The 236,766-nt window shown below is 44.8% G+C and overlaps 2 protein-coding genes and 2 pseudogenes across 7 annotated transcripts; 1 reads left to right on the top strand and 3 right to left on the bottom strand.

Moving 5' to 3' along the window:
• Positions 1–14,966: 14,966 nt before the first annotated feature.
• LOC148540753 (uncharacterized) lies at positions 14,967–15,926 on the bottom strand (annotated as a pseudogene).
• A 19,085-nt stretch (positions 15,927–35,011) lies between these two features.
• Positions 35,012–35,131, bottom strand: LOC148540754 (5S ribosomal RNA; annotated as a pseudogene).
• An 18,579-nt stretch (positions 35,132–53,710) lies between these two features.
• Positions 53,711–195,943, bottom strand: AGL (amylo-alpha-1,6-glucosidase and 4-alpha-glucanotransferase). 6 transcript variants are annotated; one of them, XM_088481992.1, is made up of 34 exons: positions 195,892–195,943; positions 142,179–142,328; positions 133,763–133,973; positions 128,110–128,276; positions 123,556–123,759; positions 122,533–122,714; positions 118,313–118,424; positions 117,615–117,738; positions 117,403–117,505; positions 115,311–115,408; positions 111,796–111,935; positions 106,514–106,701; positions 104,771–104,894; positions 103,792–103,955; positions 102,894–102,995; positions 102,608–102,763; positions 102,295–102,445; positions 100,696–100,820; positions 100,498–100,610; positions 99,549–99,683; positions 97,913–98,043; positions 96,355–96,491; positions 96,009–96,142; positions 84,831–85,006; positions 76,808–76,910; positions 75,163–75,388; positions 73,241–73,352; positions 73,022–73,157; positions 71,052–71,164; positions 69,879–70,090; positions 69,224–69,321; positions 54,937–55,024; positions 54,726–54,859; positions 53,711–54,101 (listed from the first exon to the last, which is right to left on the bottom strand). In XM_088481992.1, the coding sequence occupies exons 2-34, from the start codon at positions 142,258–142,260 to the stop codon at positions 53,984–53,986; spliced, it is 4,599 nt and encodes a 1,532-aa protein (XP_088338118.1). In that variant the 5' UTR covers positions 142,261–142,328; positions 195,892–195,943; the 3' UTR covers positions 53,711–53,983. The 6 variants fall into 6 exon arrangements, with proteins under 6 accessions (XP_088338118.1, XP_088338124.1, XP_088338123.1 ...); XM_088481998.1 differs by lacking the exon at positions 104,771–104,894 and adding an exon at positions 105,444–105,567; XM_088481997.1 differs by lacking the exon at positions 195,892–195,943 and adding an exon at positions 165,136–165,156.
• LOC148540756 (uncharacterized) lies at positions 165,333–176,613 on the top strand. Its single transcript, XM_088481625.1, has 3 exons — positions 165,333–165,448; positions 166,855–167,235; positions 176,431–176,613. Exons 1-3 carry the CDS (start codon positions 165,385–165,387, stop codon positions 176,547–176,549), a joined length of 564 nt encoding a protein of 187 aa, XP_088337751.1. The 5' UTR covers positions 165,333–165,384; the 3' UTR covers positions 176,550–176,613.
• Positions 195,944–236,766: the final 40,823 nt, after the last annotated feature.

Below are 236,766 nucleotides of genomic sequence, written 5' to 3' on the forward strand. Positions count from 1 at the left end.
AAGGAAAAATGCGGTAAAAACCCAGTTTTCGGGGTTTTTACAGCATTTGCATATGTACTAAGCTCCGGCCGCCCTTTTATCGGTGCAGAGGGTAACGCCAGAAAAACCTGGCATTACCCTATAGCAGCCTATAGGCTTCTTACCGCACCCCACACCCGACGCTTCGCCACTACCTCGCCGCCCCGCAGGCGCCCAGCACTGGACCTCACACACCTGCTCTCCATGGTTGCCGTCCTGTACTCCTGCTGGGTCCTCCGCCTCCTCCTCCTAATCTTCTTCCGGGTGCAGGGAGGAGGAGGAGGAGGAGCCCGGGGCTTCCTGCACAGGTTCGCAAGCAGGAAGCTCCCGGGGTTTGGAGGAAGCGGGGTCCCACGGAGACCCCCTCACCCGTCGTCGGCTGCTTTGCAAAGGGCAGCTCTTATCACAAGAGCTGTCCTTTGCGATGCTAATCGCATATGGTACATATGCGATTAGTAAGCTTGCTGTGACTGGCGGAATTGTCACCGCAACCTTAGTACATCCCGGTTATAATATTAAGATAAACAATGTAAAATGTCTGAATGTAAAGCAATGTTAAAAAGCAATGGCAATGCAGGTACTGTGGAAATTACAATGGTATAAAGAAAATAATGACAATGGCACAGAAATTATATAAACATCGATGTCTGTAAAATCTATTGTGCAGCAAGCAAAGTGGTTACACCATGCTATGTCCCAGCAAGGAGTTGTTGGCCTAATTCAGAGATGGACGGATTTACACAACTTCACACAAGTGGCTGTGCAAATCTGTCCATCTCACATGCAAATGCAGAAGGAGATGTTAGACACCTCCTTGCTGCATTTGCAATCCCAGCACTGTGATAGTCATTGCAGGCTGGGATCACCATCACGACCATCGCGACCGTCGGTTACTCTTTTGGTCAGGCGAAGCCTCCCGCAGCCTGGCCAGTGCCTGGTCATGCAAGAGGCCAGGAATATGCGTCCACCAATGCAGTCCCTGGCCTTAACCCTCCCGGAAAACAGGGCAACACGCCTCCATTTCCGGGAACTGTGCCCAGGCACACCCCCACTCAACCCCCAAATGCTGCAGCATGTCAATAATGCTGCAGTTTGGGGGGTCTGTGAGCGAGATTGCAGGACCCAGGGACATGAGGTCAGGGTAGGCAGGAGAGGCAGAGCCTCCCCTGTCAGACTGCAGAGTTTTGACTATAAAAATAATTAGAATAATACAAAGAAGATATATCTAAGGTTTATAGGCAATCCTCACCAAAATTGCAGCACTCCTTGGAAAGACAAGAGATGAGGCAGTAAGAGCTCAGCCTCACCTCTAATAGTTCAGACACTGCCTGGAGCTGGGGGGCTGGGCCTCGAAGCAGACAATAAAACACAGAGAAAAAGAGCTAATGGAGGTATGCCTCACTGTGGGGGGTGCATGCCTTGAGCTCTGATGGACACAGCTGAGATCAGGTGACCAGTCCAGGAAGTACTCAGGCATCAGAGCTCAGCAGCAGCATTAAGTAGGGAAGGAAAGAGGAATATGCAGACGAAAACACACAAGGGAGAAAAAGGTCCATTGCTAGGGGGAGATCTATCTGTGCATGTGGGAAATATTTTGTGCTAAGGGAGATCTTCTGTGCAGGTGTGGATAAACAGATAGACAGTAAAAAGATAGACAATGTCTAGATAGAGACCAGATGTTAGACAATAGGTTGACAGGGACAAAAGGTCGACAACCTAAAGGTCAACATGTAAGAAGGTTGACAGGTACAAATGGTCAACAGGGTCAAAAGGACAACATGGAAATGGTCAACACAAAAAGCATTTATTTTTTAGCCCTAGTCTTCACCCTAACCCTCCCCTTGGTGCCTAACCCTAACCCTCCCTCCTGGTGCTTAACCCTAATTGTCGGGGTATGTGCCTGACTCTAACCATCCCTTCTAGTGCCTAACCCTCCTTCCTGGTGCCTAACCTTAACCGTCGGGGTAAGTGCCTAACCCTATCCATAACATTAAACCTAACCCTAAAAAAAATAATAATAATGTGTCGACCATTTTTGTGTTGACCATTTGCATGTCAACCTGTTGACACCGTCAACCATTTGTACCCGTCGACCGTCTTAAATGCCGACTTTTAGTATGTTGACATTTTGTCCCTGTCGACCTACTTACTGTCTAACATCGGGAGTTCTATTTATGAAGTGATGTTGCCCATAGCAACCAATCAGATTCTACTTCTCATTTATCTAGCACCTTCTAGAAGATAATACCTGGAATCTGATTGGTTGCTATGGGCAACATTACTTCTTAATAGAAATCCCATCTTAGTAAATTTACCCCCTGGTGTCTATCTAGACATTGTCAACCTTTTTACTGTCTATCTATAGTTCGGCATCCTTCTGTGCTAGTGAGAGTCAGGCTTGGACTGGGCTGCCGGGGAATCAGGTAATGCCCCGATGTTCCCTACTGTGTGGTGGCCACACCCGTTTCCACAAGCGGACGGGGCTTAGCGGGCCGTGACGCGTGGGGGGGTTGAGTGCGGGGTCTTGTGGATTCGCTCTGTGTGCAGTGCAAGGCGAGATAAGGGAAGTCAGGAGAAAACTTCTGCCGACTTTTGGTGCTTAGCAAACACTGTGACACACAGGTACAATCCTCCTTCACTCTCTCATCAGTGCTGCTCTCCTGTCACAGCCCTGCTATGCCTAATTAACAGGGCAGTGTCGGCACCACCTGGCTGATAGTAGATGCAGTCTCTCATTTCTTCCACACAGGAAGTTCTGTTTCACCCTCTCACTTCTCTAATTAATGGGGATGCAGTCAGGAAGCAGACAGTCAAAATGCTGACCGCCGGCTTCCCGACTGTCTAATCCCGGCAGGGGTCTAATGACAGGCGTCGAAATCCCAACACCTGTCATTTTACCTACGCCGGGAGCGATCAAAGGTAAGCCGGGTGGCTTGCGTGGACAGCCACGGGGGAGGGTTAGGTTAGGGGAAGGGAGGGTTAGGTACCCCGGGGAGAGGTTAGGGTTAGGCACCCCCCCTGGGAGACTTAGGTTTAGACTGCGGAGAAGGGGGGGTTAGATTTAGGCACTTACAGGGGGGTCAGGGTTAGGCACTTGGGGGGGAGGTTATGGTTAGGCACCCCTAAGGGAGGGTTAGGGTCAGGGGGGGGGTTAGGTTAGTGAATATAGAAAATACTTACCTGTCAGGATCTTCACTGCTGGTCTTCCAGCGTCGGCATTCATACCGATCCCGATTAATGTGGGTGCAGTCAGAGAAGCAGCAGAAGTGACGCAGGGGCCTATTCATGATGTTAATTATCGGGGTCGACCATAAGGAGGTGTGCTATTTTTGTTTGAACCAGAGGTATGTCATCTTTAGGAACTTGCAGTTTTATTCTTTAACTTGGAAAAAACGGATTTCCAGAAGTTGTTTTGTTTTTATGCTGGTTTTCTTTCCTTGGCTGCTGTATGGAATTTCTTATCATTCTTTTATTTTTTATTGTATTGTGGAACTCATTTTGTGAGGATTTTTTATCTCTTTAGAAATTGGATTGTGTATGAATAAATTATTTGAAAGACTGCATCTGGAATATTGAACTTCTTCCCCTTTGGATACACACAATAAGTGGGCCAACATTATGAGAATCTATACAAAGAAACATTGATGTGCAAGTACAACATCTAAGATACTGTGAGAGGGGTACGCTATTCTAAAGAAACCCTTACAATATTTTTACCATCAACTTTAGAGTGAGTTAATGGTACACTGTACCTCTTATCTTCTGACACATATTGGGTGACGGTTGTTCTGGTTAAAGATACCTTTATGGGAGTCCACATGGTGTTTCCTTTGTGAATAGGGTATGCTCCATTCTCTACCCACTTACCTAGAGTGTGAATTTCCTTCTCACTAAATTTACAACTGTACTACAGATTAGTGACACAACATATATTTCCTTTGTTTTCATGCAAATACTTATTGGAAGAAAACAACTGTGAAGTAAAAAGAAGGAAAGAAGTGCGATGACAAATTCCTAACACAAGGGACGTTTTATGATCTGATTCAATAAGTATATTATATACCTGTACTAAGCGCCTATTTGTGTACCTCTTTTTTCGCTTTTATTTCCTTTGTGTTCATATGTATGGTTAAGGTGATTTCCATTTAAGAACTAGGAGGTCCTCCAGATACCTTTTGCGCATCCAGTTTGAAACCCTACACATTTAAATCATATTTAATTAACATTCTAACTCGTCGCTGCTCCGGCACGGTGACAACTGATGCGATATCAGCTGCCCCTGCGAGCGGCTTCACTGCTCCTTTTCGGGAGTTCGGTAGTGCGCATGCACGACCTACAGGTCATGCATGTGCACAATAGCTCCGTCGTCCAGCGGAAGGAGCCGAACAGGGGTGGAGGGATCCTAAAGGATCTCTCAATTCAACACGGACGCCCTTCCCATAGGGAAGTGGCGGGTTGCCATGCCGGAGCAGGAGCATTCGTCATTCTGATGTAAAAGTGGGTAAAAACCTGGGATCCAGTGATCATCAAGCAGTATGGGTCAGAATAATGACGGATACTGACTCACCCCATACAAAAACAAAGGTGTTAGATTTTAGGAAGGCTGATTTTGCAGGAATGGGAAGATATTTAAGCGAATCTTTGGCAGAGTTGAGGAACTGGAAAGGAGTGCAGGAGAGGTGGGAACATTTAAAAAGTGCAATATTAAAGGCAACAGACCTTTGTATCTAAAGGGTTATGAAAACCACAAGGAAAATGAATCCAGCGTAGTTTGGGAAAGAGGTAGCAAGTATTGTGAAAGCAAAAAGGATGGCCTTTCGGAAATACAAGCAGACGCAAAATATTGAAGACAAAGAGGAGTATCTTGTAAAACAGAAGGAGGCTAATAAAGTAATCAGATGTGCAAAGGCAAAAGCTGAGGAGAAAATGGCACAGTCAGTGGGTAAAGGGGGCAAAACTTTTTTTAAGTATATAAGCGAAAGGAGAAAACAAAAGGTGGAATAAAAAGACTAAAGACAGAAAGAGGGAGTCTTGTTGAGGGAGACAATGTAATAGCTGATCATCTTAATAATTATTTTTGTTCAGTATTTACTACTGAAAGAGAGGGCAGTTAAGTTGCAGGTGAAATCGGGTACAGTGCATCCGTAAAGTATTCACAGCGCTTAACTTTTTCCACATTTTGTTATGTTACAGCCTCATTCCAAAATGGAATAAATTAATATTTCTCCTCAAAATTCTACACACAATACCCCATAATGACAACCTGTAAAAAGTTTTTTTAGATTTTTGCAAATTTAATTAAAAAAAACAAAAAACTAAGAAATCACATGTACATAAGTATTCACAGCCTTTGCCATGAAGCTCAAAATTGAGCACAGGTGCATCCTGTTTCTACTGATCATCCTTGAGATGTTCCTACAGCTTAATTTGAGTCTACCTGTGGTAAATTCAGTTGTTTGGACATGATTTTGAAAGGCATACACCTGTCTATATAAGGATCCACACTTGACAGTGCATGTCAGAGCACAAACCAAGCATGAAGTCCAAGGAATTGTCTGTAGACCTCCGAGACAGGATTGTCTCGAGGTACAAATCTGGGGAAGGGTACAGAAAAATATCTACTGCTTTGAAGGTCCCAATGAGCACAGTGGCCTCCATCATCCATAAATGGAAGAAGTTCGGAACCACAAGGACTCTTCCTAGAGTTGGTCGGCCATCTAAAATGAGCGATCGTGGAAGAAGGGCCCTAGTCAGGGAGGTGACCAAGAACCTGATGGTCACTCCAGTGGCGTAAGTTCATCCCAGTCGCCCAGAGGCAAGTTCTAATTTGGCACCGCCCCCCCCCCCAAAAAGAAAAAAAGGGCAAATAAATGTGATGTATATCAAACTATACACACGCATGAACACGCACAAGCACACGAACACACTAAAATAGAATGTTTCTATTGGGCCTATTTGCTAAAGTAAATTTGCAGGATATGCACAGGGAGAATACCTTTGTTGCTGCTGCCTGTTGGTATATTTCCACCCAGAAACCGCCTCTACGCCATTTTTTATTTGAAAACAAAACAGTCGAGTGATCTGTCTACAACAAGTAATTTTGTGTTACCTACACATTTCCTTTTACCTGTACCCCATTCTGTCTGTCCGTGCCTCTATATATGTGTAGGCTCGCCAGATCATCCCTTTTAATTCAGGACACACATGAATTACACAGGTTCTGTGGCTGGCTGACTTCAAGTCCGCATATCACCTGGTTTTCATCAGCCACAGACAGGGGCGTTTCTAGAAAGGAGGGGGCCCGTGTGCAGTCTCCGACATGGGCCCCCCTCCCCTCTGTACGGCGGCCGGCAGCACACTGAGCTGTGCGCGGCCAGCGCCAAAATTATAGACTCTAGGCACTAGAGTGTGCCCAGAGTCTATAGAGTATGCGCAGGTCACCGGGAAAATGGCTGCGGCGGCCATTTTACCTGTACTGCGCATGCGCAAATGATGGGAAAATGGCCGCGGCGGCCATTTTCCAGTCATCTTTACAGTGCCGGACCCCCGCGCCGACGTAGGACCCCGGGGGTGTAAGTAATACTATGGATGCAGGGTGTGCGGTGCGGGGCCCCCTTGGACCCAGGGGCCCATGTTCCCCGCACACCCTGCACCCATTATAGATCCACCCCAGGCCACAGAACCTGTGTGATCCACATGTATTCTGAGATAAAGTGATGATATGGCAAGCCTACAAACTTGTGCCCCATTCTGACTCTCAGGTCCTCCCTCCCACCTTTCTGTGCCTCAATCTGCACCCCTTCTGTCTGTCTGGGCCCTTTTGCATCTCTATGCCCCCTTGTGCCTCTATCTGTGCCCCCTTCTACTAGTTTTCCTTTTCTAAACTTTCCTTTCTCCCCCCCCCCTCTGTTTTCTCTCCTGGCCACCAAGATACATTCCTCCCCTGCACATGTTGAATGCAATTTCCCCTCACTTTGTTGTTATTCTTCTTACCTGTTACCTTGGCTGGGACATCTATAGCCAGGGTCTCCTATCCCCTCCATGCCGCTCAGGGTGAGTCACAGCACTGGTACCTGTCCGCGGACAACACTGCCCCTGCTTATGTGCTGGCTGCTCTCCCAGTCCCGACTGCTGGCTGCTCTCCTGACTGCGGCACGCTCCCCACAGTGTGTGACAGCCGTCCTCAACATGTACGTCCAGACGCCCTGTCAGCGTCTCCCAGCTCCCACTCAGCAGGCAGGCTCAGGGTCACAGTCACGTTATGTGACGTCTGCGACCCAAGCAGTGGGTCCAGGTCGCGGTGCAGAGGGTCCAGGTCGTGGTGGAGGGGCGCCGCTGATGCTGCTGATCGGCAATCAAATCGGCGGCTCCTTTATTATAGGAAGTCACAGAATGGTGCACAATGGAGGAGGTGCCCCCTTCAGGCCTGGAGCCCGGCAGCAACTGCCTCCATTGTCTCCGGCAGTTCTGCCACTGGGTCACTCTGTCTGAGCTACAGCATTCCTCTGTGGAGAGAGGAGAACCTTCCAGAAGGACAACCATCTCTGCAGCAATCCACCAATCAGGCCTGTATGGTAGAGTGGCCAGATGGAAGCCACTCCTTAGTAAAAAGCACATGGCAGCCTGCCTGGAGTTTTCCAAAATGCACCTGAAGGAGACTCAGACCATGAGAAACAAAATTCTCTGGTCTGATGAGACAAAGATTGAACTCTTTGGCATCAATGTCAGGCATTATGTTTGGAGGAAACCGGCACTGCTCATCACCAGGCCAATACCATCCCTACAGTGAAGCATGGTGGTGGCAACATCATGCAGTGGGGATGTTTTTCAGCGGTAGGAACTGGGAGACTAGTCAGCATAGAGGGATAGATGAATGCAGCAATCTACAGAGACATCCTGGATGAAAACCTGCTCCAGAGCACTCTTAACCTCAGACTGGGGCGACGGTTCATCTTTCAGCAGGACAACGACCCTAAGCACACAACCAAGATATCAAAGGAGTGGCTTCAGGACAACTCTGTGAATGTCCTTGAGTGGCCCAGCCAGAGCCCAGACATGAATCCGATTGAATATCTCTGGAGAGATCTGAAAATGGCTGTGCACTGACGCTTGAGAGGTGTTACAAAGAGGAATGGGCGAAACTGCCTAAAGATAGGTGTGCCAAGCTTGTGGCATCATATTCAAAAAGACTTGAGGCTGTAATTGCTGCCAAAAGGTGCATCAAAGGCTGTGAATACTTATGTACATGTGATTTCTTAGTTTTTTTAACTCAATTTGCAAAAATCTAAAAAAAAACTTTTTACACGTTGTCATTATGGGGTATTGTGTGTAGAATTTTGAGGACAAAAATTAATTTATTCCATTTTGGAATAAGGCTTTAACATAACAAAATGTGGAAAAAGTGAAGCGCTGTGAATACTTTCCAGATGCACTGTAAATGAGGTAGGAGCAAGCACATTTACAAAGGAGAAGATCCTAACAGAACTCTCAAAAGTGAAAGTGGATAAATCAATGGGGCCAGATGGGATACATCCAAGGATACTAAGGGGTCTATTTACTGAGCAGTGTTAGGAGACAGAGTGAAAAGTGATAAGGTGCCAGCCAATCAGCTCCCAACTATCATTTTTCAAACACAGCCTGTTAGATGGCAGTTAGGAGCTGATTTGCTGGCACCTTATCACTTTTCACTCTGTCTCCTAACACTGCTTAGTAAATAGACCCCTAAAAGATCTTAAAGGGGTGCTGGTAACACCATTAACAGAATTATTCAACCATTCACTAGCTACTGGAGTAATTCCAGAGGACTGGAAAAGAGCAAACGTTGTCCCACTGCATAAGAGTGGAAGCAAGGAAGAGGCAAGCAACTACTAATACTACAGCCAGGGACAGTCACCTACTCTGCTGGTGTTTGAACCCTACCTGTATACGATATTTGGCAGGGCCCAGCATTCACCATATCCAGCTCCTGAGTGGATAATCGGGTGACCATAAACCAAACAGAAGCTGGCTGTCATTGTAAGCCAGTGTGCTGGATGATTCTCTACTTGACAGCAGAGGTCCAGGCCGACTGGAAAAGCTGCTGAATGCAGTTCATGGTTTTGACTGACAGGGGAGGTGAGTGATGTGACGTGGCTGGGGTGGAGAGGGTTTGCAACTTACCCGTCACTTAACAAAAAAAAGTTGATTTCATTACATTTCTCCAGCTGGAACTGGCACATTGCCGCCATTGAATTGCCGGTCAGGACTGGCATGTGGAAGGACACATAGCAACTGATTCTGAGTTGCATGCATGCAGATCCATCTATATGCAGGACCACAAAGGGCCTGAGTTTAAGTTGCATGCATACAGTTCCATCCAGGTTGGATTATAGGTGGTATGGACGTGGTGGTCGCCCAGGGGCCCCCACACATCGGGGGTTCCACACTGTAGCAGACATTGCACTGACCCAGCCCACCCTGCACCTGCCACTGAGTGCAGGCAGCTGGGTGGGGGCAGCTAAGGGTTAACGGATCAGTTGACCCCCCCCTGGCAGCAGCGAGGAGAGCAGGTAACTCCTCAATGTCCGTCACTTACTTACGCCAGGGAGCAGCAGCAGAGCGCCGGCTCCCAGCATTGATCATATGCGGCCCGGGGTCCTCCAGTTGTCACCAGGGCACGGAGGTGTTCCCTAATATTCAGTAGATCGATGTTCGCTGGCATCGATTCCCCCGTCGTTGCTGCATGTGTGGGACTGAGGTGGCGGCTTCTATCCTCTATGGAGCTTTTCCCATTCAGCACCTTGTTCTCTCCAATGCTAGGCCGCCTTAGCCGATTCCTATATATGGACAATGAGAAGGTGTCCCCCTGTTGTAGTTGGAAACCAGTCCCAGGCTGAAGTCTCCATGTGGGCAGAGCCACAAAATATAGAGTTATGGTAGACTTACCTAGATAACTCCTTTTCTTTGAGGTCCATAGGGTCCACAGCGATACCATGGGGATATTATGGTTGGAAGACCAGGCACCAAATAGTTAAAGCTTTGGCTCCCAGAATGTCCCGGGTCCTCCTCCATATATACCCCGCCTCTAGCCATAGGACTGTATAACTGCATCCCCTTTCATTAGCCTGTTAAATAGTGGTCAGTGTGTCCATGGCACAGGACCATACGTGGCTGTAGGCAGGCCCGGTGACAGGGGGGTACAAGGGCTGCCTGCAGCTCTCCATCTCCACTGTCTGCACAAGCGGATGTCTACAGGGGTAAGTGAAAGTGACATCCATTACAGGCAGTGTTTATTTTGTTAAGAATGATACATTAGTTCACCTTTTCCCAATTACACATATAGGTAGCTCCAGTTTTACTTACACACACATACTCCAGTTTGGCCTGTCACTCAGGATGAAATAAACAACAGCGGGGTGCCTTCCTCCACAAATTTATATTCCAAAGTTTCCAATAAAAAATAACCAGGCGGCACTCCCAATGATAGGTGATAAGTCAAAAGTTCTGTAATTCAATAATGTGACATCTTACATCGACGTTTCAAAGCCCATCGGCTTTTTCGTCAGGATTAGTCACAAACATGGTGCACCTACACAGTCCCGGGGACAGAGACCGCCCCCCTCCCTCTTAAGCCATCTGAACCACTGCCCGCGGAGGTTTAATAAAGGTGACAAAAAAAAAAGGGAAAAAAGAAATGGCCACTGGTGTGCTACGGCCCAGGCCCTCTGGCATGGGCCAGGCCCAGGTAATCTGTACGCGCTCCACCCCCCCCTCTCGGCACCCCTGCACAGAGGCGACACTCAGAGAACTTTGTAAGATGCAAAGAAAATTATGAAAATTGTAAGATACAAAGAAAATTATGAAAATTTAATGCAGAAGCAAAAACAAAGTTCTCTGAGTGTCGCCTCTGTGTGACATAAATATAGATATATCTATATATTATATTTATCTAACATATCTATACATTTAGTTCAAGGTGGCACTCTTGGGACTTTATATGCCCTGAGAGTGCCGCCTTGAACTAACTGCATATATAGATATATTAGATACATGTAACATCCCGTTTCAGTCCGGTGGGAATGTAGATGCATTTAGATACATGTATTGGGAGGGATGTGTGGGTTGTGTGGAGGAGGGCCCCAGAAATATTTGTGTAATGGGCCGCAAGATTTCTGTTGCCGGCCCTGGCTGTAGATATAAGTGAGGTTAGCTAGCTAATACTAATATGGAATACATGTATCCAGATTGAATCAGTCAGCCCAACAGAGGAGCTGATTCAGCCCTGCACGCAGTCACCAAATGGTCATGACTGACCAATGTTTTCAAGACTGTGCTGCGATGTTATGAGTGACATGCTGCAGGCATTTGGGGGGAGTAAACGGGGAGCATTCCAGAAAATGGGGGAGTGTCAGCCCCTTTTCTGGTCATGCAGAAACTAGTGGATGCATCCTCAGACGCAGTATCACTGGCCCCGTCAACATTGTTTTACCAAATATCCTGAGTAACCTGAATGTTGCGATGCTGCGACCGATGATCACAATGTTGACCCAATGCTGCATCTGCGGAAGCAGGCAGAGGATCAGAGAAGCTGTCATGGTGCATCATTTTACACACGACACCTCCTGCGACATTTTCATATTGTCACCAGGGGGAACAGGTATTAATTACCTGGGCCCAGGCTAGATGGAGAGGCACAGCAGGGGCATCCTGCTGCCCCCCTTCCTTATGTAGCAAGGGCCAGTGTACTAGTACAGTCACTGGCCCTGCTACGAAGCACCCTCACCTTCCACACCTGGAGGGTGGGGGTGCCTTGGGTCAGAGGGGGCCCCGGGCATCAGGATAGGAAGGGATCCGGAGGGGTCATGCTCCTGCACCCAACCACCAAAGCGGTGGCAGCAGGCATGGAGGTAGCGGTGGACTACCACTGCTGCTCCACGTGCATGATGGCGGTGAATCTGAATCGTCAAGGAATTGGACCCCCGCCAATCAGCCCATGTCAATTCAAACTTGGCATCGGTAGCGAGCCAATCAGGGCTTGCAGACTGGCAGCCAGCAGGCGATGGCCACGGCAAGCCAATCGCGGCTCCCCGCATCATCCCTCCGCCACCTGGTGCTAGCTTATATTATTCGGCATGAGGGAGCGTAAGTTAGTTCATCAGCCAGGAAGGAGCAGTGAAGAGCTCCTGAAGAACAAAGAGCAGAGAAGACGCCGGAAGTCCCGGAGGGTGGTGACCATTACAAAAGAGCTTACACAGGCCGCTGCCCATCATGTGAACAGCAGTGGGTCGACGCCACCCAAAGTGGGGTTGGTGAAGACATCGGAAGCCCTGGGATGGCAGTGGGCCATGTAAAAAAGCCAACACTAGCCACTGCTGCCCAGGTGAAGGCTTCAGGAAGCCCGGAGGTGGGGGGGGGGAGGTGTTCCATCTTCGGTGAAGACCACGCAGTGGCTGTGACTAAGCCAGGCTTGGTTCAGCGAAGACCCCTTAGACCACAGGTTCTCAAACTCGTCCTCAGGACCCCAAACAGTGCACATTTTCCAGGTTTCCTCACAGAATCACAATCTGAATAATTAGTTTCACCTGTGGATCTTTTAAAATGTGTCAGTGAGTAATGAATTCACCTGTGCACCTGCTGGGTGACCTGGAAAACTTGACCTGTGTGGAGTCTTGAGGACCGAGTTTGAGAACCTCTGCCTTAGACCACCAGAGTTCGGGCACAAGGCCCGATGGGCATGTTCAGGCACTAGGCCTGTGGCACCAGAAGAGGCACTAGGCCCAGGTATGGGTTCTATAAGTCGGCGCTAGGCCATGGGCATCTGTGTAAGTTGGCACTAGGCCATGGGCATTGTATATCAGCGCTAGGTCGCGGATATGGTAAATCGGCGCTAGGCCGCAGGTACTGAGGGCAGAAGGCCCTAAAGGCATTGCGGAAATTGGTCAAGCGGTCAGACCCCATTAAAAGTAGACTGTGCTGGACCATGACATTCCCCCGCAGTCAAGCCCCCATTAAAGGTAGGATGTTGGTAAGTCGCTGTATCTCCCACAGTCAGGCCCCCATTAAAAGTAGGCTGTGTTAAGGCATTGATTATTGCATTGGGTTCTGGGTTTGGCTCTTGTTCTTGTGTTCATTTGCAGATGCTGAGATCAAGATGACTCGTCCAGCAAGGGGACAAGAATATATTTGGTGAGCGTAAACTGTGTTTTGTGTGCTGTTTGTGTCATGTGTCATCCCTGTCCCCCCTTCCATTTGGGCCTTTTCATTCAGGGTGCACCCATGTGCTTGGCACATAGGTGTAGTCAATCTGAAGTTTAAGGTGCCAATGATGACCATCCACTGATCCCAGTGGAGGTCACTCTGCCTCAGCACGTGATTCTCTTCCAGGGCCAGGAGTGGGAATCACAACCGTTACTGTCCGCATCCAACCTGCGTTCCAGGACCGTCGACAGGAGCATCATTGGTGGTCTGACGGTGAGAGCCTAGAAGTCGGGAGTTGAGTGCACAACCACACAGCAGCCCTGTGTGTCACCCCCCCCCCATCTCACACTTACCTGTCAGCCTGTGTCTCCCCAGCCCAGCACACAACGATGGGTACAGGAAGGCTACTGCCACTGACCAGCAGCAGTCTCTCTCTGATGTGGGGTGGGGAGCGATTACACTGATCGCATGCACCTGGATTTGCCCCTGTCTGAGGGGCACATGAGCCCCATGTGGAGCGCACTTCCCCCACTGTGAGGTGCTGCAAATACCTAATTTTATAAAAAAAAATGTTGGTAAGGAGGCATGTCCACGCCTCCTTACATTAGGTCATGCTCCCCCTCCCCAATTACCCAGACCTGGCACATCTCTCTACGGCCCTGATAGTCGCACAGCCACTGAGTACAAAGATGCAGCAGTAGCATTAGCATCCACCTGTTACTCAGGCCCAGTATCACAGTTAGACGTTAGATCTGTAGCTGCACAACAAAATAGAAGTCAGACACTAGATAAGTGTAACAGTTATAGAAATACTAGTTACTACCTTTACACACAATATATATATATATATATATATATATAAGCAGCAGACTATTCCAAAAACAGTCTCTTACAATTAGGAGCAATGGTTTGGATGGCGCTCAGGGCTGGTGCTACCATTAGGCAATTTTAGGCGGCTGCCTAGGGGCACCAGCCACAGGAGGGCATCACTGAGTCCACCCAAAAAAATGAAGGTGATTTCTTTCAGTCCCGGCTGGGAATAATGATGACCAAGACTGACGCAGGAACTCCCCCAGCCCCCAGAACTGCACTCTCACTTGTTAGTGAGGTAGAGACAGCAGCAGTAATGGTGGCTCCTTCCCTCTCCTCCATTCAAATGTAACCCCCCTTTACTCTCTAAAAGGGATACCCTTGTAGTACCTAGGTGTAGTATGAAATGGTGACTGTAGCTAAACTGTTTTACCTGGTGAATTGGATTCTCATACAGATTTGCTCATTTATTCGTCCCAATGATTCACTTTCTTCTGGAACTTCGGGATATGGTTGTGTGCATCCACATTGTCTCTCTGAAGAGTATGGTGGGTAGTGACTCATCAAATAAGGCTGTGGTTGATGTACACTTTCTGCCATGTTTTCTGCTTCCGCGCACTCATCTCCTCTTACACTGTATTGACAGTTTTGCTGGTAGTCACGTGGAGGTCTTCTGCGATATGGATAGTGCCAGTAATGCTTGTGATTTGCTGCATATCTGCTGGCTTTAACTGGAGCACCATCAGGACCAGTGATGTTTATTGCCTATACACCTTTTTGTCCATTAATTACATCAAATTCTACAAATTCTCCATCTTCTAGGCTGCGATGATATTTTTTTGGGTTGCTCTTTTGAATTGCTGTATAATGAACAAAAATATCATTCTTGGTGTCATGATGTTTTATGAATCCATAGCCACGTCGCACATGGAACCATACGACTTTGTCTGAAACTCTTCTCGCTATGGCTGATGTAACATCAGTCGACATATGGGTCGTCCTTGTGAATCAAAGTGATCGTTTGCTCTCCTCCTCTCTGTTCTCCACTTTGGTTCAGTAGAGTCAAGCATCCCAGGTAACAATAAGTTGCGAATCTCTCTTTGCATCTCTGCCATCCCTACTGTCAAATCTTCTATTTGCCTTCTAAGAGCCTGTAGAGGATCTGTGGTCGATGCCTGCACACCCTGCAACACGTTGTCTTTCCCCTTCAGCGTTTGCTCGGGGGTTGAGTTATTTGCTCCACTTAGGCATGGACGTTCGTGAAACCCTGGCAAATTCAGAAAAGTCCATTTCCCGATTTCCACCAGTGCCTATCACTTTGATTGCTGCCTCCTTGAAGTCTAGGAAGGAGTGGTTCGGGATTTGCATCCTCAGCATCCGCAACTGGATTTGGGTTCCCTCTCCATTGGCCCCTTCAACAAGCTGGGTTACTAGAGCTTTATTTGTATTTCTGACTTCTTCTGCATCTAAGGTTTGTATCGCATGTAAAGCTTCTTGCAGGTTTAGAGCGTAATCGCGAAGAGTTTCTCCCAGTCGCTGTTTGCAAGCGTAGAATTAAATTTTTAGTGCAGATAATGTCCGAGTCTCAAATATGGTTGCTAATCTTTTCAGCACTTGACCCACGTTCTGCCTCTCATCCAATGGCCATGACGTAACTTCTCGAAGGGCAATCCTTTCAGTTGGCCTATTAAGATTTCAACTTCTTGTTGGTCACTCAAGGGATACAGCCGAAACATTGAGTTCATCTTGTTTTTTAATTCACTGAAGGTATTTCCTTCTGTGCCATGAATATCTCCACTGTAAGTTGGGAGCCATGGGGCTCCGAAGTAGTATGGTAGTGTAATAGGGTTAATTTGTGCCATTGCCGGGTTTGCTGGTCCTGCTCCGCTGCTTAATGGCTCTGCAGGTTGTTCTGTTGACATCTTTTCCTTAGATTCCCAATCTCCTTACTTTAGATTCTGAATCCTGTTTATAGTGACGCCAAAATGTAGTACCCAGGTGTAGTATGAAATGGTGACTGTAGCTAAACTGTTTTACCTGGTGAACTGGATTCTCATACAGATTCTTTCCACTTTTCAGAGAGGTAAGGAAGATCAGTCCAGACAAAGGGTCATTCAACAGTCTGCTCTGCGGAGAGCCGATTTATTAGAAATAACTGCAGTTTTGTGAATTTGAGAACTGGCTTTCAAACCCAAGCTGCTTACTAAAATAATCGGTTAACAATAATCTGGCTCATATCACAACACTCAGCAATATAATATGAAAGTACAGTAATACATTCAATTCAAATATGGTAGGGCAATTAACTTCAGATATGTATTCACTTCTCTGTTTATACTGTAATTCAATAATTAATTACTTTGCATACTCTATAGGAAACAGCTACGATCATGAACAATGTACTTCACAGTGTCATATAAAATCAAGTGCAGAATAACATTTCTCTATAAAAACTACGATCTCAAAAGATTGGCAATAAACTACCGTGTTTCTCATTAGTACGCCCAGGAATAGTGTCCCTAATCTTCACTGATCAGCACGTTGGAGCTCATTATAAGAAAACCTGGGTATTAAATGATACTTGAAATGGTTACAGTCTTTGCAGAAAATCCACTTCCTATAAGATCAGTCTCTATGAATGTGCAGTCCTTCTCCTGGCATGTATTACAATGCAAAGGATACTTGTACAGGTGACAGCACGTGACTTTCAGCATGTAGCATGTGACCTGCACAGCCTCTCCTCTCCTTGGTGCTGTGGTAAGATCAGTAAAACTGAGCACTTTCAAGCTCTCTTGTCTTCACATAGAAGGGTGTTATCCCCGATAAGTTGCTGATCTCCACTCTCTGTGCCCTCAATCAAGACTCAGTGCAGCACACACACTCCTGGTAGTTGTTTCTCTCCAACAGCTCACACTACACGGCACCTGTCACGCTCCACATGGCTGCTTCTGCTCTGCCTTCTCTAGTTTCACTTTCTACCCTGGGCTCAGCAGTGCTGCTGCTGCTCACAGGTGGCTGCTCCTGGGTCCTAGAGTCAATCCTGAGCAACCCTCACTGTGCACAAGAAAGGACTGCCAGGCTAAGCAGTTTCTCTGGGGGTGCCACACCCGGGTACCTCAACGTCTGTTAACTGTTATGACCTTATATCCCGTCAGTGCCTCCACCCAAGTGTTTGTGATATGTGTGGGCCTACTTGGGAAACCCTCATTAGCAAATGTAATGTATTGAAATAATATGTGTTAACGAGTTTCTTTGCTCTTTTTCTTATACCAGTGACTTACACTCTCCCCGATTTTCTTTCCAGGGCCCGTATCGGATACAGCAATACTGCAATGATGACAGGTAAGTAATGATGCACAGATGGTATACTTTTCCCCTTCTTTCTTTTTTATATACTTAATGGTAGTAATATACACACACTTATATAATAATATACAAAGGCAGAATCATCACATATAATAATATACAAAGGCAGAATCGTACAGTGTTCACATTAACATTTTCTCGCAGCTGAATTACTATAACACAATGCAATCTACTGTTCCATACCCAAATACTTTCAATAGAAGATGTACTCCTTTACTGTGAGTATCTTATCTAATATCACAGTATGATAATGTTCAAACAGTTTCCCTGGGTTAAGAGTCTTTGCCAATGAACTGTCGGTGATATGTGAATACTCCACTAACGTGTGTTGCTTGGAAATCAAAGTCCTCTTTTTTTTTTTTTCCCGACTAAATGGGTTATAATCTTGGACAGTATACTGCACAAGAAAGTCTTCTTCGTTCCCTGGGTAAGTACAGCTGAAAGCTTTAAAACTGGCCACACTTACTGGGTTTGCAACCTTGATGAATGCTTAGAGTTCCTGCACCTGATGTACTATTAATCCCGGAATATGTGAAGATCACCCGCAGTTGATAGACTAATGGTGGGTACACACACTACACGATATGCTCCCTGAGCGATATCGTGTAGTGTTGACCCCGGCAGGCTGTGCTCAATGTCATTCATGACATTGAGCACAGCCGCTGAACGATATCATTAACGATATCGTTCAGCGCCGGGCTCTCTCCCCCATTCTCTGACATGCAGCAACCTGACGAGATCGTCAGGTTGGCCTGCATGTCAGCCCGATGAACGATGATGACGAACGACCCGCGGGAACGTGCGTCGTCGTCATCGTTCATCTTTTTGGGGTTAAAAATGGACGATAAAGTGGACGACTGAACGATAACGATATCGTTATCGTTCATTCGTCCACTTTATCGCCCAGTGTGTACGCACCTTAACAGATTGACATTCTCCTTTACTGTAGAGGAATACCTGCAGCACTTTTAAATTAAGAGTTTGTCAGTAACCACTTAAATGAAGGCAGTCCTCCCGTATACTAGCTGATCTGAAATTTCTCACTCAGTATATGAGCCTTGTCTCTACTCACTAATTAAACCCAAAAGGGAAATCTGAAAGGCACACAGGATTAATATTCAAATATGGGGGCACTTTCTGGCTTGGTTCCCAAGATGGGCGTTATTTCAAATGTCTATTACCTGAGGATTCAGGACACCTCAATGCTGGTGATTTTATTGCTTTGCTATAATATGCACTACGGTAGACTGGTCCTTCTTCTTTGTCACTCTCAGTAGTGCGGAGTTAAAAGTGCTTATCCTAGCTAGTATGTCCTAGCCCTGTTAGTATGGAGTTAATAGTTCCCCTTGCAATTTGCAAATATGCCTCTCTGTTAGAGCATAATACTAGGAGGTGAGTGTGACAGTGCCAGTTATGATATCAGGGACGAAAGGGAGGGATACCTGCGCACTGAGAATGGGTTGAGTGGTTGTGAGCTGCGGTATAGAGAATAACAGCTGACCCTGCTATGGCACGGATAAATAATAAGAATTATATACTGAGCTCAGCTCTAATTTATACTAGGTGTTGAAAAATAATCCAACATGTCACTGGCATAAATATTGAATAGATGGACTGTATAGGTGAATAAAGGAAAAAACTCTTTACTGGTATATAACAACTAAATATCACAAAGGATAAATGCAAATATGTCAGAAATTGATAATCACAACATGTATTGACATACAACAGGATATAAGCTGAGTATAAAAATCAAGGAGAGATCAGTATCAAACTACTGCTGATTGATTCAGTGGTTCAATGTCCAGTAGTGGCGTGACTGGTAGGTCCCAGTCAAATGTAGGGGATGCTGTTAGTCAATGGAGAATGTAGAATAAGATAATTGCAGAGTGAAGTAATTGAGGTCACCAGCAGCGTCCCCGCTGGTACCTGATAATCCCAGATGTAGTGCTAATGGTTGGTTGCCCGGGGTGAGCTTCTTGAGGAAGGCAGTACGGACCTGATCGGCAGGTGAGGGGTTAATTGTGATTATCAATTTCTGACATTTTTGCATTTATCCTTTGTGATATTTAGTTGTTATATACCAGTAAAGAGTTTTTTTCCTTTATTCACCTATACAGTCCATCTATTCAATATTTATGCCAGTGACATGTTGGATTATTTTTCAACACCTAGTATGAATTAGAGCTGAGCACAGTATATAATTCTTATTATGATATCATGGACACAGCGCTTCTATTGGCTCACAACCTCTTGTAGACTGGGACTCCACTGATTGCAGTTCAATGACACTGCTACTCAGCCCACCTCCTTCCCAGCTGGTCTACTCAGCCTCCTGGGTGTGTCACAGCAGCCAGTCCTCCTCAGCTGACCGAAAATTCTGTCCGTTCACCAAGCACCGTCACTCTCCCCCGGACAGCCTCTCAGACTCTTGCCGGGAACTCGCACAGCTGATCCACTTCAACACAGGTACCCTTCTCACCGAGGTTTTCCTGCATTAATTAGCCCTCACTAGCTGCCCTGACTCTGCCCCACAGCTGCCGCTCCTGCTCAGGTTTACCTCAGCGCAGCGCTGCGGACATCGATCAGAGGGCTCACAAAGGGGAACTCCAATCTGCCCGCTCACGCTAGCACTTCCCTTTTTACAGCCTCCTCACCACCGCAAGCCACGCTCGCTTTTCCCGCTCAGCTGTGCGAGCCTCCACTCCGGACCACTGTGCCTAGCCCCACCATGACTGCCTATGTGTCTGTGTGGTGTCATTGGCATTTATACAGGAGAATTGCCTCCACTCGTGTTCACAATCCCCCTATACATTTCCTTTATACAGAGAGTGATCAATATAACCATCTCTCATCTGCAATACAATTAGACTGCCCCTCACAACTGTGTGATACAATCACAAACATATATTACATCTCTATATACAAATTATTATAACCTAAACTTTACTACACAGATATATACTGTATATATGTCCATTTCCTGTGTTACACATCTCTTTTCCTCCAGGTGCCAGTCTGTCTCTCAGGGTGAGTGTGTGTGTGGGTTTTCTGAGTGCTGGCAGGGTGTGTGTGTGTGTGTTTAATCATCATGTTTTTTCTAATCTGTGTAAATGAATGTGGAGGTGTCTGATGGGCCGCCATCAGGGGGGGACTGCCGTCCCGGGCCCAGACCCACAGACAGAGCGCAGGGGCCCGCCCGCTCCTACCATCCGTTGCCTGCTCCTACCGCCCTGCGCCGTTCAATAAAGTGAGAGGGGGGGCCCTCCCGGGGGGGCCCTCCCACTCCTACCGGCGCCTGCTACCACCCCCTTGAATTAAAAGTGACAAAGGGCCCTGATCCTACAGACGCAATGCCCGCTACTACCCTGCACCGCATAATAAAAGTGAGTAACAAGGGGACCGGCCACTCTGCCTCCTACCGCCGCACCGTCTCCGAACTCCGCAGGTGTGCAGTAAAGTTTTTGTTATTTTTTGTGAGCTGGCGCACCTGACGTCATGACGTCAAGGCGCTGAAAGAGAGGGGAACCGCGGCACATTGAGGACGGAGCACCCAGGCCTAGAACCGACTAAGGAGGTAAGGAAATACCATGTGGATGCGGGGGCTGACTGGAGAGTGGAGACGAGAGGCTAAGCAGGACAGGAGAGACAGAAGGTGACTGGCTGGGGTTAGGGAAACACTGCAGGGCTAGAGAGATTTTATTTTTAATTTGTTTGTGTAGGAATAACGCAGGGGTGGGGCCCGTCTATTTAGTCAGTCCCGGGCCCCTTAATTTCTGATGGCAGCCCTGTCTATGGGCAACACCCCTTAGGGGTCTATCTACTAAGCTGTGTTAGGAGATAAACTGAAAAGGTACCAGCTAATCAGCTCCCAACTGCCATTTTTCAAACACAGCCTGTGACAAGACAGTTAGGAGCTGATTGGCTGGTACTTTATTACTGTTCAGTTTATCTCCTAACACATCTTGGTAAATAGACCCCTAAGTCTCAGTAGTTAGATTCTTTTCAATAGTTCAGTTTATATCTCATATGTTAAAAGCTGGATTGACATATCTATAAAACATTATTTTTTATTAATGTCATTCTGCGCGGTTTATTTATTTATCAGGACAAACCTTTATCTGGCTTTTAGGAGGTCTATTGCTAGTTAATTCCTCCTTCATCTATTTGCACATATTATTGCCACGTCTTTCTGTTCACTGGGTACACCCACTTGGCAGGAGGTTACTCCCTTCAGTGGGCCCCTACTATTGCAATCCCCTGGTGGGCCCTTCATGCCCCACTCCGACAGTGGTGGGAGATATGTGTGAGGGGGATCTGTGCTATGGGAAATCTGTAGAGGGATCTGTAGAGGGATCTGGGGCAGTTCATATATGTGTCTCAATCTGGCTCTGATGCTATCCCATCCATTTACCTCACCGCACGTCCCTGGCAGGACCTGTTTTGCACATGCGCAGTACGGGTCCTGCCGCAGGCACAGACCCTTCAATATCGAAGATATGAGTTCATCCTCAGATGAACGTAGATCTCTGAATAAGGCCCTAAGTTAGAAATGTCCAGGATATGGAGAGAGCAGGTGCTTGTAGGAGAGAGGCCAAAGACACAGCAATTCATTCAAAGTAGTCCCATAGCAGCATAGATATCAGGTTGAATGATTCCCTTCTGTTTAACTCCTGTTTAACTCCAGTGTAACTCTGAATTATATTTTAACTCTAATTACAATTGGAATGGGAAATCGTCCACATCGTCTAATATGTACGCACTATTGCCTGCTCCTGTGCGTCACTTCTGACATATTCTGATCTGCTGTACATACATGGCAGATGAGAAGATATCTTTAGCGATTTTGTGGAAATTGTATAGTTTGTACATCCAACCAGACGACCAGGTGATATGTTAACGTTACATCAAAACGATCGGATGACCAAACGTTGCAAGATATATTGTTCAGTCATTTAAAGGATTGCATAGTGTGTATGCACTATAACATTTGTTCCGGGGATGAAGGAATCGTGATGATTGCACCTAGCCTTAAACAAACTTTAGAATTAGAATATATTTAGAATACAGGTTGAGTCTCCCATATCCAAATATTCAGAAATACGGAAAATTTATTGCCCTTTTCCCCCATCCGGTATTTAATTATTTTGCTTAGTATTTTTTGTCATCAGCTCCCCTAAATGTATTATTCTTGCTGTTTTCTACACCCCCCATGTTGAATTCCATATTACTTTCTATTCTCTGTTTCTTTTATCTTCTTTTCATCTTCTGTTTTTCTACAAACTTCCCTGTGTTAGCTGCTCCTCTTTTCTCTCAGCGATGTAACATCGCCATGCTAAATTCTTTTTAGAAAAAATGCTCTGAATAGAAATTCTTGGATTTTCTAAGATGTGGTTCCACAAAAAAAAAAGTTGCCTCTTACTAGCGAGTTTGCTAAAACTGCATGTACTGTGGTTTGAGCTTGTACAGCCAGAACCAAAAAAGGAGCCATTTTATACAAATATTAAGCGCTTGATTCACTAGTGATCACAACTGCAATTACATACGCTATCAGCCAATTGGGTATGCATCGCAGTGCACGTGCATGAACCAGCCACTGCGATCGGGACTGCGATCACAGTGACTAAGCAGAGCCATCACAGAGTGATTGACTGGAACAACATATGTGGGTGGTGTTGGGGGGTAGGGGTGTTGGTGAAACGCAGGCGTGCCAGTGCATTTGAACACCGCTGCAGGGACGTGCAGAAATTATGTGCGATGCCATACACAGCTCGAGCTGCAACAGCGTGAGATCAGCTTAGTCATTTCTGAGTAAGCTCAGAGCTTGTGCAAGCGTGCGTGAGGCTGCGATGTTACTCGATGTTACCGATGCTTTCGCAGACTTGCTAAGTATTACGGATGTTAGTAAGAGACCTTATGTTGTGCTAAGACTGCATTGTGATCACAGAGATAAGCATACCTTTGCAGTGACACTGCGTGCGTAATGAATCAGGCCCTGAGATCACAATTATAATTATTTTTTTATCATTGGGGACAAATAAGAAAATCAATCTATTAAGAATATATAATATTTAATAAATATTAAGGGTCTACTATTATTTTCAAATTGAATAACGGAGACAATAATATTTATTACATTTATGTTAATTTGGCCTCCCTCCATTCTTCCACCGGCTGGCACCAGTATTATGCCAACATAACAAAAAAGATAACAGCACAAAAGTGTGTATTAGATCATGTACGAAAATATCATAAATAAAAATGTGGATAGAGAACTGTGGGCTTTATTCAGCAAGGACTGCAATTGTAAAGCTGCACAGAGGCATATACTGTAGTGTGTAGTGCACACAGGCAACTTTGCAATTGTGATCCTTGCAATAATGCAAATGCGGCAGGAGGTATATGACACCCCCTGCTGAATTTGCGATCCCAGCACTGTGACTGAGGTCGCAGGCTGGGATCACCATCGTGACCATCGGTGGTCGATGGTCGTGATGGTGGACGGCACCTGGCGGTCAGGCAGCTGGGTAAGCCTCAGCTTACCCAGGCTGGCCGGCTTGCGAGTCCAGCAATCTGCGTACGTCCATGCAGTCCCTGGGCTGGGCACTCCCGGAAAACAGGAACGCCGCCCGACTCCGCTTCCGCACTGCCCCTTGGCAGGCAGAGGCTTTTAATCAGACAGAGGCCTTCAAGGGCTTGTGTGCGTCTTAGCAGGACCCATTCTACACACTCACAGACTCGGGAATCTGCGTTCAGCAATGCACGCCTTGTGTGAATACTGAAAGTTTAGAATTTAATGCTATACATTTTTTAAATATTAATACATTTAAAATAAGTCTTTGCATGCATTTAAAATGGTAAAGGGATGGTATACCACATATGTGTGGAATGAATTAGTCCACCAGAAAGTTGCTGTAAATATTTGGTGCTCTTTCACGGGTAATAAAAAATGTCACTTTACAGTCATAGATGACACACAGATATAATTACCAGTACCAATAAGTCCATTGAAGGAATGAGATATAGGCCCTCATTCAGAGCCGCTCGTTAGCGGCAGTACGCTCGTTCCGAGCGATGTTTGCACATCTGCGCATGCGTACGGTTTTTAGTATGCATGCGCGAACCAGTCAGTGCGGACAAAAATCGTTTGTACGCTATATAGCGAGTGCCTGCTATTTTGAGTGACAGAATGAGGCGTATGTGGGTGGTAACAGGGGAAGGTGCTTGAAAATGGGGAGTGGAGATCTGAACGCAGGCGTGCTTAAAGGTCAAAACGGGCGTATTATGGGTGTGCATAATTAATACAGCAGCGTCATTGACCACGTCACTGGGTTATTTTATAGCCAGAACTGCTCGCAAATTTGTGGTAGCAAACACCAACCACAAGAATAGCGAGCAGTTTATACGCTGGTCGATGTACTCGATTAATCTAATAAATAGCGGACATGACGTATGGTGCGAACGGCCAGGGGGCGTTTTTAACAAATAAACGAGCGTATGTTTTGCTCGCTCGTTCAGACTTAGAGGCGTGAACAGACTGCAATTTGCGAACGGATCATTTGAATAGCCACCCCTTGTTTTTGAACGAACGACCGCAAATAGCGAACGGCTCTGAATCAGGGCCATAATCACAGCGAGGTATGGAATAACCTGCATCCTGTGCAGTCCATTGCTGGTGCAAATATCCCAGGTCTTGTAGGAATCAGCCGTAGCGGACTTGGGGTTCTCTGGTCTGCAGAGTTGTAAGGAATTGTTTCCAGTGATAGGAGTAATATATTCAGTATAAGTAGACTAACGCATTTGGGTGTAGTATAAGAGATATACAGTTAGTAGTTAGACAATGTCTAGATAGACACCAGATGTTAGACAGTCAATAGTTAGACAGGGAAAAAAGTTAGACACAAACAAAAGTCAGACACACTAAAGTTAGACATGTAAAAAGTTCGACAGGTACAAAAGATCGACAGGGTCAAAAGTTCGACATGAAAAAGATCGACACAAAAATGGTCGTCAATTTTTTTTTTTTTTAGCCCTAATCTTCACCCTAACCCTCCCCTTGGTGCCTAACCCTAACCCTCCCTCCTGGTGGCTAACCCTAACCGTCTGGGTAAGTGCCTAACCCTAACCCTAAACCTATCCCTAATCTTAAAGAAAAAAAAAAAAGTGTCAACCATTTTTGTGTCGATCTTTTTCATGTTGAACTTTTGACCCTGTCGATCTTTTGTACCTGTCAAACTTTTTACATGTCTAACTTTAGTGTGTCTGACTTTTGTCTGTGTCGAACTTTTATCCTTGTCTAACTATTAACTGTCTAAAATCTGGTGTCTATCTAGACATTGTCTAACTAATTACTGTCTGTCTATAGTCCGGAATCCACGCATTACCTGTTTCCAGATAACTTCCCCAGACGCAATATGAAAATAATCCACATGAACACCTAATATCAGTATTATGCCATAATCACAGCGATTCAATCGGCGATGCATACAAATCTGTTGGCTGCAACTTATGTGTTAGTCGCATTGGGGGTGCATTAGCAACCTTATACCCCTTTTCCACCTAAATTCCGGGTCTGACCCAGAGTTGCAACAGAGGACCTTATTCAGAGGCGGCCGTACGGTCGATGTTTGGCCAGTGCACATGCGCACGAGGGAGCCGGCTCCCTCGTGCACATGCGTGAGACCCGCTACGACCGACAGCGCTGGTCGTAGCGGGTCTCTTTCGAAAGGGTGCAAGCTGTCGATGTTGATTGACAGCTCACCCCGTTTGGAAGCCGGGCCAGGGGGGGTGACATCCCAAACGGAGGTGTTCCCATGGGAACGCCTACCATTTGGGGGAGGCCCCACTGACATCATGTCAGTGGAGAGCTTCCGGCTCTGAAAGAGCCAGAAGCTCTCCGGGGCTTGCGACAAGTGAGACCCTACACTAGGGTCTCGTCGTAAGCCCCGATGGTCGCGATGGTCTCTGACCATCGCGACCATCACCCGAGCGGTCGTTAGAGCTGTGGGTGTAAACCCACAGCCTAACGACCGAAACAGAGGCGGGCGGTCAGGATGCAAGCGGCCGCCCAGTTTCTGAGCGACCGCTTGCATCCTCCGACCGCCTCTGAATGAGGTCCAGAGTTCTTATCCGGATCAGACCCGGAATTTTTCCGGCGCCGACTCGAGATATTCCCGAGTCAGCGAGTTGGTTCTGCATAGACCCGGCTTTTCCGGAGTGAAAGTGGATGCTTGGAGATAACGTTATCTCCAAGCGCCACTGAAGCCGGACCAATCGGCCGGCTAGCAGTGCACTCCAGGTCATCGTGACCCGGAGTGCGCTGTTCTCACAGCAGGGTTTCACGGGTTACTCCCGTGTTAAACCCTGCTATTTACCTGTGTTGGATTGCCGGGTCACTCGACCCCCGGGTTAACCCTTCAAAAACCCGGGTTTTAGCTCCGGTGTAAAAGGGGTATTAGTGTCAGAGCAGGCAATTGCTCCTGCTGAACCAGCTGGTTTGGCATTCATGGCGCAACTTCAAGCGCATTGCAGCGCTTCTTCATTGCAATTTTCCAATGTTGTGCAATCTGTGGTTTGGGAATGATTGTTCCTTTTGTTTTGTCCTCTGCAGGTTGCTTTGGAATGGCCTTACTTACAGCTACAGTCGAGGTGGTTGACAAGGATGACTGTCTCCTTAGTCCCTCCAGTGAGTTGGAGCAGTTGATGGCCAGTGACAGTCCTGTCAATAATTTGTCGATTTCCCTTTCTAGCACTGATTTGACTGAATCGGCATACCCAGCAGTGAAAAAACACAATCGCAAGCATCGTAGATGTGGGCGTAGCGGGCGGAGATCACAGTCTGCCAGCATGAGCAGTTCAGGATCTGCAATTGTGCCTAAAGGTAGTGTTATACATTACAACAATACTGCTATCTTGTGGGCTCTCTGTCCCCATTTACGTGACCGCATAAGCAAGGACAAATATATTGATGTACAGTATATGCCTCTACTATCAAATTAAAGGCAAACCTGGAAGCTGTTAAACGAAAAGGGCAAAGGAAGCTATTGGTCTTATAAAAAATGGCTGGCGGAAATGTACATGTTTTCTGCTGTGAGTTGAACCAATCTCCCCAAAAATATCAGGTGCTTATAGACCACATAATTAATATAGTAAAATACAGAACAAGGGAGCGCATATAGAATAAAACAAATTTTGTTTAATATAACATGAAACGTGTCAAGTTTCCAGCATAGGGTTGACACTTAGATAGTGAGATGTTCCAATTATTATTATATTGTGACAAAAGTGCCAAATATATCGCGTGCTCACTCTCCAAGACCTTAATCTCACCACCAATGTTGATGCCCAGCAATGTTTATCACAAAAAAACTGCGGTGGGAGAATGGCCTCTGTGTATTACACTCCCCGGCTGAATACAATGTAGCAGCGATCCTGGAAGAAACACATCCACGGCCTAATGTAATGTGGAGGGAGACTCAGCTTATGCTGTGAGCAGACATGCACAGTTCAGCGTCCAAGGTATCTCACCAATCACAAGTTAAATGTCCAGCAGCCGGTATTAATGTCCAAAACAGATCTTAATGCATTTCTCCGTTATGTATATCCAACAGTTTCATCAGAAGGTGTGGTACATCTTGACCAAGTCAGATATTTAAACTGGCATTATCAAATGATATTAGCCTATCAATTATTAGTAATCAGTAATGGCAGATGATTTAAATGCTCAATAGCTATATTCAGCTGTTAATATGAAAAATAAATCAATCAATGAAAAATTCACATAAAACATTAACAAAGATTAATAGATCTAAATGGCAAATGGCATCGTTAAAGAAACTTCTATTATACCCCTTTTCCACCTAAATTCCGGGTCTGACCCGGGGTTGGAACAAAGTTCCTATCCGGATCAGACCCGGAATTTTGCCGGCGCTGACTCGGGATATTCCCGAGTCAGCGCCGCTCACACCGCAGTCGGGTCTGCATAGACCCGGCTATTGCTGAGTGAAAGTGGACGCTTGGAGATGACGTCATCTCCAAGCGCCACTGAAGCCGGACCAATCGGCCGGCTAGCAGCGCACTCCAGGTCATCGTGACCCGGAGTGCGCTGTTCCCATAGCAGGGTTTCACGGGCTACGCCCGTGTTAAACCCTGCTAGTTACCTGGGTTGGATTGCCGGGTCACTCGACCCGGCGATCCAACCCTCTGCCCTTTTACACCAGGGAGCTGCCCGGGTTAACCCTTCAAAAACCCGGGTTTTAGCTCCGGTGTAAAAGGGGTATAAATCACAAAGCATATATATTTATATATATATATATATATATATATATATATAAATAAATAAATTACTAGAAAGTTAATTCATTAGAAAGTCATAATATGTTCATTTTGTATCCAAGGTATTCTTAATATTGAAGGTTAAATGTGCATACACACGTAACGATTTTGTAACCAACGATTATCTGTCAGATTATCTAGGTGCGTACAAACGTAACGATTTTTTGAACGATTTGACTATAAAGACGTCGTTATCGTTCAATCGTTCAAAAAATCGTTATAACTTTGAACGAAAATTGTTGAAGCGCGCTCCCGTTTGTAGTTCATTTCGGACTCTCCAACATAACGATTTTCATTACGGGAAGGAACATTTTTCGTTCATCGTTGTAAAAATCGTTCATTACACTTCAAAAAATCGTTCACTTTTCAAGGGAAAATCTGACAGATTATCTGACAGATATTCGGTGGTTACAAAATCGTTATGTGTGTATGCACCTTCTGTCAGATTATCTGTACCCAACCCTTATAAAATTGATGAGTATTTAATTGATGACTAACATCATAAAAAGCAATAATATATTGCATATAAATCGATAATAATATAAAACGCAATGATGTTTATGGATCATTCAATGTGCATAGTCGATTCCTGGCTTGTGTCGAATAAATGTAAATATACTGTATATATCTCCACTAACTAATCCGGTATACTGGCTGCAGAGGTGTGTTAAAGCAATGTATGTGTCACTCAGTAGTAGGAATCCAGTATTCTAATGAGACTAATTACACTGTACAACAAATTAATACTTTTTATTTGTTTCCTTCCTAAATAGTCATACATTACTAATTTGAGGTAAAGAAAAACTAAAATGATTTCAGAATGTTTTTACTAGCTCTATTTTTGGAGCTACACTACTTGCACTGTACTGTATGTACATTAGTAATATAGTTATATAGTGAAAAGCTATTTTTAAATAATCTGATATTTTCTTGATAGAAAATAAATAACAGTTGTATTAATACAAACAATCACAAATAAGAACACAAAACGTAACAAACATACAGCATACGAAACAAACATACAGCATACGAAAGTACTATCTAATATAGTGGCCTATTCATGAGGGTGCTTTCTCTTTGCTTGTCGCTTGTACTCCTCTTCTGGGGCATCTCTGGTCACTGTCCAACAGTAGTGATTCACCTACCCTGATATCTTTGCTCCATTGCTGAAATGTCTTGGTGGAATCCCTCACTATGCTTGTCACTCAGTACACCACAGTTATCTTGTGTGGGTAATCCTGTGAATCGCATATATTTGAATAGGGGAGGGGACAAATAATGGATTAATTTAATTGGGTCATTAGGCCCCGCCCCCTCTGTGCGGAACGCAGATTGCTGGGAAGATTCTCTAGATTCTGCCCACTTCACTAGGAATACCCCTGCATCGTCATAAATGGGCTATATCTCGGAACTCAGAGCTAACTGAGAGTTTTAAATGTCATATTCATTCTTTGCATGCTGAAATCAATTAGAAGTAACTATTTTCACATCAGAAACATTTTCATTGTTGTGCAATGTTACCAGTCAATTCCTGCATTGCTTAGATGCCCGTATACTGAAGTTCTTGCATCCATTAAATAAGTAATCCTGTTTGCCACTTTTCTGGAATCCAGGTTAATTTGCATGTGCGCTGGAAAATCCAAATACTGGTCACCCTGTCCCATGTTGGCGCTGAATGGACAGGATATAATTGCCAGCACAATCCTGGAGATGCAGGAGAAAAGAAATGGCAAGCAAATCCTAATCTCTGACTGGTTTTGCTTCTATACAGAAGCTTTATCAAAGAGTGCCTACTTCGAAACCCGTCCCTCGGAACATCCCAATTCTGCTAAAGTACCTGCACATGATTTATGGGATGTTTTGTCCTTTCAAGGTGTTAATATGGGTCTTGAGGCTTGAAAAATGACTCTACCACATGCACAGTCTACTTTAGAAAAGTTTAATTTCATAGGGTAATTTCTGTCGGCAGAGTTTTTTAAAAGGAGTTGAAAAGATCAATGTCGAGCATTCTATGAACCCAACTGTCACAGCGTGCTGGATCCCAGTGCTCTCTTACCAGGCCCGGCGGTGCTGGTAAGCATTCGGGCAGCGGGCGGGGAGTCCCCGGCGCCTGTTGATGAAGTCCCTGGCTCCTGCTGTGCTGCTCGCTGCAGCTCCTCCTCGTGGCCGCGGTTCCCATAGGGCTGCGAGCACCTCTCAGGAACTTTCTTAAAGGCACAGGGGCACCAATAGTGACGTCACTGTGGGTGGCAAATATGAAGTAGCCCTATAGCTCTAATAAGGAGCCCTGTAGCCCTAATAAGGAGAATCCTGGCCACTTCTTCTTTGTCAGAGTATAGGCTCCCAAACCTTACTCCAACATTTCTGATTGTGATTCTACAGCACCTTGGCTTTGTTTGTGATCTGACTTTGTCTGCTCCCTGGTACTATGCTTCGTATTCTGGTTTGACCTTTGGCTATCCTCCGTGACCTGCATACTGTACGTCTGCTCCCTGGTACCGTCTTGTCTGTTTGGGTTTGGCCCGGCTTGTACGCTGTATGTCTTCATCTTACTCCGCTCCATCCAGAGCACACCAGCACCTGTATTAGGGAACCTAGTTTGAGGGCAGCGACCTGCGTGTCAGACGCAGCTAAGTCCAAACCTCCTTGCTGATGTCCCTGGTGAATACCGCCAGCACGTTAGACTCCGTGCCTCAGTAATAGGTTTCGCCAATCCCAAAATACGGGTTAGCATCCACTACCCATCTGTGATTTGGTTTTCAAAGTCTGCTGCTTCAGTGTTTATGATGGCAATTTGCATATACTCTAGAATGTCATGAAGAGTGATCAGATGAACTGCAATTAATTGCAAAGTCCCTCTTTGCCATGACAATGAACTTAGGAGCTCCTTCAGACCCACTCGCTAGATGTGTACACTCGCACCCAGCGTATGCAAATTCGGCTAAGTGACAGCATGGCAGGCGATCGCACGGCAAGGCACAAGTACATCCACTATGTCTTGGCGTGCGATTACTTTGTGTATGCAGACGCCCACCAGCCTGTCTTAAGATGCCTACTTGTGCACGTCATCTCCAGGAAGTGTATGCAACCTTCGGTACATCGGGTGCCATCGGATGCAATCGCAGTGCTTGAGGTTGACTATACGCTGCCGCAAGCACTGCGATCACTTCAGTGTGAAATACAACCAGGTGACGTACTATGACACTGCCTGTTAATTATGCACACCTCTGAAATGGAGTTGAGACGCTCAGGCACGCCTGCGTTCGCATGTCCACTCCCCTGTTTCTAGCAGCCACCCCCTGTCACCACCCACAAATGGTCTCTCCTGTCACTCAGTCTGCTGGGCAGTCTATGCACAATGAGCGAACGTTTCCTGATCTCTCGCACTGGTTTTTGCACGCGCATTGCAATGCATACGCATGCACAGAATGAGTAAATCGGGCAGCTACGAGCAAACGCATCCTAGCCAGCGGGTCTGAATCAGGTCCTTAGTCCCAAAAACAACATTTCCACTGCATTTCAGCCCTGCCACAAAGGACCAACTGACATCATGTCAGTGATTCTCTTAACACAGGTGAGAGTGTTGACAAGCACAAGGCTGGAGATCACTCTGTCATACTGAGTGAGTTAGAATAACAGACTGGATGATTTAACAGTAGGGTGGAGCTTGAAATAATTTTTCTTCCTCTGTTAACCATGGTTACCGTGCAGTCATCATTGCTTTGCACAAAAAGGGCTTCACAGGCAAAGATATTGCTGCTAGTAAGATTGCACCTAAATCAACCATTTATCGTATCATCAAGAACTTCAAGGAGAGAGGATCAATAACTGTGAAGAAGGCTTCAGGGTGCCCAAGAACGTCCAGCAAGCGACAGGACCATCTCCTAAAGTTGATTCAGCTGTAGGATTGGGGCACCACCAGTGCAGAGCTTGCTCAGGATATGGCAGCAGGCAGGTGTGATGCATCTGCACGCACAGTGAGGTGAAGACTTTTGGAGGATGGTCTGGTGTAAAGAAAGGCAGCAAATAAGCCACTTCTCTCCAGGTAAATCATCAGGAACAGACTGGTATTCTGCAAAAGGTAGAGGAATTGGACTGCTGAGGTCTGGGGTAAAGTTATTTTCTCTGATGAATCCCCTTTCAGATTGTTTGGGGCATATAGAAAAAACACTTGTCCGGAGAAGGAAAGGTGAGCGCTACCATCAGTCCTGTGCCGTGCCAGTAGTAAAGCATCCTGAGACCATTCATGTGTGGGGTTACTTCTCAGCCAAGGGAGTGGGCACACTCACAATTTTGCCTAAGAACACAGCCATGGTACCAAAACATCCTCCAATAGCAACTTCTCACAACCATCCAAGAACAGCTTGGTGATGAACAATGCCTTTTCCATCATGATGGAGCACCTTGTCATAAGGCAAAAGTGATAGCTAAGTGGCTCGGGGAACAACACATTGAAATTTTGGGTCCATGGCCAGGAAACTCCTCAGACCTTAATCCCATTGAGAACTTGTGATCAATCCTCAAGAGGTGGGTGGACAAACAAAAACCCACAAATTCTGACAAACTCCAAACATTGATTAGGCAAGAATGGGCGGCCATCAGTCAGTATGACGCCCAGAAGTTGATTGACAGCATGCCAGGGCGAATTGCAGTGGTCTTGAAAAAGAAGGGTCAACACTGCAAATATTGACTCTTTGCATAAACTTAATGTAGTTGTCAATAAAAGCCTTTGACACTTATGAAATGCTTGTAATTTTACTTCAGTATACCATAGTAACATCTGACAGAAAGGTCTAAAAACACTGAAGCAGCAAACTTTGTGAAAACCAATACTTGTGTCATCCTCAAAACTTTTGGCCATGGCTGTAGAGTTAAACCATAAAAGGTTCAACTGTTGGAATATTGTAAATCTTAATGGCCCACTTCTATGTTCAGTAGATCTTTTATGTTGAAGATTAGACATAATAATTGTTGATGAATCTCTATTGTGTCAGCATTCTATAGCATGATCTCTGCATTGAGTACATTTATTCTTCTCACAGCTCACTCCTGCTGAAATCCAATATTTGTACACTATTTTGTTGTTTTTAGCATACCAAGTTCTCAGGTCTCATGTATTGCTAATGAACTTCCTACAACTTACTTATTCCGATACTGAAATGAATACCTTAACAATGCCTGTGTACTGTGGTTTCACAGCTCACACCTATAACCAACACAAAAGGTTTTTGTGACACCACCTCAGGCAACAATAAGACCTCATAGGTAAGCAAATGCCAGTTCCTTATAGAGCAAGGAATACAGTATGAGTATGCGTCCTACCTATATTTATCCCATACATTTCTTACAAGGTACAAACATTTACATACAAAACATAACATTTTTATACAGTGTACAATATTCCTTCTCCTGCAGAAGAAGGAAGCACATTAGCAAATATATATATATATATATATATATATATATATATATATATATATATACAAAAACAAACAGCGGCACTCACGGGACTTCCAAAAGAAAAAAGAATCCTGGACACAACAGTGTAGTTCAACGTTTCAGTCTTGATAGACTCTTATCAAGAGCAACATCAAAACACAAGTGAACATACCTTTATAGGACGGCGTGTACAGTGTGGTGCATGGCCGCCCTTCCTGTCCAGCTCCGGGTGGGTGACGTCATCCGCATGCGGCCGAGGCGTCACTCAGCATGTCATGACGCTCGGCGTGTGATGTGGTCAGTATGACTCACCCATTCCAGTGATAGACATCAGGTAGTGGGCGGTGAAGCATGTGCGGTAACCATGGTAACCTGAACTATATTACAGGTAATCACATAGGGTTAGAGCATAAGGAAAAACCATTGTGCAATATGCTATGTTACTGTATATCTATACAAAACATTGTGCAGTATAACTTGAGTATATGCAAAACAGAGTCCAAAGAGCGGACTCAAATGATAAAATATAAGTGACACGTAAAGGACATATCACAAATATACAAGACACATAGTTTTGTAAAAAATGGTTAGGTAATCAATAACTATTGAAATCTGACAGTGCAGGAATGTCTATATAATGCATGGCAATCAGTAATAAAACATTGTTATCTAGGAAACGAGATGAAGTAAAAAATATATATACTGAATTGGGTATCATAAGCCAATAAATGAGGTACTCAAAAGACATCAAAGATATTACTGAAATGAGCCAATATATGAACTACAGCCAAAGATATGATCCAAAACAAATCATCCAGCGCCAGATGCACACGCACGGGGTGAAGTTAAATGTCCTTTTGTTTGGTTATTTATACAACACCTGGTATTCCTAGGTGGTCCCCCATCCAAGTACTAACTAGGCCAAACACTGATTAGCTTCCAAGATCAGACGAGATCGGGCTTATCCAGTGCATGTATGGTTGTAACTGACTACTTGAATGTAGGATGCCAATACTTCCCCTCAGCCTAGTGAGCATAACCCAATATAACCCGAACATTGCTGAATAGCAGATCAAAATCAATATCTAGGGGTCATATACAGACTAGAAAAAATCTTTGGTGAGCAAAAAACAAACTCACAGACAAAAACATGTGTAACACGTACACAAACTACTAAAGAACTTCGAGTTAGATACCCAACAGTATCCATGCACCAATAGAATAGATACTGTACACTGTAATGAAATATACAGAAAAATTACTGTAATGAAAAACGGTAAGATAAAGTAATAGCACCAAGGTTCAAAGAAAACATGCAAACGATAGGGTTTCGTTAAGACCAAACGGATTACCCCCACAGATCAGACATTGATTGTACTAAATCACAGGTTCTCAAATTCGGTCCTCATGTTTTCCAGGTCTCCTCACAGAATTACGAGTGATATAATTCGCTCCACCTGTGGATCTTTTAAAATATGTCAGTGCGTAACGAATACAACTGTGCACCTGCTGGGTGACCTGGAAAACATGGACTGTTTGGGGTCCTGAGGACCGAGTTTGAGAACCACTGAACTAAATAGTAAGGGTAATTGGTAATGCAGAGAAAAATAAAAATTATCCTTGTAATACTCAGTAGGCCCTGGACCTGTAGGTATAATTGAGGAGTGCAGCTTAAGGCCCCCATACATCAGAGAGTGATTGCAGCAATCGTGCAATTTGTAATCGATTGTGTATAAAAATCTTTCCCTTTTTCAATCGATTGTGGCAATTCTGCAATCTGCAATCGATTTGAAAAAAGGAAGGATTTTTATACACAATTGCTGCAATCAATTGCTGATATATGGGGGCCTTTACCTGCAGAACATCTGAGGTTAAAGCAGCAGTGGTTAAAGGGAATATTACCATTTTTTTACATGATGTCCAGTGTTACATTTATTATGCATATGATTATGTATGGCTGAACATTATCTCAGAGTAGCTCTGTCTAATGTGGGGGTGGGGGAGAGGAGTTCCACCATCTCTCTAGGACTACTTTAAGCCGTGCTCCAGTCCCAACCCTCAAAGTTCTCTACAGTCTCAAGATGTTCCTGTGTCTCTCCAGCCTCATGTCCCCCCCATTTTGCATTTCATTTATCTCCCTCTATCTCTGATCTATGTTCCCCCAACCCCTTTTTGGATGGGGAAGTTTGCAGGTTGGGTCACAGAAGGTATTGCGCTTGGAAGTGCATGTTGGAGGTTGTGCTGGGGGGAGTGGGGGCAACTCTTTCATATATGTCCCACTCTCTGTCTCTTTCCTATGTTCCCCACTTTCTGCCCTCTCTCTTTCTCTCAACTATGTCCTACTCCTCTTGTTAGCAGAGGGGGATTTAGGGAACTAAAGTGAGTTTTGCTGCAGAAAAGACAGTTTTGAAGAGGTGCACCAGTGGCGTATTTATAATGGGTGCAGGGTGTGCACTTCCTGGCTCTGGTGCTCTGTGCTCGGGGAGGAGGGGCCATCCAGAGCTCAGTGCTGTTATTGTGTCTCTCCTGCTTGATTGTTTCCCTGTGCCAGCTGCGCAGGATTTGTGCCCCTATCAGCCTCTTCCATCTGGATGTTCATGGAACGCAGTTAGGTCTGCATAAATCCAGCCCCCACCCGTGTGTGCCGTCCTTTCCTCCCTCCGAGCATGAGTCCCTAGGGCTGCCACTTCTGTTGCTGATTCCTCATCTGCTGGTTGATGGGGGGGCTCTGAGCACCAGGCACATCACTGCCTCTGGGATCTACCTGCCCTGCATTTCCAGCCTGACTTCTGTATCCAAAACTTACATGGGAAACTTTGCTGGGAGCATCAGATGGTCTCACCTGTGGTGTATCTTGTCCCTGCAATGTACTCTACTTTGTAGTGTGTGTATACCAGGGGGGCAACCTAACTCCCTGCATGGGATCTGACCTCCACTGTCACTTTATCTTCTATCAGTCTTGCCTAAGTGCTGTCCTCTCCGCGTATGACAGCAAAACGCAGAAGTGACTGGGGCTCTGTGGTGTTGTACTTTCTATCATATCTTTGATCTGTTATGTGATCCTTATAGTAGGAATAAAGTGGACACTAAAATAACAGGTACAGAATGCACTACATCTCCAGTTCCATTGGCTTTTTGGAAAATATTAAATGTGTTCCTAAATATGATCACTGAGATGTAAATGACGTATCACTACCTGTCTATGGTAAATTGTATCACTACTTGCCTATGGTAAAACATAGGTTGATGAAGCCCATGGTAAAATCCAAGTTGTATTATAAAAATATATATACTAGCAGTGCCTACCCGTCGTTGGTGAGTCACTAATATTATATTATTCGTTTTATTCAATGACAAGGAGACAGCATCCGGGGCGCTCCCGTTTGCTCCCGGGTGTCCGCTCCTCTGTGCACAGTCTGATGTTCCCAGCAAAGCTTTCTGAGTAAGTCTTGGATATAGAAGTTGCCCTGGAAATGCTGGGTATACCCGGATCAGCTCACCCTCCAACCAGCAACAGTGGACTTATGCCCGGAGGGACAGACGACGCGCACGGGTGGAGATTGGGTAGATGCAGCCCCAGCAGCGGTCCGTAAACATCGAGATGGTGGAGGCTAATGGAGGGGGGGGGGGAGGTTGCACAGATCCTGTGTGGCTGATGATGCCGGGAAGACACACAACAACAGCGCTGAGCTCCGGACTGCCCCTCCTCTGCCTCCCCGAGTAAAGAGGACCGGAGCCATGCAGCACAGACCTGCCACACATGCTTCTCTCAGAAGTAGATCACTGCCCATAGGATGCTCCAGGCAGCTCTACTGGCTGCTTGCCTGGAGCATTCAAGTAATGCCCCGGGTAGCTCTGTAGTAGCACTACTGACTGCCACATGCAGGTGCCGTCCGGTCCTAGGGGTAAATTTACTAAAGGTTGATTTGCAGGTCGATTTGAGCAGTGATTTACCTCTTCTCAGATCGACTCAAATTGAATGCAGTGAAAACCGATTTTTCACTGCATTTACTATTCGATTTGTTTTGCGAATTTGCAAAACAAATTCGATTTGAGTCGGTTTTGAACAGTGATTTGCTGTTCGATTTAGCATGGTCATGTCCAAATCGAATGGCAAATAACCCTTCAAAACAAACTGCAAATCCCCGACACGTTAGAACTGCTTCATGCTTTCACTTTCAGCATGAGCAGTTCGTTCTCACACAGATACATGCAGACATCAGTGAGATACCTGCATGTATCTGCCTTGAAAAAGTGTTTAAAGAGTAACATTTTAAAAAAAAAAACGTGAGGTACCCCCCCAAAACAGAACCAGCCCCGGACTGCTGAAACCCAGGTCTGGTTGACTAAGTACAGGGAAAAAATGACGTAGGGTCTCCCTGTACTCAGTACAACCAGCACTGGGCTATGGGAAGTAGGGCTGGTTCTGGATTTACAGGGAAAAATTTGCGTAAGGTCTCCCTGTAAATCACAGAACCAGCCCTGGACCCTTTCTAACAGGGGACTGATGCCACATCCATGGGAGCCCTATCACCGGGCCCCCCAGCCGCAGCATCAGCCCTGACCGCTAGTCAGCCCAGGCCAGGGATCCTTGGTGAGGTGGAGACCCCTTAAAAAAAAAGGGGTCTCCCTCACCAGGGCACCCCTAGCCTAGGCTGATAGCCCGGGACTATCCCCGCAACCCCTGGGTGGTGGGTGGCGGGTTGATTGTGTGAGTGATGTGTAAAAATAGAATAAAACATTGGGCCTTATTCAGAGCCGGACGCTATTTGTGCTCGCTCGTTCAGAAAAAAGGGGTGGCTATTCAAATGAACCGTTCGCTCTTTGCGGTCTGTTCACGCCTCTAGGTCTGAACGAGCGAACAAAACTTGCGTTCGTTTTTTGGAAAACTACGCCCCCTGGCCTCTCGCATCCTACGTCATGTCCACTATTTATTAGATTAATCGAGTACATCGACCAGCGTATGAACTGCTCTCTATTCTTGTGGTTGGTTTTTCCTACCGCAATCTTGCGAGCAGTTCTGACTATAAAATAACCCAGTGACGTGGTCAATGACGCTGCTGTATTAATTATGCACACCCATAAAACGCCCATTTTGACCTTTAAGCACGCCTGCGTTCTGATCGCCACTCCCCGTTTTCAAGCACCTTCCCCTGTTACCACCCACATATGCCTCCTCCTGTCACTCAAAATAGCAGGCATTCGCTATTTAGCGAACAAACGATTTTCGGCCGCACTGACTGGTTCGCACAGGCGTATTACAATCCGTACGCATGCGCAGTTGTGCAAACATCGCTCAGAACGAACGAGCGGCCGCTTACGAGCGGCTCTGAATCAGGCCCTTTGTCTTTCCAGTAGAACTGCAGGTCCCAGCAAGCCTCCCCCGCATGCTGGTACTTTGAGTACAAGTACCAGCATGCAGGGCATTAAGGGCCCACTGGGACCTGTAGTTCACCAGTAAAGAAATGTTGAAAGAAACACACACCTTACACAATGTAAGTTTAATACATACATACACACTCACACATACTCACCTATATTACCTCCAGTGGTCCCCTTCTCCAGTAGGCATCCATGGGTTAAAATAAGAAAACGAGAAACCCGACCTTCGCATTAAGGAATAATCATTCTAACCAGAATTCCTTCCCGAATGAAGCGCACAGATGCAGCTTCCTCCTTTGAAGTTCCGTGTCTGTGCGTTCTTAGCTGAGAGAGGTCAGGCCCCACCTCTCAGCCAATGAACGGCTCCTCCATTGAACTCAATGGTGGGAGCCGCAGGATAAACTTTAGTTACCCTCATACGGTTTTATCAATCCCACTCAGGTGGTAACGAATTATAGCTGTAAGAACTGTTCGTATGTCCTGCACATAAGGTATCCCTTACCTTATGAAGGATTCTGTATTTGCTTCTAAAAGTTACTAGAGACTGCTACGTTCTTACAGATGTGCAGGACATACGAACATTTCTTACAGCTATAATTGGTTACCACCTGAGTGGGACTGATAAAACCGTATGAACAGTTGCTTTCTTCATTGGTCTTCTGATACACAATTTCCTGTGCCTCCTTGTATTAGTGAAATGGGGTTATTCTAGGATGCTGAGGAATTAGATCCTCTATATCCATTGTGTGTATGTACTATTGCCATAATTATGTTTTTAAAAGCCTGACTGAAAGACACATGTATATAAACAATCTATAACGACCTGTCAGACCAGTTCAGTCAGAGTCCAATTATTCCAGCTGGCATAAGTGGGTATTCAGCAGAATAATAGCATCCATGGGAAACTAGCCGTAGTATGATCTCCTAGTTTCCACAAGCATAATGGCAATCCAACTACCATGATCTAACAGAGCATAATCTCTTAAACCGGGTACACACTATACAATGTGTTTACCCAGTTATGGCACAATGTTATGGAACGATATATCTTGCCGGCTGTACACACTGCACGATCTGGTGTACGACTGTGGCGATATATTGTTCCATGCTGCATTAAGCAACATGGCGTCGTTCATTGCTTCATCCCATCTGCTGCACAGCACAGCAGATGGGACATTGCCCGCCACCCACGCACGATTAGCCGTACACACTATACAATCCTCATGATATATCGTTCCGATCCACAGCGGCAAGATAGATCATAAGACGAATCACAGTGTGTACCCAGCTTTAGTCAGTCCCAAAACTAACACACCATAGTTCTCTAGATCTCTGAAAGCCATTTTACATACATCATGTTGTCACAGGCCCCAGGTGTAGTCCCAGGACATCATTTGTTGATAGCAGATGGTACCTGTCATAACCCAAGATGACGCCCTGCTGGGTTCAGACATCTTTGGCTGAGGACAAAAGGAGCTTAAATACATTAGTCTCTGATGATCCCCAGCAGAGAGAGAGTTTAACTCTTTACACATTTTTATGCATTAAGCTTTTAGGCACACATCATTTCCTCTCCCAGAAATGACCACTGTGACTACCCTCAGATCTATTTAAATAGTGTACATAAATCATCCCTCTGGCATCATACATACATTAAATATTATATGGTACAGTTTAAAGATTTGGACCGGAGTAAGGTCTGCCGTGGCGCCTGGGAATCAAATTTGTGGGGGCCCCTATTAATTTTTACACACACACACACACACATATATACTGTATATATATATATATATATATATATATATCAGGCAATAAAGGTGGCACTCTGGGCGTCTTGGCAAATAATGGAAACAAAATTCCCTGTATGAATTAACGTTTCAACGCCTTTTATTGTGAGCGTTTTCTTTAGGATACAAACAAAAAGTGAGCAAAACACATTTAAATACAGCCCCATCTCCAAGTGCACACCCCTCGTTACTCCCACCTACAACAGGTGCATGTATTAGTATTCCGATAGCCACACAATTTTATCATAGCAAGCATTAATCAGTAAAGGCGGGTATCCACTAGATCAGGGGTGGCTAACCAGTTGGAGGCAAAGAGCCAAAAAATATATGTAGTCAATTCGAAAGAGCCATAGGCACGCGGGCAAAAAAGGGGCGTGGCTTATCTGTCACAATACCACGCCCCATGTTTGTGCGCACGCCTTGGTATGACATTTGCAGGAGCATGAAATTGTGTCATACCCTCGTTTTTAGCCACGCTGGAGGCGAGCCCAGGACATTGAAAATAAACATTTTACATGATCTTCCCAACAAACATTTTTCACTGTTGAAGTGAAAGAAAAAGCCAGAGCAATATAGAAAACATTGAAATAGCCACGTTCACATAAAATACATATTGAAATCCAAAACCACATAAAATATATTGAGAATGCCAGTGCCCATTATGCTGTGCCCCCTGTAGTTGTTCCACATATGCAGTGCCCTCCTGTAGTTGTGCCCATTAAGCAATGCCCCCAGTAGTTGTGGCCCTTATGCAATGTCCCCTGTAGCTGTGCTCATTATGCAATGCCCCCTGTAGTTGTGACCCTTATGCAATGCCCCCTGTAGCTGCGCCCATTAAGCAATGCCCCCCAGTAGTTGTGCCCCTTTTGCACTGTCCCCTGTAGCTGTGCCCATTAAGCAATGCCCCCTGTAGCTGTTCCTCTCCTGCAATGCTCCCTGTAGTCGTGCCCCCAACACTAGCTTCCTCCCCCCATGAAGAAACTTACCTTTGTGCTGGCACTGCTCCACAACGTCAGGGCTCCAGAGTCCCGCCGCGCCGTTGCTGCTGCTTCCGCCGCCTGCTGGATCTAACTGGATCCAGCAGACGAGTGGGCTCCTAACATCACTTGTAACGTCATCGCTTCAGAGGCCAGCATTACTGGGAATGCTGGCTTCTTTAGCCTCTGATGGCTTTAGAGACCAGCGTTCTCAGTAACAATGGGGGGTCTGCCAAACTGTAAGCCGGGATCCGCATTAGAAGCTCAGAAGAGCTTCATGCCTCTCGAGAGCCGCGGGTTGGCCACCCCTGCACTAGATGATAAATTGGACAATTCGGACAATAACAATATCATTAATCGTGCGCAATATCGTCCAGTGGGTATGCCGTCAACGACCAGCGATGCACGTTTCCGCTGGTTGTTGACGACATCTCTCATCGCCCGTACTTGCAGGGCAACCTGACCATATCGTCAGGTTCTGCAAGTACAGGGAATAGGGAGGATGCCGTCACTGAACAATATCGTTAATGATAGCGTTCAGTGTGGATGCTCAATGTCGTTAACGACATTGAGCCCGGCACTGCAGGGCGAACACTAGACGATATCGCTCATTGAGCATAACGTCTAGTGGATACATGCCTTAAGAATGATAATCGATACAAAATGTTTTCACAAGTCTTACAAACAGTAATAAAATCACTTAGATTTCTAAAGGACTATTTAAGAACTAATATAGAGAAACTTAAATAGAGAAAAAAAACAGCATGTGAGAGCAGTATCTACATTATTATCAAACCATACCCAATAGCCTTTCCATATTAATATTATTTGGGATCCCAGTACAAACTCCACAGAGAGATTTTCTTTGTCAAAATTACAGGTATCTATAGATTTTTTAAATTACTCATAGTACCACAGTATATCTACTACATATCTACTCAGTATACATCTACATCAAATCACCATCTAACTAATAATAATAATTATATGCATCAGTATCAGTCTCTCTATAGATTGTATTCACCATAGTAATAATTTATAAAGAAAGTAGTACACCAGTAACACTGATCTCTGCATAGCAATCTATAGGTAGCAGGACAGGCCTAGTGGCTGGTGTAACCCCTTTGGGGCCAGCGCTTGGAGGCAAAATATCCATTGTGTTTCTCGCTGTAATAACAACTGAGCCTGGTTGCCACCCCTGATCTATTATTCTAAAGCATAAAGATGTTAATTTATGTTTCGCTTCAACCCAATGTAGTGCCACTGGCTGGTCACTACGGCCCTTTGTTAAAGGGCCATAGTAACAGAACTTCTCCATGTGTCCTCTGACATGTATATTCTCAGAGATAGCTGCCAGGGCTGAGTGCAGCATAGAGAACATAGTGAGTTACGGGGGCACTGTGATGTTACATATGTAGATAAGGAGTCATGTAGAGTCCTCGTTGTGTTAGTATAGGTGTTACACACTGTGTGTGAGGCGCTGGACTGTCAGTGTACACAGAGTCAGACAGAGGGTGAGCAGCAGCAGCTGCCACAGGAGCGAGGACTCCTCAGAGTCATTCAGCAGCAGCATACAGGTTACTACACAACATACATGATCTCTCGTGCTTTGTGTCACTGTGGTGCTTGTGGCATCTGGGTCCAGGATTCCGCAATGCCTCATATGGAGAAACAGTCTCACGTTATGTGACATTTCGTAAGAGTGTACTGCAGTGAAGTGCTTATAGAACAGTAGAGCGGCAGATGACCAGAGCGGAGACAGCAAAATGCTGCACTCTGGTAACTGGTTACCAATTGTGGGAGCCTCGGGGAAGCTGCCCCTGCCGCCCTATTGGTAATCTGGCTCTGTTAAAGACATAACATCACATAATAACAGGTTACACCAGAGGTTCCCAAACTCGGCCTATACAATCCATGTAGCACTTCGGTCAATTTGATTTAACCATCTGGACTCAAGCATGGATATCCTTAAAACCTGGACTGTAATTGCGGAGTTTGGGAACCTCTGGATTACACATTGTGGGTTAGATGTACTAAACCTAAGTGAGAGATAAAGTGGAGAAAGATAAAGAACCAATCAATCAGCTACTGTCAGTTTGCAGGTGGTGTTTTATTTTACTCAGCACATATATAAATAAGCCACCATCCCCATCCACCACAGCAGTGTTTCCCAGCTGCAGTCCCATGGACCCCTAACAGTGCATGTTTTACAGATCTCCCAGTTTGTACACAGGTGCATTAATTACTGGCTGACACTTAAGAGATCCACAAGTGAAGTTAATAATTTCACTTGTGATATTGAGGAGATCTGTAAAACATGGCTGTTAAGTTAAGTATAGTTTAAACCAGAGGTTCTCAAACTCGGTCCTCCCACACAGTTCATGTTTTCCAGGGCACCCAGCAGGTGTACAGGTGTATTCATCACTTGCTGACACATTTTGAAAGATCCATAGGTGGAGTTAATTATTTCAGTTGTGCTTCTGGGAGGAGAAAACATGCAGTGTTTGGGGTCCTGAGGACCAAGTTTGAGAACCTGTGCTTTAAACTTCCAACCTGCCATATAATCTCTCAGTTGATCCATTTCCTCCTACATCCCTAGGCATATTTCTGTCCACACTCCCTACAGCCTTCTCTGGGGGTGATGTATTACAGTAGCACTTAACATGCCGCTATAATGCTTCCTGCTTTGCCTCTTTCTGTAGTACATTAGCACTCAATGACATGTATCATCTCATCGGCTGGAGCGGGGGAGTGAAAACTCCCCCCACTGGCGATCCCCGCTAGAGCTTACAGCACATCAGCCTAGTGCTGATACGCTGTGTCTCACTCCCGGCAGGCTATAGTGAGCATGTGCGGGATCTCGCAAGCATCGCAAGATCCACGCGTGAAGTCGCACACAGATGTACAAGTGTTGCCTATCAAATTAATCAGCACAGTCTGCTGTTCTGAAAGCATACACACTTTCAAATGAGCATTTAAGACTCACCTCTTCATTACACACCTACTATTTATATATGGTAATCCCTTTACTGGCAGGGCCCTCTTCCTTCGTTTTCTCCTCCTAACACTGTCTCTACCACCAGTGCACCTTTCTTCCCTTGTCTCCCTCTAACAACTCTGATCCTTTCTGTTCGGTTATTGGATACATGTCATTGAGTGCTAATTTACTACTTCTCCCTCCAATCCGCTCCCTCCCCACCACGCAAATTATCACTTGTTTTTACTAGCCAGTCGCTCTATTCTATCCTTCCTTGCATCAATACTCCACCCTCCCTTTGGTTGTATCACTATGTTGCTATCCTATGTCATTCTATGTATTATTGTGGTGTTTAAACATTGTTTGGAGCTAAGGACACTTGTGGCACTAATAAATAAAAAATAAAAAAAATGCAATCATCTGCAAATGGCAATAATGGAAAGTGATAAGTCACAGTGGCTTTAATGATGATCCTTTGAATAGTGTTTTAAACAGGAGGCAGTTTCACATAAATGTATCCTAAAGGAACTTGTGTCATATTAGTATATTGTAGTGTGATCACTGGATTCACTTGTGCTGTGTGCTATATACAGTATTGTGATAACCTGAGACTATTTTTATACAGCAGAAGTGCTTTGTATTCCAGTAGCAGTTGGCTAATACTTGCTCCAGAACATGGTGTAATGTGCAATCCTTGTGATGATGTAACTTTTAATTGATATTATGACACAATTAGCTTACAGGCATAGAGAGCTACGCCCATCTGTCACAATCCAACACATTCCATTGTTGCATGAAAATCCCTGCGCCTAGAGAGCCCTGCCACACCTAAAGAGATGCACTCCAGTATTAGCGGAGTCTCAGATTCCTGAGTACATACTAGAAGATTAAGGTGGTAGCTGTTGCCAGGAAACATCCAAGAATTAGTGCTTTTATTATTACTCACAGAAATAGTAATAGCAATAACTTATACACATGGGCAGTTTGTACGTTCTCAGGGCCTGATTCAGAGCCGCTCGCTGCTGGCGAGCGCTCGCTCTGAATCAGGGCATGTTTTCTATTTCTCCAGCCCACTCGCAAAGGTTTGGGTGACCACCCACAGCTTGTGCGAGCGGCCTGGAGTCTGTCGCGATTATCGCGACCATCTGGCTTGCGACGAAACCCTGTGGTAGGGTCTCGGCTCCCACAAGCCCGAGTGGACTTCCTGCTCTAATAGAGCAGGAAGTCCACTACTGACATCACTAGTGATGTCAATAGGGTCGCCCACAAATGCCAGGCCTTCCTAAGGGAACACCTGCATTTGTGCACCCCCCCCCTCTCCACCTACAAAATGGGGTGAGCTGTCACTCACCATCGACAGCCGCCCCGTCTTGTAGCGAGACCCGTAGCAGCGGAGCTGCCGTCGCTGGACGGGTCTCGCGCATGTGAGGGACCACCTCCGGCGTCCTCCAGTGAGGGGACGCTCCTGTGCAGAAAGGAGACTCCGCCGCCCGAAGGAAGCATCCTGAGAGGCGAAGGTATCAAATGCATAATATCTTCCAAAGGAATGGACAGAAGACCACGTGGCCGCCTTGCAACGCAAGCTGAATAGCCGAGGTGCCACGTCGAGCTGTCCACGAAGGACCCACAGACTGAGTAGAATGAACAGCATCAGAGTGTCGATGGAGAGACCAGCAGAAGCGTGCCCCCTTCTTGCTCGAAATTTCGCAGCACTCAAGGAAGAATGGAGGAAATAGGTACGCAAACTGAAAGGTCCATCAGACCGACAGAGCCTCCGCATCCCTTGTTCTTGACCCGTACACTGACAGCTTGTTGTTATGTCGGGAGGCCATGAGGTCTATTTCTGAAAGGCCCCACCTGTCCACTAGGAGTTGAAATTCTTCCTGGTGCAGAGACCACTCCCCTGGATGCACGTCTTAATGGCTGAGGAAGTCTGCTTCCTAGTTGAGCACTCCTGGAATGAACACTGCCAAGATGGCTGGGAGATTGCCTTCCGCCCAAGTCAGAATGTGGGACACCTTCTGTCAGTGCCGCCTGACTTCGAGTTCCTCCTTGGCGGTTTATGTAAGCCACTGTGGTAGCATTGTCTGACTGGACTTGCATGGGTTTTCCATGAAGAACGAGTCTAGCTTGCTGAAGAGCTCAGAATACTGCTCGAAGCTCCAAAACGTTGATTGGAAGAGCAGATTCTGCTGTCGTCCACCTTCCTTGAAACAAGTGTAGACCTGTCACAGCCCCCCAACCTCGGAGACTGGCATCCGTTGTCAGGAGGACCCAGCCCGAGATCCAAAAGAGGAGTCCCCTGTTGAGGTGAGACGTCTGCAGCCACCAGGCCAGAGATAGACGTACCTCCGGAGAAAGCACGACTGTCTGACTTTATCCGATGGGGTAACCCATTCCATCTGGAGAGGATCAACTTCTGCAGAGGTCTGAAGTGAAACTGGGCATATTCTACCATGTCGAATGTCGACACCAGGGATCCCAGCAACCTCATTGCAGAGTGCTGAGTACCTTTTCCTGCAATGCAGAGATCTTTTCCACTGTCACAAACATCCTCTGTTGTAGAGAGTCCAACAAGGCTCCGAGATGGAGCATCTCTGTGAGGGGACCAGGGAGGACTTTTTCCAGTTTATCAGCCAGCCATGATTCTGCAACACAGATATGGTCAGTTGCAGATGGTGCTGAAGTACCTCCAGAAACCCTGCTAACAGCAGAAGGTCGTCCAGATAGGGTAACAGGCTGACCTCCTGCATCCACAGGTGGGCTGCCACAACTGATATGGCCTTGGTAAACACCCGAGGTGCTGTGGACAGGTCAACGGGCAGTGCCTGAAACTGGAAATGTTGATTGATCACTGCGAACCTGAGGAAACGCTGGTGAGCTGGAACAATTGAGATATGCAGATAGGCATCCTGAATGTTCAATGACACCATAAAATCCCCAGGCTCCATAGCCAATATGATCAAACGCAGGGTCTCTATCCCAAACCGAGAAACCCTCAAAGACTTGTTGAGGGACTGGAGGTTGAAAATAGCCCAGTAGGACCGATGGGGCTTCTGTACCAGAAAGAGGTTGGAGTAATACCACGTTCCCCTCAGAGGGGACGGAACAGGCACAATAACCCCAACTTGGAGTATAGAGTGCACTACTTTCTGGAAGTCCAGAGCCTTGTCTTAATCTGACTGAAGGCCTGTGGTGAAAAACCGGTTTGCCTGCGAGAGACCACTTCTCTTACCCATGTGTCTATGGCAGTCTCATACCAGCACTGGGCGAACTGAAGAAGTCGGCCTCCCACCCTGGGGTCTCCCAGGAGGAGGCCCGTCCCGTCAGGCTGAGGGCTTATCATCAGATTTGGAAGCCGGGCGTCTTGTACTCCAAGCCTGTTTCTTTGGCTTGGTAGTCTTCCTGGCCCCTGACGGTCTTGGAAATTACTGTACTTTCGATAGGGCCGAAAGGACTAAGGGCCTGATTCAGAGTCGCTCGCAAAAAGCGAGCGCTCGCTCTGAATCAGGGCGGCCACTTTTTAAAAAAAAAAAACCTGGCCTCCTGGCCGCTCACTAAGCTGTGGGTGACCACTCACAGCTTTTGCGAGCGGCCAGGTGATGGTCGCGACCATCGGGCTTGCGACAAGACCCTTGTGATAGGGTCTCGTTTGCCGCAAGCCCCAGTGAGCTTCCGGCTCTAATAGAGCCGGAAGCTTACTACTGACATCACTGGTGATGTCAGTAGGGCCGCCCACAAATGGCAGGTGTTCCTTCAGGAATGCCTCAGTTTGTCCAGTCACCCACCAACCCCGCCTACAAAATGGGGCGAGCTGTCAATCAATATCGACAGCCGCCCCGTTTGTAGCGAGCCCCGGAGCGAGTGAATTTCTCACTCGCTACGGGGCTTGCGCACGTGCATTGTGTACACAATGCACAACCATCGTCCCACTTGCGAGCGCATAGCGCTCGCATGCGGGTCTGAATCAGACCCAAGTCCCAGACCCTGAAGGAACTGCGGCCAATGGTAGACATGCGGACTTAGCTGCTTCCTAAGTGCTCACAATTTTTTCCCAGATCAGGGCCAAAGAGGACCTCACCATTAAAGGGTAAGCAGTCCAACCCTTTCTTGGAGTCTGCATCAGCTCTCCAGGAGTGGCTCACTGCCACTGCTGCCGAGGAAATTCTAGAAGTGAGGAGACCTATATCTAAGGCTGCCTCATTTACATATATGGCCGAGTGTCTGATATTGCCTACTAACTCCGACTGTTCAGCTGAAGAGTCCATGGCCAGAGACACTTCCTGGGCATCTGCCCAGCACTCCATGGCTTTGGCTACCCAGCTCCTGGCCATAGCCAGTCTGGAAGCCCCTCAAGCAAGGGAATAAATGGATTTTAAACAAAGTTCCACTTATTTGGAGAAGTATTATCCGCAAAAGGGTATATAAAAGCCAAACTTTGAGGCTGGAATCGCTTACCCGGAGTTCTCCACACCTCCTCTAAATGATCCTCAACTGACCACATAGGTGAAATACAGTGGCATCACCCTTAACATCCTTAAAGAAGGCATATTTGGATTTAGCCACCAGGGGATCCTCATTATCAATAACCAAGGCCACTGCCCATATTAGGCCAGATATATATGGCCTAAGGAGGTCGAGAATATATATTTATATATATATATATATATATATATATTCTCGACCTCCTTAGCTTGAAGGGGCTCCTGGCCTTATAAGTCATGAATCTCACCGTCATCATACGACATGTCATCATCATACTGAACCATCTGTGTCAGTTGCAATCATCATACTGAACCGTCTGTGTCAATTGCAATGGCCGCTTATAAGGCTGCAATGGTGACTCCCCCTGTAAAACGTCCGTCAGGTGCTATACCGTGTTGGACTATGTAGTTACCCACGCAGGCTCCTGAGAGACCTGGGGAGGGGGGCAGTAGCGGGAGACACTGGGGTACTAACAACTGCCTGGGGAACCCCTGTATGGACGAGGAGACCACCGACTTCTTCGAGGACCCCAACTGGGGAGGCGCAGGGTAAGGCCGTTATATGACCCACAATGGTCGTAAGTGCCTTAGCAAAACTAGCCCAGGGTGGTTCCTGTACAGGCTCCGGGGCTACAACGGTGCGTGGGGTATCAGTACACGACTTACATAGGCCCTCAGTGTCCCCCTCTCCCTTGGAATCTGTTTAATATTAAATCTGCACGCCATTTTGCGACTGGCCACCCAGCGCCATTTTAGCGAATCTCACACATTATAAGTACATACGGCGATGATATTATTTAGCGTTGTGCGATTCCCACGCAATAGAAAGATGTTAAAAGTCCTCATTATATAAATACAGACAGTTACTAAAACATATAATATGATCAACCCTGCAAAACACGTACCACGGTGTACTCCACAAACACGTAGTCGCACAACGCTAACTAGCGTCTTTTCTCAATACCCCAATACTTACACACTGCACACTTACATAAAAAGGTTCCCTAGCATTAAGGTTAAAATTTAAGGTTTTATTCATTATCAGTAATGTTGTGAAATACATGTTATTTGATATCTAAGGTTTAGTGCATGATAAGCAGACCGTGTTTGGTGTCATTCTAAACCACTGTGTCTTTGCAGATTTTCGGTTTCATCGGTGAGGAGATCGCAACATGTGTCTTCAAATTATGGATCATAGAGAGTTAGGCATTAAAATGTACTCTGTTATGCAGCCAGGTTAGATTTGTTATGCAGCGGGAAAATGGACACAAAGAGCTGTTGGAGGCTGGATTGTGACCATATGAACTGACCTATGAACTATACTGTAACAGAAGAACCAGGAAGAAGAACCAATGGAATCATGCCAACTTGTTCTATTGTATTGCCTATCTCTGTAAGGGTATATATGCAGGCTCTCTGAAACTAGAGCCCAGTCATCTTGCTTTGCTGTTGACGGAGGTTTCATCTTTGATGCCGGGATCTGGATCCAGAGAGCGTGCGTATGTAACGACTGTACCTTGTGACTGTATAATTTGTTTGCGCTAATTGTATTTAGATCACAGCGTGTAGCTATCTGTTTTTATGGTGAATATTAACTTTTTGTGCTTTGGAACCACAATCAAAGTCTGAAAGCAATTATTTCTTGTGCGACTCATAACGCTAAATAGCGACAATTTTAGAGTGTATAGATAGGTAGGAATCGATACCTCACACAGAAAAACAAGTTCACTGTGAGGCAATAAGCACCCTGCAACACCACACTGCAATGGCTTGTAGCAGAAAGAACAGGGATAGTAAAATGGTTGACAGGAGAAATAGAAACAGTCAGACAGCGCTAGCATATAGTCACAAACAATGCAGAGATCATTCCCTACACTATAAGCACTTTCCTTAACTTCGCAGACCAGAGCCTGGTAGGATACAGTGCTGCATATGCTGACCTTAACGGAGGAGAGGTTTCCGAGGGACTCCGACCATGATGCCACCTGTATCACCACCCAGCAGCGTTCGCGCACTTCCTTATAGAAAATGGCCGCCGAAGATTAGAGGGGGCGGGCCCAAGTGAGGAGCGCTGACACAGCCCGCCAGACCGCTGTGGAAAGGCACGGTGTAGCGGGGAGGCGCCGCCTGTGAGATAGGGAAGGCACGCTCCCCTGGCATGCTATTAACCCCTGGGACGCTGGAGCATTTCCACACTGCTGCAGCCCGCTGTCCCTGGTGGTCTAGTGGAAAGTGCAGGATCAGTACCTGGCTCCATGCGCAGCCTGTTCCCAGGGAGCCCCCTGCCTGAGGGCAAATAAAGACTGTGAATCGGTGGGGACCCCACCGCTTACCTGAACCCCCTTGAATACGGTCACAGTCAGGGATATTCCGGGGTCACCACTAGCTGGGACCCCAGACACCCACCAGGATGCCCGGATCATTACTGGCATCACTGGTCTGGCGGGGTGGAGGAGCGACAGCATGGACATCTGTAATGACTGTCTGTGCTGTCCGACTCATTATTGTGCAGCAAAGCTGCCTTGAAATAACTTCAGGGGCTCCTCTGAAATGGTGATCCGACTCAGAGCCAGGCACCTACGAAACTGAGATGCCTTGGCTCGGGGGCGGGGTATAGGAGAAGGACTCCAGTGCATCCTGGGAGGCTGAAAAATGAATGCTGAGGTGCTCAATGTCTGCTGCCATGCGCCTATATCCCAAGGTATCCTGTGGATACCCTATGGACCCTGAAGTAGAAATTAAAGTGTGGGTTGAGCTCAGCCCAAAGTGACTGGCTCCCTCAGACACTATTATTAAACTGGGGCTTCTGGGGGATAGAGGGGGAGGAGTCACTCACACATAAATTTAAAGTGCCAGCTCCTCTCATCCATCTGTCTATACTCCAGTGTATTGATCTCCAGTGTCCCATGGTGGATGAAGGAGAAATGCTCAGATCTAACAGGTTCCTGAAGCATTTCAGCATTTATTTATTAAGAGAGGTTGTTTGTAGCTTGGATATACCAAACAATGGGTCTAATACAGAGATGCACACATACTGTACATCTCTGATGGTGTGAGATCTGAGCATGCGCAGATGCCGCACTGCATGTGTGCAGATCTCGTTCTGCAAGATTGCTTGCAGTGCCCTGAACGCAGCAGCCTGATTGACAGGCTGCAGCTGTGTTGGGAGACAGAGCGGAGGTGGGTGGCAAGCAGCGTTGCAGAAAATGAGGGCGCGTCTGCCCTGCTTACTGGGTGCGCTGAAGCCAGTCACTGCGTCCTTGGACATAATTTCACCGGCTTCGGCACTGTGAATTCATCCTGAGGGCTACTCAGATGACCAATGTTCAGGTAGATGATCTGATGCTGTGTCTTCGGATGCAGCGGCTGATCAGAGAAGCTATTTACACAGGACAACTCCTGCGGCATTAGCATATTATCACACTCCGCTGCATACAAAGTCGCAACGGCTGTGTGCTTAGCGCACATCTTTGAATCAGGCCCAATGTGTATAGTAGCTTTAGTGGTTCTTAATGAAAACAACTAATGGATGTAGTACAAAGAAAAAAAAAGACAAAAAGTAATATCATATGCTTTATTGCACAGATATATGGGAGACAACAACTTCATCAAAACAATCACTGTTTTATCTGCTCTGACCACATGTAGTTGCTATGATGATATGGTATAGACATTGATATACTATGGTTTCTTTGTAACAGACTTCATTAAATATTATTTGTTATTTCAATCTTTAGCAGTTTGCTTAATTTATAACTGACACCACTCCACTGTGACTGCATAACTACTCATGCATCTCTCCAGCTACATGCTAAGAACATGTGATACCCGGCTAACAGCAGCAATGCTCAGCAATTACTGTCCATCCATAACTTGAGTATCAGCTATGTAGTATTTACATTTTTAAGAACATAAAATATGTAAAACCATAATGTAAAACAGAGAACTGTAGGATCCAGATAATGGTACAAACATAATTATTTTATGACTTATATGTGCTACGTGCAAAGTAAACAGTGCTTTTCAAAAGGATAGTATTGGTTTCAGTGATTAAGTATTAACAATTAGCATCATTGTGACAAGGTTTATCACATTACAATGTAGTCATCTGCTCTCGGTTTCTTCAGCAAGGCGTACTATTACCCATTCCAATCCTCTGCTTTTTTATAAGCAGGAAATGTCCGGGAGCATCACAAATGCAACAACAATATACGGTTTGGTGATGGGTGTGATCTACAGATCATGTAGGACCTCCAGTACTACAGAGAGAGACCAGGCCTGCGTCTCACAGCTGAAGGGACAGTACTGACCATTCTCATTCGTTAGTTCAGGAAGACCTTTCCAGGAGGACCTGAGGAAGATAAGTCATCATGAAATGACCTGTGAAATTAGCTGTTCTTTACAGTACCCAGGAAATTAATTTATTAAAATAAATATCCCAGTGATACTTTTGTAGAATGAGAACATTATAACTTGAGTAGTTGATCTATGAGTAAACCATTGACATAAAAGTTGACTTGCTGTTCCTTCACTTTATACCAGTGACAGCATATAGTAGATGTGTGGTTATCTACATTAAATGTCCCTTTCTTCTTTGTGACATTGCTGTCCAGGGTCTTAAACTCTGAATAAAAACAGTAATTTTACTTAACCATGGCCATCCTATTGAGTAACTTGTAGAGGCAGATGGTGTGCATATGAAGGTAACTAAACTGGAGGCTTTCCTACTGAGAAAACTAGTGGTATCATGATGGGGAGCTCTGCCCTTCAGCTATGCAAAAATAAGGCTTTCAGGTCCACCCCTTCTGCACAAAACCTACAGTAGTTAATAATCTGCTTTAATGTGGACAAAGATGTCCAGAAACCAAAACACATTCTCGTTGCTGCAGAAAATGTACAGGTAGTAATTTTAACTGGCTGTTATTACTAGAAAATACATTTTGGGGGTTTAACATGTAGAAGTTATCCTTCTCACCTTTCCAGATGTGTGTAGTGGCGGGACAATACATTCTTCACTAAAACCACAGTTTTCTGGTATGCTTCCTTGTCAATCAGTTTTGCAAAATATAACTTGGCACGCAGGAAGTACCCGATGGGCCAGAGCCATTCCTGGAAAAGAAGAGACTTTGCCAAATCCTCCCCGACAGAGGTATAACTTACAAAAATAAATGAACAAGCAGTCCTACCGGTCCTTGGTGGTAATTGAATCCTTTTGCAAGGTTATAATTATCGTTATCAAGAGCGTTGTCATAAGTTCCACAGTATACCATGTCACTAAAAAACAAATAATGAATTAGTCTTCCACAGAGAACAGTGTATTGTGTTACAATTACCAGTACTCTTATTCAAACATGTATGTTTCTGTAACTGCGAATTCTTATTTCCATACTAAATGCATAGATAATGCTTTATATAAATTGTTATAATAGAGTACCGATAAATGAAACAAAAAGGGTCACTTACAAAACCGAATGTGGAAAGATCTAAATTATCAAATCGATTGTTCCAAAAGTACCTGGACACAGGCCTGTCCGGGGGGGTAAGGGGTAGGGCAGGGCATAATTGTAGAGGAGGCACAGTCACGCCCCCAAGATGGCGTAATGGTGCTGTGTGTAAGGGCCCTGGTATTCACAATGTAGCCACATGTTTTTTCAAACCGCCTAGTAGCGTGGTCCAATATACTTTCCTGCAGCCAAGTCTCATAGTTACTTTTGGACTTAATCTATATTAAATCGAGCAGTATTTTAGAAGAATATAGAACAGTTTAAATGAATGAAGGGCGTTGGTTTTAACGTGGTAGTACTGTAGGTTTGGCTTTGAAGTTATCTTTTCAATTTTTAGCATGCAATTAACAAAGGTTGAGCAGAGCATTTATGATGGGGCAACTCCAAGATCTAGAATGAGGGTATGATGCTCTTTGTCATAAGTGAGGTGGCCAATAACTTAATTATTAATTATTTTAGGTGCATTTACACAAATAGAAAGGTTTTGTGTAAAACCTTTTGCAGGTCATAAATTACCTATAATGTCTTCAAAACAACAATAAAATAAGGGATTAATAACATATCACAGTAGGGTCGTGGCAAGCATGTGAGCGACTCTTTTGCATTAAAAGTTTTACCATTTTGTTTTTGCTAAATTTATAATACTTATTTATTTCCACCAACATCTAAAACATTTCATGGTGAAAGCTGAAGCTACTACGCTTCCTATCTATAGTGAAGCACATACAACATGTCCCCTAAAAACAGAGCTGCAATTCTCTCTCCTCCTACTGCTTGCCTGACTCAAATAGACACAAGAGTTGTCGATGCCCCTCCTCTAGGACCTTACCTTTCATGCATACCAGATGTTCATTGGTGAGGGCATTGTAAACACCACGTCTCATTTTAAAGAGGCCTGCCTCAGCAAGATAGAGGTTTACAGTGCTGGACCAATGGAGCATACACGTGGATCCGCTGGGCCAGGGTACAGTAAATCCGCACCAAATTACAATTTTCTGTCAGTACACTCCAAAAATAAGATGTTTAGTTCTTTATTGAGGCATCATTAATATACCTACAAGTATGTGGGCTAAAAACTTGTATATTCTCCCGAAGTGTTCATAGATGCAGAATAGGTTATATTATTTTTTTGCCAGTGTTTTGCCTTCATGTACTGTGTATTTGTCAGTTATGCTCGTTTTCAATAAATGCTTGTAGTTTTCTAATAAATTCAGATATTACCCATGAAGAAATTTTTGAGCTATTAAAAGTCTAAAACTATTTTTCAGCGACGTAGTGACACCCCAATATTAGTAGAAAATTGGGACATTGCTTGCACTTTTTCTGGCAAAAACATATAGCAACACCTCAGAAAGGGCAATGTTTGATGCAGCAACAACTCATACTACGGAATCTATATTTGAACCTCTATACACTCCTTCCTATACCTTCTAATATCCTGCCTATACCTTCTAAGAATGACGCTAATTTGCGTACGCAGTCATACAGTAAATAAAGACTTCAGACCTAGAACGTGTGGTTCCAAAGCACAAAGTATTCAAGTAAAAGTACAGTCAGTTACACGCTATTGATCCATACACAATTCGGCGCAAAGGAATTATACAGACCCAAGTACAGTATACATACACAGCGCTCTCTGGTCCAGATGTTAGGCATCAGCAAGAAACTCCTAGTCAGTCAGCATTCAGCACGAAGACTAGACCCAGTGTTGGAGCACACATATTTATACCCCCCAGGAATAGACAAAACAATAGAGAAGTTTGTTGCTGATGTCATTGGTTCCCAAGGGGGATGCATCTGTTACAGAGCGTTTAACAGGCTGATTCAAATAGACCCAACCCAGCCTCCAACAACTGAGGGTCTCTGGTTTCCCGCCCCATGCAACATCCTAACAGTTGTTCATATAATATACATTTTGTTGCTTGAAGTCTCTGCGGTCCATAAGTTGAGAATGCATGATGCGATCTCCACACCGATAATACCGGAATTCTGTTGAAAGAGTACGCATCAGTACAAAACCAAACACGGCTTACTTAGCATGTATAAAACCTTAGTTACCAAATAATCTTTATTTCACAGCATTTATACTAAATGAACAAACTTAAATCTTATACCTTAAAGCTTATGGAACCTTGTATGTGAATATGTAATGTGTGAGTATGCGGGGTTTGATATAAAGACGCTAGTTAACTTGGAGCAGATGCGTGCGCATAAAGCTAATGAACAACGTTTTCATATAGGATCTTACGCATTCGCTAATATGCGATTAGTTACCAGTGCAATTGTGCGTATTAATGTGTGTATGAGAAATGGTGCACTTAAATCTCACTTAAACTAAGTGAACACCTAGCAGTGTGGAATGCTGAGCCTTATAGTTCCACACGCCCCGCTCTCTCAGCAGCCCCCACCCTTCCCAGGCTCAAAAGTAAAGTGCTTTGTTCTCCCAGGCTCTTGTGTAAATGCAAATTAGCACAGCTACAAGACCCAAACCTAAGCTAACACTCTTGGCTTTGAAGGTGGTTTATTTCAGGAAGCCTGCTAATGTAAGGTGTGTATTCGAGCAGGGCCACCTGGAGTGAGAGCAGACGTTATATCCAGGAAGCTTGTCTACACAGGCTAGTTGTCACGTGGCCATTTGCTCTGTTTAGCTAATGCAATATATCCTTTAGGGGAATTATAATAATATACACTTTATCCAGAGCACCCAAACTACGTAAAGTCATGAAATGGGCTTTTGGTGAATCACCGTAACTAATTGCGATGGTCACAGATGCAATCGCATGATGCTAATAGTAATATCGCCACATGTACTAAAGAGTGAGTTTATCTAAAATGGCGCTTAGGTGGCCATTCGCAAAATGGCGTCTTGCGGCCAGTCGCAAGATGGTGTCGCTGCGATTCAATTTTAAACTGATCTTGTCTCAGCCAATAATCCAGCTTCGACAGTCCACCCTTTGATAGCGAACAACATGCTATCACAATCTGCTATTAGAATTTAATTTAGGCTTACATTTACATATTATTTAGTGTTATTATGGGATGGCACAAGGTGGTTCTTAATCCATCAATAATGTGTCTCTGAGTGGGGACATAAAACTACTATTATACGCAAACCGCGGATTTTGGAAGATCATGTGAAAGGTGTGGGGATGCACCAGTCTTATAAAAGCAGTCTTGAAGGGGAATTTAGACTTTACATTATCTGAGGTGTTTTAAAAATAACATTTCAATAATACATTCTATGCATGTCTAAATATATGTATACCAAGCATTTCAACATGTGTGAGGGTCATAACTTCTGGGGCTACTCTTCCCAGGTAACACAATAACAGTATTAAGATTGGTCAGACACTCCCCTGATTGGCATTGCGGTCCTCCTGATTCCACTCCATCAGCACTGCCATCAGCTCCCATTTCCTCAATCGGTCCTCCATCACAGACACTGAGTATCCCCATACAGATCATCACGACAGAAACTCTCGAAAAACAGAACTAGGATGACCACAGCAGACCACTCCATTGCTGGAAGCACTGATCTACACATTTCTTTAGCTCAGATATCTCACCGTCACCTTTTCAATCCTCCCGGCACAAGCTCGCAATCGACAGGTCCACGCCATCGGCCCTGTCTCCACTGGCCGGTTAACCTCCCTACAGTGAGCGGAATGGACCCACGTATCTTCCCCGGCCACCCTTTCAGGATGCGGTATCGTCAACAACGTCAGATACGGACCTTTCCACCGATCAGTCGAACAACCTGAACTAAAAAAATTTGGATAACAAATTCCCCAGGTTCGACATCATGACAGTTTGCATCAGACATATTGGAAAATAACATTTTGAATTTCAGTTGTTTTTACTCATCTTCGTGAGACACTGCACAGTAACCTCATTATCATATTCTCACTTGAGGCTGCCTGTTAAACAGTATCTCAAAGGGGGGACAGATAAAAGAAATGACAGTCTGGACGCTATTTGCGCTCGCTCGTCCAGAAAAAGGGGCTGGCTATTTAAATTGACCGTTCGCTCTTTGCGGTCTGTTGACGCCTCTATGTCTGAACGAGCGAACAAAACATGCGGACGTTTTTTTGTAAAAAACGCCCCCTGGCCGCTTGCATCATACGTCATCTCCGCTATTTATTAATCGAGTACATCGAAAGGCGTCTGAACTGCTCGCAGTGCTTGTGGTTGGATTTTCCTACCGCAATCATGCGAACAGTTCAGGCTAAGAGACAACCAAGTGACATAGTCGATGACGCTGCTTTGTTAATTATGCACACACTTAAAACGCCCATTTTGACCTTTTGGCATGCCTGCGTTCGGATCTCCACTCCCCGTTTTCAAGCACCTTCCCCTGTTACCACCCACAAACACCTCATCCTGTCACTTAAATTAGCAGGCATTCGCTATTTTGCGAGCACACGATTTTCGGCCGCACTGACTGGTTCGCGCATGCGTACTAAAACCCATACACATGCGCAGATGTGCGAACATCGCTCGGAGCGAACGAGCGGTCGCTTACGAGCGGCTCTGAATCAGGCCCTTGGTTTTATTACCCATCACCTTACACATGTTCTGAGAAACGTCACCTGTAAAATGAGTCCCCCTAACACTTTTAATAATTCTAGGGATATAGTATCTGCATACAGGTTCCTACAATTAAATCTTGTTATTAATAGCTACTGCTCTAAATAATGCCTGGGCCACTGGGTTAGATAGTATTCCGAGTATTCGACCTTAGCCTGGCATGGCTGCCGTTTATCCTTAGCAACCTTGTGTCCTGTGAGTGGGAGACAAAGCACAACAGTTTAATATCATTTAAACATGACCTAAATACAACAATAAATCGTCCACATCTTACACTAGAACAGATCCATCAGCAGGTTGAAAATATTGTAAACAGTCATATAAGGCCTGGGAGAAGATACTGGGGTTGCCTATGAACCCATGGGAAACTCGTGTTCATGTGTGGTGTTCTTCACTTTGCAGTACTTACTTATGTGTCCCACTTGGTGACAGTTAAAACATCTTTTTGAACGGGGTGGATGAAAGGATTTTTGTGGGAGTTGAGCAAGAGGAAAAGATGGTGGGTATGGGTAAGAATATGGGTATGGTGGGAGGTATGAAGTTTGTGGGTAGCATGAGACCTGTGGTTGTGTATGATATGTGGGGTAAGGATGTGTTTGCTGTGGTGTGGGATTGGTGAGGACGTGTAACTGTTCAGGTGCAGGTGTGTCGGTTGGCTGTGATGTTATTGTCATTCCTTCCAGAGCTTGGATACTGACAGCCATTAGTTTTTCGCTCTGGGTCTCTCTCTTCTTTGTGATATTTTTATCATGTTCTATGGCAGATTCTATGAGTGTATCTATTGTGACTCCCCTCCAGCCAGGTTGTGAGGTCTGAACCCGAGTCTTTAAATCGTCTTTCAGACAGTCCATGAGTACCGTGACCATCATTCCCCTGTGGTGAGTGCTATCTTTAATATCTTCTAACCCAGTGTACTTGGTGATAGCCTGCAGAGCCCAGTCGCAATAATCTTCTGCAGATTCACTCTCCTTTTGCTTTATGGTGAAAATTTTGTTCCAGTTAACTACTACTGGAAAATATATACCCAATTGAGTTATGATGCGGGAAATATTATCTTATATTTACTTGGTGCGTTAAGGGAATGTCACCATCCAATACACAATCCGTGATAAATTTTGTCACGTCAGTATTGCGTGGTAGACAGGCCCTTAACACCACACGCCAATCTTTATTAGTTGGCTCATGAGAATTACCCAAATTCCTCAAAAATCTTTGACATTTGGCTAGTTCCTTTTTGGGATCGGGGAAATCATTTATGATGGAATTTAGTTGTGCTCTTGTCCAAGGACAATGCATTACCACTTCCCTCGTGGGCACTATACCGTTCGCATCTGCATTTCCATTCGGAACGGTTATTGTCCGAATGGGATGCAGAACGGCAGCGCTGCTACCTTTGACCTTGTTACCTGGCTGGGGGTTTAATCTGTTGCTGCTACGTATGGTATTAACAACTTCCTCTACGGGTGCAGAGGGTGTTAGCACTTCCCTTGCTGTAACCGATGAAGATGGCGGCACCACTTGTGATTGTGGTGGTGCAGCATCTATCATTTGCACAGCATGGGAAATGGCAGACATTACAATAGGCTCATCATCCACATCATAAACATTTTCCTTATGGTTGCTTAAGAGAGGGTACAAATTGCTTGTTACATTTTTATGTGTATTTTTGGTAACTCTACTTGCACCTCCATCCACATAAGGTGGGGCAGGTGAGCGTGAACTGCTGGTAATACTCTCCACAACGCTACCTTGCCGCACGTGCGCGCCATTTTGCGGCTCGCCCGTATTGCAATTCAGCGTCACGGATGTATTCTCTGGCAATGTGCTCACAACGCTAGTTTGCGTCGCTTGCATATTTTTAAGCCACGCATCCCCTTCATGCTGCCACAACTTTAAACATTCATAATATTTTACTTTTTTCTCGCGGGAGCGCATCAGACTGATGTGATCCCGGACATTATTTAGTACATTTTTATCAAAACTACCAATTCTGGAAAAAGGTCTAACTCTCTTCATCATATTAAACCATAAATCACAATACCTGGTTGCATTGGCACCGTACTTAATATGCATAATATGCCACGCCGACCCAAGTGGCGCTTTCAACAGCAGCAAATCATTTAACATCTCTACCGATTGCTTGACCCTCATCCTGGGAGAACCCTAAGTTTTTCAATAAAGATTTAAATTGGTGAAAGACAATCTAGATACTCTCACTTAAGAAATTTCCAGATGCCCCTGCTCACCTACGGAAGAAATTTCTACATGCCCCTGCTCACCTACGGAAGAAATTTCTAGATACCCCCGCTCACCTATTATCTCTTAGCTCACAATCACAAGTTTCCTAGTGCGGCTCAACTACAATGCTCAAACAACCCAACCTAATTATTGAACACTGCAGTCACACTGAGAGCCGGTCCCTAACAAAAATAACAAACCATACACCTGCTCTGTGTACTAAACGGTAAGCTGCTTACCGAGCGGCTAGCATCTAGCCCTTAAAGATTATGCGGTACCTCTAACTGTAGGGAACAAGTTACCCCTACCAACAAATACTCAAAACAAATACTCACTGTTACACACTTTTTCCTGCGCAGTAAAATACACGTTAACCCAGATATTGATAACAATTGAAAAATGTAAACCTCAACGGCTTTATTTAAACACGTGGCAGCACAACCGGAAGTACGTATATGCTATTGTGCGACCAGTCGCATATACAATAATGCGACTACCACACAACCGTATGACAACTTTTTAGCTGCGTACGCAAAAATGCGTCTTTACTGTGCGCAAAGCTGCGACTCAGCCGCGTACTCAATACTGCGGCGCCCCTTTAAACGTTAGGTTCTATCAACAAAGGAAAACAAACTTTTTCCTCTCTTTTCCCTAGATTCTAGTCAGCTTCCTTGGCTCACACGGAAATGGATAGCGATCTCTTACCACAAAGCGGTTGCAGGTAAACCCTGCATGCGGCCACTCCACCCTTTGCTGAGACATAGATAACCGTATGTGCCGTGTGAGTAGGTAAGTGACTTCACTATGAGCCTCCAACTAAGGAATCTATATTTGAACCTCTATACACTCCTTCCTATACCTTCTAATATCCTGCCTATACCTTCTAATATTCTGCCTATACCTTCTAAGGATGACGCTAATTTGCGTACGTAGTCATACAGTAAATAAAGACTTAAGACCTGGAATCTGTGGTTCCAAAGCACAAAGTATTATTCAAGTAAAAGTACAGTCAGTTACACGCTATTGATCCATACACAATTCGCCGCAAAGGAATTATACAGACCCAAGTACAATATACATACGCAGCGCTCTCTGGTCCAGATGTTAGGCATCAGCAAGAAACCCCTCGTCAGTCAGCATTCAGCACGAAGACTAAGACCCAGTGTTGGAGCACACATATTTATACCCCCCAGGAATAGACAAAACAATAGAGAAGTTTGTTGCTGATGGGGGGATGCATCTGTTACAGAGCGTTTAACAGGCTGATTCAAATAGACCCAACCCAGCCTCCAACAACTGAGGGTCTCTGGTTTCCCACCCCATGCAACATCCTAACAGTTGTTCATATAATATACATTTTGTTGCTTGAAGTCTCTGCGGTCCATAAGTTGAGAATGCATGATGCGATCTCCACACCGATAATACCGGAATTCTGTTGAAAGAGTACGCATCAGTACAAAACCAAACACGGCTTACTTAGCATGTATAAAACCTTAGTTACCAAATAATCTTTATTTCACAGCATTTATACTAAATGAACAAACTTAAATCTTATACCTTAAAGCTTATGGAACCTTGTATGTGAATATGTAATGTGTGAGTATGCAGGGTTTGATATAAAGACGCTAGTTAACTTGGAGCAGATGCGTGCGCATAAAGCTAATGAACAGCGTTTTCATATAGGATCTTACGCATTCGCTAATATGCGATTAGTTACCAGCGCAATTGTGCGTATTAATGTGTGTATGAGAAATGGTGCACTTAAATCTCACTTAAACTAAGTGAACACCTAGCAGTGTGGAATGCTGAGCCTTATAGTTCCACACGCCCCGCTCTCTCAGCAGCCCCCACCCTTCCCAGGCTCAAAAGTAAAGTGCTTTGTTCTCCCAGGCTCTTGTGTAAATGCAAATTAGCACAGCTACAAGACCCAAACCTAAGCTAACACTCTTGGCTTTGAAGGTGTTTTATTTCAGGAAGCCTGCTAATGTAAGGTGTGTATTCGAGCAGGGCCACCTGGAGTGAGAGCAGACGTTATATCCAGGAAGCTTGTCTACACAGGCTAGTTGTCACGTGGCCATTTGCTCTGTTTAGCTAATGCAATATATCCTTTAGGGGAATTATAATAATATACACTTTATCCAGAGCACCCAAACTACGTAAAGTCATGAAATGGGCTTTTGGTGAATCGCCGTAACTTATTGCGATGGTCACAGATGCAATCGCATGATGCTAATAGTAATATCGCCACATGTACTAAAGAGTGAGTTTATCTTAGGTGGCCATTCGCAAAATGGCGTCTTGCGGCCAGTCGCAAGATGGTGTCGCTGCGATTCAATTTTAAACTGATCTTGTCTCAGCCAATAATCCAGCTTCGACAATACTAATACTGTTGAATCCAGATCTGGAAAGAGAACAAAACTTGGTGCAAATGATGTTAACTTAAAGATTTATGTAAATAGAATTAACTCTGTTATCGCCTTCTAGATTCATATGGGCCAAGTAGGCTATATCCTGTGCCAACAGGCTCTAGATAATACCAGGTGGACCACTGACTTGATCCACACTCAAACAAAAATGTAATGGATAGCGTACATCTCCGATGGTGTAGGGTCTGCGTATGATTGACATGCTGCGGCGTTTGGGGGGTGGAGTGGGGTATGTATGGGTATGTGTGGAACTTCTGAACCCACTGTTATATCAACTTATTCTAATTGATTCTTGTGCACTGTGGATTTCCTGCTGATGCATGAGACTGTTAAATTTTTTAGAAACATCTGTTATTGGATACATTTTTTACTTATTTATCAGTCCTTGAACGGTCAGCCTTTGCAGCAGTTTTATACATTATATATATATATTTTCTGCTCAATATATTTATTTTTAGTTATATTATTAAATGATAATGTATTGTTACTGGACTCCTGGTGCTAATTTGCATGTTTGGTCAATCACACTCAGGGCCCGATTCAGACATGAACGCAGTGGCGATTACGTATGCAGATCAAGCGATTGTCATCGTGCATGTGTATAAGCCGCATTGCACGTGCGCAGCAATAGCATTACGATTACAGATGCACATACCAATCCATCATAAAGTGAGTGACAGGTGGACTGCATTTGTGGGTGGTAACAGGGGGGTGGTCAGAAAAACGCAGACATGTCTGTACGTTAGACCGCTGTTATATGGGCGTGCATAAATTAGCCACTGCATACGTAGGATCAGAGCCCTCTGTGTGCAAGGAGAGCTGCCGAGCCTGCAGCTGGTCAGACCTACTGCAAGGGTAAGATGGCCTCTCAATGTGTGCCGATGTTACCGATATTTACGCAGGTATGCATTGTCGCACACATAGAGTCTATTTAATAACAAATCTTAATACCAGAGACATATTTTGTTTAGTATTGAAGTGATACTAAAGAATATGCCGTTGGTATTTAACATTACTTAACTCACCAGCGAGGTCCAACAACGTCCCCCTCCTCTGTGGCATCCTTCGCTCAGCTGTAGGCAGCCTAACTCTGCCAGCGACGGGCTTCTGTGTCATGCACAGGTGCGATGGTCAGTCTGCACATGTGCATGACAGTTAAACCCAGTGGGGACCTGGCAGTGTCTGGAAGGCTTCGCTGGGTCCCCATTGCCGGCAATGAGGATGGTATCACTGTTGCAATACAGTGACAAACAGCGTTAATCTTGACTTATCGCTGTTTGTTAAATATTGAAAAGGAGGCTATAACCCCTTTAGCTAGTGCTAAAGGGGTTATGACTTTTTGTTAAATGGGGGAGAATTTGATACAGAAAGCAGCTGAGTGAGGCCCAGTGTGGTTGACATACACCATTTTGATTGATACTAAAATATATATTAAAAAAAGAAGGGGGAATTGACTTTGGGCGACAATTCCGCTTGTTACGTGCAAAGTGGTTTTCTTAAAGAAAACAATATAAATCCAACACCAGGATTTGTGGGATATACATAAAACTTATGTGCAAAGTGCTATTAAGATAAAGTGTATGGTACAATAGAAGAGCTCTTTAAAACCATAGATCTGTGACATTAAGATATGTAAATACAACTGTAAAATGTAAAAAATACATTTTAATTCAGGGATTTAAAAACAAATAAGAAAACAAGGAACATGTATACAATAGAGCTGCTAAGCAAGGGAACATTTCCTCAATAAATAGCCAGTTCAATTAAAATACACAAATCAGTAAAAAAGGGGGAAAAAAGGTTTAAATAATATTAATTCAGGAAAATAAAATTAGCTTATCTGAGTGAAGGTATAAGTTTTTTGGACAAGGAGAGAGTTTCCCAACACGTTTCGTCTGCTGACTTCTTCATGAGGATGAAGGTTGTGGTGTAATGTCCACCTCTTTATACACCTTCATATCTCTTTAGGGACCAATTACTTCCGGGTTCAAAGTTCAACTATGCGCCCGGTAAGCTTCAACTGTGTTGTATATTAAATATAGAATGAATTGGGAAGAATATACCCAATGGGCTAAAACTTCCATGATTGAAGATGTTCATAAATCAGTGTTTATATTAGTTTCAGTGCTGGGAGTGCTTCCGCTCAGAGTCCGGAGCGATATGTCACTTCCGCCCTCTGCTCAGCTCCCAATGTTGCGTTTATACTTCTATCAGGTAGCCAGGAGTCCAGAGCACTTCCGCCCTCTTCTATTCGGCTCCGGATGTTGCCGCATTACGTCACTTCCGCCCTCTTCGTTCAGCACCGGATGTTACTGCATCACCTCTGTTCACGCGCTCCACTGTGGACACTTCTGGACTTCCGCCCTCACTTCACGTCTGGATTCGGTCTCTTGTAAAACCAATTACTTCCGCCCTTAGGATCCTGTATGTAGCAGACTTCCGCCCTTCATACTCTGCTCGTAATATATCCTCATGAAGAAGTCAGCAGACGAAACGCATTGGAAAACTCTCTCCTTGTCCGAAAAACTTATACCTTGACTCAGATAAGCGAATTTTATTTTCCTGAATTATTATTATTTTAACCTTTTTTTTCCCCATTTTTTACTGATTTGTGTATTTTAATTGAACTGGCTATTTATTGAGGAAATGTTCCCTTGCTTAGCAGCTCTATTGTATACATGTTCCTTTTTTTCTAATTTGCTTTTAAATCCCTGAATTAAAATGTATATTTTACATTTTACAGTTGTATTTACATATCTTAATGTCACAGATCTATGCTTTTAAATAGCTCTTCTATTGTACCATGCACTTTATCTTAATAGCAGTTTACACATAAGTTTTATGTATATCCCACAAATCCTGGTGTTGGATTTATATTGTTTTCTTTAGGAAAACCACTTTGCACGTAACAAGCAGAATTGTTGCCCAAAGTCAATCCCCCCTTCTTTTTCAGTTACATAGTAGTATTTCACCAATACTACATCTATTGACACGGAGCTGACGCCCACTTAAGGCATTGGGCTTATCCTCAACACTTACTAAAGTTTGGTGTTATTCACCTTTCACTTTCATTTATTGTGAAAATATACTGGCGCCGAATCCACATATATCCCACTAATATATATTAGTTCGCGAGCACCGAGACTATTTTTGCTTCTTTTTAAAATATCAAGTGGTTTCCCTGTCTCCGATAACCTGGGATCAAACTTGACGAATTAGCTCCTTAGTCCAAATGTTACCGTTTTTCAGTTCATTCACTCCCCCATCATATGTACCATGGCTCACAGGTGGCATTACATATATACATGACACTTGTATATCTGTGTGCGTCTGAGTCTGTATACGAAGCACAATGGAACTTGGTGTGACAGAAAGTGGCACACCGTATACAGATTCAGACTCATGCATACAAGTGTCGCATATGAAATGAATCAATGCCGTCTCATGAAGTGGTTTGTCACATACTATTTCAACTAAGAAGCTTTCGTTTGAAAAAGACGCTCAGCGCAAGCCGAGTCGCACAAGACCTGGCACACCTAGAAGGACCGCTTGGCATGCCTGCAGCAAAAGTGCATGAGGACACATCCATAACTTGCGTACAATCTTTTCCTTCCTTTTTTGGACATTCAACACCAATTGAAAATCCCCAATAAAGTTTTCTCATAAATATTTACAAACTAGGCAAATGACTAAGGGCATTATCTCCACGTTATAAACTGTGTATCATTTAATAACCCTGGTACCATTGCCCAAAGAGAATCACATATTGTATGGGATTTGAGACAGATGAAAGATAATGACTTTTGGGAGGAAACAAGAGGTAATATGGCAGATTCTTCTATTTGCATGTGAATTAAGGAGAGCACCTGTAAACTGCACTACCACTGGTACTATGTTACTACAGCCTCAATAGAATGAATTCAGGTGTTCCTGACAGATGTTGGAAAAGCTGTTTCACCCCTGATTCATACCCGCACATATGGCAGGACTACCTGAGACTCTCTATGTTCTGGCAAGACATCAAAGATTTTATAAAAAAGGTACTACAAAATTATAATTTCCTGTCACTAAGATTTCCATTCTCCTCCCACCACAACAAATGAATTCAACATATTATTCCAGCTGCCACCTTTTCACGTATTTTGTATTCTGTTGAGCTGCTAATAAAGTTTTAAAAGAAAAATGGATTTATCAGGAAACCAGCTTAAACTAGTTTTGTGTTTGTAGCTATAAGCAAAAATTGCACTTGTACATGTCCTTCTGTAATCCATACTAACTAAACTAAATCCATTGATTGCTCTTCCTAACTTCCTTCTGTGCTTTTCTGTCCTGTCTTTATATGATCAGGAAGAGTCATTTTACTGCCATATACCACAAAACCACTGCCTGGATACATTTCTAATGCAGATAGCACAGCAGAGGGGTGCTGTATCTCAGAACAGCTAAGTTTATCATTTCCACCTAATTATACATAGGTAACAATGAGGAAACTGGAAAACATAAGTAATGAAGGGCGTGCACAGGTCAATAAACCTACCTGAAGTCGCTTTAGGAAAAATATATTGCTTTTAATGCGTCATTAGGTAAATAAATAATTAAAAGTTTTGCTGAAACTCAGAGTAACACAATATACAAGGATCAAAGTATAATCTCATGAGCTGGTTAGGAATTGTTAATAAATACACTTGCTGAAGTAACAAGGCCAGAAATCCACTTACTCTGGATCTAATGTTTTCATTCCCAAAGGTCCCATTAGCTTCTGCTCTGCAACGTCAAGAGCTTTCCAGGCTTTGAGAGGAGTGAAGAGCTCTGGGGCCTGAAATAATTTTGTGTATTACGGCACAAGTGGTTACCATACTGACATTGCAAGTCTCTGCATCATGATTATACGTATGACATTAAAGTGGTACTGCCATGTGAAAAAAGCCTTCTCCATCTGCAGTTGGTTATCCTCCATTCCTCTTACAACCCCAAAGGACTATCAGGGCAAATGAAGGAAGGGGAGGGGGGGTGTAGCAGGACGACCAATAGCAGTGAATCGTCCTCCTGCTCACACCACCATGGCTGCCATTTTATCTAAGTTGATTTGCTTGGGATAGGCGGGGTGTGTCTGCACTACCACCTTCTGCTAAGATGAACGTTCAGCTACATACTGTAAATATATTATTACATTATAAAGGCAGCAGAAATACTAGTTACAGTGCTGCTACTTTTCCTATCTCTGTAACTCAGACAGTTTATATCTTCATTGTGCAAGAGCAGCACAACTCCGATAATGGCAATGAATATATGTTTGTATGCACATAGTGAACGAGTGCATTACATAGAAAGGCTTGTGTTTATTTGCTGTGCAGAGCACCACTACACACTCACCACCACCATGGCAACAGCAAAGTTTGGCCGCAGCTGGTAATCACACCAGGGACTGGATGCCCCATAGCTATCCTTGTAAATGCCGCGCTTGTGAACCAGGTCTGGTCGTTGTTCATTGGGATCAGAGGGATCTTCTGAGACATAGAAATATCTCTCAAAGTGATCCTGTATGCACTGGTTCCACTCTGAGTAGGTGAGCAGAACCTCTTTTCCTGGGCAAGACACAAAAACAATGATAAATGCAAAAATGAGAGGTGGATGAAACAATCACAACACCAGCGACATTAATAACACCTAGCACAACTAGAGTCCTATTACAGACTTAAACAGCAGACTATTCACAAATGTATGTTGTGTCCGCTCCACAGCCTATTATAGAAATCATACAATGCCATAGAGCCTATAAAGAGCTTCTTATTGGTGAAGGATGAAGAATTTAATTACTATCCCTCTCCTGCAAGTCTAAGTACATAACACTTTGCAGCTAAAGTTTCAGGTAGTAATAAAAATAAAATCACTATACATCTTTGCTGCAGTCGCATCACAAAGCCACTCTCGGCACGCCAGGTTTCGTGAGACAGTTAGCGTCGGGTGTCCTTTTTGCATATATTTTGTGTCTAAGTCGCAATGTGATGAACCAGCAGACTGTGCTGATTAATTTGATAATGCAACACCTGTATATCTGTGTGCGACTAAGTCTCTGAATCTGTATATGAAGTGCTACAATGTAGCCGCCGCAGCTTTTTTTATTCCAAGTTCCTTTACAGACAGATATACAAGTATCGCATATCAAATGGATCAACACAGTCCTCTGGTGCGTAGATTGTGACTTGATGCATTTTTGCCAAAAAAAGACGCCTGACGGTAGCAGAGTTGCACAGTATCTGGCGGCTCACTCACGCCAAGCAAGTCACGCTGTGTGGCGTATTGAGGCTAGATGACATCTGTACAAGTGTAAAATAAGTACTTTTGTTATATGTGAACACTATGTAATAAAGATAAACACAGGCCCAGTCTGAAGCAACAAAACTCACTATATAAATATGTTCTGTTTATGTACATTATGGGACTGCTGAGAACATTTTTGAGAAGTAAACACAACATAAACCTGAAAAGCTAACAATACATTCCTCTATGCATGGATGTATGTGATAAATTCCTGCTGCTTCTCACCGTTCCTCTGCACTGTAACTCCTTTGTATGGATAAATATTTTTCTCACTTAACTCCTTTAGCCAACGCACTGCAGATTTACTGAGGCCGACGATCTCCACGGCAGAGCCATCCCTAAATCGGAAATTAAAAGACAGTAATTCATCGCCATCTACTGTATGAATGCAGCCAGTGCAATCAGAAAAGGCCTGCCAGTAAGAAATTGCAGGTGTTACTGTATTATAAAGGTAAAACATTGCCTAACAACTGCCCAAATCAGGATGGCAGCAGGCATAGCCATAAATATTTTTGAAAATCTTGCACCGCAGGGTTTTCCACGCAGGCGTGAGTTTTTTGCTATTCAAATGGGCACGAGAATTTTACCAATTACTGGTCGGGAGCATGTGCAAAGGGGTTGGGTACGGGATGCTGGCGCCGGCATCCTCACAGGGTTAGAATACAGACACTTGTCAGTATTCTAACCCTCCCCATCTCCCTACCCTAACCCTCCCTCCCAGGTGCCTGACCCTAACCTCCCACTCCCACCACCCGAAACCTAACCATCCCCCCTTAGTCCCTATCCCTATCCCTCCCCCTAATGCCTAACCCTAATCCCTCCCCCTAACCCCACTACTTACCTTCGAGATTCCGGTGGTCTGGATGCCGGCGTCTGGATTCTGACAGGTGTCGGGATTCCGTCTCCGGCATTCTGAGCACCGGAATCCCTGCGGTCGGGATTATGACCACATCCGTGCAAAATTGGGACAAAATCCCTATTTCAAGCTAAAAATGCGAGGACTTGGTTCAGAACCCCTCGGACACCCTCCTAATGACTAATTAGGCAATTGGAAGATTTCAATTAGCTTAATTGGTTCATTAATTGCATGTCATTTTTGGGGTGAAAAAAGTGGCCTCAAATTACCCCAAAATGTACTTTTTTTTTTTTATGCACCCCCAAATTTAACTAAAATATTTATTTAAATGGAAAAAAAATTCAAGTTGATCTCAATTGACTCCAGAATCAACTTTTTCGGTAATTTTTTTTTTCTAATTTTTAGTTTTATTCATAGTTAATTAAGCGAAAAAAGATTGCTTTTTATAATTTTAAAAAAAAATTTTTTTTTTTTTTAAAATGCACAAATCAGCCATTTTAACATTTTAAAAGCTTAAACAATTTTTCTCTGGGATCATAATATACATTATTTAAAAATGCACAAATCAGCCATTTTAAAAGCTTAAACAATTTTTCTTTGGAATCATAATATACATTATTTATATTAAGTCATTTTTTTATTATTTTCTTTTAGGGAACAGGCTGTTCTCCCCATGTTTTTTAATTTTTTCACACAGGTTTTTCTATTGAATACTGCGGAAATAAGAAGCGTGCATACCCGCGGCAATTAAGAAATGGTCGCAATGTTGAACGTGAAAGTCCGGACTAATCTTGGATGTGAAAATCTCATGGCCAATTGATTATGCCCCATGGTTTTCCAATTTGGATGTTTTCTGCCAAAATGACTTGACAATGTGCTTTATATGGCCACCACAGTGATTATTTTGAAAATGCAAAATCCAGTCTGCTTATGTGTTTGTGTTGAGTGGGGGAGAGAGAGTGGGTCAGTGCTTGTGTTATGGTGAATGAATGTGGGAATTGTGGTGTGTGGGTGTATCAATTTGAACCTTAGAACTGTATATATCAATCTGTTTGTCTGCATCCTTACATAGGGTATATTTGTATGTAGTATTGTGGCTGCAGTGAATTTCTTAGTAGGATATTCAGGAAAGCTGTGGGTAACAAAGCATTAGGTTACTCGGACTGCAGAATCATATAACTAAGGATGCCTGTGGGTGTCACAGTGCATATTAGCACAATGCAAACACTATCAAAGTGCAAACCATAACAGGAATCACTTCATTAGAGAGGGAATGAATGCTTTGTACACAGATTACAACCCTCATTACATATTCTACATAGGTCAGGATTTCTGGTACCTTGGAGTTGCTGGAATTCCTCTATTTCGAGCTCTTTCACTTTCCCCCATTTTGTCCATCCAGGTCCCACAGTTCAGCCGGTTCCCTCCAAAAACAAAACCAGTCACTGGATCCACCCCAGCATTGATATTAAAGCCTGTAAAGCAACACCAGAGTAAGGTAAGAGGACAAACAGGTTGGAGGTATATTACATGGTAATATACAGTATAAAGGACTCACCTTCATCTCTCATGTTCCGGTCTATTTGGGGCCCAGCGTTCCTCTCCCGGAAGTTGATTCCTTGTGCATGGTGCTGCAGAGCCTCCTGGATAACAACATAGAGGGGCTGGTCCTGTACAAATAGAGGGGATATTGCTTTGTAATCACTAGTGCTGAGTAAAGGATAAAACAGACGTGGTGAGACACTGCCACATTTTAAAGTATGTAGGGTGACATTACAGTATGTATATTAAGATTCATGTCCTTTGTGGCATAACTAGTGTATTTACTCACTGCCACCTCTCTAATAGTTCCTCTTTTGTTAAATACAGTACAGGCCATAATGAATAACTGCCAGAAGAAAATACAAATCACACACCTGACTCCACCATATGCCCTGCGACTCTGCTGCTTAATATGTAAATCAATTCAGTTAGTATGCTAGAGCCTGGCCAGGGAGAAGAATTGGCAGGGGAGTGACGCCCTTACAATATCCTCACATGTGGCATACAGAAGTGTTTAACTGACCCTTCTATTTTCCCCTAAGACCTCACAACATCCCGGTTTGCTCATGACTGAACACCACTATAATGTTTCCTGCAATTCCTTTTTTTGGGTCTCTTTTATGGTTCTCATATAAACCTTAGAGATCCTGGGGGAGTTCAACTAGTGCCAATGTCCGCAAAACTGCCAATTTCAATGCTGGCATCCTGCCGCCATCAACATGCACTTTTTCCTTTGCTTGCCATTGATGTAAGTCTTGGTGATATACGCAGCCGCACATCATGACTGCATGTCGATGACAAGTGAGTTGCCCATTTGGGATCACTTACAACCTGCAAAAGTGCCGCCCAAATGCTTGTTTGTACATGCCAGTATGTCTAGTTCTAAGGCAAAGCACATCTGCCAATCAGAGGAGTTGGGCAGATTTGGCATATTCCTTGCTAAATGAATAATAGTTGTATGAGAGTGCTTACATACACTGTAGTATAGAATACAGATGTAGGGGGCGATATATCAAACGTTCTAAAGAGTGAAGAAGTGGACAAGCAGAGAAGTTGCCGTAGCAACTAATCCACTTCTAGCTATCCTGTATCAAGTACATTCTATAACATGATAGGTACAAGCTGATTGGTTGCTATGGGCAACTTCTCCACTCTTTAGAAAGTTTGATACATCTCCTCCTTAATATTGTGGGATTGATTTATTTACATAAGATAGTGGAGTGGAAGGAGTGTGTTTACAGGGGCATCCCCTGCTTTGTGGGAAACTACACAGCCTTTTCCACCCTGCATAACTATTTTAGTTCTCCATCACACAGACGTACAAACTAATAACAGGATGCATTTTGCACCTCTCAGTTGCACTAGGTGCTATACTAGGTGTATAAAACGTTACATTCACATATAAGTGCCACATGCAATATACATTCCCAGTGTTCCCTTACTCGCACAAGATTATATACATTAGGCCAAACAGATCAATATTGTAGGAGAAAAACTGTATCGTTAAACTAATGAAAAGGGCTGTATTAAAGTAATAGCAGTTTGGTCTCTTATGTGACATTTTCCACCCTGCATAGGTTTCCATAGTATCTACCAACCCACAAAACTAGGCAGTGCTTGATGCGCCTTTGGGCCATGCACCTTGAACTGGACTTGAGTATATAAAGCAGAATGATCAGTCAGTAAATGCTTTGGCTCCTATATGGTCTCTAAAAAAAGAACAGAAAATGTTTTTCCATCTTGGATTTAATCAATTTTCTTAACATTAAACATATAAACCATAACATTGCCCACTGAGCAATGTCATCACATGAATTAATATACAGTCAATAATCACCCCTACCAGTGGTAAGAATGGATAACTGGTGATTATATTCTTAGTTTGTCTCCAGGTCAATCAGTTATCAGAACATTTTGAGAGAAAAAAGAAAAACGTACCACTTCTCCAGCTGCTGTCGGGGAAGAATCATCTTTGGGGTACATCCTGGAGACTGGACACTTCAGGATTGATATGCCGTTCGGAACAATGTTACAGTAGTCTTGTATACACTGCAGCCACCACCACACAGCATCACGGCAGTTATACCTGGCATACGTGCCCTGGCCAAGAAGGTTGGGGATTAGCCCATGTCTCAGAGTGCCGGCAAATGCAAGAATGATGTTTCTGAAGACACAATGGTTACAATTATCCACCAGAACATCAATACAAAACTGCAACAAAAAACACATCTACTCAGATAATTAAATTAAAGTGAATACTGACTGACACTATTCATCAAATAATGTCTGCATGGATCTTGGGGGGTAGATAAACTTTTTTCCTCATTCATCCAATTAGGGAACATTGCATCATGGGTATATAGAGGGCCTGATTCTAAGTAGGACGCAGTGGTGCAATGTTTTTCATCTGCGCATGGGGCTGCACCGGGCATGTGTCCAGAGGTGCAGTACAGTTTCAGATGCACAGTTGCAGTGTATAGGAAATGTAAGGGTGTTCCTGGGAGGTGTATGGGATGTAAGAGGGAGGTGGCTAATCAGAAGCATGGAGATGTTGCATCTTATATGGGTATCACAGACTTGTTGCCAATAGTGGATGCGTAGAGATACTGAATCGGTCAAATAGGAGGCTGTATTCAGATGGATTATCTGCACCTGCCATAGGAACGGTACAAGTTTGGCTGGTGTGACTAGAGACGCACTAAGCAGGAATGCCGCATCTAACGATGCTCAAAGTGGGAGTCTCAGTCCTTGCAGATTCGGACGCATGGTTGTACACCAGGGAAGGGCTTTGCAGCTGCATTATCATAAAATCGCAGATGTGACTTCAGCAAAAGATGCACAGATGACCGCGCCTGCGTCCGACTCTGAGACAGGACCAGAGTCTCCATTAGGACTTTGGTATTTTAAAAATCTGTAAATGCTTTCCTCCTCTATACCCTCACAACTGTCCCACACTCTATTCTCCTGTCTCACCTCTGTCCTTTCCCAATTAGATTGTAAGCTCTTTTATGAGCAGGATCCTCAATGACCTTTCTTTTAAGTAATTTAATTTGTCTACCTAATATGTCTCTAATGTGTGCTTTGCTTTCCCTACTGTCTGGCACCTTAGAAATAAAAAAAATATAATTGTAATAATATCCACTTGATATCGCAGTGTGTGAGGTCCAAAAAATGGTGTAATGCATGATAATGATCCAATCTAACAAAAATGAATGGATTATCAGGACTGTGTGAAAATGCTGTTGGAAGATAGCTGCTATCAGACCACTGCACTTAGAGGCCTCAGCATAAGCCAATAGCTTGAATGACCGTATTATCTAATTGTCCGCCTACCTCTGTGGCCATACTGGCCATTAATATTGTCCATCCTATGTGTGGCAAACCTCACTGAGGATAGTGCTGCATAAGATGGGTAGTATCATGGCATGAGGGCGGGAATGGAGGCAGCAGCTAGTCACAGACAGAGTATGTGTGGAAACAGCAGGGTCCCCTCCGCTGTTACATCCACTGTTTGGTCATGTTGCATTTCTTTACAGATAAGTTGAAATGTCAGCTAGGGTATAGTTCAAAATGATTTATCTACCTAGCCTCAATTTTGCGTCCAGTGATGAGCAGCAAACCCCTCAGGGATATGAACGTGTCTCTCCCCCAGCAGCGGAAAATCCCAGAAGAGAAATGGGGAAGACCTAGGGAAAAAATGAAGAACATAGCACAAAGCTCTAGGGGTTTTATTTGTTTGCACAACATAAATGAATAAGAAAATATGTAAATAAAAAGCTTATGGTAAAAAAAAAACTGATATCTAGTGGAAACTACAAATCCAGGAAGCCACAGGGGCTACATTACTAGCACGAGCAGAATTGACAAGAGTACGGTAATATAGAATATAGAGAATAAAAAAATTGGTCTAATATGAACAGCTGGTCAGCATTTTCCCTATAGATCCACTACAACAAACACAATTCTTAATCAAACGGCATCTTGGAACATTCACATACAGTATATACAGTCAGGGCCGGTTCTAGACATTGTGGAGCTCAGGGCGAAAGTTTACAGTTTTGCCCCCCCCCCTCCCCCCAAAAAAATAACTTTTCTTAGATGGCGTTCCTCTGCGTGTGCTGAAAGCGCACGCGCTTTCAGAAAGGGGGCGTGTCCTTGCGGAACACCCCAAATTCATCACACTGTGGCGAATAATTGCTATGTGCAGTAATGCGCCTTACATAATAATGCCCTTTATAACACATTATGCCACACACAGTAATGGCCTGTATAAAACATTATGCCACACGTAGTAATTGCCTTTATAACACATTATGCCATATGCAGTAATGCCCTGTATAAGACATTATGCCATATGCTGTAATGCCCTGTATAACACAATATGCCATATGCAGTAAGAACCTGTATAACACATTATGCCACACGCAGTAATGCCCTGTATAATACATTATGCCACACACAGTAATGCCCGGTATAATACATTGTGCCACACACAGTAATTCCCTTTATAATACAGTATCCCCAATTCAAATTATGCCACACATTAGTCCCTTATTCATGTTATGAAACACAATGGTGCCCCTTTTCCACAATGCCCAAATTAGTGCCCCTTATACACAAGGCCCACAGTAGTAGTGCCCCTAATACAATGCCCACAGTAGTAGTGCCCCTAATACAATGCCCACAATAGTGGTGTCCCTTATAGAATGCGCACAGCAGTGGTGCCCCTTACACAATGGCCCCGGTAGTGGTGCCCCCCATGCAGTGCCCTCATTAATAGTGCCCACAGTGGTATTGCCCCCAGTGGTAATGTCCACAGTGTTAATGCCCCCATTGGTAAAGTCCCCTAAAGTAGTGCCCCCATTGGCAATGCCCCCAATAGTAGTGCCCACAGTAGTAATGCCTCCTATAGTAGTGCCCACATTAGTAGTGCCACCTATAGTAGTGCCAACAGTAGGAATGCTCCCTATAGTAGCACCCAAAGTAATAATGACCCCTATAGTAGTGCCCACAGTTGTAATGCCCCCATTAGTAGTGCCCCTTATAGCAGTGCCTCCAGTAGTAATGCCCATTATAGTAATGCCCCATTAGTAGTGCCCCCAGTATTAATGCCTCCATTAGTAGTACCTCCAGTAGTAATGCCCCCATTAGTAGTGCCCCCAGTAGTAATTCCCCCTATAGAAGTGCCTCCAGTAGTAATGCCCCCAGTAGTAATGCGCCCTATAGCCATGCCCCCAGTAGTAATGCCCCCTATAGCCATGCCCCCATTAGTAATCACCCCTATAGCCATGCCCCCAGTAGTAATGCCATCCTATAGCCATGCCCCCAGTAGTAATGTCCCTTATAGTAATACCCCCTATAGCATTGCCCCCAGTAGTAATGCCCCCTATAGCCATGCCCCCAGTAGTAATGCCCCCCTATAGACATGCCCCCATGCCTCCCTTCTGAAAAAAAAATACAATTTAAATACAAACACAATACTTACCTTAGGTCCCGCTCCTGCGTCCGCTGCTGTCTGACCGTGGCTCCACCACGGATCTATGGGAGAGACGTCATGATGTCCCTTCCATAGTGCTCTCTGCGGGAGCCGAAGCTCAGGAGTGAGTCCCGGCTTTCGGCTGCCGCTGCAGGGAGGGAGCCGGGTGCCCGCTGATAACAAATATCAGCACGCCCAGCAAATGAAGCCTCCCTGCGGCGGCTAGCACGGGGGGGACCGGCGCTGTTTTTTGTTTTTGTTTTTTATTATGGGATTTTTTTTTTTCCTTCTGGGGACTCAGTGGCACCCTATAGGGGCCGGCGCTCTGGGCGATAGGCCTGTTAGCCCGCCCCTAGAACCGCCACTGTATACAGTATAGGTAAAAGCTACTGTCCTCTGCATTAAATTAGTGTACGCAGGGAATGGTTCAAAGTATCTTCAGAATTAATCTCAGTTCCTGACATTTGTTTTAAATAAATTCTGTGATATGTAATACAGGTTGAGTCTCCCATATCCAAAATGCTTGGGATCAGGGCTATTTTGGATATCGGAATATTCTGTATTTTGGAATATTTGCATAATATAATGAAATATCTTGGGAAAGGGACAGAAATCTAAACATAGAATGCTTTTATGTTCTATATGCACCTTATACACACAGCCTGCAGGTCATTTTATACAATATTTACAATAATTCTGTGGCTCAAAAAAAGTTTATGTACATGCATGAAATTAATTTATGTTTCATATACACCTTATACACACAGCCTGAAGGTAATTCTATACAATATTTTTAATAATTTGTGCTTTGAACAAGATTTATGTACATTGAACCATCAAAAAGCAAAGGTTTCACTATCTCAGTCATGCTAATAAAATTCAGTATTTCGGAATATTTGGATATGGTAGAATCAACCTGTAATAGGTTTTAAAAATAAAAGTGCAATAGGCAAAATATTGTACCATCAGGCACAATAAACTTAGGGCCTGATTCAGAGCCGCTCGCTATTTGCGGTCGTTCGTTCTAAAACAAGGGGTGGCTATTCAAATGAACCGTTCGCTGTTTGCGGTCTGTTCACGCCTCTATGTCTGAACGAGCGAACAAAACTTGCGTTCGTTTTTTGGAAAAATACGCCCCCTGGCCGCTCGCATCCTACGTCATGTCCGCTATTTATTAGATTAATCGAGTACATCGACAAGGGTATGAACTGCTCGCTATTCTTGGGGTTGGTGTTTGCTACCACAATTTTGCGAGCAGTTCTGACTATAAAATAACCCAGTGACGTGGTCAATGACGCTGCTGTTTTAAATATGCACACCCATAAAACGCCCGTTTTGACCTTTAAGCACGCCTGCGTTCTGATTTCCACTCCCCATTTTCAAGCACCTTCCCCTGTTACCACCCACATACGCCTCTTTCTGTCACTCAAAATAGCAGGCATTCGCTATTTTGCGAGCACATGAATTTCGGTCGCACTGACTGGTTAGCGCATGCGTATAACGATCCGTACGCATGCGCAGTTGGGCTAACATCGCTCGGAACGAACGAGCGGCCGCTTACGAGCGGCTCTGAATCAGGCCCTTAGATCTGTGAATTTTGAGCCATGAGAGGTTCATCACGACACATACAATGAGCACAGATCATTTTTTCTACATTGCTGAAGCATTTGATGCATTGTGGAAGGTTATGCCAAGTTTTTTTTAGCCCTCAATTTATTCTATAATATAGTAGCTTCATATCACTATTATTCAGATTAGGGACAGTGGTTCATATTTTCATGCTAAATACAGAACGTTTTATATCCAGCTTTGTTATAATACTCAATTTAAGAGACATGTTTAGACTCAAAGGAATACTGAGACATTGAATGACATGGGTTGGGTATGAGACAGTCGGCTTTCCGACAGTCAGAATCCCGACACCCATAAGGATAGAAGGTAAGACTAACCCTTACCCCTAACCCTCCCCAATGCCTAACCCTAACCTCCCCCCCTAGTGCCTAAACCTAACCTCCCCCTCCCCGCACCCTAAACCTAACACTCCCTCTCCCGAAGCCTAAACCAAAGCTCCCCCCTAGTGCCTAAACCTAACCTCCCCCTCCCAGCACCCTAAACCTAACACTCCCTCCCCGAAGCCTAAACCAAAGCTCCCAACTAGTGCCTAACCCTCCCACCAGTATTTCGCCCGTCGGCATCCCACACGCCGGGATGCTGACTACATCCCGAATGACATACACGACACTGTACCTGCCTTTTATTATTATTACCCTATATTGATAGGGCGCCAAATGGGGTCCGTAGCATTGTACAAAGTACAAGCATAAGAAGACAAAAACAATATATACAAAGCAACATATATGCAAATATAGTAACTATAACTATAATAAAAGTCCTGGCATGACCTGTACCCTTGTTGATGGGCGAAGCAGGCAGATCCAGAGTCACAGAGAATACCAAGAGGGAGGAGACGATGATGAAAGTAAGGAAAGTAGGGGAGACGTTCAAAATGAAACAGGAGAGCTACAGTGTTAAAATAGAGAGAGATGTCAGTGCCTACTGCCATCATGTGGAAAGAGATATGATAAAGAGGTCTCTTCCACTGCAAAAACTCATATAGACCAACAGAGGAGGTCCGGTTACATTTGGTAAAATATGAGCCACATGGGGAAGAAAATCACAATCTACCTATGAGACCAAACATTTATTTTAAATCTAGATATAAATTATATAGCATTATATTTGATGCATGTGTGTCTGCCTTTCCATCATGTTTGCTTAGCACTTACTGTTTTATTTCCCTATAGTTTCCTGTATAAATATCTCATTAAGCAGTACTTGAATGCCTCTGTAACATTCTGTGACATGTTCAGTGATGCCCAGATGCTCCTTTAAGGTTTCCGAACACGTACTTTATGAAGCTGGCCAGATGATATACAGATGTGTCCTCATACATCACGAGTGAGCCACCAGGTCCCGTGCAACTCTGCTAGTGTTGGGTGTCTTTTTTTTGCCGATAATGCATCTAAGTCGCAATGCGATGCAACTAGGACGCACCAGCAGACTGTGCTGATTAATTTGATTTGTGAATACTCAGTCTGTAAACGAAACTTGGAGTGCAAAAAAAAAAGGCCGCTTAATCGTAGCACTGCGCATACAGGTGTCACATATAAAATTAAGCAACATAGGCCCTCATTCAGAGCCACTCGCTATTTGCGGTCGTTCGTTCTAAAACAAGGGGTGGCTATTCAAATGAACCGTTCGCTGTTTGCGGTCTGTTCACGTCTCTATGTCTGAACGAGCGAACAAAACTTGCGTTCGTTTTTTTTAAAAATACGCCCCCTGGCCGCTCGCATCCTACGTCATGTCCGCTATTTATTAGATTAATCGAGTACATCGACCAGGGTATGAACTGCTCGCTTTTATTGGGGCTGGTGTTTGCTACCACAATTTTGCGAGCAGTTCTGGCTCTAAAATAACCCAGTGACGTGGTCAATGACGCTGCTGTTTTAAATAGGCACACCCATAAAACGCCCGTTTTGACCTTTAAGCACGCCTGCGATCGGATCTCCACTCCCCGTTTTCAAGCACCTTCCCCTGTTACCACCCACATACGCCTCTTTCTGTCACTCAAATTATCAGGCATTCGCTATTTTGCGAGCACATGAATTTCGGCCGCACTGAGTTGTTCGCGCATGCGTATAACGATCCGTACGTATGCGCAGTTGGGCAAACATCGCTCGGAGCGAACGAGCAGTGACTTGCGTCCGGCTCTGAATCAGGGCCATAGTCTTCTGGTGAGTTGTATTGCAACTTAGATGCATTTCCTGCAAAAAAGACGCAAGAAAGATGCTTGGCGCTAGTACAGTCTCACAGGACCAGGCATGCAGATAGAGGCTGTTTGGCGCGACTGCAGCAAAGATGAGTGAGGACACATCTGTAGGTATCAGACGTTCAGCATGCATCTGTGGACAGAGACGCAATTCCCGGTATTGTGATCTCCAGTGCAACCATGCACAGGACGTTGACAGCGTGAATTTGGAGTCACGCCCACTATTACAGTATATTTGAAACTCACCTGGCAATCGGTGCTAGGTGATTACCCTCTGTGCCTTGGAACTGACCGACTCTTTACGTCTGTCTGGTGTACTGCTATTTGAACCTCTGTTTACTGACCCAGCTATGTTTACCAGAACTTTCTACCTGTGCTACTCTGTGGATTCTTGAGTACCGACCTGACTTTGATCACCTGGACTTCCTACCTGTGCTACTCTGCTTTTTTTTAACTGCACATAAAATCCTTAAGTGGAAAAAGGTGACAAGTTTTATTCAAATTTCATACAATTCACTATATTGGTTTTGTAAATGTGGTCAGCCCTAGTTATAGAGCATTCTAGTTGCTGTAATAACAGCTCCGTGTCACGACCAGGGTTTCTCGGCATGGTGGTCGGCGGGTGTTACCTGTGTGGATGTTATGGTGGGGGGCGTCTGGTGGTGGTGCTTGTGCCTGGCGGGGAGCATTGGCTGTGCGCGGTCATGTGTGGGCATATTGTCACTCTGTGCTGGGTGTGCCTGGCGGTGTTTCCGTTCCGCTCCGGCATGGGCGCCGCCATCTTGCTTTCTGCCATGTGACCTAGTTCCCCAATCCTGGCGTGTCACATGCTCACTCTCTGACCACTCACGGCTGGGTGCTGGGTACAAAAGGGAGTTCAGAGCTCCCTTGCATTGCCAGTGCAACGTGTTTCTCAGAGCTAGCTGAGAGAGAGTTTCTGAGCTTGTCCGCCTGCCTGTTGGATCTCTGTCTAAGCCTGCTTCACCTAACCTGCTCCTTACCTTCTCCCACTGCCTCCTCCTTTTGCCTTCCCCATTGCCTGAGTATCTGTGTCAGCTGTTACCCTGCACCTTGCCTCCACTTGCACCTTCCTCTGGACATTATTTCTTCAGCCACAATTCATTTCAGCCTCACAAGACCTGGAATACTGGACTGCCTTCTGTTATCACTACCCCGACTTTTTTCCCATTGCCTCACTACAGTTCCCAAGTGCACTTTAGTGCTATACCCAGACTTTCTGTTTTACCTCATTCATGCCTGTTAAGCCACTCATTAAAAACTCCACGTTTATTTTTAAATCTGTTTCAGTGTCTGCTCCTATTACCACCCTGCGCCCACAACAAAACCAGAACCTCATACTCCGGACCTCTTACTGCACAGCTTCCTGCTGTCGGCGTCTAGTTGTTAACTTTGTTGTTCATGTTGTCAGGCTCAAATACACAGAGAGATCATATTCAGACAAAGGCATGTCTATGTATAATGCATGTATGCTATGATTCTGTTCCCTAGGACACCACTTGAACACTGACTGCAATCAGCCTTCCTAATGAGCCACTTGTCAACATCATACATACTAATTGTTTACTGCTCTCTCTGGACCTTATTCAGAGGCGGCCGTACAGTCTACGACCGCACGGCCGCCTCGATGTTTGGCCAGTGCGCATGCGCACAAGGGAACCGGCTCCTTCGTGCGCATGCGTGAGACCCGCTACGACCGACAGCACCGGTCGTAGCGGGTCTCTTTCCAAAGGGGGCGAGTTGTCGATGTTGATTGACAGCTCGCCCCGTTTGGAAGGCGGGCCGGGGGGGTGGCAGCCCAAACGGAGGCGTTCCCATGGGAACGCCTACCGTTTGTGGGAGGCCCCACTGACATCACAAGTGATGTCAGTGGAGAGCTTCCGGCTCTGACAGAGCCAGAAGCTCTCCAGGGCTTACGACAAGTGAGACCCTACCCTAGGGTCTCGTCGTAAGCCCCGATGGTCGCGATGGTCTCTGACCATCGAGACCATCACCCGAGCGGTCGTTAAAGCTGTGGGTGTAAACCCACAGCCTAATGACCGAAACAGAGGCGGCCGGTCAGGATGCAAGCGGCCGCCCAGTTTCTGAGCGACCGCTTGCATCCTCCGACCGCCTCTGAATGAGGCCCTCTATCTCATGTATGTGCTGTTATGGCTGGTCACTGACAATTGCAGCTCAAAAACACTATGGTACGATAGTTCATTTTTCATGTCACCAAAGCGAGCACTGATAATGTTCTACGTTTTTACATTCTATCTGTACATCCAGTGAATTAATACTTACCAGCTGCTAGTGAAGGACAGCACTGCTCCTTCTCCTGAGTTATGTTGTTGCTACGGTAGGGCACATCTGGCAGAGAGGGTGACAAAACTGGCAGGGCAGGAAATCTTCCGACTCCACACATCTGGACTGATCCCAGAGCCAAGTGCTTCACCAAGGTAGATCCATTCTGTACAAAGCTATGGAAGAGAGACTGATCAATAAGCTACAGTACATGTAATTGCATGATGAAGTGATGGACATTATTTAGTTACTAATGTAGCCACAGACAAAAAACCTACCAGCTAAAATCAGATACACATAGAACCAGATGCTTCAAATTATGTACCCATGAGTGAAATGTAATGACTGTCTCTGTTCTCATTCTACATATTAAATAGACAATTGCATATATATGTACAGTATGTACGTATGCAGTATTTTATGAAATTGAAAGATACAGACAATGAAAAAGTGCAGAATATAAGGGACCAGTACAACAAGAGGAAAATAGACTTACACATTATACTACACAATAACAGCTATTGCATAAATACAAAGACAACAAACTACTTATTATGTATTACATTATTACCAATGAGACCAGGAGTAAAACATGCGTTTATTATCTGTATATAATAGTTCAGAAACCAGCATATTAGATAAGACTCATATACAAATGTAACGTTTTATGACCTCATGCAGCCATTTCTATACACATGCACCAGTGTTCATGGGGAAGCACAAAGGTGGTTGTGTCTGGGGTGCAGAGATTATATAAATGAGATAATACATATGAAGAGGGAACATTTGCTGGGGAGGTCCCTGCTTTGTCAGAGGGCTCCCTCCTTCTCATCCCTGCAAAAATAGAATTTTTGGTCAATTTACCATTGAATCCTTTTCTCTTAAGCAGGCTGGGGAACACTGGACCATGGTATTGTAGCTTGGGGCTGGAGCTGGCACTTAATAAAACTGTACCTTTAAATCGTATGCTCCTCCCCCCTGCAATCCCACAATTCCAGTACTTCTTTAAAAGAGTCCGGCGAGGAGTAGCAGGAACACAGTGAAACTTTTCAGAACAACCAAACAAGCCAGTAGGGAAAAGACCGGTTAAGAACCAAACACCTCGCACGACTGAGCGTGAGGGCTCGCAGTGTTCCCCAACCTGCTTAAGAGAAAAGAATTCAATGGAAAGTTGACCAAAAATCATATTTTCTCTTTCAGCAAGGTTGGGGAACACTGCTGGACCATGTGACACACCAAAGCTGCCCCCAGGGGAGGGAACGCTCAGGCTACCAAAGCCCCCCCAGCGGAGGGAACCCTCAGGCTGCCTGACTGGACAACTGTACGCACAAAGTGGGTGCCGACAGAGGCAAAAAACCTGAAACATAAAAATGAGCAAACGCGGGGACAGGGGACCAGATAGCTGCACGATGTACCTGTGCTGCTGAAGTTCTGCAACGCGCTGCACCTAGCGGAAGGCACTGACACCTGGTCTGGTGGCAGTTACCCTGCACCAGAATAGACTAGAGTAATGTCCGAGCGGATCCAATGTGCGAGGGTTTGCTGAGTAGTCTGCCAACCACAATCCTACGCATCTTAAAGAACCCGCAGAAAACAGTGCAGCGTACCAAATAAGACGTGTCCAAGGAAATTATTATTATTATCATTTATTTATATGGCACCACAAGTGTTCCTTACAAAGTACATAAACAAATAATTAACCCGTGACTTACAATACAATACAAAGCAGGACATGGACATGTCTAATAAACACTACTATATTAGCGACCTTTACGCTCACATAAGCAGCCAAGTGTAAGTTACCCTAGTGGGGTGTAAGAGATAAATTAAAATTACAGTAGGGAGAAGCACAAGAGAGTAGAGGGCCCTGCTCGAAAGAGCTTACATTCTTTAAGAGAGGGGCAGACAAACAGGAGTGACACAGATGGGGTAGGCGGGAAGGAAGAAGATGTAGCAGCAAGTTAGGATGAGAGATGGAAGGCTTTGATGAAGTAGTGGGTCTTAAGAGCTCGTTTGAAAGATTGTAGAGAGGTGCAGAGTTTGATGGGGAGAGGGTGGGAGTCCCAAAGGAAGTAATCAATTGACATGAAAGGCGGCGTGTATTAAGTGAACGAAGAGGGCGGACAGAAGAGTGAAGGGAGATGAGATCAGAGTTGTAAATGGGAGAGGAATGGGAGAGGGCTTTTTAAGTGAGTGTGAGTACCTTGAATTGAGTGCTGAAAGGGAAGGGGAGCCAGTGGAGAGCTTGTAAGAGAGGGGAGGCAGATGTAGAGCGTTTGGAGAGGAAGATGAGCCAAGCAGCAGCATTGAGCACAGACTGGAGAGGAGAGAGATGGGATTTGGGGAGGCCAGATGGGAAGAGGTTACAGTAGTCCAATCTGGAGATGACCAGTGAATGTATCAGGGTTTTGGTGGCATCCTGGGTTAGAAAGGGTCTGATCTTGGAAATATTCTTGAGATGGAAACGACAGGACTATGAGAGGTTCTGTATATGTGGTTTGAAGGAGAGGGAAGAGTCCAGGATGACTCCAAGACAACGCACTTTGGGACTAGATTAGATAGTTATGCCATCTATTGATAAAGAAATAGTGGAACATGATGTTATGTGGGAGGACGATCAGCTCAGTCTTAGACATATTAAGTTTGAGAAATCGCTGGGACATCCAGGAGGGAGATAGCAGAGAGACAGTTAGAGATACGAGTCAGTAGAGAGGGGGATAGATCAGGTGAGGAAAGGTAGATCTGAGTATCATCAGCATAGAGATGATAATGGAGGTCAAAAGAGCGGATGAGTTTACCTAGAGAGGACGTATAGAGAGAGAATAGGAGAGGTCCAAGAACAGAACCTTGGGGAAAATCTACTGTAAGAGGCCGTGGGGGGAGGAGTCATCGTGAAAGGAAACAGAGAAGGAACGGTCAGAAAGGTAGGAGGACAGCCAGGAGAGAGCAGTGTCACGTAGACCAAGGGAGTGAAGGCTATGCAGCAGTAGAGGGTGGTCCACAGTGTCAAAAGCAGCAGAGAGGTCAAGGAGAATGAGCAGGGAGTAGTGGCCATTGGATTTGGCAGCAAGGAGGTCGTTGCTGACTTTCGTGAGGGCAGTTTCAGTGGAGTGGAGCGAATGGAAGCCAGACTGAAAAGGGTCAAGGAGGGAGTGGGAGGAAAGAAATGTGGTGAGGTGGTTGTAAACAATACGCTCAAGGAGTTTGGAGGCAAAAGGGAGGAGAGAGATTGGTCCGTAGTCAGAGAGAATGGTAGGATCAAGGTTAGATTTTTTAAGAATGGGGGAGACAAGGGCATGCTTGAATGCAGAAGGAACAGTGCCAGAAGAAAGGGAGAGATTAAGGAGGTGGGCAAGATGGGAGAAAATCTGCCGGAGAACGTGATCTTCTCCACTGTCGCTCGGCGGTTCGTGAACATTTTTGCAGGTATCTGGTGCATTTGGAATGCCAGGGTTGAGGTGTGGATTTGCGAGGGTGAGCAGTGATTGCCGGAAGAGCAGAAGTAAGGGAGGCATCGAATAGGGAAGCAGCTTGTTCAACGCAGGAGAAGGAGAGAATAGGGGAGAGAAGTGAGTCAAGTAGGGAAGAAAAGAAAGCAGTGTCGATAGCTTCAAAGTTACGCTTCGTGATGGTGGCTTTCGGAGGTAGAGAAGGGGAAGGAGAGAGGCATAGGTTAAAAGAGAGAAGGTGATGGTCAGAGAGGAGGAATGTGGTATTGGGAGTAGTGAATACCAGATCAAGGAAATGATCACTCGCATGGGAGGGTGAGGAGGTCCATTAGGAGAGGCCAAATGAGGAAGTGAGGGTGAGTAGTTTGGAGGCAGCGGATTCTGGCCCTGATTCAGAGCCGGACGCTCTGACAGAGCGCTTGCTCTGAATCAGGGCCGTCCCTGCTCCTTTTTGGAGCGTCCTCCTGGCCGCTCGCATAGCTGTGGGTGACCACAGCTATAGCGAGCGGCCAAAATGATGGTCGCGATGGTCAAGACCATCGGGCTTATGACGAGACCCTGCGGTAGGGTCTCGCTGCCGCAAGCCCAGGAATGCTTTTGGCTCCATCAGAGCCAAAAGCACTCCCACTGACATCACTAGTGATGTCAGTGGGGCTGGACCCAGACGGTAGGCGTTCCCAAGACCATCGCGACCATCAGGCTTGCGACGAGACCCTTGTGGTAGGGTCTCGTTCATCGCAAGCCCCAGAGAGCTTTCGGCTCTAACAGAGCCGGAAGCTCTCCACTGACATCACTTGTGATGTCAGTGGGGCCACCCCCAAACGGCAGGCATTCTCATGGGAACACCTACGTTTGGGCAACCACCCCCCCCCGGCCCACCCACCAAACGGGGCGAGCTGTCACTCAACATCGACAGCTCGCCCCCTTTGGTGCAAGACCCGGAGCGATGGAGTGCCCGTCGCTAGCCGCGTCTCCCGCATGCGCACGACGGAGCCGGCTCCGTCGTGCGCATGCACTGTGGGCCACCATCGACCCGGTTGTGAGCGGTCAGCGCTGCGACCAGGTCGGAATGAGGCCCAGAGGCAGCACAAATAGTAGCAAGTGATACACAAAGTTTTTGTAGCACCCAAACAGTGTTGAAAGTCCAGTTATGCAGTCAGCAGAATCTTATAGCAGTGAGAATGTGGATTCACCTTTGTTGATGTTATTTACTCCAAATTTAGATTAGGTTGTTAGAAGTGTAGATAGGTTGTTTCCCTTCTGTTTCACTCTGCAATCTAAAAAATCTGCAGAGCTCAGCCCAACTAGCAGAGCCAGATCATCCCCATCCCGGGAATCCACCAAAGGAGGAAGAACCTGAAAGACAATACCTGAAACCAGTGTCGGCTGGAATCGTAAAACCTTTACGGGAAACCGCACGGTCTTCATGGAAAACGAGCAAGAGCGGCTTCAAAACCCTAAACACGGAACTATGCTGAGGGCAGGCAATAGCCATAAGGAAGACCAGCTTCCAAGCAACTAACTGAAGATCCATTGAACCCAATGAAACCCATGGAGCCCGCGCAAGAACCGAGAAGACTAGATTAAGAATCCACGGCTCCACCTGCGGATGAACTGTGGCGAATATGCAGCACACCGTGTAAAAATAGTTTGGACCCTTGGAAGAAGTGCCAAACGCAGCTGGAAAGAAAATGACATGGCCAAAACCTGTAACGTCACAAGACAAAGGCCCTCATTCAGAGCCGTACGCTCTGAGCAGAGCGCACGCTCTGAATGAGGGCCGGGCTCCATTTTCATGGAGCGTCCTCCTGGACGCTCGTATAGCTGTGGGTCACCACCCACAGGCTATACGAGCGTGCATTTTGATGGCCGCGATGGTCGTGACCATCGCGACCATCGAAATTGCGAGCCGGAGCCTGCGGTTGAGGTTTTCAACCGCAAGCTCCGGAGTGATTTTGGCTCTATCAGAGCCAAAATCACTCCCACTGACATCACTAGTGATGTCAGTGGGCCGGCTTCTGACGGGAGGCGTTCCCGTGGGAACGCCCCCGTCAGGGAGGCACGCCCCCGGCACGCCCACCAAAGGGGGCGTGCTGTCAATCAACATTGACAGCACGCCCCCTTTGATCGGACACAACGAGCGAAGGAAAGTCCTTCGCTCGTCGTGTCTGGCGCATGCGCACGACGGAGCTCCCTCCGTCGTGCGCATGCTCAGTGCAGACCATCGACCCACTTGCGAGCGGACAGCCGCTCGCGAGTGGGTCTGAATCAGGCCCAAAGTCGGAAGCCGGCCTCCAAACCCTTCAGAAGGAAAACCAAGCCATGTGAGAGGTGAAACCTTGTAACGGTTACACCACAAGAGGTAGCGATTCCAAACCCGTGGGTGAGCGCGAGATGGAAACGGAATCTGGGCTTGCAGCCAAGTACGGACCATGAGAGAAAGACCTGCAGCTGTATCGCTCCTAGGCATGGAAGGCCAGACGCGAAAACCAACCGAGGAAGTGCCCCGGTAGAAAAGAGCAGAGTTGCAGCGGTCTAGACGAATGGAAAGATGCTACCCCTGGCCTACCGACCACGGGAGAATGTCCGTGTACCATGACAAGCACAGCCAGCCAGGAGCCACCAGGATTACCTTTACTCGGGAAGCCGTAATGCCCCTGGAGACATGAAGGAACAGTGTAGAAATGTGGTTCTGCTGAGGAAGTCCACTGTCCAATTTCCCACTACCGGCCTGACCACCACAGAGAGATGGAACCAAGGTTTCTGCCTCGGACAGAGTACGGCATTGCTGCCACGCACTGTTGCCTTCCGGAAGACGTACCTATGTCATCACCGGGTTGTTGTCCGACCGCCTGCGACAAGCTGGCGAGGACAGGGTCCTTTAATCTCAAGCTCATCGAACTGCTGAGCCGTTGTGGACTGTGACCCAAGGCCCCAGAGCCAAAAAGCAACATCACGGCACTTCAGCCCAGGAGACTCGCGGACGTGGCCACAATGAGCCCATCCGGACAGACCAAGGAATTTACCTGGAGGAAAAGAACGAAAAACCCCCACCAATGGAGAGTGACGTGTGTGGCCTTACAGAATGGGAACTGAGATGAGAGGGATGCCGAGCAACCCTGTCAAGTGTGGAGAATCACACACTGGTGTACTGAATGGTCTCTAAGTGGAGACCAACTTGACCAATGACCAAATATTCCACAAGGGCCATGGACAAGGCACCGACCAAACCGTTGAGACCAAGGTCGGTACGGTCCCCGCACTGCCTGCCGCAAGGAAAACACCCCTGGAGAGAGGTGTTGAAGGCCACCCCCAGGACTGAAGGTGCATATATACGGAATCAAGAAAGACCTTGCAAAAGTCGGCACACAGCCCTGATCCGAAAGTACTTGAAACAAGCGACCTAAGAAGGTCCGTAACGCTGAAGCAGAGGTATCCTACACAAGCAGAATCTCCGAAGAGAACAAATTGTGATACCTGCTGTGTGCACTAGGCGCGGCAGCACCTATAGTATTGTGGTGCAAACACACGGAGCCAGAGCTTCAGCGAATGGGAGGGCCTGCAATAGACAAGGAACCGAGTCAATTACCCACTGAGAAAGTAGGAAGACCTGCCTCAAACAGAATCCGAAGACGCACGTTCCAGACATCTAGGGAGGAGGTGTTGGCCTCCATGCTGTGGATCCCGGATCGGAGAGAGTTCATGCGAACTGAACAACCCACCCCCTGGTGCGCAAGGCACGAAGAGACCAGAGCGGCTGGAATAAGCAGGGCAGCCTGTGAACAAGGAAGCAGATAGAACACCAGTTTCCGTACCTACGGTGGAACTGTAGTAAACATGCCGGCTGAGAGGAGTGGGATGAGAGCCCGGCCCAATTGTGAAAAAACATTAAGCAACGCCATGGTGGCGGACCTCCGAGACCCCAGATGGAACCATAGCGAAAGATGCCACACACCCAGCTGGCTGAAGACGTCACCAAAAAAGGTAGCTGACCCGGAGCAACCGCCCTACCACATGCAAGCGAACTGGGTAGAGAGAGACAGACACTCCGTTAGGCCTTAGGTTCCTCTGGAGCCGTGTCCCCAGAACAGAGGATGTTACTTAAAATTCTGCTACCGGAAAATGAACCCCTATTGGGGAAGAAGTGGATTGTGTCAGACTGACCTTCCAAGGACACACCACCTGGAAGGAAAACACTTGTTAAGCTTCGACCGAGCTGCCTGTGTGGTGCGTGCTCCAGCAATGGAGCCGCCCTCATCAGACCCGGCAAGATGGCGGCGCCATCCAGACAGCACTGCCACTCAACACCCTCTAAAAGGGTGCGAGCACGCCCCGGATCCAGGCGGTCTCTCCTAGGGACCAGAGTGCTTTGTGGGGGGTCCCGCCGGCGCACCCCCCCCCGCCGCAGCTGCATACTAGCTCCCGCAGCCGCCCACACTCAATCTGTGTGCTGCTACAAGCAGCGCGCAGCTCCTGAACTAGAAACAAAAATAAAAAGTTTACAAATAAATACAAAATAATAATTACCTACAAGGGCTGCATGGCAGCCCATCCAAAACATGCCCTACTCCTCAGGCACTTAACGAAGACTGGAATTGTGGGATTGCATGGGGGAGGAGCATAGGATTTAAAGATAGTTTTATTAAGTGCCAGCTCCAGGCCCAACCTACATTCCCATGGTCCAGTGTTCCCCAGCCTTGCTGCAAAAGAAAGTGCCTGATTTTTGGGCCTAATCCTATGCCTGCAATGGGATGCACCTACAATCATAATAAGTTTAAGAGCTAACTAATAAGTATTTCAGGGAAAAAAACAGAAAATACATTTTCTAAGAAGAGCATTAAGTAAAGGGCCTAATCTCCCCAGTAGTATATTTGTAATGTTATTATTCTTATTCTGCATGTATGTACAACTGATGTATCATGTCATATATACTTCTGGATTTAATGCTCAATATCTAATATGAACCAATATATATTTCATGATATCAGATGTGCTGGTTCATATATATATATATTTTTTTTTTACTGTAAAAATGCTGTCATACTTGCTATTTAACGCCAAGTAGCCCACATGACTATGTGCATCATACAAGGAGTCCTACAGCTATTTGGAATGCTAACAAGACTAGGAACATCTCTATAGTAGCTCCTGGAAAAATGACTTTTCATATGCGGATATGAAATCTTTTCCCAGAGCTCACCTATCTTCGTGGCATGTTATTTTTTTAATGTCATTCAGTAACAGTCACACCTCCTGTGATGTAGTACGAAAAGAGGAGCCCCAAGTGATGGCCTTACAGGGTATGGTAACGTGAAATCCATCTCACTAACAAATACTGATGGTACATACTGTACGTCAGGGCACAAATAGGTTGCTGGGACTGGAGGTAGCCATTTTATTGGTGGCAATGGTGACATTATCGAGCCTGTTCCACAGAGACCCATGCAGTGCAAGGGGTTAAGGAAGTCTCATTAGCTCAAGAACACTGAGTGGTGGTGGAAAATATAAAGTTAATCCGATGCCACAGCATTCTCTGCAAACACTTCACACTAGGGTGTACGGGCATCAGTGACTGCCGCACAGCCATCTTTCAGTCAGGGGTTAATAACATCGTGATTTTGTTTCACCAGGTATCTTTCACAGTTCCCCTTTTTCAGAACCCCCTTAGGTATCCCCACATCCCCACAGTGCCACAAGGTAATGACAGTAAGAAAGCAGGAAGATACTATGGCCCTGATTCAGAGCCGGACGCTCTGACCAGAGCGCTCGCTCTGAATCAGGGCCCACCTCCATTAATATGGAGCGTCCTCCTGGACGCTCGTATAGCTGTGGGTCACCACCCACAGCATATACGAGCGTGCAAAATGATGGTCGCGATGGTCTTGACCATCGCGACCATCGGAACTGCGAGTAAAAGCCTGCGGTTGGGTTTCTCAACCGCAAGGCCAGGAGTGATTTTGGCTCTATCAGAGCCAAAATCACTCCCACTGACATCACTAGTGATGTCAGTGGGGCCGGCTTCAGACGGTAGGCGTGCCCCCGGCACGCCCACCAAAGGGGGCGTGCTGTCAGTCACCTTCGACAGCACGCCCCCTTTGATGAGACACTCCGAGCGAAGTAAAGTCCTTCGCTCATCGGGTCTCACGCATGCGCACGACGGAGCTCCCTCCGTCGTGCGCATGCGCAGTGGGGACCATCGACCCACTTGCGAGCGGACTGCCGCTCGCGAGTGGGTCTGAATGACCCCCTATATTTCATTGCTGTTCTCCACAACGAAGATCATTACACCACCCATAGATGGTGTTAGATACTGGAGCGGAGAAACGAGCTGAGCTTTCCGTTCATCCCTGAATTGCAGCCGACTACTTTACCTATACTACAGTATGGGGAAGTGCTGTCTGCTGTGATTAGGGGGGTCGCAGATGAATTTGGACTTTTCTCTGTGGTAACCCTCTATCTGAACCGATCGATACAGGTAAAAGCTTTTTTTTCCACAGCTCCAAACTGAAAATATAATTTTCACTGCTTTATGAATAGAGGCCCTCATTCAGAGGCGGTCACAAGAAACGACTGCTCATTCTGAATGAGGGCAGCCGCTTCTTTTTTTTAAGTGCGGCCTCCACCCACAGCTAAGCGACCGACCAGGGTGATGGTTGCGATGGTCAAGACCATCGCGAACATCGGGGCTTACGACGAGACCCTAAGGTTGGGTCTCGGCAACCGCAAGCCCCAGGGAGCTCCCTGCTCTGATCGAGCAGGAAACTCCCCACTGACATCACTGCTGATGTCAGTGCGGCCGCCCACAAAACGACAAGCGCTCCATCAGGAACGCCTCCGTTGTGTAGCCACCCCCCGCCCTGCCTACAAAACGGGCCGAGCTGTCGATCAACATCGACAGCCGGCCCTTTTGTAGTGAGCTCTGGCGCGCGAGAGTTTCTCTCTCGCACCGGGGCTTGCGCACGCGCAGTGTGGCCGCTGCGCGTGCGCAGGACCAAAACATCAAGCCGGTTGCAAGCGCTAAGCGCTTGCGACCGACTCTGAATGAGGTCCAGAGCCTTTAGTATCTAAAACAGCACTTATGCTATTACATTTGTTTGCTTTGTCTGTACTGTAGCCTATGCATTTGTGGAACATGGAATGTAATATGGGTCTCTTTATTATGAAAGAACTTCAGCTCCCTATTATGTAGGTCTAAAAAAAAAACACATCCATCCAGAATGAAAATGGTCTAAAAGAAAAATGAAAGGAAAGCTCCAGCTGACAGGAGTTGGGAGAGTAGTGGGGAAAAAAAAAAAAACTCAACCAAAGTTCTCTTAATTATTTATACACTAGTATATTGAACCCAATATATACTGGGTCACCTAAGACTCCCTGTCGTGTCCTCCGTCCCTGCTATTCTGTCACCCTTCCTCCCCCGCACCATCATGACTCCCCTCCTCTGCTCCCATACTTATCCTGTTCTGGTGGTGGGTGGCTGGCAGCTGGCTAGGGTCTGTCCCGTCTCCCTCGCAGTGGGAGCCTTTGGTGTACATGCCCAGGCTTACACTGCACTGAGGAAGTGAGACAGACCCTTCTGGAATTATTGTATAGATAATGGCATAACCCTAGAATACGTTTCTCTGCAACAAGCCAAAGTTTATAAAATTACTATAAATCAAAAATAGGACTTTGGTTACAAACAAAAGGGGCTGAAGCACTAAATTTTCTGCTGGTTTTGTATGTTTCATACCTGGACATCTGTTTCCATGCAGCATCCAAGAGGGTGGTGTATGCCCCAACCAATATGGCATCAAAATAACACGGGATAAGGTACCGTGGAATTTTCTTCAAGTACGAGAACATTGCAGCAAACCACTTGCCCACCTTAAAAACAATTCAATCCATCTCTTTATTACTGAATGCAACAATATAGGTAATACAGAAAACATAGTACATTAAAAGTACACATAAATGTCCTGCATATTTATAGAACTCTCCAGTTATAGATTTACATGTGCACTCTATTTTTACTAAATAAGTGTGTTTTAATATTTCTCAGGTTTGCATAGGGCTAGATCACATGATCCCTTACTCACTTCTGCACATGACCCTCCACGTGCAATGAGACGGTTACTGACATAATCAATCATCCAATCTCCAGACCTCAGATTATCACAAAATGGATGTCCCAAGTCATTCTTAGGCCTGATGTCAACCATGACAGCTAGTAAACCTGCCAAGTTAAGACAAAAAAAGAGTTGACAATATATAAATATACTGTAGTCAAATGAAGGCTAACAGAATTTATACTTTGATGTCATCAGAAACTGTGAAAGAATAAGAAAAGTTTTTTTATAACTACTCAACAAATAAAAAGAGAGATGTCAACATTTTTTAATGGAAATATTAAAAGACAATTCCCCTCCCCCAAAAAATCCAGTTTTGGATTAATAACTTTAAATAAAACCTAATCGCACAAGCTACTGGTGTCCAGGTTCAGGCAATTCAGCGTGTCTCCTCCACTGCTCTGCTGACTTCCTACATGCTCCCGATGGCAGAGCGCTGTGGATGGAGAACACGCTGCCTGGCTGAGAAAAAGCACAGAGTCAGCAGGAGTGAGAAGAGCGGAGCAAACAGTGCGGGAGGTTTGGGTGGAATAATCCTCTAATACTTAGACACAGAGGGCCTAATTCAGTACCAATCACAAGTGCAACTACGGATGCAGACTGAGCGTTTGTTTGCTGTCGCGCATGCGCGTAAGCCGCACTGTGTGTGCTCTGCGCACTGCAACTATGGACGCACAGAGGAATCCATTTAAAAGTGAGTGACAGGCTGTCAGTGTTTGGGGGTGGTGACAAGGGGGTGGTTGGAAGAACGCAGGAGTGTCTGTCCGTTTGAATGCAGTTTCCTGAGTGTGCATAAATTAGCCTCTACGATTGCATACATAGCATGAGAGCTCTCTGCGTGCAAAGAGACTTGCAGTGTCTGCAGCTGGTCAGACCTGGTGTAAATGCTGCATGACTGGCTGATGTTTGTCGATGGTATCGATGTTTATACAGAAGAGCGACATTGGATGGATGCGAGAAAGCAGCAGTGGGTGTCTTTATTCTGGCTGAGCTTTCGCAGGCATTATCATGTTTCCACAGCTACGTTCCGTGCAAATTCACAGCTGCGATCGCAATTGCGTTCGGTAATGAATCAGGCCCATAGTTTTCATCACTATTTTGTTCAGACAATTTTTTACAAAAAGATGAATCCTTTACTGCGGTAATTGCCTATTACTTTTCACTAAGGTATTGAAAAGTACTTTGTATTATTGCTAATTAACTAATAGAATGGTCTATCATCTAGACAGCACGAGAGCAATATGAGCAATGCAAATATATATAATATATATATATATATTATATATATATAGTATAAGTGAAACCTAGCTACTCTTGTCAAAACTCCCTTTAATGTTGTTCTATTTTTAAAGAGTAATATATGGCTAAACATTTAGTAAGTAAAGCCTGATATTAATAATATTATTATTATTATTATTATTAATAATAACAATAATCTGTATGGAAAGCTTACAAACAGTATATTGTATTGCAAGGGATACAGGCTGGTAGGACAAGACTACAGTATGTAACAATCATTTGACCTTACCTTGCAGACCAGCGTACTTCAAAGGGGTCCAGTTTGGAATGTTGTAACAGCCACCCCCATCTTCCTGTTCCTCTGCATCACATCGATATAATACTTGGTTGAGGTCAGCCAAAGACAGTTTATGGGTAATGCTGCAAGAAAAGGAGGATGAAACAGTTGTGAGACTACAATGTAGCAATTTCCTAGGCCACACAGTAGTTATACAATACAGAATTAAACTTATTCTTAGTTCCTGTTATCATTAGCCTTTATTTAAATAGCACCAGCATATCACGCCGCACTTTGCAGATAATGTTTTAGTCATTTCCATCAGTCTACAGTTGTTCTTGCTAGTACAAGTTAGTGTGTTGTTTCACAGGAAGTTGACTGTTATAACATTAATGCTGCGTATCCACTAACAGATAGTGGAACGACAGTACAATTACAACATTGTAATCGTACAATCGTTTCTCATCCCCTGTAGTGCCTACACTGAACGATATGTTGTTCAGTGCAGGCACCCTCCCTCATCCCCGAACATGCTCAATCTGTCGTTATCGGCACATTGACCGTCATGTTCAGGCGATGACAGCGGGAGGGCACATCGCTGGTCATTTTCCACATTTTCATGCCCAATTTGTGAACAATTAATGAGCGATTGAACGATAACGATGTCGTTATCGTTCAATTGCTCATTTTAATCACCTAGTGGATATGTGGCTTAAGAGTTGGCAATATAGACAGTTATATCTAAATCCTATAAAAAGAACTGTCTTGTACTTTGCCAGATACCAAAACGTAATATGACCAAAAAGAACAGTATTAAACCAAACCCCTTCACTGCGGAGGATGAGCAGGCTTGTTCTCTGCATGTACCTTAAGACTGTGAAGTCCCATTTGTCCTCCACAGTAATGGGTGGGGACAGCCGGCAACTGCAGGGACAGATCTGAAACTAATAACATTGTGCAATGACAGCTGAGGTAGACATTTTATGTCCCTCTATCTCCCTCACTGTAGCAGCAAAGAAAAAAGGGGGTATCTTCCTTTGAAAGAGGCTAATCCCATCTTAAAAATGAGGTGCCCCATAAAAGCTGGTGTCTGGTGATCAGTGGGATCACCAGACACCAACCATAGTACACCAGAAAAATCATGGAGTCCTGGGAAATGAGAAGATCTCCCAAAACATGGCTTCCAATAAGAAGCAACCACATTAAAAAGAGGGTGATCCTTTCTTTTAAATGATGTGGTCCCTAGTAGCTATCATCTGGTGATCACAATACATTATTGTCCTGTGCTACAGAAAACACATGCTTAATGTATATGCTCTACCTTGCCCAAAACTGCACCTGTACACATGGGACACATATGAGAGAGTCCCTGTTTCTAATGATGTACTCTCTTAGCAGCTACTTTCTGGGGATCACCAGACAATATCAGTGAGCACTAAGGAAAAAAATATCTTCCATAGATGGGAGGAGGGCTCTTTAAATAATGGTCACATCATATGAAAAAAGTGTAAATAAATAAATATATAGTTGTTTATTTATCATTGTAATGGATGTGAAATAACCTAAGCAAAGCTTAGTTAAGACTCAACCTAAACAGTCCCAAACCAAATGAGAGAACGGCAAAGTACCCACAGTGTACATTACTCACTTTGTAAAAGGCACCTTCAGGATTGGATACAGCTCGTCATCTTGCAGACTGCCCGACTTGAAATGAGGAGTGAACTGGATCAGATGATTACGTAAGATGCCCACAGCCTTCTGAGCATTGGGATCTAAACCTACCCTGTTAGTAGCACAAACCAAATCAATAGTCAATACATAGCTTAATATTATGTACAAGTCTCCAAGATGGCTAAAGGTCAAAAACAAAAATCAATATTTTTTTCCAGCATTGTACTTTGCTCCAAATTATAGCATTAGCTAAAAGACCCTTCCTTCATCCTTAACAGTCTGTGATATCCGATGTCTGGGAGCCCCACTTCTTGAGATATATTTACTAGAACCCCAGCTGTAGTGAACAGAACAAATTAAAACACAAAATATTTATTGGCAGGTGCAGATTGCATATAATTAGTCTGCTTGAGGCTGCTGTACAATCAGCTACATTCTACACATTGCAGCATTACAAATACAGACAGATCACTTTATTCAATAATATTACATGGGTAATGGAGGAATGAGAGGAAACCACCCCACTGTGTAAAATAATGATTACATTTAACATGACACTGGCTGATACACCAGGAAGCAGAGCTGCGTTGATCTCATAGCGTGCAAGGCTCCAGGGAATGGTACATTCATATTTAGTTTGTGCTCCATAAGGAATGTGTTCCAGAGTGAGACGTTAATGCTACTGGCTAGTGTTCATAAAATCAAATCACATTTCCCACATAAACTTAAAATTCTACTAGATTAGACTAAGAATCCCCATTCATATACTTGCAGATATAAAAAAAAAACGCAAAGAACCTGAACGGAATAGCGAAATGCTCCTTTTGTTGCTGACAACATAGAACACGTGGCAATCTAGAATGCCAACATCCATGGGCTATAGGTGGTGTCATGTTTAAATTGAATGATAGTGGAGTAATAAATACCTGAATATGATCACACTTCCTGGAGTCAAATTCTCAAAATCTATTTCTTGAACATATTCATTCGGTCCTTTAGTGGCGACTCCAGCTTGCCTGACAATTTTACTGTCTTTGAGCTGAAAGTGAAAATTATTAATGACTCAAATGAAAAGATTAATGTGGCGGAGATCTGCAATAAAATGTAGCAGAATGGCACATTACCTGAATGTGTTCCCTTATCTCCACGGTGTATTGCGGCAAGCCATTAATGAAATGCTCATCCTGTTTGTATGGAGCAGTTTTCAACTCCACCGTCCTGGCTTCTAATATTACTTCCTCAATTGTTCCTTCACACAGAGAAACCACAATATTCAATTGTTATCAACCCAATAATCAAATTAAACCAAACGTTGATTAAAAATATGTTTAAACTGACACATTAAATGCACAAATGTACATGTCACTAGAAGAAAAATAAATGTGAATTGCTTAAAAAATAGTAGATATGAAACAGGTATACCTTGGTGACAAACACAACCTACTCCATAATATAATCAACATGTGACTTTGTGTACAGATTGCCCAATACAGATGTGTCCATATACACCTACAGTATCCTCAAATTGAGACAAATAGCCCATTTAGGCGAGCCACGGGCTTTGCAATTTGGCTGCACCAAGCATCTCACCAGAACAGTTTTCTCAAAATATATGCATTGCTATAGCAGCAAAAGTACAAGGGCATTTAATGCGTGACCTGAGGGAAGTCAAATAGCTGCAGTAATTTACCACAGACTAATTGACACCCCGGGCTATTCAGTTAGCCCCGAAGTGAGGCAGCTGGCAGCACTTATCTGGGATTATTTTCACCATTGCACAGACAGTGAAAAAAAATCCTTGATAACCACCATTAACGGGTGCCATGACTCTGTTAACGCTCGAAGCCATTAACTTTTCACGGATTTTGTGTGTTAACGCCTGTTAACACGGCAATTTAACGGGTGTTAACAAAGGTATCGGGTGGAAAAAGGGATCTAATTAAATCGCCTCCCTTTTTTACCCCCGCTAAGTTATTGGGGCTAATTGAATTCCCCCATAGTCACAAATCTAGGTAAAAAAGGAAAAGACAAGAATTTCAATAGAGTCACCATGCCTGGCGCTATATGTACATTATGTTTAAACTGTGACATTATATAAATTAAATTGTGACAGCAGTACTAATCTAGTGTGCCTGGTACGTACACTGGAAACGACTTTGTGTGCTTCTACGATGCAAAGATACAAAATTCAGGAAAAAGTATGAATAACCACCTGAGGTGGTGTGTCTAAGCTACGCCAAGTGTCTAGTTACATAACGCGTAAAAATGCTAGGTGAATGGTGACACGTCTGTAGCTCTCTGCCCATTCAGCTTATAAAGCATTGTCTGTATTTAAGCTATTCTAGCTGTCAGTCCTGGCGGAGCATCTATTGTACACACCAGCTTGTTGGCGGGAAATCAAGGACTATTTCCAGAAAAGTGATGTCAGCTCTTTAACCACATCATCTGGATAACTTTCTCCTCACCTTTCTTTTCTCCCACTTATTTTTCTGACACAATGTTATCCACTGAGGTGCATTTCCCTTTGTGCTGATAAACACACCTCTATTATCAGTTATCACAACTGTCTTGCCAACAGACCTCAAATCATGCAGGAGGCTATAGCAGGTGCTGGCGGAGGATATATCTTGAAAATTATTTGTTTAACACTAGGAACAATCCCTATAGCATTATTATTTGTCATCATAAATCTATCTGGACCCAACTGAACCAATTCTCTGTACCTGGAATGCACATCTGTGGGACCTCCTTGCTGTAGAAAGAGGTTTTGGGGTCTCTAAAGGCCGTCCTGGACACCGCAACAACTGACTGATGTGTATGGGGACAGTGCCGTGTTACCGCTACTATATCCTCATCTACCTGATCCACGTAAACCTGGCCAGAGGAGAGAGGGGCTAGTGAGAAACACACAACAGACATGGAAGTTTAGGAGTCGGTGATCATTTACTGTATCCGGGTGGGATGCATGGATGGTTTTTCCAGTGGAAGTTACGGAGACTTTGCACGGTTCTCATACAACAGCAAGAGATGAATTACCTGAATAAATCCACGGGAGGCCAGTTCTTGGTGAAGTCTGTTTAGAGCTTTCTTTCCTGCGATAATCCCAGTCTGTGCGTTCACCTCTCCAGCATTGGGAACAGTCAAATTTGGGTTCCACTTAGTGTAAAACCGCTCCTCCGTCACCACAGAAATCTGCCAGGAAGAAGCCGAGTATTAGCTATACACTGTAATCTGACCACACATTTATTTGCTTATATTAGACAATACACAAACGTTGGAGATACTAAAACGTATTATTGTGCTGTAAGAGCTCAGAACAAACCTGATGTGGTACCAGTTCATCATACCCCCGAGAACTCCCTGTAGCACAGCATGCCATAGACACAATGGCAGAACTAGGCAATGAATCGTAAGCGGATCGATGCTGGCAATAGAAGAATGTGCAATTAGCTTTCTGGAAAACATGCTACATGTGCTACATATCTAGTAATGACAATAGATAATAAAGGGAAATATTGTTCAAAATAAAATACCACACTCTCAAAATTAGTTTCTATAAAAAAAGAAATAAATAATACAAGGAAACTTTGTTTCTGCAATTTAACCTTATGTTTCCCCAAATAACAGGCTGCTTTCACAATACAGTGTATATACCTACTTCATTCTTTATCTATTCTTATCCTAATAAAGATAGCTTCGTTCAGAAAAGTGAAAATCATCACACAGTTTTCATCTGAAGCTGGAAACTCATGTTACTATTTAATAGTATTATAATGAATTGTTAAAATACTGAAGTGTAATAATTAATCCAATGCAAGTGAATGAACATGGTCGATGATCAGTTCATTTTTGGTGGTAAATATTTATCTGAAAGCAATCAGCCTGTTAGACCTTTTATGATGTGTATTGTAAATTTGAGATAAAAGTCTAAAAAATATGACAACTATACTACACAGTGCATGCACTGAAAATGTTTATCTGCTCGCTGAGATCAAAGCTGTAATGTACTTTTTCCAAAATGATCAAGTCTATATTTATTTTTGATATTTCAGATTAATACATTTTACAGACACTGCTACATAACAAAGCATTTTGTTGGTGAAAAGTGAATGGAAAAACCACACTTTCGGGTTATGATGTCAGTTCCACTAAATAAATATACTGTACCCTCAAGCTGTTCCCAACCACCCCTGATATTAGATAACTGAGTATCTTCTTACTTCTATTGGACTCTCATTGTCATGTGTAATGTCCATGAAGAGCGCGTGAGCGATTCCAGGAACCAGTGGTCTGAGACATGGCTGTACAAAGGAACCCACAGGCTCCCCACCATAGCGATATACAAGCCGGCCTTCCTCGTGGCTATTGTAAGCACTCATGGCCTCTGTTGAGCAAAGATTAACATTTAACCAAATCTCTTCTGTCAGCCATAATAAAAGCACAGTTGGGATGTGTGTGAAGAAAACAGATATATGTAACTGTAATAAGCTACAGCAGTGGAAGTTATTACATCTTGCACTGAAATGGGACACATTTATTTTATAATATAATGAACACATTAGTGTCATACTGCACAATCAGAATTTGGGTGTGCGTGTCTGCATACAGTATATCAATAAAGAAACCTGCATTTTATATATGTTACTTTGATGTAACAGTTACTGTAGTTCATCGTTATTACAATATAACAATATGTCTTTCACATCATAGACATATAATAATCACGTGGGCGTGTCTACACATGTAAATTATTCTGAATCAGAATGAAAGCACAATGATTAGGGGTCTGAGTGTGTGCGAGTGTGTGTACACTGTCACTCCCGTATGACAGCTCATTTTCTCTAATTTTTTACATTCAACGAAATCTAAACTGAACTAGTGAAACTGGATTAGAGGGAGTAATAGAGATCATTGATCCCCATGGAAGTAAACGGGAACACCTACCCAGATGTGTGTAACATTTTCTTTACAACACTGCTTACCCTAGTATACGCTTGTGTCATCAAACACTGGGTTTGTGAAACTTAAAATAAAATGTTTTATCTATGGCGCAAAGTTTTTTTCCGGTGTTGTTTCTGTGACGAAACTACGTTGTGTTGTAAAATAGTACACAGTAGGATTGCAACTATCTACTTAATATCAAGTTAGAAAAGCAGAAGTCTTAGGAGAGTTAGTTCATGCAAAAAACAAGCGGCCTACCTCGTATGAGAGAATTAATGCCCAGTCTAGTGACAAACACATTGTCCAGCTCCTCACTCCCAGTGAACAGCTCAGCCACTACATACAAGTCCGGGCGCAGCTTCCTAGCAGCATCCAGCAAGTACTACAAACAGCACAGCCAGGGGATAAAGAAGGAAAAGAGGGAGGAACAAGAGAATGGAAAAGAAGAGGGAAGAGAGGGCAGGAGAGATAGAAGGTAAGTAGTAGAGTGAAAAGAAAAGAGATGAGGAATAAGATGGAGAGAAAATTAGGAGCGACAATGGAAGAAGACGGAATAAGTATGAGAGAAAAGAAGAGACAAGAGGGAAATAGGAAAAGAAATGGCAGGAGAAGGCATGACAGAGAGGAGAGAAGAAATGGGAAGGATGGAAGTGGAAAGAAATGATAGAACAAGTACAAAGTGGAGGAGAGAAGGGGAGTGAGCACTAGGCACAGAGGTGTTTGGGTTAGAGAATGAAGCCAATATCCATGCACAGTGAAAGGGGGGAATGAAATACATTAGATGGAAACCAGAGATGATGCAGAGAGTTAGGGGGAGAAAAAAAACAACACAGCAACATTTAGTATTTGACTGCAGCATTAATACTTATTAATTTAGTAATTGACTGCAGCATTAATACTTATTAGAGCAGCAGCTTCATAGAGCAGATACCTCGAATGAGGCTGGTTATCCCCAGGCGGTTGACAAACACATTGTCGATATATTCACTGCCTGTGAACAGCTCAGCAATCACATAGAGATTGGGTCTGACTAACCGGGCTGCGGCCAGCATTTCCTACAGATACAAAGTGCTGTGTGTGATACTGTTCTACATATAGGTGCACACATGTCACAGACAGTCACACTATCACATACACAGCCACAAAAGATCAAGTCATTTTTAAATCCCTGTACTAATCATAGTACATGTAGAAACATAGTTTTTAAAAAGCTGTATGTCAATACATAGAGTCCAACATACAAATATAGACATGTGGCTCCTCACTCATAACCACCGTCATCCCATTGATTGTGGAACTCTAGAGTTCCAGCACATACATCAAAGCTCTATAAAGTGACAAACAGATATGAAATAAAAACACAACCACATACATTGTTCACAAGCATAAAACACTATTCAAATAGATAACTACCATGCACAACAGTGCGTATTCCACTCATACTGAGTTGTCACACAGATGCTCACAGACAAAATAAATATAACCAGCACATGTACAACTAGAGAACACACTAATACTCAATCATAAAACACTTCCTGGAATACATAATGAAAACCTAATTAAACGTATATGTAAAGCTATTACTATCAGACAGACATACACTAAGGATTCAAACGATTTAGTAAGCCCCTATGTATTACTGATGGATGTTATTACTTTGCTGTGACATTCCACTTACATTCATCCTTGTATATTATCTTAAGCTCAACATGATGCTTTCTTCTGTACTGATTAGGAAACGTTACATTGATTTTATGATTGTGACTTTAATAGTGGTTCTCAAACTCAGTCCTCAGGACCACAAGCAGTTCATGTTTTCCATGTCATCTAGCAGGGGCACAAGTATATTCATTACTCACATTTTAAAAGATCCACATGTGGAGCTAATGTGATTCTGTGAGGAGACCTGGAAAACATGCACTGTTTGGGGTCTTGAGGACAGAGTTTGAGAACCTGCGGTCCATATCATAACATCATTCCATGTCATGCAGAGCTTCTTACCTCAGCCACGTGAATGGGGGTAGAGTGGCAGTTGTCAAGACGCACTCCGTGAAAGTGCGTGGCACTGATTTCTGTATATTTCTTCATGTGATCCCAGAGATAGGGACAGTCTGATGGCTTGTCACCATAACGTAGCTTTACACTGTCCCCCCAGCAGATAAGCTCTCTGCGCAGGTACACGTTGGAGTCTGGAAAGGGCAAAACAATATCACTGTCTAGTAAATCCATTCTTTCCAGGATGGGGCTGTTAAGAGTCACATATCATAACTACCACAATTTCCCTTTCCCAAAACCAAAACATGGCAGTGAGCAGAAATGGATTCTTTACATTGTGTGGTAGAACCACAATGGGGTGAACCACGTCACCGGGCCAAGGAGTGGGGCAATGCCATGAAATTCATGAGTCTCTTGGACTGGATAAGCAGGCAAGTGAGGATGTGGGGTAAAAAGGGGATCGGTATGAAATACCGCCGGATGTTATACTGACGCCGGAAAGCAGAGCAGCAGGATCCCGACTAAGGTAAGTTCTAACTATACCTAACCTTCTCCCCCCCCTAACCCTAATCCCCCCCTAGTGCCTAACCCTAACCTCCCCCGTAAGTGCCTAAACCTAACCCTCCCTCCCCGCAGCCTAAACCTAACCCTCAGGGGGGGTGGGGTGCCTATCCCTAACCCTCCCTTCCCCTAGCCTAACCCTCCTGGGGGGTGCCTAACCCTAAGTCCCCCCAGGAGCCCCCAACGGCTGTCCGCACCCGGCGCCTGGCTTACCTTTGTTCCGTATACAGGGCATCGGGCTCCCGGCGTAGGTATAATGACAGGCGTCGAGATTTTGACACCTGTCATTAGTCTCCTGCCGGGATTTGACAGTCGGGAAGCCGGCGGTCGGCATTTCAACCGCCGGCATTTTGACTGCACCCCGTAAAAAGTGACACAAAGTATCAGAATAACAATTGTCCTGTAGCTGGGGAAAGTCTGTGTGACTGCTGTAAGCTCCAAGCATCATCAGCCACCAACATTACAGCAACCACTGGCAACAACAATCTATGTGCAGCTACAGAAGACGTGGTACAGTCCCAAATAGGAGGGAGAGTGGAAAGTGGAAACATAAAAAAAATAACTAACATCTAAAGAAGCTGCTGACGGATTGTAAGAAGTGGGAAAATGTGTTAAGGAGCTTTGATTGCTACACAGCAAGCGGGAAATCTGTGCCCTTGATCCAGGGCTGGGAGCAGTGGCGGGCTGGGCCGGGGGGCAGGGTGCCATGTGCCAGCGTCATGCGGGCCGCGGGCAGTCTGTCGCTGCACCGCGTGTGTAGCGCTGACCGGACGGAGTTCGGTCAGCGCTACACAAGTGACAAACACACAGCCGCCGGCTCCGGCAGCTGTGTGTTTGTTTTGATCAGCAGCCAATGAGAGTCTGTCAGACTCTCATTAGCTGCTGCTGTGCCCACTGCAGGAGCCGCTCCATCTTCTGGCTCCCGCAGTGGGCAATGGGAGAGGCATCATAACGTCATATGACGTCTCTCCCATAATGCAGAGCGGCCCGGCCCGGGAAGGACAGACGGAGGAGCGGATGGCGACGGCGGGAGCGGGGATTCAGGTAAGTGTTTTTTTTTTATATATACTACGTGTGTCTACTGGGGGAAGGGGGGCTGGCACTAAATGGGGGAGACCACTACTGGGGGCACCACAAGGGGGCAACTACTACTGGAGGCACTGCAAGGGGGGAGACTACTACTAATGGGGGCAATACAAGGGGGGACTACTACTACTACAGGGGGCACTACAAGGGGGGAGACTACTGGGGGCACTACAAAGGGGGAACCACTACTGGGGGCACTACAAGAGGGAGGGACTACTACTGGGGGCACTACAAAGGGGGAACCACTACTGGGGATTATAACTGGGGGCACTTCAAGGGGGGGGGGGGGACTACAACTGGGGGGGGACTACTACTGGGGGCACTACAGGGGGGGGACTACTACTACTACAAGGGGGGACTACTACTGGGGCACTACAAGGGGGGGACTACTACTACTATGGGCACTACAAGGGGAGGGGACAACTACTAGGGGCACTACATAGGGGGAGGGGAGTACTACTAGGAGCACTACATAGGGGGGAGGGGACTACCACTGGGGGCACTGCATCGAGGGACCACTGCTGGGGGCTCTATAAAAAGGGAAATACTGGGGGTACTGCATAGGGGAGAGACTACAACTGGGGCCACTATTTAAGGGGCACTGCATAAGGGTTACCACTATTGGGGGCACTACATGGGGTGTGGACTGCTACTGGGGGCACTATATAAGGAGCACTGCATAGGGGGTACCACTACTCGGGGCACTATATAAGGGGCTTACTACTGGGGGCACAAGGGGCACTGCACAGGGGGGACCACTACTGGGGGCACTGCATAGGAGGGATCACTACTGGGGGCACTACTGGAGGCCTGCATAAGGGGGAACCCTCTCCTGGGGCCCAGGGGGGCACTGCATATGGGCACCACGACGGGGCTGTCCCTAATCTTTACTTTACATTAATCCCATATGGACCCGCCTCCTCCCTGGAACACTTGAGGGGGGGGGGGGGCGCCGGAGCACGCACGTTCTTCGGGCACCCTAGCTACATGCTACTCCTCTGCCAGGGCCGCCTGCATGCATTTGCCCCCCAGGCTAAAAGTTGCCAGCCAGCCCCTGGCTGGGAGGTAAACATACACCTTGCTGCTAACTGCCAAAAACTAGGACCTAAATAGTATTTTTACTGCTGGCCAATCAAAACTTTGTAATAAAGTCTAACTTCTTTATTGTTTGCATGGATAAGGATTGGACACTAATATTGTGAATCTAAGGGGTACATTTACTAAAGTGAGGGTTTTTAGAGGTGGCGATGTTGCCCTTAGCAACCAATCAGATTCTAGCTATAATCTTCTAGAAGGTGCTAGTTAATTGTTAAGTAGAATCTGATTAGTCGCTATGGGCAACATCTGCACTTCTAAAAACTCTCACTTTAGCAAATTTACCCCTTCGAGGTATATAACAATTGCATCTTACTAATACCTCTTTTCCACCAAAATTCCGGGTCTGACTCAGAGTTGGAACAGGGTTCCTATCCGGATCAGATCCGGAATTTAGCCGGCGCCGACTCGGGATATTCCCAAGTCGGCGCTGCTCAAACCGCAGTTGGGTCTGCATAGACCCGGCTTTTCCGGCGTGAAAGTGGACGCTTGGAGATGACATCATCTCCAAGCGCCACTGAAGCCGGACCAATCGGCCGGCTTGCGGCGCACTGCAGGTCATCAAGACCCGGAGTGCTCCGTACACACAGCAGGGTTTCACGGGCTACGCCCGTGTTAAACCCTGCTATTTACCTGGGTTGGATTGCCGAGTCACTTGACCCGGCGATCCAACCCTCACCCCTTTTACACCAAGGAGCTGCCCGGGTTAACCCTGCAATAACCCGGGTTTTAGCTCCAGTGTAAAAGGGGTATAATATAGAGACCTTGTGAACTAACAGCAGGTGAAAATAATTCTACTAACAAAGTTACCTTACTGTATCTGACTAATACATGCATGAATAATTAATTAATAACTCTGCAGTGATTAATGTCTAATGTGAGCCATTTGTATATTTTACTGATTTTATAACTAAAGTGTTTTTATTTTTAATACACCGGCCTTGTGTTTTTGCAATTTTCCTATTTAATGTGTATTAAATGGATACTTTTATTTGTATATTTTAGTTACTGAAAACATTTTAATAGCTAGCCGCTGACAACCAGACTTTCCTTCATCATTTATTTTAACCAATATTCCTTATCGTTATTATCATCATCATCATCATTGGGTATAGCGGTCATTTCAGGGTCACACATGCCCTAATTTTCACATTACAGAAACCCTCCTCCCAAACACATAATTCAGCTGCTTATTAGAAATCAATTTTATAAATGTCAAAGCCAGATATGTACTCTTTCTTATGGGTAAAAACAGAATGTATCTGATCACAGGGTTAGGAGTTCTGAACCCAACAAGAAAGCAACCTTGATTGTACTGTTATTACTGAAATGGCCATATTATGTAATAGTTTGTGTCTGTTTATTCAGTACAAGTATGCAACATTGTAAGTATATATAGAAATAAACTGCTATATTTGCATGTGTGCTAATATAATAGTTTTTAGCTACATTGGGCGCAAGCCATATATGACAGATATGCTAGTTTACTTTTAATATTGTATTCTACATTATAGGCAAATCCTGAGACACCGCTTCAAGATTTCTCCTCCCAAATTCAAATTAAATTATATAAATTTGGGCTATAATTGTATATTTGCTGCTAATTAGTAAACAAAATTATAGTACAGCCACCGAAAACAAGACAATTTCTTAATTAAGACTCAAGGGAAATCAGATGTCAGAACTCTAGCACCGGAAAATGTCTCACTAATGAAAATTCCAATACAACACAGATGCATGCAGTGTTTTAACTACAGCAGTATATTTCCCAACCTTCCCCAGTAATGTCACACAGTGCTGGAATTGATCACTTTAAGATAAGGCTACCTCATGAGTCTCATGCATCTTTAATTGTCCTCTAAATTCAAAAACTAACAGTCTGCACATCATTTAGTATATCAATAATTCACTTCCATTAACATATTTCTATAAAGGGCGACAATAATCTCCACAGTTGCTGGAAACAATGAGAGTCTTGTATGAAGGGGCGATAGGGGGAAAACGGAAACTGCGCACGTTAAGGGGAATGCAGGGAAGCAATCAGAATGGCAGGGGGCACTATGCCCTAGATAGGGCGTCGAAATCGGCAGGCAATGTATGAACGATCAGTGGCACTAACTGTTCCAATAGCGGCAGTTATCGATTTTGACAGCTGCAGCTGTCGTTGCTGCACCACGCTGAGTGTGCATACAAAAACAATAATGTTTAAAAGAACAAAAAGAAAAAAGCCCCAAGTGCCCCTGGGAGAAGATGACCGGCGCATGTGCAGAATGGATGCAAGGCCTTGCAAGCGCTGGTCACTACAGCCGCTTCGGCAAGCATAGGTATACTGTATGCAGGTGGTAGCTGGACTCCATTCACCGCGATCTGGCAGTGAAGCGGGCCCAAACAAATACCAACCAGAACTAGCCGCTCCATACATCTCCCCCAATGTTTCAATAAATAATGTCTTAAAACACAAAAGGCAAGTACTGTAATCTATAGATATCTAAGCATGGATGTATATAGCAGGAGGGTTTGTACTAATCTAAAGAGTGAGCCACTACCTGATTCAGCAAAGTTCCGTAGAGGGTCATCGCCCATGACCCAGCCATTATGAGCCAAGAAGTAACACGCTTTCTCTGGCTGGTGCATTAGCAGCTCCTCTTCTTCCAGAGACATCGCTCCAAATGGAAAAGTGAAGTATCTACAAAGAGTATAATAGATTAAATAACAATTAGGACAATTGTATGTTGTACTGCTATGTGGCTTTATTCAAAGTATATAAAAAAAAATAGCTGATACGTCAGCATACCACATATTTAATTGATCAACTACTGTTGCAGATTTGTATATTGTACTCAAAAGGGATGTACAATATGGCTTAAGCTCCCTTAATATAACTTATCCCTGTATAGAGAAGAGTGTATCCAGAAACTACACCTTACCTGTCACTGAGGTGTTACAATCTGCCCAGTCCTCTTTAGTAGAGCTCTGTAAAGCTCCAGAGAAGAGACTGGACAGGTTGTGAATGACTCACCTGGTCCCTTTTAAGGGCAAATTCCAACTTATTTATTGAACAATAGATAAATAAACAATTTCATGATACATCCGCACATCTACAAGATACATTCTCTGTTAGCCTGTATATAAATGCTGCCAAAAGGATCACCGTTAACCCTGGTTACCACAAATACCCTTCTCAATTCTGGTTTCAGATCCCCAAGGGTATAAAATACATATGCGTCAGGTAAATACTGGGGCAGTATGGGTCAGACAATGCACTGTCTGAGCCTGAAATTTAAATGGTTTCAAAACCAGAAAAAAAGTGATACTTCAGGCTAACAGTTATCATCCAAAGGAAGAAAACAACTTCTTATATTGCCCTTAAACTCATGCAGAGTGATTAATATGTATATTATACAATGCTAGCGATTCAAAATCGCTTTTGTAGCAAAGCACATAGAATACTATGCGGGGGGGGGAATTCAATTAGCCTCGATAACCCATTTTCGCATGTAAAAGTGAAATTTGTGTGTTTAAAAATGTATTTGTCCTATTCAACTAGTCACCCAGTGCTTAATTCTGCATAGGGTTTGATGCATTTTTTTTTTCCCGGAAACTCCTTGGTGAAAATGGGGATATCAGCCTGTACCCCAAAATATTGCACACTAATATAGGATAACAGTAGAGAAGTCTGTTATACCCCTTTTACATGGTAATGCTGGCTTGCACCCGGGAGTTTCACGCGTCCACCCCGAGAGCGACCCAGCTGACACCCCTTACAGACTGGCAGCCCGACCGGGCTTATTGCCGGGTCAATGACGTCACTGTCATCAAGTGATGAGCCGGTGCTTGGAATGAGATAATCTCCAAGCTCCGGCTCTTCCTATGCAGTGAACAGGACCCGGGTCACATTGACCCGGGTTACCCGATCACACTGCATCGCGAGCCGGGTTGAACCCGTGTCTCTTTCACACTGCACAGTAACCTGGGTTGCTGCGTGTTCGCGTGCAATAACCCGGGTTATTGCTTGTAGTGTGAAAGAGTTATTAGTGGCCCAAAACAAACTATTTGTGGTTCTAAAGGGCCCCACACACTGAGCGATATAGCGTCCGATCAGACATATTGGAACGATATCGCTGCTATATCGTTCAGTGTGTGGGTATATCGGCCAATGCATCGCTCCTCCAGATCTTTCATGCTGCACAAGAGATCTGGAGAAGCGATGTACAATCCCATGCAGCGCTATGCGGGGGGAGTGCCGGCATATCGGGCGGTCAGGCAGCAGATCGCTCCGTGTGTGTGGACCGCCCGATATGTTGGCTGTCGGATCGGCTGTCGCATCGCCGGCTACACATCATACCGTGTGTAGCCGTCTTTAAAGTGTGTCAAAAATGTCTGTTATAAATATTTTACAATAACAGTAAATAAATCATAGAAAGCATGTCTTTTCAGCAAATTAAATGTTGTAGTAGAATTAGGGTTGCATAAAAATGCCTGTCAATTTATTTTTGGGTCACTTTAAGCCACTGTTAAAAAAATTATTTAAAAAACACTTGTAACTGCCACCTGCAATGTTTAAAACAACTGCCCCATCAATAAAGCACCCCCATATACCTGTCCCACATCTTTTAACCCATTATTCTGCACTTTGCAGAATTTCATCCCAAAAATGACATCATTATTGGCCAAATTAAGCTAACTAAAAACTTAGGCCCTCATTCAGAGCCGTACGCTCTGAGCAGAGCGCACGCTCTGAATGAGGGCCGGGCTCCATTTTCATGGAGCGTCCTCCTGGACGCTCGTATAGCTGTGGGTCACCACCCACAGGCTATACGAGCGTGCATTGTGATGGTCGCGATGGTCGAGACCATCGCGACCATCGAATTTGCGAGCCGGAGCCTGCGGTTGAGGTTTTCAACCGCAAGCTCCGGAGTGATTTTGGCTCTATCAGAGCCAAAATCACTCCCACTGACATCACTAGTGATGTCAGTGGGCCGGCTTCTGACGGGAGGCGTTCCCTTGGGAACGCCCCCGTCAGGGAGGCACGCCCCCGGCACGCCCACCAAAGGGGGCGTGCTGTCAATCAACATTGACAGCACGCCCCCTTTGATCGGACACAACGAGCGAAGGACTTTCCTTCGCTCGTCGCGTCTGGCGCATGCGCACGACGGAGCTCCCTCCGTCGTGCGCATGCTCAGTCCATAACATCGACCCACTTGCGAGCGGACAGCCGCTCGCGAGTGGGTCTGAATCAGGCCCTTAGTGCCTAATTAGTCATTAGGGCAGGTGTCCCAGTGGTTCTAAACCAAGTCCCGGCGTTACCATCACTTACTACATACATATTGAGATTATACTCTGAAACAAATAAACTTTAAAACATGGAGAAGTGCTCTATTACTATCAATAATCAAACAATACAAATAATTCATTAGTAATTTACACAAACACACACACGAATAGCATTGCTAAATTCTAGACATAAAGGACTAAGGGCCTGATTCAGACCCACTCGCGAGCGGCTGTCCGCTCGCAAGTGGGTCGATGTTCTGCACTGAGCATGCGCACGACGGAGGGAGCTCCGTCGTGCGCATGCGCCAGACGCGACGATCGAAGGACTTTCCTTCGCTCGTTGTGTCTGAGCAAAGGGGGCGTGCTGTTGATGTTGATTGACAGCACGCCCCCTTTTGTGGGCGTGCCGGGGGCGTGTCTCCCTGACGGGGGCGTTCCTAAGGGAACGCCTACCGTCAGAAGCCGGCCCACTGACATCACTAGTGATGTCAGTGGGAGTGATTTTGGCTCTGATACAGCCAAAATCACTCCGGGCCTTGCGGTTGAAAACCTCAACCGCAGGCTCCGGCTCGCAGTTTCGATGGTCGCGATGGTCACGACCATCGCGGCCATCAAACTGCACGCTCGTATAGGCTGTGGGTGGTGACCCACAGCTATACGAGCGTCCAGGAGGACGCTCCATAGTTATGGAGGACGGCCCTCATTCAGAGCGTGCGCTCTGCTCAGAGCGTACGGCTCTGAATGAGGGCCTAATTTCATTGAGAAATTCCCAGGGAACGGATGTTACCTTGTAACTAATGGATCTTTCTTGGTAATGATGCCAAGCTTTGGACCATGATTGGCTAGTCGTTCATAGGTCACGGTGCCCAAAGTGCAATTCACTGCCTGCATAAAAGAACAGAGATTTGATAAGAGCAAACGTTTTCTGAATAGATGTATAAAAGAATTACAGTATGCTAACATGTAATACAGACATTCCTCACTTAACGACCTAGTTCCGTTCCTACGACTAGGTCATTAAACAAATTGGTCACTAAAGGAGGAACCAGGAGGTAATCATTTTTATTTATTCAGAATAAAGAAAATGTCTAAAGGAAACTCAAACTTGATACTGTAACTGTTTTACTTTGCATAATTCTTACATACTGTACAGTACAATTAAAGTTATAAAAAAAGACATTCAGAATAACATTTTAGTCATTGTACAATGGGCTCCAGTTGGTCAGAGTGCTGGTCGTAAGTCCGAACGTTTGTTAAACGAGTAGGTTGTTAAGTGAGGAATGTCTGTAGTATAAATAGAGCAACATTTTTATTTTAGCCTTGTGCACTAATTAGCCAAGCCCACTCATAAGTTGAATCTGGAATAACTAGACAGACATTGCATCTGACCTGTTGTATCATGCCATCAGGCTAAAATAGAGTGTTGTTCCATCTGTATAGATGAATTCTGTGATTTTAATGGCCAGTTTGTAATTAGCTGGCACACTATCACTGCTCAATCAAATAAAAATCAAATTGCACTATTTATTTCTGGCAAATTCAGTAAATAAATCTAGCCAGCCAATGCCCATATCAGCTTGAGTGTTTCTGAACCGCAGATTTGTTTAGGGGGTTTACTCTCCAACTATTGTCCAGAGATAATTTCCATGATCCTCAGCATGCCAAAATCTCATAAGACTGGAGAGCTAGTTGGAAAACTTCTGCAGAAAAGAAAGCAAAATAATAAATACAGATGTGTCATACATACATCTATCCTCCGTGCACTACAAGTCGTGCTATCCATAACACGGGAGCCCCGTATGACTCGGTAGCGCTGTGCATCTTTTCGTGCAACTTTCTACCTTCAAATGTGTCTTATTTGCAGAACGATGCAAAGAAAACACACAAGCAGCTTCTGCTGATCAAAATGATATGCGGCATGCCTATGTTCTCTGTGCGACTACTGGTGTATCTGCATGCGAAATGCTACGTTACAGTGTTATAGACACTGACGCTGTAATGTAGCGTTTAGCATGCAGATACACAGTCGCACACAGAACATAAGCATGCTGCATATCATTTTAATCAGCAGAAGCTGCTTGTGCTATCTATGCACATCGCAGTGCAAATAAGACGCATTTGAAGGTAACAAGTCACACAAAAAGACACTCGGTGGTATTGAGTCACGCCATAGCATAGCGCGACTAGAAGGGCTGTTTAACGCGCAAGAAAACTAGATGTATGAGTCTATACTTTAAAAAAGTTGCCATGCTGCATTAATGAGTATGCTGCACTGGTAACTCTTCAAATGAATACTTCTTCATGACATTACATGTTTTTTATCACCTATTAAAAACCACTGGTGAGTTCTGTCTTACACATTGTGCAATTCTGTAAAACTGCGTTTAGCTGTACAGATGTGTCCTCATGCACTATTGCTGCAGTTGCCCCAAACAGTCCTTCTCGGCGCACCAGGTCCCATGCGAATCGGCTTGTGTTGAGCGTCGCTTTTGAATCTTTTTCACCCGAAAATGTGTCTTAGTTGCTATCGGATGCGACACTTGTATATCTGTGTACAGAGTCTGAATTTGTACATGAAATGCTGCAGTAGCTTCTTTTTTCCGTTGTGCTTAGTATACAGATTCTGTCACGCACAGATATAAAAGTGTTGCATATAAAATTAATCCATGCAGTCTCGTAAAGCGGTTTGTTGCATCCCATTGTGACTAAGACGCATTTGTGAGTGAAAAATGCACAGGACCTGGCAGCTAACGCTGCAAGGTGAATTGAGGCTAGGTGTATGAGGACACATCTGTACAACTGTGTCTGCACTGGGTCACTGTGTGCAATATTTTATAGCATGAAGTACAATGCAATGTTTTATATTAAAAGATTTGCACCTGTTCATGATGGAAGTTCATCTGTTTGTGCTTCTCAGCATTCAGCTCATCCAGCCGTTTGCGGAACCAGGTGCAACAATCCTCGATGGCAGCGGGGCCATTACTGTAAGAATAGATAAGGTACACTTAGCTGACCAAAGGTGCAGGGCCACATACAAGTGGTAGAGGAAATTGAATCGGGTAAAGTACCAAATAACAAGTCTGTGTTATACCTGTGTGGTATGAAAGTGCTGAGAGCTGTGTCCATATCTACAGTGCACCCAAAGCGCCTGTATTGTGGGTCCTGAATGATCGCAAGGTGCTTTGGATCAGTTTTTAATCCTTTTTTCTGAGAACCTAGAAAACGGAAATAAAAAAAAAATTGTCATTTAATGTTGTGTCAGAAACAAAGGGCCAAAATAATGGGATGCAGTCACCACGTCCACATTCAAAATGTTGATAGTCATAATGTCAACACCAGAATGTCAACAGTTGTTGAAATGTAACATGTCGACATATTCACAATGTTGACACCTGAAATGCAGAACGTGGACATTAGGGTTAGGCTACAGAGGGGGAAGGGGGTGTTTGGGGTTAGTATAGCGGAGCTCTGCATCCCCTGACCCAACCTGCCCCGGAACACACTGTTACATCGCTGGAGCTGAACGGAGGTAAGTGATCGTACCACCATATTATCGTCATTCTGAGCATGTCATTTCATCAATGTTGACATGCTGGATGTCGACATGGTCAGTGTCAACATTTTCCATGTCGTCATTCTCATGTCAACATAATGAATGTCGACAAAACTTACTGAACCCAAAATATCTTGTAGTAAGAAGTTTTACAGCTCATTTAATTTACTAATCAGTCCAAGTATACATATCTGACCTATGTCGGCTTTTTGCCCAAGATAGGGTTTGTTACTTACCAGAGGTGAGCAGGGTTCTGAACTGGTCCACGGCTTTAGAAACATTGGCTTGATAAAACTCCCAGAGTTTGAGTTTAGGGAATACCTCCTCCCACAGGATGCCACGGATATTCTGCAGAGAGAGAAAATGAGATGACTGCAGTCTGTCGGAAGATTGTACATCCCCAGGGCAGTCACCATAGTAGAGGTGGCCAACCCGCATGCAGCTCTTTTGAGTTTCCTATGCAGCTCTCGACTCGGCAGACCCCCACTAGTCCTGAGAATGCTGGTCTCTGAAGCGATCAGAGACTAAAGAAGTCTCTGATCGCTTCAGAGGCCAGCGTTCCCAGTAATGCATTGCGCAGGTGACGTCATGACGTCACCCGCGATGTGAGGGGCCCGCGCGCCTGCTGGATCCAGTTAGATTCAGCAGGCAACAGAAGCAGCAGCGACGGCGGGACTCGGGAGCACTGACGGCGTGGAGCAGTGGAACTAGTACTGGGGGCACTACCTTAGGGGGCAAAACTACAGGGAGCATTGCATAATAGGCACAGCTACAGGGGGAATTACATAAGGGCCACAACTACTGGGGGCATTGCTTATTGGGCACAACTATAGGGGGCATTCCAGAAGGGGCACAACTACTTGCGGCATTGCTTAATGGGCACAAGTAGGGGGCATTGCATAATGGGCACAGCTACAGAGGGCATTGCATAAGGGCCACAACTGCTGGCGGCATTGCTTAATGGGCCCAACTAGAGGGCATTGTATAATGGGCACAGCTACAGGGGGCATTGAATAAGGGCCACAACTACTGGGGGCATCGCTTAATGGGCATAACTACAGGGGGGCATTGCAAAAGGGGCACAACTACTTAGGGTATTGTATAATGGGCACAGCTACAGGGGGAATTGTGTAAGGGCCACAACTACTGGGGGGCATTGCATAATGGGCACAGCTACAAGGGGCATTGCATAAGGGCCATAACTACTGGGGGCATTGCTTAATGGGCACAACTACAGGGGGCATTGCATAAGGGCCACAACTACTGGGGGCATTGTATAATGGGCACAGCTACTGAGGGCATTGCAGAAGGCGCACAACTACTGAGGGCATTGCAGAAGGCGCACAACTACTGAGGGCATTGCAGAAGGCGCACAACTACTGAGGGCATTGCATTAAGGCCACAACTGCTGGGGGGCAGTGCTTAATGGGCACAACTACAGGGTGCATTGCATAAGGGCCACAACTGCTGGGGGGCAGTGCTTAATGGGCCACAACTACAGGGGGCATTGCATAATGGGCACAGCTACAGGGGGCATTGCATAATGGGCACAGCTACAGGGGGCATTGCTTAATGGGCACAACTACAGGGGGCATTGCGTAAGGGCCACAACTACTGGGGGCATTGCATAATGGGCACAGCTACAGGGGGCATTGCATAAGGGCCACAACTACTGGGGGCATTGCTTAATGGGCACAACTACAGGGGCACTGCATATGGGGCATAGCATAATGGGCACTGGCTTTCTCAATGTATATTATGTGGTTCTAGATTTCAATACGTATTTTATGTGGATGTGTATTTTAAATGTATTTTATGTGGATCTGGCTTGTTTCTGTGTATTTTATGTGAACGTGGCTATTTCAATGTTTTCTATACTGCTCTGGCTTTTTCTTTCACTTCAACAGTGAAAAAAATTATATTGGGAAGTTTATGTAAATTGTGTATTTTCAATGTGCTGGGCTCGTCCCCAGTGCGACTAAAAATGGGGGTGTGACACAAGGACACGCTCCTGCGAATGTCATACCAAAGGCCTGCGCACAAAAATGGGGCATGGCCTTGTGACAGCTAGGCCACACCTCATTTTTGTGCGCACTCCCCAGGCGCGCGCATGCGATCGGCTCTTTAACTTGACCACAGATATTTTTTGGCTCTCTGCCTTGGACTGGTTGGCCACCCCTGGTATTAAACATCTGCTCAGATCTCTATAGTCCTGCATTATCATATATGCCCAGTCCAAAAACCCCACTACTCCTACAGAAAATATGACATCACCTGTGAGGATATAATGACATTCTGGTGAAAGATGAATATACATAAAAAATTCTGGCAAGGTGATTACTCCGTAGTTTTAATATTTCTTAATTATTTGTTCTATTAAAAACTTTTGCTCCCTGAACATTTACATTTGTACAGCACTGCAAGTCAATTACATTACGGAAGTGCACCAGATATTAACCAACAAAACAATTAAAAGGATTTCCCCACCTTCAGATAACCTTAAATTGTTGTCGTATACATGTCCTTCTGACTAAGTGCATTGCTATTTCTTTACAGATTTTAACTGAAGTTTACAGCCAAGTTCTTATATCATTATGGGGGGTGGGGGGAAGACCTGTTTATTTTCATCGCCCTGGTATATGACACACATTGTAGCTGCTCCCTGGTCAAGTTCTATCCTATGCCATAAATTTTGCACTATTTTGCTTTAAACAGATTATTTTCCTTGAAGCATTGTGTAAGAAATATAGTACCAGAATAATTTAGTGTTTCCTTTGATAATTTGTTGTCGCTGTCCTACAAATTCACACAATGCAGAGGTGCCGCTGTGATGTCACTAACTGTGCATGGAATTGCAGAATCAGCACAAGCTGCTTGGTTTGCCAGGTTACTGTCCTATAAATTCACACAATGCAGGGGTGCCGCTGTGATGTCACTAACTGTGCATGGAATTGCAGAATCAGCACAAGCTGCTTGGTATTCCAGGTTACTGTCCTATAAATTCACACAAAGCAGAGGTGCCGCTGTGATGTCACTAACTGTGCATGGAATTGCAGAATCAGCACAAGCTGTTTGGTATGCCAGGTAACTGTCCTATAATTTCACACAATGCAGGGGTGCCGCTGTGATGTTACTAACTGTGCATGGAATTGCAGAATCAGCACAAGCTGCTTGGTATGCCAAGCAACTGTCCTATAAATTCACACAATGCAGGGGTGCCGCTGTGATGTCACTAACTATGCATGGAATTGCAGAATCAGCACAAGCTGCTTGGTTTGCCCGGTAAATATTGCAGTTGGGCACCATTCCAATACATTGAAATCATCTGAATGTGATAAATCCAATTTAAGGGAAACATTTTGTGAACACTTGGTGCCTGATTCAAAGATACACGCAATTCAAACTCAATGCTGATGTTCCCGCAGTTGAGCGATTATTTACCACTGCAAATGTGCGATAGGTTCTGGACCCTCAACCCTCAACCCCCCGACGCATGTGTTACACAGAGTGTACACTGAATGGTTGCATTGTAATCAAGGGGAGGCAGTATCCAAAATGGGGCAGAAATGTGATCGGCATTTCTGAGAATGCCCATCCAATGTGCTCAGCAGCGGGGCCATTACTATAAGAATAGATAAGGTACATATGGGAGATGGGCTGAAGTGAATGTAAAAACAAATAATTTCCCATGGCTGTGTTATGAAAGTGTTGTGAGGATGTCAGTGAAAGTGGCTGTGATTCAGAGATACACGCAATGCTGATATTTACGCAGATGGAGCGATTGTTTGCCGTTGTGCAAGCATATAAGCCACACTGCACACGCACAGCTATTGTTTTACAATTACGCACACAGAGAATATACAGGTAGTCAGCATTTGGGGAGGTAACGGTGGGGTGGTTAGGGCAAACGCAGGTGTGTATGACCGTTTAATGCTTTTACATGGGCGTGCATAAAGTAGACATTGCAATCTCCTTCGCAGTAACTCTCTGTGTGTTAGGAGAGACACAGTTGTTTAAGACAGGTCAGACCTGCCGCATATACTGCATGGCTGCTCGATCTGCGTTGTTGTTCCTATGTTTAAGCTGGTGCATAATGACGAACAGATATGAGAAGGCAGCAGTGTGCATCACTAAGCTCGGGTAAGCTTTGGACACATTAGCATCTTTTTGCAGCTGTGTTCTGTGCAAACTCGCAGATGTGATTGCATTAGCGTACATCTCTGCATCAGGCCCTCAGATACACAGCCGCGGCCATGTTTAGATGGAGAAACTGCACCTGCCATAGGGCTTGTGCAAGTGTCGATGGTGCGGTAAGAATCACCGGCGGTGTTACAGCATGCAGAGACGCTGAAGGTGGGAGTCTCACTGCTTGCACATTCAGCTGCATGCTAGTACACAAGGGGAGGGTGCATCTGCTTGCACCTCTGCATTAGGCCCTTAGTTCCCTCTAACTCACATTGAGCTGCTGGTCGTTTTGAATCAATGCTGGAAGTCCCCGTGCAGCGTACTTTCCATCCATAACGTTACAGGTCAGGTGCCAAAGAGCCCTGTCCAGGAGCCAGGCTGGCTTCAGGTGGGGGGAGTTCACCAGGTTGTACCCACACTCTGGATGTTCCTTAATCCACTTGCTATTAGCAGCTGTGCAAAAACAGGCAAAATTAAAGGTCATTGAACCTGCATTACATATGTGGTGTAAGGAATAGTAAAATACAATTGTCTCACCCCTTGACTTCTATAGCAGAGCTAATGTGTAGCAGTATACATGCTGTAACATCCATAGCTACATAATGTTTATAGGTCTGTCTGAAGACACCAAAGGCTAATACGGTCATCCTAAATGACATGATCATGATACAATTTGGCCACACAAGTAGATGATACAGCTATTCAGCACTTTGCCAAGTGTCTGAAACACTTCTAACTTCATTGGGGACGGGTAGGATAAGATCATTACTTGTCACTGAGCTCATTCTGGGACCAAACACTCAGCATAAGTGAGCCAATTGTCCCATTTCTTAGGGTGTGTGGCCAGTATTAGTTTTATCTCATCTGTGCCTCAACATCCAATTACTGAATGGCACAGGAAACAACTGTATAAATGGCGTATCAGATCAATCTCCAATAGGTGATTTTCCCACATTAGGGCCATCAAAAGTTACGTAAAATGCAGTATTCCAAATAGAAAAATATGAAAAAGAAAAAAAGGCTTCTATAGTGCATTCATTTTTATTACATTCCACTAAAAAAGACATAAATATATATCAAATTCATATATATCCCCCACCTGGGTGTGAAAGGGTGCAATGACAAAGAGGGTGTGATGAACCATGACAGGGTGATAACCTGGAATGCTGGAGTGCTTTATATCTGGAATTCTACTGAAACTTTTTTAATAAGAATCCTCCTGTCTATGGTTATAGAAAATATTCTACACGTCGCTGTTTCATGGCCTCACACAGAGCAGAGATACTGTCCTCACCTGTGTGATTATATACTACATCCGTGATGCTGAGCATGCCCCACTCCTTCCTCATCTTCTCCACCAGCTTCCCAACATCACTCCAGTTGTATGTCCGCCCCGGCCTGGAGAAGTCAGGGTTTAGCTGTAACTGGTCCGCCAACGAATAACAAGAGCGAGATTTCCCCAGTGTCTGCAGCGGTGTAAAGTGAATCATATTGTAGCCTACAATGCAGAAAAAGTTACATTATACTACAGATAAACAATTAAAAATGGAAGCAATAATTTCTCGCTCAGTTCTTTTGATTAGAAACATAATTAGTTTTGGAGGTTCGTCAACTAAAATGCATTGGGACTAATGTATATTTCTTCCATGGATCCAACATAACATCAGTAAAAATATTATATGTAAACAAAACTTGTATTAAACTTTATTTTATGCTGATGCTGAATTTGAACCCATCTGTAAACACGTTTACAGATATAAAATGTATTTAAAAAAAAAACAATTTTGCGTAAATATGCGAAGCTAACTTGCATAATGTGTGACACCATAAGCATAGGCACCCAGTATATGTCAGGCATATATCACCTACTGTACACTTACACTCATGTATTCAACACATTCGTGATTAAGTTACAATAAAACGTAAAACCATCTGAAATACAGGCACACATCTCCATCTTGTGTATGACAAGAATTAAATAATGATAAGACACACATGCAACACCACAATATAGGTATAAGCAAAGAGGAAAGCACCATCCAATGAGCTTCAGAGATGAATTTGCAACCAGCCAATTAGAAGCAGTTTAGGAGAGCTGTCAAACATTATCAGCGAGCACTTGCATCTGCCGTAAGCACAATCACATTATATGACCTGGACAGGAACCTATGCGCCTCTGTGATGATCAGCATCTGTTCATAGTTAAACAAACGCAACCTACCGCCAGTCTGCCTGGTCCCACCTCTCCAGGTACGGGCAGGTGCAAGTTTCTAATTCACATAATCTGTATAAACTTGTCTACTCTTTTCTGGCAATGCACAGCATATTGCATTTATACATTTAGCATATTTACACTATATAAACTAATTTAAGATCAAATCAGCCCCAATGTGTGAAAAGTACTTTATATACATAAAACCCTACTCTTCTTTACATTTTGACGGTATAATATATTGTTCAGTGATAATCTGATTTGTCACTGAAGACCTGTTCAAATAAAATACTACATTTCCCACTCCTTTGTAGATAGCTGCAACCCCCCCCTAAATAAAAAAATTGTAGGACACATCTACCGACACTGCTAGTCATTCACCTGTGTATTCACCTAATTTGTCAATGAAAACTACGTATTTCTAAACAACAAATCTGCAAGCCTGTCACTCGCATCTGCCTGCACAGATAAATCACCTTCCTTCAAACAGGGTGAAGAGAAGTGAAGGAGAGCACGAAAGGCATAAAAACATATACTGTAAATGTTTATATATGTATATACCCATCAGCCATAATATTAAAACCACCAGAACCTCTGTAGTTGTCCAGTGGTATCTGGCTCCAAGACAGTAGCAGCAGATCCATTTAGTCCTATAAGTTATGAGGCATGACCTCAATGGCTCAGACTTGTTTTTCGAGCAAATCCCACAGATGCTCGATCGGATTGAGATCTGGGAATTTGGAGGCCAAGTCAACACCTTGAACTCTTTGTCATGTACCTCAAACCACTGTGGCAGAGCGCATTATCGTACTGAAAGAGGCCACTGCCACCAGGGAATACCATTGCCATAAAGGGGTGTACTTGGTCTGCAACAATGTTTATATAGGTGGTACGTATCAAAGTAACGTCCACATGGATGCCAGGACCCAAGGTTTCCCAGCAGAACATTGCCCAGAGCATCACACTGGCTCCACCAGCTTGAATTCTTCCCATACTGCATCCAGGTGCCATCTCTTCCCAGATAAACGAGGCACACAAACCCGGCAGCCCACATAATGTTAAAAAAAAAAAAAAAAAGTGATTCCTCAAACCTGGTCACCTTCCCCAATTGCTCCATGGTCCAGTCCTGACGCACATGTGTCCATTGAAGGCGATTTCGGCGGTGAACCAGGGACAGCATGAGCTCTCTGACAGGTTTGTGGCCCATATGCAGCAAGCTGTGATCTACTGTGTGTTCTGACACCTTCCTATCATAGCCAGTAATAACTTAGGACTAGATGGGATAGCCTTCGCTCCCCACACACATCGATGGGCCTGGGCGCTCATGACCCTGTCTTCAGTTCAACGGTTGTCCATTTTTGGCAGGTACTAACCACAGACTACAGGGAACACCCCACTACACCTGTAATTTTGGAAATGCTCTGACCTAGTCATCTAGCCATCACAATATGGACCGGTCAGTGATTTTAATGTATTGCATATACTGTGTGTATATTATATATATAATATATATATATATATATATCTCAAGACAAAAAATAGGGTGACAGCGACCTCTGGTGTCCCAAGCCCGTAAAATTATGACTGAGGAGTTTGTTAAAAATATAACATGAGTTTTATTTAGTAAAAACAAAATCAGGCAAAAAATATATTCCAGAAAATATCACTGTAAACGTAGGCTAGAAATAGGTAGAATAATAAACCAGCACCAAAATACAATCAGACACTTTTGCACTGGTAGTCAAATAAAAACGGCACTTTAAAAAAAAAAGAAAAAATTTAAAAAGATAAAAAATATAAGTAAAAGATGATAAGATGCTTATCTTTCAGGAGAGGTGCATTCTGGGAAGGCCCAACGCGTTTCGTCAAATAGACTTTATCACGTGTGTGTTATTTGACGAGATTAAATTTTGGTGAGATGAAATTACTCCCGTCTGAAAGTCGGGCGGGTCACTAGTGTTATAATATACAAAATAGTGTAATATTATATAATTTTATAAATATACTGGTAGGTTAATTGGCTCCCAACAAAAATTAACACTCGTTTGTATGTGTGTGCATGTACATGTGATAGGGGCTGAGCGCTCGCAACCGGGTCGATGTTTGCCCACTGGGCATGCGCACGTCTGAGCCGGCTCCGACGTGCGCATGCGCGAGACACGGCTAGCGACGGGCGTTCCGTCGCTACGGGTCTCGCAGCAAAAGGGGCCAGCTGTCAATGGTGACTGAAAGCTCGCCCCGTTTGGGAGGCGGGCAGGGGGGTGGCCGGCCAAACGGAGGGCGGCCCCACTGATATCAGCAATGATGTCAGTGGGGAGCTTCCTGCTCGATCAGAGCAGGAAGCTCCCTGGGGCTTGCCCTTTCCGAGACCCAACCTTAGGGTCTCGTCGCAAGCCCCGATGGTCGCGATGGTCTTGACCATCGCGACCCTCACCCTGGTAGGTCGCTAAGCACTAAAAAAAAGAAGCGGCCGGAACTGATGTGAATGGCCAAATATGCGCTGTAAAGCGGTGCAGAATATGTGTGCGCTATATAAATAACTGTTAATAAATAATGTATGTAAGTATGTATGTATGCATATATAGTGTCCCTAGTGCGCTAGGCTGTTTTAGCGGGGTGCTGGGACTTACCCACATTTAAAGGAGCAAAATGTGCCCCTTCAAAGTGGTGCACCACTAAAGCAACCTGCCCTATAATGTATATATAATATGTATGTAAAGATATATATATATATATATATATATATATATATATAAAAAAAATGTATAATATAATAGTGCTGTATATTAGTTTATACAGGCCCTCATGTGGCATCTATTCTATACTATTCTTTTTCTTTATTATTCCTCTATGACTTACACCAAGTCTTCATATAACCAAGACAGAGTGCGACTTTTTACCTTTAAATACATCTTCTACACAGAGCAATGCAAATAGGATGCACACAATGCAAAATGCTACGTTACAGTGTCACAACCGTTGACACTGTAACATAGCAATTCGCATGCAGATGCACCCACAGAATATAGACATGCCGCATATCATTTTAAGCAGCAGAAGCTGCCTGTGACCTATTCGCATCGCTGTGCAAACAAGATGCATTTCACAGTAAAAAGTTGTACGAAAAGATGTTCTGTGTCACCGAGTCACGCGGCGCTCACGCTTTTTGTGTAACGCGACTTGTAGCGCACGGTAATGTATGTGGACACATCTGTAATTCTAAAAATATTTTTGCCTAATTAGGCATTATCGAGGGAGGTGTCCAAGGGGTTCTGCACCAAGTCCCAACATTTTTACCCCAAAATATTGATTTTGCACAATTTATCACCTACACAGAGATGGTGAAAAGTAATATCTGATAATTCCTATACAGTTTTCGCATGTGTGAAAACCGCGGCTAAAAGGATTTCGTGATAGCCAATTTTCCGGAAAAGTTCTCAGAAACAAAAACTTATCGAGGAAAAAGCCGTTATCGCAGCTAATCGGATATGGCCCTTTGTCTCTTACTAAAAACAACTGACAACCTAAAGTAGGAAACACTTCACAGAACCACTGTTGTCTCAAAAGTTAAGGGTCAATTGCCATTAGGTAAGTATAACAGATAGTGTCTGCCAATGATCAGCAGTGCAGCATTACCTGACTCCTTGGCTACCCTCAGTCTGTCCTCCCACTCATCAAAAGGCCCCAAGCACTTTGAGAGGAAGGTCTGACTGTTGATGCAATCCAAAGGAAGAATATGGTTATCAGCTCCAACTCTCAGCACTGGATCCACCACGATGTACCCTTCCCCATTCTTCTGTTTTCTAGAGAGCAAAACAGAAAGGACAGACGTCAGATAGATATACTATTAGATCCAGTGTTATTTACTGATAGCCCACTGACAGACCGGATCCAACTATGGCAACGCGCCAGCATATTGAGCCTCCTGCACTTTGTAAATATACTGTAGCCGGTCAGGAGCAGGAGTCTCATCCTTCCATATAGCTTTAAATAAGTTGCTAATTTATGTTCCCAAACATATGTACAAGATATTGTTTAGTGTATGGCATGGCAAATACCAGTCCCTCGGTCGACTAAGATATTAGTTCTTGCACCTAGATTTTAGAAGAGCCAGGTCCTCTGCCATGTGTATTTCTATGCATTCAACTGTCAGAAGAAAAAACTATATGCCACCAACAGGGTGCCTGGAGTCTGGCCCGGCTCCCCGCGTCTGCAGCACTGCCACCATAGAGAAGAGGATAATGGCAGAGTGTGACCTCCGAGGAGCTGAATGATATATTGCTTGCCCAAGAGTAGAAGCAGGAGAACAAAGCACCCCTACCCCATGGAAGATGTAAGTGTAGGAACCTGTCTTGTACTGAATATCTGGAAGCTGCTACAATAAAGGTAAATTTTAACCCTGTTCCAACTCCGGGTCAGACCCGGAATTTAGGTGTAAAAGTGGTATTAGTGGAAAAGGGCTGGACCCCACAATTACTTTTGGACCTTCACAATTACATTTACAAATGTAAGTAAAAGTTGCAACCACAAAACTGGTGTTTGTCCATGTGCAGGACAAGCGCATGGTTTTGGGAGACATCTCTAAAAACAGTAAGTGCAGTATTATAAATGTTTGGCTATTATCTTTTAACTAATCTGAACAGACTTTCATAAATGTGTCATATGAATACTCCTGCATTAGGCAAACCAAAATAGGCCGCTTCCTGTACCATTAATTGGTTAATAGCAGAGAATAAATGCTTATTAATAACAAAGATACATACAGAATTAGGGATGATACTACACTGGTTTATGGGTATAATGAATAAATTATTATAAAGTTTGTTACAATCACTCCTTTCAGTACATCACAAAAGATTTGCCATGATGCTGTTTAGTTAAGAAGGAATATGTCCATATAATGTGGCCCAGATTTATGGATCACATCTATAATGATGGGCAACAGTTAAGATTACATGATACTATGGACCTCATTCAGAGTCGGTCGTTGCGGCCGCACGGTCGTACGCCACCGATGTTCGCTAAACTGCGCATGCGTAAAGTTCGCAATGCGCGTGCGCAAACTAGCTGCTACGATCAGAAATTTCTCTCTCATTGAACACAGCCAGGTCGGTAGTTTGAGTGACAGAATAAGGAGTTTGTGGGTGGTAACAGGGGAAGGTGCTTGAAAATGGGGGAGTGGAGATTCGAACGCAGGCGTGCCTAATTATGTGAACAGCGTTTTATGGGAGTGCATAATTAACAAAGTAGTGTCATGGCACATGTGACATGGGAGGTTTGTACACTGACCTGATCGTAGTGCTTAAGAGAGGGTATGGTCAACCTTAAGCTCTACGACCAGTTCCCATGGTTACCGATGGTCTCGATTAATCCTTATATGGCCGGAGATGACGTGTAATGCGCACGAGAAGGGGGCGTATTTTTTGTCTTACGGCCGCATCCTCCCCTTGGTTGGCCAGCTAACGATCCGATCTTAAGGACACAACTTGCGAGTGCATCATTTGCATATCCGGCCCTTTTCCCTTACGACCATGCGGCCGCAACGACCGACTCTGAATGAGGTCCTATATGCTGCCTCAGTATACAATGTCGTTGCAGGCTGCTGTTGTGTATTTGTGTACAGTACCTATAGAACAAAAAGGTTAAGCATGATACTATTACAAAGCCAATTAACAGACCTATTTTCTGCTAACAGCTAAAGGCCTTCCTTCCTCCCATCTGTTCCCAATCAGCCACACACATTGTGTCACTAATGGCAAATGAGCAGTATGCAGCCTTTGGCCAGCTGTCCCTCACACCATTAAAATAATAGAACCTCCGCAGAATTAGTAAACAATGGACATTGATTTGCATATAAAATAAATGGTTACTTTATTTATTATAGTAACAACATCTGTGGCTTCCAATCAGTGTTTACTATGGCAATTTAATAAACAAATTATGGCCCTCATTCAGAGCCGCTCGTTAGCGGCAGTACGCTCGTTCCGAGCGATGTTTGCACATCTGCGCATGCGTACGGTTTTTAGTACGCATGCGCGAACCAGTCAGTGCGGCCGAAAATCGTTGGTACGCAATATAGCGAGGGCCTGCTATTTTGAGTGACAGAATGAGGCGTATGTGGGTGGTAACAGGGGAAGGTGCTTGAAAATGGGGAGTGGAGATCCGAACGCAGGCGTGCTTAAAGGTCAAAACGGGCGTTTTATGGGTGTGCATATTTAAAACAGCAGCGTCATTGACCACGTCACTGGGTTATTTTATAGCCAGAACTGCTCGCAAATTTGTGGTAGCAAACACCAACCACAAGAATAGCGAGCAGTTCATACGCTGGTCGATGTACTCGATTAATCTAATAAATAGCGGACATGACGTAGGATGCGAGCGGCCAGGGGGCGTTTTTAACAAATAAACGAGCGTATGTTTTGCTCGCTCGTTCAGACTTAGAGGTGTGAACAGACTGCAATGTGCGTACGGATCATTTGAATAGCCACCCCTTGTTTTTAAACGAGCGACCACAAATAGCGAACGGCTCTGAATGAGGGCCTATGTTCATTATAACAGCAAAAAGGACCAGAACATTTATCTAAATCAGGCATGTCAAACTCAAAATACCAACCGAGCCGAATATTCAAGGTCTACGAGTGTGGGCCGCAAAAAAAAAAATAATAAAAAAAAAAAGTCTTATGTGCAATTTTGAAAAGCTTATTAATAAAAACCAATGCAGTGCCCCCTGTAGTAGTGCCCCTTATGCAAATCCACCCTGTATTAGAGCCCCTTTTGCAATGCCAACTGAATTTGTGCCCATTATGCAATGCCCCTTATGCAGTGCCCTAGTAGTGCCCATTATGCTGTGCCTCAGTAATGCCCCTTATGCAGAGACCCCAGTAATGTCCCTAGCAGTGCCCCTTATGCAGTGCCCCAGTAATGCCCCTAGAAGTGCACCTTATGCAGTGCCCCCAGTAATGCCCCTTATGTTGCACCCCAGTAATGCCCCTTATGCAGAGTCCCCAGTAATGTCCTTAGTAGTGCCCCTTATGCAGAGCCCCCAGTAATGCCCCTTTTGTGCCCCTAGTAGTGCCCCCAGTAATTCCCCCATAAGTTGTGCCCCCGGTAATGTCCTTAGTAGTGCCCCTTATGTTGTGCCCCCAGTAATGTCCTTAGTAGTGCCTCTTATGTTGAGCCCCCAGTAATGCCCCTTAAGAGCCCCCAGTAATACCCCTTTATGCAGAGCCCCCAGTAATGCCCTTAGTAGTGCCCCCAGTAATGCCCCTTATGCAGAGCCCCCCAGTAATGCCCCTTATGTTGTGCTTCCAGTTATGCCCCTTATGTTGTGCCCTCTCCCAGTATAGAACAGGTCCCATTCACCTGTCTGTGCAGTAACCTTTCTTCACGATGGCCGCTGGGCACAGTTTCAGTCCACATCGTCCCGCGTAAACGCTTCCGCTGACTGGATCTAATTAGATCAAGAGCGGCAGACGCAGGCTCCGCTCGTAGCGGGCGAAGTCACCCGCGCGCTGCATCACTGGGAACGCTGGCCTCTGAAGCGATCAGAGGCTTCTGATCGCTTTAGAGACCACTGTTGCCAGCCTGTAAAGTAAACACTGCCTGATCGGAGCTGTGCTCCGATCGTGGCAGGGGTGTGGGCCGCATATTATATATATGTGAGCCCACACTCTGGGGCCGCAGAAAATGTTTATTCAGGCCGCATGCGGCCTGTGGCCCGCATGTTTGACATGCCTGATCTAAATGTAACTTTTGCAAAGGCTCAGATGCATTTACACATTCTGGGGAGAATTGCAGGTGAATATTTTAAACGGCGCTCGGAGTCAGTGTAAAGACCGGCGTGCTTTACACTGACTCCAGGTGCCAGTTTTAAATATGTACCTGCAAACTACCGGGAAGGAGCGGCTTACAGAAGCCGCTGCTTCGTAAATTCTCCCTTTTGAGTCTATTGTGAATCTTCACTTGGAGGTCATAATGAGAAAGAAACACTCCACAGATAGATTGCAGTGAATGTAGTACAAATAATGTATAATAAGTATAAAGGTAGTGCCACACTAGCTGCAATACAAATGCTGTGAGCAGAATAAATACCATGGTAACAAAAATATTCTACAGTAATTGACTATGAAGAAACTATATAAACATAGGCGAAACTAAGAGGTTGTCCAGAGGTGCACAAGGGGATATGGCATAATGTGAATAACGGTACTGCTGTGTGGCATAATGTGAATAAAGGGCACTGCTGTGTGGCGTAATTTGAATAAGGGCCATTACTGTGGCATAGTGTGCAATAAGGGTACTACTGTGTGGCATAATGTGCAATAAGGGTACTTCTGTGTGGCATAATGTGAATAAGGGGCATTACTGTGTGGAGTAATGTGCAATAAGGGTACTATTGTGTGGCATAATGTGCAATAAAGGTACTACTGTGTGGCATAATGTGCATAAGGGGAATTACTGTGTGGCACAATGTGAATAAGGGGCATTACTGTGTGGCACAATGTGAATAAGGGGCATTACTGTGTGGCTTAATGTGAATAAGGGGCATTACTGTGTGGCTTAATGTGAATAAGGGGCATTACTGTGTGGCACAATGTGAATAAGGGGCATTACTGTGTGGCACTGTGTGTACTACTGTGTGGAGTTATGTGGCATAATGTGAACAACAGGTACTACTATGTGCGTAATGTGAGTTGGGGGCACTATTGTTGAGTTTCATGATGACATGCACCCATTTCAAGTGACTACGCCCCTTGTGATTTGTAGCCATGCCTACCCTAGGCGCAGACACAGTACACTGCCTCTAAAAAATGTTTTCTATTTGCAACACGCGAAAGTGACATAACTTCTGGTGAGGGGTTGGAACTGAGACCACCCATTACCAAATGTCTAGTTTCGCCTATGTATATAAACAGTACAAAAATGGCAAAAGCTCAATGCTGTTGCCAAATTTGTGAAACTGTTTGGACCTAATTAGAGAGAAATAAAGTTGAGATAATTTTATGATCATGGGAGATCATTTTATTTGTGTACAATAGACCTTCACAAATGGATGTATCTATCACTGGATCCCTAGGACCACAGCTAGTGCAATCAGACTGCTTACACTGCGAGATAGAAGACATCGTCCAACTGCAACTTTCATCAATCCCAAACAATATTACAACATTCCAGGTTGAATCTTTATTGAGTTCACCTATTCTTTTCTTTTTTGCCCAGACTACTAACTAATATTTGCAAACATTTAGATTGGCTTAAATGGGGGGGAATCACATTGTTGGTTACTTACGACAGGTTGAATCGATATTGGTATGAGCCAGCAATCTTCAAATCCAGTTTACAAAACTTGTCTGAATCTTCCTCCCGGCCGGTTGGGTTGTGCCACTGCAGGGGGTGGAAAGTTTGACGGTTGTAGGTGCCACCATTTGATGGGTAGTTAGAATACACAATGACATCTTTTCCTTGCAGAGTAGGTCCCAATCTGAATTGTAGCTCGAAGCCTAAAAGAAACCAGCACAGTTAGATGGCCTTGCATGGGACACTAACATGTTACTTTGGTGGACTTAGATTGTTCTGGTAACATTTAGATTTCCATCTGTAATTACGAAACCAAAAATGCTTTGTCGTCATCTGCTTGGACTTATAGCGAACTGTACGGCAGAGAATGCTGGGAATTGTAGTATAGTCATAGATTGAATTATACAATTTGTTTGGGTGTTCCAGAATGCATTCCAAAATGTATTGATGACAGCCAGGAAAATTACAGTGACGTCTCCAGAAATCTTAGAGTGTAGAGGATTTCATTTTCTCTCTTCTCACAGGAACCCTATGATGATATCGCACAGCAAACTTTAGCAGAGAGAAAATTTAAAAAAATTCTATCTCCAGGGCAGTGGTATCCTGTAGTAGGGGCACAGCCCATGAAGAACGCTTGCACCAGGTAAGTAAGTGTGAAAAGTGGATATACAGTAGAGTGCCAACAGGGAAAGAAACACATGGACAGACATAAACAATCAATAACTGTATAGAAATACATTGATTCTATTGTCTGGCTTTAGCATGCACAGAAGTTTTTTCTTATGTTCAAGCATTGTCTGTAGCTGTATAATAAAACATGATTATATGTCAAATAGTAAGAAACAGTAATAATAATAGTAATCAAAAATACAATTTGATATAATATAAAGAAAATACACAAATAACTGATCACCACATTGGAAAATACCATTATGTTAAAAAAAACACTTTCCATTTTAACAAATCATTTTATATTAACTGTACACAAATCTGTATTATATGACACTCACTTTAATACAGGTTATAATGAGATGACTGTATGACACTGAAAGGTCACCCCGGGGCCCTTTAGCAGCATGCTCGCCACAGTGACTGCTAATATTAGCTTGCTCTGCAAAAGTATATGCCATTGGTGTCCTGTTCCTGAGGCCGATGACACCAGGAATATTTGTCCTAAATTAACTTGGCCTTTCACCAGCCAAGGGTTGTGGGTAATGTGAAAACGCATGATAAGGTCAGACAGGCATTACGCTGCACAGATACCTATAGCCGTCCACAAAGGAAAGTGTGAATAATGTCTCAGCCATAGATGACAGGCCCAAATAATAACAGAGTAACAAGAAAAACTCTGGCACGTAAAAAAACAAAACATCTCTCTAACTTATTAATGTTTAGCAAATCTCTCCCCAATAAATGAGATTGTTAAAACACATAACTAATTAAAATCATTGCTAATATACTGCAATTATCTTTTCCATATGAGCCACTAAATAATAAAAATAGCAAATATTTATGTAATAAATTCAGGAGATTATTAAAAATATTTGAACTAAGCTGTGATTATGAGAAACTTCTTGTCAGTGATCCCATTGAGGACACTTTAGTTACTAGTCTCGGTTTGATTGAAATGACTGATGACAGAAAACAACAACTTGTACTTAGCCACATAGTAAGTGCAACTGTACAATATCACGTTCCCATCTTATTAGCAGCAGTTCTATAGGACACAACTGTACTTTAGGTTTAGTGCACTTTAATATCAGCAGGTTTTGCAGCTACTAAACACCTCAATGTTTTAAAACTTGGAAATTAGCTCCGAGCACTTTCCAGCATTGTAACACAACTTCTAGGAACACTACACTTCATATACAAACATATACACACAGTTACACATATACAAATAATTACTGTAGCACTGAAGTTCCCAATAGGCAGACATTGTATAGTTTTCCTACTAACATCAGAGTCAGATTTAGATCTCATGGGGCCCTAGGCAAGATACCAGTTTTGGGGCCCCACTCCCTCAAGCATTCCATAGCACTATATTTTAATTTCTGATTCATTCCCATGTACAGCACTCTTAAGAAAAGGTCCGCTGCGGCCTTGAAACGTCGGTTATGTATGTATGGGTTGGGTATGGGATACCGACACTCAGAATCCAGACGCCGGCATCCTGACAAGGCTAGGATACAGATTACAGATACCTGCTGGTAAGTATCCTAACCCTACCCCTGAACTTAACCCTCCCTCCCCGCAGCTTAACCCTAACCTTCCACCCCCAGCAGCCTAGCCCTAACCCCTCTCAGCACAGAATCCCCTCCTCCCCTCACAGCACAGACCCGCTCTTTCACTGACCCCTCTCCCATCTCAGCATAGACCCCCCTCCCCTCATGCATTGCCCCCTGTACTAGTGTCCCTTATGCAATGCCCCCAGTAGTAATGCCCCCTGTGGTAACACACTCTCAGCGGGCGCCTGGCAAATGGAGGGTGCAGGGGGTGCGATCGCTGGGCCGGCGGGCCTCTTAAGCCGCCGGGCCCCATAGCAACCGCACCCCCTGCACCATCCATAGTTACGCCACTACTCTCTCCAGGGCCGGATTGCGGGAGAGCCCGGCCACGAGCCCCTTGGGACCTGCCGGGCCCTAGGCGTCCGCCTAGGATGCCTAGCGGTAAATCTGGCCCTGACTAACATGACAATAACATTTGGAATAAATATTAAAATGATGATCTAAATACGTATACTTAATAATGGTGTTCCAGTTGATCATTGGTACAGATGGCACAATGTTACCGTAGGTATAAATGTATTGCTACAAATCAGATGAGAAATATCCCAGGACCCCAGGGGCAGCCATCTTTTGCTAAAGTACTGCACACATGCTTCAGCAGTCAACAGTGAATATCCCTTATATTGTATTCTGCTTCCCTGATATGACCATTGTATGCACTGAAACATATTATTTCTTTAACTATTAATCACTGTCTGTAAAATGCAATATATACCATACATGAACAGACCTTTGCTACGCTTATATAGTGATTGCCCAATGAATGTATTTTCTTAATGTTATCCCATGTTGATATATTCACAGACAGCATATGAAATGAAACAGGCAGAGCACTTGCTAAGACTTGCTACACATAACCTGTAGACAGTAGGGTAGTGCTGTGCACAAAGCTGCCAGTAGCCTGGCGAGACTTGCACTGAGGCCCCCAGCTGCATGCTCCCAATCTCACTTGTTTTCTGCTTTGTTATAAAGAGAATAAAACTGGACGAAAGCACATAAACACCTTTTTTCTGCAATAGAACTACAGGTCTCAGCATGGTATTAAGGTACACTTGAAGGTGCGAGACCCCTTCTCTTGGGCTAGCACGCCTCCTACCTGCCTCAGGTGATTTTAATTAGTATGGGTCCTGTGCATTGCAGTACACACATGTAATGGGCACTATTACAGGTACAGGAAGTCCTAGATAATTTATACAATGTGTCAGTATTAGGGATGTTAGGGACCCACCTGATGTGGTTCACCTTGATGCGGTAGGTGGGCAAACATCTTTGGCCAAATATGTACTAAGAACCTCAATTTAAAGCTATGTTTATTCACAGTTTATTATATATTTTGTGATATTAAGTTTTCTTAGTGCTTAGAGTGTGCATCTACTTTTCCCTCCATCACATAAACACCTCTGCACAACTGCAGGGAGGTCACACATAGCACACAAGAGGAGGATTAGATGACAGCATACAGTATATGCCACGTGCGCTCCCCCCTTCCACTGCAGGCTCCAGCTGGTTAAATCATTTTAGTGTGTTGAGGAGTATGTGAGTAAGACAGGAGTGAATGGCATGTGACAGATTTGTGAGTGGCAAGTTGAGGGCACATGGGGAGCTAAGAGAGGCCTGTGGGGAGGTTGGTGGGGTATGTAGGGGCATTTGGGAATGTCCATGTTGCATGTGTGCAGGTCCGAGTGTCTTATGGAGAGGATGTGGAGGTGTGTGAGTGAATCTTGGAAGTAAAGGGGCATTTGTGGGCATTTTGGGATATGTGGGATGAGTGATGTGGAGGTGCCATGGTTATTCTGTTGTTTTTTCTTTCTTAAAATTAAGAATAATAAGTGGCAGTCTTGAAGGTCGGAGAGCCATTTATGCAATCCTCAAAGTATATCAGGTTGCCCATTATTGCCCTAGGGGATTATACATTGCAAATGAGACAAAGTAAACTCTGATTTATGGGTGTTAAGAGAGAGCGTTCATAGATTTATGGGACTTAATGGAGAGAGTCCATTGATGATCTCAGATCTCGGCAAGCATTGGCACCTCTTTATTACGTCCCACATCCAGGGGTGTTTGGTGGGCGAAGCAAGATAAGCACATACTCAAGTCACAGATGCGCTGCAGTCCCCAAGCAGAGGTTGGAGGGGGCAAACTCCCCACTAGAATGTAACATCAGGAAGACATAGCGCATACAGTAGGTGCATTTTCTTCTCCTTCCACCTCCCTCCGGCTCCCTTAAGCATTGCGGTGGTGTTATACTATGTATGTAAAGTTTGAGAGAGCCAAGAGGAGAAGAACAAATAAGTACCTCTGAAGTATGCCAAGTCCACCCGTAGATATTAACACTACAGTGGATCCTGAGTGAGGAGTTAGTGATTAAGGCCCTCATTCAGAGCCGTTCGCTATTTGCGTTCGTTCGTTCAAAAACAAGGGGTGGCTATGCAAATGATCCGTTCGCACATTGCAGTCTGTTCACACCTCTAAGTCTGAACGAGCGAGCAAAACATACGCTCTTTTATTTCTTAAAAACGCCCCCTGGCCGCACGCACCATACGTCATGTCCGCTATTTATTAGATTAATCGAGTACATCGAACAGGATATGAACTGCTCGCTATTCTTGTGGTTGGTTTTTTCAACCGCTATTTTGCGAGCAGTTCTGAGTTGAAAAAAAACCAAGTGACGTGGTCATTGACGCTGCTATATTAATTATGCACACCCATAAAACGCCCGTTTTGACCTTTAAGCACGCCTGCGATCGGATCTCCACTCCCTGTTTTCAAGCACCTTCCCCTGTTACCACCCACATACGCCTCATTCTGTCACTCAAAATAGCAGGCACTCGCTATATTGCGTACAAATGATTTTCGGCCGCACTGACTGGTTCGTGCATGCGTACTAAAAACCGTACGCATGCGCAGATGTGCGAACATCGCTCGGAACGAGCGTACTGCCGATAGCGAGTGGCTCTGAATGAGGGCCTAAAGCTCTGGAGAGGGGAATTGGGATGGACAGAGGCACGATAATGAAGAGGGGGTAAAAAAAATGTAAACTGTATAGAAATGTTCCCTGCCACAGAGGGATGGCAGAAGGGGCTACTAGAGCATTGCCTGCAAAAAACAAGGTGGTACTGCAAACTGTTAGCGCATCTTGTGTGAATAGTTGATCATCATCTTGTGTTCAAACAATATCTAAGAAAGGAGCAAATTTTTGGGTGTTGTTAAAGTCATTTTAAGTTGTGCCTGATCCTTATAGAAAATGAGTACATACACAATTATTGACGCCACCCTAAGTTAACCTGAATAAACCACACTATGGGTCTGATTTAGAGATGGACGTTAATGCAAAAGAGGCTGCAATTTCTATCGGATTCGCAGCTGCAGTAATATGCAAATGCTAGTTTCAGCCTTCCCCCTCTATAGTTATAAGCGCTGGCGATTGCAAGCCCGGAGACACCCACTTTCAATGTCCGCCAGTCTACTAAAACACTCTGCCTTCATCGCACCATCACGATGACCATTGACACTTACGATGCCCTATCACTGGCACAGTGTCTCCTTCTGAGCTATCTCTAAGGATCTGTATCAATCATGTTGATACAGGTGTTGGATCTCTATAATAAAAATAATATACAGCAGTGACATTGGCTTATCTATAATAGGTGCAGGGTATGCGGTGCACACGGGCCCCTTGGTCCAGGGGGTCCCACACTGCACACCCTGCACCCATGTTTAATACCTCTCCATAGACCCACAAGCAGCGCTGCGGTAGCAGTGCACAATGCCAGAGTCTATTGCATTACACAGAGCTGGGGGCCCGCACGGAGTAGTTTCCACACGGGCCCACTGCTCTCTTAAACCGTCCCTGAGTAGTGGGCACATTATTTCTTATACACGTTTTCCTAATGAACACTGAAGTGATGACATAAGAATGCATCATACATTACTAATATGTAAGTGTTTCGAGATATTTTTGAGACAACCGAAACACAGTTTGTATTTTACATGCATATAGCCTTATTTTGCCTCAATAATACACAGCTCAAGAATGGACAGGAAAGTAATAGAAGTGACACTATTCACATAAATGGCTCTTATGTGCATTGTTACCTACCAGGTCAGCTATGTAAACTCAAACACCCATAAGATTACACATGCTGCATTACAGAACTTTGGCCCTCATTCAGAGCCACTCGCTAGCGGCAGTACGCTCGTTCCGAGCGATGTTCGCACATCTGCGCATGCGTACGGTTTTTAGTACGCATGCGCGAACCAGTCAGTGCGGCCGAAAATCGTTGGTACGCAATATAGCGAGGGCCTGCTATTTTGAGTGACAGAATGAGGCGTATGTGGGTGGTAACAGGGGAAGGTGCTTGAAAACAGGGAGTGGAGATCCGAACGCAGGCGTGCTTAAAGGTCAAAACGGGCGTGTTAAGGGAGTGCATATTTAATACAGCAGCGTCATTGACCACGTCACTTGGTTTTTTTAAACTCAGAACTGCTCGCAAAATAGCGGTTGAAAACACCAACCACAAGAATAGCGAGCAGTTCATACGCTGTACGATGTACTCGATTAATCTAATAAATAGCGGACATGACGTATGGTGCGTGCGGCCAGGGGGCGTTTTTATCAAAAAAACGAGCGTATGTTTTGCTCGCTCGTTCAGACTTAGAGGTGGGAACAGACTGCAATTTGCGAACGGATCATTTGAATAGCCACCCCTTGTTTTTGAACGAACGACCACAAATAGCGAACGGCTCTGAATCAGGCCCTTTGCTCACGTGTATAATGCATGCCTCAAGTTCTGCAGCAAATGCAGCATCATATGATCTGTTTGCATTTCAGTAAATAAATACTGGCTATGTAATACAAATATGAGCAGATTACTGTACATGGCAGATTTGGTAACCCGACATATATCCTTTTTTTTGGTTTGTAAACATAGCAAAAGTAAACTACTTGTGTTATTCATTCTATGATCATTTACATAAATGTGACAGGATTAGTCCAATGTACTGTAACCCCATGAAAACAAGAAAGTGCAAGGATGTAAGTAGACCGGATCAGATAACGCACACAGGAGTTGAAATCAAGTTTATAAATTCAGACCTATAGCCTATGCTGGACATACACTATACAATTATCTGTCACACATCTGTCCAATCAGGCTGATTGGAATGTAAATCTGGTAATGTATGGGAGCAAATGACAATCGACTATTTGCTCACAAACACTAGAAAACAGACAACAATGGTTGTTCAGATTGGTTAAATCAAATGAATTTAACCAATTTCACTAATCGTTTTTTTGTCAGTTTTCCAGTGTTTGGAACCATATGGTCGAATGTTATTTGCTCCCATACATTACTAGCTTTTCATTTCAACCAGCCAGATTGGACAGATATCTGACAGATAACTGTATAATGTATGCCCAGCATTCGTATTATATCATATACACATAGTCCGGCATTATCCCTTATTATCTCACAGTAAAGCTGGGTACACCCTTGCCGATCTGTGTACCCCGCGATGCAACGCCCAACCGAACGATATATCAGACGGTCAGTACACACTCCACGATACGGTGACCAACTGCCCGATATGTCGGGCACCGGCTCCATCCACTACGCCGGCGTCAGTATCTGGGTCATTTCAATTGGCCCTATATGCAGTCCAATTGAACGACCCCGATGAACGACCTGCAGGAGAGCATAGTGAGCACATGTGGACGATATTGCGCCATATCGTTTAGTGTGTACCCAGCTTTGCATATAAATATATTGATGCTATAGGTACAATTGGTAAAATAAAATTGTAATACAATCCAGAATTAGAACAGTGAATATTTGTTTCTTCTTAGAACTCCCTCTGACTCCTATGTCAAAGGTAAGAGGCTGAGATTCTGTCATTTATTGTTCAGGAGAGCAAATGTTCGCTGGATCTTCTGCAAACACTAAATGACTACTGATAGCAGTCCAGTCTTTTGCAATTGCTTTGAAAAATATCACAGCATTGTAAGTGTGGTAATAAAAGCCTGATATGCCAGAGTCAGTGAGTCACCTACTATTTCTAAGCCCTATAATGCATATGAATAGATGAATGCTGGGTTGCTGGCTATATTGTTTAGTTACTTACCCTGTTCGAGCCTAAAGAGTCTTTTATCCAACTTCTCCATGTGATTAAGCAGCAGAACCCGGACCTGTTTAGTGAGTTCCATTGTGGTTTCTTGATTCTGGTTTCCTCTTCAGACCAGGGGCAGTTGTGACATGAAAATACAAGTGACCCCTGCAACAAAGAAAGAAAAAAAGACATTGAATGCAGAAAAGGGAAAACCTGATATGTCATGGATCAAGCTGCACTCTTACATTGTTGAAGCCTGTGAAAGATAAGTAATGGGGAAACTGTCAGTCTATCCCTGCAGAGTTATGTGGAAGGATGCACTAGGCTGGAGGCTGCATAACACAGATCAGTGTGGAAGGTTTGTTGCCATGCCCAGTGACTGTCAGATACAGTGTGTCTGAGACACAGGAAGCACTCATAACATGATGTTGGCATCTAAACAATTCTTGTTATCCAGCAAACAATCTAAATATATATGGATCTCACCTCCTCCTCACATCCACCCCCTTCAAAGACCCTCCAAATGTCCCTGAGACTCTGGGAGAATGCAGGACGTGCAGAGTCGGTACACAGCAAAGAGTAAGGGACCTCCCTCTGTACTTAGCACATCTCAGCCTTCCTATTGCATCTGCTCAGTAATAAACACACATTCATAGCCTAGACTGGTAGGCCCTCCCACTGCTTGCATGATAATACACACGAACAGCTCAGTTCTTTACTGATACTTACTGTTTGTTTAATACTAACACCACCTCTGCCCACCCACTGACAACACAAAGTGCAGCCAAATATTCAGCTCACACCACCTTATAATGCATTTATCCCACTGCAACTACTGGACTGTACTACACATTCACCAGCACACAGCTCTGTGCTCTCCAGCTGAGTGCTGATTACACGGGGGTGCTAATTTATGCAGCACACCCAAAAATGTTTTTCCCAGGTTTTAGAAATTTCTCCTGGGAAATGCACATATATCTCATTATTGACCAACTGTACAGTAAAATATCTCTTTATATTCTTATTTTCTAGACTTTAAAATGTTTATATATGTATTAAATACAGATATTTCAAATACAAGGAGGGATGTTATCAAATGGAGAACATGGCGCAATGCTGGATTGTAGCAATCCCAGGTCCACTGCCACTCATGAGACGGCTACAAGGAGAGACAACGGAGCACAGCGTCACTGGAAATGATTTCAAAGTTATGTCATTGTCCGTGCACAATGCTTTCACACCAGTGAGAACATGAATGTGTGCGCCTACTCTCTAACGTCAGGAAATCCACATCTGTAAACTAGAATTGCTCAATCCTTTTAGGTGTGAGTTTGTTTCATTACATTCGCAGACATCGCACGAACGCGAGCACCCGAGAAATGCGAGATCCAGTTAGAAATGGCAATTTGCGGTAGTCACGGTGAGGGTGTGCGACTTTTGTTCAAAATGCGTCCTGGGAGAAGTGAATGAAAAAGTGGGGAAACTTTCCAGGACCTCAAAAAAGTGACAACTGAGATAGCAGCACCATATGGACATGGCATGGCCAAGACGATAATTATGGAGGGTTTTAAAAGGTGTGAAATGGCTGATATTTGCACTTTTTATTAATGGCTGAAAAATGGTAGCAAGCAAGGGTTTTCCGCAAAATAAAGTCTTTACAGATATTTTGGGGTACAGGAAAATGCCTGTATAGTATTTTTAAGTGTTGTTATACAAGTTTGAAATAATTTGGAATAAACACTTTAACCACTTAGGGCCGTATTAAATTAGCTGCGAAAAGTCAATGCAATGTAATAGGCGGAAAAGATTTGCCTACGAAAGCAGCCTGAAAAAAAATGCAGAATTGGAGTTTAGGGGTGCAAACTTCGGAAAACCACTCAGCACCCTTGGGACAGCCCCCCAAATGATAACTGCATCAAAAAAATCCCTAAAAAACAGTGGGGAACACCCGAAAAAATAACTTTGAAAATGGGGGTGAAAAAGTACAAAGTTGGGGTACAAACATAAAGAGTAGCAAAATAGACTTACGGGCCTTAGTTGAAAGTTCTAAAACCACTCTCCCATCAATACATCACCTCCACGTACCTGTCCCACATAATTACACCTTCACATACCTGTCCCACATCATTTACACCTCTGCATACCCGTCCCACATCATTTACACCTCCGCATACCTGTCCCACATCATTTACACCTCCGCATACCTATCCTACATCATTTACACCTCCACATACCTGTCCTACATCATTTACACCTCCACATACCTGTCCCACATCATTTACACCTCCACATACCTGTCCCACATCATTTACACCTCCACATACCTGTCCCACATCATTTACACCTCCACATACCTGTCCTACATCACTTACACCTCCACACACCTGTCCCACATCATTTACACCTCCACATACCTGTCCCACATCAAACCTGATGAGATCGCATGCAGCATGATGCATGTTAACGGAGGAAGGTATTAATGATCGTTCAGTCCTTCATTAATTGCTGCAGTGTGTACCGGCAGTCATGGGATGTACGTCATTCAGAGCACACGCTCCATGATCACCAATAACAAATGATCTTTGAATAGTAAGCATTATTTATTTTGCTAAACAATCCCTCACAGTGAACCACCATTATGTCATATGTAAAAATAAAGGTTTTATGCGTCACATAAGCAATCATAATTATTCTCTTTCACATTCTCCGTTACTTATTTAAATGATTGGGAGGTTCTGGTGTCATGTCAGAGCAATGTCTAAGCAGCACATCAGTACTGTACATTACTGCAACATATTCCTCTAATGTGCACTTTTTACAAACTGGAACAAACATGGTTAATAAGATCAGTATTAATAAGAATACACACCCATCAGATACAGTGCCAAGCAATGAATTAATCATAGAGTTCTTGCTGCTGCTGCTGCTGCTGACGGACCTTATCTTCTGATCAATGCCAACTGAGCCTATCCCATACAGCATGACAGGCCCAATACTGCTGTACATGTGGCCACATAGATAACCTAATAATAATCTGTATTAAATATATTTGATTATTGGATTATTAGGGGTAAATGTACTAAATATCGTGTTTGGCGAGATTGCATTCTCACGTGAGTTTAGCCTTTTTTTCCGACTTGCACACTTACTGAGGGCAAACACATGAATATGTAGGAAATTAACATCAAAACTCACACGGATTTACAAAACACGACCAAATACACCATCGCCCAAACTCGCAAGTACTTTCCATAGGAAACCACACAACACGCAAATTTACCAAGAATCAAGTTTTGAAACTCTTATGAGAAATGACCAAACTCAACAAAATATACTTTCCAAATAGACAACCTCCTGAGGTGAGTGTTTGCGTGTGTTTCAAGTTGCACTTAGTGGGAAAACAATGATGATGCCTAGTAAAGGGGCTAAATGAGCTGCATTGATTTGTGTGAATCAAAAATGGCAGAATTTACTACCAGTGCGTGAGGCTGGGATTTCTGAGGCTCTACCACCAGGCTGGAAGGACCCAGGAGTAAGAAACTGAGCAGGCTCATCAGGTAATGTGGGTATCACAAAGGCTGCTCAGGCCACGTTTTTACTAGGAGGCATTGGCCAATGGCGAGGTCATACAGATGTTCCGGATGAACCGTAACATATTCCATGTGTATTACCAAGTAAAACTGGACCGAGACCCTGACATAGCACAATCCCATTCTGTCTCAGGCCTGCATAAGCTTCTGGCTGTGTTGCACTTTCTGGCTACTGGTAATTTTAAGTGTGACCAGTAGAGTTCTTGGGATCTCTCAGTCAACATTCTTACGGTACCTAACTCAGGTAACGGCGGCATTTCCACTACTAATGGATACCTGCATCTGCTTTCCTAGCCAGGAGTCACATTAGCATACAGTCAGGGTGGCTTTTTTTTAGCATTGCAGACATGCCTAATGTTCTGGGTAATATGACATTCTTGCAACGGGTCAAGCCTTTTGTCTAAACAGTATGTGGTGGGATTTCATGACCTCCTTGCACAAGAACCATGTTCTCCTTCACAGAGAATTTCACATTGCGTCCCGTCTTGGTCTTGCCCCGCTGCCTGGTCGTATCATCACTGCTGCCTGTACTACTTAATAAGGAATCTTGAGATGCAACGTCCTCCACCTCACTCTCTCCCTTCCTCTCCTCTGCCCTTGACCTATTCCTGTCCCCCTCCCTGTACAAACACAAAATACACACAAAAAAAAGACAAACTAAAGCTGGGTACACACTGACAGATATATTGGCCGATCAATTGATCGGCCAATGTATCTGCTGCCCGTCGGGCAATGTGTACCCGCGATATGTCGGTGAACGTCTGCGTTCACCGACATATCGCATTGGCTGTGCCGCACAGCCGATGGACAGATATGTCTGCAGACCGCCCATACACACACAGCGGCAGCTGCGAGGTGGGGCGGGACACTCCCCCCCGCCCACCGGGACACACCCCCTAGTTGCCGGGACCTGCGGGCAGGCACAGATGATGGTTGTTCAGTGTGTACGAACAACCATCATCTGCAGATATATCTGTATAGTGTGTACCCACCTTCACACAAACCTACATTTCTACTTTCCCCCCCCACACACACACACACAAAAAACACTGATAGGACAAAAGAAAAAACACAATAAAGAAAGACAGAAAAATGGGACAACCAGATAAATGACAAGCACAAAACAATTTCCACATAACAAGCAGCAATCAATTCCAGTATCCAAAAACTCTCCTACACCACTAAACACACTCCTCACTGTCCCTCTGCAAACTTCAACCAACAAAACTCTCAAAGGTTGGGCTGTTTGTGGCGTTTTTATACGCTTGGGCAGTGTGTATATAACATGATTGCTTCAATCAGAACATGTTTCTAGGATGATGTATGAATTCTCGTGGGTGTTTTATAAACAAATCCATTCTCGCACGTGTTTTCAAAAAACTAACACTACAAAACACGTTTGCACCCACCATCGAAAAACACGATTTTGCAAAACTCACATCTTGGTAAATTTGTGAGTTTGGTCTGGGAATACTCACGCATGTTTGTGGGTACCTGATAGAGTTTAATCTCGGCCAAACACGATTGTTAGCAAATTTACCCCTTAGGGTGCTTAACATGTGTATTTGGAAGATGGCTGTAACAGATATGTATCAAGCCTTGGGGGTAAATTTACTAAAGGTCAATTTTAATTGATTAAAAATCATTCTAAAATCGATCAACCTTTGATGTTGTGTTTTATGTTCTAAATCACAAATTTACTAACAGACCATTTTTTTATATATATCGATTTTTAAGTGTTAGTTAATGTGCAATTTAGGCCCGTATTCATTAAGTTACGCACCCATGATACTTTTTCGCCTGCCAAACTTTTCACCTACAGTATATTGTGTGTTTTGGGTGCGGAAACTTTTCACGCGCGTCCCCACCATTCTCCATATTCAATATGAAAGTACGCGAAAACGGCACCCGGCGATACTTGAACAGGCGGAAAGTCCTCTCCAAAATGGGGTAATCAGCCTGGCACCCCCCAAAAGATGCACTGAAATGGGGTATCACTATGGATACCCCCGATTTGGCCTGCTGAAGGTATTTGGTTTATTTAAATGGTCTCAATAGGTGTTGTTGTGCATATTTACATAATGGGTGAAGAATAGCATTTTGTTGTATTTTTTTTTAAAAATACCTACTCCCATAAAATTTTGGGTACCTGAAAATGGGGGGTAGCATATTTTAAAGTTCCTAAAGTAAAGTTTACAAAATCATGAAAAATCCACCTACCGCAAGCACCTGCAATCAAAAAAACACCTGGGGCATACTTCGAGACCCCCCCTGGAGTCCATTTCGCTAGTTTTTAACTTTGTCCCCCAACTTTGTTTTTTTTCGCCCACAAAATGAAAGTCATTTTTAGGGGTGTTATGTTTTTTTTATAAAAAATTTTGACACAGTTTACCTTTGGGGTTTTAAGGCTGCACAGGGGTTCCCGCAACATTGCACCCCAAAACCCCAATTCTGCACTTTCTTACGCCTGCTATTCATAGGCGAAACTTTTCCGCCAGGACCATTGCATTGACTTTCCGCCTTGGCGAAAAGTCTTTGAAATTGAATACGGCAAAAAGTTTCTGCCTGGCGAAATGACGTCACCTGCGATCCTTTGTCGCCGAAACTGACTTTTCGCCTCAAATTGAATACGAGCCTTAGCCTCTGAAACACAATATCGATGTTGATCGATTAAGAACAATTTTTAATCGATTAAAAACGAGAGAGATAAAATGGAGAATATATCAAACCTGCCGAGAAATAAATTACCAATCAGCTTCTAACTGCCACTTTACAGGCTGTGTTTGAAAAATGACATAAGCTGTTTGGTTGGTGCTTATCTTTCTCCATGGTTGGATACACCTCCTCCTTCTGGTACCCTTCCGATCACACCAACAGCATCTTGTGAAGTTGTAAACCAAGTGGCTATATCTTGTCCAATGTGTACACCTGTTTGTGGCTCCCGAGGATCACGCAGCAGGAGCAGACAGTTTATGGCTGGTACTACAATCAAACCTGAAATATAGAGGCAATTATATACCAACTTTTTATGTAGAGTGTAGAATGTAGTCTGTATCAATATCCCAGCAGTTTTCTCTCACAAAGGATTATGACATCTAATAAGATTAGATTGATTATAGAAAAATAAAAAGCCAACACACCCAAATATTTTCCTGTTTACCTTTGCAAGACTTGCACAATTCATTTGCACTAAGGGCCTGATTCAGAGCTGAACGCTCTGACCAGAGCGCTCGCTCTGAATCAGGGCCCTCCTACCTTTTTTTCGAGCGTCCTCATGGACGCTCGCATAGCTGTGGGTTACCACCCACAGCTAGAGCGAGCGTCCATGATGATGGTCGCGATGGTCTTTACCATCGGGCTTGCGACGGAGACCCTGCGGTAGGGTCTCACTGCCGCAAGCCCTGGAGTGATTTTGGCTCTATCAGAGCCAAAATCACTCCCACTGACATCACTAGTGATGTCAGTGGGGCCAGCTTCAGACGGTAGGCGTTCCCATGGGAACGCCTCCGTCTGGCAGGCACGCCCCCGGCACGCCCACCAAAGGGGGCGTGCTGTCAATCAACATCGACAGCACGCCCCCTTTGGTGCGAGACCCGGAGCGATGGAAAGCCCGTCGCTCCCCGGGTCTCGCGCATGCGCACGACGGAGCTCCCTCCGTCGTGCGCATGCGCAGTGGGGAACATCGACGCGCTTGCAAGCGTACGGCCGCTCGCAAGCGGGTCTGAATGACCCCCTAAGATTAATAGTTTCCAAAAATCTGTATAGCTTGCTAAGTGCCCCGGGTTCTAAAACTTGGCGCTTTACAATAATATTTATGGCCTAAAGTCAAAAGGGCAATGCTTTTACTAGCCGTGTTTTCCTAATAAAATCACTATCTTTTTAAATATTTGGTAAAAATACGATTGTAAACGCCGGGCCTTAGAACACTAAGCCATACTTGCCTACCCCCCCGATTTGGCCGTGAGCCTCCCGAACATTGGGTGCCGCTCCCGCCCCCCCCCCCCACCGGAAAGGCAGGCAAGCCTCCTGGCCACCAATGACCCATCCGTGCCCCCCCCCTTGCGGTTACGCTATAAACCCCGCCAGCAGGGGGGCCGGTGACGCGATTCGTGCAATCGCGTCATCGCAGCCCCTGCTTCACATTGCCGTTAATATTGGCATTGTGAAGAGGGGGCAGGGCCATGATGACGCGATTGTGCTATCACGCCCCGCCTCCTTTTGCCGTAACATATCCCCCGCAGTGTAAGCCTGACAGCTCCCTCCCGGAAGGAGGTAGCTAAAAGTCGGTAAGTATGCCCTAAGCGTAGTAAATAAACCCCTAGGTCTATGAGGCAATGTTTTTTTAAACTGGCTAGGTGTGTCACAATCATTGGATATGGCCTATCATTTACACTCTATGAGTCGCAATGTACACGCCAGCAAAATAAATTGAAAGCCAACGCATATCTTTCCATCAAGTGTTGGTACACTGTTGTGGATTGTACAAAAATGGGGATGACCATGCATCATGGGGGTATTATCAGTGCCTCTAAATCGCTGGACTGTCTCCAGGCCTGCCTGCAAACACAATTTGAATGCTGCAAATCAGTAAATGAGACATACCAGCTGGCCAGGAGGAGGGACAGAAGGCCTGATTCAGACCCGGTCGCAAGTGCTGAGCGCTCGCAACCGGGTCAATGGTGGCCCACAGCGCATGCGCACGACGGAGCCGGCTCTGTCGTGCGCATGCGCGAGACCTGGTTAGCGACGGGCAATCTGTCGTTCTGGGTCTCGCACCAAAGGGGGTGAGCTGTCGATGTTGAGTGACAGCTCGCCCCCTTTGGTGGGCAGGCCGGGGGGGTGGCTGCCCAAACGGAGGCGTTCCCATGGGAACGCCTACCGTCTGAAGCCGGCCCCACTGACATCACTAGTGATGTCAGTGGAGAGCTTCCGGCTCTGTTTGAGCCGAAAGCTCTCTGGGGCTTGCGATGAACAAGACCCTACCACAAGGGTCTCGTCGCAAGCCCGATGGTCGCGATGGTCTTGACCATCGCAACCATCATCATGGCCACTCGCTATAGCTGTGGGTGGTCACCCACAGCTATGCGAGTGGCCAAGAGGCTGCACCAAAAAAAAAAAAAAAAGCCCGGCCCTGATTCAGAGCGAGCGCTCTGTCAGAGCGACCAGGTCTGAATCAGGCTCAGAGCCCTCAAATCAGGCCAATCCTGTCTAAAGGTGCGTATCCACTAGCAGATAGTACGATTACAACATTGTAATTGTACAGTCGTTCCTCTACCCCTGCAGTGCCTACACTGAACGATTTTTCGATCAATGTAGGCACCCTCCCTCATCCCTGAACATGGTCAGTCTGTCGTTATCGGCAGATTGACCAGCATGTTCAGGCGATGATTGGTGTTGGAAACAATCAGCGGGAGCATGCATTGCTGGTCGTTTCTGACATTTTCATGCCCGATTTGTGGACAATTAATGAGCGATTGAAAGATAACAATATTGTTATCGTTCAATCGCACATTTTAAACGGCAAGTGGATACCCGCCTTTAGGCGTTACAATTGGGAAGAATGGATAAGGTAGTGTATGACTAGAAAAAAGCAAGGCATGTCCACATTTTGTAAAAGAGGAATGCTGGATAGCTTGGTAGTGTTATAATTCGGTCATCTGGCTCCTCTATGCTGGGACCCCCAATGGCAGAGTAAAAGAGCTCCAGACCAGATCTCTGCCACTAAAAGTCTGTCACGCTTGGCGCTGGGGAAGTGGAAACTCTGGGTCCGGGTTACGGGAGGAAACGAAGGCGAGGGGCCTGGATATATGTTCTCCTCATCCACAGCTCTCGAGTGTTGACGAGACCTGGGCAATGGTGCGGAGTCTAACCCACAGGATGGTGTTCGCCAGTGACCCCTCCAATCGGGATTTGGGCTTAGCTGCACCCTGTGAGCAGGTCGCGGTCCTTTGACCAGGTACCCGAGCTCAGTGGGAATTGGAGACACAAATAACCGTGGCCCTAATAAGAGATGCCTAAGATTTAAGGCACTGTGGAGTGATCCACAAACAACGTAAAGAAGGCTGGCAATACTGTACCACAAAGTTCACTAGTGACACGTTTAGCACACAGGCAGATATGGTAATTCACTGTTGCATGAAGTTCACTAGAGGCTCGTTTAGCACACAGGCAGATGGTAATTCACTGTTGCACAAGGTTCACTAGAGACACGTTTAGCACACAGGCAGATGGTAATACACTGTTGCAAGAAGTTCACTAGAGACACGTTTAGCACACAGGCAGATGGTAACTCACTGTTGCACAGGGATCACAGTAACGTCTTGGCACACAGGCAGAGATGGAACACACTGTAGAGGAAATAAAACGCCTGGACCGGAACTCAACTAGGGACTAGGAGACAACCGTTGTTCAGGCAGTTAGCAGAAAGGTGGATGCAGGCTATATACCCCACAGAACCCTTTGATAGGTGCACAGCGATCAGCTGATGCTCACCTATCCCAGGCCGGAAGTACAGTCACATGGGCCGACTGACATGGCGGCGCCCATGCCGAGAACCCCGATTCCAGACACCGGACCGCCCGCAGTCCCCTACGCACGGGGAGAATGCTCAGCGTCCTCTCAGCCGCCGCGCCAGCTGCCCGACCGCCCGTGAGATCAAAGGAAGCCGGCGAGGAGGTAAGGCCGCGCTGATCCCCGGCAGAGCCCTGACAGTACCCCCCCCTTTCAGGGTGGGCACCGAACACCCTATAGGCTTATTTGGAAATTTCCTATGGAAGTCTCGGACCAACCGTGGAGCATGCACATTGGAAGCCTTGACCCAAGCCCTTTCTTCGGGACCATAGCCCCTCCAATCGATGAGGTATTGAAGAGTATTAAACTTAAGGCGTGAATCCAAGATCTTCTTCACTTCAAACTCAGTACCCTGTAAAGTCTGTACTTGAGGCAATTTGGGAGGAACAATTTGAAATCGATTGAGCACCAGAGGACGTAAAAGAGAAATATGGAATGTATTGCAGATTTTCATTTGTGGAGGAAGTTCCAATTTATATACTACTGGATTATCTTAATGATGCGATAGGGACAAATAAAGCGTGGAGCAAGTTTCATCGTGGGTACCTTCAAACGAATGTTCTTGGAAGATATCCCCCTATCCCCAAAGGGAACAAAGGGAACAGCCAAACGTTTCCTATCGGCAAATCTTTTATAATTCTTTGAGGATTGTACCAAGGAATGGTGAATTTTATTCCACAGGGTTGAAAATTACTCAATCTCCTTGACTGCTGCCGGAACTTCTACCGCTGGAAGATGTTCGAAGTCAGGGACTCGGGGATGTCTACCGAAGACAGTGAAGAAGGGTGTGGACTTGGATGATGAATGATACTTAAAATTGTGAGAAAATTCTGCCCATGGTAGAAGGTCCACCCAATCATCCTGAGAAGATGATACAAAAAGCCTGATGAAGGTCTCAAGTTCTTGATTAACCCTTTCGGTTTGACCATTCGTCTGAGGGTGGTATGCTGAAGAAAATTTTAATTTAATTCCACATGTATTGCACAGGGCTCTCCAAAATTTGGCCACGAATTGTACCCCATGATCAGAGATTATCTCCTTAGGGAGACCGTGTAATCTGAAGATATCCCGGATGAATATTTTAGCCAATTGAGGAGCCGATGGAAGACCGACCAGAGGAACAAAATGTGCCATTTTTGAGAAGCGATCCACGACCACCCATACCATATTGTGTTCCTTGCATCGAGGTAGCTCGGAAATGAAGTCCATAGAGATATGAGTCCATGGGGCAACTGGAACCAGTAATGGGCGTAATGGACCCATCACCCTCCTGCGAGGTGTCTTATGCTGCGCACATTTAATACAGGACAGGACAAATTCTCTGACATCTCCCTTCATGGTGGGCCACCAGTAGGAACGTAGTAGGAATTGATAAGTTTTAGTGATTCCTGTATGACCAGCAAATAACGAAGTGTGAGCCCATGTCAACAGTTTTTTACGTAAACTGGGAAGAACAAAAATTTTTCCCGGAGGCGGAGAGGATATCTGTGTAGGGGCGTAAACAATTGGATCAAGAATTGGACGTATCTGCGGATGGTCCTCTTCCTCTACCATAGTCATAAAAGAACGGGAGAGAACATCCACTTTTTTGTTTAAAATGCCTGGGCGAAATTGAAGCCTTAGACTGAACCTGGAAAAAAAAAAAAAAAAAGAGACCATCGGGCCTGCCTGGCATTCAATCTATGAGCAGTTTGTAGATAAGTTAGGTTCTTATGGTCTGTAATGACCGTAACTGGAAATCTAGCTCCTTCTAGAAGATAACGCCATTCCTCTAGTGCCAAGCGTATAGCTAATAGTTCCTGATCTCCAATAATATAATTTTTCTCTGCGGGAGAGAATTTCCGGGAGAAGAATCCGCAGGGGTGGATCTTCCCATCTTCAGCGATCTGAGAGAATACGGCCCCAATTCCAACAGAGGATGCGTCCACTTCTACCGTAAATGGTTGATCCAGCTGAGGCTGGCGGAGAATTGGGGCTGTGGAAAATGCAATTTTTTAAAAGCTTGTATTGCTGGATCAGGCCAAGAGGATGGGCTGGCTCCCTTCCTTGTGAGAGAAGTGATAGGAGAGACCAATGTGGAAAAATGTGGAATGAACCTCCTATAATAATTTGCTAAACCAAAGAAACGTTGAGTAGCTTTCAACGAAGTAGGCTGAGGCAAGTCGGCAATAGCTTTCAGTTTATCAGGGTCCATTTGAAGAATTTTTCGAGAGATTATATGCCCCAGGAAGGGTACCGAGGTCTGATTAAAGAGGCATTTTGACAACTTTCCAAACAGACGATGATTTCGGAGACGAGACAACACTTCTAGTACATGCCGATGATGGTCTTGTAAGTTTGCAGAAAAAATTAAAATATCATCGAGATAAACTACCACAAATTTATAGAGAATGTCCCGAAAAATCTCATTGACGTAGCCTTGAAATACAGCTGGCGCGTTACAGAGTCCAAAAGGCATTACCAGGTACTCAAAGTGTCCATCCCTAGTATTAAAAGCGGTTTTCCACTCATCCCCTGCCTTTATCCGAATTAAATTGTAGGCCCCGCGTAAGTCTAGTTTGGTGAAAAACTGAGCTCCTCGGACCTTGTCGAAAAGTTCGGAAATCAGCGGTAGTGGATACCGATTCTTTATCGTAATTTGGTTTAGGCCCCGATAATCTATACAAGGGCGGAGCCCTCCGTCCTTTTTCCCTACGAAGAAGAACCCTGCTCCAGCAGGAGAGGATGACGGCCGGATAAATCCTTTAGCAAGGTTGTCCTTGATGTATTCTGCCATAGCGGTAGTCTCAGGAACAGATAATGGATAAACACGGCCACGAGGAGGGGTCTTCCCCGGAAGCAGGTCAATAGCACAATCCCATGGTCGATGCGGAGGGAGTTTATCTGCCACTTGTTCGCAGAATACATCAGCAAAATCCTGGTAGGGCTCTGGTAAATTGGACTGAGAGGGACCCACAGAGATAGAGGGTGGAGAGAACATCTCGGATGGACAGGTAACTGTGGTTAACTTACGCAAAGGAACCACCTTGGTCAAACACTTCTGTAAATAACTTGATCCCCAGGACAAAATTTGCATCTTATTCCAAATGAACACAGGGTTGTGCTTTTTTAACCAGGGTAGCCCCAACACCAGCTCGTAGGGAGACTTAGGTAACACAAATAATTCCAGCCATTCCTGATGAAGACATCCAATCTTGATGGATACTGGATGGGAGAGAGAAGAAAGAGATTCTCCTAGCACTGTTTTACCATCTAAGCCGGAGAGTACTAGTTTATTGGGTAATGGAACGACAGGAATACCTAGAGTCCGAACGAGAGTATCTGAAATTAAATTGCCTGCCGCACCGGAATCAATTAGAGCTTTAACCCTCTTAGTCCTGGATCCATGGGAAAGCGACACTGGTAGAAGACTGTCTGTTATTTGGGATGACTTGGACATAACCCCTAACTGAATGCTCCCTACTTCAGTCAGGGTCTCGCATTTCCCGCAAGCAGAGGACAATTCTTCAAAATGTGGTCGGGAGCAGCACAATAAATACATAATTTATTTTGGAAACGCCTGTTGCGTTCTACAGCTGTAAACTTGGACTTATTGACCTGCATGGGTTCTTCTTCACTACTAGGAGAGAGAGAAGACTGGTTCACAGGAGGAGTACGGACCTGAAAGCGTTCCCCCCTGCCTCTACTAGCCCAGCATTCCCGATGGCGAAGGTCGATCTTGATGCAGAGGGAGATGACATCAGCAAAGGACTCCGGTAAATCTCTGGAGGACAACTCGTCCTTCATCCTTTCTGATAGTCCATGGAGGAAGGATGCCTTGAGAGCCTCCTCGTTCCACTTTAGCTCAGATGCCAGGGTTTGAAACTGAACTACATACTGACCAACAGATCGGGTCCCCTGGCGCACACGAAGCAAATCGGATGAGGCTGAAGCGGAGCGGCCTGGTTCGTCAAAAATCCTTTTAAATGCTGAAACAAATTCTTCATAATTTGACACAATGGGGTCAGCTCGTTCCCACAGGGGAGAGACCCAGTCCAGAGCAGCCCCGGTCAACAGGGAAATAACATACGCCACCTTTGCTCGAGGGGTGGGGAAATTCTGGGGGAGACATTCAAATTGGATCTCGCATTGGTTAATAAACCCTCGGCACCGCCTGGGATTACCATCAAATCTCTCCGGGGTTGCCAACTGGAGACGAGATTTAGATCCCGAAGCCCCTTGAGGCAAAACAAGTGGAGGGGGTGCAGCGGCTGCAGCTGGTGGAACCGGGAGAATAGATGCCAATGTAGTTTGGATCGAGACCAGCTGTCTAGAGAGCTCCTGTAGGTACTGGGCCACTTGCTGTTGGGCTGCCTCCTGGTTATCCATCCGAGAGGCCAGGTCCTGAAGGGACCCTGTACCTTGGGACCCAGCGGCTTCCATTGTACGGCCTGAACAAACTGTCACGCTTGGCGCTGGGGAAGTGGAAACTCTGGGTCCGGGTTGCGGGAGGAAACGAAGGCGAGGGGCCTGGATATATGTTCTCCTCATCCACAGCTCTCGAGTGTTGACGAGACCTGGGCAATGGTGCGGAGTCTAACCCACAGGATGGTGTTCGCCAGTGACCCCTCCAATCGGGATTTGGGCTTAGCTGCACCCTGTGAGCAGGTCGCGGTCCTTTGACCAGGTACCCGAGCTCAGTGGGAATTGGAGACACAAATAACCGTGGCCCTAATAAGAGATGCCTAAGATTTAAGGCACTGTGGAGTGATCCACAAACAACGTAAAGAAGGCTGGCAATACTGTACCACAAAGTTCACTAGTGACACGTTTAGCACACAGGCAGATATGGTAATTCACTGTTGCATGAAGTTCACTAGAGGCTCGTTTAGCACACAGGCAGATGGTAATTAACTGTTGCACCTGGTTCACTAGAGACTTGTTTAGCACACAGGCAGATGGTAATACACTGTTGCATGAAGTTCACTAGAGACACGTTTAGCACACAGGCAGATGGTAATTCACTGTTGCACAAGGTTCACTAGAGACACGTTTAGCACACAGGCAGATGGTAATACACTGTTGCACAAGGTTCACTAGAGACACGTTTAGCACACAGGCAGATGGTAACTCACTGTTGCACAGGGATCACAGTAACGTCTTGGGACACAGGCAGAGATGGAACACACTGTAGAGGAAATAGAACGCCAGGAACCTGGACCGGAACTCAACTAAGGACTAGGAGACAACCGTTGTTCAGGCAGTTTGCAGAAAGGTGGATGCAGGCTATATACCCCACAGAACCCTTTGATAGGTGCACAGCGATCAGCTGACGCTCACCTATCCCAGGCCAGAAGTACAGTCACATGGGCCGACTGACATGGCGGCGCCCATGCCGGGAACCCCGATTCCAGACACCGGACCGCCCGCAGTCCCCTACGCACGGGGAGAATGCTCAGCGTCCTCTCAGCCGCCGCGCCAGCTGCCCGACCGCCCGGGAGATCAAAGGAAGCCGGCGAGGAGGTAAGGCCGCGCTGATCCCCGGCAGAGCCCTGACAAAGTCTTAAGGTGCCTTTACAGTATGCGATATTTTACATGTTTTTGCAGATTTCGACGCCTCGGAATGACAAATCGTGTAAAATATGTCCAAATCTTGAGTGTCCACTGATGATCACAATGCCGATGCGCGTCCCCACTGGTCGTACATTGCATCTTCAGATCTTGCCTGCTGCAGGCTAGATTTGCCAGTCTCGGACACAATGTGGTGCCGATCGTACGTGTGTTTGTACTCACGATCTATCGTCCATTCCGTCGCTTGACTGACAAACCCCTGTACACGCCCAGTCTCCATTTTGTGCAGTATCGTGATTCAAGGAAGATGGACGCAATTACCTTGTTCAGCACACCTGATCGCATGACCTGCTATTTGGTGAGTATTTGATACTAGTGCTGCAATGTATATGCCGACCCTGTCCACCAATGAATATGCCTGACCCACTGTCCACCAATGTGACCACCTATGTGTATAATGCATCACCACTGACCACCTATGTGTGTAATGCATCATGTACGATCTCACGATTTGGACGTCGGACACGATGCATGATAAATCGGGAGATCGTGGGTTAATATGGACAGTTTTTATACCAAATCGTGCCCACAACTGCCGGGGAGAGTTCAAAGGAAATCGGACACGATAATGCCTCGTGAGCACATAGCATAGTGTGTAGGCACCTTTAGATTAATTTACCTCAATCTAGTAGAAGATAGGATAAAAGTTTCTAAGAGCTCCAGAAAGGACTAGAACTAAAAAAGTCAGTGGACAGGAGAGATCAGTCTACCGCAACTCAAATCCACTTCTAGCAACCTCCCAATCACCGCATAGAATCGCCCAACACTTTTCCGCCCCATTTTTGATACTGTACAATAAGGAATAAGAAACAAACCATCAAACTAGGGTTTGATTTACCGCCGGCCGCAAATCCTGACATCGGCAGCCCAACAAGGATGAAAATCCCGATCATCCTAGCTAAGTATTTACTAACCTAATTTTACCCCCTAACCCTAACCCTCCCTTATGGGTGCCTAACTCTAACCTCCCTCCCAAGTGAATGACCCTAATAGCCCCTCAAAGTGCCTAAACCTAAGCCCCCCCTTCCCCGCCGCCTAAACATAAGTCCCCCGGGGGAGTGCCTAACCCTAACCTCCTCCCGGGGGGTGCCTAACCATAACCCCCCCTTCCCCTAGCCTAAACTTAACCTCCCAGGGGGGTGCCTATCCCTAAGTCCCCCCGGGAACCCTAAACCTAACCCTCCCTTCCTCGCGGCTGTCCGCGCCCATTGCCCGGCTTACATTCGATCGGTAAGCTTGTGTTCCTTACAGAGAAAGTAGTTTTTGAACAAGTCATACAAAAACTTACATCACAAAATTCACAACTAGACCAAGATAGGTCCAGGATTATCAAGGAACAGATCAAGCTCAACATTTTTTCAGGTAGGTGAAGCACTGACCTCCCCCAATGAAGTAGATGCTTTACACCACTTCTATTTGGTGTCGGAGAGCAATTTCTGCAAGGTAATAAGCATAAAGGACAACATGCAGTATTGGCAATTAGGGACTGCAATTTCCACAATCTCCAGACTCCTTATTAACCGCCGCAAAAAACATGGTTATTGCAGTCAGCCAGGATCGCAGCTCAGTGGAAAAGGCTCCTAAGAAGAAATTCCATGTCATCTGACCCGGCATTTCTTCCCGGGTCACCAGCAGGGTTTTACGCATGTAAGACCTGGGTAAGGCTCAGTGGAAACGGGTATCCCGGGTCATTCGACCCGGGTCCCGTTCACAGCTTAGGGAGAGCCACATTTCCTGGTACTTAGAGACAACGTAATCTCCAAGCGCCGACAGAAGTAAGCACCAGCAATATCCTGGGTCCAGCCTGCTGTGAAAATGGGGTTTAAGCCGCTGTGACACAGCTTGAAACCAGTGTTCAGTGTCCCGGGCTGGATCCAGGATTTTGGTGGAAAAGTGGTACATTAACAAGCAATGCTCCAGAAGGGGAATGCAGCAGAAACACCAGTGTAGCTGCTAAGCTGGTCAAAATATAAATAACCAGAAGACATATGGGGCTAATGACAGGCTGATCAGGGACCAGTTTATTATCAGGACTTCAATGTGCTCCACTGAAACAGGCTTTTCAGCAAATGATGCACAGAAAGATATTAGTAATACAAATGTGATACCCTACCAAAACACTGTGTTTAAGCCTATGGTGGGTATCACTAATGTATTTAAAACCCCTATAAAAGCAAAATATATGTACTAGTGCAGGTAGCATTTGGTGAGTCAGCAGCAGGTCACATGACTCGTACTGGAACCAGCTGCAGGTGGCTGAGGGGGACAGTTATGACAGTTGCAGAGGCCTCTCCTGAGGTAAAGGACAGTTAGTGAGTCCTGAGGGAGCTTAAGAGAGGGGTCCTGCGACTGTGACCCACCGTAATCCGGAGAGTAATAGTGACTGTCAGCTCTGCGTTTTTGGTAAGGGCAGCAGATTTATCCCCAGAGAGGTCACCCATCCTCCAGAGAGGGAGAGGGGGTGATACAGAGGTAGATCACAGGAACCAATGCCGGGCTTCATTCCATAATATCCGATGAGAGCAGATGGTCCGGAGGCTTATCGTAGCGGACATCTTCCCTTGAAGCAGGTGGTAAGGCAGACTCTTGTCCCTACCTCACAGTTAGTGGGTGGCAGACACACAGGCAGGATCCACCCAGGAGAGCGGCTAGCTGGTGAGGAAGGTAGTGTCATATGCAGCCTCCTCAGGACACCCAGTGCAGTCACTAGGAGGGTTCTGTAATCACACTGCAAACACGGCCTGACACCTCCTCACTGCACTCCATCTGACAGCTGGCATACATCACTGGTGACAGGCTACACAGCGTGCAAGTTAGCTTACACCTCAGAAAAGGAGAAAAGCAAAACTTGTGCTGGGTATAACAAGTAAGGAAGACACTTGGAATGAGGTATGACAGTCTCCAGAGGATATTTTGAAATCTTTATGATGAGTTTCCAAAGTTTCACCACAAGAGGGAGCTAGATGAGCTGGTATTGTTAATGAGTATAGAATCAGTGTAGAATAATTATGAGAGACTTTTATTTAGTAATATAGATAGATATAGAGACTGGTCTCTAATAGTCCTCTTTGGAGAATGTATATGTTATAATTGTCACCAATCTCTTAATTTCTATACAGTGAGGCATAGAGAATTTGAAAGTTCTGCATAGAATGGGAAGGGTCACTGCAGAGTAACTGTTAATCCACAAAAGTCTGTATTCAACCTAAACTCAGCACTTTACAAGTAAGAGAAACAGCTCAGGAGTCACTGAGGATATAGGAAGATCAGGGAGCTTTCAGCTAATAAGCGGCAGCAGGGCTGTGGTAGGTAGCGCTGGCCACCCTCCGCAGCGTCACCCGGAGACAGGTTGGTATGTATAGAGTGTAGCAGTAGATTGACCAGGCTGGTACTGGGTTGTTACTGTAGATAACATATAACACTCTTCTTACTTGTATCTGTCAACCGGAATGCTGGAATGGTAGATCTTGGCAACTTATTTGCCAGGCTCGATCTGGGTTGTCGCTGTAGTCCAGGATCCAGAAGCACTCAGATGGTAGCCATATCGGATTCAGGGCCTGATTCAGAGCCGCTCATAAGCGGCCGCTCGTTCGTTCCGAGCGATGTTCGCACATCTGCGCATGCGTATGGGTCGTAATGCGCATGCGCCAACCAGTCAGTGCGGTCGGAAATCGAGCGCTCGCAAAATAGCGAGTGCCTGCTAATTTGAGTGACAGGATGAGGCATTTGTGGGTGGTAACAGGGGAAGGTGCTTGAAAACGGGGAGTGGAGATCCGAACGCAGGCGTGCCAAACGGTCAAAACGGGCGATTTAAGGGTGTGCATAATTAACAAAGCAGCGTCATCAACCACGTCACTTGGTTGTTTCTTAGCCTGAACTGTTCGCATGATTGCGGTAGGAAAATCCTACCACAAGCACTGCGAGCAGTTCAGACGCCTTTCGATGTACTCGATTAATCAAATAAATAGCGGAGATGACATAGGATGCGAGCGGCCAGGGGGCGTCTTTACAAAATACTGAGCACATGTTTCGTTCGCTCGCTCAGACATAGAGGCGTCAACAGAGCGCAAAGAGCGAGCGCTCAATTTAAATAGCCGGCCCCTTTTTCTGAACGAGCGAGCGCAAATAGCGTCCGGCTCTGAATCAGGCCCTCAGACTGAACACCGGAATGGGTAGTGGATGGTGATACCAGGAACGGCACCAATGGGGCAGGAACCAGCAGAAACTCACTGTGCAGCATGGATGGTATATATACACAGGCGTGGTACTGGTTCAGGTAACTGGAACAGGCTGAGATTACCTGTACAGCCAGTGGAATAGCTGCCACAGGTGTAGAACACTTGCAGGAGTCCGTGCAGTAAACAGGAACAAAACTGCACCAATGGAAATCCAGGCATACAATAGGAGCATAGCTTACTCAGTATAGACTGAGGTTAGACATTGTACTGGCAATTTGGTAGAGCCAGCAGCTGGGAGATATACCCCTGGGTTACCCGGGATAGGCTGAGCAGAGTCAGGTGGTACGGGAAGACTCAGGCAGTCACTACAGTCAGGTGATCAGGACTTGTCATTGCAATACTCTAGAGCAGACTCTGATGTTGTCTGTGGCCTAGCAGACAACATCAGAAGCCTGCGTGTCTAGGACGTGACAGAGAATGCTGTCAGAATCGGCAAGTGACCCGGCGGCAGGGTAAACAGACCCGGGTTGTGACAGAGCTAGAATGATACTCCATCACATGTAAACTACATTGGTGGAGCTTAGTGTGCTAAAGAAACATAAAAGGGAAGCAATGGACAGCTAATCCCCTAATGACATTTCATAGGTGTGCCTAAATCAGGCATTGCGATCTCTTTAGCAACAAGAGAGCTCACTGTGTGTCAGGAGAGCTGCTGAGTCTGCGGCTGGTCAGACCTGCTGCAGATGAAGCATGGCTGCCTGCTGTGCGTCGATGGTACCGATGTTTATGCTGCTGCACGTCATCATATGGATATGAGAAGGCAGCAGTGGGCGACCCTATGCTCGGCTGTGCTTTGGAGGGCATTAGCATATTTTAGCAACTGCGACCCGTGAGAGTATGCAGTTGCCTATGCATTACCATTCATCTCTGAATCAGGCCCACTATTCCAATCACAAATACTGTTGTCCTAATGAAAGAGCTCCACAAAAAATCAACATGGTGAAAGTCATAGGTCATACTGAAGGAATGATCCTGCTATAGCAGTGGTGCACAACACGTAGCCAGTGTCCCACAGGAAGCAGAATAGAATAAAAAGTACTATTAATGTGTTTGCATTGAATAGTATTACTATTTTAAATTTCCTGCTTAAAGGCGACTTGTAACTAAGGGCCGGATTCAGCAAGGATCGCAACTGCGAATACGCCCTCAATTGGCCAATTGTTACGCACTGCCCATGCGTACACGTGGCAGTGCGCTCCCCTCCAATCGCGACTGAGCTCACAGAGGCTACACAGACCCATCACAGAGTGATTGACAGGTTGTTGGTGGGGACAGGGGGATGGTCTGCAAAACGCAGGCGTCCCAGTGCGCTCGGACGCTGTTGCAGGGGCGTGCATAAATTAACCATTGCAATGCCGTTTGCAGTCTGAGGACTCATAGCGTGCGATGAAGTTAGCAATTTCTGAGTAAAGCTGGCCACACACTAGACTAACTTACATCCAACTAGTTGATTGGTTGGAATGAAAATCTGGTAAGGTATGAAAGCTAATGACAATCAGCAATTTGCTCCCAAACACCGGAAAATGGACAAAAAACTGTTGTTTGAACAAATAGTTTAGATCAAACATTTAACAAACTTGTCTGAACGACCATTTTCATCTGTTTTCTGGCATTTAGGACCAAATTGCTGATCATCAGTTACTCCTATACGTTACCAGATTTTCATTCCAACCAATCAACTAGTTGGATGAAAGTTGGTCTAGTGTGTGGCCATCTTAAGGCGAGAGCTTGTGCAAGTGAGCGTGAGATTCCGATGATACTCGATTGTACCGATGGTTTCGCAGTCTTGCTAAACAGTACGGATGTGTGCTAAGTAAAGTGGGCTTCCTTGTGTAGTGCTGCGACGGGATAGCGAACACAATTATTTAGCATACTATCACAGTTGAACTGCGTGCGTAATCGCTATTGCATTCCATAGTGAATCAGGCCCTATGTAAATTTACCCCTAGGTGGTATATGCTGCTCAATTCCATTAGACTGGCTTAAGTGATCAAAGCTGTTGAAAGAACAATTTAATTTGTTATAATCTTTCACTATAAACAAGTAGTTTTGACTAAAGGCCCCAAACATCATCAACGGATTGCCGCAATACCAAGATCCCGCGACACCTGGGTTGGGGCATTGGGGAAATACAACATGCTGGACTTCCCTGATTTGCCGATCCTGACCACAAAATGGTCAGGATCGGCAAACCGGGGATTTTTAACATGGAGAATTTCCCAGATTCCCCAACGGATTGCCTTTAGGTAGTAATCCTATAGAATTATCTGCTGCTTCACAAGTTAGGGACATTTATTTCAGCAATAAACAGTGAAAAACTTAATTTTGTGCAAAATTGCAGACACATAGATTACCTTGCAATACTCAAAATGATAATTGAGTGAAGTGAGAATGTTCCTAGCTAAGTATGGAGTAGGCATACCAACGCACTCCTGAATATCGGGTGGCTCTCCTGGAAGAGTAGTCAAGTCTCCGCCTGCTGCTGCCCACTTTCTTGGTGAAGTGGGCAATTTGGACAGCTTGATAACACGATTTGCACTGAATTACAATCATGCCATTGAAAAGTGAGTATTGGGACCTTGAGGACACAAACTCCACATTCCCCACTAGCAGCATCACTCCCTTCGTACCACCTACCTGGTTACTCCCTGCCAAAAAATAATTAAAAATCAGCAAGTATGTCCTATGCACACCTAGGTGAGGTGTGCCTCTCAGGGATCCAGTTGGAGCCTCATTGGATGTTACCAGCACTAAATTTACATTATTTTGGTCACAACTCCAAAAATAAGTCATGTTTTCTGTAATATCTGGAAATGTGTACAGAAGCACATTGTGCAAAGCTACAACAGGACTTCGTATGTACTTACTGTACAATGGACTTTAAGGCATAAGGTGACAGAAAAGAGTGAAAAGCTGTACAATGTTAATACACGCCCTGGTGTTCTTGTATTGTTTGTCACTTACCATATGTGTATGTGTATGTTGCTAAAGCCTCAACAGTTCATAAATGGCAGAAGGTGTGGTCTGTGATGCTCAATCTCTTTGCATGTGACTTTGTCATGTTGTGGGTTTTTTGCACAACAATGTTTTCTGAGACAACATAAGAAGTTATACCAAAAAGGAAAGTGAAAATAATCAATTTCTAAGCAACTCAAAGCAGCTGAAACAGTCCACTCCTAACAGAACAGTTCAAAGCTGTGATAGGTATCAGCCATGACAAGAATTCACCCATACATAACTAGTCTCTTTATGGTCATCCAGACAGCAGGCTCAGCAGGTAAGTGACGCTCCAATTATGTTATTAACTCAATCTGTGCACTCCCCAGAACAGCGATACCATTACAGCTGTGTGTAATACACTTATTTCTAAAGCTGCATACACACACGATTTTGTTACCAACGATTTTATGAACGATTTTCTGTCATCTGTCAGATCATCTGTGAAATTTTTTAAAGTGTAATGAAAGATTTTTTTGAACTACAAACGATTTTTGCATATTCTCTTAATGAAAATCGTTGAGTTGACAAGTCTGACTGAACTACAAACGTGAACAAGCATGAACGATTATCGTTCATCGTTTGACTCAGAAAGTGAACGATTTTTTCAAACGATTATCGTAAAACGATATCGTTTAACGATAATCGTTCAAAAAATCGTTGTGTGTGTATGCAGCTTTACAATTTATATAGTTCCTTCTTATTCCATTGCCCTTTACAATCAGTAACAAAACAGTAATAAAACAAAACTTGGCAATAACAGACAGACAAAGAGGTAAGAGGGCCCTGCTCGCAAGCTTCCAATCTATAGAGAAATACGAATTTGATACATTAGAACAGTGCTTCTCTAACTCGGTCCCCAGGCCCCCACACAGGTCACATTTTCCAGGTCACCTAGCAGGTGCACAGGTGTGTTCATTACTCACTGACACATTTTAAAAGACCCATAGGTGAAGCTAATTATTTCACTTGTGTTTCTGTGAGGAGACCTGGAAAACATGCACTGTTTGGGGTCCTGAGGACCGAGTTTGAGAACCTATGCATTAGAATAAAGGCTACAAATTGCAAATCCAAAGTTCACAGTGAGTTTATGAACCAGTCAGACAGCAATGTTGGCCTAGGGCAAGGATGGAGAACCTCGGGCCCGGGGGCCATATAAGGCCCACGGAATCATTTGGTCTGGCCCTCTGAGCTTTTTTCTGCTAGCATCATCTGGCTAGCAGGGTGCCTATAAAGGCACCCTGCATCCAGAATCTTTGCAGCAGTGCCGCCTGGGGTGTACTTAGGAAGCTTCAGACGGTCACACCGCTGCCCTTACAGCTCCCTGGAGCATTCTCAGGATACTCCGGGCATTGCTGTAATCACCGGCAATTGTGGTCCTGCCACCATGTGATGTCACACGGAGGGGGCATGGCCTGCATCAGGCCCGCAAATAATGTTATATATATCAAAATGGCCATCAGCAGAAAAAAGGTTCCTCACCCTCGCCTAGGGTGAAAGGGTTGCATGTGAGAATGAACATACATAAAGTTCTGTGTGTATTGTGTAGAGGGGAGATCATTGAACAGAACAGCTTATGGTAATTTGGGTGGTTTTGGAACTATAATACAATTTAGGCACATCTTTCTGTACAAGAGTAAAACACCCCATTCTCCCTGAAGTTTACAATATCTTTCTGTTATCCAGGTATTATGCCAAGATGCAATTCTAAATCTGAAGTCACTGCCCGTGTAGGGGGCACCGCTGTACTGTCATGTTCATTTTTCCTACCGGGGCAACCTGCAAACCTGAAGATAGTATGGCAGAAGACAGGCGAAGGACTTGAGGACCATGTAGTACGCTGCCAGAATACAGATGAAGATTGGGACAACAACAATGATGTCTGTATGGGCAAGACTACAACCTACAAGAAATGGTTACAGTGCAAAGATGCTACTCTGGAGATGGACAGGATTAATCAGAGTCATGCAGGACAGTACAGCTGTTGTACTAAATGGTCGCAAAAAGGTCCAAAATATATCTACAAGTGCTGTACCATAAGACTGAATGTGGAGCAGGAATGGAGAGGTGAAGACACTAATATCCCTTTTCCACCTAAATTCCGGGTCTGACCCGGAGTTGTAACAAAGGCCCTGATTCACAGCCGGACGCTCTGACAGAGCGCTCGCTCTGAATCAGGGTGTCTTTTTTTCTTTATGGAGCGCTCGCACAGCTAATGCGAGCGGCCAGGATGATGATCGCGATGGTCAAGACCATCGCGACCATCGGGCTTGTGACGAGACCCTTGTGGTAGGGTCTCGTGGCCGCAAGCCCCAGAGAGCTTTCAGCTCAAACAGAGCCGAAAGCTCTCCCACTGACATCACTTGGTGTTCTCATGGGAACGCCTCCGTCTGGGCAGCCACCCCCCTGCCCGCCCACCAAAGGGGGCGTGCTGTCACTCAACATCGACAGTACGCCCACTTTGGTGTGAGACCCGGAGCGACGGATTGCCCGTTGCTACCCGGGTCTCGCGCATGCGCACGACGGAGCCGGCTCCGTTGTGCACATGCGCTCTGGGCCACCACCGACCCAGTTGCGAGCGCTCAGCGCTTGCGACCGGGTCTGAATCAGGCCCAAAGTTCCTATCCGGATCAGACCTGGAATTGTGCCGGCGCCGACTCGGGATATTCCCGAGTCGGCGCCGCTCACACCAGACTCGGGTCTGCATAGACCCGGCTTTCCGGAGTGAAAGTGGTCGCTTGGAGATGACGTCATCTCCAAGCGCCACTGAAGCCGGACCAATCGGCCTGCTAGCAGCGCACTCCAAGTCATCATGACCCGGAGTGTGTTGTTCTCACAGCAGGGTTTCACGGGCTACGCCTGTGTTAAACCCTGCTAGTTACCTGGGTTGGTTTGCCGGGTCACTCGACCCGGCGATCCAACCCTCTCCCCTTTTACACCAGGGAGCTGCCCGGGTTAACTCTTCAAAAACCCGGGTTTTAGCTTCGGTGTAAAAGGGGTATGAGTGATATGATTTTCAAACAAAACCACTATTGTATTTCAAGTATGCTTTATAATCACAAGTATATGGCGAGACACACCAGGTCCATTGTGATGTAAAAAGCCCATAGCTTTAAGATCGGCACAAACTTGCAGTTGTGTTTTGGTAAAGACATAAAAACAATACTTTACCTTAACCTAGAGCAGTGGTTCTCAAACTCGGTCCTCAGGACCCCACACAGGTCATGTTTTGCAGGTCACCGAGCAGGTGCACAGGTGTATTAATTACTCACTGACATGTTTCAAAAGATCCACAGGTGGAGCTAATTATTTCACTTGTGTTTCTGTGAGGAGACCTGGAAAACATGCACTGTTTGGGGTCCTGAGGACCGAGTTTGAGAACCTGTGACCTAGAGGTTCCCAAACTCATTACAGTCCAGGTTTTAAGGATATCCATGCTTGAGCACAGGTGGACTCAGTCAATTTGATTTCTCTAAAGCTATTACATCCCTCACTCTCCCTGCAGCTCAACCCTCTGTACACATTGCAGCCTCAATAAAGTACACCTCTCGTGTAAACAGACATGAGCTATTTACTTATCTTTATAAATTGACATTAACATCCACAACCTGTCGCCATAAAAAACTTTCAGACAAAACCCACAACTATATTTATATCTCGCTCTCCTTCTACTTCTATTAGCTGGTGACATATCACCAAATCCTGGCCCTACCCACATGCACCACTCACAACGCAATATAAATCCAGAAAACCTCAGACACATCACATGCCTCTCATCAACCTCCAAAACACTAAAATGTGCCTTATGGAATGCATGCTCTGTCTGGTACAAGCTAACATCCATCCATGACCTCTTTAGTTGAAATAACCTCAAACTCCTGGCATTAACAGAAACATGGCTCACACAATCAGACACTTCCTCCCCTGCAGCACTCTCACACGGTGGCCTACACTTCACCCACACCTCCAAACCTGGTATCAGTAAAGGAGGTGAAGAATGAATATTACTGTCCCAATCTTTTACATAAACAGTTCTCCCTCAGGTACCATCACTCACATTTACGTAATTTGAAGTACATTCTATTAGGACTTTCACACATTTCTCTCTGCGCATTGCTGCTATCAATCGCCCACCTGGACCACCCAATCAATTTCTGGAACATTGCCTGGCTTCCTCACTTCCTATTCTCTGACATCTCCACCATCATCAGGGGTGATTTCAATATCCTGATTGACAGTCCACAATCTCCTCATGCCTCCAAACTTCTCTCTCTAACCTCCTCTCTTGGCCTCTCCCAATGGACTGGCTCCTCTACTCATCATGTTGGCTACTGCCTTGATCTAGTATTCACCAGACTATGCTCAGTTTCTGATTTCACTAATTCTCCTTTCCCTCTCAGATGATCACAACCTTATCACCTGCACACTCTCCTCCATTACGTCAACATCAATGTCAATCAAATCAACAAAGCTACCTCAAACCCGCAGAGATATTAATGCTATTAATTTTCAACAACTAGCCACCTCTCTGCAACAATTACTTTTACCAATTTCTAAGTTCACTTCTCCTGAGACTAGCCCTTGATGAAGTAGCTCCAGCTACCCATCACACTCCACGTAGACTTAGACATCAACCGTGGTATTCCAAATTGACAAGGCACCTACAAAAACTATCATGTAAAGTAAAATGTCAGTGATCTAAATCTCGTACTCCAAGTGACGTCTTCACATATAAGACTATCTACCACTCTTATCGTAACGCACTAGATACTACCAAACAAACATATTTCCAATCTGTCATCTCTGCCCAAGCCGCTAACCCCAAGCGATTTTTTAATACATTTAAATCACTTCTTACCCGTTCCTCATCCAAACCACCTATCACTATCAGTGCACAAGATCTTGCTTCCTATTTCAAAGACAAGATTGATAATATCCGAAATGAAATGGTGGGCTCTTCCTCAGCCAGCGACCTGCTCAATTCCCTATCTGAACCCGCTGGCACATTCTATTCATTTGACCCCACTAATGAAGATGAAGTATCTACACTCCCCTTATCCTCCTACCTCTCCTCTTGATCCTATACCTTCAGAAATCAGTAAAGCTCTGGGCCTGATTCAGACCCGCTCGCGAGCGCTGAGCGCTCGTAAGCGGGTCGATGGTTCCCTAGTGCGCATGCGCATGATGGAGGGAGCTCCGTTGTGCGCATGCGCGAGACCCGCTTAGCGACGGCCAGCCGTCGCTATGGGTCTCGCACCAAAGGGGGCGTGCTGTCGATGGTGAGTGACAGCACGCCCCCTTTGGTGGGCGTGCCGGGGACGTTGCTGCCCAGACGGAGGCGTTCCCATTGGAACGCCTACCGTCTGGGTCCGGCCCCATTGACATCACTAGTGATGTCAGTGGGAGTGCTTTTGGCTCTGATAGAGCCAAAAGCACTCCTGGGCTTGCGGCAGCGAGACCCTACCGCAGGGTCTCGTCGCAAGCCCGATGGTCGAGATGGTCTTGACCATCGCGACCATCTGTTTGGCCGCTCGCATAAGCTGTGGGTGGTTACCCACAGCTATGCGAGCGGCCAGGAGGCCACTCCAATTTTAGGTAGGAGGGCCATGATTCAGAGCGAGCGCTCTGGTCAGAGCGTCCGGCTCTGAATCAGGCCCACTGTCTCCTGTGCTCATCCCACCCTTAACTAAAATCTGTAACCTCTCCTTCTCTACTGGTATCTTTCCATCGCTGTTCAAGCATGCAGTGATCACTCCCATTTGGAAAAAACTAAATTCTGACCCTAACTCTCTCTCAAATTACCGTCCTATCTCCCAGCTCCCTTGCCCCTCCAAGCTACTGGAGAGACTTGCCTACACTCACCTCACACACTTAAACACCCACAACTTATTGGACCCACTTCAGCCAGGCTTTCGCGCTAAATTTCGCGCTAAACACTCCACAGAGACAGCACTGACTAAGGTAGTAAATGATCTGGCCACTGCCAAGGCTAAAGGCCATTAATCTTCTAGATCTCTCTGCTGCCTTTGACACTGTTGACCACTCTCTTCTCATACAAACACTACAAATCCTAGGTCTTCAAAACACAGCTCTTTCTTGGTTCTTATCCTACCTATCTAATTGCTCTTTCACTGTTCACTTTTCTGATTCTACCTCCACTTCGCTACCTCTATCAGTTGGAGTCCTGCAAGGCTCAGTCTTAGGTCCTATGCTTTTCTCAATTTATACCACCTCTCTCAGCAAACTAATCAGCTCTTTTGGTTTTCATTATGATCTGTACGCGGACAATTCTCAAATCTACCTGTTCTCCCCAGATATGTCACCATCTATTCTGGTCCGTGTCACTGAATGTCTCTCTGCCATTTCATCTTGGATGGCATCTCGCCACCTCAAAATTAATATATCCAAAACAGAATTAATTATATTTCCAGTGGCCAATAGTAGATACCAACCTGAGATCTCTATCACTGTTGACAACTCGACAATCAACCCCACCTCACAAGCTCGCTGCCTCTGTGTCATCCTTGACTCTGAACTGTACTTTGTTCCCCACATTCAATCTGTCTCAAAATCCTGTTACATATATCTAAAAAACATAGCCGAAATTCGACCATATCTTACACGAGACACTGCAAAAACTCTAATCCTTGCACTCATTGTTTCCCGCATAGGCTATTGCGATAGTTTCCTTACTGGCCTTCCCAAAAACAGACTCTTGCCGTTACAATCCATTATGAATGCAGCTGCGAGGCTGATCTTTCTCGCCAAATGTTCATTGCCTGCTGATCCACTCTGTCAGTCCCCCCATTGGCTACCGGTCTTCTACCATATTCTATATAAAATACTTACACTCACACATAAAGCTATTAACCAAACCACACCAACATACACCTCTTCACTCATCTTAAAATAACTCCCAACCCAACCTCTCCGATCAGCACTGCATCTCTCATTCCCATGCATTACTTGCTCCCATTCACGGTTACATGACTTTTTTCGGCCTTCACCCACCCTGTGGATTGCCCTCCCACGCACAATAAGACTTTCCACTAGTTTCCAAACATTTAAGCGTTCTCTGAAAACTCACCTCTTCAGACAAGGTTATCAGATTTCAGAATTGCCCACATAACCTTCTTAGCTTCTATACAGTATCTAATTACATCACCTCTCTCAGTCCACACAAAACCTCACACAGTCTTTCTTTCACATCCTCCTGACCCTAGGTAAACTTTTCTGTGTTACTGGATCATACAGCTCACCAAGAACATCTGCAATCTGGCTGGACCAATTTGCAATATGTGTGTGTATCAACACCTATTTTCCTATAGATTGTAAGCTTGCGCGCAGGGCCCTCTTACCTTTATGTCTGTCTCTTACAACCCAGTCTTGTTCTATTAATGTTTTTTCAAATTGTGAAGCACAACGGAATATGCTGCGCTATATAAGAAACTGCTAATAATAAAAATGTAAGGGTCATTCCATATCAAATCACCCAGAAAAATTTAATTATGACACACACCGACTCCGATTTTTATGAAACTTTGTACACTTTGTATTGCCACATAGCTACAAACCCATGTGCATTGTTTCTTCTATAGGCCTCATAGTTTTTGAGATGTAGGGGGTCACAGTTTCAAAAAATTGCTTGGAAATGCAACTCCTGATGCTCCATTTTTAGTGTAGTGTAGAGGTTCCCAAACACAGTCCTCAAGGCTCCCCATCAGTTCAGGTTTTAGAAATATCCATGGTTGAACACAGGTGGTTAAATCAAATTGACTGAGGTACTAATTAAGTCACCTGTGCTCAACCATGGTTATCTCTAAAACCTGAACTGTTGGGGAGCCTTGAGGACCCCGTTTTAGAATCTCTGGTGTAGTGTATGTGGAAAAAAAATTCCATCTCAGTTGCTAATCCATATATCACTTTGAAATGTTGACCCTTTGTCAATCAACTTATGGAGATTCCAGAAAAAATATGTTTTATCAATCTTGCCTGACTCGGAGAGTCATTATACAGTACATCCCTTTAATAGATACTTAATTTATTTATTTTTTTTTGGGGGGGGGGAAATAGTGGGCTAAATAAGCATTATCAACTTAATGCAAATTAGTTATGTCACTTTTTTGTTTAAAATTAAACCTTAAAGTATACTTTAAAATGCAAATTACCATCAGGTGTACCCCTTTTGCAATTTTAAACCCAACCATAAAATGCATCATAATAATAACCCCTATAAGGCCCACTTGCCCTTCTAGATTGATTTTCTGTAATTTCTGCAACAATAGTCAGCATTCTCAAAAGTTGATGTCACTCAAGGCAGGTTGGTGCATGTTTCAGACTGCACTAACAGGTTCATTCTTGCTGAGTCTGCACTGTGGTCAGTCAGTCCTCTGCTATATGCTGTGAGACAGTCCTGGTTCTAAAAGTACAAGGGGCAAAATGTGTAGGGGTCCCCTGTAATTTGTGAACTAGCACTGGGCTCTGTGAGCCGGTCCTGGCTTTAAAAAATATGGGGGAAAAAATGGTGTGTGGTTCCCTGTATTTTTGAAACTAGCACCGGGTTCCACTAGTAGGAGTGTAATGCCACAGCCAGGGGACCCTTTCACCGGGTCCCCCGGCCATAGGGTCCCTCCTCTTCATCACTCCAGGCCTGGGCTGGAGCCTGGGGCTCAACCCTGCACCCCTGGCCAGTGGGAGCAGGGGTAATAGTCATATTAATAAATGTGCAATATTGTTTTTTTACAGTGGGACTACAGATCCCAGCGTGCCTGCCCTTTGGCACTTGTAGAAATACAAGTGCCAGCAGACACCGGTACCCCCACTATAAAAGAATAGTAAACAACCACAGTACACACACACAGTACTCAGTAAAAGTTTTTTACACATTAACACACACACTATACTCACCTTGTCCCCGATGTCCGGTCCCCTTGTCCAGTAGCATCCCAGTTTTTCCATTAATAAAAAAAAAAAATCAATCAACAGCTAGGCCGCTGTTTGGCCTGTCTGTTAACCAATCAGCAGCCTGGCTGTTGATTGACAGCCAGGCCACTCACAGTCAATCAGCGGCCACTTACTCTAGTAGCAGCTTTTGATTGGCTGGCGGGCCGGCAGCCAGCCAACTTCAGTGAAGGAAACCTTGTAGTTCCGTCACTTGCCGGGGAAACAAATACATCTCTTCTGTTGAAATTCAGCAAAACACGATTCTTGATAAATTTGGGTATTTCAGCTGTCAAAAGTCTATTCATTTTTAAAGAGAGAATTTTAATTAAACATTAAAATACTCATAAAGGCAATCAAAATCCCATTATTTTTCTTTCAAAGGCTTTTAATATATACTTTAAGGGTACATTTTAAACAATAAAGGGACATGATAACTCATCTGCCTTAGGTTGATAATGGTTATTGAACCCACTTTTTATTTGCACCAATAAAAATAATTAAGGAAAGGGATGTATAAGGAATCTGAGTCAGGCAAGATTGATAAAACATTTTTTTCTGGATTCTCCATATTTTGATTGACAAAATTTTAAAATGATATGTGCATTAGGCACTGAGATGGCAAGTTTTTTCTACATACACTACACTAAAAACGGAGCATCAGGAGTGGCATTTCCAAGCAATGTTTCAAAACTTTGACCCCCCTATATCTTAAAAACTATGAGGCCTAAAGAAGAAAAATATGACATGGATTTGTAGCTATGTGGTAGTATCAAGTGTACAAAGTTTCATGAGTCAGTGGGTGTCATGGCCTGGGTGAACTGACATGGAATGACCATTAACCATCTGGGCTCAAGCATGGATATCCTTAAAACCTGGACCGTAATGGTGGCATTTGGGAACCTCTGCAAAACCCTTGCGTCCCTGTTCCTTAGGTAGCTGGTGATTCAACTCATTTATCTAGAATTACCAGATAACTAAATAAAGAATACCTATGTTAGATGCATTATAAAATACAAAACTATTTCAGATTCACTTTGTGGGACACTGATTTAATATTTTATGTAACAGAGTAAATAACATTTATACTTTGGTTTGAAGGCTTTAAGGAGGGTGGGAACATACCGAACCCAATCACAGTAGGTAAGCAGCAGCTCATTGTGTACCCTCCCATCCATGATCCGGCATCTCTTACTGTTTGGCGGGCACCAGGCAGGAGACGGGGAGGCTGTCATGTTTGCCTCTAGTGAAGGGTGGGTCGGGGTTTGAGGTGGAAGGGGTGATCGACAGCCTACTTCCAGCTGGGCAACTGCGACAGGGTGACCAGGGTCCAGGTGAAGGGAGTACCTAGCATCCGGCGGGGGCAGCTCAGAGCAATGTGCTGTACTGTGATGCAGCCAATAAGCCGTATTATGCTGACATTTCTACACTAAATGTCAGTTAAGCACGACTTTCGGCCACGTCACAGTACCGGGTGGCAAGTGGCTTTGCCTACTTACGGAGGCAAAGAAGGAAGCAGTAACGATGAGATGTAAGAACATCTAGTCTGCTGAAATGAAAACCCCCCCTTCGGCGATCCTTGCCAGAGCCCACAGCACATCAGCCTAGCGCTAATACGCTGTGTCTCACCTCCCTGCCATCTCCACTGGGCATGCGCAAAATCTCGTAAGCATCGCAAGATCTCACGTGCAGCCCGGAGCCTGCTGTCCCTGCTGCTGCGGTGTATTAACGCAGCAGCAAAGAAATCGCAGCTTAACTGGTGCCCACCTCTGAATCAGGCCAATAGTGTTGAAAAATACAATTACTTTTAATAAACATTCAAGAGTACATGTAAATTAGTAAAAATATAAACAGCTTATCTGGAGTACTGATATAAAGTTCAAGTTTATCATTAGACTTTTATTAGTGGATCGTCTGTAATCCATATATTAGTACTGTCCGTGTGTCAACCTGTATCGGAAGCACTTACACAGACAAAGTTATCCAACAGAGCTATTCACTACTTTTGAAATGTCATTATAGGTGTACATGTTGACATACTACACTATTCAAACTCCCCCTTTTTCTATGGTCTTGTATAATAAACACACAAACTGTATATGTGTGCCTGATAATTATCATTATAAAATAGTTGCAATGGGTTGTGTTGTAGAGAAATATACTCTTATTGCTGCAAGGGGTTCCCAGGAACCATAAAAATGGGTCCCAACTATGTCACTGGAGACATGGGTTATGTGACCAGCAAGGAAAGATTAATGGAATTACTTCCAATTTAGCTGTATGTGTTAATGACACCTATACTAATGTTTTCATTTTCTGCAGGTGACCGGAGGCAGCTTATTGTGACGTGGTCCATGTACCTCCTTTTCCTTTCTCTCTGCCTGTACTCTCTATACAGATGTGGGTCCCAGCAACGCCTTAATCAGAATATCTCTGCGTGAAGACAGTTTAACATATAAAGAAGCAATTACCACTTGCAAAAAAACAATCCTTAACTACATAATCCCTGAGGGTGTGTGATTGTGTGCACTATAATTATTAAGTCATAGGGCCTGATTAATGGGTGGTAGACTCTATTGCAGCCGCGACTCTGTGTGTATTCTAATGCTACAGCTGATGAGATTTGTGCAGAGACGACCAACGGCTGTGGCGCTAATCCGCTGCTGTGCGCAGTAAGATGCCCCATCGGTCACACCATTAAAGGCACCATCAGAGACTGTACCAGCCCAATGGCAGGTGCAATCTCTCCATCTGAACATGATTCCCGGGTTAGTGTAACTGTGTGTTAAGATGCAATCATTGACCGCGACACATTAGCGTCTGGCTATTCACCTCCTGTTACCACCCAGAAACTCTCACCAACATTGCCTCTGTCTGCGTCCAAAGTGGTCCTGCAGCTCCTGGTAGTAACCACCGGGATATATGCGCAGACTGAAAACATCTTGCGTGCGGCATCAATAAAGCGTCCCCCTCTGAATCAGGCCCATTAGAGTTATATATTTGTAAACAGCCAGCAATTTATGTACAGTATAGACGTTTATACACCTGGTCTGCATAGATATGAACCAGCACATAATACAATCTATTAACATAGAAATAGAAAAATATCAAACTTAGGACATAGGGGGTGATATAGAGCTGGACATAGTTGCAATAGTGGCTGCAACTTTTGGCGCAGCCGCTACTGTGTCTTTATGGTAACGCAATGGCCGATGGGTGTCATATTGAGACTCCCACCGGCTGAGGGTGCAAAACCACTGATGTACGTACAAAGACGCACTATTGGCGCACCATTGGCCGGACTAACGGACACTGCAGGCACAGAATGTCCAACTGACCAGGTCAGTACAATAGCATCTTTAAACACAGACTGACACCAACACGTCTGCGACTGGTAGCCAGCCCCCCAGTTACCACCTAGAAATTCCCTGTGCCTCTGTGCAGTAAGGATCGAGTCACATGCGCAGAGCGGCTCAATTGGACACTTGTGCCCGATGGATTCCCTGCGTGCACCGCTCAATCATCCCCGAGGTGTCAAAATAATCTACTTTACTGGAATTTCTGGAAGGTTCACCAAGAGAAAATCTCCCAAATGCAGAGAGAGTAGCAATTCTACCACCAGGGCACCTGCCTGCCTGCAAGACGACCAGGGATGTGCTCTGACACCAATCCATGTCCACCTCAGTGCCCCACCCATCTCATGATGTAAACAGCGTCATCTAGTCACTTCTACGTTTCTTTTCATACTGTCCCTCCACATCCCCACAGAGGGTAGGTATAAAGAGTAGAAAAGTATGAGAATAGAATAATATCTGGGATTTACAATACATCATTCTGAAAATATAAATATATAAACTCATCCGCCATATAATGAATGCAGCCAAACTTCAAATAGCCAACAGATGGAAAAAAAATCTCTACAGCCCTCTAGGTATACTGTTATTACAGGATTTAGCACACTGCATCTATGGAGTATATTGAGAGCTCCTCCATGATACAGTTCTGCTTTACATACAGTATGGGACCCCTGATATGAACATAACAAATAGTGTTCATTCTAGCACCCTGCACGTAATCAGTGAGGAGGGCATTATTTTATTTTGAAGGGCAACATTTTATATGTGATGTATCGGTACAGCAGCTATAGTGATACATAATGTCTAACGTGTTGCCCTTTAAAATTAAAATATGCCCTCCTCACTGATTACATGCAGGGTGCTAGAATGAACACTATAACAATAGCAACCCACCTGGTACCATCTAACTCCCCCATAGGTTATATTATTTGGTGTGTTCTCTTACACTACACTTTACCTAGCATTCCAGTGTTGCTATGATTGCCCCCCACCCCTTTCCTTCTTCCCTTTTCCTCCCTTCATTGGTTCCTTATTCTACTTTCATACCATATAAAAAATTCTAAAACACTCCTCAGCTTTTTATTTTCTTTTCTTTTTTTTTTTATCAGCAAAACATGTCTCCATCTGTTAAAAAAAAACCTCTGTATTGTCGTCTGTTGGCTATCTGGGGTCATATCCTTAATTAGATTTTTCTGTTTTTTTACTTTACTGTGTAAATATTATTTTTAATAGGTATGCTTTATATTGCGTACCCCTCCCCTAACACCTTTCATGTATAATAAATGATCTGTTTGACCTGTTCTGTTTAAATGTTGGCATAAATAGAAAGTTTAAAAATATATCTGTGTATATAAATTTATACGGAGATAATCAGCCTGCTTCAGAGGTGAACACAGACACGGCTGCATCTTTTGCCACAGGTGTGTCCGTGTCTTTATGCTGATGCTGTAGCTAATTTTGTTCAATGTGAGACACCCACTTCCATTGGTGCAAATCCGTTTCTATGCGTCTCTAGACACACCATCTGATGCATCATTCAAACTCACACCAGCCCAATGATGCAAAGGGTAGGCATGCTGGCACCTGTAGTCCCACTGTAAAATACAATAGTTTTCTATTATTCTTCACTTTATTACCCCTGTACCCAATGCTCCAGGGGTGCGGGGAAGAGCCCCGTGATTCAGACCAAGCCTGGGGTTAAGGGAGAGGGGTGGCCCCTTTTTTTCAGGGTCTCGACCTCCCCTGAGATCCCCGGCTTGGCCTGACTGGCTTAGGATGATAATGCTTTGGCCACAGAGCCCCGGTAATAGGGTCTCCGGGCTGTGGCATTACAACCCGGACGTTTTGGGTCCGGTGCTGGTTTTAATTAAAGAGGGTCCCCTACGCAATTTTTTTCCCCCTATAATTAAACCAGGACTGGCCCAGCAGCCTGGTGCTGGTTTCTAAATTATGGTGCAACCCTACTAATTTTGTTTCCTGTAATTTTAGGAACCAGGTCTGGCTGGCAAGTCCTGGGCTGCGTAAGCATTAGGGAGGGGACCCTATGTAATTTTTTTCTAACATTTAATCTTTTTAAACCTATTTACAGGCAGAAACATACATGGATCACAGTGATCTGTGTATGTTTCTGCCAAACTCGCAGATCACAGGCAGGTGAATTTATTTCCTGAATTTTTACAGGAGATTTGTCCCATCTCATGAGAGTTTCGAAACTCTCTGCTTGGTAAATTCCCGAATCCTATCTTCAGTAGTGAAAAGGTTCTTGAGTTTAGCCGATGGTGAATTGAAGAGAGTTTCATAACTCTCCAGTATTTTCCCGTAGCAAAGGAGATCTCTCTCTCCAGGGTTTAACATTAGTAAATTTGCGAGTGGAAAAAAATGCCCAAACGCTCCAGAGTTTGCTAACTCGACCAGACTCGATTCTTAGTAAATTTACCCCCTACTCTGCTCTAACAGGCAGAGCAGAGCCGGAAGCTGGCCCCTGTGATCAGCTTTGTGGTCTAAAAAAATAGTTAAAAACCCCAAACACTACCTGCACCGGTGATCGGTGCTCCATTGAGGTCCTCTGGGACTCCGGTCAGCTGGTCTTCGCGCTCCTGCATTATGACTCAGGTCAGCTGCTGAAAAACGAGATATCCCACACAGGAATAGAATTAACACATAGAGATCTGCGCACGATTCCACAATGTGTGCGATTTCCCCTGAACTCTCACCAGGCAGCTCACCGGCAGTCCTCACGATTTGGAGTAAAAAATGTCCAATCTGACTTAAGATCTATCGTGCATCCAGTGCATTGTGTCCCAGATTGGCAAATCTGCCCTACAGCAAGGCAGATCTGAAGATGTGATGTCAGATGAGCGGGGACGCGCATTGGCATCGTGATCGTGAGTGGACACTCACGATTTGGCCATATTTTACACGATTTGTCGTCACGATTCGTCAAAATCAGCCAAATCGGGTAAAATATCGCTATGTGTGTGGGCAGCTGAAGTGTGTAGTAATTTTAAACCAGTTTATAATCGTAATACGTATTGTAATCAGTCTCCGTTAGTAACTGTAACTGGAGGTGCTCCCAAGAATCGGATACAATGTATACAGAAAAAATTATCTAGCCTAGGCTAAAAAAACAAAGAGAGGATTCTTTTTGAGGCACACGTTTATGTAGTATGAAAATGTATGGTAGTTAAATAAAACATAACTTAATACAGTTTTTGGGTATCAGGACTAGAGTATCTACAAATAAGTTGTTCTAGTCACCCCTCAACTTGAGGTGTCATGACTTTAATCAGTATGTCTAGTCAAACCCAAATAAAAAAAAAATCTCTCGCACATCATGTGCTCCAAAATAATGTTGTGTTGTGGTCAAAATAAAGTTACATCAACTCTCAATTGAGAAAACAGGCAAGGTGAACCAGCACGTCCTTTCTTATGTTGAACCACACTGCAAACTTTGTAGAAACAGACTCATTGCTTCACATGTGTAACAAATAACAATGATCATTCACAACAGTAATTGTATCTTCTCTTTCACAAAAATGTATATACATGAATTGATTCACACCGTATAAATTATCTCAGGTGCAACATGGATAATGCATCTGCCGGTCACTCACCCTTTGGTGCCTAAATAGAAACCCACTATTAGCAGTGTGGATTTCAGTGCAATTCAGGTGTGAGGTTGCATAAAGTGTGTAAGAGAAGATACATCCTGAAAATTACTATTGTGAATATGAGTCTATATCTACACTAGTACCACACAGTTTGCAGTGTGGTTCAACATAAGAAAGGACGAGCTAATCCACCCTGCCTGTTTTCTCAATGGAGAGTTGATGTAGCTTTATGCTCACCACAACACAATATTGTTTTTTAGCAACATTATTTTGGAGAACATGATGTGCAAAAGATTTACTTATTAGGGGTGACTAGAACCACTTATGTGTAGATGCTCTAGTCCTGATAACCCATTTTATTTTCATTTATTTTTTTTAAGAAAAACTGTATTAGAAGTTATGTTTTATTTAACTACCATGCATTTTCATACTACATAAAGGGGTGCCCAAAAAGAATCATCTTTTTGTTTTTTAGCCTAGGCTAGATAGCATTTTTTTCTGCAAAGAGCCGCTGACCAGGATCACAGTGCAGGAGTTCAGAGAGGAGACCAGCTGACTGTAATCCCAGAGGACCTCACCGGAGCACCGATCACCGGGCAGGCAAGTGTAGGCTGAACAGGGATGGGGGGATCGAGGGTGTGTGTGTGTGTGGGGGTGTCGGTTGCAATAACGGTGGGGCAGGGTGGCTTGTGGGAGTGGGTATTGGCCATACAGACTAGAAAGTAAGGTAAGTGAGGCACAGTGGCTTGTGGGTGGCCTCTCGGGAAAGTGGAGGCTGGGTGTAGGCAATTGGGATGGACCCTATGTCTAGGAAAACAAATGAACCAGGCGCCAAACGAGCAAGGGGATCAAATATTTATGCAGCAGTGTAAAGAAAGATTATTATCAACCTCACAAACAGAAATAAAGATAATGAAAACACTGCGCTTTAATATTCAAACTGGGACATTAGTACAACACACATGAATTAAAAGTGAATATATATGATTTATTTTAGATTTGATGGAGCCAAATCGCACCACACGAATCACATTAATTAGATATACATGAATAATTAAAAACAATTAGCACAAAAAATCTTAGTAGGCGTAAAAAACAGTAAATATGATATATTCAACAGAAAGCGTTGATCAGACTAAGGTACTAAGAAAGAAAAATAAAAACATAAAAAGTATCCAGAATGAGTGTAGCCAAGAAGGTATCAAAAAGAGAAATATTATCCCGATGGATGATACAAATTAGTAATTCTAAAAAGAATCCCTGGAGATCCTATCATGAATCGGACATGTAGCAGTTTTCCTCTAGTAATGGATGTTAAATATAGTCTGACAGTCACAGTACTGTGTTGAAGAAATAGTTGGCCATATATATGAGGATCTGTATCTTTATATAGCCACTGCTATTTGTCAAAGTCCCGTATATCCGTGTCTGCTCACAGCAGATTAATTAATGGTGGATATTCACTGACACCATGTATCAGAGGCTGTACCTTAGGGCAGGAAAGAACAAGTCCAATATATATCATCTGCCACCGGGTATTCACGGCTCTTATATCAGTGTGATGACAGCGGCGCAAGTCCAAAGGTCTGCCGCAGGACACTCACTGCCACCGTATAGGTGTACCGGAGGCAGCACAGACAGCACAGCATGATGAGAGCCGGAAACAATGACCATGTATGATGACGCTGGACCCGGACAGCTTCACGTATCCATGCCGCCCAGTCACTTTGAGTTGCAGGCTGGAATATACCGAGAAGCGCTCGTCCGTCGGCCAGGCAGGTAGTGGTCAGTATAAAATAGCAAGCCCAGGGTGGATCTCCAGTAACAAGTGAGGGAACAGCAATGCGTTTCGGCTACCGACTGTAGCCTTTTTCAAGCTGAATAGGACCCTATGTCTGTCTATCAGCATAAGGAGCTCTGAGGGGGTGGGGTCTTCCCTCATTTCTAGTGCGCATGTACTGAGACAGACTATAATAGATTCACTCTTCAATCACAATGTTATACAAAAATATATATTTTTATTGTGTTTTATGGTAAAAATGTGCAGTCCTGCAGCAGACTGTCAGTGATTGACAGTCTGCTGTTATTTGTAGGTGGGGAGGGGAATGGCGACACCCTCCATTTCCCAAAACAGTGGTGTGTCACCACCAGTGGGGCGAGTGGAGAGGTCAGGATCTCCGTCAGCTGAAATATTTCCTGGCCTCTTTTACTCATCTGCGGCAGCCAGCTTACGTGACCCCATCACTCAGCTGGCAAAGGGATCACTGAAGATCCAATGCTGCGTCCTTGGACGCAGCTCAGATCAGTAATGCATGCAGTGACGCCTCCTGCTGCATTACCAAATGACAGTTATCACAGCTGCTACCATGTTAGCAGCTGCAATAGCATATCGCCTGCAGCTGAATCACCCCCACTGTTCTGCAGTGATTTCTGAGATTCAAGTAATTTTGGAAGCTATACTGATTTCTGTTCTGTAAGTCAGTCTGCTCCTGATATAAGCCATTCCAAACGGTATGAGAATACACCTGCCTGCACTGTCATTTACTCCTCATTTGCATAGTTATCCAGGTTATCGGCGAGGACAATGTAAAAAATTGAAGGCTGCAGCTGTACTTCAGGGTCCAGTCTTCAACCTGGGCAATTTCTCATTGCACTGTGCTCCTATCTTTCTTTTTCTATTTATTATTTGCATAGGTGACTATCCTGTTATAAGATAGCTGGAGATAAAGTGTCGCTCTAGTTTTTACCCTATCATTATTCACCATAATATTGCAAGGAGCAAAGCTGGGTCACGCATGTGCATAAGTGACCTGGACAGGCCTACGAAGAGGAAAGAGTTCTCTTACCACTGCCAGCCAGTATCACCGGGGAGCTGAGCATCGCTCAGGTGCCCCGGCACATTGTTTTAGTTAAATTGTACCAAAAGTAATTCCTAGTGAGTACAGTACAATTGCATTATGTTCATATTGATTTGCAACACTGGGGTTAGTTGCAACCATTCAAAGCCTCTAGAGGAGTATGCCTATCTAGTAAAACACGTATCAAAACATTATATAAAGCATCTATCTATACCCTATATAAATGCTGTTACATGATGCAGTACTGTTCTCTACATAAATGTAATTCCGTAACAGAAAAATACAGTTCCTTTTAACCATATTTCACAAAGTAAGAACATGTAAACTAATCTATATATATTTATATATATATACATATATATATATATAGTGCATCCGAAATGTATTCACAACGCTTCACTTTTTCCACATTTTGTTATGTTACAGCCTTATTCCAAAATGGAATAAATTCATTTTTGTCCTCAAAATTCTACACACACAATACCCCATAATGACAACGTGTAAAAAGTTTTTTTGAGATTTTTGCAAATTTAATAAAAAATACCACTAAAGGTGCATACACACACAACGATTATCGATAACAATATCAATTATCGTTCAGTCGTTGAAAAAATTGTTCACTTTCTGAGTTAAAACGATGAACGATTATCGTTCATGCGCGTTCACATTTGTAGCTTGTAGTTTGTAGTTCAGTCAGACTGACCAACTGAACGATTTTCATTAATGGAATATGCAAAAATCGTTTGTAGTTCAAAAAAAATCGTTCATTACACTTTAAAAAGTCTGACAGATAATCGTTCATAAAATCGTTGGAAACAAAATCGTTGTGTGTGTATGCACCTTAAGAAATCACATGTACATAAGTATTCACAGCCTTTGCCATGAAGCTCAAAATTGAGTTCAGGTGCATTCTGTTTCCACTGATCATTCTTGAGATGTTCGTACAACTTAATTGGAGTCCACCTGTGGTAAGTTCAGTTGATTGGACATGGTGTTGAAAGGCATACACCTGTCTATATAAGGTCCCACACATGACAGTGCATGTCAGAGCACAAACCAAGCATGAAGTCCAAGGAATTGCCTTTAGACCGGATTATCTCGAGACACAAATCTGGGGAAGGGTACAGAAAAATATCTACTGCTTTGAAGGTCCCAATGAGCACAGTGGCCTCCATCATTCGTAAATGGAAGAAGTTCGGAAGCAACAGGACTCTTCCTAGAGTTGGCCGGCTGTCTAAACTGAGCGATCGGGAGAGAAGGGCCCTAGTCAGAGAGGTGACCAAGAACCCAATGGTCACTCTGTCAGAGCTAAAGCATTCCTCTGTGGAGAGAGGAGAACCTTCCAGAAGGACAACCATCTCTGCAGCAATCCACCAATCAGGCCTGTATGGTAGAGTGGCCAGACGGAAGCCACTCCTTAGTAAAAAGCACATGGCACCTCGTCTGGAGTTTGCCAAAATGCACCGTGAAGGATTCTCAGATCATGAGAGACAAAGATTGAACTCTTTGGTGTGAATGCCAGGCATTATGTTTGGAGGAAAATCAGGCACCGCTCATCACCAGGCCAATATCATCCCTACAGTGAAGCATGGTGGTGGCAGCATCATGCTGTGGGGATGTTTTTCAGCAGCAGGAACTGGAAGACTAGTCAGGATAAAGGAAAAGATGAATGGGGCAATGGACAGAGACATCCTGGATGAAAACCTGCTCCAGTGCGCTCTTGACCTCAGACTGGGGCGATGGTTCATCTTTCAGCAGGCCAACGACCCTAAGCACACAGCCAAGATATCAAAGGAGTGGCTTCAGGACAACTCTGTGAATATCCTTGTGGCCAAGCCAGAGTCCAGACTTGAATCCAATTGAAAATCTCTGTAGAGATCTGAAAATGGCTGTGGACCGAAGCTTCCCATCCAACCTGATGGAGCTTGAGAGGTGCTGCAAAGAGGAATGGGCAAAACTGCCCAAAGATAGGTGTGCCAAGCTTGTGGCATCATATTCAAAAAGACTTGAGGCTATAATTGCTGCCAAAGGTGCATCAACAAGGTTGTGAATACTTGTGTACATGTGATTTCCTAGTTTTTTTTTTTTATATTAAATTTGCAAAAATTGCAAAAAAACTTTTTACACGTTGTCATTATGGGTTATCGTGTGTAGAATTTTGAGGACAAAAATGAATTTATCCCATTTTGGATTAAGGCTTTAACATAACAAAATGTGGAAAAAGTGAAGAGTTGTGAATACTTTCCGGATGCACTGTAAAATATATATATATATATATATATATATATATATATATATATATATATATACAGTCAGGTGCATAAATATTGGGACATTGACAGAATTTTCATATTTTGGCCTCTAATCGCCACCACAATGGCTTTCAAATGAAACAAACAAGATGTGCTTTAACTGCAGACTTTCAGATTTAATTTGAGGGTAATTACATCCAAATCAGGTGAACGGTGTAGGAATTACAACGGTTTCTATGTGTGCCTCCCACTTTTTAAGGGGCTAAAAGTAATGGGACTATCAACTCAAAAGCTATTTCATGGACAGGTGTGGGCTATTCCCTCATTATTTCATTATCAATTAAGCAGGTAAAAAGTTTGGAGTTGATTCTATGTGTGACATTTGCATTTGGAATCGGTTGCTGTCGACTCTCAAAATGAGATCCAAAGAGCTGTCACTATCAGTGAAGCAAGCCATTAATTAGGCTGAAAAATCAAAACAAACCCATCAGAGAGATAGCAAAAATATTAGGTGTGGCCAAATCAACTGTTTGGAACATTCTTAAAAAGAATGAGCGCACCGGAGAGCTCAGCAACACCAAAAGACCCGAAAGACCACGGAAAACAACTGTGGTGGATGACAGAAGAATTATTTCCCTTGTGAAGAAAAATCCCTTCACAACAGTTGGCCAAATCAAGAACACTCTCCAGGAGGTAGGTGTATATGTGTCAAAGTCAACAATCAAGAGAAGACTTCACAAGAGTGAATATAGAGGGTTCACCACAAGATGTAAACCATTGGTGAGTCACAAAAACAGGAAGACCAGATTATAGTTTGCCAAACAACATCTAAAAAGGCCATTACAGTTCGGGAACAACATCCTATGGACAGATGAGACAAAGATCAACTTGTACCACAGTGATGGGAAGAGAAGAGTATGGAGAAGGAAAGGAACTGCTCATGATCCAAAACATACCACCTCATCAGTGACGCATGGTGGTGGTAGTGTCATGGCGTGGGCATGTATGGCTGCCAATGGAACTGGTTCCCTTGTATTTATTGATGATGTGACTGCTGACAAAAGCAGCAGAATGAATTCTGAAGTGTTTCGGGCATTATTATATGCTCATATTCAGTCAAATGCTTCAGAATTCATTGGACGGCGCTTCATAGTGCAGATGGACAATGACCCAAAGCATACTGCAAAAGCAACCAAAGAGTTTTTTAAGGCTAAAAAGTGGAATGTTATGCACTGGCCAAGTCAATCCCCTGACCTGAATCCGATTGACCATGCATTTCACTTGATGAAGACAAAACTGAAGGGAAAATGCCCCAAGAACAAGCAGGAAACATTTGCAGTAGAGGCCTGGCAGAGCATCACCAGGGATGAAACCCAGCGTCTGGTGATGTCTATGCGTTCCAGACTTCAGGCTGTAATTGCCTGCAAAGGATTTGCAACAAAGTATTAAAAAGTGAAAGTTAGATTTAGGATTGTTTAGTTTGTCCCATTACTTTTGGCCCCTTAAAAAGTGGGAGGCACATATAGACCCGTTGTAATTCCTACACCGTTCACCTGATTTGGATGTAATTACCCTCAAATTAAATCTGAAAGTCTTCAGTTAAAGCACATCTTGTTTGTTTCATTTCAAAGCCATGGTGGTGGTGAATAGGGGCCAAAATATGAAAATTCTGTCAATGTCCCAATATTTATGCACCTGACTGTAATATATATATATATATATATATATATATATATCTCCCCACTATGTACTATTGGCCTAATGCAGGACATTTCACATAATTCTCCTCAGTGTTCTCCCCAGAAAATTTTCCCAGCCCGGTGGCATCAAGAAGTAGTCGGGTGGGGCCTTCGCAAAAATAAGATGTTTTAAACCTTGACCTTATAATGATTTGAAATAACATTTTATATATTAATTCTCCTCTTCTTATTAGAGGCCCAGTCATCTGATTATGAAAAAGCTGCAAAGTCTGTAGGATCTGGTTCTTTTTTTATACAGCTCCCAGATACTGTCCTCACTTGGAGGCTTCCAAAGTGCCGGGTGGTAAGCTGTTTCTTGCCGGGTGGTGCACCTGCCAAAAACAGCCTAGGGAGAACACTGCTCCTGCAAAAGGCTAATTAGCGCTGCAGACCACAGTCCCCATTAATATTAATGGGGAATACGGTCTCACCCCTATGCACCAAACTCCTAAAAGGGGAGTTTGTGTACACCATTCTCAGGCAGCGTAAACCACTTTATTCCTATGAAAGGGTTCTTGCAGGAGCGGGATCTTACGATCCCTCTCCCAGAGTCTCCATCCGGCTCTGCAATCCTGACACTGTGTATGCACACTGGGCCTGATTCAGACCCGGTCGCAAGCGCTGAGCGCTCGCAACCGGGTCGATGGTGGCCCAGAGCGCATGCGCACGATGGAGCCGGCTCCGTTGTGCGCATGGGCGAGACCCGGACAGCGACGGACAATCCGTCGCTCCGGGTCTCGTACCAAAGGGGGCGTGCTGTCGATGTTGAGTGACAGCACGCCCCCTTTGGTGGGCGGGCCGGGGAAGTGGCTGCCCAAACGGAAGGCGTTCCCATGTGAACACCTCCGTTTGGAGCCGGCCCCACTGACATCACGAGTGATGTCAGTGGGAGAGATTTCGGCTCTGTTAGTCTTGACCATCGCAACCATCTTCCTGGCCGCTCGCTATACCTGTGGGTGGTCACCCGTAGCTATGCGAGCAGCCAGCAGGCCGCTCTAAGAAAAAAAAATAGCCCGGCCCTGATTCAGAGCGAGCGCTCTGTCAGAGCGTCTGGCTCTGAGTCAGGGCCACTGTCAGATTCTCAGAAGGAGTCTTTCAAAAATGTGAAAGACTCCTCTAATGTGCCTTGGATGTAACATGCATGGACAGCGGTTATCGCAACAGATATTCCTGTGAGTTACATTTAGTACAGAGCGGAGAAACTTTAGACAAAAATGAAAGTCCATCACGATATGTATTGTTAATGATGGCAGCACTGAAGTTATTATTAATATATAGGCCCCTGATGCACAGATAAGAAAAGTTGCACAAAAATTTCATGGAAATCTAACTTTGCTGGGAAACAGGCTGATTCACTAGATGCACTCTAACGCTGTGTACACACTAGACGATGTGTACCCAGCATGACATCGGCAGCGTCAGGACCCGGCATCAGCAAGAGCATACACACTTGTCGATGCGGACAGCGACGGTGGGGGCCATGCTGCATTCAGCAGCATGGTTCTCGCTAATAACATCCCCCGTCGGCCCTGGATGTAGGGTCGTCGGAGGATGTTGCTAATGACCCGCGGGAGCGCGCACAGGTCAGCGACATAGTGGGTACACACTAGACCAGCAATTCCCAAACTCAGTCCTCAAGGCACACTAACAGTCCTGGATTTAGTGATATCAATGCTTGAGCACAAGTGGTAAACTCAAAATAACTGAGGTACTAATTAAGTCATCTGTGCTCAAGTGTGGCTATCCTTAAAACCTGTATTGTTAGTGTGCCTTGAGGACCGTGGTTGGGAACCCCTGCAGACGATGTGCCCGATATGCTGGTCCGATGTGCCGACATATCGTCTAGTGTGTACCCAGCCTTTAGGGGTTGGGGGGGGATTCAGGTCTAAGTGCATACAGTAACAGACATTTATGTGTGTAACTGAACATCGCGTTATGTTTGGCAACACATCACAGTCAATTGATTTGGCTCCATAGAGTTTGTTTTGCCCTGCAGCTTGGTCAATTTGATCTTTAGAAGAATAGAGCTGGGACAACAACGTATACTGACACTACTCTGGGGTGTGCATGAGATATGATAAGGGAATATTTCACCAAGACAAAGACCACTGGAGAAATGCAAGCAGAAATAAACTGCCACAGGGAATCCCAGGGAATACACAGTAGAGAAAAGTGGAGAATGAGGTAAATATTCTGCAGAAGAGTTTAGAAAATTTCACTCATTTTAAGTATCAGACATTCTATGTTCGTTGAACATGTAGTTGGAATCTGTAGTCCCTCAAAAATTAGCAAGTAACGTCCTCGCCTCTGCTATAAAAGCATGTAGGTAACATTGCTTAATACAATCTCTATCATGTTTACCAAATGCACCACAGAGTACAGAGTCCAAAGCAAGAGTACAAAACCAATAATGATCAGAAATCACCAGTGACACTCCCATCACACACAGCCTGTCCAAATATTACCACTGATACTCCCATCACACACAGTCTGTCCATATATCACCACTGACACTCCCATCACACACAGCCTATCCATATATCACCACTGACACTCCCATCACACACAGCCTGTCCAAATATCACCACTGACACTCCCATCACACACAGCCTATCCATATATCACCACTGACACTCCCATCACACACAGCCTGTCCATATATTACCACTGAAACTCCCATCACACACAGCCTGTCCATATATCACCACTGACACTCCCATCACACACAGCCTGTCCATATATCACCACTGACACTCCCATCACACACAGCCTGTCCATATATTACCACTGACACTCCCATCACACACAGCCTGTCCATATATTACCACTGACACTCCCATCACACAGAGCCTGTCCATATATTACCACTGACACTCCCATCACACACAGCCTGTCCATATATTACCACTGACACTCCCATCACACACAGCCTGTCCATATATTACCACTGACACTCCCATCACACACAGCCTGTCCATATATTACCACTGACACTCCCATCACACACAGCCTGTCCATATATTACCACTGACACTCCCATCACACACAGCCTGTCCATATATTACCACTGACACTCCCATCACACACAGCCTGTCCATATATCACCACTGACACTCCCATCACACACAGCCTGTCCATATATCACCACTGACACTCCCATCACACACAGCCTGTCCATATATTACCACTGAAACTCCCATCACACACAGCCTGTCCAAATATCACCACTGACACTCCCATCACACACAGCCTGTCCATATATCACCACTGACACTCCCATCACACACAGCCTGTCCATATATCACCACTGACACTCCCATCACACACAGCCTGTCCATATATCACCACTGACACTCCCATCACACACAGCCTGTCCATATATCACCACTGACACTCCCATCACACACAGCCTGTCCATATATTACCACTGACACTCCCATCACACACAGCCTGTCCAAATATCACCACTGACACTCCCATCACACACAGCCTGTCCATATATTACCACTGACACTCCCATCACACACAGCCTGTCCATATATTACCACTGACACTCCCATCACACACAGCCTGTCCAAATATTACCACTGACACTCCCATCACACACAGCCTGTCCATATATCACCACTGACACTCCCATCACACACAGCCTGTCCATATATTACCACTGAAACTCCCATCACACACAGCCTGTCCAAATATCACCACTGACACTCCCATCACACACAGCCTGTCCATATATCACCACTGACACTCCCATCACACACAGCCTGTCCATATATTACCACTGACACTCCCATCACACACAGCCTGTCCATATATCACCACTGACACTCCCATCACACACAGCCTGTCCATATATCACCACTGACACTCCCATCACACACAGCCTGTCCATATATTACCACTGAAACTCCCATCAAACACACACACAGTCTGTCCATATAGCACCACTAACACTCCCATAACAGACTCACAGCCTGTCCACATAGCACCACTGGCACTCTTATCACACACACACACAGCCTGTCCACATATCACCACTGGCACTCTTATCACACACACACGCAGCCTGTCCACATATCACCACAGGCACTCCCATCACACACAGCCTGTCCATATAGCACCACTGACACTCCCATCCCACACAGCCTGTCCATATATTACCACTGACACTCCCATCACACACAGCCTGTCCATATATTACCACTGACACTCCCATCACACACAGCCTGTCCATATATCACCACTGACACTCCCATCACACACAGCCTGTCCATATATCACCACTTACACTCCCATCACACACAGCCTGTCCATATATTACCAGTGACACTCCCATCACACACAGCCTGTCCATATATCACCACTGACACTCCCATCACACACAGCCTGTCCATATGTTACCACTGACACTCCCATCACACACAGCCTATCCATATATCACCACTGACACTCCCATCACACACAGCCTGTCCATATATCACCACTGACACTCCGATCACACACAGCCTGTCCATATATTACCACTGACACTCCCATCACACACAGCCTGTCCATATATTACCACTGACACTCCCATCACACACAGCCTGTCCATATATTACCACTGACAATCCCATCACACACAGCCTGTCCATATATTACCACTGACACTCCCATCACACACAGCCTGTCCATATATTACCACTGACACTCCCATCACACACAGCCTGTCCATATATCACCACTGACACTCCCATCACACACAGCCTGTCCATATATCACCACTGACACTCCCATCACACACAGCCTGTCCATATATCACCACTGAAACTCCCATCACACACAGCCTGTCCAAATATCACCACTGACACTCCCATCACACACAGCCTGTCCATATATCACCACTGACACTCCCATCACACACAGCCTGTCCATATAGCACCACTGACACTCCCATCACACACAGCCTGTCAATATATTACCACTGACACTCTTATCACACACACACACACACGCAGCCTGTCCACATATCACCACTGACACTCCCATCACACACAGCCTGTCCATATATCACCACTTACACTCCCATCACACACAGCCTGTCCATATATTACCAGTGACACTCCCATCACACACAGCCTGTCCATACATCACCACTGACACTCCCATCACACACAGCCTGTCCATATGTTACCACTGACACTCCCATCACACACAGCCTATCCATATATCACCACTGACACTCCCATCACACACAGCCTGTCCATATATCACCACTGACACTCCCATCACACACAGCCTGTCCATATATTACCACTGAAACTCCCATCAAACACACACACAGTCTGTCCATATAGCACCACTGACACTCCCATCATACACACAGCCTGTCCACATATCACCACTGGCACTCCCATCACACACAGCCTGTCCATATAGCACCACTGACACTCCCATCACACACAGCCTGTCAATATATTACCACTGACACTCTTATCACACACACACACACACGCAGCCTGTCCACATATCACCACAGGCACTCCCATCACACACACAGTCTGCCCATATATCACCACTGACACTCCCATCACGCACACAGTCTGTCCATATATCACCAATGACACTCCCATCACACACAAAGCCTGTCCACATATCACCACAGGCACTCCCATCACACACACAGTCTGCCCATATATCACCACTGACACTCCCATCACACACACACACGGCCTGTCCACATATCACCACAGGCACTCCCATCACACACACAGTCTGCCCATATATCACCAATGACACTCCCATCACACACAAAGCCTGTCCACATATCACCACAGGCACTCCCATCACACACACAGTCTGCCCATATATCACCACTGACACTCCCATCACACACACACACAGCTTGTTCATATATCACCACTGACACTCCCATAAAAGACTCACAGCCTGTCAATATAGCACCACTGACACTCCCATAACACACACACAGCCTGTCCATATATCACCACTGACACTCCCATAACACACACAGCCTGTCCATATATCACCACTGACACTCCCATAACAGACACACAGCCTATCCATATAGCACCACTGACACTCCCATCACACACACAGTCTGTCCTTATATCACCACTGACACTCCCATAACACACACAGCATGTCCATATATCACCACTGACACTCCCATAACAGACTCACAGCCTGTCCATACATCACCACTGACACTCCCATCACACACACAGCCTGTCCTTACAGTATATCACCACTGACACTCCCATCACACACACAGATACAGCGTGCCCTTATATCACCACTGACACTCCCATCACACACACACACAGCCTGTCCTTACAGTATATGACCACTGCCACTCCCATCACACACACAGCCTGTCCTTATATCACCACTGACACTCCCATCACACACACACAGCCTGTCCTTACAGTATATCACCACAATCACACTCCCATCACACACACAGCCTGTCCTTACAGTATATCACCACTGCCACTCCCATAACACACACAGCCTGTCCTTACAGTATATCACCACTGACACTCCCATCACACACACAGCCTGTCCTTATAGCACCACTGGCACTCCTAACACACACACACAGCCTGTCCATATTGCACCACTGACACTCCCATCACACACACAGCCTGTCCACATATCACCACTGACACTCCCATCACACACACACACAGCCTGTCCATATAGCACCACTGGCACTCCTAACACACACACACAGCCTGTCCATATAGCACCACTGACACTCCTAACACCACACACAGTCTGCCCATATATCACCACTGACACTCCCATCACACACAGCCTGTCCACATATCACCACTGGCACTCCTAACACACACACACAGCCTGTCCATATATCACCACTGGCACTCCCATCACACACACACACAGCCTGTCCACATGACATTACTGACAGTCCCATTACAGACTAGGGATGGCCATCTGTGGGGTGTCCATCGCTGGTTACCATCATAGAGGCCGCTGGGAGGCGGGGATAAGCTCCGTCCAGACAAAGAAAAGGAAAACATTGGCTTCCTCTCATCCATTGATGGCAGAGAACCACTTCTCTGCCATCGATGGCAAAACTAGTTAACATTGGTTGGCCACCATGATGGCCATCCCTATTACAGACACACAGCCTGTCCACATATCACCACTGACACTCCCATCACACACACACAGCCTGTTCATATATCACCACTGACACTCCCATAAAAGACTCACAGCCTGTCAATATAGCACCACTGACACTCCCATAACACACACACAGCCTGTCCATATATCACCACTGACACTCCCATAACACACACACAGCCTGTCCTTACAGTATATCACCACTGACACTCCCATCACATACACAGCCTGTCCTTACAGTATATCACCACTGCCACTCCCATAACACACACAGCCTGTCCATATATCACCACTGACACTCCCATAACAGACACACAGCCTGTCCATATAGCACCACTGACACTCCCATAACAGACACACAGCCTGTCCATACATCACCACTGACACTCCCATAACAGACACACAGCCTGTCCATATAGCACCACTGACACTCCCATCACACACACAGCCTGTCCTTCTATCACCACTGACACTCCTAACACACACACAGCCTGTCCATATAGCACCACTGGCACTCCTAACACACACACACACACACACAGCCTGTCCATTTATCACCACTGACACTCCCACTACACACACACAGCATGCCTACAGATCACATAGACAATACTGCTTATTACAAATAAAAATAAATCAGAGTCCAGATTATGTTGCAAAAGGGAGAGAACACCGTGTACTTTGGGGATGATATTATTTCAGGTGTAAACCATTGTCCTACACAGTACACCATCAGATTGAATGGGGTAGCTGGCCACGCCTCTCCAGTACACCCGTATAACACACAACATGTATACAACAACACTCACCTTCCAGTCACCTCTCTTACTCCCAGAATGCCTGAGCTGCTGTCTTTCCTTTCACTGGCAATAAAGTTTATTCAATTTTTTTTTCATACAACTTTATTAAAACGCAGACAGATGACAGACAGGAAGCATAAAACGTAATGCACTGCACTATTCTAGACAGTACAGCTGGTGGCAGTGGCACGGCATCAGTTAATAGCAGCAGCACAGGGCGAGCCGAGCACAGTAAAACGAGACACATGGGGACTGGAGTGCAGCCTATATACTGTGTAGCATCTGTACACACGGGTTATTCTCACATTTGTAGAATGTACTGTATACACTATATACATGGCAGTAGCTCCTTGTTCTCTGCCTGCTTTTGGCTTGCCCAGCCACCCTGGTCTATCTCTAGTCTGATGCTCCAGCTCTCCTTCCTGCAAGCGATAGAGATTCCCCTCTGCCTCACTTTCGCTCCAGCCATAACTCCCAACTGCCCCGATTTATGCGGGCTCGCCCTGATGTGTGGGAGCGCTCCTGCCCCCTCATGAATTACACTTGTGTCCTGATTCCAGAACACTTGGAAGGTGTGTCCCACAGATTGAAGATACCCCTGCAGTGCCGCCCCTATATCAGCAGGAGGTGCCTGAGCCATAAAAGAAAATGACATTTCTGCATGATGATGATAGGGTTAGAATACCGACACTTTCTTGGTCGGTATCCTAACGGAAGAGCAAAAAAACCCTTCAGTAGCCGTACCTGGAAGTGACGTGAGGGCGGAAATGGAGATTTTTGCCCACACTTTCCCCAAAAATAAGACAGTTGGCCCCTTGTGGGCTCGCTTCGCTCGCCACATAGATATGTTCCCCCTCTATGCCAACTTGGATGGTAGGGAATGACGTTGGACACTGGCAGATGACGTCATCGTACATCTACGGAAGGGGATCTATCTCTCATATCCTAACCATCCCACTCTCGCTGGGGCTAACTTTCCTTGGTGTGCTGTGTGGGCAAGAAACTGCACTTCCGCCCTCAGTTCACATCACTTCCAGTACGGCTACTGAAGGGGAAATATACCTTTCCCTATACTAATCCTCCCTCCCCAGTTCCTGAACCTAACCTCCCCCCCCCACCGTGCCTAACTCACCCAACCCCCCCCCCACCCCTTAGTGCCTAACCCTCCCCCTAGTGTATACCTACCAACTTTTAGGTTCCCTGAAGAAGGGGGTGGGGCTTTAGTGAAAAGGGGCGGAGCCACGTGTATTCCTGTTTACGTCACTATGGGGGCAGGCCCAGCACTCCGAGATGCTGGGCAGCCCCCAGGCTCTCCGTTCACTGGTGAACAGATGCCGCATCTATTCTGCTTACCCGCTGTTCTTCTGTTTACCCGCTGCTCTGCTATGCAGAGCAGCGGTTTGTGCTCCCCCCAACTTCCCCCCCATTGCGGGACAGTCCCAAAAAAGGACTGTTCTGCTGAATGTGGGACAGTTGGGAGGTATGTTAGTGCTTAACCCTAACCTCGTTACTTACCTTCGGGATCCCGGCGCCTGGATTCTGACAGGTATCGTTATTCCTACACTGGCATTCTGGCCAACGGAATCCCCTCCGTCGGTATAGGAACCGCATTACTTTCTGGATAGTCTGTACCTGCCATATACGGTGCACACAAAGGTGGTGTGGCATTGTGACTTTTTGGCAGTGGCATGCGGTGAGGTAAATGGCTGGAGAAGTACTGGCTTGTATCAGAACCAGATTTACAGATATATACATGAATCCGAGGATTCATGTTGGCATTATACAAAGGTTCAGCAGTATATAGTGCTGGAAATTTGGGGTGTTTTGATCAGGGATGTGCGGAAAAGAGTTTTGACTATAAAAATGTTTCGAATAATGCAAAGAAGATATTTATAATATTTTCTTTACATTTTTTTTATAATTTTTATAACAAAAACTAAGTATGACAGGAAAGGCTCTACCTCACCTCACTGCACAACACTGCTTTTTGGATACGTGGTAGTGCACCCACGCTGCTCGTTGCGCGGCCCCTCCCTCCAGCCTCTCAATGCAGTGACGTGAAGTGACTGCACCTCTTGTAAGCAGGGTTGCGGCTAAATCCCCTTCAGTTAAAGGACCCTGACGTCATCATTTGCTATCCACGTGGATATCTATTGGGAATAGTAACCCGCGGAGCTAACCAACATGCCTGAAGCGTGGTGAGCGAATCGAGCCCAGGAGGGTACAAGTTTCTACTGTTGGTGTCCTGATTCTACATTTGAGACAAAATAACTGCTTTCAGAGCATGGAACCGCACTTCTGCCCTCACTCGACGACACATATTAGCTGAAGGAGATCTAGGCACAAGGTTGATGCTAAAGACATCTGATGTCACAACCATGTGACCCGCAACTAGAGGGGGAGGGGCAAGGCCGGTGTGCTAGCAGTTTTATGGTCCACCTTGGTCTCCGCCTGGCCACTTTGAGAGTGCAGCTTTCTGCACTGTTAGTCTGGTTCCAGAGAAAGATTGCTTCCTTACCAGATTTTAGAATTGTTTTTCAGATGGTTCTCCAAGTTCAGTCTCCTTTTGTCCCACCGGTATTACCGTGGGATTTGTCTTTGGTTCTCAAGGGGCCACAAGCTCCCCCATTTGAACCTCTGGACTCTGTAGATTTGAAATGTTTGACAGTGAATACACGTTTTCTCCTCACTATCTCTTCTGCACACAGAGTCTCTGATTTATAAGCACTCTATTGTCTTTCCCCTTTTTGATTTTTCACCAGGAAAGAGCTGTTCTTCGTTCAAGGGAGGGTTACCTTCCTAAGGTAGCGTCCCATTTTCAAGTGAATGAAGAGATTGTGGTTCCAGCTTTTCAGTGTTCAGACCTTTCTCCCTGGATATAGTTTGTGCTCTCCGTATCTACTGTATGTGGAGCGTACAAACTCTGTTTAGAAAATCAGATACTCTTTTTGTTTTATATGGTTTTCACAAACGAGGATGGCTGGCTAACAAACAGTCTCTGGGTAGATGGTTACGTATGACTATTTCTCAGGTTTACACATAGGCTGATCTCCTTGTTCCAAACACAGTGACAGCACATTCTACTCAGTCTGTAGGGCCAGCATGGGCGTTTAGTCGCGGTGCCCCTGTTGAGCAATTGTGCAAGGCAGCCACATAGTCTTCTGTTCACACTTTTCTCAGGTTCTACACCGTTGATACTTTTGCTTCTCAGGATGCTTCGTTTGGGCGACGAGTTCTCTTTTCTGCTCAGGAACGTCCCCACCCTTAGGGGAACTACTTTAGAACATCCCTGTGGATCCCTATGGAACCTGAAGAAGAAAACTTACCATTGATAACTCTTTTTCTTCAAGGTTCATAGGGTCCACAGGGCACCCACCCTGATGCAAATGGCTGCATTGGGTAATTTTTTAATTTGGTCACGGATTCCCTCATCTTGTATGAGAGTGTTTCTGGTGTACGATTGTTCTTCCTTCTCCTGCCTTGGGCTTGTTTACAAAACTGAATGTTTGTGGCCAGGGGCCGGGAATATGTGGAGGGGGACCATAGGCATCCTGGGAGCTGGAAGCTTTAAATGTTTGGTGCTTGGATCACTCCAACCACATTATCCTCATGGTATTCCTGTGGACCCTATGGACCTCGAAGAAAAAGAGTTAACAATGGTAAGTTTACCATAACTTTTATTTTGTGTATTAGTAGCCACTGCTGACTACATAAATCAGACTGGGGCTGCGTAAAATAAATCACAATAATGTGTGCATCAGTAAGCCACTGCTGCCTGCAGGATTTAGACTGGGTGCGCGTAAAATTAATCACAATAATGTGTGAATATCAGTAGCCACTGCTGATTGTCTGTGTAAGTCACAATAAAGTGTGTATTAGTAGTGTTAAGGGGCCTATCCATTTAACAACAAAGTCTGAACATCCAGGGTTCAGACTGTCATATCGCTGAAGTGCGGGCACCGCACTGAAAGACGTTCCCTGAATGTCTTCATTGCAGGAGCCCAACCTCCCTATCTATTAACATGCCAAGCCTGACGACCGTCGTCAGGTTGATGGGCATGTTCGATAGATAGTCGGGGTCGGCAAGGACCCAGCGTGCAAGTGCATCGCTGGTCCTTGCCAGCTATCCACTAGCAGACTTTCTGCATGTTCCAACCAAAACCTCCTGGTTTTGGTTGCATCATGCAGAAAGTCGGCAAGTGGATAGGCCCCTTTAGTGTAGTCACTGCTGACTGCAGGATTCAGGCTGGATCTGTGTAAATAACAAAAATGTCTTTATTTCTAGTGTTATTGTGTAGTTACTACTGCTGAATACAGAAATCAGGCTGGGACTGGGTCTCTCGGAGACTGTCACTGAGAGAGAGAGAAGGAGTGTGATCCCACTTTACTGCTGCTGCTAGACCGAGCACAGAATGGTGGCGCTGCTGGTAGACTGAGCAGGAGCGATCCTTCTAGTTTGCTGTTAGACACAGAATGGCCTTGCGACATGGCAAGCGGAAAGACAGTAACGGCCGGCTGCAGTTGATGTAGTGACGTCATAGTGGCTGACCACTGAGGACCACGGGTACTCCGCCGCGTGACTCTGATACGTCACCTGGGCCATTTTCTTCTGCCCGGCCTGCTCTTCCTCCCACAGACCACACACCGCGGCAATGAGTCCAGCACTACCGCAGCCTCCCCCTCGAAAACAAGGACATTGGGAGTCCAAAATACTATTTTCGGGACGCCGGGATGCACACCCCGATTTCAGTACCTTCCCTGTAAATCCAGGACGCATAGCATCCCTACTTTATAGGGTTTATTTACAAAGTGTCGGGTTGTAAAACCAAGCACTTCTGTTTGTGTTGATGTCCAATATTTAAAGGAGCATAAACACAAATAGAAGTGTCAGATTTAACAACCTGACACTTTTTAAATAAACCCCTTTGTGTGGGCAGTATCATGTGACTGACTGAAGCATGCGTGAGTTAGCACTGAGTGGGATCACTAGGGAAATCATATGTAAACAAATGCTATTATAATGGATGTAGATTAAAGTGATGAGGACAATCCAGTGCTGATCGGCAGCACCCGTATATTAACAGGTCATTTTCTGTTTCCAGCATTTATTTTAGATATACATTTTACAAATTGGGTTCAGGTTTGCCCTCTGAAGTGTAAATCATTGATGTGTGATTATACATGTATTAGGAGAAGCGTATATGTAGACTACTAGCAGGTGTGGGTTAACAAGCACAATTATCAAGCATTTAAAAGAGATTGTTTGAAAAGAAGGACACCTTTGATAAAGCTGCACACTAGCAGCGAAACGCATCAGTTGACGAATGCTGGACAGTGGCTAATATTGCAAGGAGTTATCTTGATCTTCCATTAGAATTTGAGACACTTGGTTGACAATTGGATTTTCCAGTGTACTACTGTGAGAAGGGAACACCATCGTCGTGTTGGACCCCTGCACCATTGGACCATCGCTAATTGGATCATACACATTCTACACAGAGCTGGTAACACCAACTACAGCTGGCCAAACAGCTTATTTAAAAGCCAATGTGTCTTTTTTTAACTTTGCATTATCCTCATATATGAGAACTATAAAGAAATGTTACAAGGACTTGCACTATTGAGACTGTCCCGCATATAATCTTAAAAATGTATCCCATATGTCTTGAATAGATATAGTTTTTTTATGTTTTTATATATATGCAGTATTAAATATTGAATGTTTTTTAAATCATTCTTCTCCAGTTATATAATTTGTTTAGCGCTGTACTTGTGTTAATTACTGTTGCCTCCCAGCATGTTTGTATTGTTAAAATAAACCGCCTTTGTTATTAGTATATGTCACTCCTTCTCTTTACTAATTATCCACCAAACAATATTACACTATTGTGGACATTTTTGTTTTATTTCTTGGGGATTATCCTACTATGGATACCCCTTAATCGCTATTTAGCGCTGTAAGTCGCTAAATTGAAATTATTGCTTTCCGATCCAATTGTGGTTCCAAAGCACAAAAAGTTATATTTTACAAGAAAAAGCATAACGCGCTGTGATCTAAACAATTAGCGCAAAAAGCAAGTAAAATACAAGGTAAAGCCGATACATACGCTAGCGCTCTGGATCCAGTTCTCAGTCATCAATCCTGAAGCCTGCGGTCATCAAAGAAGGGAAAATGACTCCCTTATGGTCCCAGAGTACTAGCCTATATACCTTACTGGTCACAGATAGAACAATAGAGACAAGCTGGCATAATTCCATTGGCCCTTGCTCCTGGTCATCCAGGTCATTGGTTAGTTCATACGGTTCATCAGGGGTATGTCCTAGTTCTCCAACAGTTGCTTTGTGCAGGTTCCCGCCGAAGAACTGGTTAAACTGGCTACAGACACTACATACAAAATGTTAACATGCTAACCAATAACTCTCTATAGTTCGTAACTTGCGGACGCATGATGCGATCTCCTTGCCGACAGAACCGGAGATCTGCAAATGAACAGTGATTTAATATAATACCAAGCATGACACGTCTACTATGTTCTAAACCTTAGATCTTATTTACGTACACATTACATCATAATTAGTTGTTAAAAAGACCTTTAATAACTCTCTTTATTAACTTATTGTAAATAGGAGCCATTATATACATATGCGTTTGCATATGTGCGTCTGTGCATTGATGTAGGAAATGTTCGTATGTATGTATGTGAGGACGCACGTGGGCGTCTATGTGTACGCATGTGGTTACACAGGAGTGTCTATGTGTAAGCATATAAGTCTATTGTGTGTGCGTCATATGAATCAGTGTATGTGTGTGGTGGGTTCGCAGTTGTGCGCATTGGATTGTGCCGACGCAAAGTAGCGTCCGATTTACCCTTTATCAGATAACAGACGACTAGATCGTCAGATAATAATTGCAAACGATCATACTCAATTATTTGACTTCGACACTACCAAAAGTCCTGACGAGTCCATACATATTCCCCATGTACCAGCTGTTTATCTACATCCTTGAATTGTCCTTGGAATGGAAAAGATCCCATCTTCCAATGATACAGTATGCTTGTTTAAGCCTATATCTGTTATGCATAGGCCTACTGTATATTACTTTAGACACAATATATTTAAATTGGTACTATTTTGTGCTTTTCCATCGTCACCTATCACTGATAGATAGATAGATAGATTTATTTTGCAGTGCCAAATAGAGTAATACAATTATGACATACAGGAAAACAATGTAAATGAATTAAATAGTGCATTAATGTAATTAGAGACGAATTTGCAAGGATTACAAAGAAGATCTTCAAAAGGACATACATGTAAGGATACTGGCTATATACCTTCCTACCTATACCTTCTAAAACCTGCCTATAACCTCTAAGATTTACGCTATTTGCGTACGCAGTCATACAGTAAAATAAAGACCTTAGACCTTGAACATGTGTTTCCAAAGCACAAAGTATTATTCAACCAAAGTACAGATAATACACGCTGTGATCTAAGTACAATTTAGCGCAAAAAAATTATACAGACCCAAGATACAGTCATACATACGCAAGCGTTCTGGGACCAGATTCCGGCATCAGCAAGAGACCTCCGGCAATCAGCAGAATAGACTAGAAACCCAAGGTCAGAGCACACATATTTATACCCCCCCAGAAATAAGCTGAACAAAAGAGAGGTCTTGTTGCGATTCCATTGGCTCTCCTTCACGGTGCGTTTGTTACAAGGCACTTAACAGGTTGATTCAAATGGCCACAGTCCAGCCTCCAACAGCTGGTTGCCTTCGTTTTCCCACCTCATGCAAATCTAGACTGTTGGTTTTACAAAGTACATTTTGGTTCTTTATGTCTTTACGGTCCATAAGTTGCGAACGCATGTTCCGATCTTCACACCGATGATACCAGAAAGCTGTGGATAAAGTGCAGATCAGTATAATACCAAATACGGTTTGTTTATCATGTATTAAACCTTAGATACCAAATAGTCTTTATTTCACAGCATTCATAATAAATGAATAAAACTTGGATCCTTTACTTTATAGCTATGGAACCTTTTGTGTAAGTGTGCATTATGTAAGTATTAGGGATATGAGAAAAGACGCTAGTTAGGTTTATCCGATTTGGGGAAGATGTGCACGCATGCAGCTAATAAACCGTTCGCATGCAGGATATTGTGCATTCGCTACTGTGCGTCATGTTAGCAGCGCAACTGTGCGTAGTGTGCGATGTTTATGCATGAGATTCTATTTATGATGGATTTAACATATATATATATATATATATATACACACACATCTCATTCCTTACTAACAGTTTCAAACTGCAATGCAAATGTGTTATGGGCAGTGAGCTTCACTTCTCAAACAAGGTGGAGACCCCCAGCTGTGAAGCTGGGGCCATTCTGTCTGGGAGTGAGACTAAAATCTGTTTAGGATTCAGACAAATTCAATTGTGTAGATCAATGTCTGGGTTATATTACAATTGCCACAACTATACTTGTCTATATACAGGGATTCCCAATTTGTATGTAAAACACTCACAGTATTCTGGTGTATTGTCTATTTTATTTACTTTTCTCAGGAGGCTGTTTTTCTAGTTGTTTTGGTATTTCTGTATGCAAGGTTGTCCCCAGAATGGGCCTGTCATGGCTTCTAAAAAGATTATCAAAAACATTGCCATCTGTACTTAGCTCGTGAGTTGTAACAAAATGGCGCTGGTCGCAAAATGGCGTCTTGCAGATTCTTGTTTCTAAAATGGAGTCTAGCTGCCATTCGCAAGATGGCGTCGTGCACGCTAATTTTTACGCTGATTCCATCTCAGCCACTAATCCAGCTTCGACAGTCCACCGTTTGATAGCGAACAACATGCTTTCACATCCTGATGTTAAAATTAATTTTAGGCATACATACATATATTTAATGTTATTATGGGATGGCATAAGGTGGTTCTTAATCCATCAATAATGTGTCTCTAGGAGGGGACATAAAACTACCTTTATACGCACACCGCGGACCTTGAGAGATCATGTGAAAGATGTGGGGATGCATCAGTCCTATAAAGGAAGTCTTGAGGGGGATCAGGGACTTACATTATTTGAGATATTTGAAAATAACATTTTAATAACAATACATTTCATGCACGTCTAAACATAATACATTATATGATGGTATTCCCAAGTTCAGGGTTGTAATGCAGTTCTATATTTACCACAGTATTCATATTGTCACTGCTGACCACCATCATAATTTAGTTCCTTCGTTTTACCTTATTCTTACATTTTCCACACTTCAACACAATAGGAGCACACCGGACTCATATGCCAATTACTATGATGATGACCAGTATAAGGATCAGGAAGTTGCCTACGCTTGCGATCATTTCCTGGGCCCATTTCCCTAGGCCTGAGAACCATTTTACAGGGTTCAACCATGACACCCATTCCTCTACCTTTTCCTCTACTTTAGCCACTGAAGCATTATGGTTCTTCCGAAATTCCCATTTCAGTTGCAGAATTTCATCCATCTTTCGATCTATTACCTCCTTGGGATCGCTAGTATCATTGGTGACATAGGTGCAACACTTCACTCCAAATTGGGTGGCCAAGGTTACGCAATATCCTCCAGTGACAGCGGTTAAATAATTTAACACTAGTCTGTGTTTCACCAGTTCTTTCTTGTACGCTTGCAATACTCTACCTATATACCTGAAAGTGTCATCATACATCTCGATGATATTATCTATCAATTTAGCAAGATCCTGAATATATCTAAAATTTAGTGTACCCCAAGCGATCCTGGTGGGATCCAATGCTACTAAAACTTAAAAGCCTGTTGTCTCACTAATTAACTGAGTGGCTTTATGCAAGTCACCAGGTATCATATTTCTTTTGCCTCTGTGTTCATACTGTGTGTGAAGATATGGTGATGGTGTGTTTTTATGAATACCGAGCATTTCAACATGTGTGAGGGTCATAACCTCTGGGACTACTCTTCCCAGGTAACACAAACCTTCGGAACTCGGGGAGAGCCATTTATACGCTTTTCTTCCACATATAAAATATACATTAGCGGGGAGAACATAAGGGGTAGAATGCATCATTATCATTAAACACATTTCTCTTGCAAACAGTCCTATTTTAGGCTCTTCCATCTGGTACATGCAAGTTTCTGGTTGTATTATCTTAGCACAATATCCATCTGGTACCTTACCAATAATTTCTTTGGTGGAACTCAATGTATAACGATACCTAAAGCTTCTCAGATTAGATTTAATTGAGCGTAACAGATCATGATTCGTAGATTCATTATCAGCTCTCAGTGAGAAGGTCATCATCTGATTATTCCCCGTCACTTCCCAATTCCCTGGTTTATTGGGGTTGGTTATGTTCAAACACAAAAGTGATCTATCTGCTTGGAATTGATATAATTTGAAATGAGGTGGTTTGGATGAGAGGAATTTTCCATCCAAGGTTTTCCCTTTTTGCAATTCTAAAATTTCCGTGGTATTCAACGGAAATGGCACCAACCCTACATTATGTTGACCCTGTGGCACATGTGAGCACTCCCAACAATCAGTTTGATTTAAAACTTTGCCTATCATGCTATGATAATCCTCTAAAGGATACCCACCCCAGTACAGGTTATATTTAGGATGGCACCTTTGGATACAGTTCTCATCAACTAGGGACCCACAAAACTCACAAATACAGGAATCTTCAGACGATAAACCTCCACACCGTTCCCAAGTATCCGAAATAACAGCTCTTTTAACAATTACAGTACTAAGATTGGTCAAACACTCCCCTGATTGGCACAGCACTCCTTCTGACTCCACTCCATCAGCGCTGCCATCAGCTCCCATCTCCTCTATTGGTCCCCTGACACAGAAAACTGGACATTCCCGAACCAACCAGGACGGTGAACACTCTAGAAGAGAATATGAAAATGAACACAGCAGGCCAATCCATTGTCACAACAAAGACCTGCAAATTTCTTTTAGTTCAGGTATCTCACTACGACCTTTTCAATCCTCCCGGAACAAGCTTGCGATCGACAGGTCCACGTTATCAGCCTTGTCTCCACCTTGTTTCTCCACCGGTTGGTTGACCTTTTTGCAGTGAGTGGAATGGACCCAGGTATCTCTCTCAGCTACCTTCAAAGATGTAGTACTTGTCCGCAGCACCTGGTACGGACCTTCCCACCGATCAGTCAAACAACTTGAACGCAAGAAATTTCTGATCATAACATATTCTCCTGGTGCAACATCATGACAGTTAGTTTCAGGCATATCATGGGACAACAATTTCAGCTTCTGCTGTTGCTGTTTTAACTGTTTACTCATTGATATAAGATACTGTACAGTTACCTCATTGTTACTCTTCAAGTCTTCCTGTGGACTCATAATCAAATGAGGTTGTTTACCAAACAGTGTTTTTTAGGGGGACAGATTTAGAGGGGGTCTAGGAGTGGTCCTTATACTATGCAGAACCAACGGTCTCTGCCATGATTTTACTTAACTTATTTTTAATAGTCCCGTTCATCCTCTCTACCTTGGCGATGGCCTGCGGTCGGTAGGGTGTGTGAAGTCGACTATTGATACCCATCAGTTTACACATATTTTGAAAAACATCACCTGTGAAATGGGTACCCCTGTCACTCTCAATAATTTTAGGGATACCATATCTGCATACAAATTCCTGTTCTATTTTCTTGGCAGTAAACGCAGCAGTATTAGTGGCCGCTGGGTAGGCCTCGACCCAGTTAGAAAATACGTCATTACACACTAATACATACTTGAGATTCCTGCAGGGTGGTAATTGGATGAAATCAATTTGTATTACCTGGAAAGGTGCATCAATCGGTGGAATGTGGGATGGTTCGGTAGGGATCGCTTTCCCTATGTTCTTCCTCAAGCAGGTCAGATAGGACATTGCTCTCTTTTCTGCTTGTGAAGAAAAACCCGGTGCACACCAGTATGCTCTCACCAATTTGCACATACCTTGCTTTCCCAGATGAGTCAGACCGTGTGCTGCCTCAGCCAGGCTGGGGTAATATGCTTTGGGGGCTACTGGCTTACCTTGTCCGTCCCTCCAGAGCCCGGAGGACTCTTGCCCGCATCCCTTGGACTTCCAGATGGACTTTTCCTGGCTTGAACACAAATTTTGCATCTCAATTACTTTCAGCATATCAATTGTTTGGAAAGACATAATTTGTTCTGTTGGTAAAACCATTTTTAACCCTGCTGCCCACTTTGCAGCTTCATCGGCTCTGTTGTTGCCTAGTGACACCGGGTCACTCTCACATGTATGGGCTTTGCACTTAATTACTGCCACTGTTTTGGGCAGTTGGATTGCTTTTAAAAGATGTTTTATGTGTCTGGAATGTGCAACTGATGTGCCTGCTGCTGTCATAAAATTTCTCAGACGCCATAGAGCTCCAAAATCGTGCACCACCCCGAACGCATACCTAGAGTCAGTGTAAATGTTAGCAGATTTGCCTGCTGCCAATTTACACGCTCTTCTTAGTGCTACTAACTCTGCCACCTGGGCTGAGTGAGGAGGACCAAGAGGTTCAGCTTCTATGATGTCTGTGTCATTTACAACAGCATAACCTGTACATAACTCACCTGTGTCTGTCTATACCAACTCCCGTCCATGTAACATGTCACATCCACATTCTCTAATGGTGTGTCAAGTATGTCAGGTCTAGCAGCAAAGGTCTGATTCAGATATTCCATACAATCGTTTAACAGTGATGTTTGCAGGTGCAATTAGAGCTAGTTCCCATTTGGTAAACCTAGCTGAAGAGCCATGTCTGGTTTGGGCAGAGTTCAGCAGAGCAGATACAGCGTGGGGAGTGTAGACAATCATATCATGGCCCAATACTACGTCCTCACTTTTACTCACCAATAGAGCTGTCGCTGCTATACTTCTTAAACACGTTCGGAGTGATCTTGCTACAGTGTCCAATTGGGCACTGTAGTATGCTACGGGCCTACTGGCATCACCATGTTTTTGTGTGAGGACATCTGCAGCACAACAATCGGCTTCCATACAATATAAATCAAAGGGTTTTTCTTAATCAGGTATTCCCAATGCAGGTGCTTTTGTCAGACTATCCTTAAGATTAAGGAAAGCCTGCTCTGATTCCTCTGGATCTGATTCAGAGCCGGACGCTATTTGCGCTCGCTCGTTCAGAAAAAGGGGGTGGCTATTTAAATGAACCATTCGCTCTTTGCGGTCTGTTCACGCCTCTATGTCTGAACGAGCAAACGAAACATGCGGTCATAATTTTGTAAAAGACGCCCCCTGGCCGCTCGCACCATACGTCATGTCCGCTATTTAATAGATTAATTGACTACATCGAACAGCGTATGAACTGCTCGCTATTCTTGTGGTTGGTTTTTCCTACCGCAATCTTGCGAGCAGTTCTGACTTTAAAATAACCAAGTGAAGTGGTCAAGAAAGCTCCTGTATTAATTATGCACACCCATAAAATGACCGTTTTGACCTTTAAGCACGCCTGCGTTCTGATTTCCACTCCCCGTTTTCAAGCACCTTCCCCTGTTACCACCCACAAACGCCTCCTCCTGTCACTCAAAATAGCAGGCATTCGCTATTTAGCGAACAAATGATTTTCGGCCGCACTGACTGGTTCGCGCATGCGTATTACAATCCCTACGCATGCGCAGATGTGCGAGCATCGGTCATAACGAACGAGCGGCCGCTTACGAGCGGCTCTGAATGAGGGCCTCTGTGTGTATGACATGGTTGGGCTTTGAGGAAGAGACTAAGGGCCTGATTCAGACCCGCTCATTCGCTCCGAGCGATGTTCGCACATCTGCGCATGCGTATGGGTTGTAATGCGCATGCGCCAACCAGTCAGTGCGGTCGGAAATCGTGTGCTCGCAAAATAGCGAATGCCTGCTAATTTGAGTGACAGGATGAGGCGTTTGTGGGTGGTAACAGGGGAAGGTGCTTGAAAACGGGGAGTGGAGATCCGAACGTAGGCGTGCCAAACGGTCAAAACGGGCTTTTAATGGGTGTGCATAATTAACAAAGCAGCGTCATCGACCACGTCAGTTGGTTGTCTTTTAGCCTGAACTGCTCGCATGATTGCGGTAGGAAAATGCTACCACAAGCACTGCAAGCAGTTCATACACCTTTCGATGTACTCGATTAATCTAATAAATAGCGGAGATGACGTATGATGCGAGAGGCCAGGGGGCGTCTTTACAAAATAGCGAGCGCATGTTTTGTTCGCTCGCTCAGACATAGAGGCGTCAAGAGACCGCAAAGAGCGAGCGCTCAATTTAAATAGCCAGCCCCTTTTTCTGAACGAGCGTCCGCAAATAGCGTCCGGCTCTGAATCAGGCCCTAAATCCTGTAAATCCACATTCTACAGTATCCACACATTCCCAAGAAGGTACGAATTTGCTGTTGGTTCTGCGGCAGTGTCATGTTCTATATGGCCTGGATTCTGTCATTTGTGAGATGTCGTAACCCCTGAGTTAGGCAGTGTCCCAAATACTTTACTCTGGATTGGCACGGCTGTAGTTTGTCCTTAGCAACCTTATGTCCTGTGTGTGAGAGGTGAAGCAACAAAAGTTTAGTATCATTTAAACATGACATAAACGAATCAGAACATAGCAATAAATCGTTCCACATATTGGATTAGAACAGACCCATTGGCAGGTTGAAAAGATTGTAAACAGTCATGCAAGGCCTGGGAGAAGATACTGGGGCTGTCTATGAAACCCTGGGGCAATCGTGTCCATGTGTATTGTACACCCCTATATGTTAAAGCGAAAAGGTACTGACAGTCAGGATGAAGAGGTACAGAGAAGAAAGCAGAACAGAGGTCAATGACAGTGACATGGGTTGCATTTGGTGGGATCTGCATAAGAATGACAGCTGGATTTGGCACTACGGGAAATTGGCTTTCTACCACCTTATTAACACCTCTAAGGTCTTGTACCAGCCTGTAACCCCTCCCACCACTCTTTTTCCCCGTGAAGATGGGACTGTTGGCTACACTAGCTGTACGAACTAAAATTCCCTGTTGTAATAATCGTTCAATTATTGGATAAACTCCTAATTCTACCTCCTGTTTTAGTGGGTAATGAGGAATTTTTGGAGCTTGCCTACCGCTTTTTAAGTTTACCATTACGGGGCTTACGTTTGCCATTCATCCAGTGTCCTGTCCGTCCTTGGTCCAAAGTGAATCCGAAATTTGGAATAACATTTGATCTACCTGAGATGGATTTCCATTTACACTGGTAGAGTGATACATTATCCTTGGGGAGTGTCCAACATATCCCTCACCTCGTGCGCAATCTAGAAATACACCATCAGGGGTGCAATATATGACACATCCCATCTTACATAACAAATCTCTTCCCAGTAGGTTAGTAGGAGCCGCAGCAGCCAGAAGGAAAGAATGCCTGGTATGCAACGGCCCAATAGTAACCTCTATGGATTTTGTTAAAGGATAATGTTGCACTTTACCTGTTACGCCCATTGCTGGTACTGTCTTGTTGGTTACCTGTAAATTAACGGGAGATTTTATCACTGACCTGGTTGCCCCTGTGTCTACAAGAAAAGGATATTTAGTACCAGCTACATCAACCATCATGACTGGCTCTTCCCTAGTACCTCCCATTAACCTGACTATCTGTAGACTACAGGTATGACCTGACTCCTAGTGTTGGCTCCCACTCTCCAATAAAGCATTAACGGCCATGATTGGAGCTGGTGCCTGTTGGACAGTTGCTGGTCTCTGTGCATATCCCTTATGGGGATATCCAGGTTTTCCCTGATTTGGGGGTCCTACCCTTTTTGCCGTACAGTTTCTACTTACATGTCCTGGCTGGTTACAATTAAAACACGCTCGTGGATTGGATGAAGAAAAGGGTTGTTGTGCGAGTTGTGCAGGAGGAAGAGGTGGTGGGTATGGGTAAGGATATTGAGGGAAAGGATATGATTGGGGATATGTAGTTTGTGGACAGTATGGGACTTGTGGTTGTGCAGGGTAAGTGGGATAGGGTTGTGTTTGCAGTGGTGTGGGACTAGTGAGGGCGTGTAACTGTTCAAGTGTGGGTGCAGGTGTATCTGCTGGCTATGATGTTACCATCATTCCTTCCAGAGCTTGAATACTGACAGCCATTAGTTTCTCGCTCTGGGTCTCTCTCTTCTTTGAGATGTATTTATCATGTTCTATGGCGGATTCTATGAGGGTATCTATTGTGGCTCCCTTCCAGCCAGGCTGTGAGGTCTGAACCCGGGTTTTTAGGTTCTCTTTAAGGCCATCCATGAGTATGGTGACAATCATTCTCCTGTGGTGAATATGAATGCTATCTTTAATATCCTCTAACCCAGTGTACTGGGTGATAGCTGCAGAGCCCGGTCGCAATAATCTTCTGCAGATTCACTCTCTTTTTGCTTTACAGTAAAAATTTTGTTCCAGTTAACTACTACTGGAAAATATATACCCAATTGAGTTATAATGCGGGAAATATTACCTTGGTTTACTTGGTCTGTTAAAGGAATGTCACCATCCAATACACAATCCATGATAAATTTTGTCACATCGATATTGCGTGGTAGACAGGCCCTTAACACCACCCGCCAATCTTTATTGGTGGGCTCATGAAAACTACCCAAATTTCTCAAAAATCTTTGACATTTGACTAATTCTTTTTTGGGATCAGGGAAATCATTTATGATGGAATTTAGCTCTGCTCTTGTCCAAGGACAATGCATTACCACATCCCTTGTAGGTACAACTCCGTTCGCGTCCGCATTCCCATTCGGAACAGTGATTGTCCGAATGGGATGCAGACCGGCCGCAGTGCTACCTTTGACCTTATTACCTGGCTGGGGGTTTAATATGTTGCTGCAACGTATAGTATTAACAACTTCCTCCACGGGCGCAGAGGAGTTTAAAACTTCCCGTGCTGTTACAGATGGAGATGGTGGCACCACTAGAGCTTGTCGTGGTGTCGCATCTAACATGTGCACAGCATGGGAAACGGCAGACATAACAATAGGCTCATCATCCACATCATAAACATTTTCTTTATGGTTACTTTAGAGAGGGTACAAGTTGCTTGTTACATTTTTATGAGTTTTTTTCATGACTGTATCTGCACCTCCATCCATATAAGGTGGCGGTGGTGCGCGTGAACTACTGGCAATACCTTCCGCAACGCTACCTTGCCGCACGTGCGTGCCATTTTGCGGCTCGCACGCATTGCAATCCAGCGCCGCGGATGTATTTGCTGGCAATGCACTCGCAACGCTAGTTTGTGTGGCTTGCACATTTTTAAGCCACGCATCCCCTTCATGCTGCCACAATTTTAAACATTCATAATATTTTACTTTTTTCTCTCGAGAACGCATCAGACTGATGTGATCCCGGACATTATCCAATACATTTTTATCAAAACTGCCAATCCTGGGAAACGGTCTAACACTCTTCATCGTTATTTTAAACCATATGTCACAATACCATATTGCATAAGTACCATGCTTAGTATGCATAATACAACGGGCCGATCCAAGCGGCGCTTCCATTAGCAGCACATCATTGTCTAACATTTCTATTGTTTGAGTGGCTCCCATCTTGGGACAACTACATTTATCAATAAAAATTTAAACTGGTGAAAGACAATTAAGATACTTTCACTTACCTGCGGACGCCTTTGGAAAAGGTTGTATCCGCAAACCCTATGGAGGACTTCTAGACGCTTCCACTCACCTACGGAAGTAAAGGCCGCTTCCGCTCAGCAATCCCTTTTTGACTACCTTTCAACTGCTAGGGGGCAGCAAAGTACCCTTTGTGTTCCAGTTGATTTCGTCCACCCTCCCACCAGCTCTCAATCACAATTTAACCAAAATTATGCGGTTCAATTATAGTGTTCAAATAAGCCTAACAGATCACACACATTGATTACTGAACGCTATAATCACCCTGGGGGCTGGACCCTAACAAAAATAACAACCCATACACCTGCTTTGTGTAAAGTAAACGGTAAGCTGCTACTGAGTCACTAGGCCAACTCCTGCGCCTAGCACTTAAGGGTCCTACGATACCCTTAAGATTCCCCGTGTTACACCCTAAACAAATACTCACTGATACACACTTTTTTCCTGCGCAGAAAAATACACGTTAACCCAGATATTAGCAACAATTGATAATGTAAACTCAATGGCTTTGTTTAAACACATGGCAGCACAACCGGAAAATGCGTATACGCTATTGTGCGACTAGTCGCATACATAATGATGCGACTACCACACAACCGTATGACGTACCCTTAGCTGCGTACACAAAAGTGCATCCCTATTGCGCGCAAAAATGCGACTTAGCCGTGTGCGCAATACTGCGACACCCCTTTTAAATGCAAAATACTATCAACAAAGGAAAACAAACTTCTTCCTCTCTTGTCCCTGGATTCTAGTCAGTGTCTCTTGGTCACACGATAACGGGTAGCGATCTCTCAGCATCGATTGGTTGCAGGTAAGACTGCTTGTGGCCACTATCCACCCTTTGCTAAGATATAGATATCTGTGTATATATCGTGTGATTAGGTAAGTGACTTCACTACGAGCCCCCAACTAAGGATACTGGCTATATACCTTCCAACCTATACCTTCTAAAACCTGCCTATAATCTCTAAGATTTACGCTATTTGCGTACGTAGTCATACAGTAAATTAAAGACCTTGAACATGTGTTTCCAAAGCACAAAGTATTATTCAACCAAAGTACAGATAATACATGCTGTGATCTAAGTACAATTTAGCGCAAAGAAATTATACAGACCCAAGATACAGTCATACATATGCAAGCGCTCTGGGACCAGATTCCGGCATCAGCAAGAGACCTCCATCAATCAGCAATCAGCAGAATAGACTAGAAACCCAGGGTCAGAGCACACATATTTATACCCCCCCAGAAATAAGCTGAATAAAAGAGAGGTCTTGTTGGGATTTCCATTGTCTCTACTTCAAGGTTGCGTTTGTTACAAGGCACTTAACAGGTTGATTCAAATGGCCACAGTCCAGCCTCCAACAGCTGGTTGCCTTCGTTTTCCCACCTCATGCAAATCTAGACTGTTGGTTTTACAAAGTACATTTTGGTTCTTTATGTCTTTACGGTCCATAAGTTGCGGGGGCGTCTTTACAAAATAGCGAGCGCATGTTTTGTTCGCTCGCTCAGACATAGAGGCGTCAAGAGACCGCAAAGAGCGAGCGCTCAATTTAAATAGCCAGCCCCTTTTTCTGAACGAGCGTCCACAAATAGCGTCCGGCTCTGAATCAGGCCCTAAATCCTGTAAATCCACATTCTACAGTATCCACACATTCCCAAGAAGGTACGAATTTGCTGTTGGTTCTGCGGCAGTGTCATGTTCTGTATGGCCTGGATTCTGTCATTTGTGAGATGTCGTAACCCCTGAGTTAGGCAGTGTCCCAAATACTTTACTCTGGATTGGCACGGCTGTAGTTTGTCCTTAGCAACCTTATGTCCTGTGTGTGAGAGGTGAAGCAACAAAAGTTTAGTATCATTTAAACATGACATAAACGAATCAGAACATAGCAATAAATCGTTCCACATATTGGATTAGAACAGACCCATTGGCAGGTTGAAAAGATTGTAAACAGTCGTGCAAGGCCTGGGAGAAGATACTGGGGCTGTCTATGAAACCCTGGGGCAATCGTGTCCATGTGTATTATACACCCCTATATGTTAAAGCGAAAAGGTGCTGACAGTCAGGATGAAGAGGTACAGAGAAGAAAGCAGAACAGAGGTCAATGACAGTGACATGGGTTGCATTTGGTGGGATCTGCATAAGAATGACAGCTGGATTTGGCACTACGGGAAATTGGCTTTCTACCACTCTTTTTCCCCGTGAAGATGGGACTGTTGGCTACACTAGCTGTACGAACTAAAATTCCCTGTTGTAATAATCATTCAATTATTGGATAAACTCCTAATTCTACCTCCTGTTTTAGTGGGTAATGAGGAATTTTTGGAGCTTGCCTACCGCTTTTTAAGTTTACCATTACGGGGCTTACGTTTGCCATTCATCTAGTGTCCTGTCCGTCCTTGGTCCAAAGTGAATCCGAAATTTGGAATAACATTTGATCTACCTGAGATGGATTTCCATTTACACTGGTAGAGTGATACATTATCCTTGGGGAGTGTCCAACATATCCCTCACCTTGTACGCAACTCTCTCTGGGATATCTAGAAATACACCATCAGGGGTGCAATATATGACACATCCCATCTTACATAACAAATCTCTTCCCAGTAGGTTAGTAGGAGCCGCAGCAGCCAGAAGGAAAGAATGCCTGGTATGCAACGGCCCAATAGTAATACATGCTGTGATCTAAGTACAATTTAGCGCAAAGAAATTATACAGACCCAAGATACAGTCATACATATGCAAGCGCTCTGGGACCAGATTCCGGCATCAGCAAGAGACCTCCATCAATCAGCAATCAGCAGAATAGACTAGAAACCCAGGGTCAGAGCACACATATTTATACCCCCCCAGAAATAAGCTGAATAAAAGAGAGGTCTTCTTCACGGTGCGTTTGTTACAAGGCACTTAACAGGTTGATTCAAATGGCCACAGTCCAGCCTCCAACAGCTGGTTGCCTTCGTTTTCCCACCTCATGCAAATCTAGACTGTTGGTTTTACAAAGTACATTTTGGTTCTTTATGTCTTTACGGTCCATAAGTTGCGAACGCATGTTCCGATCTTCACACCGATGATGCCAGAAAGCTGTGGATAAAGTACAGATCAGTATAATACCAAACACGGTTTGTTTATCATGTATTAAACCTTAGATACCAAATAGTCTTTATTTCACAGCATTCATAATAAATGAATAAAACTTGGATCTTTAACTTTATAGCTATGGAACCTTTTGTGTAAGTGTGCATTATGTAAGTATTAGGGATATGAGAAAAGACGCTAGTTAGGTTTATCTGATTTGGGGAAGATGTGCACGCATGCAGCTAATAAACAGCGTTCGCATGCAGGATATTGTGCATTCGCTACTGTGCATCATGTTAGCAGCGCAACTGTGCGTAGTGTGCGATGTTTATGCATGAGATTCTATTTATGATGGATTTAACATATATATATATATATATATATATATATACATTGTGACACAGTTAGGTTAGGGGGTCCCTCTCCTGGGTAGAGGACTCCTTCCTTTCACACACAGCAGCTGGGAAACAGTACGCCAGACTGGATACAAGTACAAGCTGGTCGGTGCCAGTCTTTATTGTACAATGTCAGAAACAAACATAAAGAAAACATAAATCCTAGCCCTGTCGGGGCACTAACTTCACAGGTAGTTCCCTCACTACCTGAACCTGGCAGGGCCTAATGCCCTCACCAGCAACAAGGGCACAGCACAACACTTACAGTTAGGTTTTCAAGTGTCTCTGAGCAAACTACCTGTCTGCTCTCCCAGGTGAGACAATCAGCCCTCAACACACTAGGCTTATATTGGCCACTCTCAGGTGGAAACCCTAACAAGCCTGTTACCAGGCTAAGAGAACCAAAACCTGGAGTGGCCGTGGGTGGAGCCCTCCCTCTCCTCTCACCCACAACCCCCAGGTCCCAAACCGGCTTTTCAAAAAGCCGAGACTCAAGCCTGCTACACTGCAGACTTTCTCCTGGAGGTTTAAAACACATAAGACAGGAATCTGGGACAAATGTACCTGCCACAGACCACTTTACCAATGATCCTATCACATATCCCCCCCCTTTGTTTCGACCTGTGGGGCGGAACAACTGAAGCCCCCAAACAATGAACGCGTGACAACGCGTCAGCATTGGCCAGCTGGCTTCCTGGCCTGTGTTCCACTGAAAATTTAAAAGTTTGTAACGCCAAGAACCATCTCGTAATTCTCGCATTACTGTCTTTATTTTCGGACATCCACTTCAAAGGGGCATGGTCAGTGATCAATTTGAACTTTCTTCCAACCAAGTAGTACCTGAGAGCCTCTAACGCCCACCTTATGGCCAACGCCTCCTTCTCCACTGTGGCATAGTTTCTCTCATGTACATTCAACTTTCTGCTTAGATAGAAAATAGGGTGTTCCTCACCCTCCTTGTTCTGGGACAGGACCACTCCTATACCTAGTTCTGATGCATCGGTTTGTACTATGAATTCCCTGTCAAAATTAGGAGTCATCAGGACTGGTTGGGAACACAACGCTACTTTCAACTCCTGAAAAGCTTTCTCCGCCTCAGGACTCCATTCTACCATGACTTTTTGTTTGCCTTTGGTCAGGTCAGTCAGTGGGACTGCCATGGTGGCAAAGTTGGGTATAAACCTCCTGTAGTACCCCGTAATTCCCAAGAAGGCTCTCACCTGCTTCTTATTCAGAGGCCGTGGCCAGTTTTGTATGGCATAAACTTTATTGAGCTGAGGCTTTATCAGGCCTCTGCCAATGGTGTATCCCAGATATTTTACTTCCTCCATGCCTAGACAACACTTTTTTGGGTTGGCTGTCAAACCTGCCTTATAGATGGAGTCCAAAACTGCTTGTACCCTGGGTAAGTGAGACTGCCATTCAGGACTATGAATGACCACGTCATCCAGATAAGCAGCCGCATACCGTCTATGGGGCCTTAGAATCCTGTCCATCATTCTTTGGAAGGTAGCAGGTGCCCCATGTAGCCCGAAGGGCAACATCTTGTACTGAAACAAGCCCTCTGGCGCTTAAAAAGCTGTCTTTTGTTTGGCGCTCTCGGTTAACGGTACTTGCCAATACCCTTTGCTTAGGTCAAGAGTGGTTAAATACCTTGCCGTCCCTAGTCTCTCAATCAATTCATCCACTCTTGGCATCGAGTAGGCATCGAATTTTGAAACACTGTTCAACTTTCGGAAGTCATTGCAGAAACGCACACTCCCGTCGGGCTTTGGAATCAACACAATGGGACTTGACCATTCACTATGTGATTCTTCAATAACCCCTAACTCTAGCATATTTTTAATTTCTTTCGACACCGATTCACTTTGTGCTTCTGGTAACCTATAGGGATTTAGATTAACTTTAACCCCTGTGTCAGTGATGATGTCATGTTTAATGACCGAGGTTTTCCCAGGTACGTCAGAGAACAGCACCCTATTTCTGATCAGAAACTCCTTGACCTCTTGTTGTTGAATTGCCGACAGGGTTTTTGCCACTGTCACTTCGGGAACTAAGGGCCCTGGATTTACTGGAGGGGCTCGGACGGCCGACAGTGCTGTTCTATCTTTCCAGGGCTTTAACAGATTTATATGGTATATCTGTTCCGGCTTTCTTTTCCCCAGCTGGTAAACTTTGTAATTGACCTGCCCCACTCTTTCTAAGATTTCAAAGGGCCCTTGCCATTTAGCCAAAAGTTTATTTTCCACAGTGGGAACCAATGCTAACACTCTGTCCCCAGGAGCAAAGCTGCGTAACCGAGCATTGCGGTTGTATACCCTCTGCTGTGCCTGTTGAGCCTGTTCCAGGTGCTCTCTCACTATCGGCACTACCGCAGCAATTCTCTCCTGCATTTGAGAAACATACTCAATCACCGTTTTGTAAGGACTAGACTGCCCCTCCAATGTCTCTTTGGCAATGTCTAGTAACCCCCTTGGGTGTCTCCCATACAACAAGTCGAAGGGTGAAAACCCGGTGGAGGACTGGGGAACTTCTCTTATGGCCAACAATAAATACGGCAATAAGTAATCTCAATCCTTACCATCCTTGTCGACCACTTTCCTAAGCATGTGTTTTAACATCTTGTTAAACCTCTCGACCAGCCCATCGGTTTGGGGGTGATAAACCGAAGTTCTTAACTGTTCAATTTTGAACAGGCGACATAACTCTTTCATGACTTTTGACATAAACGGTGTACCCTGGTCAGTTAGTATCTCCTTGGGTATACCCAGCCTGCTAAAGACATGAACTAGCTCTCTGGCAATGGTCTTGGTTGACGTATTGCGCAACGGGATCGCTTCCGGGTACCTGGTAGCGTAATCCATTATGACCAGAATATACTGGTGTCCCCTGGCAGACTTCATTAAGGGTCCAACCAAATCCATCGCTATTCTTTCAAACGGCACCTCTATAATAGGCAATGGAACTAGTGGACCCTTAAAATGTGGCCTGGGAGCATGATACTGACACTCAGGGCAGGATGCACAAAAGTCAGACACCTCTTTATGAAGCCCGGGCCAGAAAAAGCTCTGCATTATTCGCTCAGTGGTTTTCTCTACCCCTAGATGGCCTGTCGATATATGACCATGGGCCAGATCCAACACTGTTCTTCTGTAGGCTTTGGAAACTATTAGTTGTTCCACAATATCTTCCCCCTTCTTAGTCACCTGATATAACAAATCCTGACACATTGCCATGTGGGGATAGGACAAAGGACTATCAGGGTCTACGGGTTTACCATCAACTACTTTTACATTCTCCCTGGCTTTTACCAAAGTAGGGTCATTCAACTGCTCCACGGCAAAGACCTCTCTTCTGACCTCTAAATCAGGCAGACGATCACCTGGCCCAACAACACTTCCCACCTCAATGGGAGGCACATCAGTTGGCGGACCACCGTCACGTTCCGCATTCTCTAGTTCGCCAACCATAGTAGAAAAAGGGAATAACTCTGACTCAGAAGAAACTCCCTCCTCCACTACATCGACAACTTTCTCAAATGGATCGGGGTTGTTCACCTCTGGAACAAAACGGCTTTCCCACAACTTCCAGAAGTGAGCAAAGTCTCTCCCCAATATTGCATCGTACACCAGACCATGCACCAAACCCACAGAAACTATAGCAGAGCCACATGGTGTCTCGATGTTCACCTTGGCCGTAACATAATATCGAGTATCCCCATGTATGCAGGTCACACCAACAGTTTTCTCTGTATGCCTCAAGGGGTTCACCAGCTCAGCTTTTATAAGTGTCACCAAGCTACCAGAGTCTAACAGTGCCTCTACTCGGTTGCCATCTACAGTGAGTACACACATGTGCTTATCAGTCTCAGCCTGCCGGTCAGCCGTACAGGCTGTCTGTGCAAAGAAAGACCCCCTGCGGTAGACATGACCAGTATCACATTGCATAGGTTCAGTTGTAAGTGAACAATTAGCGGCAATATGGCCGAAGCCACCACATCGGAAACACTGAGTCATATTAATGTCTAGTCGTTTATGGGGCAAGAACCTTCCTGGCCTGGCAGGCCTGTCTCCAGGTTCTACACCCTCAGTCTTAGGTACATTCCACCGCCCAGCACCCTTCTCCCCTGGAACAGTCTTACCAGTGTCTGTGGGAGTTCGCTGGTGCACCATCGGGGCTCGGTGGGGCATACTCATCAGCTCCTCAGCTGCCACGTACCTCTCCACCAGCTCGACCAACTGGTCCGCGGACTTAGGGTCTGCATGGCTCACCCACTTGCGCAGAGTCGCAGGTAACGATCGCAGGTACCGGTCCATCACGACCCCTTCCACGATCTGTGGTCCCGTCAGCATCTCGGGCTGTAGCCATTTTGAGGACAGATGGACGAGGTCATGCATCTGCGAACGTGGAGGCTTGTCCATATGGAACTCCCAGCGGTGGACCCGTTGGGCACGAACAAAGGTGGTGACTCCCAAGCGAGTTAGGATCTCCTGTTTTAGTTTTTTATAGTCCTTGGCATCAGCCAGGCATAAGTCGAAATAGGCCTTTTGTGGCTCCCCAGACAAAAAAGGGGCCACCAGACTTGCCCACTGCTCCTTGTGCCAACTCTCCCTTTCGGCTGTTCTTTCAAATGCGGCGAGATAGGCCTCCACATCATCGCCCGAAGTCATCTTTTGGAGGAAGTGACTGGCTCGTACGGAGTGGTGGTGGTGGGAGGACCAGCAGCAACATCTCTGGGCCGGGCGACCAGGTGCTGTACCACCTCTTTTATGGCCTGGCTGTTTTCCGCTAAGGCCTGGCGGGTTTCCTCGATGGCGACCTGTTGTTGCCTCTGGGCTGTCTCCAAGGCCAACAGTTGCACCCTGGTGGATTCCTGCTGAGCCCAGGTAGATTCCTGCTGAAGTTTGTTCGTCTCCTGCTGAGCTCTGGTAGATTCCTGCTGAGCTGCTGTAGCTTGAAGCAAGGCCTTAATCATGTCCTCCATTTTGTCCTGGGGTGTAGGTTGGAAGCTGAACCTTGCCTCTCTGAGCATTGGCTGACGCCTCCTCTATGGGACTCCAAGGACACAGTGTTATTTCCACACTCACAAATTGGGTGTCTGTCCCTTTAATTTTTAAACGGAAAGTTTTCCTCTTGCTGCAACTTCAGTGTGTGTGGTTGCCCGCATTCTCCACCATATTGTGACACAGTTAGGTTAGGGGGTCCCTCTCCTGGGTAGAGGACTCCTTCCTTTCACACACAGCAGCTGGGAAACAGTACGCCAGACTGGATACAAGTACAAGCTGGTCGGTGCCAGTCTTTTATTGTACAATGTCAGAAACAAACATAAAGAAAACATAAATCCTAGCCCTGTCGGGGCACTAACTTCACAGGTAGTTCCCTCACTACCAGAACCTGGCAGGGCCTAATGCCCTCACCAGCAACAAGGGCACAGCACAACACTTACAGTTAGGTTTTCAAGTGTCTCTGAGCAAACTCCCTGTCTGCTCTCCCAGGTGAGACAATCAGCCCTCAACATACTAGGCTTATATTGGCCACTCTCAGGTGGAAACCCTAACAAGCCTGTTACCAGGCTAAGAGAACCAAAACCTGGAGTGGCCGTGGGTGGAGCCCTCCCTCTCCTCTCACCCACAACCCCCAGGTCCCAAACCGGCTTTTCAAAAAGGCGAGACTCAAGCCTGCTACACTGCAGACTTTCTCCTGGAGGTTTAAAACACATAAGACAGGAATCTGGGACAAATGTACCTGCCACAGACCACTTTACCAATGATCCTATCACAATATATATATATATATAAACTAGGGGTGAGCGGGTTCGGATTTCTGAAATCCGAACCCCCCCGAGCCCCCCCGATCCGAGTCCGATCCGAACCAGGCTCGACTTTTCCCGCCTGACTCGGATCTGAAATCGAGGCAAAACGTCATCATCCCGCCTTCCGAGTCTCGCGGGTTTTGGATCCGATATAAGGTACCCGCGTCGGCACCATTTTCTCACTCGGCTGTGGACAGTGAAGAGGGAGGGTGGGAGTTAGGGCTGTGTAGTGTAGTGTAGTGCTGCTGTTGTCCACTACATCAAAGTCCATAGGGGCTGGCTGTGTTGTGCTGTGCTGCTGTTGTTAATAGGGGCTGTGTCCACTACTTCAAAGTCCATAGGGGCTGGCTGGACTGTGTTGTGCAGTCAGTTCTCCATAGGGGCTGTGTCCACTCCAAAGTCCTGTGCAGTGTCCCAGTCCTAAAGGGGTGCTGTAGTGTTGTCCAGGGGGTGCTCTGTCCATCAGGGGTGCTCCCCCCAAGTGCTAAAAAAATAATATATTTTCTGTGTTTGTGAATTGTGTGCGCAGTAGCCGCACGTGCATCAACAAAGTAGTGCCAAGCGTGCGCCTGTGTCATAAGTAAAGGGCCGGCTGGCTTGACCGTTAAAGGGTGCTGTAACCCCCGAAAGTACACTCCAGTCCAAACCAAAAAAAAAATTATTTTCTGTGTTTGTGAATTGTGTGCGCAGTAGCCGCACGTGCATCAACAAAGTAGTGCCAAGCGTGCGCCTGTGTCATAAGTAAAGGGCCGGCTGGCTTGACCGTTAAGGGTGCTGTAACCCCCGAAAGTACACTCCAGTCCAAACCAAAAAAAAAATTATTTTCTGTGTTTGTGAATTGTGTGCGCAGTAGCCGCACGTGCATCAACAAAGTAGTGCCAAGCGTGCGCCTGTGTCATAAGTAAAGGGCCGGCTGGCTTGACCATTAAGGGTGCTGTAACCCCCGAAAGTACACTCCAGTCCAAACCAAAAAAAAATTTATTTTCTGTGTTTGTGAATTGTGTGCGCAGTAGCCGCACGTGCATCAACAAAGTAGTGCCAAGCGTGCGCCTGTGTCATAAGTAAAGGGCCGGCTGGCTTGACCGTTAAGGGTGCTGTAACCCCCGAAAGTACACTCCAGTCCAAACCAAAAAAAAAATTATTTTCTGTGTTTGTGAATTGTGTGCGCAGTAGCCGCACGTGCATCAACAAAGTAGTGCCAAGCGTGCGCCTGTGTCATAAGTAAAGGGCCGGCTGGCTTGACCGTTAAAGGGTGCTGTAACCCCCAAAGTACACTCCAGTCCAAACCAAAAAAAAAATTATTTTCTGTGTTTGTGAATTGTGTGCGCAGTAGCCGCATGTGCATCAACAAAGTAGTGCCAAGCGTGCTCCTGTGTCATAAGTAAAGGGCCGGCTGGCTTGACCGTTAAAGGGTGCTGTAACCCCCAAAGTACACTCCAGTCCAAACCAAAAAAAAAATTATTTTCTGTGTTTGTGAATTGTGTGCGCAGTAGCCACACGTGCATCAACAAAGTAGTGCCAAGCGTGCGCCTGTGTCATAAGTAAAGGGCCAGCTGGCTTGACCGTTAAAGGGTGCTGTAACCCCCAAAAGTACACTCCAGTCCAAACCAAAAAAAAAATTATTTTCTGTGTTTGTGAATTGTGTGCGCAGTAGCCGCACATGCATCAACAAAGTAGTGCCAAGCGTGCGCCTGTGTCATAAGTAAAGGGCCGGCTGGCTTGACCGTTAAAGGGTGCTGTAACCCCCGAAAGTACACTCCAGTCCAAACCAAAAAAAAAATTATTTTCTGTGTTTGTGAATTGTGTGCGCAGTAGCCGCACGTGCATCAACAAAGTAGTGCCAAGCGTGCGCCTGTGTCATAAGTAAAGGGCCGGCTGGCTTGACCGTTAAAGGGTGCTGTAACCCCCAAAGTACACTCCAGTCCAAACCAAAAAAAAAATTATTTTCTGTGTTTGTGAATTGTGTGCGCAGTAGCCGCACGTGCATCAACAAAGTAGTGCCAAGCGTGCGCCTGTGTCATAAGTAAAGGGCCGGCTGGCTTGACCGTTAAAGGGTGCTGTAACCCCCGAAAGTACACTCCAGTCCAAACCAAAAAAAATATTATTTTCTGTGATTGTGAATTGTGTGCGCAGTAGCCGCACGTGCATCAACAAAGTAGTGCCAAGCGTGCGCCTGTGTCATAAGTAAAGGGCCGGCTGGCTTGACCGTTAAAGGGTGCTGTAACCCCCAAAGTACACTCCAGTCCAAACCAAAAAAAAAATTATTTTCTGTGTTTGTGAATTGTGTGCGCAGTAGCCGCATGTGTATCAACAAAGTAGTGCCAAGCGTGCACCTGTGTCATAAGTAAAGGGCCGGCTGGCTTGACCGTTAAAGGGTGCTGTAACCCCCAAAGTACACTCCAGTCCAAACCAAAAAAAAAATTATTTTCTGTGTTTGTGAATTGTGTGCGCAGTAGCCGCACGTGCATCAACAAAGTAGTGCCAAGCGTGCGCCTGTGTCATAAGTAAAGGGCCGGCTGGCTTGACCGTTAAAGGGTGCTGTAACCCCCGAAAGTACACTCCAGTCCAAACCAAAAAAAAAATTATTTTCTGTGTTTGTGAATTGTGTGCGCAGTAGCCGCACGTGCATCAACAAAGTAGTGCCAAGTGTGCGCCTGTGTCATAAGTAAAGGGCCGGCTGGCTTGACCGTTAAAGGGTGCTGTAACCCCCGAAAGTACACTCCAGTCCAAACCAAAAAAAAAATTATTTTCTGTGTTTGTGAATTGTGTGCGCAGTAGCCGCACGTGCATCAACAAAGTAGTGCCAAGCGTGCGCCTGTGTCATAAGTAAAGGGCCGGCTGGCTTGACCGTTAAAGGGTGCTGTAACCCCCAAAGTACACTCCAGTCCAAACCAAAAAAAAATAATTTTCTGTGTTTGTGAATTGTGTGCGCAGTAGCCGCACGTGCATCAACAAAGTAATGCCAAGCGTGCGCCTGTGTCATAAGTAAAGGGCCGGCTGGCTAGACCGTTAAAGGGTGCTGTAACCCCCGAAAGTACACTCCAGTCCAAACCAAAAAAAAAATTATTTTCTGTGTTTGTGAATTGTGTGCGCAGTAGCCGCACGTGCATCAACAAAGTAGTGCCAAGCGTGCGCCTGTGTCATAAGTAAAGGGCCGGCTGGCTAGACCGTTAAGGGTGCTGTAACCCCCGAAAGTACACTCCAGTCCAAACCAAAAAAAAAATTATTTTCTGTGTTTGTGAATTGTGTGCGATGTAGCCGCACTTGCATCCTCAAAGCAGCAGCGACAAGCGTGCGTCTGTCTGTTAAAGGGTGGTGACACCCTCAAAGTGTGCTACACAAACAATAAAAATATTCTTCTTTTTTCTGTCTTTGTGAATTGTGTGGGCTGTAGCCGCACCTGCATCCTTAAAGCAGCAGCGACAAGCGTGCGTCTGTCTGTTAAATGGTGGTGACACCCTCAAAGTGTGCTACACAAACAATTAAAATATTGTTCTTTTTTTTCCGGTCTTTGTGAAATGTGTGGGCTGTAGCCGCACCTGCATCCTTAAAGCAGCAGCGACAAGCGTGCGTCTGTCTGTTAAAGGGTGGTGACACCCTCAAAGTGTGCTACACAAACAATAAAAATATTCTTCTTCTTTTTTCTGTCTTTGTGAATTGTGTGGGCTTTAGCCGCACTTGCATCCTCAAAGCAGCAGCGACAAGCATGCGTCTGTCTGTTAAAGGGTGGTGTAACCCTCAAAGTGTGCTCCACAAACAATAAAAATATTCTTTTTTTTTTCTGTCTTTGTGAATTGTGTGGGCTGTAGCCACACTTGAATCCTCAAAGCAGCAGCGACAAGCGTGCGTCTGTCTGTTAAAGGATTACATCGGTGACAGCATCCAAGTAGGCATGTCAGACAGTCCGTACCTGTACTGGCAGGAAAAAGAAACAATTTGGAGGTCCCTGTACAAACTGGCTCTATTTTACCTGAGTTGCCCCCCCTCCAGTGTGTACTCCGAAAGTGTTTAGTGCAGCCGGGAACCTTGTCAGCGAAAGGCGTAGGAGGTTGCTTCCACAAAATGTGGAGAAGATGATGTTCATAAAATGAATTATCAACTCTTCCAGGGAGACCAGCCTCCAGAACGTACAGAGGGACCTGTGGTTCCAGCAGGGACGAATTAATACTCTGTGAGGATGAGGATGTACACACTGAAGAGGGTGAGGAATCGGTGGATGAGGAGGATGAGGATGACATCTTGCCTCCGTAGAGCCAGTTTGTGCAGGGACAGATTAATTGCCAGCTTGTTTTGTGGGGGCCCAAACGAGCCAATCATTTCAGCCACAGTTGTGTGGCAGACCCTGGCGCTGAAATTATTGGTTTGTTAAAGTGTGCATGTCCTGTTTATACAACATAAGGGTGGGTGGGAGGGCCCAAGGACAATTCCATCTTGCACCTCTTTTTTTTCTTTGCATTATGTACAGTTTGGGGCCTAGTTTTTCAATGCCATCCTGTCTGCCACTGCAGTTTCACGCCTAGATGGGTCACGTGTTTGTGCCGCCCACTCGTGTCGCTTAGCATAGTCATCCAGCTACGTCGGTGCAACCTTTTGGACATAAAAACACTATTGTGAGGTGTGAGGTATTCAGAATAGACTGGAAATGAGTGGAAATTAAGGTTATTGAGGTTAATAATAGCATAGGAGCAGAAAAACCTACAAATTCTGTGATTTTAGCTGTTTTTATGCTTTTTTTCAAAAAAATACAGATCCAAAACACAAAACCCAGAACCCAAAACACGGAAGGGTGGTTTTGGCAAAACCAATCCAGATCCAAAACACGAAGAAAGATCCAGATCCAAAACCAAAACACAAAACACGAAAAGTGGCCGGTGCACACCCCTAATATAAACGACAGGCTCAATCCACGGCACTCAACCATCTGGGGTGCCCTTGGTATGTGATCACACCATCTACATAAAAAATATCATACAAACTCGGCACTCACATGCTTTTCAAACTTCAACTCCTTTGAACATAGGGAATGTTGGTTCCAAAATATTGCAATAATTTGTTAAGCTGGCCACCGCTTCACGGTCATTCGCATCTAGCCAGTCCCTACACTGATTCTCAGATAAATGAACTTGATCTGCCATCTTGGGCTCAAGCTTGCATACATTTTAAACATGAAACTGGGTCCTGCCTTAAAGAGACAGGACCACACCCAGGGCTATCAGTTAATAAGCACCTGAAAAAAGAAAAAAGTTTGTCTTACATTTGAAAAACAGGGTGCCCTAGCAAGTGTGGCCACAAAATTTAAATAAACGACAGGCTCAATCCACGGCACTCAACCATCTGGGGTGCCCTTGGTATGTGACCACACCATCATACAAACTCGGCACTCACATGCTTTTCAAACTGCAACTCCTTTGAACATAGGGAATGTTGGTTCCAAAATATTGCAATAATTTGTTAAGCTGGCCACCGCTTCATGGTCATTCCCATCTAGCCAGTCCCTACACTGATTCTCAGATAAATGAACTTGATCTTGAACTTATATATATATATACACACACACAAATCTCATTCCTTACTAACAGTTTCAAACTGCAATGCAAATGTGTTATGGGCAGTGAGCTTCACTTCTCAAACAAGGTGGAGACCCCCAGCTGTGAAGCTGGGGCCATTCTGTCTGGGAGTGAGACTAAAACCTGTTTAGGATTCAGACAAATTCAATTGTGTAGATCAATGTCTGGGTTATATTACAATTGCCACAACTATACTTGTCTATATACAGGGATTCCCAATTTGTATGTAAAACACTCACAGTATTCTGGAGTATTGTCTATTCTATTTTCTTTTCTCAGGAGGCTGTTTTTCTAGTTGTTTTGGTATGTCTCTATGCAAGGTTGTCCCCAGAATGGGCCTGTCATGGCTTCTAAAAAGATTATCAAAAACATTGCCATCTGTACTTAGCTCGTGAGTTGTAACTTAAAATGGCGCTGGTCGCAAAATGGCGTCTTGCAGATTCTTGTTTCTAAAATGGAGGCTAGCTGCCATTCGCAAGATGGCGTCGCGCACGCTAATTTTTATGCTGATTCCGTCTCAGCCACTAATCCAGCTTCGAAACATGAAAAATTATAGTTAAGCAGAATAAAAATTAGTAGACTTAATTTCGACCACATGCGATGTCGACAAGAGTGGACAGACATGAGACCATGGGTGAAGATGTCAATGCCTCTGAGAATTTACAATCTCGGAGGGTTAAGAGCTGTGGTGGATTTTCCTATGCAGCAGCAACCCCGGTATAATCTGCCACCCGCAGTGGCTGCGTGGCAGCTGTTTCCCATTGAAAGTGCATCCTACCAATCACATGCCAGACAGGCAATTCTAGGATGAGGCATTTTCTCCCCTGGGACTGTGAGTCTGGACTGCCGTAGCAGAAAGTGTTTCCAATGTGAAGCCACTCCCCTGCCGATCCAGTCCCTAGAAGCCTATTTGTTGATATTTGCATATGTGTGAGAATGTGATCCCGCGCATTTGCACATTTGCAGACTGGCAACCCCCACCCCAGCAAATAAATGTAGGAGCTGCCACTAGTTAAGCATTAAGGAAACTGAGGAGGCTGGCAACTTGGATTTCCACCCTGCAAATCGCTAGGTATTATATTTTTTCTTATGGGCATCCCCAGCTAATGCCATTATGAGAGGAACTGCCAAAAGCTACCAATCAAATTCTAGCTATCAAATATCAATATTCGGCGTTGTTCTCCGTCCTTTGCATTCATCTCCCATTGTCTGTTTTCGTTCTCTCAGGACTCCCTGTTCCCTGAGATACACCTGCGGTACTTCCTCACTATTCATATAATGGTACCATCTGCAGTTACCATGACAACTGCATGAGGCCCCAGATACAGCTTACAGGGGATTCCCAATAACCATAACAAGTTGCATACTCCTCGTACAAATGAATGAATAAAAAGTAAGCGTGAAATATTCTTCTGATTTTTGGTAAAGCAATAATTACCCAAAAATGGGTAGTGACAAGAAAATTTGCAGCCTATAATTAAATTCCCATCTCATTTGGGCAAATAAAGGAGAAATAACTTCTAAGTATAGATGGCTATGTAATTATTTTTATCCTAAAAGGACACTGATTGTATAGAAATATGAACAACGATGTAATGTATTCCAATAAGTGAAACCCCTTTAATACAGATATGTCCTCATTCATCCATTCATTTTGTGCATATGTCGCAAATGGGAGTGGTCACCGCCAAATTCATCCTCATGGCATTGCGTGGGTAAGCCTGTTTAACATAAATCACAGAGGTACAATGATGGTGATAATAGAAAATAATCATTTATATAATGCTTTATTCATTCAATCAAGTATTTTATTTTTTATATTCTTTATTTTGGTTGTTTACAAACATCGAATGACAGAAACTGTACAATGCAAATATGTGTGACTACTGTTGTTCAGGTAACATGTAAATTGATAATTTGTTTGTTTATTTAGGGCAGGGGTCAGGAACCTTTTTTACCTTTTACCCCAAAATATATTTAGATACGCCGATGTTACCCCCTTGATTTGAAAGGAAGGAAATCATATAGTAGTGCCCCCATAGTTATGCCCTTGTAGTGCCCCCATAGTTACGCCCCTGTAGTAGTGCCCCCATAGTTATGCCCCTGTAGTAGTGCCCCCATATAATGCCCCTGTAGTAGTGCCCCATATAATGCCTCTGTAGTAGTGCCCCATAGTTATGCCCCTGTAGTAGTGCCCCTGTAGTTATGCCACTGTAGTAGTGCCCCCATATAATGCCCCTATAGTAGTGCCCCCATGGTTATGCACCTGTAGTAGTGCCCCCATATAATGCCCCTGTAGTAGTGCCTCCATAGTTATGCCCCTGTAGTAGTGCCCCATATAATGCCCCTGTAGTAGTGCCCCCATGGTTATGCACCTGTAGTAGTGCCCCCATATAATTCCCCTGTAGTAGTGCCCCCATAGTTATGCCCCTGTAGTAGTGCGCCCATAGTTATGCCCCTGTAGTAGTGCCCCCATAGATATGCCCCTGTAGTAGTGCCCCCATATAATGCCCCTGTAGTGCCCCGATAGTTATACCCCTGTAGTAGTGCCCCCATAGTTATGCCCCTGTAGTGCCGCTTGTACAAAAAAATAAAAAAAAATAAACACTTACCTTAATCCCCGCTCCCGCCACCATCCTGTCCGCCTGGCTGCTCCTCGGAACTATGGGAGAGACGTCATGACGTTTCTCCCATAGTGCGCATGGAGAGAGCCGGAAGCTGGAGTTCAGAAGAGAGCTCCAGCCTCCGACTAACGCGGCACTGCAGGGAAGGAGCCGGGTGCCCGCTGGTAATAACATCTCAGCGGGCGTCTGTCTTAGAGCCTCTCTGCGGCGCCGGGCTTGAGGTTACTGACGCCGGGTGTAGCAGGTGCGCCGCTGCACCCGGCGCCAGTGACTTCCATTCCTGGGAGTAATGGACAGACAGCCGGGCATGCAATGATTCATATGCATGCCCGGCTGTCTGTCCATTACCCCCAGGAATTTCATTTTTACCCCATGTGGGGTAATTTACCCCTGTTCCCCGACCACTGATTTAGGGCATATGATGGAAGTGGTTCAAAGTAGACATGTTCAGGGGTCCTGATTCCCCACAACTCTTTGTTACTTTCTAAATCTAGGTACACACATTTACAATCATATTTATGATGCAATTGTTCTTACAGTTTACACTTAGGATGATCATGTTTTATCTCAAGAAATCCATTCTCATCTGCTGATCTGGTTTTATGTTCATCCTAATATTTCTGAAACAAGATGGTACAATGTGGCAAGCCTGGCAGTGTACACTCACTATCAACCATTTTGTCCAATACATCTGATGATGCTCCTCCTGTCACAATCTTATCAGCCAATGGTTTTAAGATATGTGGATAGCAGATTGCAAGGTACTGTGCATGTATGAACCTGCATGTTCATTTGGACTTTTGAGTGCATCCACACTCTTACAATATGTCACCAAAAGATCTTGGATCCTATGATCTGCAAGACTATTGTATAGGTGTTTACACAGTTATGGGACCGGCAGTCTCAATACCGACAGCATAATCCTGGCAAGGGATCTAATGCCGATGCCTATGTTAATCCCGACGGCGGGACCCCGACAGGACACCAGACCGATAGTCCAACGCCGGGGGTAAGGATGTATGTAGCCGAGGATGGGGGGGTTAGGTATAGGGCACCCCGGGGAGACTTAGGGTTAGGCACTCCCCCCTGGAGGGTTAGGCTAGGGGAAGGGGGGAATAGGTTTAGGCACTGGGGGGAAGGTTAGGGTTAGGCAACCCCCCCCCGTGGGAGGGTTAGGGTGCCGGGAAGGGGGTGGGTTAGGTTTAGGCACTTACGAGGGAGGGTTAGGCACTAGGGGGGAGGTTAGGGTTAGGCACCCCTAAAGGAGGGTAAGGGGGGAAAGGGTTAGGAATACTTAACTTACCTCCGCTGTCGGGATCTTGTGCATCGGGCTGCCGGCGTCGGGATTTGAACCGCCGGGCTAACGTCCGGCGGTCAAAGATACCCATTCCGTGTACTATAGTGCTAGAAAGTTTGTGAACACTTTGAAATCATTTGACTTCTTAAAAGTTTTCAAATCTTCAACAAAGTTATAAAAAGAAAGAATATCCTAATAAGTTAAATAACACAGACCAGGATGTACTTTTTTCATTAATTTATGGATCAAAATGATTCAACATTAGATTTAATTGTTGGAAAAAGTATATGAACCTTCAGTATGCAGTAATTGGTGAGACCATCTTGAGCAGTGATTCCTTACATCAAAGTTTACGGTAATTGTTGATCAGTTCCACTCATCGCTACACTGCCCACTATTTATAACTTATAAACATCTTTGTTTATTGTAATAATTTTTATAGTTAACACTCATCAGCTTAGTGGAGCTCCCTGGGACTGCAGGGAGACGAGAGATGAGGCAGCAACAGCTCAGCCTTGCTTCTGTATAGTCAGATACTGCTTGCAGAGCTGGGGGAAGAGCCACACCGCGGGAAGTAAGTTGCATAGAAAGAGCGCTAATAGAGGCATGCCTCTGAGTATGGGGGGGGGGGGGCGTGCTATGTGACCACTGCAGTGCTGTAGAGAGCTGGGATTTTGAACTTTCCCTTATTCATTATTTGTATACATACTTCTGATATTTTGAATTCCACTATTGGAGTATCGTAGAGCATTGGAAATATTAACTTCTGGCTGTCAGCATTTAACAGCTATAACAACCTGCTACAATTCTTACTACCTGTCAGCGATACAATAGTTTCTATTGAGAACTGCTACACAACAATATTGCTATATATCAAAGACTTTGTTGGATAGTGAGACCCCACTCATAGTGGTTGATTTCATTACTAAAGTTGCCTGCCACAAGCTGATTTACATTTGTTGATTTTATTGGATGTATATGTTTCTTTTATATTGTCATTATATTGATGTATTTACAACCCCACTCCCGGGAGTTTTATAATTGTTGATAATTTATTATTCAGAATATTCTTTGATTTAAATAAATATTGATATACCATCGCTTGCTGTGAATGATAAGCGCCACCTGCTACTTTTGTATTCTTCTGTTTTATTGATAGAGGTGAGGCAAAGCCTCTTGTAGGTGTGCAGCATTGAATATCAGCAAGGGAGTTAGATCTTTACACCCCTACTGGCGCCTGGGCTATTATCTTACCTTTTAGCATCTATATATAGACCGCTCTGATACGTGCATTCTTTGTCAAGAAGACATTTTTAAAAAAAGCAAAATAAAAATGAGCCACCTCCTTAAAGTGCTTGCAAAATGAGTCTGGTGTCGGGGTGAGCCTCACTGGAATCTCCTTTGTGGAAAGGTGGTGCTCATGTCAATCAGGGCAGGGGCTGTGTAGACTATTGCTATAAATCACAGCCCTGACCGCCTGCAGCTACCGCTCCAGTCCCTACCTCCAAAATCAAATTATATAATGCCCCCACAATAAAATCATTACGAGGCCCCTGTATATATATATACAGTCCAGGAATGATGATGTTCGTCCGTGCAAGATGACGTTTTGCCTCTTTCTGAGTTCCGTTTTTTTGGAGGGAAAAATCCGAACTCCACGTGCAAACTCGAACCTATCCGAGCCTGCACATCCCTAATAATATATATATATATATATATATATATATATAAACTGAATTAAATACACACAGCCCTCTTTCTCCACTTTATTTCTCACCTAGTTCCAGAGGGGGGAGGATCTTCTTTCTTCGGGGGTGCAATGCACTTGTCACAAAAAAAAACCCATCAAATAATGCTGGACTGCTTTATTATTTAGGAGCACTTTGGACAAAGACAGGTTTGGTGCAGTCATATCAAAATGGCCCACGTGTAAGTAGCTAAACCCACGTGGAGTTTATATTTATTTCTCAATGTCTCAGTGCTAATTCAGGATCCATGCTGATTACCATCATCTTCCACCAGGGGTCTAGCACCCTCAAGTGGTCTGCCTTCAAACAGATGCATATGCGCCTTTTTGTACTCAGCACTAGCCACATTTTGCATGAACAGGACTTTACTGTATTTCAACTGTGCCTATAGGTCCCCTCCCACCCCTGTCTTGACTCTTTTCATGCAAGCAGTTGTAATTGCTCATACTCGCCTACTTTCCTGGAACATCCAGGAGACACCTGAATCTTGGGTTGCTCTCCCGGGTACCAAAAACAATAGGCAAGTCTCCAAGAGGCCACCCACCATTGCCACCACCGCCAACTCCAGAGTGAAGTGGGCAGTCCTGGATGGCTTGATGACACGATTTATGCTGTTCACTTCATCATAGTCCTGCCTACTGCTTTACAATTCCAGGATTCACAGCTTTGTATAGCAGGGGTGGGGCCACGATGAGCCAGTTGTAGTGTCACAACTCCTGCACCGTCCACCTGCCTGTGTCACGCCCCCGGACCTCCTACCTGCATGTGGTGGCATCTATGTAACTGCTAGATAGAAATTTGGTCTGCAGTCATACAGCGATTTCTTATGCATGCGCAGTGTGCAAAGACAGACTTTTTGCTGCAAAAAATGTATTCTGCAGATGTATAGTAATCAATACCTTTAACAAATAAATGCATGGTAATTTCATACTGACCTCAATAAGCTACAGCACTATCAGGGCTGGCTCCAGGGGTCGGAGCACCCTGTGCCGGCCCCCTCCAGCGCGCGGCGAATCCGCGCGCAACTGAAAATGTGGGTGTGGCCTAATTACCATAGGCCACGCCTCCAATGTGACATTATTAGGAGGCGTGTCTGCCTCCAAATAACGTCCGGCTGGGGGGAGCCTGACTAGCTGGGCTTCCCCCAGTCCTCTCCCGTCACTGAATGGATGCCGCACGCATGCACGCAGCATCCATTCAGAGTCTCCAGTGTCCGGCACCACCGCAGAGCTGCGGCAGTGGGGGGTCCCCAACCTCCCGATTTAACCACCCGCTGGCCACTTCGGCCCACGGTTGGAACAGCGGGACAGTAATTTCCCGCTGAAATCGGGATGTTGGGGAGGGGAGTGCCCTCTATGGGTGGTGCCCCTGTGTGACCGCTCAGGTCAAACACCCCTAGAGCCGGCCCTGAGCACTATCAAAGTAACCTTCTCTGGGCTCTAATCCACCAGCTTCTTGAGCTGCCAGTTTACTATTTTTTCCTTACTCTCAAAAGTATAAAACAGATCAGCATGTCTATAGGCAACATCCAGGAACACTTCTGGGGGGGGAGATAAAGTAGAAGAAGCTGGCAAAAATATAAAAATACATGATTGTTAGAAATCTTTTCATTCTTTTTCCTTTTTTTAAGAATGCACTTAATTTACATTGTTTTTGCTTTCCAAGATTACATATATAAAAATTTGGTAAGAATTTAAAAAGTCACAAGCTCTCTCATACACAATGCTACAGGTGCAATTATCTTCACCCACTTTAGACTTGGGACATCTAAATGAACAGATGAAACTTGATTACAAAAATGTGCTCTGACCCTTGTATATTGCAACTTAAAATGCTATTGAAGAAAAAACATAAAGGGCCAATGTAGTAGGGTGAGAGTTTAGAAAATGAGAGCGAAAACTGTCACATTTTTAAACTCAGCCAATGTAATAAAGTTACAGAACATGAAAACTTGATTTAAACTCTCATCCAGGTGTTTCCTTTATTTAAAATGCAACTCGATCAATATATTAGGGGCATATGTATCAAAGCTTGATGTGAGATAAAATTGTGTAATATATATCACCAACCAATCAGCTCCAAACTATCATTTCTTAAACACAGCCTGCAAAATGTAAGTTAGAAGCTGATTGGTTGGTAATATATTTCTCACAATTTTATCTCACATCAAGCTTTGATACATATGCCCCTAAGTGTGAGAGTTTTACTGCTAAACTCTCACATTTTCTAAACTCTCACCCTATTACATTTGGCCCATGTTGTGTAACTAGCGCTTACAACTGTGGTATTGGAAGGCCCATGGATGACACTATTTACCGCCTTGCTTTCACTTGCTTTAAATACGAGTGAATAGATGCTACTGCTCCTGTCCACAAGCAGAAATGAGTAATGGGTCATTAAAACCGCAGTGTTACAAATACTAATAAAATTAAAAACATGATTTTTAATGCCAGTGAGTAAGTGATTTTGAGTGGTTTTCTGAAAGCCAGTTACACATTTGACAGCCAGAGGGCGCAGCTCCATTTTCTTTAACTAAATTTAGCTTTCTTCCATATGATAAACAGTTGGATTCCATAACCTATAACTACCACTAGAGGTCAGTGTTTTTTATGCAATTGTTTTCTCTCTGATTTGAAAGCATGACTGTAAAGCTGGC

This window comes from Taudactylus pleione, unplaced genomic scaffold, assembly GCF_031769625.1.
Source record: "Taudactylus pleione unplaced genomic scaffold, aTauple2 ptg000017l, whole genome shotgun sequence".
Classification (NCBI taxonomy): Eukaryota; Metazoa; Chordata; class Amphibia; order Anura; family Myobatrachidae; genus Taudactylus; species Taudactylus pleione.

Excerpts from the sequence above, each read along its gene's own strand:
- AGL (XM_088481992.1), bottom strand. The coding sequence starts at position 142,260 with ATGGAACTCACTAAACAGGTCCGGGTTCTGCTGCTTAATCACATGGAG. Across the intron at positions 123,760-128,109 it reads GAGGGTAGCCAAGGAGTCAG|GCTACAATATGATTCACTTT; the intron begins GTAATGCTGCAC and ends TCTGCATTGTAG. Across the intron at positions 102,446-102,607 it reads CCTCCCGTGGATTTATTCAG|GTTTACGTGGATCAGGTAGA; the intron begins GTAATTCATCTC and ends TCCTCTGGCCAG.
- LOC148540756 (XM_088481625.1), top strand. The coding sequence starts at position 165,385 with ATGACAAGAATTCACCCATACATAACTAGTCTCTTTATGGTCATCCAG. Across the intron at positions 165,449-166,854 it reads CCAGACAGCAGGCTCAGCAG|GTATTATGCCAAGATGCAAT; the intron begins GTAAGTGACGCT and ends TCTGTTATCCAG. Across the intron at positions 167,236-176,430 it reads TGTGGAGCAGGAATGGAGAG|GTGACCGGAGGCAGCTTATT; the intron begins GTGAAGACACTA and ends CATTTTCTGCAG.